The sequence below is a fragment of the Xyrauchen texanus genome, chromosome 1 (genome assembly GCF_025860055.1).
Source record: "Xyrauchen texanus isolate HMW12.3.18 chromosome 1, RBS_HiC_50CHRs, whole genome shotgun sequence".
In the NCBI taxonomy this organism is placed as follows: domain Eukaryota; kingdom Metazoa; phylum Chordata; class Actinopteri; order Cypriniformes; family Catostomidae; genus Xyrauchen; species Xyrauchen texanus.
The window spans coordinates 38,310,057-38,553,849 of NC_068276.1; the positions used below are offsets into that span (position 1 = coordinate 38,310,057).

Sequence of the window (243,793 nt, forward strand, 5' to 3'; positions counted from 1 at the left end):
TGGCACTCAAACTCACTCGGCTTCCATCACTGCTGTTAGAAAATTTGGGCCTCTTTGAAACTTGTAATTATTTTTTTATTGATGTTGATAATGATATTATTGGAAAAGTCCCAACGGAGGGATTTAGTGTAGGACAAAAAATATCCTCATGCATATACTTTGTGTCACCTACTGTGAAAGACCTTTCCTTTTTTTTAAACCATCTTTATTTGCAGGTTTTTTTGTTTTTCAAATTTTTAAGATGCAGGTTTCTCCCATTCCCACCCATACTTTTTTACAAATGGCAACTTTTTCTCCACTGATATTGTCTTCTAAACATTGTGTTGGTGATATTGGTTCTGGCTTTACCAAAACAATAAATTTCTCTAATATGCCATGTTGTTGAAGTCCTTAATAAGGAGGATTGAAAAAGGTCAAAGTATTAAAGCTCTTTCTTAAGCACACACACACACACACACACACACACACAAGTATGCCACACACGATGGTACCTACAATTGAAAATAAGTTTTATAAGTAAAAGCTGGGTGACCAGCTAAACCAGCCAACCAGCTTAAACTGGTTTTAGCTGGTCTTTTCAGCAGTGCAGTATTTAGTGATTATTTAAATAGTTTTGCAATGTAAACACCATGAAGTATGTACAGTGATATGGTAGCCTAACATTCACGTTTTTATAGGCATGAAACGCAACACTTACTTTTTATACAATATGTAACGAGGGTCCCGGCTCCATCTCTCTACCAACCAAGGGGTCCTTGGCCTGAAAATGGTTGAAGACCCCTGCTTTAGAGTGTATAGGTATTGTGAGACAGAAATAGTTGATGACATGGTCAAGTGTGTATTTTAAAATGCTATGACACTTCACCATTTCTTGCCGTATGAACAAGTTATGTTTTCAAAAGTATAAATATTCCATGCAAAGGTTATAAAACAATTATCTAAAAATATATATATTTTTTGTGTTTAAGCTTTTTTGTTTTTTAACAGTTATATATAAAATCATGACTCATTTTTTACATATACACCAATTAAATAATGCCAATATATTTAAATTGTCCACGTTTTCCATTTTGATGCATCTCTGTGCTATATAACAATGATCTGCAGGGTCATTTTCACACTTAGGATTAAAATATATGAGCCTACTTTATAGTATGACAGGGTATCTTTTTTTCCCCAAACACAATTTAGGAAAGTTAAATTTATAACCCTGAAGTGAAACATTTTGATTAAACTGGAATGGTAATTATGCCAAATATAGTCAAATGAATCCTTTTTTGTATTTTATTTTTACTGTTTACATTTATGAACACTTTTTTTTTTTTTTAACTAGCCTATATGAAATGAAAACCCGTGAACTAGCCCAAAACTGTTGAACAACTTCAGCACATTTCCGTGGGGCGGCGCACTTGCATTGTAGTCACACTCGAGCTCTCGTCCTCCTCCAGTCTCCTAGAGGTCGCTATCAGGTGATTGAGAGCATTGGCGCGTGCCGCTGGAGTTGCGTCCGAGGCGCGCTCGCGATTCACAACAGTGAGGCGGAGCTGGGATTGGATCAGCAACCACAGAAGTCTGACTGAACAGAGTACCTCCACACACTCGCCTACAAGAGCAGGAAATTCCCTTGCAGAAAAAGTCGCGGAGGAGTGTTAAGCGCTTTTTAAAACCAACCTTCTATATGACCAAGAGGAGGATAGCGAGGCTTGTGACCAAGCAGCCCAGACTCGGTATCAAGACGGGTAGTAGAGGAGCACATAGCCGGTGAAGTGTCTCTGGAGCGGTGAGATCAGCCCAGTCACCCCACATACATACCGAACCGGCCTGCTGCTCTTAGCCTGTTGCTGCTGTGTGTGTATCATCTTATCGTATCATTCAGTCGTATATATCGCTGACACGTCTGTACGTAGTTTAGAGTTGTTTTATCTTTGTTTAGAGGCTGGCTGCTGCGTATTGTTTCGGTTGTTGTTGGACTGAAGCGCCCAGCCCCAACTGGCTAATCAGTTAGCTGCAGCATGTCGTCGTGTTAAAAGCCTCTTCTCGGGTACGATATAGTTCATATCTCATTTTCTGAACACCTGACAAAACATGCCTGACGAAGGGGCACGGCACGTCAACACATATAAAGTGGTTTCTCAAAACACACCGGCTAAAGTGAAATCTGTGCGACACAATCTCATTTAGTTCAGCGAGGAACTGTTTATGGTCTTCGCAGGATCAACTGGATTAAACACCGAACATGTTTGTATTATTGATGACACTGCTCCTCACTTAAGGGTCTTTATTTTTAAACTGTGAACGTATTGTGTAATTCAGCTCGTGTATGAAGACACACTGAATGGATAACTATTTTAACACTCTTACTCTGACTAGTATGGTTATCTGAATGTCCCCTGTCATCTGTGGAGTTACTGGACATTTGCAAGAGACTAATTCACACGGAGGAGGGTTTATTTGGCTATTTTCGGTGGAAAAAGTCGAGGGAATTTCACCTCTCAATCCTTAGGCTGCTTGAGTGAGTCCCCGATGCGGAGGGGCTGAGTGCGCCCGGGACATGCTGAAGTGTATCCCGCTGTGGCGGTGTAACCGTCACGTTGAGTCCGTGGATAAGCGGCACTGCTCGCTCACTGCGGTTCCCGATGAGATCTTCCGCTACAGCCGCAGTCTGGAGGAATTGCTCCTGGACGCCAACCAGTTGAGAGAGCTGCCTAAGGTAAGACACTGCCATGCCCCGTCACACACACCTCATGTTAGGCTTTGTGCATGTCTCATTCTGCATGTCAACAAGCATTCTTATCAATTAGGCATGGACCTGTACAACAAAACAGGCCAGTTACAGCGATGACATGCGACTGTCTAGATAAACTGTGGCTCTTGGATTGAGGTTTTGTACTAGGCTGGAGGGAAGTGAGTGATATAATCTCCTGTAACTTGCATTTATATTCATGGAGCATGATCGTTGCACTTTTTCAACTTTCATATTTGCTATTAAAGGATTCTTGATTGAAAATTAAAAACATGATTTTGCTTTGTCAGGGCTCAACTGAAATATTTTTTTTTATTATTGTTGTGCTGGCCAGTGGTTCAGATTCTTACATGCCCTACCAACATTTTCACTGGCCCTAGCACTCATAAATGAACAAATTCATGGCTAAAATAAAATCTAAACTCACTCTTGTGAGTTATTTATTTTTATTTTATGTTTTTAATTTTTTTTTATAAAAGAAACAACTCAGTGTTTTCCAACTAGGTAACTTTTACCTTGGGGAGAAGTTTAAATCAGCAGGATTTGCAACAACAACACAGAAAAGAAAATCCAAATATGTTGACGTTTGCAAGATGTAACATAAATTCACCTATATACATGTTTGACAATTGGCCCGAAACTATCCCACGCTGGCCAACGGGCCGTTCTTATTGTTGAGTCTTGCTTGTGGAGAACAAATAAAAGATGCCGGCTAAAATTGACACCGTCCGGTCTCCTGAGGGGACTGTCTAGCTCGCTCACACACATGTTTTGCTAACCCCTCTAAAAGCTGTTTGCTTTGTCCTTTTAATTTGGATTTCCTCTGTGGGAATTAGTATGTGTGTGTGTGCACTTGTGTGGTTCAGATCCTGCTGACTTGGCTGCGGGTCAATTTCAGTTGTGTCTACATAAAGAATGCAGGATGTTTCTAACTTGGGCATTTTCATCTACTCATAAGAGTCACGAGAAGCTTGATGTGTTTCCAGAGTGAACATTCCCTAAGTAAATAGACACCAAAACAAGCAAACATGCTTAATTCAACATTTATACTGCTGTTCGCTGTTAACAACTCTACCAGTCATTTTAGAGCTCTTAGTGTTATATGTAGCCTGTATAATGTAAGGACTGTTGGCTTGGCCTCATTGACATAAGACAAGAACTGTGTTAGGCAGTCTGCAGCTAGCACTGCTAACATGGTTCCACACAGGAGCCGATGACCGTGATGTGACATAGCTGATCCAAGTGGACAGGTCAAGCCCTGAGCTCATAGATCTGTGTATATGTGTTCATTCTGTGTGCAGACAGCTGGCATATGACTTTCCTTTAGCCCTTTGGCAGAGACAAAGCGAGTGAGAGAGTGAAAGAATATCAAAAAGCTCAAGATGGTCAACTCGTGTTTGATAAAAAGTATGCCAGATTGGTGCATCAAGTTTACTCTAAATCTGCATATTTCATGGACTAACTTTATAAATTAATTACAGTGATTTCAAGGCAAGCTAATGACAAAAAATTTCAGGTGCCCTGTACACATACATTAGTGTACATGTAAAAACTGAAATATTTGTTGGGCTTTAGGTGTCCTATTAAATGTAGTTTTTTGTAAGATTTTAATTAAATGCATTTAAATGTAAAAGTTTGAAAATCTCCACATTTAAAGTGTAACTGACTGTGTTGACATCAAATAAATATTTGCATACTGGATGGGGATTGGTCTTGTTTTGCTTATATTGAACCATTTGTCACTGCCTTTGCACTGCAGTTATTAGGGCTTTGTGTTGATTCTGGTCAGCTCTGATGCTTTAAAGTGTTTTCTTACTCAAATTCAAAGCCTAAAACCTAAACCTCTAACACTGTTCTTTTGCTGCCAGCGTTGTTTTTTCCTTTAGGAAATGAAAATGTATATCTTTTTTAACTCTGTTTTAAAGGGTTAGTTCGCCCAAACATTAAAATTCTCTCATCATTTACTCACCCTCATGTCATCAAAGATGTGACTTTTTTTTTTTCTTCTTCTACAGGACAAAAACAAAGGTTATTAGAAGTATATTTCAGCTCTGTAGGTCCATTCAATGCAAGTGAATGGTGGCCAGACCTTTGAAGCTCCAAAAAGGAGACAAAGGCTCCTTCAAATGACTCAAGTGGGTTAATCAATGTCATCTGAAGTGATCCTATCAGACTTGTATAATGTTGACTAAACGTTTCAGCCCTAATGCAAATGATAATATGCTTTTAAACTCACCTGCTTCATTTGCTTGAATTAATCCGGGTGTCTGTCTTTCAGGTGCTTTATTAAGTTTGATGTGTTTCCTCCTTTCATCAGAAAGTTGTGAAACCAGCGTTTACAAATAGGTTTTTGCTGATCTATGATGTTTCCCTTTTCATCAGCCTCAAATCCAAAGAATGTCCAAACCTGGCTTTTTCCACTTTTCTTTTCGACTAGATTCAGTTGAGACTCCACAGCAGCAGCTACTTTGCTTGTCGTCATCTTTTGCTTGTTTTAAGACTCGGTACTCCGGTACCTTCAGAAATTCTGGTATCGTAAATATTTTTTGTTTGAGTACTGACTTGGTACCGGGGTACCGTTATTTTTGACAACACTACTTGGAAGTGTAATCGAGCTTGAAATCATGATTGTGTCTAGAGACTGTAATGGAGATATGTATAGTGAAAAAGGAGTTATAGTTTGGTCTGTTCTCACCCAAAATCCACTGGATCAATTCAGAAAACATTGATAACAATTTTGGAGTCGAAAGGATTACATTTAATTTTGCCTTAATCTGCTTTTTGGAGCTTCAAAGATTTGGCCACCATTCACTTGAACTGAAATGACATAGAGCTGAAATATTCATATTTGTTTGTGTTCTACAGAAGAAAGTAATACACATCTGGGATGGCACGTGGGTGAGTAAATGGTGAGAGAATTTTCATTTTTGGGTGAACTATACCTTTAACAAGAGAGGAGGCATTTATTATGTTGCACAATTTAGCCCCCTTCAAAAACAGAACTGTGTCAAGTACTACAGAGGGTGTCAGAGGGTAATACATGTCATATTTTGATAGACTGTACACCATTGTACACTAAATGATTACCATTTTTATGTTCCATAGTATTTTCATGGTACTCCAGGATACCTCAAAGAATACCATAATACTTTGTGGTACTTTGTTTGGAGCTTTTATGAACAATTAAATTAATCGATCTCTTGTTTTAGCAAAATATACACACAATGTAGTTCTGAGTTACCCAGCAGTGCCCTGTGAATAGCACTCCATGTTTCACATTTACTGTAATGCATAGATGGATGGTCTCATTTGGCCTGAGCCTTGTCTATTGAGCGTGCCATATGGTGACACCGTGTGTTGTCGCTCTGCCATGTGCTGTGAGATGGGCTTTAAGCTGCTTAGTCCTCCTCCCCTAGACTCACTCTGGACACTCTGCTCACTGCTGCACTCGTTACTAATGGTGACGCTCTCTCAGTATAACATTGGATTTATAGCCAGGGCTCAACACTAAGTATTTTTTCTACTGGCCCGGTTGGGCCAGTGCTTCAGATTTTACTGGCCCTGCCAAAATCTACTCTGGCCCCAACACAAAAATTATTATAGCTGTTTTTACCATCATGACTTTAAAAATGTGTCCGAAGATAATTGTTTTACATATATTATGTTTTAAGACAATGTCCCCTCAAACTGAATCACATTTATAATTTGGACAAAATTATTTATGGCATATGTAATCCCTTATATGCGCTTTACAGATATAAATGGATCATATTAACCTCAGCTTTCCTGCCATTTACGCATGAGTTTTTAAGCGAAGAGTTTTGTGGAGTTGATCAGCGTTTTTGGTCACCTATTTAGTCATGCTGTCATGCAACTTTTGGCCATGTGAAGTGTATTCACACACATGATCAAAGATTTAATCACTGAGTTAAAGATGTGATTACTGGCTGAATGTAATAAACATATGAATCTCTGAGAAGAGATTCTACCAAATCGGTTGTGACGTGTAATATACAGGGAGAAATTAAGCCTAATCTGTGAATTAATAATGTGTATATAACATGAAATCAGACAACTTTAAAACCAACACAGCCTGATCCACAAAGCACAAAAAAACCTGTAAAGTCCAGAAATGAGACCTATGTAACGGGTGTTTCCCCTGGATGATATGAAGTAGACTGTTTTAAATATTCATCTTCACACTGCAGCTAAACAACTCTGATAATAATAATAATAGCCTAATAGCCATAGTGATTTTGCTTCTTTTCATATGAAATGCCATAATCATGTTGAATTAATGATTACATTTTGAAACATTACCTAATTAAATGTATACACTTTTTTTTTATTTTTTATATTGAGCAGCTTGTGATTTCCAGACACGTGTATAACTGGGGTTTAACAAAGTTCATTACGTCTCATTCGCGCTTCATCTCTAAAGGTGAATTAATGAGAGAAAATGTGTTTGTTTTTTACAGTGGGAATAAAACTAGCACTCTGTCCCTTCACGAGAGCACATGCATGTTAAACAGTATATGCTGCACGGAGAGAGATGATGATAGATTATGCAGGGAGTGACATGGATTTTCAGTCCTATACTGTTGATTTTTTGTTGAAACTGTTGATTATTTTATTTTTTATTTTTTTTTTGTGTTCCAATGTGTGGATTACTGCTTTTCACCAACACGTAAAAACAAAAAAAGTGGGGATTTCACGCACTGTGAACACTGAATGTGCAGGGATACTAAAAATGTTGCCCAAGATGTGCAATCCTGATACTACATTTTTTAAGTGGGTTTTTTTTTTCTTCTATTTTCGACACATTGGTAATAGCTGCTGCTAAAACACTTGGAAAAGAGCGAGGACAGTGCTAGGGAGAATGCACTCGGTGTCTGCAAGATCTTGTGCGTGCACGTGACTGTGCCTTGGCGCGTACATTATATTATGCTTCGCACATCTTTGCGAACTATTTCACGATCACTCATCGGTTAGAAGACTTCGTTCGCTCAGTGTAATTGTTGTGCTCTCTCACTTGCTCTTTTCTTGCAGTAATGTCATAAATGCAGCACTGTCCTGATCACGCAAGTGACAGTTCTAACAATTGGCCCGAAGCTGTCTCACACTGACCCCGGGCCATTGGGCAGTTCTTATTGTGGTGCCCTGATAGCACTGAATTCTTGTCTTTTTCTCTTAAAGTATGCAGTTCAGCATTGATGTGCACATTTCCATTCTAGCACGGTCATGGTACAGGATTTAGGATTGGCTCTGAACCATGACTCATGGTAATGGTTCTCATGCCATGACCATATGCCATTGGTTGTGGGTTGATGTGTTTCACTATGTTGGGCTACAGTGGACAGGTTTCCGGTATACTGGTTGCAGCCTTGCTGAAATTACATGTTAAGCAGACTGGCACGGTTTGTTAAGCATTGCAGTTCTCTGTGCTACATGAATAGCTTATGTTCATCTTAATACTAGGATATCTATAGTTCAGAAAAGCACAGTTAGAGCATGTCAAAATATTTGAAAGTTTCAGAAACACTTGAAAGTTAAATGCAGGGCACGAAGGAGGAAGAAGTGTGAGAAGCAAATAACTTTGCATCAAGTGCTCTCCTGGCTAACATTGAAATATAAGCAGCTTGATGGCTCACCAAATGCCTTTCAGCCTTTTTCTGGAAATGGTTTTCATGGGATATTGCTGCTGATACAACTATGTAGGCTGATAAAAGCAGCAGTAGTAGAGGTATTCCCCAACACATCCCTGTTGAGGAACTATGCAATCCCTATCAGCTCTGGTTCTGTATTTTGTCCTATTGTGTGTAGGGCTGCTAGTAACGCTTATTTTGATAATCAATTTATCTAATGATTATTAGAACGATTATTTGGCTATTAGTGTAATGATTAATCATTTGCCCTTAACCAGTTATTCAGCTTGTGCCCTGTCTTAAAAGGTTGGATTAAACATGCTTACTAACAATAAAGAGGACAAAATCATCGTATTAAAAATACCTCTAAATGACATTCACTGAATTAAAGGGGGAAAATCATTTTTATAAGTTAAATTCAGTAAAGAAATTCACTGCAAAAAAAAAATAAAAAAATCCTATTGTTATCAAGTGTTTTAGTCTTGTTTTCTATTTCGCTGCATTAAGAGTGCTCGAGAGACGAGTGTCTCCATGACAGAGTGTGCCTCAGCTGGGTGCAGTTTCAATCTCTCCCCCTTAGATCGGGTCATTCACGCAACTCATTGAAGAGGCGCTGACTGCACAGAGAAATGCAGAGAATCTGCTTCTGTATTATTTGAACTTTAATAAAGCTATATTAAATTAAAGATGTAACGCCGGTTTCCTATAAAGATGCCCGACATGCAAGTTTTTCTACTTATTCCACAACGAGAGTGCTTCTGTATTTACTTATTTTGTGTTTTTGCCTTATAATTCCCTCATACTTTGCAATCTATATCACCTGAAGCTGTTTGGAAAGTTTAGAGTGTGAGTTTTGTAATTCTTCCTCTCCTCAGTCAAACACGAACTGCAGTGATGCTCGTAATCATTAGAGTTAAATGTGATTTCATGTTATGTTAAATGAGATCAAATAGCTATTCGACAATGGAAATTTGTCCAAAACATTTTTGTTGTCGATATCGTCGTCTAATCATTTCTGCCCTAACTGTGTGACAGTTGAGTACCTGCTCGTCACTGTCAGTACCTTAATCCAGAGATGTTGCGCGTCAACTAGGGCTGGGATAAACGATTATTTTTTAAACGATTAATGTAGCGATTTATTTTTCGATGCATCGATTAATCTAACGATTACATTTTTTGCGTCGACGTCATCAGCCCTAGCGCCAACTGGATGGACCCAGAATACACTTCCACATTCACAAAGCACAGAAATGCCATTAGCTGTATGTCAGCACTGTTTAATCATTAACAAGTGTATCACACACACATACAAGGTAGTCAGAACACATCACCTCTGTCTGTGGTTTGGGAGGGTCTTAGGGAAGCTTTTGGAAATGTGAGGTCTTTACATTTTCCCTGAAGTTTTTTTTTTGTGTGTGGTTGAGGAGGGGTCACGTCCCTTAGCTCTGACACTTGCGGATGATCTTGTGACAGCTTGCAAAGTAGGCTCTTTCAGCAAATCTGATTTCTCCCACCCAGCTGCACATATTAAATGTCTGGGCTAATTATTACAGCTCTGTCAGCGTTGTCCTCCTTTAATGGCTTTGACTCGTATGACAATTGAGAAGAAAGAGAAGGAAATGTTTATTTGGCAGCCGCAGTCACGAGTTTTGAATGAGCAAAATAGTAGCTATATGTTTTTATTTGCTTTAGAGTAAGGTTTTGAACAGTTAGCTTTGCCTTTCTAGCCTTATCGTCATCTAGTACGGCTGTTTAATAACTGTTGTTGTCAGTCACAAGACCATGAGGTTCAGCATTGAACTCGTACAAATAATGAATGTTATCTATTGTATAGTAACAATGCTAAAACAATTTGTTATACTCGGAATGTGGTTTTTCCAGTTCAAATGTGTCCAAGTTTAAAGGAGTTGTTTTGATGAATGTACTTGATATAATGGCCTGTAAGCAAAGACAAGTCCCAATAAAATGGCCTGGGATGGGTGTGTGTGTGTGTGTATTTGTTGACTACAGAACAGGTTTAAGCTCTGTTGGACTCCTCCCTGCCCTGTTGCGTTTGTGCGGCATCAGCTATTCATAGACCCCTGTCTAGGCCTGTCACGAAAATTATGTTATTGACTTATAGGACGATATATGAACATGACCTTGATCATTTTTGCTGACCTCGATATTGCCCATTGTGATTTATATGCGTGTTTGTTTACATAACAATGAATGTCACCAACATTTTAGCCAGTTGCGCTGTTTCTGTCTGCTCTCTGTGTGGCTCAGGCAGCTCCTCCACACACACAGAGTGGACAGCAACAGGTGAAGACTGCATGTTACTCGAGGCTAATAGGTGTTTTTCCTGACAACTCCATAATTCCCACCAGAAAGTTTGGATGAATTAGTCCAAACAGACTTGGTTTCAAAGCTGCATTCCACAGCTCCAGTGTGGGAACATTTTGGCTTTAAGCCGAATGAGAGAAGAGAGCCCATTAACGTGAACGAGCCAGTATGTCGACTTTGTTTAAAAACAGTGGCAATACAACTAACCTAAAAGAACCATCCCATCCAGTTTTCCGAGCTGGGAACAAACAAAAAAAAAAACGCAGATGTAGAGGGGCTTTCCCGACTTAATGTTTTTTGACATTCCAATTCCAATGTCTGAATATTAATTAAAAGTTAACTGCTCTTTGAAAGGGCGTACTTGCATTATAATGCTTTTATATTATTATAATATCAGAGGCATAAAATGACAATAATATAATTTATCGCAATTATTTCTGGGACAATATATTGTCCAACAAAATTGGTTATTGTGACAGGCCTACCCCTGTCCAGCTGCTGTTTCATTTACCTTTGAACTCAATGTTTGTGCAGTTAAAGAGTGTGAAATAGTAAACTCCATTAGATACTGATACATCAGTCTGACTCTGCAAATCAGCTGACAGGTATAAATGGGGTGGGCAATATGACCAAAATCACGATAACACAAATTTTATATCACGATGACGATATATATATACACTCACCTAAAGGATTATTAGGAACACCTCTTCAGTTTCTCATTAATACAATTATCTAATCAACCAATCACATGGCAGTTGCTTCAATGCATTTAGGGGTGTGGTCCTGGTCAAGACAATCTCCTGAACACCAAACTGAATGTCAGAATGGGAAAGAAAGGTGATTTAAGCAATTTTGAGCGTGGCATGGTTGTTGGTGCCAGACGGGCCGGTCTGAGTATTTCACAATCTGCTCAGTTACTGGGATTTTCACGCACAACCATTTCTAGGGTTTACAAAGAATGGTGTGAAAAGGAAAAACATCCAGTATGCGGCAGTCCTGTGGGCTGAAAATGCCTTGTTGATGCTAGAGGTCAGAGGAGAATGGGCCGACTGATTCAAGCTGATAGAAGAGCAACTTTGCCTGAAATAACCACTCGTTACAACCGAGGTATGCAGCAAAGCATTTGTGAAGCCACAACACGCACAACCTTGAGGCGGATGGGCTACAACAGCAGAAGATCCCACCGGGTACCACTCATCTCCACTACAAATAGGAAAAAGAGGCTACAATTTGCAAGAGCTCACCAAAATTGGACAGTTGAAGACTGGAAAAATGTTGCCTGGTCTGATGAGTCTCGATTTCTGCTGAGACATTCAGATGGTAGAGTCAGAATTTGGTGTAAACAGAATGAGAACATGGATCCATCATGCCTTGTTACCACTGTGCAGGCTGGTGGTGGTGGTGTAATTGTGTGGGGGATGTTTTCTTGGCACACTTTAGGCCCCTTAGTGCCAATTAGGCATCGTTTAAATGTCACGGCCTACCTGAGCATTGTTTCTGACCATGTCCATCCCTTTATGGCCACCATGTACCCATCCTCTGATGGCTACTTCCAGCAGGATAATGCACCATGTCACAAAGCTCGAATCATTTCAAATTGGTTTCTTGAACATGACAATGAGTTCACTGTACTAAAATGGCCCCCTCAGTCACCAGATCTCAACCCAATAGAACATCTTTGGGATGTGGTGGAACAGGAGCTTCGTGCCCTGGATGTGCATCCCACAAATCTCCATCAACTGCAAGATGCTATCCTATCAATATGGGCCAACATTTCTAAAGAATGCTTTCAGCACCTTGTTGAATCAATGCCATGTAGAATTAAGGCAGTTCTGAAGGCGAAAGGGGGTCAAACACAGTATTAGTATGGTGTTCCTAATAATCCTTTAGGTGAGTGTATATCACAATATAGTTAAATAAATAAAAAAGACCAAAAAAATAAATACAATTACAATAAATGATTTATATATATAATCGTAGAAAACTTTCCCGGTCTTAGGTCAGTTAGGATCACCATTTAATTTATGTGAAATGTCAGTATAATAGTAGAAATAATTGTTTATTTCAGCTTTTATTTCTTTCATAACATTCCAGTGGGTCAGAAGTGTACATACACTTGGTTAGTATTACATACACTAGATAGCATTGCCTTTAAATTGTTTAACTTCGGTCAAACATTTTGTGGAGCCTTCCACAAGCTTCTCACAATAAGTTGCTGGAATTTTGTCCCATTCCTCCTGACAGAACTGGTATAACTGTCAGGTTTGTTGGCCTTCTTCCTCACACTTTTTCAGTTCTGCCCACACATTTTCTATCAGATTGAGGTCAGGGCTTTGTGATGGCAACTCCAATACCTTGATTTGGTTGTCCTTAAGCCATTTTGCCACAACTTTGGAAGTATGCTTGTGGTCATTGTCCATTTGGAAGACCCCTACCTGGCCGATGTCATGAGATGTTGCCTCAATATATCCACATAATTTTCCTTCCTCATAATTCCATCTATTTTGTGAAGTGCACCAGTCCGCTCTGCAGCAAAGCACCCAGACAACGTGATGTTGGCACCCCCGTGCTTCACGGTTAGGATGGTGTTCTTCGGCTTGCAAGCCTCACCCTTTTTCCTCCAAACATTATGATTGTCATTATGGCCAAAAAAGTTCAATTTCTGTTTCATCTGACCAGAGGACATTTCTCCAAACTGTAGTCTGGCTTTTTATGGCGGTTTTAAAGCAGTGGCTTCTTCCTTGATGAGCAGCCTTTCAGGTTATGTCAATATAGATACTTGTCTACCTGTTTCCTCCAGCATCTTCTCAAGGTCCTTTGCTGTTGTTCTGGGATTGATTTGCACTTTTTGCACCAAACTATGTCTCCTTCCTGAGTGGTATGATTACTATGTGGTCCCATGGTGTTTATAATTTACATTTACATTTACATTTATGCATTTGGAAATTGCTCCCAAGAATGAACCAGACTTGTGGAGGTCCACAATTGTTTTTCTCAGGACTTGGATGATTTCATTTGATTTCCCCATGATGTCAAGCAAAGGCACTGAGTTTGAAGGTAGGCCTTAAAATAAATCCACAGGAACACCTCCAATTCAGTACACCTCCTACCAGAAGCTTTGTCTAAAGGCTTGACATAATTTTCTGGAATTTTTAAAGGCACAGTTAACTTCTGACTTCAGGTGTGTGTGTGTGTGTGTGTGTGTGTGTGTGTATATAACCATTTTGTAATGCCTATTTTTTGAAAAATCCAGTCATTGCATTAAATAATTTGTTAATGAAAACTACTTCCTCTTATATAATTTTATCTTTATTTGGAACTTGACAAACAGAGTAAAACAATAAAAAGTGCTGATCAACCTTACCACAATGTTAAATTTCACATTTTGGTCTGATGTTGTTGTCTAGTATTATTATTTTAAAACACTTCATTAGGATCTTAATGGTTTGTCATCTCTGTAGACAAATGTGACAAGGCGAAGGGCGGGGCCGGGTCGTGATTATACACACCCGGCCCCTTATCAGGCTAATTAAGCCTCCGAGAGGGATAAAGGCCGATTGCGGACGGTGGTGCGATGAGAGATATCATTTAAGGACATGTCCGTCGTGTGTGTGTTTGTCTTTTAAGTTAATCATTAAAATATCGTTTATATCGCCAGGCCAGTTCTTGCCTCCTTTCCATTGAACTGCTTTACAAAAATATTTGAATATCTGAAAGCAAAGCCTGTTTTCTAATATCTAACATAATTCGAACTGAATATAATTATGGGTGACGATGTGTAGTTTAAAAAAATCTGCTTGACAGATGAATCATAATTGTTGGCACATGACACATTGCTGTTTTCCTCATCAGTGTTGATTAGAATGTCAGGCTCTCTCGCTGTTTGAGATGTTTTACTTCCTCCGTAGCGGTTTAAGATAAATAATACTCAAAACTCTGTAGAATTCATATGGGTCATGCAAGTTCTGAAGTTTGTGCTGCTATAGAGAGAAACCAGGCTAGCTCAAGTGTCTGTGGAGCCCAATCTGGAAGCCTGCTTTAATCACGCATGCACTTTCATGCTTCAGAGATATAGTGCAAGCGAAAATCACGTGAAACCCAGCTACGTGTTTCTGATGAGAAGCATATTCAGAATGCAAGATTATCATTTTTGAAATTGCTTTGGTGGCCTGAAATTTGGCTTGGGGGGGCCGCCGAAACATGGTCAGCACCTGAAACCCTGTTTCTTCAAGTCTCTGTCACATAAAGCCACTCTGTCTCACTCCTCCATTTCTCTGAAAGAATGTGTACACGTATGTGTAATATGAATAGAATGAGGTGCACATTTCTTGCACATGGTGGTGGATTTGCGTAACCGCGAAAGCAAAAGGTATACATTCTTGATTGTTTAAGTTTCTGCTGGTTTATCATGTCTCGGTAGACATGGGTATAAATATACCTAGGCTAGGAATATACATTCAACAAACACTTTATTAGGAACTCTATGGTACTAATAAAGTGCCCAACATAGTCGTCTGCTTTTGTAGCCCATCCATCTCTAGTTTTGACATGTCGTGCATTCTGAGATGCTATTCTGCTCACTACAGTTGTTGGGTTATCGGAGTTACCATAGCCTTTCTGTCAGCTCAAACCAGTCAGGCCATTCTCTGTTGACCTCTTTCGTCAACAAGGCATTTCCATCCACAGCACTGCCTCTCAATGTGTTTTTGGCACCATTCTGAGTGAACTACAGACTATTGCATGTGAAAATCCCAGGAGATCAGCAGTTACAGAATTTCTGAAACCAGTCCGCCTGGCACCAACATTCCATGGTTGAAATCACTAAGATCAAATTTTTTACCCATTCTGCTGGTTTAGGTCTCTACAGTGTGAGCGATTCACTCACATTTGCTAGCGAAAATTACTACATGCTAATATCGAAAATGATTTGGCTGCACCAGTGCGAGTGACAGCTGATCGAAAACCAAAAGTGGTGATTAACTTGTTGTTGCAGACTACCTGTCACAGCTCTGGTGAATTTGCATGTGAAGCCGGCATGCATAATCAGTGTTTCCATGGGAACATTGATTGTACCAGGGGAAACACTGATCATGCTAATTATTATCATGCTAGCAACACCGGTTCTACTCTAATTCACTCCCTACTTAATCTCTGTGTGTTTTCACTGTCTTTGTTATATTATTGTGTGATGTCAAGCAACTGACCTTGCTCTCTTTGACTAGTTGCTGTCTTGTGTATTTTTTTGGTTGACTGTCTCTGCCTCTCTACAAACACGCTCTTCCTATCTGACTCTGCGCGGCCACAGTGTGCACGGACTCGTACTTCTCCCCTTGCTACTGCAGCTGGTGCTGGGATTGTTATAATTCGCCAGCACAGTTTATGTTGACATTTCTTGTGACTAAATCCTTTGAAATCTTCCTCTGCTTTTGGGTCCCTTTGTCTCGCTCTGACACTACCATCAGGATAAAAACTTTTCATGAATCATGAATAAGTAGGTTTACAGATGTTCTTATTTAAGTGCTCGGTGAGTGTATAGTATACGAGTAGTTTTATAACCATTTTTCCTTAACATCATGAGAATATATGATTATCTGTTTATCTAGTTTTTAACATTATATCAAAGGCACTTTGCCTTGATTTCAAAATGATTGTACTGGACACTGCAGGCAGGCAACAAACAGCATCCTAAAATTCAAAACCATTGTTTACTAGGAATGTAAGCACCCCACCATTTGGTTTCCATTGACTGTGCCAATCTTCAACTTTGCTGCTCAAATTATTTTATGCCACTTGCATAATTTTCTTCAAAAATCTTTAGTATGACACATACATCATTGAATTGAACCATTGCATTGCATGGACCTACAGACCTAAGATATTCTTCTAAAACTTTTTGATTGTGTCCTACAGAAGAAAGAAATTCATGAGTAAATTATGTGAGATTTTTCATTGTTGGTTGAAATATCCCTGTTTCCAAATAAGCTGTTGGAAACAGGGCGTATGAGCCCTTAACCACATTTTTCACTGGCATCATTATATAGTGAATAGTGTTGTCACGGTACCAAAATTTAGTAGTCGGTACCAATACCAGTGAAATTTCATGGTACTCGATACCATTTTCGGTACCAAAGCAAAACACAAAAACAGGTTACTGAACAACACTCTTTTATTAACTAAGTTAACAAATTAACAGCAGAACTAAGAACAGAAATATACCATTGAGCAACACTTCAAGTTAAATATATTATTTTTGGATTATAACAAAACTGTACAATGTATGCTTAAATTATTTTTGAACACTTATATAAGATTTGCTTCAACTTTTACTTTAAGTTTTTACCAAGTACTAAAAAATCCTAAATAAACAAGCATACAATTGCACAACAGAATGAACTAATGCGCAGTGTTCTCATGTTAATAAAGCTGCATATTGCCAATTTTCTAAACGATAATAAATGCACAGTGACGTATATTATGATTAAATAAGTCGCGAGCCATTGCGTTCTAATCTAGCTGCATTAAGCGTCTGCGCTCGAGGGATGAGCGTCCCCGAGTCAGAGTCTCTCTCAGCCGGGTGCAGTTTCAATCTCTCCACCTTAGATCGGGACATTCGCGCAACTCATAGAAGAAATGCCAGTTTCTGAGTTTATAGTTATTAACATGAGCTGCTTCTGTATTATTCGAACTTTAATAAAGCTATAATGCATTACATTTTACTGCATTTAAGATGTAACGCATGTTTCCTTTTAAAGAGCTTCGGCTCCACTTACTCCACAACTAGAGTGCTTCTGAATTTATTATATATATATATATTTTTTTATAATTCCCTAATACTTTGGTGTCTTCATAAGACGAAGCTGTGAAAGTTTGGAGTGCATCTGGACTGTGATCTGTGTAATTCTTCTCCTCCGTCAGACGCGAACTGCAGTGATGCTCTCACGCTTCATCATTAAAGTTTAATGTGATTTCATGTTATGTTAAATGAGATCAAACGACAATTAGACAACAAAATATGTTCTCGACATTTTTTTATTTTCGAAGTTGTCGATAATATCGACTAAAGGTTTCAGCCCTAAATCAAATGATAATATGCTTTTAAACTCACCTGCTTCATTTGCTTGAATTAATCCGGGTGTCTGTCTTTCAGGTGCTTTATTAAGTTTGATGTGTTTCCTCCTTTCGTCAGAAAGTTGTGAAACCAGCGTTTACAAATAGGTTTTTGCTGATCTATGATGTTTCCCTTTTCATCAGCCTCAAATCCAAAGAATGTCCAAACCTGGCTTTTTCCACTTTTCTTTTCGACAAGATTCAGTTGAGACTCCACAGCAGCAGCTACTTTGCTTGTCGTCATCTTTTGCTTGTTGTAAGCGTTCGAAAATTCCCGACTCTGATTGGGAACCGGGTAGACCTGGTACCTGGAGTACCGGTATTTTTGACAACGCTAATAGTGAATAGCTAATTTAGAAAATTTTTGGTAAAAAAAAATGCTGCACAACAGATCTTCACAGTATTAATTAAATAAAATCTGCCAGTGGCACAAGGCTAATATGGCTGAATCACAACATGCTGATAATACACTTGCATTTGTGTGATTATTGCTTGCAGATGATAAAAATAATACAACCATTTAATTTTATATTATTTTTATTATGAGTATTGTTGCTACTTTTTGAAGCATGCATGCAGCGCATGTGACTGTATATTATTTAATAAAATTAAACATTCTTCTGTTTAAAGGTCACATTTGGCCAAATCCAGAGGGTTTTTTTATTTTATTTTCATATTGTCATTGATTTTATCTCAAAACTCTCACATCTCATAACATTTTGCTAATGGCAAAATGTAATATGGTACCGAAATTAGCAATAATATGATACCGTACCATTAAATTTTTTTTTGGTATCACGATACTACTTTAGTACCGGTAAACTGCGCCACCCTACTCCCTAGATCATGTTAAGAAGTGATGCTCTGGTTAACAGGAACCACTTAAATTGGTTTAAATTAAGTAAACCACAACTAAGCCAAGTAAGTAAGTCTGTGAACTAGTTAGAACAGTGATTATTTAAATTTTTTGGGACACCACTCTTTCGGTCAGAGCATATTTTAGTCTGAACACCTTGTTTTTCAGCCACTCTACTGCGAGCCAGCTCATGAAATGTTAGCAAGTGAGGGCTTACCCCTATACGGCCCACAGAACTGGGCCAGCAGTCCCCATTAATCACAGCTGCCATTGTGTGTACAGTACTGCAGTAAACCTACACTCATCCCTCTCCTCCCTTGTGCCTTTGCCAGTGGTGTTGTGGCCCAGACTGCAGAGGATTTTGAGACCACAATGTGCTGAGCCTGTGTTTCACACATCATCCTCTCTTTCTTTATTGAGGTTTAGGACTGTGTAGTTTTAATATTGATTAATTTTGATAATTTCTCTGTTTGCCATTAGTTCACTTAAATTAAGACTCTGTCATCTTTTTCTCACCCATATGTTTTTAAAACCCATTTACTGTAATTTACTTTCTTCGGTGGAACATGGAGGCATTTTGAAGAATGTTGACACTGCACTTTTTTTCCAATAAAAGTGATTGGCGATTGACACTAAAATTATGCTTAATATGGAGTGTGTAAATAATGACAACATTCTTGGTTTTGGATGAACTATCTCTAACTTAAATTATTAAACATTTAACACAACATTTAAAGAAAGAAAATGCCATATATAGCATTGCATGGATTGGCAACAGGTGCACTGATGCACATCTACATGCGTGTTTGTATGTGAAAATGCTCACGCTAATGAGTACCTGAACGGTCGAATACATTCTGCCAAAATGCCCTTCTTGGTGAGGTATTCATCTAAACACAGAGGATGATGTCTAAAGTGAACGTAAACGATGGAGAAAAAAGCAGATTTGTATTAAAATGTTGTAATTTTAAGTTTAAATGTAAGTTAAAACACCTGCTGCTGTCTAGTGTCACATTAATAATCAAACAACTATAACAAGATAATGAGAAAATACTCACTGCTCTCGAATGGGTAACTTACGTAGCTTTAGAAAGTATTCATGTATTATAATCATACAGTAAAGACCAGTAGTAGTTTTATGTTGTAATTCATTCTGAATGTTTACTTGAATATTTGATATCCTACTGCTGTTTAAAACTTTTGAAGCTGTTAAAAAAGCACAGAATTTTCTTAATTTGTCTTATTATATACTGTTTCTATTTATTGCAGTTTTTTTATTGTTATTTTATTACTGAGTGTTTACTAGTCTTGAATAATTAATTTTTCCATAATTAACAAATTAGTTAAGTGTTATTATTTGTTGTGGTTTTGTAGCTGGTATTGAGACTCATCAAATTTCACTACAGCCTCCTGAAATTTTGGTATTTTATAATGTATAGCCTTTATTGTACATATTAGATCTTGCTGCAGTAACATGATGGAAAAGTAGATCTTATTCCATAGAACTATGAGCATCTCTGCTGTAAATGATGGCAATGGAGGCTTTCCTTTATTGACTTCCATACGTGACATAAAATAATTATCATTGGCAATAGCCTCCTCTCTTACCCAGTGCAGTTTACATTAATGTCGCAGAGAATTGAGTTGATTGCATAGGCAGGCCAGCTGACAGTCTTGCCTGGGCCCGGGACAAGATAATCTTAGATGGGCCCCCCCATGCCCAGATCTCTCCTTTTCCCTTGCTCTTCCTCTCCTGTTCCCCTCCTCTGCTCTTCCTCTCCTGTTCCCCTCCTCCGCTCTTCCTCTCCTGTTCCTCTCCTCCGCTCTTCCTCTCCTGTTCCCCTCCTCTGCTCTTCCTCTCCTGTTCCCCTCCTCTGCTCTTCCTCTCCTGTTCCCCTCCTCTGCTCTTCCTCTCCTGTTCCCCTCCTCTGCTCTTCCTCTGCTCTTCCCCTCCTCTGCTCTTCCTCTCCTGTTCCCCTCCTCTGCTCTTCCTCTCCTGTTCCTCTCCTCTGCTCTTCCTCTCCTGTTCCCCTCCTCTGCTCTTCCTCTCCTGTTCCTCTCCTCTTCCTCTCCTGTTCCCCTCCTCTGCTCTTCCTCTCCTGTTCCCTTCCTCTCCTCTTCCTCTCTTGTTCTTCTCCCCTCCTCTGCTCTTCCTCTCCTGTTCCCCTCCTCTGCTCTTCCTCTCCTGTTCCCCTCCTCTGCTCTTCCTCTCCTGTTCCCCTCCTCTGCTCTTCCTCTCTTGTTCTTCTCCCCTCCTCTGCTCTTCCTCTCCTGTTCTCCTCCTCTGCTCTTCCTCTCCTGTTCCCCTCCTCTGCTCTTCCTCTCTTGTTCTTCTCCCCTCCTCTGCTCTTCCTCTCCTGTTCCCCTCCTCTGCTCTTCCTCTCCTGTTCCCCTCCTCTGCTCTTCCTCTCCTGTTCCTCTCCTCTTCCTCTCCTGTTCCCCTCCTCTGCTCTTCCTCTCCTGTTCCCCTCCTCTGCTCTTCCTCTCCTGTTCCCCTCCTCTGCTCTTCCTCTCCTGTTCCCCTCCTCCGCTATTCCTCTCCTGTTCCTCTCCTCTGCTCTTCCTCTCTTGTTCCTCTCCCCTCCTCTGCTCTTCCTCACCGGGCCCCTCCCGCATCACTGTGACTCTCCCTCTCTCTCTCTTCTCTCTCACTGGTAGCCTGACTCTGTCCCTCTGCTCCGGGGCAGCGGGCCCCTCCCGCATCACTCTCTCTGTCACCTGACTGCAGCTGGATCTCTCTCCTCTCTGTCTCATCCTCTCTGACGGAGCTACCAAACTCAACTGTTTCTGTCAAAGATAACGTGTTGTGTCAGGCTCTTATACTAGAGATGCACCAATTACAATTTTCTAGGCCAATTCTGATTTTAGCCGATTCCGTTGTTCTAACCACTTTACAGCAGACTTCCATTTTTTTTTATTTTTATAAAACACCATATACCTTTACCCAAACTGAATAATAAAAACACGTTTAAATGGGTACATTTTCTATAAATGTTTTCATTTTTTTTCTGACATAGCCTACTGCAGTTCTTGTTAAAACATACTAGACATGCAAAATCTGTGCATTTTGGGCACTTTTTGTGTGAAATCATATTTATTTTTTGTCCATCAAAAGTGTGCTTTCACTTTTAATTAAGCATGAGCAGCGCAGCAAAAATAGACTCGGATCTGGCCCATTATCTGTTCACCGATGCCAACAGTGACGCATTTCAGCCGGCTTTTTATTTCTCATCTCCATAAATATATCTAGTAGTAAAGCTAATGCAAGGGCTAGAAATCAATGAATTCTTTGCTAATACTTCCTCGTCATCATGGAGAGCGCAGTTCGCACCGCTTTCTCCTTTCCACAAGCGCGTGCTCTCCCGTGGCGTCTGTCGTTGCTATGCAACAATGAACTTGCGCGCCTGTAAAACGAGCGCGCCGCGTCGCTATTATGAGCTAATATCCAAAATATTTCCATATGTGTCTCTTTCCTCCTTTCTTATCAACAAGTGGATTTACAGCCACCACATCAGCAGCACCGCCGGTCCCAATGTCTCAGCACTTTTATGAAGAGGACGCAACTGCACGCGCTTCGGGCATGCACGCGCATCAAGTACCGGGTTTGAGAAAACCTGGTACCGTGGCGTGACGTTTAAAACAAAATTAGTACCGACTTGGTACCGAAGTACCGGGTCTTTGACAACACTATAATAAACGTTGGCTGCGCTGTTTCTTACCTTGCTCTACGTTGACTTTACTAACGTTAGTTCCAGCTTCTCCGTCACCACCTTTTTTAAAATATTTGTTTAGGACATCTCGAAGGCCTCTATTTTCTTCTTCCCTTCTTCTCTTTTCTTTTCTTTTCTGAGCACCAGACTTGTGCTGACCGGACATTTTGATCGTAACGTTAGCCTACTGAACTTCAAATCAAATGACAACATCAAATTTTGATCAGTGGCCAAACCATTTTTGTTTTGGGGGTGGGCGGGGGTTCTTGACCACTATTTCAAGGACAATTAGGAAGAAAACAAATAAAAAGCTTTTATGTAACTCAAATATTAGATATTTTTTCCACAAATATGCCTATTTTATTTATTTTTTAACAATTATTCCATAATTTAATGAGGGCCCAGTTCTGGGCCCCCCCCCTACCCTGGGCCCGGGACAACAGACCCGTTTGTCCCCCCCTGTCGGCGGGCCTGTGCATAGGTACACTATTAGGTTGGGCATTGGTCCTAATTTTACACAACAAACATAAACTTTGACATGATACTTGAGCATTTGCTCTCAAAGTGAACCAGATTGATGCGTTTAACTTTTAAAATGGAAAACATTATCAAGGTCAACCCACCACATTTCTGAATAATAATAATAAAGCGTAAAAAAGTAAAAGAGAAGGTACTAAAAACAGCATACAGTTTCTCTTAATTATTAGCAAACATCACATTTAGTGCAGAATTCTGAGTTATTTTAGTGCAGCACGGTTTTATTTTCAGATTGCCCAGTTATTTCCCTTTTAATAAGCATGTATCAGCAAAGTTTAAACTATTGTTTTAGTAGGCGGCACTCTGCTTCTGTGATATTGGTATGGAGAATCGGGAAATTTCACTGGTATCGGTATCGACTACTGAAATCTTTGTACCGAGACAACACTACATCAAAGGAGACTAGATTGAGACATGTAGTGTACAGTAGGCTTAAGAAGCCTCTACTTAACTGGCCTGAAATGTGTTTCCCTGCTTCCTATTGTCTTAGCTGGGCTGCAGCTGGCTCACACATCCTGTTCCCGCCCCTCTCAGGAGTTTGGAGAAGGATTAACGCTGGGAACCACTCACCTTCACTAGGACTAGACTTCTCTCTCAATAACAATATTCATTTTTGAATGTAGAAAACAATGTAAGTAAACATTGGTGGCACCAGTCATCATCCACTCCAGCATAGTGTTTACCACAGGTTCCACAGACAAGCTCCACTTCCCACTGTTCACCTCCAGGGTCTTAATCAGGAAACAAACTGTGTAATTATTTACTGCTTTAGATGTAATGTTTTAGTGCTCTGCTTGTCTTTTCCAGGCTTATAAACATATACTTAAACATTCTAAATTTTTATTTGATGGTTGACTTTGACTGTCATTGTGAAGTAGTTATTGCTAAACATCTTTATAGATCCTGTGTTGGGCTGTTACTATATTTATACATATGCAGAGAGAATCAGAAAATATAGAAAGTAAATTTATATGAAAGACAATATTGCCAAATTACCTTTTTGTATGCATTTTTTTCAGATCTCATTTTATATGATTCTATTCTGTAGAATGACATTCAAAATAATATTGATCATTATCAAAATGTTTTAATTATTTTGAATTATAATTTGATAGATTGTTTTGAATTATAAATGGGGTAACTTGGAAATTACCATTATCATCAGTTTGGTTTGTCAGTGTTAACTTGAACTACAAGAGAAGACCGTCTTTTATGATTAATGATTAAACCAAGGGCACGATTTTCAGTCACACTCTGCACACAGTTAAACACTCGCAGTCATTTTTTTTTTTTTGGTCGTGTTGGTCACTACACAACAATTTGTCCCCGACTTAAGCAGCTTTTTTACACCAGGTATTGGAGATGAGTTTTGGCTGATCGGATCACAAGCAGACCTAATCATCTCATTTGATCACTTCAAATGTCTTCCGCTTGTCAGCACGGTTTGTATACCCGATGACTTGTCAGACAGATTTCAAGCAGATTTGAAATCCTTTTTAGGGCATGTAACAGAAGTGCACACATTACATGACCATCGGTCGTAGGATCTTTGACTTCTCGTCGTGGACCAGTCGCCAGCTAGTCACTGACTCAAAACATCAAAAGTAAGGCTGGGTATCGTTCAAAACTTTTCGATTTCGATACCAGTTCCTAAAAAATACTTTAGAAAAAAACTGCAGGATAACGACGAACACCCGTATTACCGCTGGTTGGACAGGTGGTACTATGGGATAATTTTTGGTAAAAATGGTGATCATTTGGTTATCAATGGTTAGGGTGATGCTTACACAATAAAGCAAGACACCTTGATTTCAATCTTTGAACATTATTTTTTTATTTATTTTAACACAAAGTTAAAATGAAACTGGAAAAAAATAAGTGCATTTAAAATGTGGTGTTCAACTTTTTGAAAGATGGCTTTACAAGTGTTGTGAACATCTCTCTGGCAAAGAAGCTTCATCCGTGCACTCATAAAAAAAAAAAAATCGGAAGGCAGAAACGAAGTGTGAGATCCTTAGTTGCACGTATTCCACGAGACTGCACTCCTCCGTGTCAGCGCGTCATACATGCCCATATACTGCATTTCGGTCATCTGTATTGAATAATATAATAAAGAGTGTTTCTTCAAACGAGTGTCTTTGTGTCTACGGGCAAATTATGAATCTGAGATTCTCTTGCTGAGATTCCTCTCTGGGGCCATAGATATTGGAAAAGCTGTCACTTTTGATGCCTCTTTGAGGCTTAGCAATGTCTTTACAGCATCTTGTACTCTGTGAACTCTAATTTTTAGCTTTGTCTTAGAGAGTAGAGACTCCTATTGCAGTGAGCCATTAATAAGGCTGGGGCTTGGTCATATTTAAAGGCAGTATGCCTTTTCTTTTCTTTTTTATGGCATTCTTTCCTTGCCCAAGGTGATAGAACATCTTTTTGTGGACATAAGTGATTTGATGCTCACCATTTGCAAGTGGTCTTTTCTACTTACAACTTGTTCTTGTATGTGACTCATGTAACAAACAGAAGCTGTATAGCAAAATCCCCACGGACTCACGTTTCCATGGCCACAGGATTCAAGGCAAGCCCACGTGGAGAGCACACTGCTGTTGCTATGTTGACATGCAGCATCTCTGACTCCTATGTTTTATCTTTTCTGGAAGTTGTAGATCAGTTATGATTTTGACAGTAAACATCAACTCAAAATATGAACCGGACTCAAAGCCAGGATTACCCAGTTTTTCACTGACCAGAGCATTTACAATCTCAATTTAACACAACACGTTTTCCCAAACATAAACATTGTGTAGTAGTGAGAGCTTTCTATCTCTTCATACCCATGGAAAGTTGTACATTTTGTGTTTTTATATTTCAGAACTTGTATTTCTGGTAACCTGACATGTTTTCCGCAATGTGAGAATGCCTTAATGAAAAGGAAAGTTTCAATGGCCTCTTAGTTGAGCCAGGCAGGACATTGATCAGTTATACACTTTCATATTTGTTTTAATCTCATTGATGGTCAAACACTTTTACTGGATCAACTGGTAGTGTTGGAGAAAAGCTTTGATTGTAGTTGTACTGAGGTCCTCTCAGATTTCATGTTTATTTTTATTTAATTTTAAAATTGAGTAGTATGTGCATATAGGGAATAAAAGACCTCCACTGCAACTTTTTAAGGAAGACCAAACATATTGATTGGCTACTTGTCATTTAGCAGATGCTTATTTCTACAGCTGTAACATATTGTGGGTGCAATACAGCTGTAACAACATGGGCCTTAAGTGCCTTTGTTAAGGGTCCAATTGGGATGACAGATCACTTAAGCTCACAAGTAATCCCTCATGGGATCAAACCTGCAACATTTTGGCACTTTTTCACTGCATGTTACTGTTCGTTATACTTTTCTGAGCTTGCTTTTCCACTGCAGTTTAGTGCCACCTCAAGCAGAATATAGAGTTATAGAATGGGCAAAGATATAGAATATAGCATCCATTTGGTCGAACCACTTCCACTTTCTTCTGTTTGAACCACTTTGGCTGTTGTGGTCCTTGATGGTTCTGTAGTCACTTAAGTGTTTTTTTACCTTTACCCTACACTGTTGGTAGGTCCGGTGGTAGCAGTGTGTGGCCAAAAGCTGAGACACTTCCTGAAGGTGGCGTTTCTTTCAGTGTTAACGATAGGAACGTCTGCACCTCGTTTATTGACCATGGTATGGTTTTGCGCACAGCCATTTCTTTTTACAATTTGAAAGTTGCGTGATCAAATGATACTGCTGTCGCTGTTGCTAACATTAAAACTAATGGGTTGATGTCCCATGTCGCAAATCCAGTGACGCTGGTAGTGATGATTCTCTCTGACCAATCAGTGATATGCAGAGTTTTGACGTCACATTTAGTATCGGCTCGGCTCGCTTGGAACCTCGACCAATGTGGTACTAAAAATAAGTACAGTGGAAAACCCCCCAAAAGCTAGCAGAGTCGAGTCTAGTTGTACCATGGTGTAGAAAAGCTCCATTTGTGTTATCAGCCCATTTTCTTAACTACTAAACAGTGGCAATTTTCCATGCATTCTTTGCATGGATATTGAGTACATCCTGAAACTGAGAAGTCTATTTGGAAGTACAGTATTTTCTAGGTCTAACTGAGCTTTGAAAATAAAACTCTTATTTCTTGCCAGTTAGGAATGCCTTCAGTTTCTGCTTAGTAACTGCACTTATTGGTAGGAATATCAGTAATCTCTTTGATATCATGCTGTTCCAAGGTGCTTACAACAACTCAAGTAAACAATGGCAAGAATGATTGAATGCACATGCTGCATTAGTAAATGTTTTTTGCCTAAAACAATAAATAGCCAGCATTTGAATGTGTGAATTGCTAATTTGGGTATCATTATGCACATCCAGGTTGCTTCATTGGTGGGATAACAGCTAAATTGTGGAAACCACTGTTAAATTGTTTTTCAAATTGTAGCTTGTATTGTTTAAGTAGTAGTAAATAGCTCAGTGAATTTCACAGGAGTCTTTGGTCATGCATATTTCATGAATCCAAGCTAAACCTCATGGACAAACATACTGCACAGACCTCGTCATAACATTTTCTTTAAACTCACCTTAAAGACCTATTTACACGGAGAGTGGATATTCACATTCGCTCTCGTGGCAGTCGATTTTATACTGCACTTCACCCTTACAGTGTGACTGACTTCAAGAGTTTTATTAGGTATTTTATTAGATAGGATACACCTACGCTTCCTTTCAAAAACCTATTAGATAGGATTTTATGCAAAAAGTGAATTCATGTACTGATGCCTTCACAGGTAGCATTTTTCAAGTTACGGAGACAGTCATTATTTTTATACAACAGGAAACTGAGGCACATTGTAGTGTTACTAAGCACAGCTACATTTTACTACTTAGTCCTCCTCGTTTATTTCTCTTGCTCGATTCAAAAGGTTATTTATCACTACATAACTAATATTATGTACGTTTATTTTACACAAGAAAAGGACTATGCTTGTTCATGCATGCATTTGCCTGTCTGTATTGGTATCTGCAGCCCGTTTTGTGGGACTCTTTCATTGCCTCGACAACCACCGTGCCCAAAACTGACCAAAATTCTCTTTGTTTACCACAGGGTGTGTGTGAGAGTGAGTGAGGGCTCAGGCAGTGCTGATTTTTTGATGTGTGTGTTTGTCTTGTTGATTCCTCTGTTTTGAGAGTGCCGTGGCGGGCAGGAAGTAGGAATAATGGAGAGAGCTGAGGAATGTAGTGTTTGTGTTTTGCAGAGCCTCTCTTGCCATCACACCATTGCAGAGAGCAGAGGAACCTTCACCAGCTAAAATGCATCTCTCTTACTCCCTGTCTGACACACATGTGGGATCTGTTATCTGGACATGGATCTCCAGTGGTGTGGATTGATAATGATTAATGTACAGCTCTTTAGAGCAGATTGAGATGTTTAGCAATCAGTTGATTTTGCACTTGCTCTTAAATCTTGATCTCTTAATGCCTATATCTGCACTTGTACTCTTATTTTAGATCTTGTGTTTGCCCTCGCCCACATTGAGTAATCCATGCTCCACACTCCATAATGTGTGGTCTTACTGTTGCACTTCAAACAGTATTTCCATACTTCATGCTTTAGTTCCACAGGCATCTAGTTCAGTATCTGTCTTAAGCATGAGTGGGTGGAGGAGAAATCCCACTCCCACCCCTATGTTAACTTATAACTGTTCAACAGTGAACATACAGATTGGCACACAGGGAACCTTGGTGGAAAATGAAACATGTTTCTCCAAAACTTGTTTGTAGAGAGCAACGATCAAATGATGGAATTCGACATGAGCAAACTAGTTATTGAAAGTTTATTTAAAATTACATCAAGTAGTGGTGAAATCATGATTATTTATTAGGTTATGTGCAGATAATGTCAGATATTCTTTACTGTTTTGGGGTGGTGGGGGGAGCCATTCTTGATTGCAAGTTCAAGCGCTCCAATAATTATTTCACATGATTGATTTGATAACTTGATCCATACATCTCAGGTTTCCTCCTGGTATTAAGATGCATTTTTGGTGATCCAATCACATGTGGTCCACGCTAAATACATGTCTAAATGGGGTCTAAAACGTTTTGTGATCTTATTACAAATACCACACACAAATATGTTCAAAAATGTATGTGCATGCATCACATTTGAGATTTAAATGGTAATCCGTCCTGTGTTCATCCCGGCAGCAGTGAAGCGCCAACCCTCACCTGTTTATCAAGCGCTGTGCTAAAACAAGAGTTTAAACTTAGCCGGTTACGAGCGGCTTTAAAAGGGAAAAAACATTCAATCGGAAACATTTAAAAAAGCGAAAACACACAAGCATGATAACTTTTATGAATCTTCTTCAGTCTTTATGATATCAACATGCAAAGACACTGGTTATAAGTGTGAACATCTGCAGCTCAGGTTAATACAACAATCCACTGAAGTAACGGACATTTCTGCTTCGTTTGTGTGCACTTTTTTTGTCTTTTCTGACTTTGTTGTGCTTTAATGCCATGTAGTAAAGGCCCAAACATACTCTACGAAAGTACGTGAACGCAGACGCACCTTGCTACTCAAGCTCGATTTCATGCATTGTTGCGTTGTGAAATGTGTCAACGCTCAATTCATAACCCAACGCAAGTGCGTGATGCGTTCTCAGCATTGCCGTGAGTGCAACTTCAAGGCTGTGTCTGAAAACTGTAAAATGTTGCCTCCGGAGAATGTGTACAGAGTTAGGATGAAAATAAGGTGCTTTTCAAACTGTTCGGAGACCAGTTTCCATAAGAGTTCCATTCATTCAACACCGCTGATAGTTAAGCCATTAACCGATTAGGCAGAAAGGTACCAAGTCAGCTGTTTACATTTTCGGATGCAGCCCAAGGGAAAATCACTTCACGTGTGCTACAAGTTAATTATTTTACAGTAAAATGAGTGCAGTTTGAGTAACACTTAAATGTTTTTCTAACAGGAATAACTAAAACTTGTGCATTCTTAAACTTTCAGTAAAAGAAACATTTGTAACAAAACAATTCACAAGGTAGGAACCTAATAATGAAAATTAGGGGTCACGATTGTGAAGTTTGGCTGACAATTAACTGTCAAACAAATAATTGTGATTATGACTATGATTACTGTTTTAGGACTATGATGATTGATTGTATGTTTTAAGCGTTTCACGAATATGACGATTATTTAACATACAAATTCACTATGTGTGCTTCACGCACACAACAAAGTAATTTATACAAATTTAGCTTGGGTCATATAATAAAATAAGGGTATATGATTTTCAGACAGTCAAATAAAATTATAAAATAATTAAAATAATATTTTAAATATCAAAATATGTCTAAATAACTAAAATATATCTCTCTTATTTGTCCGATTTACTTTTGATCCATTGGACTCAATGTTTTGCTTTCTTTTGCTTCCAGCTAACCTGTATAGCTATTATATTATATTATATTATATTATATTATATTATATTATATTATATTATGCAATAGTAAAATATTTCGGCCTTAAATTCTTCACTTTCACACATTATATTAAGGCTCTCTGTTTAACTCACAAGCCCTTATTTCTCACGAAGGAAGACTTTGAGATTCTTGATCATCTCCACAGAAATAGAGCAGGGCATCTCCTCTGTCTCACTGCATGTTATAACACTGCGTGAATAAGCCCACAATGACCACGGATATTTGACATTACATGGCCATAAAGTGAAACTGGAGCGCTTTGCGTTCACAAAACGAACCTGTTTATACCTTGTTTATATTTTCGTGGGAGTTTTGCGCACGGCTCTGTAGTCTGCATGCACATCAGAGCGCAGTGGTTCATCTTCACACACTGTCAAGAGAGCTGCTCTTGTGACGTCAGTGGTTCCCTGAGATGTTTGGAGTTCAAGGGAATGAGACACAAGTGCTTTTTCCTCCGCGCTCACTGGCGAGTGAAATGTTAAAATGTACTTGCCAGTGGCTAATAACAGACGTTTTTGGTCGCATAGTGCGAAATGTACTCGCATATGCGAGTGATTTACTCGCAATGTAGAGGGCTGCATGGCCGTTAAAGTAAACAGAAAATATAAAACGGCCAAATAACAAAATTAGATGACGCATGGTGTAAAGTTACATTAGCAGCGAAGCAGAAATTACTTTTAAAATGGGGGCGATGAGGAAGCATTTAGAAAATATATTTTAAGTGACTACAACTAACAGAAACGCGTGTTGTAATACTATATCATGTTTGGGTGGGGAAAAAACGTAAACAGGACTTACGATGCTGATGTCTTGACAAGCGATCCGGGATGCTTTCACTTCAAGTGTTCCTTAAGCCATTTCCAATTTGCATATGTTACACAGCACCACATCGTTGGGTCTCCTGCTAAAATACTCCCATGCTTTAGATCACCATGGGCACTTTTTTTATAGCTTCAGTTTGTTCTTCAGGAATCCATGCTTTAACCAGGACTCACTGATACATGTTATGCAAATCTCCGTATTTCTGTAGTCGATGAATAGTCGCAGCCCTAGTTGTAATATAGGCTATTTCTGTCACCATTTCTTCAATATCAGTTAGCTCTAGCTCATATTTTGAAACATGCTTTTATTATGACATGTATTTTTTCCCTGAATCTTCACTTTCCAGATAAATAGTTTGCAACACTTTTAAGTTACACTGGCCTTTGAGTCTGTCAAATGAAATGTTGGACACAGTTTTGGAGTGTTTGTATTTTGTGTTTTAGATTACTGGTGTTCATGTATGTAGTAAATTTTAAATGTTATTACTGTGAAGCACTTGGTCAACTCTGTTGTTTTAAATGCTGTATAAATAAAGTTGAGTTGAGATTAAAGCGCAAATGCTGAGATTTAATTATATATATATCGTTTACGTGTGCTGCGTGGTTCACAGTAGATTAGTGCTCTGCTCTGTCAACAGATACAAACCGTTGTGAATGATTCTCAATATGTATGATCGGATTAATGCATTTATTCAAAGTATGCAGCTCTTCCACACGAAGATTGCAGCCTTTAGCGGTTTAATAAATCACACTAGGACATGTCACGATTTTAATTTGATTTATTGTCCATTTCAGTGTAAGGAGTAACAAAGCACATGCTCAAATGAACATTTTATAGCAGTTGCGTGTCAGTCATACTGCGCGCTGATACCAGATAGATGCTTCATGACAAATAAGGGCTTGTGGGTTTAATCAAAGAGCATTAAAATAATGTGTGAAAGTAAAGAAATTAGGAAAGACATTTTTTACTATTGCATAATATAATTCTAATATATATATATATATACAATTATATTTAATTTTCTATTAAAAGATTATTAAACAAATTAGTTCAGAAAACAAGTGTAAATGTAAAATTTACCAAAACTAAAGAAAAAAGAAAATAAATTAAACATATTTTAAGGAATATTTTGATATTTAAAACATAATTTTTCATGTCATTCATAAGTTTTTAAAGTCTTAAAAGAAAATCATACTTTATTCCTATTTTATTATTTGATTTATATATTTGAAGTTTAATATGTAAAAATGACTGTATGAAGCACACCTTATTTTTTTTTACAATGTGTATGACAATTAATTGTGAAAGCCCTTAACGAGACAATTAGTCGCCACAGCCAACAACTAATCATCATAATTGCAATTATTTGTTTGACAATTAATCGTCAGCCAAATTTCATAATCATGACAGTTCAAACCAAGCTGCAAAAACTACTTGTTTACAACTTCCTCCACATTGTGATATCACACATTTGCCACCACATCAAGCACCTCAATGCTTATTTTACTTTATCACCTCCATAGCCCCGGCCAGTAGCAGTGAGATGGCAACTGTGGGTGTTTACTGTCAAGTCTTAAAGAAACCGAACCAAAACAGAGCATTTCTGACAGAGGGTCAGAATGAGTAATGAAAATTATCATGATCATTTTACTTCTAGGGCAGGAAGAAGTATATTAACATTGAAAAAAATTATAAACTGCATGAGGTGCATTTCAGGTTCAAGGTTCTTGTAAATGCGTGATGAATGTTGTGACTCGACTGTTATTTATTATGTTATAACATGCATTTGAACTTATGTTTATTTGAAGCTCATTGCACAAGAAGATGGCGGCTTCATAAGATTTTTTCTTGAACTCCTGACACTTTTTATTCAATTGTTAACATTCAACTTTTTCTTAAGAGATATTGAAAAATTTGTAATGCTTAATGGAAAGCATTTAACTGCATGTCTCTAATGTATGGTTTATCATAAAATGTTTTAATTATATTTGTGTCAATCCAAACAATCCAAGACAATTCACAGTTTTAACTTTTGCTTACTGTGGTAGTGGCTGTCCTTTTCTTTGAAGTCTGTTATCATGCCATGAGTGAGAACATCACACCCACAATGTCTGCTATTAAAAAGGTTTGTATATGTGAATTAGGCACGTAGACATTTCCTTGTTCAGACTTTTTTCGTTTGCAGTATGTCTGTATCACAAAACCTTGATTAAAGATTGACCCCGGAACATAAGTCTGGTTTCAGCTTCTGGCCTTCTGAACTTGAAGGCTGGGAATGTTGCATGCACTGCAGAGACTTGACTACATAATTGTTAGAATGGCCTGCAAACACTGGCATTCACGTTCACAATGTGGCTTTGTGCTTATCTGTTTTCTGGCCGCTGTTCCAGGACAAACTGTGGTGCTCACAGTTGGCTGCTTTTTTTTTTTTTTTGTCCTTCTCTCGCAAGTAGAAATTGGAATGGATTGATCACTTGACAGAATGCCTTTCGTGTGTTGTTTAACAGATGGTAAGACATGTGCAGGTCCAAACATTATATTGAGCTAGATTGGCAGTCCATATGGGACAATTCCCCTTTTTAAAATAAATGGGCACTCCATGAGTGTAATTGTGTTTGTGAAAGACAGGATCTTGTCAGGAAGTTGTCAGTGTGGTGTCAGTGTTGATGTATAGGGCTGGGGCTGGGAAATACTAACTATCGTTACACATCGTAATATGTGTCATGATTCAAAACATTGCATTGCATCAACTATATCATAATAAAAGGTTGACAATATCTGTGACAGACTGTCAATTACCACAGAAAATAATAATAAACATTTTTTTTTTTTGACAGTCATGCACGTAGCCAATAATGTATATTGACTGCGGCAAACATACAAAGCTACAAATGCTGTTGATAAAACTTAATTTGTATCTAACCTACAAAAATACTTCAAAGGAATAGTTTACCCCAAAATAAAAATTGGTGGCCAGGCCTTTTATCCTCCGAAAAGGATATGAAATCAGCATAAAAGTTATCCATAAGACTCCAGTGGTTTAATCCATGTATTCTGAAGTGATCCAGTGGGTTACTTGAGAACAGACCAAAATGCAACTCATTTTTCACCGTACATCATGTCACTGCAGTCTCTCGACAAGATCATGATTTCAAGCTCGATTACACATCCTAGTGCCTGATGCATGTGCAAAGCGCTAGATGGCAACATTTCTGGGTAAACTAACTTTTTAAGACACTGAAATTTTTTCCTGGATTAATGAAAATCAGTTTTTACCCTCCAGAGCTATTCACATATTTCAGAAAATCCCTTTAAACTCTTGAAAACTGATTAATTTGAAATTAAAACTGAGCTCACACAGTTAAAGCTAATTTGACTGAATTTATGACATCTGTTTGTGCAGTACTAGCTGTAGTGATGTATAAACAGAAAGCAGCAAATCAGACAAAGCATATGACATCTTTGACATTTCAATTCATTTGATCTTCTTGCATTTTATCTGGATATTTTTTCCCCCAGCAACACATGTATACTCTGGAAGAGCAATTCATTTATTCATTCTTTTATTCATTCATCGTCCTCAACCTTTCATGGCAGAATATAAATTTTAGATTTTAGCATTCACCTTAAAGGTGAAGTGCCATTTATTTCCAAACAGGTATCACAAACACTCTTGACCACTCCTCCTTTCCCATCCCATCTTCCATTGTTTGGAAAACAGGAAGGTCTGCCCCTGTGTGTATTACATGAGCACAGTATTGAACCCAGTATTGTTCACCCAAAAATTTTAATTCTCTCATTTACTCACCCTCATGTGTATGACTTTCTTTCATCACCAGAAGATATTTGAAGATAAAAAGAAAAAATATCTTTGCTCAGTAGGTCCTTAAAATGCAAGTGGAGGATGATTTCACTTTTGAATCTCCAAAAATCACAGACAGTCAGCATAAAATATCATCCATACAATTCCAGCGATCAGCAGCGGTAAGCACGTGTGACATAATTGCATTGGTATTGAAACATGCGAGAACTGAGGCAAGTGCATCACAGCTGGAAGAGCAACGCTGTTTACAACTGAGGAGAACACTGTAAAGTAGCTTGACTGGTTTTGGATTAGATATGCATTTATCGGTTTCTTTACTCACAATTCTGCATTTGTGTAGTTATTCTGGATGTCTCAACCGAGTGGAGAACGTGAGATTACTTGTGTATCATGGCAACATGAATACGTCACACAAGAGACCGCTTGGACTCCACCCTCAAGTGAAGCCTAACGGAAGCTATTGATTATTGTTAAGAAAAACTTTTAAATATTGGTATTTTTTCACACCGAAAGTGATCGTATCACTTTAGAAGACATTAATTTAACCGCTGGAATCATATGGATGACATTTATGCTGACTTTCCATGATATTTGGAGCTTCAAAAGAGAGATCGTCATTCACTTGCTTTAAGGACCTACTGAGCAAAAATAGTTTTTGGTTTTTCCTCAAATGTGTTCTGGTGAAGAAAGAAAGTTCCCAGGTGTGTATGACTTCATGAGGTTAAATAATAAACTAATTTTATTTTTTGAGTGAACTATCCCTTTAAACTGAGATGTGTTCTAACATTCAAAATAACACATTTCACATTTACAAATCTTGGCAGCCTTAATCCATGCAGTGCTTTTAGTTTTATAGAGAAATCCTACTAATGCATACCGGGCTGAACTAGGCAGATACCCCCTAATTATACATATTAAAAAATGATCCTTCAAATTTGGGAAACACCTAAATTTAAGTTCCTTTAACACACTGCAACATGAAGCCCTTAAATCCCAAGCCTAAAATCAGTCCCCTTTATCAGCTGGCTCTGAAATTTACAAACCCACTAACAACAAACAAACACCAGTTTCAGACCAGCACTGCTGAACTAAACCATATCAGAATAAACCAAATCATAAAAGAAAGCAAAAATTCATATTTGGACTATTGGGAAAATGAAAGTAAAAACCAAAGCAAACTGTAATGTTATCGGATCCTAAACAGAACATATAATCTGGCAGAATATCTGCACACTGTAAGAGATCCAAAACAGAGACAGATCCTCTCCAAATACAGATTCAGTGATCACAGTCTGAACATAGAAAAAGGGAGACAAAGACAAACATGGCTACCAAAGGAAGAACGAGTCTGTGCTCACTGTGACACTGGTGAGGTCAAGACAGAGACACACTTTCTCCTTCACTGTGAGGTGAGAGAGAAATACTTTGACAAACTCTCAAACCTCATGCCACAGTTTTCCAGTTCAGCTGAAACAGATGAAATGCAGGTGTTACTGGGGTAGGACAATCATGCATCAGTTGCAGCAAAATTCATTTTTGAAGTGCACACCCTCAGAAACAAATCACTGCCTTAATTTACTTAGTTAACGGTATTTTTTTTCTTATGTTCATAATGTCTTGTTAAAAGCATATTTATTTTAGTGTATATTGTCATTATAATTTTATTTTATTGTTATTTGTTACTGTTTTATTATAGTTTTTTGTCTTGTCATTATCTGTTTTGTGTATTAATGCTTTTGCAATATTGTAAACACAATCATGCTAATAAAGTACTTTAAATTGAAATTGAGTTCTGTCTGCACATTAACCTGCTCTCTGCATCTCATTTGACTTCATTTTGGAATGCAAATCATAGTCATTATAGTTGAGGCCTGTGTGAATATGACCAGATCTCTGCTCTTGACACAACCTCCTCTCCTGATTGCACTAGATTGGCAATGACATATGGTCATGTGCAGTATATGGCAGTGAAAGGAGGCTGTCTACATTAGAATACTCTTCATAAAAGATAGGAAGATTGTGTGATTTTTTTGTGCTTGCATACCTCATCCACTTGTCTTTTGTATCAGCAACACATTCCTTGCATCCAAAATCGTGTGCTGTCATAGTATGTACTGTATTTGATGAAGGACGCACTCGACCGGTAAAATATTACGTTCTTTTTATGACGTAATAACCGCAATCGTGAAAATATTCTACTCTGGTTTTGTTAAACAAGCACCATTTAAGAACAAGGAACTGTTGTTTGACTGTTATTTTCCATGGCAACATGGAATGTAAACAAAGGTTAGCCTGTGGGTGTGCAGGCTTACATTTTGGTCTTAAATTAGACTGTTTAGGTTTTTATGCAACTGACTGAAAAAGTTAAGACCAAAATTTTAGGCTACTAACTAGCAAGACTAGTCTAAAAAAGTTGTGTGCAACTGGCCCCTGGTATTTGGCCCATGGATTGCTGTGAACTGTATGCCAGTGATTGAAATATATATATATATATATATATATATATACACACACACACACACACAAACATGACAACTTTGTGGATCTTCTTCAGTGTATCTAATATCAACATGCAAGGACACTTATGAGAAGCACAAACATCTGCAGCTCAGGTTAATACAGGCAATCCACTAAAATATTTGACAAATCCGCTCGAAATATTGCTGTTGTTCTTGGATTTAATTTCAGCTGCATCAGAGAGAAATAGCATGCTGTTCTTTCTTCATCTTTTCTGACTTTGCAGTTTAGTTTCATGCAGTAACACACTGAGATAGTGAATGATGTATGTCGTCATGAAACAGAGTCCCTCCTCTCCAAATCCGATCACAAGTGGTCAGAGAAGATTCATTTAAACGATCAGATGTAAACAGTGTTGTGTCTCACCTGACAGATGCATCTTAATACCATGTGTAAACGGGGTCAAAGTTGACCCGCACTTCAGAATCTCGCCAGAAATAGAAGGTCATAGAGTATTTCTCGCTTTTGGACGTGGACTACTACTCCATTGGCAAACTGATTTTGACATTCTGTATAGGAGGGAAGTATGGACATTCGGATGCAGTGACTGGCTGAAACACGCCCCTTTTGCATGCAGTAAACAAAGATAAAAATGCATAAATTGCCTTCTTATAAGGTACCTTTTTACAGAGTGGTCAGAATTGATCGTAGTCGTAAACCTCTTGATTCATAGATGCTGCATTGTATGGTGTGCTGGAATGGCACGCCCCCCACATGGATCATCATTGCCCCACCTCTTCAGAGGGCTGTTCTTCAACCAGGCTCACAACTGGAGTGAGCAGAAGAGAAAGAGGAGGGGCGCAGGGACTTTTACCAATGTGGTGGTGCATAATGTGGTTCACCTGAACTGAATGAAGAGCCTCATCACCACTGTCTTTAAAACCTGAGTGTGCCTATCCTCAGGAGACCGGTCTCTACCTGCTAGCATCTTCGTAGCTCCAGAAACTAAGCGGGGAGGGTCCAGCGCAAATTAGATGCAAGGCTGGGAATTGGAGCATGCATTGTGGTCGACAGGCAGAATGCCAGGCCGCTATTGCCCTTGAGCATCAAGGCCCAGGGAACCTGGGCTGCTCAAGAAGAGCCGCCGCCCCACATGCCTCTGGATCTACAAGGGCAACGCATGCCCCATGCACTGTAACGACACCAGATTCCCCTTTGTTTTGGACACGTTACCCTTTGTACACTTTATGCCCCTTTTTTATTTCAATGAATGCCTCTCTCCGAGGCTTGACACCACACCCACAGTGTCTGTCTCTTCTGCTCACTCACCACAAGGGGAAAAGTCAATCAAACTTGAACTTGTTAATGCCATGTGGTCTTGGATTGCATGTTGTTGCAATTTTCCCTTTTTTTTTGTTGCATATGGCGGTGTGTTACGTTGTACACCATTGTTTTTGTTGCATGTGATGATGATGAGGTTTTTATGTCTCATTCTTTTGTGATTGACTTCTGGATTTTCTGAAAATGTAGCTCTCTATGACTCATTCAGAGTCTGGTTTACTTCATTCTGATCTCTCTTTATCTCCCTCTTTGTCAGCACATAGTGCGCAGTCCTTCACCTCCCTAAATAAATGATTGCTTTCCCGTGATCATTCAGTGGTTGAATGTTTCTTTGGTTATGGCTTTTGCTCTCTCTCTCTCTCTCTCTCTCTCTCTCTCTCTCTCTATTGCAGATTATGTGTGCACACACACCTGTACTTTCTGACCTACACTTCTACATGATGAGTTTGAAAATAAAGGAGTACTTGAGAAAATAAACTGTTTACAGCCATGTTTACATATCAGTTCAGCATGCTCCATGTTTTACCATAGGGACATGTGACTCCTCAGCTCTGCTGTTCTGTTAAAATGCCAAGCATGGCATGGTTAACATGGACACCCTTTATATACTGAGCTAAAAGAGTTAATGCAGTTTGTGCTCCTTCTTTGTTTCTCGTATTGTTCTGTCGTCTTGTTCAGTTTTATTTGTTGTCTTGCATGCCCAGTGATTTGACTTCAGGAGGAGACAAAAAAATTATTTCTTGATGTTTATTGATAACATTTTTCTTTAATAAAAATGTGGAACTCTTCTGAGGATTGGTTTTAACCCTCTGAGTTGGTGTAAAATTGAATGAAGCATAAATTTAAACTTTCATTATATATATGTGTTCAGTATGTTAGTATATTTTAGTCAAAAACAAATTGTGTGATTAGTGAAACTAACTGTTTTGAAGAAATAGCTACAGGACAGAAATGCTGTACTCAGCTGATTCAGACACTTCTGCAGTCCTGTCGTGGGCCTCCTGTGGAACAATAGCACCAACAACAGGACTGTAGTCTGTTAGCCAAACCTGTTTTAGTTGGCTCAGTACAAATTTATCCAAACAATTTTCCTCTCTGATGATAAACAAGCCTTTTGTTAAATATTTGATTCTTAAGGTGTAAATATTTGCTCTGACAATTGCTTTATACAATTACAGTGTTCCCCCTAGGATTTGTTTCAGCAGTGCACATCCACGAGCCTGTAAACCAGAAACATATTTACACGTATCGGTGGAGGAGTAGTTATAAACAACCTTAGAATCATTATAGATGGGTTATTCATGCTCGACTTGTCATGCATGTGTTTAGGGGCTTTTGACTGTTTAAGTGTATTCACAGCGCTTCACTTTTTCCACATTTTGTTGTTACAGCCTTATTCTAAAATTGATTAAATTCATTGTTTTCCTCAAAATTCTACAAACAATACCCCATAATGACAATGTGAAAAAAGTTTGTTTGAAATCTTTGCAAATGTATTAAAAATAAAAATGAAAAAAAAAAAAAATCACACGTACATAAGTATTCACAGCCTTTGCTCAATACTTTGTTGAAGCACCTTTGGCACCAATTACAGCCTCAAGTCTTTTTGAGTATGATGCTACAATCTTGGCACACCTATTTTTGGGCAGTTTCTCCCATTCTTCTTTGCAGGACCTCTCAAGCTCCATCAGGTTGGATGGGGAGTGTCGGTGCACAGCCATTTTCAGATCTCTCCAGAGATGTTCAATTGGGTTCAAGTCTGGGCTCTGGCTGGGCCACTCAAGAACATTCACAGAGTTGTCCCGTAGCCACTCCTTTGTTATCTTGGCTGTGTGCTTAGGGTTGTTGTCCTGTTGGAAGATGAACCTTCACCCCAGTCTGAGGTCCAGAGTGCTCTGAAGCAGATTTTCATCAAGGATGTCTCTGTACATTGCTGCATCTTTCCCTCGATCCTAACAAGTCTCCCAGTTCCTACCGCTGAAAAACATCCCCACAGCATGATGCTGCCACCACCATGCTTCACTGTAGGGATGGTATTGGCCAAGTGATAAGGTTTCCTCCAGACATGACGCTTGCCATTGAGGCCAAAGAGTTCAATCTTTGTTTCATCAGACCAGATCATTTTTTTTCCTCATGGTCTGAGAGTCCTTCAGGTGCCTTTTTGGCAAACTCCAGGCGGGCTGTCGTGTGCCATTTACTGAGGAGTGGCTGGCCACTCTACCATACAGGTCTGATTGGTGGAGTGCTGCAGAGATGGTTGTTCTTCTGGAAGGTTCTCCTCTCTCCACAGAGAAACGCTGGAGCTCTGTCAGATTGACCATCGGGTTCTTGGTCACCTCCCTGACTAAGGCCCTTCTCCCCCGATCGCTCAGTTTGGCTGGGCGGCCAGCTCTAGGAAGAGTTCTGGTGATTCCAAACTTCTTCCATTTACGGATGATGGAGGCCACTGTGCTCATTGGGACCTTCAATGCTGCAGAAATGTTTCTGTACCCTTCCCCAGATCTGTGCCTCGATACAATCCTGTCTCAGAGGTCCACAGACAATTCCTTGGACTTAATGGCTTGGTTTGTGCTCTGACATGCACTGTTAAATGTGGGACATTATGTAGACAGGTGTGTGTCTTTCCAAATCATGTTTTTTACCATAGGTGGACTCCAATCAAGTTGTAGAAACATCAAAGGATGATCAGTGGAAACTGGATGTACCTGAGCTCAATTTTGAGTGTCATGGCAAAGGCTGAATACTTATGTCCATGTGATTTATTTTATAATTTTTTTTTTTTTCTTTTTCTTTTTTTTTTTTTTTTATACATTTGCAAAGATTTCAAACAAACTTCTTTCATGTTGTCATTATGGGGTATTGTTTGTAGAATTTTGAGGAAAATAATGAATTTAATAAATTTTGGAATAAGGCTGTAACATAACAAAATGTGGAAAAAGTGAAGCACTGTGAATAATTTCCGGATGCACTGTAGATGGAATTATTTTCAATGTATAAAGCCGAATTATTCTTTTCTTCAGTAACTTGTTTCCCAAATGTAATCATGTGCTGAATTACATTAATGTTGTTGTTTTTGGCAGATACCTTTTATAACAAATATTTTAACTGGTAGTTATAGGGCATTTCATAAAAGTAAAAGTTCTGTCATCATTACCCTTAAGCATAAAAGGAGATACTAGGCAGAATGTTAGTCACAGTCAGCATGCACTGTCACTACATTTTTTTTCTCTCCATACACTGAAAGTGAATGTTGCCTGAAACTAATATTTTCCATAACATATTTTGAGTTCCCCGGTAGACAAAAAAATTATAAACATTTGCAAGTGATGACAGTTACTATCACTTTAAGAGTCTATATTCACCAGTTATATTAAAAATGGCCAATTAATGTTGACAAAATGCATTGGAAATATAAGGCTAACAGATGAATTCCTGAGAGAGAACCTTGCTTATATAATATGTATATTGATAAGATGGCTAATAATAATATTAATAATAATAATAAGATATATTTTTATATTATGTAAATGATGAATATAATAGCATTTCCATTACTATATTATTATTATTATTATTATTATGTATATTTTCTACATAAAATAAAATTTACTGATTCACATGGCAGAGAAAATCTATATACATCCAATGGAGCTATTAAGAGATCGAGATGAGAGATTATAGTCACCCAAAAGTAGGTTCTCTTCACCCAGAGTAGTTCTGGTAGCTTTACACAAAGCATTTTTGCTTTTTCTGCTTTTGTAGTCAAATGTTCTGTATTGTGAGGGATCTCCAAGATATACATGCATCAACTAGATCACTGTGACATCCCATGCTTCCAACGTTGACAGCTGTGCTTTCTTGATTATAAACAGGAGCAATCGTTTTATCTGCACTGCACATGCTTACACTAAACAGTCACTGAGTACTTGTGTGTATTTGTGTATGTTTGTATACAGTATTTTTGTGTATTTCAAATTCAAGGCTTTAATTTTGGCCTTCAGGACAGCCACTGGAACAGCACCCTCTTCAATTCACTCCTCCAGGTCTATGTCGCAACTCGCTTCTGCGGTCAATGAACGAGCAGTGCCTGGTGGTCCTGAATGTTTGTTTTTAGCGGCAAGAAAACTGATTCGCTGTCAACAACAATGGAATGGGATCCGTGAATGTCATTTGGAAACGTTACTAGGCAACCAGTAGTGGGAACGCCCACTAGCGACCTAACCGCAAGCCACTGGCGACCTGCAGCACAAAGTCGCTGGCAGTGTGTACGCAGCTTTAGTCCACACATTACAGCCAGAATTATCTGCATTTGTTTTTTTTCAAGGAGATGTTGGGATTTACATTTAAAACCCTGTCCACCTCATCCAAAAACAAAACAAAAAACCATCTGAACTTGGAATGTGTGAACATATTTCTGTGTCTTTATATAGCTTGTGGTATAATATGACCCCATATAGCTTTGTTCTCTTATGTCTATTTTTATTTGTATATTAATTATTCTGGCACTTTTTTTTTTAATCCCATTAGCACTGAATTTTATTTATATTTTTGTTTTTCTGTTCTGAAAACTGTCTGTTATTGCAATAAAATTAAATAGAAGTGTGTCTTCTCATTGGCCTATATCCACTTCAGACACTCAGAGAACTTAACCATAAAATGAGGCTTACAAGCTGGACAGTGCAGATTCACAATTTTCTTTTTTTCTTTTTCTTTTTTCTTTTAAACCATCATGTCAATCGCACAGGATTAAAATAAAATGGGAGTTATTTTTTACCTGGTGCTTTGTAAAAGACGCTTTTATCTTTACCAACTCGGGCACATGAAGTCCATAAAAAGAGTGAATAAAGGTAATGTGTCTTTTAAAGTAAATGAGGAAAACTTGAGTGTTCCATTCTGTTATGCTGTTTGTTGAAAGGACAAATGTGATGTAAATTCTTTCAAGTAACACTACATTTTTGCATAATGCCAAACTAGTTTTTCATGACTATTGACGTGTCAACAAGGATTATGCACTAAACTTAAACTGAAAAATATTATTTCTAAATTTTATCGATAATTTGCATTTCCATCAGCTTTATTTTGATGCGCCAAAATGTTTTTCGCAAAAAAAATCCTTCGATGGAAACGTAGTTCTTCATCTGCAGTACAGTCACTAATGAACGGATTCATCCATCATCAGCCAATCTCTTATGAATAATACACCATTCTCTCTCTCTCTCTCTCTCTCTCTCTCTCTCTCTTTCCAATTTCTGCTTCCTTCTCCATCCTTCTTCCTGACCTCATTTCTCATCTCTTCCCTTTTGTAGCCCATATTTTTTGCCATGTCTTTTATCTTCCATTTGCCTTTATTATTTTGACCAATTTGCCTATGGACAATAGAACAGTCCTCCACTCGGTTGGTTCCTTCAGTGGGAGGAGCTAAGTGGGCTTAGTTTTGATTTATAGCACTCTGTGCAACTTCAGAGGTTTTGTCCCTCTGCTAAGAGAAAAGAAGAGGGGAAAAAGAGGGTTCAATCATAAGAATGATCCTCCGTGTAATCCACACAAGTCAGTGGAGAAGGGGTGGGGGGACTTTCTCCTTTATTTTAACTTAGGTTTCTGAATTACTTAAGTTCCTGTAACACAAGTTTCTTGGGGAGCTAGACATTTTAAGTTTGGATTTATTATGCTGGTTTCTCCACCTAACATAAAACTGATCAGACAGGGACAATAGAGACAATATTCCATTTTCTGACTGAGAAGGCAGCACTTAAACCACTTGAGTGTATGTTTGTGTCAGGACCCCCAACTTACTGATGTGCAAGAAGCTTTCTTGCTGAGAAGTGAAATTGGTTGAAACTTTACAGCCGTTTTAATGTTGCATGAGCCATTAAGAATGAGCGATGGCGATTGATAAGGATGCACGTGTGATTGGATTCATTTAAGGTCAGGGGCTCATGCTTTTAGTGGACCTAGTGTGTCCTTTTTTTTTTTTTTCAATGCACCAATCATTAACTCTGCAGACATTGAGAGAATTGATGTGATCATCTAAGTGCTGTAAAGTAAAGAGATGAAATGAGAGACATAGGAAACAGAAATGGCCATTTAGTGTGTTTGGTATCTGTTTGTTAGTGTAAACGTGTGTTCATATTTATCTCCCTCTTGCTTTTAAAACATTACCGTCTTGTGACTTCACTCTTAGAAAAAAAGGTTCTTTAGGGTTCTATATAGAACCCTAGGGTTCTTTACTCTGCTCCAAAGAACCTTTTTTGCACAAAATTCACATGATTGCTTAATGTGAGTATCTATGTGTACAGAATGCATTTACTTTATTAAAATATTTATTTATAAATAGTTTTAAACACTACACTATATTACTTTTGCATTGGCATTTCATACTGCAGGAAAAATACATTTACATTTTACTTCTTCAGCTTTGAGTTTGATTAAAAAAGGACTTATACATAACAGATGATCAGAGTGTCCTTTCTCTTTAAGATGACTTTTTATCTCAGTATCATTATACAGTATATGGTCTTGTATATTCTTGACTCATAATTCAGCAACAGATGCATACATTTGTGTTTATCATAAACAGCAAACAACTTCAGCGTGTTGCACTGTAAACTTGCAGATGTGCAACTGATAAAAACGCACAATCAAACTATTTCAAATGTAAATGGTCATGGAAAGTAAAAAAAAATATATATAAAATGAAAGCTTAAGGGCGACGTTACCTTGGTAAGTAAGAATAAACATTAATATGTTGATTACTTTGAAGTTACTTTTATTTATTTCGACCTAACTGCTTGTCATTTATGACTTGCACGTTTGTTTCAGCGAGCACAAAGAAGGAACGTCGACAAAACTGTTTCGCCCAGGTCTGCACTATTCTCAGCCAGGAGGTAAGGAGGAATCTTCAAACTTAAATCACTAAAATCTCTACTTTGACTAGTTATCCTGATTAAAGGTTATGTTTTAATTTACTTTTCTTTGCGCCTAGAAAACATAGGAAAAACCAAAACCAGTTTCCAGGAGCACATCACAGCCAAACATTGAATAAATCCGACTGCACTGAAATAAATCAAGAGACTATCAAATGTCCAGTGTCAAAGAGAGGGAATGATGGAAATGTTTCAACTTATTATTTGTTGTTTTATTGTAATTTACTAAAATATGATAATTATGGATTTTTTTTTTTATTGAAGGTGCCATATTAATTTAACTTTGGTTTTAGCAAAGACCTTCATCTGACTTAAAGAGCAATTATGAATTCTGGCCAGCAACATCTTCACAGAAATGAAATGAAAGTCATACAGGACATTTGACCAAAACAATGGCATAATTGTCTTAATGATCATAAATGTCATAAAAGCTATGTCTTTTGCCAATATTTCTCATTATTTTGCATTGTATCAAGGTTTTTATGATACTAAAAATGGTTAATTTCTGTTTGCAGTGTCTCTGGAGTGCAGCATTACTGGTTTGACCATCTTCATACAGATAAAATACAACACTCCACTTCATGTAAGTTTTAAGATTTAATTTTGAGATTTTTTTATTTATTTATTTTTATGCTATGCATACTGACAGCATGTCTAATACATTTCTCTTACTTTCAGGGATCAGCACATCCCATCCTCAACCTGATCTTTCATATGGTGTCAAGACCCCTCCGTGCAGAGAGTTAGAATCAAACTGAAGTCAAGTGATGTTTTATTTAGTTTGCTGTATGCAAAAGACCTCACTCAGTTCATTTAATTATAACATGCTGTATAAAGACCCATTTTTAAAATTATCCTGATTTTCATAGTTAATAATTTATTTTATTTATAAATATTTATTTATGTTTAGTTAGTTAAATGTACTTAGTTTTGTACTTGTATATTAATGTTACTTATGGTTATAATTTTAACTAATAGTTAAAGTTATTTAATGTTAATGATATTTACATACATATTGCTACTATTTAGACTTTTACCTTATTACAAACCTGTGGAATTATAAAGTTAGTTATAACTATCTGCATTATGAATTGAGATTTCTATTTTATTTGTATTTTTTTGCTTATGTTATTGTAAATACAAACTATTAAAATGCTTTCTGATTAATACATAAATGTGTTTTATGTGGTTATTTCACTTTAGTGATATATATATATATATATATATATATATATATATATATATATATATTTTAACTATTTAATTCACATACCCTTAATTGTTAATCTGGTAACAAAACAATTTAAAAACTAACACCCCAAATGTTACGATATGTTTGGAACCCCTAAAACCTTTTAGGGGTTCTAAATATGAAGTGAGCGAAAGAACCCTTTGGGATTCTATATGGAACCATTTTCTTCTAAGTGTGTCTGTAATTAAAAGATGAATAATAAAGTCAGTGGGCAAGTGTTTTGGGTGTTAGCTGTAATCATTTGATTGGAGAAAGCTATGGTATAAACATAGTCACTTGACTAAGACACAGCAGCCTCTTTGTTGATCTTGATGCTTTAGCCAACATACTTTCCTTCTCTCCCATTCCCGCTCTCTAAATGTTTCCTCTTTAGTACTCTTCACCAATATCTTTTTCACCATCTACATGCCTGGGTGCCCTACTCTGAGAGTGTCTTTTAAGAAGGTTGTTTGATTTGGGCTCCTGCTTTAATCACATCATACAGCATAGTACAGGCAGTGACTTGAACATTGTTTGACTTGTGCGTAATCACTGTAGTGACCTTGAAAAGTTGTTTAGAGTGGGGAAAGATATTCTACATTTACTGGCAATGTTTACACATCTGTTTTACTGCAAGTTGATGTTTGGCACTGAGGAAGTTCTGAAGTTTTGTGCATGTATATCCTTAATTTTTCAATCAAGCCGTTATTTCCTTGTAAAAACACTCATAACCGGTCAAGTTTAAAAATGTTTTAGTGCAGCAGTTGATTGACAGGTGAGTGGGTGGCGCTTCGCTGTTGTCCAGGTTGCGTCAGGACAGATTGGCATTTACACTTTAAACGCATTGAGGTCAAATGCGTTTTTATCTACCTGTGATAAAATGGTTATGCAGATAACGACAGCCGTCGTGCGACTTCATTGGTGCTTTAAATAGGGATTAGATGATGTATTGATACATCACAAAAAAAAAATTACAAACCTTATCTCAGCAAAACTCTTTTAAATTTTCGAATTTGGAGTCTGCCCATGTGTTCATAAATGAAATGACCCGTCAAACATCATAAACATCTTTCTGTTCTTAACAGTCAGATAAAAAAGTTAAAAGAAATATTAATTTGAATTACAAATAGCATGGATGAGCAAAAAAAAAATAAAAAAAAATGGACTTCTCTCATTAATAAATGAACTGGAACACCTGTGTGAGATGCACGTTGAACTCTTAAAGTAGCAGAACCATTTTAGCGAGTGTTATTCAATGGAATGTAAAGGTGTTACTTATTAATTGTACTCATTATTTCAAAAAGTGACCGCTCATATAATAATATTTTTATGCAATTTCATGATATAAAAATAATTTATAGAATGTAGAATTGTAATATTTTTAAAAAGTTAAAATGGGATTATTATAATGATGACAAACAAATTATATATATATATATATATATATATACATATATATATATATATATATATATATATATATATCACATATATATATATATATATATACATATATATATATATATATATATATATATATATATATATATATATATATATATATATATATATATATATACACATATATACACACACTCACACACTTTCACATACTTTTTAGGACAGGTTCATTTCTGTACCTGATCAGCCTGAATGTAGCCCATTATTTTATGAAGGCTTAATTGTTTGTTATTGGATATTTAAATTGTTTATTAAAGAACTTTATTTTGATAATTATTATTTAACATTAAAAAAATAAAATAAAATTGTCTGTCATACTTTGGAGTGTTATTAAATCGAATCGAGAATATATCAAATTGTGAACCTCATATCGTATAACGAACCGAAGCATGAGATAAACATATCGTCCCATCTCTACTATAAAGTTGGGGTGCACAGAAATGTAAGCTGGCGAAAATTTTCGGCTTAAGATGCTATAGGCCTATTCAGTTTCAGCCGAAATAGGAAAAAAAGCTGAAAAATCTTGCCCGAAAATTTGATAATTTTTCTTTAAAATCCGGTCACTGGAACACTGACATCATGTAGAAAATGCATTGTTTATGTGAAAAGATTGTGGTTTAATTATATTTTATATAGGCCTAAACATGTAACGGTTCATGATTGATGATAAATATAGCTATTGAAGGTAACTTATAGCGATACATGCGCATCTCTTTATACAGTATGTGTGTGGCCCCTCCAACAAGTGTAACAGCACAAAATATTTCCCCCTATAGGTTTATGAATGAATAGTGTTAAAAATTAAAATGCGATTGCACATTTAGTTAGTTTTTCTTAGTTGTTCAATAAAGTCCACATTGCCTGAAAACATTAAGTGATTGTTCTTGTGGTTATTAGCGCATTTTAAGAGAATTGTCCTGTGAGGCTATTTATCATGAGTCACAATTGAACTCTGCGATCAAATAACCCCACCTACTGTTCAAGCCCAGTCGCACTCTACCTCAGCGCTGTCAATCACACAGAACAGCCCGACCCGCTCACATCACTTGCGGTCCCGTTCATACGCGCAAATTCTTTGTTTTTAACTTGAAACTGAATCAGAGAGTGACACGGTCAAAGAGAACCCCGTTTATTTTCCAATCTGTATTATAGGATACAGATGTGCTTGAATTAGAAATGTTTTGTCTATAGAGATGTACAATATTTAAAAATATTATTTATAATAATAATATTTTATAATAGTATTTTAAGGTGGCAGTGTGTGTTTTCCAAATGTAATCATTTGGAGCCTTTAGTACAAATTATGAATAATTATTAATTTTTATTCCATGAAGTCTTATTTTAAAATCCGTTTCGTTTTTTGGCCCTGTGTGTTCATCATTTTCGGTTTCAGTTTCCAAGAATTCAGGCCAAGAATTTTAATTTCGGTGCATCACTAATTTAAAGGCTAAAGTATCCTTCAGTTTTCGGTTTGCCACTACATCTCACACACAGTGCTTTATTTTTATATTGACTTATTTAATCACACTCTCATACTGTATGTATGCCTGTAACTCACAGGATTTCAAAAAAAATTTTTGGAACTATAATGCCAACATTGAATTTCAGTCAGACTAAAACAGTAATTTGTCTTTTTAAATGCTGTAGTCCGCCTCAAATCGCAACAGTTCGGTTTTTGCAAAGCCAGACTAGCAGACCTCGAAAATGTAATTGTAACTCTGCTTAGCCCATCATATAGACACGTTAATGTGCATGCTCCACATGACACTTATAATAACACTTGCTCTGCTGAAGTACTTCCTTCAAATATTCAGTTAAGCATTGTGTCAAAAATATTTGGACTGATAGCTATAGGACTGTTGCTCTACTACCCAAACCCCGTTGTAGCTTGATTTTTAAACTGCGCAAAAGTACTGAGTGTGTTTTATATCACAAAACTCATAGGGACTGTGACTAAAATTCTCTTTTGCTATTGTGTAGAAGTTTCTGTAAAATTACAAGTTTCAAGCAAATGACATGCAACATTAATCACCTGTTGTGCATTCACAGAGGGACATGATATGACTGACCACTGATAAGCAGTGATAATGTGTTCACACACAGGGGAACATAGATGACTGGACAGTAAAAAGAGTGTCTTTTTGAGTGTGTGTGCATGCTGTAGATTGGTAACTATATGGTCTTGGGCTTGCTTGGTATTTGGCCACAGTAATGAATGGGCTGCATTGTGTGTGTTTATAATCAGCCCTTCTCTAGAGAGCTTCTTCCCCCTAATAGACCTCATGCCTCCCAATCGGTACAGTCTGATTAGCAGTCGACAGTCATGTACCCACCGAGGATGCTTGCTCTCTCGCTTGGCATTTTGATAATTGAAGGAAGTTAGTGTTGTTATGTGTTTTCTTGGCCTCTTGTGAGGGCATCTCCTTAACAATCTCAGCGTAACCCCACGTGAGCCTGTTTAAGTTGAATTTATTGCCTGTGGTAGGGGCTTAGTTCAAGCATGTAGGCAGCACACAACTTGCTTTCAATTATTTCAGTCCTGTATGCGGCAGCTGTACCAGCAAATGTATTACTTGATGTGGATTTTTGTCTGGCCTCCAAATAGCTCACATTTCCCATTGCTTGGTAATTTAATATGTGTCACCTGCCACCGTGATGTTGGCAGCAGTGTCTCCATCTGCCCTCTGTGATATCATAATAAACCACAGAGATGACAAATAGAGAGAGATCTTTCCTCTCAGATAAAAGAATATCTGTTTACATTACTTAGGCAAACAGTATGACCTTCCTAGTTCCTTTTTTAACTTCCAGTGTGAAGTTGATTTTTAAGGCAACGATTTGATTAATTGATTTATAAAACAGCAGAAAATAGTTCCGAAAACACACTTCTCAGCTTGTTTTGGATATGTAGCTTACATTAAAAAAATGGTATGCACATGCCCTGCACAAAATTAGTATTTTAATGCAAATCCCACCTATCGAAATGAATCAGCTTGCTTTTGTCTTTTTTCGCAAAGAGTTGCTCTTACCACTTGCGTTTTCATTGAGATGTGTATGTTTTGGCCTTGTGAACCAGCTGATCATAATTCCTGTGAAAAGACCTAAGCAACCCCACACACACAACGCATTATATGTCTGGCTCTTGGCAGTGCATAGTACCCCTCTGTTGGTGCTGATCTGCTGCCAGCGTACTGAGAGTGAGACAGAGAGGAAAGGGCATGACGGGCCACAGCAGCAGGAATGTACTGCATGTGACCAGCTAACAAGCAAGCTCTTGATAAAGAAATATGGCAAGCAGACACACACAAGTTTCCATAATTTAATTGCTTGTTTCAGGGTTACTCGTTTAGAGAAGTGTGTGTGGATGACTTAAAGTCAGATTGTTGTCATTAGTTTCTTTATCCGGCTTGTTGAGGGTACCAACTTTCAAGTAGTTTTAATAATTTGAATCTCATTGGCCTTAAAGAGCCATTCAGAATTGTAGATCGTAGATGAACGGTGGAGGGGATTAATCAAAAGATCGCTGTAAATCCATCTCAGTTCAGATGTGTTCTTATTTACTGTGAAGTGTTTAGTAGTGCTAAAACAAAATGCATATGTTTGCTTCCCCATAGAAGAGGCAACACACCATACTAAGAACCAAAGGGAAGTAAACTTTAGAAAATAATAATTTGTGTAAATTCAGTTATTATTTTATCTTGTGGAATAGATCTAAATATCTGTTATGTCATATAGCTTTATCAGGATGGTACTAAATACAATTTTGCTGATTCTCTTAATCAGAACATTATTTTATGTAATATTTACTCATAAAATGTGATTTGAAAAAAAAAACATGCATTAAGCATTGACAAGGCTTTTAGTAGATTTTGTTATTGACGCAAGGGAAAGCTAACACATTTGATCACTGACCTGACAGACAGTTTTGGCTAATCTGATAATCTCAAATTGGCCAGATATCAACCAATAAATTAGCCTGACTGATATATCAGTTTGTCACTAGTTTCTCTGTACATCTATGTTGTATGTGCAATACTTGGTTTTTCTTTCTTTTGCAGCCTTTCTTCAAACTGCACAATCTGCGAAAGCTGGGCCTAAGTGACAACGAGATTCAGAGATTATCGCTTGACGTGGCAAACTTCACTCAGCTGGTAGAGCTGGACATCTCCAGAAATGGTACACAAACCCTCACTCTTAAATGTGACCTACTCCTGAAACACTTGTGCACTGTCTTACACTGCTTTCATACACACCCTGGGTGACTTTTTTAAGTTTCCTTACACAGAGCACTGGAATGTTTTATTTGTTGAGCCATGTCTATTTAAAATTTGTACGCATACATCATTGTCAATGTCCAATTGTCTTCGGTTGTGCCTCAGACAGCCTAAGGCACAATCACAGGTTTTCTCAGGATTGAACGTGTGAATTTTGAATACGTTGGCCTGTATTTACATTTACATTTATTCATTTGGCAGATGCTTTTATCCAAAATGACTTACAAAAGAGGAATACATTATAAGCTAATCATCTTAAGGAGACAGTGGTACGAAAAGTGCAGTATTACAAAGTTTCACTAGCATCAGAATAGTAGTATTCAAGAGGGATTAAAGTGCAAAAAGAATTTGTTTTATTTATTTTTAGTGACTGGTTTCATGCTCAATGAAAAGATGTGTTTTTAACCATTTTTGGATGACAGAAAGTGAGTCAGCTTCACGGATGGAGTTGGGAAGGTCATTCCACCAATGTGGTATGATGAAGCCGAAAGGCTGGGAAAGTGTTTTTGTGCCTCTTTGTGTTGGTAAAATAAGGTGCCGTTCCTTAGCCGACCGCAGGCTTCTGGTGGGAACGTAGTGCTGCAGAAATTATTTTAGGTATGCTGGAGCAGACCCAGTGACTGTTTTGTATGCTAGCATCAGAGCCTTGAATTTGATACGTGCATCATCCGGCAGCCAGTGGAGAGAGACAAGGAGTGGTGGAACATGCGCTCTTTTTGTTTCATTAAAGACCAGACGTGCTGCTGCATTCTGGATCATTTGCAGAGGTCTAATTGCGCATGCAGGGAGGCCTGCAATGAAAATGTTACAGTAGTCCAGTCTAGTTATGACTGAACAAGGAGTTGTGTGGCGTGTTCAGAGAGGAAGGGTCTTATCTTCTTGATATTGTAGTGTAAATCTACATGATTGTGCTGTCTTTGTGAAGTGGTCTGTGAAATTTAGTTGGTTATCGATGGTTACCCCTACTGTAGATTTCTGACAGTTTTGGAAGGCATTACTGCTGTTGAACCCAGCTGAGGAAAGACTTTTTTTTTACATTCTATAAATTCAATAAATCTATTTTTAAAAACTATCAGCTAATTAGTTAGTTATCTGCCTTTTCCACCATGTTAGTTAATGGTGTCAGCAAAATCCACAATCGGTCCACCTCCACTACCATAGACGACTTCTATTGTTTTTATATGAAGTTTATCATAACTAGGACAGACTAAACCTAACCCTAAAAGAAAATGATTTGCATTTTTATGACTGCAAAAACATTATTGTATATATGTATATTGTATATTTATATGTAAAGTAAACCCACACACGCATACAACTCGTTACGCTTAGTCAGATTACTCTCTCCCCCTGTTCTTTCCTGGACATCTGGTAGCCGTTATTAAGAAACCTGTCATTGTCATGACACTTCATTTCAATATATAATGCTGACTTTGCCCCTCTCTCTCTCTCTCTCTCTCTCTCTCTCTCTCTCTCTCTCTCTCTCTCTCTCTCTCTCTCTCTCTCTCTCTCTCATATGCACAGATATTTCTGAAATCCCAGAGAACATTAAATTCTGTCAGGCCTTGGAGATTGCAGACTTCAGCGGAAACCCTCTGTCCAGGTTAGTGAGTTGGAGAAACATCAAATTCCAAAATCATACCAAATGTCACTTTCTTGATAAAGAAGGGGCAGAAATAGAGGAAAAATAGAAGAAAATCTAGTTTACAAATGAGCAATAAGAAACAAGTTATGTATCAAGATGTGTTTTGTTCAAATGCTGTCATTTTGTTTAGTAGCACGTAGAATGTAGTGGGCTCTTTTTTAGGTTTAGTCCTTGTGCACAGCAGTTCGAGAATGTAAACTATTAATCACACAGGCGCTTCCCACTCTTTATTTACATTATTTAAGGAAGATGAGCGCTGTTGCTAGTGGTAACAGCTTTTCTCTCTCTTATGTCTCAGGTTGCCTGATGGCTTCACACAGCTCAGAGGTCTGGCTCACCTGTCACTCAATGATGTGTCACTGCAATCTCTACCCAATGACATAGGGAAGTAAGTAAATACATAAATGCAAAGAAACCTTTAAGATTCTGCTTCTTGTTACATACGTGCATTCCGTTAGTAGATGACTTCAAGTCAGTGGAAATCAGTGGGTTTAGGACGCAGCTTTAACATGCATATACAGGCCATAGTATTCACGATCTAATGCTGGATGATTTATTTAACTATGAAACATATTACAAAACAGTCAAGGTAAAAGTAACAGAACTTGGGGATATAAAGAATGTGTACCGACCCAAAGTTAATACCCGCATGTACTATTTTAGAATTAATTAAAATGGCTCTTTATATTATAGATTGTATATTTATTAGGGCTGTCAATCGATTAAACATTTTAATCGAATTAATTACATGGTGTCCCGATTAATTAATCGTGATTAATCGCATATAGAAATATTTGATTAGAAAGCCCCTCATATAACAATAATTCAATATTATAATGATTATACATATCAATATATAACAATTATACAGTGAGGAAAATAAGTATTTCAACACCCTGCTATTTTGCAAGTTCTCCCACTTAGAAATCATGGAGGGGTCTGAAATTGTCATCGTAGGTGCATGTCCACTGTGAGAGACATAATCTAAAAAAAAAAATCCAGAAATCACAATGTATGATTTTTTAACTATTTATTTGTATGAGACAGCAGCGAATAAGTATTTGAACACCTGAGAAAATCAATGTTAATATTTGGTACAGTAGCCTTTGTTTGCAATTACAGAGGTCAAATGTTTCCTGTAGTTTTTCACCAGGTTTGCACACACTGCAGGAGGGATTTTGGCCCACTCCTCCACACAGATCTTCTCTAGATCAGTCAGGTTTCTGGGCTGTCACTGAGAAACACGGAGTTTGAGCTCCCTCCAAAGATTCTCTATTGGGTTTAGGTCTGGAGACTGGCTAGGCCACGCCAGAACCTTGATATGCTTCTTACAGAGCCACTCCTTGGTTATCCTGGCTGTGTGCTTCGGGTCATTGTCATGTTGGAAGACCCAGCCTCGACCCATCTTCAATGCTCTAACTGAGGGAAGGAGGTTGTTCCCCAAAATCTCGCAATACATGGCCCTGGTCATCCTCTCCTTAATACAGTGCAGTCAGCCCTGTCCCATGTGCAGAAAAACACCCCCAAAGCATGATGCTACCACCCCCATGCTTCACAGTAGGGATGGTGTTCTTGGGATGGTACTCATCATTCTTCTTCCTCCAAACACGGTTAGTGGAATTATGACCAAAAAGTTATATTTTGGTCTCATCTGACCACATGACTTTCTCCCATGACTCCTCTGGATCATCCAAATGGTCATTGGCAAACTTAAGACGGGCCTTGACATGTGCTGGTTTAAGCTGGGGAACCTTCCATGCCATGCATGATTTCAAACCATGACGTCTTAGTGTATTACCAACAGTAACCTTGGAAACGGTGGTCCCAGCTCTTTTCAGGTCATTGACCAGCTCCTCCTGTGTAGTTCTGGGCTGATTTCTCACGTTTCTTAGGATCATTGAGACCCCACGAGGTGAGATCTTGCATGGAGCCCCAGTCCGAGGGAGATTGACAGTCATGTTTAGCTTCTTCCATTTTCTAATGACTGCTCCAACAGTGGACCTTTTTTCACCAAGCTGCTTGGCAATTTCCCGTAGCCCTTTCCAGCCTTGTGGAGGTGTACAATTTTGTCTCTAGTGTCTTTGGACAGCTCTTTGGTCTTGGCCATGTTAGTAGTTGGATTCTTACTGATTGTATGGGGTGGACAGGTGTCTTTATGCAGCTAACGACCTCAAACAGGTGCATCTAATTTAGGATAATAAATGGAGTGGAGGTGGACATTTTAAAGGCAGACTAACAGGTCTTTGAGGGTCAGAATTCTAGCTGATAGACAGGTGTTCAAATACTTATTTGCAGCTGTATCATACAAATAAATAGTTAAAAAATCATACATTGTGATTTCTGGATTTTTTTTTTTTTAGATTATGTCTCTCACAGTGGACATGCACCTACGATGACAATTTCAGACCCCTCCATGATTTCTAAGTGGGAGAACTTGCAAAATAGCAGGGTGTTCAAATACTTATTTTCCTCACTGTATATATATATATACAGTTCACAGCAATCCATTTCACAAGTCAAATTATCAGTCAGTTCTAGATTTATTACGAGGGCTTGTTTAAGGACCCAGTCAATTTACACCTGCGTCAGACATTTTTTTTATTTTTTTTTATTAATGCTTACAAAACTTTTACATCTAGAGCCAAGAGGTATATTAAAACAAACAACAACAAAAAGGAAAATAAATAAATATACAGTTTAATAAAAATATCAAATTGTTTACATATTTCAATACACTTTACAGCTTTCTTGTTACTCAAATTGGAAATTGTTCTTTGGTATTCCTGAACCTCTGAATTAAAAATGTAAACTAATGGTTTATAACCACCATATTTACATTTATGAATACTAAACTTTGCCAACAAAAGCAGAACATTAATCAAATTATATTCCTTATGAAGAGACATGTCATTGCTAAAAAAAACCTGAATAAAAAATTTTCAAAACAAAGTTGAAAGCTGGGAATAATATGATATCTAACAATCTTGCAGAAATCAGACCAAAAACAAGTCAAGTAGGGACAACTCCAAAATAAATGAAAAAAACATTTCCTCCTGCAGACCACAAAATGTACAGAATATATCGACATCACAATTAAATCTCTCTACAAGAAAATAATTAGTGAGGTAGTACTTATTTATAAGTTTGAAGGAAATTTCTTTGATTTTATTTGTGAGTAAATATTTATGGGTAACTTCCAAATTTTGCACCATCTCAATCCAGCGTCAGACATGCTTGTGTACCGTCTCGGGTGCATTGGATCATAAACATAAAATGTTTAGGTCACTGTGTCAAGTTAAATATAGTTTAATACTCAATCTTTAAACACATCTTGAGATCTCTTAGTTCGCATTTGTGCTCCTTCATGTGTTTTGAATGCAAGAACGTAACGCATGTTTGTGTTGTTCGGCCTACTGAAGTGTTTTCTTCACTGTATAAACTGCACGTTGCTCATACAGCTGAAACTTTACTTACTGCCCTCTGGAGTAAACAGGTGGTACTACAAGCTTGCATTTCTCAGGACTCTTCCTTATTATGGTCTGGGGGAAGTGCAATTATTTGCGTTCATTTTTTAATGCGTTATTTTTTGTAAAATGTATCGCACTGGATTAACTCATTAAATCAACAGCCCTAATATTTATATTTGAATTTTGATGAATAGTTTTTACTCACTTTTGTAATTGTCATAAAAGCAGGCATCTCATTCACACACAGACACACAAAGACTCTCAATCTCACACAGTCACATACACACACAAGTTTTTGGCCATTGCTGGTGTCGTGCAGATGGAGGAGCCCCTCACTCTTCCAAACCGAGTGACACACTCACCATCTTTCTGTCTCTTCTCTCAGCTTGTCAAACTTGGTGACTCTAGAGCTGAGGGAGAATCTACTGAAATCTTTACCCACGTGAGTATTTTACAATCATACGCTTTCAAAATTGCAGTTATTAGATTTGTTTTCTGAGACAAGCACTCTTGATTTGAATTCACACCCAAAATCCAGATTAATGGATGCAAATTGCCGTCAAATGTGAAATGTGTGTCATCCTTTAGCTCACTTTCCTTCCTGGTTAGACTGGAACAGCTGGATCTGGGCAGCAATGTACTGGAAGTTTTGGTAAGAACCAGCCTGCTAGGCACACATTCAGATCCACATGTTGTAAGGTATTGTGCAAAAAAAATAAAAAATTGTAGTCATTAACTGAGATTAATTTATGTATTTTAGAGCAGTGGTTCTCAACTGGTGGGTCACAGCCCTAGGTCTGTTCTGAAAATGTCACGGACTGCAGTGAAAATGAATGCTAAATGCAAATAATAAAATAAAGACAGAAAAGTGTTCGCTTCTGCTGTTGTTTTTACAACAATTTTCCAATTTAGCTTACAGTTGAAGTCAGAAGTTTACATACACTTAGGTTGAAGTCATTAAAAAAAAATTATATTAATATTTAAAGAATTAATATTAGCAAACTATAGTTTTGGCAAGTCGTTTAGGACATATTCTTTGTGCATGACACAAGTAATTTTTCCAACAATTGTATACAGACAGTTTGTATCACTTTTAATTGACTATATCACAATTAAAGTGGGTCAGAATTTAAAATACAGAAGTTAACTGTACCTTTAAGCAGCTTGGAAAATTCCAGAAAATTATTTCAAGCCTTTAGACAATTAGCTTCTGATAGGAGGTGTACTGAATTGGAGGTGTGCCAGTGGATGTATTTTAAAGTCTGCCTTCAAACTCTCAGAGCCACTTTGCTTAACATCATGGGAAAATGAAAATTAATCAGCCATGAAAGGTACCACTTTAATCTGTACAAACAATATTATGCAAGAATAAAAACAATGGGACCACACAGCCATCATACTGCTCAGGAAGAAGACACATTCTGTCTCCTAGGGTTGAAGGTAGTTTGGTGCGAAAAGTGCAAATCAATCACAGAACAACATCAAAGGGCCTTGTGAAGATGCTGGAGGAAACGGGTAGACAAGTATCTATATCCACAGTAAAACGAGTCCTATATTGACATAACCTGAAATGCTGCTCAGCAAGTAAGAAGCCACTGCTCCTAAAACATCATTAAATAGCCAGACAACAGTTTGCAAGTGCACATGTGGACAAAGATCTTACTTGTTGGAAAAATGTCCTCTGGTCTGATGTAACAAAAATTGTACTGTTTGGCCATAATGACCATTGCTATGTTTGGAGAAAAAAGGGTGAGGCATGCCGAAGAACATCATCCCAACTGTGAAGCATGGGGGTGCCAGCATCATGTTGTGGGGGTGCTTTGCTGCAGGAAGGACTGGTGCACTTCACAAAATAAATGGCATCATGAGGAAGGAAAATTATGTGGATATATTGTAGCAACATCTCAAGACATCAGCCAAGAATTTAAAGCTCTGTCGCAAATGGGTCTTCCAAATAGACAATGACCTGAAGCATACCGCCGAAGTTGTGGCCAAATGCCTTAAGGAAAACAAAGTCAAGGTATTGGAGTGGCCATCACAAAGCCCTGACCTCAATCAAATTTTTTGTGTGAGCAAGGTGGCCTACAAACCTGACTCAGTTACACCAGTTCTGTCTGAAGGAATGGGCCAAAATTCCAGCAACTTATTGTGAGAAGCGTGTGGAAGGCTCCCCGGACCCAACTTCGGACCCACTGGGAATGTGATGAAGGAAATATAAGATGAAATAAATCATTCTCTCTACTATTATTCTGACATTTCAAAGTCTTATAATAAAGTAGTGATCCTAACTGACCTAAGACATGGAATGTTTTCTATGATTAAATCTCAGGAATTGTGAAAAACTGAGTTTAAAATGTATGTATTAAACTGTATGTATTGAGCATGTAAGTAGTGGGTAAACATATTGTGCATGTGTGTGTTTATTTTCTTTTGCCCAAGTTGTTCTACACATCTCTGATTATCTTTTCCTTTACTGATCCAACACCTGAGCATCTGCCGATGAGTCTAGCTTTTAAAACAATCCGTTTTGTTGTTTGTTTGTTTGTTTGTTTTTTTTTTGGTTTTTGTTTATTATTATTGTGTGCCTCATTTCATCTCTCTTTTTATGTCCTGTCTTTGATTTGCTTTTTATTCCTTCCACTCAGCCTGACACACTTGGGGCACTGCCCAATCTTCGTGAGCTGTGGTTGGACAGAAACCAGCTCTCCTCACTACCTCCAGTAAGTACAGACCACTTCTGACTGGCTGATGTTTGAATGGGTTATCTGGCTTGGGTGTAAATCAAGTTCAGATGAGGGTTCCAAATCAAATGTATTGCAAATTCTGTCATTTAAGAAGTTGTTTAAGGGTGAAGAGTGTATTTGTTATGTTAAAATAATGTGTTTTATCCCAGCTTAATATTCAGAGACTTAATAAGCCATTCATAGGTTTATTCCCCCTAAAAGTGTTAACACTGTGATTCTGTCATGTTCAAAACATTGTTTGGGACTAGGTTTGGGCTTCTGGAAGAAGGGAGAGTGGTTGGAAAAGCTGTTGGAAAGCTGGCATCATTTGTGCAATTTTGTTTGGTTCTGCTTGTAGCACAAAAATCACACACTTCACTTCTTCTGTGTAGTTTAATGTGTTTGACATGTGCCTATTCTACTGATTACTAGAGTGGAAACTGGAGTGGTTTAATTCATTCTCGGCTGACTGAAAGTCGACCTCTGTCTTTAACAGGAGCTGGGGAACCTGCGGCAGCTGGTTTGCTTAGACGTGTCAGAGAATCGTCTATCAGAGCTTCCCACCGAGATCAGCGGCCTTATCGCTCTCACTGACCTCCTGCTCTCCGAGAACCTTCTGGAAATCTTGCCAGACAGCATTAGTAAGACATAAGATATAATAAGCACAAGCCTGTGAATTACTTTTCAAATGGATTGTTATGACCGGCATACAATAGACACATTGTCCTGGCTTTGTCTTCTGACTGATTTATCTCACTGAAAACGACATGCCACCGTAGTCTAAATTAAATTAGCAACTGTATGGCAACACTATTTATCATAGTAACATAATGTTTGCTGCCTTATTTGCTCACAGGGTGCTGTCATTACACATGCAGTTAACTTATACATAGTGCTTAGAAATATTACAAATTGTACTCTTCCTTACGAGTCTTGTGAAAACATTTAAAGCTCAACTTTCAAACTTTAATTCAAGCAGGAGCAATAGAATGTTAAAATTGTATGAAATTTAGTACAAATTGATACACTTTCAAGAACTTGAAATGTGTCAAATTGATAATAAAAAAATAAAATTAAAAAAAAACATTATGACTGTAGACATTTTTTTAAATAATTTTTCTGTTGACTCCTTGCCAATGAGAATTAAGTGCCAGAGAGATTTTGATTATTTTTTAACCACACTGCTGCCTCCTAGTGTCAGCAGATGTATGTCATATTATTGCTGCTCTGTCTTTACAATCTCAAATATCATACCATCACTTATGTGTGCTGCCTGAATAATTATTACTAAAATGAAATGTCTTTCTAGAGTTTCAAGCCACATCCTCAGTGTTCATCTGCTTTTCATGCTGCTGTTGCTGAAGTCTTTGAGGATTTCATGGGTGCTTAGACTTATGCACAAATACTGAATCTGCTTGTCTCTCTTAACAGGTTCGCTTAAGAAATTGTCCATTCTGAAAGTGAACCAGAACCGTCTTGTGCATCTCACCGACTCCATTGGCGATTGCGAGAACCTGACAGAGCTAATGTTGACTGAGAACCTTCTCCAGGTACATAAGCCCACATCATACACTAAAACAATTATGTCTGCTCTTTTGCTGTTATAATGTGATCTCCGTGATGCCTGAGAGTTATTCATAATTTTTGGCTTTTAAATTGCATCTTCATTAATTCTGTGAAGCTGGTTTTAAAGCACATATTATACATTTCTGCGTTATTTCCATATTATTGTACTCTATGTGCCATTGTGTAAATTATTTCTCAACAGATTAACAATTAATTTACTTCCTCTTTATCATCCATTTACATTTAATGTTATCTATTGGTTGAGCAGGCACTTTTATCTAATAAGGAATGCAAATTAGGAAAAACAAAGTAGCCAACAATATTATCAATGTTGCAATATCACGGGTCACACATTTCAAGAGTATATTACCAGAATACTATAAATCCAGTGCAGACGTGTAAGTGCAGAACATTGTAAAATCTTCTGTTTGCTATTTTCAGTCTCTTCCCCACTCTCTTGGTAAGCTGAAGAAGTTGACCAACTTGAATGTGGACCGAAACCACTTAAACAGCGTGCCTGCAGAAGTTGGAGGATGTCTTGGCCTGAACGTGCTCTCCCTCAGAGATAACAGGTTGGGTAAACTTCCCGCTGAGCTTGCCAACGCCATAGAGTTACATGTGCTGGATGTGGCTGGCAACAGGTAAGAAATGCTTTCTGAAGGGGAAGCAACTTGTAGGTCTCTATATTACAGGTGTTTGATGCAAGGTCAGAGTGACCTTTAAAATAGAGCTGAAGACTCTTTCATTCATCAAAACTTCCATAGCACTATTTCGTCTTAACTGAATTTGTCTCCCCATCTCTCGTTCTCTGTCCTAGGTTACAGAACTTGCCATTTACATTGGCCAATCTGAACCTGAAGGCCATGTGGCTGGCAGAGAACCAGTCTCAGCCCATGTTGAAGTTCCAGACTGAGGATGATAAGAGGACTGGGGAAAAAGTTCTCACATGCTACCTGCTGCCCCAGCAGCCCTCATCTAGCCTCGGTACGACACTGCTGGTCTCATGCATTCTCTTTAGTCAGTCACTCTCATTGTGAATCCATCACACACGTCATATTGCAGGGTTTTTTTTTTATGCACAGTAGTGCATATTAGCTATGTTTCTACCAAATTGCAAATTAAATTTATGCAAAAAATAAACATATTGCAAAAACTTGCGAAAATAGCCGTGTTTCATCTCCATGTGTTCAGAAGTACAAATCACCACTTCCTGAGAAATTGTAGCCACTGTTACTCTTTTATTACTAAAATAATCACGATTTAGAGCATACAAACAAAACTCTGTTATGAACTATGTCTCATGTCTGGAAGTGACGCACGGTTCTGGGGGCACTTTGTGTGTGCGTTCCTCCATCTTTATGACTTTGCCATGCGGATCTATAACATATTTATTCAATAGTGTCAATAAACCTGCTCTTCGGCACAGTTTAAGTTTTTATTTGATTTATTTGCTCTACAGACTCTTTGCAGGCTTTACATTTTCTAGACACCCTTATTTCATGATGCAAAATTTCAGATGTGATAATTAGTCCACTGGTTAGTCTGGTTATGAACGAGTTATTTAGTCTCATGACTGTTTTGATGCACATCTTGTATTCTTAATAAATTCAATAGGAGTTTATTCTGTAAATGTGTTTCCATCATAGTTTATGCTCATTTCTTTTAGAATAAAAAATGTATCCACCTCAAGCGAGCGTACACGTTTTGTTTATGCACATTTTGGAGATTTTATTTGCATCTTAGTGTTTCCAGCCAGCAGTTTTTATGAGATATCCTAAAATGTGCATAAAGATACGTGGATGGAAACCTAGCTATTGATACTAAGAATCATCACATCTGTCTTTGTCTCACACACTCTTTCCAGAAAATCTTCTGGACAGGAGCGCTGATGAGACCTGGCCCACGGACACTAATCTGAACAGAGTGTCAGTCATTCAGTTCCGGGGTGACTCAAAAAATGAAGAGGAAGATGAGGAGACTGCAGCAGAGAGGAGGGTGAGTGTGGAGATTTGTGCAACCATGCTGAGATCAAAGCCTCATTAAAGGGTGCAGTTCTTGAAAGGAAAAAAGACCTTAAGTAGTTTGTTTTATTATTATTTTTTATAAGAATAAATAATAATAATTGAAATATACATATTTTGACCTTGAAAAATTAGTGGGACGTGTACATGTATTAAAGATGTAAAAATACAGTATATGTTGTAACATTTTACTTGACGTTTGGCCACCTGAATTTTTTTAGAGTCATTAAATCAAAACTTTGTTAAAACAAGAATAATTGTTCTTCAAAACCTTATGAATCCAACATAAATACAAATATTACAATTCTGAGAACTTGGCACTTGCATTTCAAGCTATTTTATTTTTAGAAATGAATTATCTTAACACTATCTTTTGTTATATTTGTTTCTAATCATTAACCTGTATAATTATGTGCTTAATGCTGTTGCTGTATCTATGAATTAGCAGGGTCTTCAAAGGAGAGCAACACCACATCCCAGTGAGTTAAAGGTGATGAAGAACGTTATTGAAGCCAGAAGAAATGAGGCTTACACAGCTAAACCAGATGGAGTTCTGGAGTCCCCAGACTCTGAGGTAAACACACACTTAAGATGCTGCCTTTTTTACTCTTTGAAGTGGACACTGAATGTATTCCATTTAGGTGCTTATATATATAACTATCTACTGTATATATTCAAACTGATATACAAACTGCATATGTGTTTATTTTGATGATATGTGATTGTTTCACAGGAGAAGCGATTGAGTGGGCTTTCCAATCAAAGTCACGATTCTCAGGCATCCAGTAGCACCGCCTCTGCCACTTCTCATGATGAGAGGCGGGGTGTAAACAATACAGGGGTGGAGCCTAATAATGGACATGGTCAAGAGGAGGAGGAGCTTGATGAGATGGAGGTGGAATATACTGAGGTAAGCCATATGGTTGCATCCCATATTGTAGACAAATGCCAAACTAATTATGTACAAAACATTTTCTCTATTGTACATGTGCAAGCAGCATTGTAAATTATGTTTTGGTTTATGTGAAAGCATTGCAAGTTTGTTGAAAAAAGCCCTTGTAAATTAGCACATCTTGCAGATTTGACATGCTGATCTTACAAATGTAAATGATCCTGTTTTTACTGCATATTAAATAAAAAAATAATAACATTTTAATAGTGCAGTTAAATCCAATTTCACCTCTTTTTCTTGCATTTCTCTCAGCCTACTGTGCACTTTGCCGAAGAGCCTATCATCCGTGGTGGTGGTGATGATGAGGATGACAATGAAGAAGAGGATGAAGATTATGCCGACCGGAGTGATGAGGACTCTCGAACACCCCCTTTCCCTGCTGAGAAACAGCGGCTCATACGTAAAGACACACCACACTACAAAAAGCACTTCAAAATCACCAAGCTGCCCAAGCCTGAGGCTGTTGCCGCCCTGCTGCAAGGCTTCAGGCCTGACGGCCTTTCACCTCCTGCTCACACCCCTGAGGACGAGAGGGATGGTGAGGAGGAGGAGGAAGAGGAAGAAGAAGAAGAGGGAGGAATATCAGTGAATATTCCTTTCCAGCACAGACTAGAAACAGCTGAGCTAGAAGACAGCAGGCTGAGTCAGGTGAACTCGTCCCTGCAGCCGGTGAAGGTAAGAAGGGTTCAGAGAACCAGATCTAGAAAGGGGTATGGGGGAACGCCTACTTACCTGAATGAAAGTGCACAGACTTTAGCATATCACTGGCAAAATCAGTTTATACTAGCTGTTGCACTGACTACTCGATTAGTTGATTAGTTCTGCCACTAGTTGACAAATTCGGTCTGTGTCGACTTGAGTTGTGCTTGGCGACAACAGGAAGAACATTTCTTTGTCCACAAATATATTTGGAATTACGCAATTGTAAAAACAAAAAAGTGAAACTGTTGTGTTATAATATCGCAAGCTATCAAGGTGTGCAAAAATTTGTTGACAGCCTGATTGCAAAATCCATTTTATCTGCATCAGCTTTAGAGCCATCAGCTCATTGGAATGAACTTTTGGAAAATGCAAAGAAGTATGACAAGCATATTTTAGACTGTTTTGCCTCTATTGTCACTTTCAAACATACATACTTTTCCAGAAAATTACCTGCAAATTTCAGTTTAGAGGTCATGTGTGAGCACGACAGTTCATAAATTCTCAAAATTTAGCACTGGCTATTTCCCTGAATGAGAAGTTGTAACATTACCTGAAAAGATACATGCAAAATTACTAAAAGCCTACAGTTTCAGAACTAAAGACAATTATAGATATAAAGATGATTATAATGATCTAAATAATAATCCTAATAATAAAGCCATGTGTTTGTATTGCATTTTGGTAATACAGTTAATGCTGCCTAAAGAAAAGAAAAGAGAACTCAATTTAGGTTCAAGGTGTATGTGCCTTGTATTTTTTTATGATTTTATTACTTTCGTCTTTGTTTGTTTAATACAAAGATTTATATTACTGAACCTGCAGAGTTGCGTTCACAATGTATGTTAACTGCAAGACTGTGGAAATAAAGCAAGTTAATCTCACAGCACTTCCTGAAATGATTGGAGATCATTTGCAGCATTCTCATAGACTGCATTATTCTTGAAAAAGTTTTCATATGAATGAAAAAGAGAAAAAAAGAGTGATAACTCTTTGCATGCACTTCTTCCATGAGACAGGCTCGTGCTGCACGCCGACATGTGTGTGTTCCACATGACAGGCTTGTGTTGTACACCTGTGAACGTTCATGCTTGTTTACATCTTTCATGCATCTCCAAGAATGGGAGCATGAGTTTCTAAGTGAGTTAGTGATCGGATCGACTTGACAGCCGAAATGATCCTCAGTAGTTTAGTGTGTGATGCCAGGTTTTTGTCTAGCCATTTACATAGTCAGTGTGTGCTACCTAGTGTTTTTAGAAGTGGTGTAGTGTAATCCAGCCTAAAAGCATTTTTCATCCAAGCGGATGAAGACATTTGTCGACAGATAAAATTACTAAAGATATCTCAAAGGTTAATAGCATTATGGTGCTGATGACAAAAACCGTTGCATGTGTGAACAGCAGGTGTGGTACATTTACCAGTAAAAATTAATTCAACAATTTTACTGCAATTTACCAGGTTGCATGTGTGAAAGGGCTTAATGATTGATGCTTGTGTTGTGTTTTTAAAGATCTCTGCCTTTTTGTAACATAAGAGTTTGCTTACAACTGCATACCTAAAATCAGGTTTGAATGAGAGGACAGAACATCAAATCACACAGCTGCACCCTTTGTTATGCCCCACCCTTTGGCTGCACATTAGCTTGTCCTCCACAGCCTGACTCCACCCCATTGAGCAATGCTCTTGCCTCTCATTATCATTATTTGCTGTCTCTTCTGCCTGAGGGAATCAGTGCACACTGCCGCCTTTGTCAGCCTTTCCACAACTCTTGTGTGTCTGTTTGTCTTAAACTGATCAAATAAAATAATTCTTAATAAGCTTCACATCAATGAATTAATCTATAAATTAATCCATGATGCCTAACAAAGATGATAATGATTAGTATTATTAATATTAGAATGATTACAGAATTATAAAGATATCCTCTTATTGGTCTTTAAAATATGTATTTGGAATGGAAACATCCAACCCATAAAGCTCACGTTAGCCCTTTATATGAGGTTTTACTGGTACAAATCCAGTAAAAATGTAAAAACTTCTGAAAGATCATTGACTATTCACTATTATACAAATTTATATAAATTATATATGTAAAATGAACAGTTGACGACTAGCTCTTTTTAGATCTGGTCCATGACTGGATGGTTGAGTGGCTGAGGAATGCTTGTACAGGGCTTGTGTGTGCATGTTTGTATATTTGACTAAACATTCGGCTGTGTGACTGTTCCAGTGTGAATGTTGACAGTTACGTGGATAATTGCTTTCTAATTGTATTTTACTAATGCTTATGTCAGGGTTATTTTTGCCAACCTGTTACTTAGGTTGCTTGTCCCAGCTTTTACATTTTTCCGTCTTCACCATATTATACTTTTAAGTCACAGGCAAAACATTTTAGCATTTCTTTGTGAAGTGCATGTGTCTGTACAAAAGTGATTTGCTTATGTGTAACATTGTGTTCACCATATTTATTACACAATCCGTAAAACTGAAAAAATCCAACAGTCATTACACATGATGGTATATATAAAACTTTTTTTACACTTCAATACAGATATGGATAAAATTACTTTTCAGATATTTGCTGTGACTTGCCTAATACAGTCTGAAAACAGGGCGATACATATTGTAATTGAATGAAAACGTCCAAAACTTTTTAGAGATTAAGAGAAATTACAAAATTTATAAAGTTGTTGATTGTAGTTGCCATTACATTGCCTTCTTATTTCATTGGACAATTTATGGCCAGTTGAAGTGAATCCACTTTCTGGTGACAAACCTTTGAAACAAGAGTGTAGTTTTATTTCTCAATACATTCAGTAATCCATAATAACTATTTGTGTACTGTGAACTCTTACCACTGCTTAAGTGTATAGCTTAGTGTTATTTGTTATGCAGTGTTATGGGAGTGCCCTGTCTTATTGTGGGTGTTTGGTGCCACTCAGTTATTACCCTGCCTAGGTGTGTTTTGGTGATGAGTGTCAACTGTGGGTTTGTGTGCATTTCATTCAGTCAACCGTGTGAATTTTAATTGCCAGTCATATAGCTTCTGTTTTACTTTATTTTTTATTTAACTTTTTGGCCTGACTAATCTGCATGCCCTCTCGCTGGTTCCTGTTCTAACAGGGGGTATCATTTGATCAAGTCAATAATCTGCTGATTGAGCCTGCTCGAATTGAGGAGAAAGAGGTCTGTACCTACTCTTTCCATCCAAACTCCCACTCTCTTCCCCACTTTCTCCCGATCATTCACTCACTAATTATTCACCCGCAATTCAGGGAATCACTGCCAACCTTAAAATTCCTTAATTAATCCAAACCCAACGGCAAGAGAAACACTGACTAACACTTCTAAATCATTGCTGCAATGGATCTTTGTATTTGGAGAGGAACACATGGATCATAGGGTATCTGTTAACTGAAGATGTTGCTTTATTAAAGGAATATTCCAACTTCAATGCAACAAAAGTTGCATTAAATCTGTAACATGCCATCGATGACTAAAAAATAACTTTGACTCATCCCTCAATTTGTTTAAGCAAACAAAAACATTACAATAATGCATTTACAGTGAAACTCTATGGGGCAAGACATCTAAAACATTACAATACAAACTGTCTCAAAATTATAGCCACAAGATCACACAAAGCAAGTGTCGCTTTCTGCCCTTGTCTATGCAAAGGTAAATTCAATGGGTGTGATACCTTTTAAAGGGGTCATGACATAAGAAATAAAATGGTGCTTGATCTTTTCACATGTAAGATGTCATTGTACTATAAAAGTAAGTTGCAGAACTCAAAACTTCCTCCTCACTGTGAAAAGAGCATTTGTAGAAACCAAGCTGCCAAAACGACTCGTTCTCTACTTCCTCCACATTGTGATGTCACACTTATAGATGGTGTAGGTATAGATTTGCATCTGCTGTCCTTCCTGCATGTGCTAAGCACATGAAGCACTAATGGAGAGACCCCCTTGACATTAAGCATGGTCTCTCTGCTTGGAGGTGAGTGATATGACTACACTCGTATGAGCGACCTCCCCCCCCCATCGAACCGTCAATAGCCAGACACCTTAACCCCTTTGAAAGGAGGTTTGCTTGCACTCTCTCCAGTCTACCTTACAGTGAGAAGAGGCGCATTGCATGAGCCCCTGTGGAAACTGGACAAGCTCTTTTTGGTCCGGCTGTCACCTTCATGCAGCAGCGCTGTGACAACAAAAAGAAGGTATAGGCTTTTAAATTGTGCCTCCCCAAAAAATCTGCGCCCCACCAGGCACCCACTGTACGGCCTGCCCATGCCCCGACTACTGGGCATTTTCACCACAACACGGCCTGACCTAAACAGTGCAAAAAACAGCCTAGTAAGCAGCCCTACCCATGGGTTCCCTTCCTCTGTTCAGTTGCATTGCATCAGTTCAAGTGCTTTCCAATGCAAGTCATGTCTCCCAGTGCTCGGTTCAACGAGTGTTCATGCTGGAAAGAGACTCAGTGTGCACAAGCAGAGTCACCACACAGTTTTCACAACACCATTCCAACACTCCCAATAAAGGCTTCGGGCAATGTGTGTTTGAAAATTTAAAAGAATCGAGAAAATCAATTGAAGTGAGTGAACAATTCTCAGAAGCCCCACATGCCACCCCCCAAGCTGTCTGCTAGATGGCGCCATTGTATCATAAATGAGCGTAAATAACACTGAAATAAGTGCCATGAAATATCACACCTGTCTCTGCATGGTAAAAGGCATGGCATTGAAAAAGTTGCTCAGGCTTGTAGCCTTGTTTAGCCAATCAGAAGACTTTCTGCCTGTCAATCATTGTGCACGGATAGGGTGACCAGATGTCCATAACAAACAAAAAACAATAAATTGTCAATTACAAAATTAAATAAAGAAATCAATTAAATATGCATGATAAAATTATATTTTACTATGGCTGAAATTTTTAGTTTAGTTTTCATGACATTTTACAGTGGACTCACAGGATAAGCTATTTCTATAGTTGTGTATACTGCTTTTACACTGATGTTTCACGTTATTGATCTATGAATAAATGTATTTTGCTGTGCTGATTAATTATGGAGAAAATATTAAACTTGAGCATAATGGGATTATTAGAAGACATTTATTGGATTATTTGGCAAATTACCACAGATTCCAATGCTCTATTATTCTCTTGAATTAAAAAAGATGACCAATCCATTCAAGTTATGTCATTTAATTTATAGCCCACTTCTGGAAAATATATCCCAAAATGTGGGGCTACACTTTTCATAACCAACAGCAAATATTATCCTTTTTTTTTCTCTTTATATAGTTAAAGCTAACTATTGCGTATATGGATTGATGCATGTTTTTCTTAAGCATTTATTTGAGGATGTGAAGCATTTCTTTTCATTTTATGGTGTCTTTGACCAATGACTTTAGACAAAGAGATCTTCAGAAACAAAAATAGTTAAAGTGCTCACAGACAGCACAGTTTAACTGGTTTTCACCAGCATGTCAATTAGCAGTGGGCCACTTTTACCTGGGTTATTTTTTTGAGCATTTTATAGAAGATACTTATAGAGTTCTTTGATTACCTTGACCTGTGCTATTATAATTTCTCCCTCCCTGGATTTTGGCTTCAAGCACATGAGTAAACTTTTCTTATGGGGTGACAGACCGCAGCAGAGGTGGGGGGTGATAATTACAGTAAGGGGAAAGTTTAGCACAGTGGAAAAAACATCCCCACTTAGACTGAGGGAATGAACTATTCTCTCATTATTCATTGCAAGTTTTTCAATACAGAACAGCAATGATAATTTTTGTTAAATATTAGGCTATGACTTATTGTTGGGACAAAAGGCATCCTGACTGTCACTGCGTCGGGTCGCGGGACACAACTCTTAAAATCAGGATGTCTGGTCACCCTATGCACAGTCACAATGCAGCACATAAATGTTTATTTAAGTGCCATGATGATGTTATACTCCCCATCACCTCCCCCCATCTTCTTCATCTCTGGTTACAATGGTCTCCAAGTGTGCGCATGACTTTGGAGTACAGGATTTTTGAAAGTGTTGGTGTGGCTAATTCAGCAGCTAAATCTGGTGGAAATTCCAGAAAGGCTTATTGCTCACAGCACCTTTAAGGAATTATTAATAGGCTTCAGATAGATGCCTTTTTCAAACATCGATAATCAGAAATGTTTCCCAATGTTTTTCCAAGGAATCAACCTTTTTTCCAGATATAAATAGGACTACTTATTGCAAAGTAGTTTTTGTCTCTTCATACATATTTCTTGATACAACATTGATAATTGTGAGTGGCAGGATAACTTAAAGGGATAGTTCACCTAAAAATGAACAAATTATTCACTCATCATTTACGTACGTATGACTTTCTTTCCTCTGCAGAACACAAATGAAGATTTTTAGAAGAATATAGGTCCATACAATGCAAGTGAATGGTGTTCAGACATTGTAACTCCAAAAATCACACAAAGGCAGTATAAAAGTAATACATAAGACTTTAATCCATTTCCTCATATGCTATATGATAGGTGTTGGTGAGAAACAGATAAATATTGAAGTCCTTTTTTATTATAAATTATAATTGATCTGTTTCTAACCCACACCTAACATATTGCTGCAGAAGATATGGATTTAAACACTGAAGTCATGTGGATTATTTTTATGCTGCCTTTATGTGATTTTTAGACCTTCTGAGGTCACCGTTCACTTGTAATGTATAGACTAACAGAGATTAAATATTCTTTAAAACATCTTCATTTGTGTTGTGCTGAAAAGTCTGACACATCTGGTATGGCATGTGGGTGAGTAAATGATGAGAGAAGTTTTAACTTTGAGTAAACTATCCCTTTAAAGTAGGTCGCATCTGGAGGACAACATTGCACATTCTAAAATTCAAAACTATTTTTATGAAAGTATGCAACGACTCCGGAGGCTGCTCCAAATTCTGAAGTGCCACAAAGCACAACTCGTATAGATTTCTATTGAATTCGACCTAAATCATTACTAAAAGACATAGATAATTTTCTCTTGCCATCGATGGATGATATATTGTGTATATGTATCATTCATATTCAACCTATTCAAGTCTACATACAAAGAAATTACTTAATAAACGTTGCCATTTCTAATCGTTCAGTTTGCGCAGTTACTCCACTTTAATACACTAACCTGCAAACTCTTCAACATCACTTTGTTCTTTCTTGAAGAATTACAAAAAATGTTTTCTCTTTTGTGTGTATGGCGACTAGATTAACAAATGTGGACTGCCACCTGCAGCACATTGATGCATCCCATGTGATGCTTGTACCTTGTTCCACCCGCGACGCAGCACTTCTCGTCCGGTGTGCGACTGGCTTCAGTGTTACGGACAGCTATATCACCCCATTGTGTTGTGGTCTCCCAAAGTTATTACCCTAGACCAGGGGTTGGGAACCCTTTTTCACAAAGGAGCCAATTTTTTTAAGAATTTTGGTTGACACATTTTTTTGAAAGAGCCATGGCACAAACAAATAATTTACAAAATTTTTCAATAAAATACCATTTTCATATTGCCCTTAGACTCAAAAACAAACAAATATACAAAAATTAATAGGTAACGTGTCACATTATGTAATTGAGTGCACATGTTTGTGCGGGTCTCCATAAAATTACATATCGGGCTGGCCGATATGTTTAAAATATTTTAATGATAATCACCTTTACAATATTGTGATTTCTTATCATATGGTCAACCCCCCTGACAAGAGTCGGTGAATATTTTTGCTTTAAAAATGTAATTAATTTATTGAAACAAAATACATTTCCAAATTCAAATTGCACTTTAAACGAAAAGAAAAAGCAATTAAAATAACGAAGTAATTACAATTTTAGATAACCACCTCCCCAAATCCAAACATTCTCCGTCTCCAACTGCCCCATTTGCCATCACGCAAGCATTCGTCAACAACACCAGGTGAAAAATTACTAATAGCATACAAATTAAGAAATAAAGACAATTTTAAATGTAAAGATAATAATAAACCCTAATAATATCCCAAAAAATGCTGCCAAATTTGTGTTTTTATTGAATGTGTTTGTATTGCGTTTTGGTAATACAGTTAATGCTGCCTAAATAAAATAAAATATAATATAACTCAATATTAGGTTCAAGGTGAACGTGTCTTCTATATTTAATCACTTTCGTCTGTTTTTTTTTAATAACTGTGCTATACTGAAATTAATGAACTTTTGCACGATATTCTAATTTTTCGAGTTTCACCTGTATATAACTGAACCTGCAGATTTGCGTTCACTATACAGGTGAAACTCGAAAAATTAGAATATCGTGCAAAAGTTCATTAATTTCAGTAATTCAACTTAAAAGGTGAAACTAATATATTATATAGACTCATTACAAGCAAAGTAAGATATTTCAAGCCTTTATTTGATATAATTTTGATGATTATGGCTTACAGCTTATGAAAACCCCAAATTCAGAATCTCAGAAAATTAGAATATTACATGAAATCAATAAAAAAAAGGATTTTAAATACAGAAATGTCGGCCCTCTGAAAAGTATAATCATGCATATGTACTCAGTACTTGGTTTGGGCCCCTTTTGCATTAATTACTGCCTCAATGCAGCGTGGCATGGATGCTATCAGCCTGTGGCATTGCTGAGGTGTTATGGAAGACCAAGATGCTTCAATAGCGGCCTTCAGCTCTTCTGCATTGTTTGGTCTCATGTCTCTCATCTTTCTCTTGGCAATGCCCCATAGATTCTCTATGGGGTTCAGGTCAGGCGAGTTTGCTGGCCAATCAAGCACAGTAATACCATGGTCATTGAACCAGGTTTTGGTACTTTTGGCAGTGTGGGCAGGTGCCAAGTCCTGCTGGAAAATGAAGTCAGCATCTCCATAAAGCTTGTCTGCTGAAGGAAGCATGAAGTGCTCTAAAATGTCCCGGTAGACAGCTGCGTTGACTCTGGACTTAATAAAGCACAGTGGACCAACACCAGCCGATGACATGGCTCCCCAAACCAACACAGACTGTGGAAACTTCACACTGGACTTCAAGCATCTTGGATTGTGTGCCTCTCCATTCTTCCTCCAGACTCTGGGACCTTGGTTTCCAAATGAGATGCAAAATTTGCTCTCATCAGAAAAGAGGACTTTGGACCACTGAGCAACAGACCAGTTCTTTTTTTCTTTAGCCCAGGTAAGACGTTTGACATTTGAAGCCCATGTCCAGGACCCGTCTGTGTGTGGTGGCTCTTGATGCAGTAACTCCAGCCTCAGTCCACTCCTTGTGAAGCTCCCCACACATTTGAATGGCCTTTTCCTGACAATCCTCTCCAGGCTACGGTCATCCCTGCTGCTTGTGCACCTTTTTCTTCCACACTTTTCCCTTCCACTTAACTTTCTATTAATGTGCTTTGATACAGCACTTTGAGAACATCCAACTCCTTTTGCAATTACCTTTTGAGGCTTTCCCTCCTTGTGGAGGGTGTCAATGATGGTTTTCTGCACAACTGTCAGGTCAGCAGTCTTCCCCATGATTGTGAATTCAACTGAACCAGACTGAGAGACCATTTAAAGGCTCAGGAACCCTTTGCAGGTGTTTAGCTGATTAGTGTGTGACACTTTGAGCCTACAATACTGAACCTTTTCACAATATTCTAATTTTCTGAGATTCTGAATTTGGGGTTTTCATAAGCTGTAAGCCATAATCATAAAAATTATATCAAATAAAGGCTTGACATATCTTACTTTGCTTGTAATGAGTCTATATAATATATTAGTTTCACCTTTTAAATTGAATTACTGAAATTAATGAACTTTTGCACGATATTCTAATTTTTCGAGTTTCACCTGTATGTGTTAGAGTTAAGCACTCCGTGAAAATAAAGCAAACTTAAACTCACAGTACCTCACAAGATGATCAGAGATCATTTACTTATTTCTCATAGACCACATAATTCTTTCGAATTTTCAGTCGAATGAAACGGAGTGATGGAGAAAAAGGAGTGATATCTCTTTACATGTACTTGTTCCATGAGAGAGGTTCCCGCTGCACGCCTCTGAACAAACAGCAAATCAGACACGAGCACTGACGGCTTATCTTTTGTCTGTTCTTAAAAATACAACAAAATTGTTTCTTTAAGCGCGTCTTTTTGACTAACAGCATTTCTTGTCATGTGTCACTCTGAGACGTCTTATAGGTTGCCTGCATGTTGCGGGTAGATGAGCAAAATTACTCACGCATGAAATAACTGCATTTGAACAAGGAGCTCGAGAACTGGATTGAGTCACAGCGCATTTGGAATGTGCGCACATAAAAAATAACGAACATTCATAAAACCGCTCGTAGAAAATGCTCTTAACAGTTAAGATTAATAGTTATTGGGAAACTCTACGCATGTGCGTGTCTTGGAGAAGTGTCTTACTTTCATTGCCCTTGTAGCGGAGCTCAATGCGCACACGTCAAATCAGATGCACATCGGCGGCTTTTCTTTCATCTGTTCTTCAAAATATAATCACGTTTTGTCAGATGTACGTCTTTGTGTCTAATATCTTGTAATATATCACTCCGAGAAGTCTTACAGGTCGCCCTCCACAGTGGCTGGTAAGCTACATCAGCAAAATAGGCCTACTCTGCATGAAAAATCTGTATTTGGCGGGTTTTCATTTCAAACCTTGTTCAGCAGGTGTAGGCTGTATGACAGATTAGGGAGAAAGTAAATCAAAACTGTCATTGACTTCATGCTTTGCAATCGCACCCACACTTTCTGCCAGAAAATTATCTCTAGAAAGTTTTAAACGATCAGGTGTTGGTGAATTGTGAGACAACCGGCGAGCCACTTGATTTTTAACAAAGAGCCACAGGTTCCCGACATCTAGGCTAGACTATATTAAACTGAAGGCCAACTGACAGTGAATTGGAAAGCACACTAATAAGGCTTCTAATTTAACAAATTGATGGCTCAATAACTATCAAGAAAATATCGTGCTAATCACGTAGTCGATGTATTAATATTTTATGACATTACAAATTATTGTTGTCCTGTAGTTCTGACTTCAGCCTTTTTTTTTTTTTTTAAAGCTGTTTGCCCTATAGGCCATTGAAAGTATGTTACTATAAATACAGTTTTAGTTTGTTTTTACAAACTAAGGGAGGAGTCGAAATAATTTTCTGTGGTAATCGGCAACGTGGCAAATATTATAATTATTTATCTTTATAATTGCCCTTAAATGTTTTAAGAAAATGGAAACATGCTTTCCTCCAAACTAGGTTCCATTATTGTGAGACTTGTCACCTTGTGATTTTCTGGTTTCCTTTTTTTTTTTTTTCTTTTCTGCCCTGTTTTCCATTTTTCCTCTCCCTAGTCTGGCTTTCTGGCCCAGGAGCAAGGAGGACACATGAGTTATTTGAACGTTTTTTTTTTTTATTATTAAAAAACCTATTACAGGTGTCTAGGTCCGGTCTAATTGAAATGAACAAGACTCTAACACTGACGCTGCACTCAAGTAGATGTTTGAAGCAGTTAGAATTTACATAAATACATACTGTACTATGATTAAAAAATAGCACAAATGTTAATTCAAAATTAATGTGTGATATTTTATGAGCCCTTGAAATCAGTCAGCCTGGTGCTAGATATGAAAGGCCTACAGTGAGATTTGTTGGTTCGTTTCCAAAAAATTAAAAAGTGAACCATCCAAAATATTGTTTCAGTAAGGCACTTATTATCTGTCAAATTGTTATTTCATTTTTACAATGCAGTATAAAGAGATGTTGTTTTTATGATGTCATTTGAATGTCCTGTTTAATATGTTGAAATTTCAATAAAAACATCAGTAAGTTGGTACTGACAGATATTCTGCAGGCATTGTTGTTAAACTCATTCAGGCATTTTTTGCAACACTGAAATTGCTAATTATTTTGAAGGCATGTGTCACTAATTTGTATTAGTTTGTGGACTTCAATTAATAGATAGAGATTTCCACAAATATACTTTTGCTTTTACAATATATATATATATATATATATATATATATATATATATATATATATATATATATATATATATATATATATATAAAATTAACAAATAAATAATATAATGAAAATAATGCCTTAAGTTGAATATTTAAACTTGCCACACACATGGTTGTACATCTACAAAATCAAAATCAACAATGGAGTGCAGTTGAAATTCATCGCCTCAGTTCATCATTCTTTCTTCTTTCACTTCCATTTTGTATTATTTCCACATCTTCTTTCTCATCATATCCATTTTGCATGGCTTGCTATTTGTAGAATCAATCACATCTAGTCCAACACGACACCTTTATGTTTTTATCATCTCATGATCCTATTATCCAAAAAATGGGAAAATCACAACACATCGAATTGGCTTTACCTCTTCCCTGCTTAAGGTTGTTACATTACAATACTCAAAGAACATTGGACTTGAACTAGATGTGGAATGACTTGATAGGAACCTTTTGCCATTAATCTGCAAAACTTGAATCATTACAAGTTTTGAAATGGAGCATGTGTTCATATATAAACATGTATACTCTATATATACAGTATATCCCATATTACTCAAACAGATCCTTGGTGTCCTGTCCCAACAGTGGTGGCCTCCTCTTCTTCATTTTTCAGACTTCTGAGTTTTAGGATTGGTTGAGGGTCTAAGGGAAATCCCTGCTTGCATGCCCTCAACCAGTTTAGATTGTTGTGGTAGTGAATGGCTTTCCCTATGGTATTTACTCATCATTGTGTTAAAGCAGCTTGAATTTGTGCCTTTAAATCTCTGACTAATTCTTGAATCTACCAAGTTGTTATAGCTAGATTTTCTCAAATCTGCATTTGCAGTGGTCCAGACTCTTCAAACACTTTTCGTTTGATCTCATAATGGAATTGTCTATTTACAATTTCACAGAGAAGCCCATTTCTAATCATTGAGTGCCTTTATTGAGCACAATTTTATGAAGATTAATTCGCTTTTCTTAAGCTGTTTTGTAAGGCGTTAACATTACAGGTTGTCTGCTTATTAAGTTTACTATGTGCAATTTCTCACTGAATACATAAGTCTGTAGGTAATATTACAGCTGTGGCCAAAAGTATTGGTAGTGACACAAAGTTTGCTGCTTCAGTATTTGTATATAATTTTTTCACATGGTATACTGGAAAACAATGAAATTCCATGAGTTTTATAGGCTTTTATTGGCACAAACATTCAATAACATTCAGTGTTGACCCTTGTTCTTCATAACCTCAGCAATTTGCTCTGGCATGCTGGATATCAGCTTCTGGGCAAAATCCTGACTGATGGCGATCCATTCATGCCTTATTAGTGCTCGGAGTTGATCACAATTTGTGGGCTTCTGTTTGTCCACTCGCCTTTTGAGGATTGACCACAGATTCTCTATGGGATGAAGATCCGGAGTTTTGCCTGGTCAAGGATCCAAATTGTCAATGTAATGATCTCCGAGCCACTTCATTATCACACTTGCCTTGTGATAAGTGCTCCATCATGCTGGAAAATGCACGGATCATCACCAAATTGCTCCTGGATCATTGGGAGAAGTTGCTCTTGCAGGACGTTTTGATACCATGCTTTATTCATGGCAGTGTTTTTGGGCAGAATTGTGAAAGAGCCTACTTCCTTGGATGAAAAGCAACCCCACACATGGATGGTCTCAGGATGCTTCACTGTTGGTACAACACATTTACATTTACATTTATGTATTTGGCAGACACTTTTATCCAAAGCGACTTACAGTGCACTTATTACAGGGACAATCCCCCCAGAGCAACCTGGAGTTAAGTGCCTTGCTCAAGGACACAATGGTGGTGGCCGTGGGGTTAGAACCTGTGACCTTCTGATTAACAGCCCTGTGCTTTAGCCACTACACCACCACCACTCAGCTACACCACCACCACTCAGAACTCCACGACCACGACACAGGACTCATGGTAGTGTTCACCTTTTCTTCTCGGGACTATCGATTTTCCAGATGTCCCAAACAGTTGGAAGGGGGCTTCATCAGAGAAAATAACTTTGCACCAGTCTTCTGCTGTCCAATCCTTGTACTTCCTGCATAATTTCAGTCTGTCCTTGATGTTTTGCTTGGAGAGAAGTGGCTTCTTTGCTGCCCTTCTTGACACCAGGCCATTGTCCAAAAGTCTTTGCCTCACTATGCATGCAGATTCACTCACACCAACCTGCAGTCAATATTGAGCAAGCTCTGTACTGGTGGTGACATGATTCTTTAGCTGACTCAGGAGGAGACATTCCTGGCGCTTACTGAACACTCTGGGATGTTCTGATGCCTTCTTCACTGCAGTTGAACCTCTCTCCTTGAAGTTCTTGATGATCCGGTTAATGGTTATTTTAGGTGCAATATTCTTTGCAGCAATTTCCTTGCATGTGAGGCCATTTTGATGCAAAGCGATGATGGCTGCACATCTTTCTTTAGACGTAACCATTGCGAACAAGAACGCAATGATTGGAAGCAATTCTTCCCTCCTTTCATAGCAATTAGTCTGCTGTTATAATCCAATCAGAATGATAGAGTGATTTCCCCTGACTAGTACTCGTTCACACTTTCCCAGGTGCTGCTGATATGATTAGTGAAACGATTTTAGCTGGTCATTTTGTGCCAGGGCCAAAAAACAGTGAAATTTTGTTTTTTGTGATAAAGTAATTCTTTTTTGGCAAATTAAGCTTTTTGCAATTATTTAAAATGCATCTGATCACTCTGCACAATAGTCTAGAAACAATGTGAATCAACACCACAACAACTGAAGCAGAAAACTTTGCGAAACACTACATTTATGTCACTGCCAATACTTTTGGCCACGACTGTACATAATGTCTGTACATAGAAAGACTGAAATTGTACAATGTGTACAAGTACATGCCCTTTTTTCATAATCCTGTTATCTTGCCATTTTTAACTTAATCAGCCAAAAAGTTAATAAACGAGTTAGTCTGTCATAAATTCCAAGCTAATATAATAAAATGATCATGAAGCAACCATGCAAGTCCAACTTGCAAATATCAAGGGCTTATCTCAACATTTGAGCATCTGGACTTTTCCGGTAATATTTCAATTGAATCTAAAAAATTATAAATTGGTTCTCAAATGGTCCATGAATAATATGCTTTTATTAAGTGAATAAAATGTAGCAAGGAAAGGAGGCTGCTGGTTGGGACAACATACATGATCTGCCTATACATGTAGGCAATCTTATTTACACCTCCTCCCTAAACCATTTATAGCAAAACTAATTAAAAAAATGTTGAGACCTTCTTTTGAAGGACTTTGTTCTGCACCTCTCTGTGAATACCTGATGTCTTTGTTTCATCCGTAGCTGACCCTGACCATCCTGAGGCAGACTGGTGGGTTAGGCATTAGCATAGCAGGTGGAAAAGGATCGACACCCTTCAAGGGTGATGATGAGGTATGTTTTCAGGGCTTGCAAATAATTAGTGAACTTCACTTAATGCCTTTGATTTATTTATTTAGGGATTGATTTGTGAGTGTTAGTAGGTTGTTCTAATGTTGTGCACATCCTCTTTTTAGGGTATTTTCATCTCTAGAGTGTCAGAAGAAGGCCCAGCAGCCCGTGCTGGGGTCAAAGTGGGAGACAAACTTCTTGAGGTGAATATCTGTCTGGTTGTTTGACCATTTCTTCTGTATCTGTAACCAATTGTTCTGTGATTATTTTCATTTGGCTGCACATTTGTTTCTCCATACATTCATCCATTCCATTGTGAATTGTCCATTCTTCTACTTATCTCAACTTAGGTAAACACTGTAGACCTAGATGGAGCAGAGCATCACACTGCTGTTGAGGCCTTGCGTAACTCGGGGGCAGCTGTGGCTATGACTGTTCTGCGGGAACGCATGGTGGAACCAGAGAATGCCATCACCACAACACCTCTGCGACCGGAAGATGATTATTTCCCCCGGGAAAGACGGTCTAGTGGTTTGCCTTTCCTCCTAGAACCGGGCTCACCTGCTGTTAGCGCTGGACCTTGCCAGCGACTAGCCACTTGTCTGGTCCGCAACGATAAAGGTTTAGGGTTCAGCATCGCTGGAGGGAAAGGGTCAACACCGTACCAAGAAGGAGACAAGGTAAATAGCCCATTTTTTTTATAGATATTTTGTTTACAAGGCTTGATGTTGCAGATACACTTGTGACTTTCTAGTGAATATTTGATAGTGTTCATTGCTTGGTGTCAGGTTCTACAGGGTTTTTCCTTGGTGTTTGTTTAGATCTCAGGGAGACTTTGGACATGTTTTCCCCTCTGTCCATACTGCCATACAAAGTCAAAACTGAGACTGAGAAAGTTTTAGTGTGGATTTTGTAGTTACTTCTAAACCATCTGTTAAAGGACAAATCATTGTCTAAAGCCCCAAATATACTTCAGTTTTTACGTGTAAGATGCAAGTCAAACACTCTAGCCTTTCAAAGTATACTCCATTTGACCATACGCGCTTGCACAGCGGGTTGACGCATGAGTGTCACGACTGGTATGAGATACTGGACTATTTCTCTTCAGGAGTTAAGACCCATAAAGATGTATTTATAGCCTTTAGACTTGAGTTATGCAAATGAAGGACTCTCCTGACAACCTCACACACTCTCTTGACACAACTGTTGTTGTTTTCACAATCGTCTCCTGTTGTTAAATGCTGTTTAAATTCTTAAGTCTTGCACTTCTTTGTGAAAGCAACTGCCCAACAGTGAGTTTTACTTCCTGTGGGCCCTCCAATTAATGCAAATAATTCCAGGCATATGCGCAGACTATGCATGCAGTGCTCGAGCTATGTGCTGATGATGAAATTTACATCACTCGCCCTGTTTACATACACTAGCGTACATGTCAAAGCTGCAGTACTGCATATTTTGAGCGGCTGTAAACAATGAACCATCAGTTTTTGCGTCATTTTAATTTATTTTGTTAGTTGTTTTTCATAGTAAAGATGCTCTAGATGGACTTCTTTAGCTGTTACACCACGCCTCGCTGTTGAGTGCCACATTTCGAGACACTTGCATTCTGTTCCATTTGTTGTGCTACTTCTAGCTTTTTTAATATAAGCATGTGTTTTGAATTTTTAATGGCAGAATACTTTCATTTTTAAATATACTCAGCATAATAATCCTCTGCACTGCACTCTTATCACTGAGATTTTTCTAGATTTGATCTCCAAGGCAACAATGATTTAAGTTACAAGGCCTGACACCCGATAGGGCTGTAAATTAGGGGCAGGCAGGGGATGAAGTATTTTGGGATCTTCACCGCAGTCACATATCATACTGCCCTCTATTTGTGTGACACGCACACATGGCCGCATGCTCATACCACAGTCACGAAGGAGACACAGTCACAAATTAGCACATGCACACACTCTCTTTGCTGAGTAATTGTAAGTCTTGTTTTTGTCCTGCTTGACATGTGTTTGCTTTAGTAAGTACATTTTCTTGGTAAATACAGCATCTCACTGACATACCTGTATGCTATTTTGAGCCTTTGGCATGCAGTATTCCGTTCACATATCTAGAGAACATACTTTGATGAACAAAAGTGCTGAAAAAGACTGTGTAATGTCTGTTAAATCAGTGCATCTGTTAAACTAAGACATGCTTCTGAACGTGTGTACCCCATACCCACTAAAATAACTGCAAAGGTTTTTAAGAAAAAGTGGCTTTGAAAGCAGTAAATAATTTCCATTTAATATTACTATGTTAAACAGTGTGGAATAGGGACTGTGTGTGAAAATTTACTTTTTAAATATGTATTATTGGATTTACCTATGACCTAATGGGCCATTAAAACAAAGCTGATAATTTTAGGTTAAGGTCAGAAGGATATTTTTTTTCTGTTAGAGGGTCATGGCATTGCAGTATGTTGCACCTGCCTACACACCCTGGAATACAGAGACAACTTTAACAGCTAGACAAGAGCATTGAGCTCTATGTTCAGGCCAACTTCTACTCACCAACAAGCTGTACACACTAGTAAGTGTGTATGGTCAGTTTTTGACTCTCTTAATGAATGCTGAATGCAGTGAATTCCCTGCTGTGACTCTTTTAAAATAAAGGTCTAGTACTGTCCTGAATCTGCTCTCTTGCTTTACTTATAGGGAATCTTCATCTCTCGCATTGCTGAAGGAGGAGCTGCTCACAGAGACAACATCCTACACGTGGGTGACAGGGTCATATCAGTGAGTCCAGTCTCTCTCTCTCTCTCTCTCTCTCTCTCTCTCTCTCAATTCAATTCAATTCCATTTAAAGTGCTTTATTTTTTTATATAGGGAGATCAGTGTAATTAACACATCAACACATTCATGTGTTATTCTTTCTCTCTCCATACAACGAATGTAAATAGCAATTGGGATATTCAAACCTCAAAAGGTATAAAAAAAATAGATGATGGCTCAAGTTTCATTTTGGCTAAACTATCATTTAAAGTAAATATTAGATTAAAAATATTAATGGTTAACCAATATGGGTTTTTCAGTGTCTGATCCTAATAATGATATCAAGAGAGAAGGGTGGTTGATGGATGATATAATGCTGAAATAATATAAAACAATTTCATTTAAGTCAAGTCATTTTTATTTTTATATTACTTATACTATAACAGAAAAAAGCTGTGAAGTCTTAGTCATCACTGCGATTTGATAAAAATGTGCCTAAATATGTAAATAATATTTGTATTTAGACGGCCAGTGAGCAAGCCTAAGGCGACATTGGCAATGAACAAAAAACACTCTAAGACGTTGTTTAGTGGTGATAAAATAACCTTGGGAGAAACAATGCTCACTTTTGGGCCCAGTACCCTTCTGGCTAAACAGCATGAATATAATACCAATATTAGTTATTTATGTGTAGAGCCACTCATGGTTCAAAGTAGTAAACTAAGTAAATGTTATAGGCCAATGTTTAAACAAATTATTTTGTATGAAATGTACGATTAATGAGAACGTTTTTAAAGTCCATCTTGGATTGACTGTGGAAGTGCACATAGATGCAATGTCCTTTGTAATTTGGCTAATGAAGGCTTTAGTTGGCAATTAATTTATTGTCTATGTATTGCATTTTAAGAGAATGTAGTCCATGCTTTCACCAAGACGATGCAAGACACAGTATGGGGCATCACAGTCTGGCAAGTAATTTAGCAAATAAATAAACAAGTTCACCAAAATAAAAAGTGCACAAATATTTGTCTGTTAATTGGCCTGTCCGTTAAATCAGTCTATCACTTTAAGAAATCCTAATAAATTATTTTGGTCTTTGTATCACTAATATCCCATAGTATTTGTTACTATAATAATTGATCATTGTTATTATGACCAAGTCATTCAAAGTTCAGCAGAGTACACCAAGAAATGTTGTGCTGTTTTACTGTGTGCTGTATACTGTATGCCATAAACGCTCTGCTTCACTCTGAGCAAAACAAGATGTGTATGGATGAAATTCGTAATGTATAATTGTGTTCTCCTCTCCTGAAACCGTAGTTTGTGTTTCTACTCTGCATTGTGACAGTTCTAATATCAACTGTTTTGTCTTCTTTGAGCCCTCTCTGTTTCAAGATTTAGCTTTTTTCTCCCTTTGACCTTGCATGGGATTTCACTAACACACTACTTGCCTGCTTGGTGTTGGGAGGTTTTTGACTTGTTTTATGGGCCTGCTGTTATGGTTACTATAGCAGCTGCTGCTCTATCACCCAATGGTAAGCGGCGGTACTGAATGGTCAGTGCTGACCTCTGTTTGTCAACATGATGGAACTTCGTACAGTTAAACACTGGAACTAGTAATTAGGAAAAGTCTTCTTAGTTGTTCAAGCCACATTATACCTGCAGAGAGATGTCCTCATGTTCTGCTACTCTTCTGTGTTTTAAGGACATAATAAATCACTGTAAGCCCCAATTCCAGTGATAGCATATCATGCTTTACCACATAAAGACATGTTTATAATACTGATGTTTGCCAGGTGTAACAAACAATATTAAAGGTGCTGTAAGTGATTTTTTTTTAATTAAATGACATGCAGAAAACTTAGACAAATGCTAATGCTCCCCTCCATTTTCTCCAACACATCAGTCTCTGGTATGTTTGACTCCAGTTTTGAAAGTTCATAGAAAGATCCTCTGATCATAATGCATTAGGTATATTTGGAGATTTATGTTGGTTTAGTCAGATATTTCACAAGCTATTATAGTGTTATGTTAGCTGTGGGGTGTTATAAAGCTGCTCTTTCCTATCTGTTCTAATACACTTTTAAGTGAACTAAAGCACCCTCAACTCTTCCTCATCCTCCTAACTGGAAAATCTTCTCTTTTTTGTTATATTTCCCCAAATTCAAATTTGCCACTGAGGATAATTTTGGCTTCATGCATGATTTTCACCCAAAACCCAGGTTTTTTAATCAAATATGCAGGTGAAGCCACATTAATTTATCCCTATCAGGCCTCTAAATGCATTAGAGGGCTCAGTATTGGTGATGGCTTCAGATGTTCAAAATCGCTCCTTAATCTTGATTTTAGAGTAAAACATTTTAACCAACACCTGCGCACTTAAAGGCTCCCTAATCATCACCAGGATGAATGAAACGCCACTGACATAAAGCACTTGTGTCATTACATGCTCTGAAAGAGAGGTTCTTTCTGGCCATTCTGGGCACACGGCTCTCCTTGACCAACCTTCTACTCTGGTATTTGGCTGTCGCTCCAGATCAATGGTGTAGACATGACAGAGGCCAGACATGACCAGGCAGTAGTGCTTCTTACTGGCACCTCACCCACCATCACCCTGCTGGTCGAGCGGGACCAAGCCAGTGCAGGGGGAGGCTCCCCTCGAACACGGCCTCATTCCCCCCCTCCTCCAGAGCCCTCTGAGTCCCCTGATCAAGAAGATGGAGGAGACGAGCTCCTTGGAAACAATCTCAGTAGCCCCATGGAAGATGAATACCCCATTGAGGTGAGAGCAGGGCCAAAGGTATTTATCTATCGCTTATTATGGTTACACACAACAACATTGTGCGGCTTCGTATTTATCTCTGTATAGTATTCAGCAACTCTTATACTGCTTTTAAATTTGATAATTGCCTTTTTCAGAAATGTATTGTACTAAATAGCTTTATTTGCCATTTGAATGCCTCGCTCAACAGCGAAAATGGTGCACGGTATGAATATTGCATAGTGCTTGAGTGTTAGGATTGTGTTTTGGCCTTTGATTGATTGGTTATGTTCAAAGTTTAAATGTTTAAATTACATTCAAGTTTTTATGTGTGTTCCTTTGATGAAAAGTTGTGTAGTTGTAGGACTTGTAGAAGACGTTAACATCAGAAGTAGCTGAACCTCCAGTTCATGCTTGTACCTTTTCCATTATGTTCTAGATACTGTAGCTTGATAACCCGACTTACCAAATGTAATGAAGTTAAAATATGTTGTGTCATCGGTGATCAGAGAATCATATCTTTAATTTTAGAGCTATTACAATCCATGCATAATAATTTCATCAATAATTCCATGCAAATAATTTTTTATCCAATTTTAACAATTGTTTCCCTTTTATGGCCTGGATAGGAAGTCATGTTGATCAAAGCAGGTGGTCCCCTGGGTTTGAGCATTGTAGGTGGTAGTGACCATGCCAGCCACCCATTTGGAATTAATGAGCCTGGTGTGTTCATCTCAAAAGTACGTTTACAGAACTATCTGATATTTTTGCAGCCATACATTATATCTAGTGAAATGTGTCAAATGTATTAGATTTTTGACACTTTCATATTTGTGTGCAGGTCATCCCTAATGGTTTGGCCTCTCAGAGTGGGCTGCGTGTGGGCGATCGCATCTTGGAGGTTAATTCCAATGACCTGCGACATGCCACACACCAAGAAGCTGTTCGAGTCCTGCTCTCCAACAAGCAGGAGATCCGCATGCTTGTGCGCAGAGATCCTTCGCCCCCTGGCATGCAGGTATACATTTATTTTTAGGGATGAAAGGAATAAGAAATGTGTTTGTTTCCTAGGACATCAGACTGGTGACCTGTTGCCATCAATAATGTTTCCATGGATACATTAGTCACATCCATGGAAATCTCCTGGCTAATGCAGATCTAGCTGCTCTTTAGCTGAAAATAGATGGCTTACAATTATAAAGAAACTTTACATTTATAACCCTTATTAGGTTTTAAAAAAAATGTTGATATCACAGATTTATTTTTATTTTTATTTCTACATTTTAAAAATCCTACGTGAGACCTGAGCTATCTAACATACCCTCTAATTAAAAACATGCTCTGTTTCACTGTGTAGGAAATTGTCATTCACAAGCAGCCTGGAGAAAAGCTTGGCATCAGCATCAGGGGCGGAGCTAAAGGCCATGCAGGCAACCCCCTTGACCCCACAGATGAAGGCATCTTCATTTCCAAGGTAACCATACAATCATTTTTTTTTTTTTTTTCAGATATTTATCTTAATCTTATATATTTCCAGGATTCTGATAACCTTTTTAAACATTTGGATCTGGTAACCTCACTGATCATTTCTTCAAAACATCACTGTGAGGTTGTAAGCAGCTTTGCTTTAACTTCTAATGCTTCTTTTTTCATCTTATTGTAAGTCATGAAATGTATTTACGCTGCTTATTCTTATTGGAAAGTCCTTGATCTGTTTCACAAATTTTGTATCACCTGAAGGTGAGCTCCAGTGGTGCAGCTGCTCGAGATGGCCGTCTGCGGATAGGCATGCGTATTCTGGAGGTGGGCAACAACAGTCTGCTGGGAATGACACACACTGAAGCAGTGAGGGTCTTGCGTGCTGCTGGTGATTCCCTAGTGATAATTGTGTGTGATGGCTTTGACCCAAGAAACATGGAGGTAAGCACCTATTTATAAGGCAGGAGAGAAGATCTGCTCAGACATAATTATTTATTCATTTGGCTAACTGTAATGTATATGTAAATAGTGTATTCATTAAATTCCAGAGATTGATTGTTTGATTCGTTGATTGATTGTGTTTTCAGGCATCTCCTGGTATTATTGCAAACCCGTTTGCTGCAGGTATTGTTCGTAAGAACAGTATGGAAAGCATCTCGTCAGTGGACAGAGATCTGAGTCCTGAAGAGATTGACATCATGCAGAATGTGAGCTTTGCTTCCTGCATAAAACAGAGCAGAAACTATAAAGTTGGATGGATTGAAAATAACATTTGTCTGTCTGTTCTTTGTAGGACGTGGAGATAGCGAGGGAGACGTCACAGTGGGAATGGGAGGAGATGGAAAAAGTGGTGAGTGATTTTCCTTTTGTTTTTCAAAAAGGATTATTGTATAATATAATAATTAATGTGAAAATGACGACTATTTCCAAATTCCTAAAGAAACCTCCCCTATAACTTGCTAATATATGCGGATCTGTCTTCACTTCATCTTTTGCCCCTCCTTTCCCCAAACCCTTCTGAATGGTCTTGGGTGATGCTCAATCCATACACTACATTTTCTTTCTATTCAATTTCATTCACCATTTCCTTGAAATATGTTCATGTGTCATCATGCTCCCCTCATTTCGTGGTTCATCAACATCTCCACATCACCTAACCCATTGACCCCATTGTTGCATCGGATACCATTGGGGGGGGGGGGGTTTGCTTGTGTCCATCTTTGTGTGGGAAAAAAATTGCTTGTGTGTGTGATTGGTGAACATGACCCCCACCCCTCGCCAACCTATCTGACCCTCCCTATCTTGATAAAGGAGCGCATGCGCTTGGAGCGCGAGGAGGCAACTCGCTTGCTGGAGGAGGAAACTGAGGTGAGGCCTTATGCCCTCCCTGTTTTTATGCTCAACAAAAGGGCTTGGGGAGCAGAACATCAAACCAATTGTCACACAATCCAAATTGTATCTGAACCTGTGAGCAAACTCTGAGGGCACACAATTTTTCTTAAGAGTTTCTGGGGATCCAAGGTTAATGAAAAGTGAAAATAAAGTCAGAAAAATGTTGAATATGAATCCTAAAAATGTTTGAAAGTAAAGTGTCTGCAATTACCTCTACGTGTGGAGGAATTAAATGTATACAAAGATCTTTCAATGTTCTCTTTCAATGTAACCCTCTATCTACAGAACTTGAGCACTGGACCACTGAAACTGGACTACAAGACACTCGCAGCACTACCGCAGACTAGTCTACAGAAAGTTAATCGAGTAAGTTTCTATGTGTAAAATCCTCCCCGTTACAAGATGTAATATTTCAAGTGTCTCCTGCAGTGTGTCATGCTCTTCTCTTTCGAAAACTGTTTAAAACAATTTCTCTAGTTCTTTTCATTCTTGCTATTTTGATGATCTCGTATTAATATAATTATTTGATAATAAAAATCTGTTTGTCAAAGTGCTTGACCATTTATGTCAACTGCAAAAAAAGCTAAAAGGTGATAAACAGTGGTGAAATGGTGACCATTAACAGCGCCTACAATATATAATTTCCCTGTAAACATTCATATAGATCCTAGCCTATACAAAAATATTAATGGACTTGTTTATCTACTCAACTGCCCATTTCCATTTATTCACTTGGGAGATGCTTTTATCCAAAGCAAAAGAATGTGTAGTTAATGTATACATTTTATGTAATTGAACAGAGCATTGCTAGGAACATGTATGAAAAACAATTAGAAAACCCAAATAGATTAAATTTACAGTATGTTTCTATCTGATAGTTTCTTATAACGTGACTGCTTTGTGTGACTGAGTTTGAATATATCCGTACCTTGTTTTAAATGAAGTTCAAAGTATTATGGCTGTTTTAAGTTAAAATAGACCTTTATTACTGCTGCAAGATCATTTTAGACCCATTTATTACCAGATAATCACAAAAAATAAATGATCTGACCCACCTCTGATACCTCCTGTTTCATGTGAGCAGGTCCTGAGATTTGTTCATGCCTTTCTCGGTTTTCTGATCTTTTTAATTGGACCCTCATCTGGAAAACAACAGAGTTCATTTATATATATATATATATATATATATATATATATATATATATATATATATATATATAAAAATTGTAACTTCATTGTTAAAGCCAAAATCAACACACAATATTGTCTTGACTTATTATCTGATTATCCTAATATGGTCAATTCTGTCATTGACATTTAGTTACTTAAAGGCCTATCAGTGCAGAAGACTTTGCATGCCGTAATCAACTCCTGGATATACATTTCTCATAACTTGTAGATGTGTCTGCTGACTTGCCATTAAATGATCAGGTTGATTTGTATTACAGTTCCATTATTCTTCTGAAACATTATCAGGTCAAGTCTTATATTTTTCAGAAGTTCTCATTTACTAGTGGTGCCAAAGGTGAAGCAGGCCAGCTGAAACGTTCAGAAACGCCAGGCTCGGATCTCATTCCAGCCATACCACTGACAAAATACTGACAGGTTGTAGTTGCCGGTGCTTGTGGGGGGGGGCAGAAGCTCATGTTATTTTAAAATAAATTCTGTAATCTGATTGGATAACATTTTGGTGGGTAGGTGTGACCTTTGAGGATGAGGGTGTCATGGTAGATCTCAGTGTCTTGAAAGTTAAAAGTTGTCTAGTGTTGAGCCTCTTAGAATCTGCCGCTACTGTCAACTTACTGTAAGTGTACCTCCTTTACGACCCTTTTCTCCTTTCTTTCATTTCTTTAGCATCCGTTTCTACCTTACTTCCTTTACTAATTTTACTTGTGCTGAGTATTTTATCTGTGAGTAAAACTGGTGCTCTTTATACAAGGATAATTGCAGGAATAAAAGTTGAAAAAGAATTGCAGTAGAAAAGAATAAAATGTTACTGTTAGATATCAAGTTTATAGAGAGTTGGTGTTAAGTCAGTAGTTCACCCAAAAATGAAAATTCTGTCATTTATCCACCCTCATTTTGTTTCAAAACCATATGGCTTTTTTTTTTTTGTGGACCACAAAAGCAGTTGTTTGTCAGAATATTAGCCTAAGTCACCATTGACTTTCATTGCATATTTTTTTCAGTGAAAGATGACCAAGGCTAACATTCAGCCTAACACCTTCTTTTGCGTTCCACAAAAGAAAAATTGCCATATGGGTTTGAAACAACATGAGTGTGGGTAAATGACAGAATTTTCATTTTAGGTGAACTAATACTGTATAGATAGTATACTTTATATTTTATGGTAGTGTGCACACATCCCTCATATAGTGGTTTGATGCCTTAAATTGTGTTTAGCAAAGGTTATGTGATGTCTACTATTCTATTTAAAAGTGCAAATTTTGATGCTGTTTTTCACAGAACAATGTGCTTTGTGCATTTTTTTTTTTTATCCATGGTATATAATGGGTCTTGAGATACTCCTTGTCCCTTTGTAAGCAGGTTTAGTATGCATGTCTTTTTTGGGACTGTTTAACCTACATAGCACTAGCAGCTGTTTCTCAGTGAGGAATGGAGAGGGGGTTAACTGCTCTTAGATAGGGACACTAGTGCAAGTCTTTTCTCCCTCACATGATTTGCAATATATGAAGAGCAGTTTAGTTCCATTAGTCACTGCTATTTATGGAGACTGGTTTGTAGAGCAGCCTTCTTTTATTAGCACAAGAGCTTTTTCGGTACAAGAGTCTTTATCAGTACAAGACCATTAGTTGGAATAGACTGTCACATCTAAAATATCAGGATGAGCAACCAACCTCCTAAAGGGCCCTTCAGTTAAGCTTTTGGTATTGTACTGTATATTGTCAACAGTTATAGTGTTTTGAGAATCTGGAGTACAAATTGTATGCTCTTTAAAGTTTCATACCTGGTATGATATAGGTGCAGCTATGTAAATTGTTTGCATATTGTGATATGAACACAATGAATTGTTTATGTTACATTGCACAAATGTGATCTTGTTCTGGGTGGCCTGTGTATATCACACCATTATTTGTTCTAGTTAGATTTCAGACTCAAATGAGCTCTTAAAGTCAGTATTTGCATTGAGGTAATTCATGATGTTGAGTGAGAATGTGAAGTGTGTATGTAACTTCAGACAGAACATTAGTGACTCATGTTCTCTAGGACTGAGTTACTGTATACTGTGAATTTTTTTAGGATGGTGGGATCTTTACTCAACTGAATCTGAGTGACCAGTGCATGCTTGTGACTCACATGGCTGTGATTTTTCTCAACTCTGTCAGACTCGACTAAGGCTGCACAATTAATAAACATTTTCTAAAACAAAATCAGTTATGGCTGCTGCTGCAATTTGCTTATCAGTTAATTAGTCAATTTAGATCTGCTCCCTTTGGTTGAGCATTATAACCAGTCACAGACAGGTCTGTTAACTTCATAAGCCTTTAAGTAATGGTGCAACAAAGTTAGAATGCCCCAATTGCAAAATAACAACAATGAAGTAATCAAGGGACACACTTCCCAGCTTTGTTTTTGGAAGTGTAGCCTACATAAAGAATATGGCTTTCATTTGCTGCACACAAAATATGTATATTATTTTAAATTCCATTAATCAAAATTAATAATTGATTACAATATCAACGGAAATAAACAATTATGTTTTTTGCCTTAATAGTGCAGCCATAGATCCATTTGTTTCACTCCTCACTGCATCTCTTTTTTTAAGGATCCCTTTTATTTGCTTTGCTTTGTTCTTATCTATTCTTATCTCATTTTCCTATCCCTTTTGTGTATCATTAGCTGCTCTTTTACTTGTCTCTGTTTCCTTCTCATATTATTTGTTCTTGTGTCTCTCTCAATCGCATTCTTTTTCATTCCTCAGTTTTCTCCTTCCTTTGATACATTCACCTCAATGGAGGCTGCCATGCCAGCTGGCCTTGTAGACCCCCTGGGTTTTGAGAAGGTTCATGCTTCTATGTACCATGTAGAACCCGTTGTTCCTACTTCATCCCCAACCAACCCAGCCACAAGTTCAGCAGCAACTAAACAGCACCAAGCCATCACATGTGACCCCATTCCAAATCTTGGAGTGCCACAAGAATCTAAAGAGGAAGAAGAATGTCTTGTGGACTCTCAGCCTATCAGCTTTAATGAAAACCCTTTCCTTCTGGCTAATCGCAAGAGCAGAGGCCTCCCTCCTGAGGAGCGTATTTTATCAGGGCCACCTGTGGGTTATGGCAGGCAAGGGCAGCTGCAACCCTGGTTGTACAGCAAGGCAAGCGGCCGTGGGAAGTGTGTTTTCTGGGCAAGCATGGTTTGTCATGACTAGCTATTTAGTGTTAGCCTCAATTTCAAATGGCATCCAAATATCTGTGGGAATACCTGCATTGGGTTGAACAATATCTTTAAAAAATTCCCTTTGTGAAAACTGCTTTTGTTTTTCTGGAAGTTTCTGAAACATGCATATTTATGTTTATTCCCTATATTTAGAAAATAGGTGGAGCTGGCTGTTAAGATGGCACATTTAAAAAATTGGAACCCTTTCTAATTAATCCACCCTTATGGTTATACTTAAAAGCCCCGACATACTTCATACGAAATTGAAGAATGAACGGGTGTGAAGTCATTTAGAACAAAATATGTCAAAAACAAGTTTTTGAGTTTTTTCAGCGGTGCATAACAAACTTTAAGGAAAATTTCATACTGGCTGCTGAACAACACCTTACTGCCAATAATCCATGTCATCAGGGGCATAATCTACTGCATATATTCTACTCATAGAATGAGGCATAAAGTCATTGAAAACACATTTTAATGTCATATAGTCTAGATTGTACATGTAATCTTGTGCATCCTCATATTTAAATGCTCCTCTGAATGCCTTCCGCAGTGGCATAGCTGGGGTCTGAACGTTTACAAAGTCCTCAGCTGTTTTGAACATCCTTTTTGCTTTCAGCGAAGAACGAAGAAGAACTTCTCTATGAATATGCCGGAGCCTTAAGGCGTTTGAAGATTCCTAGGGAGCCTGGGAATGCTTTGAATGTGAACTTAACAGGTGTAGGTTTAAAGGCTGAAGAGTTTGTCACTCACCTTCAAACATACAAACTGACCATTTACAGGATTTAAAACAATTTTAAGTTAACAATGTTTGTCTGTTTCTGTAGCAGAACAATAATATAGACATTTCTGTTTGGATGAAAGTGTTTTTATGGCATCAGTACCTGATTTTGGAATATATGTGGCATGTAATACATCACGAGCACCGTCGTCAGAGCAAGCAATATTACAGCTGCAACATGCAAGCCTTTTAAAACCTGCTTAAGGCAGTTGCTTGTGGTTTGACATTTGGGTATTTCTCTGAACTACTTTAATGAAACTCTACATTATCAGTTAATAGTTACCGGTATACACTGCTCTGCTAGAACTGTAAATTGGTAAATGTTGCTTATTGGAAAAGCCAGACCTCATCTTGCTTTGCTGAAATAATTTATAGACCATACTTGTTCTCATTACATGTTGTGATGATGGTTCTTTTCCCAAACTCCAGGCTTCTCCATCTGAGCCTCTCCGGTTTGACAGTCCAGTGCGAGATGCAGCATACTCTCCATACAATTCACAGGTTAGGCCAATTTCAAATAGTTCCCCCTTTCACCATCAGCCATTCTTTTGTCATTTTCAAACTGCTGTCATACATTTAAAAATAGAAAGGATGTATGCAGATTTGCATGTTCAAAATGCCTCTAAGCTCAGGCCTAGACATACTTCATGAAATTAGCGTTTTGGTTGAACCCATTTCTCTGATTTCCTCACATTATGTCCTCGTCATGACATTACTTCTCTTCTCAGCAGTCTCACAAATCTTCTTCTGTGGTGCTTGGAAGGGAGGTTCGATATGTAAGTGGGCTGTCCAGCTCTGTTTGGCCTGCTGTAGCTTTTTTGGCCTTGCACTAGCTGTAAAGAGAGAAATGGCATCTTCTGCATCTTTTAGGGATTTCACAGCAAATAACATTTGAGCCTGTAAGTGTTGAGGCTTTGGGAATTATGTAGTGGCTCAGGGCTTTATTGGCTGAAATATATTACACGTAAAGCTGAAGTGTGTAATTTATGCACCAAGTGCCATCAAAACATATCTGCCATATGTCCACCAAAGAGATAGCCCCGCCCACAACTCACACCATTGGTTGAGCAATATTGTTGGGACGGGTCTAAGCGGGTCAGTTGAAACAAACATAGGAATTTTTTAATTGACAGAAAGAATGCTCACAGTTTTCAAGAAAATTAACCTCTGAATGCATGGCTTTTAGTTGTCTCTGCATATGAAGATGGGAAAGGAGAAAGTATTTTAACACACAGAAAAAAATATATACATCAGCTTTAACAGCTTGAAATATTTAAGAATCTGACCTTTGAAGTGGCCTGTTGTGTCAGAGATATCAGCTGATTTTTAATGGAGTCAGATCAAGAGGAATTCAATTAACCTTGTTCTTTTGAGATTAAAAAAAAAAAGCTTGATGTACTGTACTATGAAAACATGCAGTACATTTTAGACATCAAAAACTTCCTCATCACTCCCAAATGAGAATTAATAAAAATTTGGCTGCAGAATTGACTTTTCCTGAACTTGCAAAACTCTCTGACGTCTATGCTTACACATCAGCGAAGTCTGTTGTGTGATTTGAAACATGCTGGATGGATACTATTATTCCTAAACACCAGATAAAACTGATTAACAGATAAAAGATAAAAATGTGTGAAACCTTTGCTGTTCCTGGCTGTGCGTCACATCTTCTGCTCTTCATGTCCTTCTGAAGGACCCCAGCCTTAGAAACGAGTAGCTAAAGTTTATTTTTAATGTCCCTAATCTGACATTAACCATTTATGCAGCACCATTTTTTTTATGAATCTTTGCAAAGAGGCTGTTGTTATAGGACAGTGTGGTTAAAAAAAAACTGCAAGCGTTCAGCTTAAGTGTCTTACCAGTTAATAGCATTTCACATGCAAAGGGGGCATCTTTTAATCTTATGGTTAGAGAGAGGGTAAACATGGTAGTGAAAATTACTTAATGACTGTTTTTGTCACAGAACACTATTAACATTTTAAGTGGACCCCTGTGGGGAAAATATATATTAAAAATTTATGCCAACCTCTTATTATCATTAAGGTGTGGAATGCTTGAACTGTGTCTGAAGGTTTCATTATAAATAGCTATGTAAAACTACACAACACGCACATTACAAAGTATTGTTGTCTTTAGTATTATAAAACCACGATGATAATTGGATGCTAAATAAACCAGTGCCATTGTCTTTAAGTTTTCATGGCTCCTTTGTCATATGCGTATTGTTCATGACATGAGCCTAAGTGGGCAGTTGCTTGACTTCAGACAGCAGATCCCTTATGTAAACATGGTCTTCTAATTTACAATTTTTCATTATCATACTCATATATTTTTTTCTTTTTGATTCCAGTCAAACATCCATTTCCCCTCAAATGCAAACACCAAGGATAATTCATCAGTGAGTGTCAAAAAGTGTATACAACTTTAATTACACTAGAGCAAGTTTATGATAATGGTTATGTTGATGTGAAATACATTACTATATTTGTTGAATATGTAAATTGTTGGCACTAAATTTGTTCAGTTACAGCTATTCTCAATTGCTTTGGTATAGTTTATTAGCTGCTGTAGAATAGCTGTAATATTTTCATAATCCATTTTTCCCCAGCTGGATTGTTGCTTGATCAATTTGTTGATTGATTTTCACATTTCTCTCTGTCTCTTTCTAGACTAAACCTGGTGCCATCCAGCCTCACTCTCGGGTGCATCCCACTGCATCTCCAGTCAGTCAGGATGGCCACAGCAGTCCCAACCCTTTCCAGCACAGTCTCTCTCCCATCAATTCCCAGACCACTGTAAGATCCTTCACCACTGTCTGAACCCTAATGAGGCTCCACTGTTCATCCTCAATTACCAATTCCTAAAGACCAACATAAACCTATGCCACTGTTGTTGTTTTTTATTTTATATGCATTTTAAGGTGTGATTTGTGATATGACTGTTAAACCTTGAACTGTCACACCATAATACAGGTCGAATTAATGGGTCAGATCTTTTTCAAACTTCTAACTGCAATTAACATAGTGCTTGTTTTCTATCAAGACACCTCTTTTGGAATTTGTATTTTTTTTCCAAATCACACATTACATTGTTTGCACAGCTAAATTTACACTGACATTATCTCAGGTTCTCAGTAGAAAGCAATATAGCATCCAAAATCAATTACCCCCATCACCAATAACCACAGACCTCCCTCATACTATCATTCATTCTCTCTTTTCTCCCTCCATCTGTCCATCCATGAGGCGAGTGGACTGTATGCGGTTTAGCCATGCATTGTCCTCCTGTGCTCTGCCTTTGCTGCTCTCTCTCTCATTGGCTGTTCCATCCTTTTTGTCCTCTGTCTGTTTATCTACCCTTCCACCCCTCGGCCCCCCGCCCAAACCCTCGTACAGCCTCGTGCCCCATCCCCTGACACAACTGAGGGATTCCCCGTCAATATCAAGCAGGTATATAAGACCTTCGCAGCTGTGCCACACTCCTTGGCCGTACTGGAACCCCCGCAGGTAGGACAAATGCTCCTCAAGGTTGTGAGCATGTTGTGGTCCCCCTGTCATCCAGTGCCTGGTCACCCATTGTTACTGTTGGGAAGTCATCCTGTTGGACGTTGTTCCTTTGGGAGCTTGCTTCCTATTTGCTGTCATTGTGCATGAGTCACTCATACGGTTGTGTTGAGTCCAGGGATTCATTTCACTGGGACACTAATGTGCATCATTCATCTGTCACTTGGTTGGTTGTTGTTTCTTGATTTGTTGTTTGACTCCTTGTAGCAGAAAGTGTGTCCAAACACAGTATGTGGCTCTTGTCCAACTGAAGTCTTGTGTATAGTGTTGTATGAAGTTATTCTTTGCCTGCTTACATCGGTCTTTACAGATTGTCTTTCTCATTTTCTTCTCTTCTCATTTGTTAGGATCTGTACGCTCAGAGGAACAACGTTAACGTAAAGCAACCATCACCAGAGGTATGTCACCTCGAGTGCTGAACAAATGTAATGTTGCATTTGGGAATTAAATATTCACAGTTCATTTTTTATTGTGGTTGTTTCCATTACCACTATTGTTTGAGCCTGACCCTTGAAAGGGTTAGTTAACCCAAAACAAAAATCTGTCATTTACTCACACTGTGTTGTTCTGAAACCATATACATTGGACTTTCTTTCCTATTTGGAACACAGATGGAGCTGAGGCAGAATGTTAGCCTCAGTCACCATTCACTTTCACTGTATGGAAAAAAGATGCAATGAAAGAAAATACTGACTGAGACTAACTTTACCTTTTGTGTTTTATGGAAAGAAGACAGTCATGTGGCTTTAGAACAACATGAGGGTAATGTGAGTGTGAGGACACAATTGAACTTGGGTGAATCTAAACTTTTAACCCTTGTTTGGTAAGAGGTTTAGACAACAACTGATATCAATAGCACATTATTGTTGGGTTTTTCAGCCTGAGCTGAATAATGAGGTGTTTATGGATGAGGGTGTTGTTGAGGGCGATGGTCCTCTCCCCCCTCGTCCCTCCCTCGAGTACCGCAATGAGTACAGGAGCCTGGCAGCCGTGCCACGCCTGTCTCGCCCCTCAGTGGAATCAAAGGTAACCAGTTCATCTCCAGCGGCACCACTTTGACAACATTAGCTATCCACCAGCCTGACAGTTTGGAATCCCTTTTACTTGAGTGGTGGTGGTGCAGGTGTATATGTCGCTTTGAATCATAACAAAAGAAATTGATTCATGTGGGTCAGAAATTTCTTCCGTTTCAATTACAAACAGTATCAGCTGGTGATAGAGGAATTATGCATTTCAATTCAGGAGGAATGTGATCAATGCTTGCTTCTGTTCTTTATGAATCAAGGCATTTAAAATGCCATCTCTGTCATTGAGAAATGCTTTACACAAGAGCAACAATACCATTTTTTTTTTTTTTTTGCAGTGGCAGCACTCTACGCAATCTCAATTACTGCATCGACTTGGTGGTGGCTTAAAGATGTGATACTTTTGTGCAAAATTTGCACATTCCAGTAATCTATGTTGTCTGAATTTCAGAACATTTTGGGAGCTGCTCTTGCATGTTGGATGCATGTGAAATTTGGTTGCATGGAAAGGTATCTTTAAAACTGAAACTTAAATGTGTCTCTCTCTTTCTCTCTATCTCTCTGTCTTTCTCTCCCAGACACCCTCCTCTTTTAGCAGAGACAGCCCAGAACAGCGCTCTTTCAGAGACAGACAGAAATATTTTGAGATTGATGTTAAGCAGCAGACACCAGACAATAAACCCAAACCTCGTGTCTCGCTCGTGGGAGAAGATGACTTGAAGAAAATGAAAGAGGAGGAAGGTTTGTGTTTGTCTACATGTACTGCAATAGACCCTTTTCACAGATTTTGTATTTTTTTAATTGTGTAGTTATTTGGTGTAAATGTATAATGTTATTTTTTGTTATTTTACACTGGCATTAATTAAAAACCATAATTTCCATATTTTTGCAGATGCCCCTTTTTCAATATTTTTCACAACAATTTGGCCAACTCAGTCATTGCTCCTTTCCCTAGCTTATTAATATTTGTATTCTTCTTGTGTTGGGGTAAATGGGAACGCAAAACTATTTGCCGATATAAGTTTACCATGCTGTAGTTTACTTGTTCCAAACCTGAAAATGTGAAAGAGTTGCTTCTAACTGTGCAGCTTTAAACTGTAATTTACATGTAAATTATGTTACTTGTTAGTTGAATTTTATTGGTGAATCATGCTCAATTTTGTGTGTGTGTGTGTGTGTGTGTGTGTGTGTGTGTGTGTGTGTGTGTGTGTGTGTGTGTGTGTGTGTGTGTGTTCATGCCAACCTTTCTCAGCAAAACGAATTGAACAGAGTGCACAAGAGTATATGCTGGATGAAGATGAAGAGGATGAGGAGGAAGATCTGGCAAAGCAGATGGCAGATATGAAGGCTCAAGGAAAGGTTATCCTAGATGGTGTGGAGTATAAAGTTGAGAGTTTAGGAAGCCATGGTTCCCCATCTCCGAGGCTGTGTGCCACACCCCCAAGCTATAGTGCGACACCTCCCAGCCACTGTGGCAGCTCAGGGTGAGCTACTCATTTGCTAGCCCCTTTCAAATTTGTAAACCTTTCTCTTGGATGCGAGGCATCATTTATAGTATCAGAGTTCATAGTTTTATCACTGGTGAAATCTCAAATTTTATGTGTAGTATAGATTGTTATGTGCAGATTTTAGTAGTTGGCTTTAGCTAACACTGTATTTCTCTTGTCCAGTCCTTCCTCTGTCGATGGCAAGGGAGACTCCCTTGATGGCTTTAGACTGGAGCAGAGACCAAATGGCATGACAGGGTAATGAACACGAATGCTGAACATTTGTTTGATCTTGTGTATGATTTGAAATGTATGACTAAGTGTTTGTCATAACAGTCTGATCCCAGTTCATCCTGGTGAGTCTGCTGCCCCCGTTCGGACAGCAAAAGCAGAGCGCAGGCATCAAGAACAATTGCGTATGCGGAGCCCAGAGCTATCCGTCGCTGTGGACAAGGAGCTGTCACCTGCAGAAAAACGAGCCCTGGAGGCAGAGAAAAGGGCCATGTGGAGAGCAGCCAGGTATGGCATCGAGAGATCATGGTGGTGTTCACTGCAGAAGTGTTGTGTAGTTGTCTCTTCGGTCTCATCCTTTTCTCTGTAATGCTGATGTCTAAATATCTGTCTGGTTGTGGTGCATCTCTTACTCCAGGCTTTTAGTTAACTATTATTCAGCCCCTGTTTCTCTCATGCCTTTTCCCCTGAGGAACAGGGCTTTCAAAGTCAAATTCTTTGGGTATTCCTTGAAGTAGATATAACTATACATTTGGACACTTAAAATGTATGTGATTGCATTTGATAATAACGAAGTGCCTTGCGCAAAAAGAAATGATGCTAGACTTTTCTCAGAACTTCACTTATCTTCAGATTAAAAATTTTATTGGTTGCTCCTCAAGCATGAAACATAACAAAACAAAAAATTAATGAACAGAGTCAACCATTATCTCTCTTAAACCCCATTTATTCCCTTCTCCCCAACGCCACCCGACCCCCAACAAACATCCCTGTGGCCAAGCCTGAGTACACGCAGCTAAAAAATGTATTTTATATATATATATATATATATATATATATATATATATATATAAGAAAAATAATAATAATAAACACACACATTTAAAACTATAAGTCCCTCTTTTTTGTCCCTCCCCAAGAGCCCTCCAAAATGCCAAATAGCTGCCCCACTTTTTTTCAAACAACTCCCGGTTGCCTCACCTTCTGTGCATCACTCCTGAAATGAGGGCACTCCAACCGACTTCCATCCCCTAAGGATGATCTGTCTACCAATCATAACACTGGCTAGGACCCAATTCATATGTACTTATCCCCTTCGTGAATGACCGCCCCATAGGCTAAAATACAGTCTGAGGCAAAATGAAATTTGAGTGCCCAATACGTCACACATAAAACACTGAACCCTCTACCAAATTCTTGGATCTTAACACATCTCCAAAAAACATGGGTTGTATCCCCATCTTCTGATTGGCATCGCCAGCAGGTGGGTGTGTCTTTTAGACCTATCCTATAAAATATAGAGGGGGTCCAATAGAATCGATGTCAAATCTTAAATTGCAGAAGGCACACCCTTGCATCTCTAGATGTAGACTTGACGTTTTTTAGAATCCTAGCCCACACTCCCTCTTCCAATACCAAGTTTAAATCTTTCTCCCATAATCTCTTGAGAGAAGTTGAAGCGCCATCCCTCAGACGCTGAATTAGCTGGGAGTAATACACTGATGCCTCATGGCCTTTTCCAAAAGCAGTAATCGCCACTTCCAGAGTATCTACTGCTTTAAGGGGGTGTATGCTTCTCCCAAAAATAGTACAAAGCAGGTGGCTCAGCTGTCAATACCTGAAGAATTGAGACCTGGGAATCCCAAAATGTTGAACCATATTTTCAAAGGTCTCAACACTCCACTCTCAAATAGGTCACCGAGCGCATTAACCTCCCTCACAATCCACTCTGTCCAGCAGAAAGGGGACTTATTAATACATCATTTTGGGTTCAGCCATATACTCGAGGCAACATTTAAATAAATGTCTGAATTAAACACACTGGACACTTTTGTCCATACAGAGTGCAAATACGAAATAACAGGGTGTAACTTAACTTCTCCGGTTTATTTGATAGAAAGGCTTTGCAATGGCGAAATAGGGGCAAGAACTTCCTGTTCAATACAAAACCAGGGAGGGGCTCTCTCAGGTGTAAGCGACCAATGAGCCAACTGTCTGAGACCGAATGTATAATAATAAAACAAAATGTCAATCAGCCTATGTAACTTAATTAAATGTAATCTGGGACGTTTACCATTCTAATTGAAGGACTTCACTATGCTATCAAATTGCTTGAAATAATATAGGGGGACATCTACAGGGAGAGATTGTAGCAGGTAGTTGTATTTTGTAATACAATAAAATTAACCTTCCTAATCATAGATAAATGTGATGAAGCCCACCTGCCAACATTGCTCAAAATGTTTTATTAAAGGGTCAAAATTAACTTCAGGACCAGCTGGGAATAAAATACCCAAATACTTAATGCCATGTTTGGGCCACTGGAAGGAACCCAGTTGAAGAGCCGTTACCGGGCAGAACGCTGTCAAAGCCAAAGCTTCTGATTTAGACCAATTAACTCTGTATCCTGAGAAATTAGAAAAGGAATGAATAATTCTGTGGAGGCAAGGCATAGATCTAGTAGGGTCGGAGATGAATAATAAAATATCATCTGTGTAAAGCAAAAGCGCTACACCTCCCGCCACCACCGCTGGAAAATAATTCCTCCTTTCTTATCGTGGCTGCTAATTGTTCCAGGGCAAGACAGAACAGTAATGGGGAAAGAGGGCAACCCTGCCAGGTATCCCTATCCAGAGTAAAATAATCTGAAATTACTATATTTGTTTCTACCACTTTACCAGGTATCTATAAAGTAACTTAATCCATCCAATAAAAATATTCCCGAACCCGTACATTTCCAAAATCTTAAAAAGTTAATCCCATTCTACCATATCAAACGTCTTTTTGGCATCAGGTGAGATGGCTGTGACCGGAGTCTGATCGTTCGTCACTGACCACATGACATTAATGAAATGCCTAATGTTATAAGAAGAGTTACAACCAGAATAAACCCCACCTGATCTATATGTATTAGAGATGTCATAACTTTACTTAATCAGTTAGCCAACATTTTTGACAATATTTTAAACTTTTAGCTGGATCAGGGAAATTGGACGTTAACTCTTACACTCACTTGGATCTTTGTCCTTTTTAAGAATCAGACTGATCTGGGCTTGCGTCATGGTTGGCGGAAGCTTTTCATTCTTTAAGGATTCCATATAAACTTCTAGCAAAATTGGAGCCAGTTCTGTAGCATACAATTTTAAAAACTCAACGGCAAAGCCATCTGGCCCCGGAGCTTTGCCTGCAGGCAAGGCCTTAATTACCTCGCCAAGCTCCTCCAAGGTTATCTCAGAATCAAGAGTTGTTGTTTTGCTAAGTCGTCAGTTTAGGAAGTTCTAATGGTTCCACAAAGTTTCTAATATCCTCATATGTAGATGAAGATTTGGAACTATAGTGCTCAAGATTGAATTCTTTAAAAGCATTATTAATATCAGTGGCTGAGGTAAATATTTCACCAACAGCAAAGTTTGCAGTCAGAAGAAATGGTAGAAAAAGACTCTCTCTCTTTTATATATCTATCCAGAAGTATTCCTGCTATGTCCCCCAACTCAAAATATGACTGTCTTGCCCTGAATAGCCAAAACTCCATCTTCTGTGACAAAACAGTATTATATCTGTATTTCAAACAGGTCAATTCTCTGTTGGCATTAGACGACATTCAGTGTTTCAGCTCTGTCTCTGCACTTTTAATATTCCCTTCCAATTCCACGAGTTCTTGTGCTTTGGATTTTTTGGTGAATGTGGCATACTGTATGATCCAGCCCCTAAGAACTGCCTTAAGTGCCTCCTAAGCCATGCACACAGAGGACACTGAGGACCGGTTGACCTCCATATAAACATTGATTTCATCCTTTAACATTTGTTGGAATTCAGGATTTTGCAAAAGGGATACATTAAAGCGCCAACTATATGATTTCCTTTTCTCCATATGTCGCAACACCTCTAAACTCACCAGGGTGTGATCTTAGACTAAATTGTTTCCAACAGGTGAAATGAGGGACTTAGATATAAAAAAAAATTATTCTAGATTCAATCTTATCGACTGATTGATAGTCCCTACCAGATGGTTTCAAAAGTCTCCAAATATCTGTAAGACCAAGATTTTTACACATCATGTGATGCATCAATGTTTCTCTAGGGACTTGCACACTTTTGCTTCACTATGGTCAAGGACTGAGTCCATCAAAAGATTAAAGTCTCCTCCCAATATTATGTCATGGGGGGTGCCAGCGGCTTGCAACATCCCTTCAAGATCTATAAAAAAAAAGCCCTGATTATCAACTTTAAGTGTATAAATATTAGCCAAAATAAAACTTTGCCCCTGAATCAGTTAAAACAATAATGACTCGTCCTAATTTATCTTATCTGTTTGAGACATTTTAATTGCAGATGCATATGTATCAGTGTAATGTCTCCCCTGCTCTTACTTTAGCCAACACTCAAGAAAACATGTCTACCCCATTTCTTCCCAAATTGTTCAGCTTCAATGACTTTATGAAAAAGTTTCTTTCTTTTCTATCACCTTTCTCTCTTGTCGAATTTGCAAAGTCTGGGAACAAGAAAATGCTGTGTTTTTTTCCAAAAAAGCCTTCCTTTACTCCTTGACTCACGTAACACAAGATCTTTATCGAATTATCTCATAAAATTGACCATAATTGATCAGGGCCTGTCTCCCTTCGCGGATCATGGAAAAGAACCCAGTGATCTTGCTCGATTTCCAGCTTATGGCCTGCTATGTTGAGCAGATTTGGAAGGAGCCAATCCAGGAATTTCACCATATCTTAACCCTCTTCTACCTCAGGAATTCTGATGATTTGGACATTATTCTGCTGGCTACTGTTTTCCATGTCCTCCAACTTCTCTCAGACACGCTCCAAATCCAACTTGGTCACTAGCGGATAAGCTGAAAATTTCCTCTCTGATGACCCTCTGCCGTTTCTCGACATCCCCCACTCCCCCCATAACCACATCAGTGAACTTCTCTTCCATGGCAGTGACTGAACGACATATCACAGCAAGATCCTCTAAGTCAGCAACGACCCTCGTCAGCATTGCCATCATGTTCAGCATCTCACGCCACATTTCCCACACCTCTTCAACTAAATCGACTCCCAGGCTCGCGGTCTGCTCAGGGGCATTAGCTTGAGCGCGTAAGTGTCTTTTAATGTCTCTAGAACCCGAAGATTTTGAATTCTTTGACATATTGTCCTCCTAGAACAGTTATGGAACAAAGTGTATCAAATCTCACCGGTTTATATCATTAAAAGTGTTAAAAATAGGGAAAAAATATATACGTTTATATCAAAGTGCACAGAGCTCACTGCTCACATGTCCGATCCTCACATGTCATGTGACTCCGAACTTCACTTTTCTTAACCATTTTTGCAAAGACTTTTAAATGTTGATCTCAAGGTGACTTTTAGTGGATGAATGAACATTCCTGTTTCACTCAAATTCTAACAGGTGTCCTAGCAAAGCAACCATGGGTGTAGGTCATCACATGAAATACAGTCATTTTCCACTACAATTTGACAACCATCTGATTTTTAACAATATATACTGTTTTAAATAAACCTTTTATATATATATATTTTTGTTTGAAAAATATGCTTTGGCTATCTTTAAAATAAATGTCACCTGGTTTGATCATATGTTATCTAATGCAATGACAGCTTAAGTGTACAAATGGTTTTTGGGGTATCTCTAGTAGTTTATAGTTATCTAATATGTAAGTGTGTGTGTGTGTGTGTGTGTGTGTGTGTGTGTGTAGACCTGAACTATATATAGACTTACATTTGGGTAGGGATTTTTTAAAACAGACGTGTATTTGTCCTTGATGGCCCTGAGTTCCAGTGTAAAACTGCCCTTCTTAATCTATTCTGTCCATCTCAGAGTTTGTCCTTTCAGCTCTACCCCTTTCTCTGTTTTCCTGTATTTCTCTTCCCTACTTTGTTATTTGCTGCTCCCAAGGCCTTACGGTCTAGAGGAGGACGTAAGGCAGTATGAGCAGGACCTGGCTAAGCGGCTCTACCAATCCCGTGTGAGGGCATCACTAGGCACAGCTGCAGCCCCTCCCACTTCCTGTTTCTCCTCTTCTTGTCAGCCAAGGTCTGCCCTTACCAGCCAGAAAGCATCATGGGGGCTTAGCTCTGATGCTTAATGCTGCTTGTGGGCTTCATAGTGTTTGAAAGCATTGTGTGCACTCTTGTTTTGGGGCTAAACAGCTTGATGGGTTAAGATTAAATATTTAATAGTGTCATTATCTTTGGGATTTTAATGGATGAATGTGCACTGCAATTTCTAAACCCACTGCTGCTTCTGCACGTTTCCTAGTTTTGGCTTTGCAGTTTGGAAGTGCACCCCCTCTTTTCCTCCATTCACTCACTCTTGGTCTTATTCAGTACAAATTTTGTATTGTTCTAATAACAATTGCTTTTTTGTCTTAAGTTGCCTGCAGTTGTTTTTTGTTTTTTTTAGGTGCACTGATACAATTTTTCTGTAGCCTATAGAGCAGGGGTGGGCAACTATTTTGGTAAAGGGGCCACATCAAGCTTTAAGTAGTGCATAGGAGGCCACATTGTATTCCTTTTGAGATACAATGTTCCACATTGATTTGGTTTTTGTATCTTTTAAGCCCAGAAATAGCTGTGTAATACATTTTCTGAAGTGTATCTGTGACGAATGGGACTATTCTGCAATTTCCTAAAGTATTGTATTACTCTGCAAAGGTAGATACTTTTCTATCAGGCATTAAGAACTTAATAATAGAAATTATTTATTTTACCATATCTACTTCCCTGTTAATTTATTATTCAATTTAACACTCTCTACATCAAGGGTCTGTTTTAACAAAAAAATTATAGAACTTTTAACGTTTGTTGCAAAGCGGGCGATTTTGCTTATTTTATTCTCAAAACAATTCCCGTTTACACGCTAAAAGAATCATGATTCCATTCAGCACACAACTGAATAAAACAGGCCTCAAGACTATGATAAATTATTACTGCAAGAGTTACATTAACAATCATGTGTGAGGGGACATCAACATTTCTAAATTCCACAAATAAAAAATACTTATATATATCATATATATATTCATCTCTTGCTTGCTTTTGCTCACGTGTCAGTGATTTCCCCTCCGTGTGTCAATGATGCAGATATCTATTTTTATATTTAATTTCATCACTGAGAAGGTTTACCTGCAAACTTAGTAGCACCAAACATCTCAAGCAGCCTCAGGAATGGGCACAAAGTGCCCAAAGTACACTTGTGCATGGTTGCCATATTAAACAAAATAAGTATAACATTAGGTGGAATATTTCCAATTTGCGCAAGTATAAATCAGCAAATTGGGGTTGTGGCGTCTCTTATCTGGCAATCCTGAGCATGTTAAACGCACGTGGAGGTGTGTTCGGTTCCAATGTAAGATAACTGAAATATCCAATGAAAAAAAACACTTTTAGGATAAATGAGCCGTGGAGGCCGTAAATTAAACCATGTGGAGGCCCGGAGGTTGCTGAGGTCTGCTATAGAGAGACCTACCAAAGTTCTGATACTGGATACTTTCATATAAACTGCTTTCATACACAAAACAGAATAAAAAATTATTTTAAAGGAATAGTTCACCCAGAAATGAATGTCATAATTTACTAACCTTCATGTTCCATACTCGTTTGACTTTCTCTGTTATGCAGAACACGTAAGGAGGGACAATAATGAATATCCTGGCCCGTCTTTTCAATACAATGGCAGCTGATAGTGACTCACTTTAAAACTTAAAGGGATAGTTCACCCAAGAATGAAAATTCTCATAATTTATTCACCTCATGCCATCCCCGATGAGTATGACTTTCTTTCTTCTGCTGAACACAAATAAAGATTTTTAAAAGAATACCGTAGCTCTCTAGGACCGTAAAAGGATGTTGATCAGCACAAAGCTCCAAAAAGCACAGATAGTCCTGGTAAAAGCAATCCATATGACTCCAGTGTTTAAATTAATGTCTTCTAAAGCAATATGATCGCTTTGGGTGAGAAACAGTTGAAAATTTAAGTCTCTCGCGTGACGTAAGTGCATTAGCATGTTCACGCGAGAACAGATGCATGCACGATACAACCTGAAGTGCAGATCGGTTTGTTTACAACAGAATGGTGTACACACCGGGATGGGAGGAAGGTGCTTCGGGTTGTTCCTGGCAGTGTACTCTGCCTTACAGGCTCCAGATGGTAAGGATTCTGCATCTGCTGCCTGCAATGATCAAAGCTTCCTTGGTTTTACTTTCATTTAACATGGCAACGCGCTTATGCCACACATGAACACGCATTGGAGAGCAACGCAAGTTATTTATATTGAAAAATGACTTAAATATTTATCTGTTTCTCACCCAAATTGATCGCATTGCTTTAGAAGACATTAATTTAACCACTGGATTCTTATGGATGGCTTTTATGCTGCCTTTATGTCCTTTTTGGACCTTCTGAGATCTGATCACCATTCACTTGCATTTAATAGATTTACATTTGTTTGTGCTCAGCAGAAGAAAGTCAAACACATCTGAGATGGCATGAGGGTGAGTAAATGATGAGATGATTTTCAGTTTTGGGTGTATTGTCCCTTTAAAAATGGACAACTAGCAACTGCCACTGTATTGAAAAGACGAACTGGGATATCCATTAATTTCTCTCCTTTTGTGTTCCACACAGCACAAAGTCAAATGAGTTTGGAACATCATGAAGATATGTAAATTGTGAAAAAAATTATAATAATGTGTTGAACTATTCCTTAAACCAAAAAAAAACATCAGCAAAGAACAATAACACTTTATTTAAATCATTTAACTTTAGGCAGAGCTGTTGTGAGTATGAAAGAAAATTCACTGATCAGTAAACATTTGATCTTCAACATGTAAAATGACGAACCACAGTTCACTTCTTTTATGTGATGTTTAGAGGCAGGTAAAGCAAAAATGGATTATACCAGAACTGATGTCACCCAGTCAGATTGAACTTTGGAACTTGGCATTTATTTTGTATGCAATATGCATCAGACAGACTGTGAACGGTATATTGGCGTGCTATTTGGGGCTGAGATAAACTCTGACCTTATAAAGTTTGGCAGTGCTTGTATTCACAGCTTTAGGCTGCATATTTGGACTTGTTGATGCATGCACTGTTCACATAATGTAATGGGCAGAGGCTTCCAAGCCAAAGTTGCCATCTCAGGTCTGTTTTAATGTAGAGCGTAGTCTTCGTTTGTTCTTGTTGGAGCTTAATTTATGGTGCACCACGTAGAAGCTTGGTACTGTCAACAGACAAGTCATATCGGTGCATCTGTTGTTTTCAAGATGCCTTGTCATAACCTTTGCTTATTTTTTAAGACTGCCTCCATCAAATTAACTTGTTTTCCTGTATTAATCACAGTAGGCACAGCACACTAAATACAGTTGAAGTCAGTAGTTTACATACACTTAGCTTGAACTCCCCAGATTTCATATTAGCAAACTATAGTTTTGGCAATTCATTTAGGACATCTACTTTGTGCATGACACAAGTACATTTTCTAACAATTGTTTACAGACAGCTTGTTTCGCTTTTAATTGACTATAACGCAATTCCAGTGGGTCAGAAGTTTGCATACACTAAGTTAACTGTGCCTTTAAGCAGCTTGGGAAATTCCAAAAAAATTATGTTAAGCCTAATTTAGCTTCTGATTGGCTAATTGGAGTTAATTGGAGGTTTACCTGTGGTATGTATTTTAACTTCAAACTCAGTGCCTCTTGAAATGGTAAACTCCCCCGACTGTGCCTTAAAAACAAAGTCATTCACTTTTCTGCATGTTTGAAAGACAGCACGATACACAAGTGAGAAAGCTCCTGGATAGTGATGAAGAGTTAGTCAGAAGAAGAGCGGGATTCCGATGAACGTTTGCATTTTGAAGAGAGAATTTCGGACGAGTAAGTCATTTAGTTTTAATTAGTTGACATGCTGTTTTATATAAACATCACCATCTTATAAGGATTGCTGGAGGATCATGTGACACTGAAGAATGAAGTAATGATGCTGAAAATTCACAAAACAATTCACAAAATGCATTTTACAATATATTCACATTTAAATTGTAAAAATAGTTCAAAATATCAATGTTTTTACTGTATTTTGGATCAAATAAATGCAGTCTTGGTGAGCAGAAGAGACTTCTTTTAAACGGTAGTGTAGGTCTAAAATTAAGGAAAGTCTTTATGTGGTCTGTCCGCACTGAGGCCGTTGTGAAGAAGGCTCACCAGCGCTTCTTCCTGAGACGGCTGAGGAAGTTTGGAATGAACCAACACATCCTCACACGGTTCTACACCAGCACTGTAGAGAGCATCCTGACTGGCTGCATCACCGCCTGGTACGGCAATAGCACCGCCCACAACTGCAAAGCCCTGCAAAGGGTGGTGCGAACTGCCAGAAACATCATCAGTTGATGTTTCTGGCAGTTGAGCTTCCCTCCCTCCAGGACATATATACCAGGCAGTGTGTGAAAAAAGCTCGGAGGATCATCAGAGACTCCAGCCACCCGAGTCATGGTCTGTTCTCACTGCTACCATCAGGCAGGCGGTATCGCAGCATCAGGACCCGCACCAGCCGACTACATGATAGCTTCGTCCCCCAAGCAGTCAGACTGTTGAACACTTGATCTATCAGGATCTATAATTAGCACTGCACTTTATTAATCTATAATCACACACTGGACTGTCAACATATTCTCCTCAATACAACTACTTTATATATATTATATTTCATATACTCTTACTTATTGTATATTGTATATTCTATATTGTGTGTATTGTCTACTATACATTGTATATAATTATTGTGTTGTGTAAGTATGTGTACATTTGATATGTAAATTGTGTTGTGTAAGTATGTTGTTTACTGTAATTGGTATATGTCTCATCACTGTCATGACTGCTATGTTGCTCGGAACTGCACACAAGACTTTCACCTACTGTTGCACTTGTGTACATGTTAGTGTGACAATAAAGTGATTTGATTTGATTTGATGTAAAGAAAATGTATAGTCAGATTACTTCTTTTAACTTAAAACATGATTTTGATCATTAAGTCTCCTCACATTCATTCTCTCTGTCACATTCCTCATTGATAGGCCCAGAGGAGGGTCTTTTGTCTCCTCAGGTGTGAATTACAATCAATATTCATTATAGTTTACGCCGCCTCGCATATAACCTTTCTAATACTAAAAGTGTCTTACAAATGTTCAATTACTATATTGTTTTGCGAATGAGTGATCAGGATGGTATACATAATTTTGTAGCAAAAACTCTAGGCTACAAGATCCAGTTCTCAAAAGGCTTGTGGACAAATATTTATTATGTGTTATATGGCCTTATTTCAGTGACTTAAAATTTTAGTTTTTTCAAAAACCATGCATAAATGTTATTTTCTCAAAAATACAAACATGTACACACATGTTGCTCACATATTATTTTAGCCCAGTTTGTGTTGAATACAGTGTTCTCAGACTTTAGTCATGAATGTGTTTTTAAGCAACTAAAAAAAGCACAAATGTCAAGACATGTCAAAACTTCTCCAGTGGCCAAAACACCCTCAGACCCCAGAGGGTTAAAGCTTTTTCGCAAATGGGTCTTCCAAATGGACAATGACCCTAACATCCCTCCAAAGTTTAGACAAAATAGCTTAAGAAGAACAAAGTCAAGATATTGGTGTGGCAATCACAAAGCCCTGACTTCAGTCCGATAGAAACCTGAGTCAGGTTTGTAGGCAAGGAGGCCTACAAACCTGACTCAGTTACACCAGTTCTGTCTGGAGGAATGAGCCATAATTCCAGCAATGCATTGTGAAAAGCTTGTGGAAGGCTTCCAAAATGTTTGACCCAAGTTAAGGCAATGCTATCAAATACTAACAAAGTGTATGTAAACTTCTGCCCCACTGGGAATGTGATGAAAGATATAAAAGCTGAAATAAATAATTATCTTAAAATAAAGTAGTGATCCTAACTAAGCTAAGACAGGGAATATTTTCTACGATTAAATGTCAGGAATTGTGAAAAAGTGAGTTTAAATGTACTTGGCTAAGGTGTATGTAAACTTCTGATTTCAACTGTTCCTCGGCTTATATCTCTTTCATGTTTTCCACCCACCTATCTTTTTGTATTCCTTCATTCTCTCACTCTATCTAATTCTCTTTTTCCAGGATGAAGTCTCTAGAGCAAGATGCTCTGAAGGCTCAAATGGTCATTGCCAAGTCTAAAGAGGGGAAGAAGCGTGGAGCCCTGGATCAGTTGTCGGAATCACCGTCTCCTGCCCCCACACCCTCTCCTACACCCATGGAAGGTGAGGAGCCCATTTACCTACATTTATAAACCTTTCGCAGAACTTCTAAAAAGGCAGAATGGTGTTTTCATACTTGGTCTTCTTTTACTGGTTCATTTAAAGACCTTAATAAGGGGTTCTGGGTAGCTCAGCGATTATTGACGCTGACTACCACCTCTGGAGTCACGAGTTCGAATCCAGGGTGTGCTGAGTGACTCCAGCCAGGTCTCCTAAGCAACCAAATTGGCCCGGTTGCTAGTAAGGGTAGAGTCACATGGGGTAACCTCCTCGTGGTCGCGATTAAGTGGTTCTCCCTCTCAATGGGGAGCATGGTAAGTTGTGCATGGATCACGGAGTGTAGCATGAGCCTCTACATGCAGAGTCTCCATGGTGTCATGCACAATGAGCTACATGATAAGATGCGCGGATTGGCGGTCTCAGGAGCGGAGGCAACTGAAACTTGTCCTCCGCCACCCGTATTGAGTATCTGCGCCACCACGCGGATCTTTTAAGTATAGGGAATTGGATATTCCAAATTGGAAGAAAAGGGGATACAAATAAATGAATTTAAAAAAAAAAAGACCTTAATATGACCTTTGGTTGTTACATTTATCAGTTGTTGTTTCCCAAACAGATATCAGTCCATGGGCAGTAACTTCACCAGGAAGACTGGTATGAGACATTTGTTATTTTTGTTTAGTACGGAGTAGACAGCAAACTTTGTTTCACCTGTAATGTTGTTTTGGGTGGCTAATGTTTGCTCTAGTATTTAAGTTCCCATAGAAAGATCTCATACTATCCAGTTTTGCTTTTGATGATAAAAGTCATTCTTTGACATTCATGTCCATAGCAAGTAGAGCATCATCCATGAACCTTCCTTTTTCTGTTTTCTTTGTTTGCTTTTCTTCCTCCTCCGTTGTACCTTTATCTATCCTCCTATATTTTCTGCTTCATTGCGTTTCTCACATTCTGTCCTACCCTAAATTCATCCTGCCATCTGTCTTTTGTAATACTTCTTTCCTCTCTTTCTCTCTACATCTTTCCACTGCTTATGCCTGTTTGCAATTCTTTTAGTCCCTGTCAGAAAAGAAGTTTGACTACCGAAAATTCGCTGCCATTCCTTCTTCCAAACCCGTTTACGACATTCAGGTATTGCCTGCATGCAAAGCGTCAAGGAGTCCTTCCTGGTCAAACCCTTTTGACCCACTCCTGACCTCCTGGCTTTCCCTGCTCCCTTGCTGCTCCTCTCCCTGGCCCTAAACACTATTAACAGGGCCCTGTAATCACCAATGTGAGCAGCATGATAATTCATTTTACTGCAGCTTTAAGCCATCATTCTGGATCTTGGTTATCAGTAATTTGGGTTTAGTGTTCGGTTCCAAGGCCTATTTCCACAGCCTAATGCACTCACCCTGTTCTTAATCTACTTACATTGTCTATAACATGTGCTTTTCTTCTGGGTATTGGGATGTAGCAAAGAGGTGGGGCTTACAAATTGGTCTTTGGGGCTTTGCGTTGATCCTAACCTGAGATGACAAACTAATTTACTAAAACACTCAAAAGGAAAACAAACTATATTTGCCCTCTCCACTCGAAACCCTGCATCCACTCTCATATGGCCTCACACTCAAACAGCAGCTAATTTCATGCATTCAGCAAAACGTATCTGATTCCTGTGGCATCCAGTGTTGGTCAGTTGTTAAAACCTAATGATAGGGATGTTTTTTTCCCCCTGTTGCACAGTGCTAAATGCTTTATAGGGCAAAATATCACAACATTCTGTCATTCTCTTGGTGCCATAGAATTATCTGATATGTATCTGATCCATGTGATGCCAATGGGAGAGGCGGTACTGCTGGGGATGCAGGGGGGCATGGGAACAAAGGAACATTGTCTTTCTGGGTTTTATTGTTTTGTGGTCGTCTTTCTGTTTTTTGTGATAAGGGAATTTGGGCATGAAGTAATATTTCTGATTGTTAATGTTCCAAAATATTCTCTCCTCTGGTACATACCAAAAGACCACCAAATCCTGAAGACTGACAAAATCAGTGTTATGGCCAAGCTGGTAATTAAATTGGCTGGTGAAATCAAGTATAAACCCTCAACATTACAAATGAACAACCTAACTTATGTGATGATTCAGCCAAATCATTTATAGTGTTGACAACAAATTGTTTTTTTAGAACCGCTGAATGTTAAACATTTCAATTAACTTTCAGTGAACATCAAACATTTCTGTTTCTGTTGATTTTTTTAAAAGATGATATTAATGTTCTTTTTTTTATTATGTTTATTTCTATTTAAAACAGTTGGTGATGCACATGTATGTTGAGATCTAAACCAGTTGTAGTTGCTTGATAATTTGCTGAAGTAGTATCATGTGTCTTTTTAGATATGTGCAAAAAGAAATGTCTCTCTATAACCACGTATCTTTGCACAAGCTTATATTTAAGGACATACGTTAGTGTCTTCAATTTGATATCACTTAAAAAAAACCTAAACAAATGTTTTGTTATATCATATTATAGGCAGATCATTAAAAACAGATTCTTAATTTACAGCAATCTGGATTCAAGCAATGCCACAGTCAGAAAGCTTGGTGGATCTAATATACCATTTGGTGGCCTTTTGAGACTGCCATAATTTGGCTGTGTTGTTGTGAGTGTTTATGTTGTCTTATTTGAGATAATGTGTGAAGCAGCAGTGTCACCATGACTGGGAATGCGTAATACAGCTCTCAGTGTAACTTGAAATTTTTTAAGCAATACATGTCTTGGGTGGGGGTGAAGGTTTCTATTGCATGCATGTGTTTTGATTGTTTAAAGGGACAGTTCTGTGAATCTTTAAGCTGACTTTATGAAAAGGAGTGCTTGATAGATTTTTTAAAGCTTCCTCTAATTCAAAGAATTCCATGGACTGAAAAAAGTTGGAAAGATAATAAGCCAATAATTGGTCTCTTAGACATCCCTGGTCTTCCCTGTGTTAAAGGATGATCCGTGTTCAATAAAAGTTAAACTCAATGGACAGCATCATTAGCATAATGTTAATTACCACAAAAAATATTTTTGACTTGTCCTTCTTTTATTTAAAAAAAAATAAATAAAAGTTGTGGTTACGGCACTTACTGTACAATGGAAATGAATATGGACCGTGCATAAATATAAAATTACACAATATTTAAAAACTATTGCCACAAGACAAAAATGCAATATTTTAAGATTTTAGGGGGTTTAAATCGCTTACTAACTGAATCTGTGGGAGGTTATTTCCAATATTACAACTTTGTTGTCAGGATGACATGATGCTAGTAAACCCTGTAATATGGTAACACCATAACACTGTTAAATCCCTGATTTGATCACTGTGTAATCCTGTTAATGTGTAATGGTTACTTTTTGTGGCTATACTTTTGAAACAGTGTGTATTGTAACATTTATGGACTGGCCCCATTCACTCATTGTAAGTGCCTTACTTTAAAGTGTTAGTTCACCAAAAAAAGAAAATTAATTCATTGTTTACTCAACCCTGAGTTGTTATAACCCCATATGACTTTCTTTATTTTACCCAAAACAAAGGGAGAAATTGTGAAAATAATTTGTGCTCAGTGATGTCATACAATGGCAGTTAATGGTGACCACCTCTTCAAGCTTCAAAAGCACACAAAAGTATAATTCAAAACTATAATATATTATTCCATGAGACTCAAAATTGTTATAAAAGCATAAGTTAATGTTTGGTGAGAAACAAACAAAAATCTATTGTATTATTTAGTGAAACTGTTACCCAGCCGTTGTGCACCTCTTCGCGTTCGTGAGACTTCACAAGAGCAGGATCTAATGCAAGATGGGGCGTTCAATTTCATTTGTTTATCTAAAAATAGGTCCACCACGGCGATATTAACAGAAAACAACACAGCTGCACACAAAACAGAGAACATACAGTTGAAGTCAAAAGTTTACATGCACTTAAGTTGAATTCATTAATACTTTTATATCAATATAATCAATATTATAATAAAAAAAAAAAATTAACCACTCCACAGATTTATTATTACCAAACTATAGTTTTGGCAAGTTGTTTAGGACATCTACTTTGTGCGTGACAAGATACATTTTTCCAACAAATGTTTACAGACAGATTGTTTCACTTTTATTTGACTATAACACAGTTCCAGTGGGTCAGAAGTTTACATACACTAAGTTAACTGTACCTTTAAGCAGCTTGGAAAATCCCAGAAAATTATGTCAAGCTTTTAGCCAATTAGCTTCTGATTGAAGGTGTACTAAATTGGAGGTGTACTTGTGGATGTATTTTAAGGCCTACCTTCAAACTCAGTGCCTCTTTGCTTTACATCCTGGGGAAAATCAAAAGAAATTAGCCAAGACCTGAGAAAAAATATAGTAGACCTCCACAAGTCTGGTTCATCCTAGGGAGCAATTCCAAATGCCTGGAGGTACCATATTAATCTCTACCAAAAAATAGTACCAAGTATCGGTCAAGAAGGAGACGCATTCTGTCTCCTAGAGATGAACGAAAAGTGCAAATCAATCACAGAACAACAGCAAAGGACCTTGTGAAGATACTGGAGTAAACAGGTAGACAAGTATCTATATCCACAGTAAACCTTGAAATAACCTGAATGGCTGCTCAGCAAGGAAGAAGCTACTGCTCCAAAACTGCCATAAAAAGCCAGACTACAGTTTACAAGGGCACATGGGGACAAAGATCTTACTTTTTGGAGAAATTTCCTCTGGTCTGATGAAACAAAAAATGTAACTGTTTGGCCATAATGACCATCATTATATTTGAAGGAAAAAGGGTGAGGCTTGCAAGCCAAAGGATGGGGGTGGCAGCGTCATGTTGTGGGAGTGCTTTGCTGCAGGAGGGACTGGTGCACTTCACAAAATAGATGGATTCATGAGGAAGGAATATTATGTGGCTGTAGCTGCCTTCAGTCTCTGTCAGTCTCTCTCATTATGATTGAGTACTCTGTTTTAAACAAAATGAGGCTGGGCATAGAAATGAATCTATTCTCCGGCTACAAATTCATCAGACATATTTAGTAAGTTTTGTTCTCTGGTTTGTGTGCAGCTGTCTGTTTTTAGATAAACAAAATGTGTTTTCGCTTGAACTCTCCGTCTCGACGACAGATACTGCTCTTGTGTGTCTCATGAACATGCAGAGGAGAGTAACGGTCAGTCAATAGATTCACTAAAGAATACATTGATTTTGGTTTGTTTCTCACCAAACCTTAACGAAAGTTTTCATAACCATATGTGTCATGGAATAATTTATTAGACTTCTGAATTATACTTTTGTGTGCTTTTGAACCTTGAAGAGGTGGTCACCATAAACTGCCATTGTATGACATCACTGATCACAAAATCTTTTCACAATTTCTTCCACTATGCCTTTAACTGTGATTTTTCCTTTTAATTTTTGCCAACATTATTTCACAAATGCTGTCAATTGGGCTGAACGTGTATTGAATCTTGAACCTTTAATGTTCACATTTCCTTTAACCGCTGGCTCTTTAAGAACACAAGGGTTTTGCTATGTTCATGGGCTTGAAGCAGGAGTTATTACCAAAATCACTAGTCAGAGTCTGTGCTTGATCACAGGACTGTGTTGGTTGTTGTATAATAAAGCTATTGTAATCTGGATGGCCCATCAGTAAGTCTGTCGGCAGTGATTGTGTATGTCTCTGTGGACTGTTTTTAAACCATTGAAGAGTTGTTGAAGGTCAGTCAGTCTCTCCTAGAACTGCTCTTTGGCTCAGATGGGAAGTGTCTGTTGTCTGTTACTATGCTGTGCAAAAGACTATTTCATTGATTTAATTAAAATTTAAAGTATATGGATAGTGTTTTTGCAATTCAGCCAAACCATTATTCTCAGGGAGATGCCTGTTATCTTCCTCTTGTATATTCAGGTGTAAGGAAGCCATTTGAGCTGTATTAATTTTAGAGAACTCCATTTCCTGCTCTCATACTCTGTGTCTCTCCTGCAGTCCCCTGGGGCAGCAGAGGACATGCACTTCATGGATGATGCATCCAGTAACCCAGGTAAGCTCTTAAGAATGGAGTCTGTGTGTTGGTGCTGGTCTCCACATACAGTAAAGTGCAAAAGTTTTTAAAGTTGTGAAATAAGCTGTATAGTGATGTTTTCAAAATTAATAATTGAATATTTTTATTTGATCAATTACCTTGCAAAGTGTTGTAAACATTTGTTGCCGGACTCCTTGTGCTACTTCTATTCTATTTGTAAAGGTAATGTTGATATCTAAAATGTATACAGTACTTTGTACTGACACCTACAGTGAAAACATCTCATGTGCCTAAGACTTTTGCACAATACTGTATTTCGGAGAACAGGGTGAGAACATGTACTTGGCTTACAGTTATTGTCCTCTCAACACAGGAGACTTCCTTGGATAAGTGGTCTTCAAAAATTGGTAGGAGTTCTCTGTTTTTATGTGTGTGTGTGTATGCGTGTGCGCATGGTTTCTTGAAAAGAAGCCTTCTGTAGTTCACTTGTTTATGGGCAAAAACATATGATCTACAATTTCTTCTAAAGTACTTGAGGTTAAGATGTGTTTCTCTGTGCTTTCATTCTTTAACCTGGTTTTGGAAAATCAAGCTTTGAAAATATAAATATATATATTTACCCTCCTCTGCATTGGCTGGGAAAGATATTAACATCCAAATCATTTTTTATTTTTTTGTTTGTTTCAGATTGCATGCTCTATTACATTTTGAAAAATTGGTGAACCTATCTTTTGTACATCTAACAGGAGATCTGGGAACACAACTCTGCATTTTTTTTATATATTGTGTGATATCAAAATATAGAGAGCATCTCTTCCAAAAATCTTTTTACCTATGTGCTTCCAACCTCGATCGCAGTGTCCTCAAGGCACCCAAATGTGATCAGTGCTCTGCAGGATTTCCTCTGCATGGTGTGCAGCTCTGCCTTTTAGCTTATGCATCTGATGCCTCTCCCTGAATCACTGCTTTGCGAGAATGTTTATGGGCTTGATAATGAGAAATTAAATCTGTAAATGATTTAAAACAGATTTTAAACTAATCAGTTTTGTTGACAAAAAATTATTAAGGAGAATCAAAGCAAGGTATGTGGTGAAAAAAGCACAAAATATTACTCTTGCAATATACTGTATTACAAGTATAAACTTAAATAATAGACAATATGGCAACTTTTAAACATAGCTTTAAACTCAGAGATGTGGATACAGATGGAAAATAAATTACCAGACAACCTTTGTGTTTGTTCAAAAACGGTAGGTAATTCTGCATGGCATTTTTCACAGGTAGTGGGAGAATAACACAGACATTTTAGATTTGGATGCCAATAAAATCACTGACTAGCCCCTGTAAATGCTGGAATTACCTCACATTCCTATTTGAGGCAATAACTGCCTGAATAGGGCTTAAAGGGTTAGTTGACCCAAAAATGACAATTCTCTCATTTACTCGCCCTCATGTCATCCCAGATGTGTATGACTTTCTTTCTTCTGCTAGACACAAACAAATAATATCTGAGCTCTGTAGGTTGCAGACGATGATTTGATAAATTTTTGTGTGAACTGTTCCTTTAATACTTAAATTCCTTTTTGTCACACTTGCCATCTGGAAGAGTGGATGGAGGTGCATGTGATGGCAGCTCCTCGTACACAGCAAATATGAAATATTTTGTTTTTTATCTCTCTTGTTCTTTCCTTTTTCAGTATCTGTTGTAGATACAGAAGTTCCTGTGACCACCACCTCTGCTCTGGAGGAGATGGCTCTCTACAGTAACAAACGCAAACTACGACAGGGCCGCCGCAGCCTGGAGGGCCCTGTGCCCACATAACCGCACACTCACAAACTTATGTATCTGAACTGTGAAGATAAAACTCGTGTAGTGATAATCTAAAGTGAAGAGATGTCGCAAATGGCTTAGAATGCTCTGAAATACACATCTGTACACAGGTATTCAACCACACTTATTTTAATGCCACCACAACATATGTATGAAGATGAGCCGATAGGCCAACAGCCTCTTGTCTCCTCAACACTAATCATGCCTTTGCAGTTGGCATTGAAATGGATTGCTCAGATTTTATTATAAAAGGTCCAGAGAATGGCAAAATCATTATCTGTCCACTATACCTGTTTTCTCCCATCTTTATCTCTGTCAGAATTTTAGCAGCAGAATTAAAAGATGACTTAAATTTATTTTAAACACTCTTGAAATCATAACCATTCTGGACTGAAAACAATATATTTTAAAATGTACTTGCTGTGTGTATTTGTTTTGGGAGATCTGTTAATCAGTTTGAAAACAACATACTGCTACCTTCACTGCCCCATATAAGCCAGACTTTAACTTTTATTTTTTAATTCAGAAAAAAAAACATTTTTATTCCTTTTAAATGTAATTTATTAATGAAATATATATTGTTTTTAATCTGTGGGAATCCATTACAGAAGGCAACATATATTAAGGCTTTTGACATTTGGATGAGCTGATTACTTGTGATTTGGAATTGACTAAGTTTCTTGCACCCAACATTGAAGTCTAAATCAGAGGCCTTGTAATTAAGCTTTATTATCATTTTGTATGAAATGTTCTTCTTTTAAGATGATGCAAATGAATGTAATGTTTTTGAAAGGTTGCATCTGACCTAATTCAAAGATCTGTTATAAACCTGTCATCATGCCAGATCATGAAGCTTGACCTACTATATTTGAGCAGCTGCATTCTAATCCTTTTAATAGACCTCTAGTCATCCTATACTGGACTAGGAGAGTAAAATGAAGTGGATAATGGTTTCATAAGACATCTTTTTTTCCTTGGTAATCCACTTTACCCTCCTTTCTAGAGAATGCTACAATGTAATCTTAATTTGTTTTCCACTCTTTGGACCATGTTGTACATCTCTGTGTTTAATCGTTCACTTTGATAAATGGAGTGACCACAGTGGAGAATTTTACACTTTGACAGCCATATCATACCACAAACTGTCTTTCAGCAGTCTTTGCCTCACCTCACTATGAACGTATGGTACCATTCTTCTAACACTGGGAGTGGGAGGGAAAATATCATCCTTTGAGACCTTCTGGTCTCTATTATAAACATGCATCTCTCCTTGGGACTTTACTCTGACAGGTGTGTGAAGGTAGTAGATATATATTTTTCACTTTTAGTTTTTCTAATCTATATTTTAATTAGTTTAATGCCACTAAAAGCATTTTGTGAATAATGTACAAAAGTTGAAAAAGCTAAAATTATAGTTGAATCTGAGCCTTTTTGCCCCAAGACCAAACTAAAGTCTAGAGGGTGTAGATGATTCTGTTACGGTCTTTACTGAGTGATCCATGTGTGTATATTTGCTTATTGCAATTTTGCAAGTTTTCTTTTAATCGTGTGTGGATAAAGGCGAAAGACTTTGGTTATCCCTTAAAATAACAGGTTTTATTTTGCTGTTCTCAAACCAGTTGTTCACTTTAACTGCCATCAACACTGGCCCGATGAACTTGTCATTCATATAAAATGTTTGTTTGTTTGTTTTTTAATTTTACTAATCTTTGCTTTTGTGATTTGCTCATTGACTGAAATTCAGTTCTGGTTAACACTTTGGGAATGGCTGATTTTTTTTTTATTTTTTTTTTTTTTTATTATTATTATTTTATAAATCATAGTTTGAGAAGTTGGTTTTCTGTAACCAATGGTATAATGGGATTCACTACATTTTTACATTTTAAAAGAGCAGAAGAGTTTGATCTGTCTTTGTTTTCTTGATTTGTTGTTGGGGCGGTTTCTTTTTTAATTTGCTAATGGGGAGGATGGGATAGAAGGTCTTGGGATAGAGCTCATTCAGGACTGTAACTAGTGAATTTGTACAACCAAAGAAGTCTATTTTGTGGTTCAGGAATAATAAAGTTTACTTTTCATTTAACAATCTGATGTACTGAGGTTCTTGCGTCTAAGTAGGGTGGGCTGCTGTTTTCTTAAAATTAAAAAATACTGTAAAGTGCAGGTGTGCTGTACAGCTCATTGATATTAGAGAAACAATTCTAACAATAACAGGAATATATGTGGAACATGTTTAGCTAATTGTATTTTCAGAAACTGAAACAATTATCCAAGATTGTCTTTAGTACATCCTTGTCTTTGTGTTGGAGCTGGACAGTGTTAATGACACAATAGCAGAAGTTTGATCAATATCTCCATGCAACATTCTACAGTATGTGTAAAAGTGCAAGCATGTAGCAGTGTATAAATTTGGCTTTTTCTGTCCTTTTCTACTTTTATATATAGACCATATTCTTCATTAAGTGTTGAATACTCTGGAGACTGCAAGCGGAACAAAGTGGCCTTCATCAGAAATGTTATTTTACTCTTGTTGCCCCTATAGGGCCTGGACTCTGAGACACCTGTCTGCTTCCTCTCTGTAAAGGAAAAACATTTTCAATGTATTATTTCACCCATTTAGGAATTCAGTTCAGCTTTACTTGTGTTAAATAATGCAAAATAGCATCAGGTATGTGTAAATATGTCTTACCCTCTGCAGAGTCTTGTTATGGGCATTGTAAAACTGCACTGGAACTGTCTGCTTGCAGCTTGTGACGGACACGCTCATAATGCTCATGTTCATCTTCAGAACAGTCACACTGGTAAGTGGCTCTTACAACTTCTATATCATTTCTGCTCAGTGCTTTGTATCCTTAGAAGATAAACCGTATAGCCTACAATGTGTATTAAATAAATGCGTAAATATTGTGTTAAATACATTTTGATCTGACCTTTTTACAACAAAAATCTATGATTCTGTCGATGCCTATGAATTAAATGAATGGGTATATATACTTTAAATGTGATTACTGGGCACCCTTATAAATGTATATAGATCTGTATAGACCGCTCGGATAGACATTTAGCCAAAATTATCTTTTCCATAAAATGTTTGTGCATACGGAAGCAATAATGATGCAGCATAATAAGGATATAATAACCCTTTTATTAGAAAAACACAGTTGTCTTTATTATGGGCACATGTCTTTTTTATTTTATTTTGTACATTAAAACACTGTTTCAGAAGTATAGCAAGAAGACATACACAATATGTGTGTTAACATGATTTTAGTTAGTTAAAAATCACTTACTAGTTCCAGACAATTTTATAACGTTGTTACCATGACGATGTGATGTCAACAAACACTAAAATGACTAAAAATTACAATTTAAATCAATTTACACATAACACAAGAGTTTTAACAGAATTAATAAAAGTGATTTTATAAAATTATATATAGATAGATAGATACCTCTAATACCTTATAAATCTGTACGTAATTTCTTCAAAGTAGAATGATTGAAGATATGAGAAACAACGTTTCGGCTATATTGCATTGGATATAAAGTAAGAGTAAAGAGACCACGGAACACTTTGTTCTGTAAAGTCTTACTGGAGAACTGGTGACCAGTAATCATCAATGAAGGAAGATGAGGGGGTTAAACATATGAGGTAGAGCATTTTTTGCCATCAAAAAAGAAATCAGATGGGATACTTTGGACAACCTTATAGTGTTTATGGTTGCACTGAAAATTACATTTTGTACCAAGGTTTTCAAAAGATAAAACATTTCCATAATTGTCTAGTAAATGGGTGACAGACCAAATGTTGTTTTCCATCCAATCCTTGAAATATAAGGACTTATTTCTAAAACAAATGTATCTGCAATTCCAGATGGGTACATCATGGGGTGTAAAATTATGTTTGTACAGTAGTTTCCAATACAGCAGTACTTGTGAATGCAGACAGTTTTATAAGTAGTTTTGGAACATCAGTGTCACAGCGTAAAAGGAAATCAATACCTCCAATCCTTCTAAACAATTCCCCGGAAGCACAATACCAAAAGCTTTTACTGTGTACTAGAAATTATCTTAATATTTAGTCTTTAAGGTTCCATTTATACAGTCAATGGCATGTAGCCCACCATCTTTCACTAGGCCTATATAGTCGCTTTTTTCAAATAATGAGGTTTTCTATTCCAAATGTAATCATAGTTTAATTTATTGATGGTTTTAGTAGCTTTGTTAGAGATAGACAGAGAATAGGCTGGGTAAATACATCTTGAAAGGCTTTCCATTTTGTATGGATGTGGCCAAAAAGAGAAAGATCTCTATTTAACTATCTGTCTAATCTTGATTAGGTTTCACTTAATTTAGTATCTTTTGTTATATGTATAGGCCTACCCAAGTATTTGACAGTAGTTTTAGGGCTCAAGATGGCAGTCATGTGTAGTTAATAACTCACACTTTTTCAAGTTCAATTGTAAACCAGATGCTTTTGAGAATGAGGCAATAATTTCAATGGCCTTTGGGACCTGCTCAACATTTTTTTAGAAACAAGATTGTGTCATCAGCCAGCTGACTTATAATTATTTGGCTATCAAAGATATTTAAGTGTTCAATATCAGAATTTTTACGAGGATTGACAGCATTTCAGCTGTGATTATGAAGAGTGAGGGTGAAATGGATAGCCTCTGTAGATAGTGAAGCGAGGGGTAGTGCCACCTGAGAGAGATATTGAGCTGTTAGAGACATTAAAAAACATTTTATAATGTTCCTAAATTTCTCCCCAAAACCACAGAGTTCCAAAGCCTTGAAAATAAAAGAGTGTTCGACCATATCATAGGCCTTATAAAAATCTAAAAAGAGAATAATGCAGAATAATAACATCATCATTTATATGCTCATTATATTCAAGTAAATCAAGGACAAAGTGGACATTATTGTGTATTGATCTACCTCTCATAAATCCTGATTGAGTGTCACTTATTATTTGAGAGAGACCATCTTTTAGTCGATTTGAAAATATATGCGTTAACAGTTTGTAGTCATTGTTTAAAAGTGTTATCGGTCTCCAGTTGTCCAAGAGTTCGGGCTCTTTGTCTGGTTTTGGTACAAGAACAATAACACCTTGCCCCAACGTCTGTGGAAGTGACAGGTTGTTCTTCTTTAAGTGTTTCAAATAAAGGTTTTCTGATATGCTCCCAGAAATTTTTATAATAATTGGTTGTCAGGCCATCTGGGCCAGGGGGAACGGTCAGAGGTCAAACGCGACTACGCATCACTTTACGGAGAGCTTACGACCTACTAGTTCAATTCTTGCCATAAGAACAGGTGGTGCCACCAAATTAAGCACTGACTTAGTTACAAACTAACTAGTAGTTACTAAGCCCTTAGTGTGAACATTACGTCCTAACATACGTGAGAACTTACGCACAGCTGGTGCAGCCCTACCCTAAAGAAAAAAAGTGGTATACAATACAGGACTTTTCATAATTAAGCCCGAAATACACCTGGGACTCTTATTTTGAAATGTCTGCACTCCCAGTTGTGAACAAACTGACGGCTGAGAAAGTGAATCTTATTCAAACTGCTACCTGAACTCCTGAGATCACACCTTCACTTCTTTTCGGCTGATTCATGAAAAAGATCCGGTTCAAAAGAGTCATTTGTTCACAACTCTCTCGCTGAGATTGTTGTTGGGTGTGGAGCTCATCAGAAACAGAATGGGTGAAAAGTGACGCTAAGCTAAAATGCTAATGCACATGTTAACAGGCACGATCATATTTTTTTCTAGTAAGACCTTTGACATTAGGGCAAAAATCGTATACTTGATAATAATTGTTGTATTGTTTTCCTGTAAAAATATTTAAAAAAAATCTTTAAAACAAGATAAATTCGATTTTTCTTGTTTTAGAAACGACACTGCATACGATATTTTAGGTATTTTCATTTAGAGAACGATGCGATGACATTGTGAAAGTATTACTTTAATTTCCTTTAGTCGTATTTCGTCTTAAATTAGCTTCATAAAACAATTCTTCAACTCATTCATCTGCAGCACTAGAGACAGCTCTGCTTCCTCCAACACTCACAAACTGCCATGATAAATGAAGAACCGCATTCAGTTAACACATTTGATTAAAAAAGGAGCTGGTTTTGTTTTCAAGTGTAGGCAAATCAAGAGAACATAGACAGGGCGATTGTCTCTAGTATATCATCTAATGCTCACTCTGGCTTTGTCGACGTTCTCTGAATTGTCACAGTTTAGAAGCAATGCAGTCAATGTCCCATTTAAGTCACATTGATGACATCTGTGAATAGCTTTGTTCTCCTTTAGGATGCGGTTAATCTCACTTCCCTGTTCTGACTTGAAATCCTCAAATGCCTCAGCCTTGGGTGGAGGAGACCTGAGAAGAGACAGGATTTAAAGATATTATCTGGTTGACATTGGTTGTCTTTTTATACACAAAGTATTAGCTAGTAATATGTTCATGCATTGGTTTTACAGTATAAACAACTGTGGTACATAGTCCTGTCAGTAGAGGTCCCCCCAAGCTCACATGAGTCACTTAAAGGAATAGTTAGCACAAAAATTTAAATTCTCATCATTTACTCACCCTCATGCCATCCCAGATGTGCTTGACTGCTGGTCCATTCAATGCAAGGAAATGTTGTCCAGACCTTTGCATCTCCCCAAAAATCACATAAAGGCAGCATAAATCCACAAGACTTCACTGACTAAATGCATGTCTTCAGAAATGATATGATAGATGTGGCTGTGAAACAGATCAATATTTTCAGTCACATACTTTTTAACTGCCTCCAGTTCTGGTCACTATTCACCTGCATTGTATGGATCCACAGAGCTGAGATATTTTCATTTAGCTGTCAAACACTTCTGGGATGGTATGATGAGTAAACTGCTGAGCATGATACGGAACGGTGAGTAATGTATCTTTATGCCTGTATGTTGAAGATTTAACTAGTATTGTAGCCTATATATAATCCAAATTACATTTTCATAAGGGAAGTACTGTATTACTAGCCCATTAAGATTAAAAATGTATCAATGTTGTCGTAAACTATTCATGTAATACTTATATAATAATTTGTCAATAAATATTCTTTTTAGCTAGTTTAGGAACTTTTCCTTTCTGCATATTCATCTCCAGTGGCATACACAAAACCTAAGCAAATAAACCTCTCGTTTTTTTTCTTTGCTTTCCATTTAGCAACATGGGACTTGAGAACCAGGGAAAAGGTGGTCCTAAAAACTGGAATATGTGATCATCCAAAGTGCACTTGCTTCAATGTTTACCTCTCATGCCGTTGCCAAAAGATAGATTTGTTACGTAAATTGCCCAGATCGGCACAGCTTTGTGATGTCTTCGGCCCTATGGTGGAAAAGAAGCTAATGATGAGAGAATTTAATTTTTTTAAATGTTTAATCAGTCCTAAGTTTTTCTTTTGAAGCATGTTGGTGGGTCATGTGTAGTCACATCTGATTCACTCAGGTTTAGGTGCTGTTCAGCTTGTAGAATAGTGGTTTCCAGTGGCCCCTGATTCAGCGCTCCTTTTCTGCTAAGAGATATCACTTGTATTAACAACCTACCACATTTGTACCATGATTTACAGCTGCTAATTTTACAGCCTGAATTTTCATTTCCCAATTTGACTAGTTTCTATGAACTCAATGATTTTAGTTTATTTAATATTTTTTTCCAATCAAGAAAAAAAAAAATTATTAAAGACTATTTCAGACTAGTACCACTCAGAATGCCAGAATTTGAATCTGTTATCACAAAAAGCAGTAGCTGTAGACCGCTTTCAATGATTTTGTTAGCTAAAACACAACAATCTTTATTGTCATGACTTTATAATCATGTGTTTGCATAGTTTTTGCTTACATAGTGGTTAATTATTTCCCTTATTTACAAGTTTTCTTATTTACATTCCAAGAAAAATGTCCTTGAACTCAGTGGGTAATTCAATCTATTCCAGTAAAACAGGATGGCATCATATCAATGCTTACCATAACATTACTTTGGCCATGTGACAGATTTCATAGTATCTGGCTGTTTATTAACTGATAGCAAAGAAGACTATCTAAGAAGACATACCACTGAGCTTAGTTATTTGCTTCATTTTGTTTGGTTGTGAAATTTTTCTGAAATTGCAGGCAACTTTAAACCTACAATTGTTAAGAAAAGTCAGATTCTCACCTGATGATTGTTTTGTCTTATCTTGCTTTACTTAGTTGAGTTGACAAAGCTCATAGATGCCTTCATGAAGAGTCAGCTAAACCAGTGGTTCTCAACCTTTTTGACTCCAAGGCCCACCTTTGTCAGAGAAAATATTAGAAAGCCCCCCATGAAGGCTAGTAGATATTTATATTATAAGATATTTCCTTAAAACTTGTGATACCAGAAATGTCTAGAACTGTACATTCTTCATAAAAAGCAAGCTGTTGAAGGGAGTTATTCCATTTTGAGCATTTTCAGTAAGTTGTATTATAATAATTATATAAACTTATAATAATCTGTCATATTTTAAATAATTTTAAGAGATCTTGAGGCCCCCTGGAAGTGTGCTGAGGCCCCCTATTGGGTCCCGACCCCCTGGTTGAGAACCACTGAGCTAAACCAAGCCCATATCCATACCTACAACACAGCCAGACCCCTGCACCTGAATCACAGCAGTTTATATGAGTTTCTGACCTTTAAGTTCCCATTTAAATATTGTTGTCTACCAAAATGCTGTACACTGTTTCACTGACTTCTGCACCTGAGGATGCTGTTGTATTCATGGCTTTCTCTACCAAACTATTTTTTGGTTGGAGCTTCTCTCTAAATTTCTGCACCTGCTCCCTATGTAGAATGCATAAGGGTTCAAATGCAAATTTAAGTTAAATTCTTTGTGAAGAGATAACTACTTACAGTACCACTTTTTTGAACTGGGAAAATACATCTTAGATTTGTGAATGGCTCACAATCTGAAACATTCAATCATACATTGAAAATTACATTATTCATATTTACGACAAGGAACCATTTTTGTGTAAGTTGGTAGAAACTACCAACAGTAGCTCAGTTCTTTATGGACCCTTCTTACATTTGAGTTAGGAACACCAAAGTAAACTACAGTGGGGTAAACCGCTGTAGCAGTGAATGGGAGACCACAGCATGTACTATGTTTGCATTTCCATTTGCTCCAACAGCAAATAAAAAAAATCCATTATTACATTTCCACGACTTCCCAAAAGGAAAAGTAAGAGAGCGATGGATTGCTGCAGTTAGAAGAGAGTAAAATGCCATATTTACTATCACGTCCTCAGCAGCTGTACTTGAAGAACCATCACAGCAGTGGTGACTAGTTTGTATTATTATTAATGCCAGGGTAATATTACACAAAGAAACATTTTATAAATGTACAATAATTCATTGCAAAATTGGAAATGTAAAAAAGTTTGCTAGAGTAACACAGCTATAAGGCGGAAATGCATTACAGACTGTGAAAAGGGTACATTTATTAAATAAATAAGCTATCTATTGCTTCACCATGTACCCTCTTTGTTTCTTTGAAGCAACATTAATTAAAAGCTAATTAGGACCGGGAGTGCGGAATCACTGTGTGTATAATGTGTGTAATAAACTGTGTGTATAATGTGTGTAATAAACTGTGTGTATAATGTGTGTAATAAACTGTGTGTATAATGTGTGTAATAAACTGTGTGTATAATGTGTGTAATAAACTGTGTGTATAATGTGTGTAATAAACTGTGTGTATAATGTGTGTAATAAACTGTGTGTATAATGTGTGTAATAAACTGTGTGTAGGATGTGTGACCAAAATAAAGGATTCTAAGGATTCTATTCCTTGTCAAGTCTGTACTCCAAAAAAATAGTTGTTCACCTAAAAATGGAAAATGTACATTTACTCACCCTTATGTTGTTCAAGACCCATATGTTGTTACTTTTTCTTGGAACATAAAAATAGACATTTTAAACAGCTCTGTTCCACTGAATAACAGCATATAGTGAGCAGGAGCTGTCAAGGTTAAAAAAAAAGGACAAACACTATAAAGCGTAATTAAAGGTTCAGTATAAAGACATCATAACAGTAGTCCATATGACAAGTGCACAGTATTCCAAGCTTTCTGGGGCCATAGAAAAGCTTAGTGTTGTATAGACTACTTTTATGGTTGTAACTATTTCACACGATGAGCAAGGAGGCGGCGGGAATCGGCTAAGCAGTCAACAAAACTTGTAATGACACAAATGAACAAAACACAGCGAGTTAAAGTTAGTTTTAAGTACTAAATTCGTTGGGTATTCGGTTTCTCTTACCCACGCTCTCTTCAGTCGACAATCTAAAAAAGATGTCTTGAGCTTATACTTTAAAGGGAGTGTAACTATACTATAAACTAAGGGCATAAAAAAATTGGACTCAGAACAGTCATCGCTTGGTGTGGCTGCAAAATTATGCCTGAAAATGCTCCGATGCACTTCGACTGCATAGCAGATGTAAGGGACCATCTGTAAACCAACCAATATACTAAAACATAGAAGGTGTCCAGTCATTCATTCAATTGACGTGCAAGTTATACATGGGAAAAACAACAACAGTAAAATACATTTTCACATTCAGAATGTTGTAGAAACTTCCCAGAGGATAGATGGACTTACTACAGGTGAGCTTATTACAATATGTTCAATTATACGAGTACAGTAATCAATTGTTTTTTTTTAAATCACTATAATTCACCAAAAATATATTTTGCTTTTTGTAGTTTGTTGTGTCTTCTTTTCCTCTATGAATGAATACTCTGCCTGTTATTTAGCTTTTTGCTAGATCATCATGTGTTAGATCATCTGCTTTCTGTCTGTTCCTGTTACTTGTTCAGGGATTTTTGTATGTTCATTGTGTGTTTCTGAAATAAAACTAATTTAATCTGGGCTACTTTGTTTTTCTTGCCCTGATTTAATGAATTTGACCTCTGATTGGACTTTCACTATAAATTCAGTTCTGTTCTCTCTGCTGTACCTATGAATGTCTGGACAGTGAGAGCCCAGAAAAGAAGCACATTGAAATTATTACTTCAAATGTCAGTGAAATTGATACACTTGATGCAAGTGTTCCTGGCTGAAACAACCATCGATTAAAAACGTTGTATCCCTTAAAATCACCCATGTCACTCAAAGCCAATTAATTAGCAACAACTTATTCAGTTATTTACTGAAATAAAATGAAAAACACAGCAAATTGACTTTCCGTCACATTCTTTAAAGAAGATCCCAAATTAATTTAAAATAGACTTACAGAAGGAATAAAACATAGAATAATTGCAATAAACTTGAAATGTATGAATGTGTTTGTCAAAATAAATGTTGTTAATGTAAATGTAGTGAATATACCCAAGTTTAGAAAACAGTTTATGACAGCATTAACATAACTTGGAGATCATTATAAAAGATATGTTTTTGAACCAATAAAAGCTAAAAATAAAAAAATGGTCCTACTTATTTGTGACTGGGAATTATCACAGTAATATTACTTCAAATAAGGTATTATCTCACTTGATGTAAAATGAAATATCCAGTTGGAGAAATCCTCAAACAAACTCAGTTTCCTTCTATCAAGTTTGCAGATGAAACTTCAACTGGATGTTGCATTGAAATTGGAGAAGACTCAGATTACAAAAAGCTGGTGGGTGACATTGTCTTGTATTGTAGAAACAAATGCAGCTGAATATCACAAACATAAAAAAGCTTGTGGTGGACTTTGAAGGAATACCCAAGTCTGACTATCATTGAGGCACATGGTGCAACAGACTTACTAAACGTATGTAAAGGAAATTATCAGAAAGGACAGCTTTACTAGACTTGATTTACATTTACTGATGTTGAAGCATCATCTCCACAACAGCGGTTTTATGAGCACCGTGCTCTAGGAAGTGAGATCTCGCTTGCCGTCAGCGATCAGACTTTATTATGCCATCTCTCTTGTTAAGCCTATATTAAAGGAAACAGATAGAGTATTAACAGAAATGTATAGAATTGTTAATAAAATAATTTATTACTGTTCTCATATTATTATAAACCGTGTTGGGGAGTAACGGAATACATGTAACAGGATCACGTATTTAAAATACAAAATATATGTAACCAACAATCATCTAATCAGTCAGTCGTGTGGCAGCAGTGCATAAAATCATTCAGATCCAGGTCAGGAGCTTCAGTTAATGTTCACATCAACCATCAGAATGGGGAAAAATGTGATCTCAGTGATTTGGTGGCATAATTGTTGGTGCCAGACCGGCTGGTTTGAGTATTTCTGTAACTGCTTTTCTCCTGGGATTTTCACACACAACAGTCTCAAGAATGTACACTGAATGGTGCCAAAACCAAAAAACATCCAGTGAGCAGCAGTTCTGTGGACTGAAACACCTTATTGATGAGAGAGGTCAACACAGACCTTTCTCTTACCCGTGCTCTCTTCAGTCAACAATCTTACAAAGATGTCTTTAGCACACTGGTTTGAACTGACAAAGTCTATTTAAACTCAAATAACTGTTCTGTAACATTGTGGTGAGAAGATTATCATCTCAGAATGCTATTCTGAGATGCAGGTTGACACTGTTTTTGCAGCACGAGGGGGACCTACACAATATTAGACAGGTGGTTTTAATGTTGTGGCTGATCATGTATATACACTGTATATGCTTATATACAATTTCTTGTCCCCCTCTAGTTTTATGAAACCAAAATGAGGGAATCACAAAATTACAAGGCACATCTACGCAAGACCAGAGAATGACCTCACACAACCCCCTTCTCTGATGCAGGATTGGAGAAGTACACAGTTGAACGACCATCAGTTTGTTAATGGCTCCTCCCTAGGGACTGTAAAGATATTTTTTATTTTAAAGAACTCTTCTAAACGTTTCTAAGCCTGGCATCACAAGTGCAAAATATCTGCTGCACTGATAATGTGTATATTAAGAATGAAAACGGGGCTGTTCATTGTTTTTGTGTGTGCAAGTTTGGTAACACTGGCAGAAAACAACACAACGGTAGGCACATATTAAATATTTCTCCACTGCTACACCTTTTAAATGGTTTGAAAGTAATAGGCTGCTGAAACATTGGGATTACAATTACACTCTCATGCAAATATAATTAATGTAACAATAATATCATTTTTGTTAGTTTTATTAAGTTACTACACAGATGAATAGCCTAATTTCTCTTGGCATTTCTGCTTATTTTCGTCATATGAGCAAGGCAAATGTGCAAAAATATAAAAAACATTTGTCTTTGTCAAACAGGTTAAAGGCTGAAGGTTTGTTTAATAAGTTAGCAACTTGAAAGAAATAACATTAATTTAGTGATTGATATATATATACATACACACGCACTAACGGTCAAATGTTTTGAAACACTTGACTGAAATTTTTCTCGTGATCTTAAAATTATTTTGATCTTAAGGCGAATGCTTAAATGATTGAAATTAGTTTTGTAGACATAAATATAATTGTGCCACCATATTAATTTATTTCATTATAAAACTAAAATTTTATTAAAAAAAATACAAGTTTTGAAATTGATGATTTGGACCAAATAATACAGAAAAGCAGCCAATAAGTGCCCAACATAGATGGGAACTCCAATACGGTTTAAAAAGCACCCCAGGGTGATACCTCAAGAAGTTGGTTGAGAAAATGTCAAATTCTGCAAATTCTAGGCAAAGGGTGACTTTGAAGATGCTAAAATATAACACAGATTTGATTTACTTTGGATTTTGTTTAGTCACAACATAATCCCCATAGTTCCATTTATGTTATTCCATAGTTTTGATGACTTTACTATTATTCTAAAATGTGAAAAAAAGAAAAAGATTATCCTAAATATAATTTTCTGATCTGCCTTACTATTAAGAGTTGAATTAGCTATAGGTCTTTATCCTGGTCAGATTTTATACTTGTTAAAGGGCAAAAATGCATTTCACAATGTATTAAATAATAATTTGTTGGTATAGTGTATTTAAACACTTGTGTCTAATAATACTACCTCTGTTTCACACAGGACGCAGTCAAGAACAACCAGCATACTATGAACCGACACACATTTTTAAATTACACACCCTCGGGGAAGAATGGTGAAGAGGTAGTGCCTTGTCTAAACTTCCAACAAGCAAAATGCTGTAGGCATTGAAATGGAAATTTCAATGCATGGAAATTAAAAACATAAATAAATAAAAAAAAAAATTATAATGAACACACACTGTAGTTGGTTTTTTACAAACAGCATGATTGTAGCTGCTGTTTCCAAAAGAATAAACCACATTTATTGCCTTCTTTTTCCACAGCGGGTTCCTGAATCAGGCCCCACTTTAAATGAAACCAGCCCATATTTTGGGCAGCCTGGAAATAGGAGTGATCATGAACAGGTGAGTGCCATTTTCACCTTGAACAAAGTTATATTAAAATAAATAATAAATAAATGTCTTAAAATGCAAATTCCTTTTAAATGAGTAACAACTTCACAATGAGTGGCTATAAATGTTTTATTGCATGTATATACTGGTTGGATTAACAACATTGCACCAACATTGTCATGTTTATTGTTGATAAAGTACATTTTACCTCACGTAATTCTTGTAGCCTATGTATGTTTGGTACATCATATGTTTAAATAAACACAATAATAAATCTCCTGATTTCCATCTACAATAGATGACCAACCATACATTTTTAAATAAAACCCAAGGAGATTTTTGGGAGAGGATAAATGGGAAGAACCATGCAGAGGTGGGTCTACTCTTCAGTGCATTTATTTTGTATTAATAAAAGAGATAAATGTGGAAAAATAGTAGGCTACCCAGAAATCTAAATCTCTGACTTGATTATGACAAGAGTCATCATATTTGTTGTTAGCAAATGTGTGACTACATTAGACAAGAACTTTAGACAAGAACATTTAGGCCTATTTAATATCATTTCATACTTGTAGGCTACAATAAACACAGCACTTTAAATATAATACACTTTAAATAAATAATTGTGTTGTAAATGATTTGGTGTAACTACAGCAGGTGTGGGCAATTGTTTTGGTACAGGGGCCACATCAGGCTTTAAACAGAATATGGTGGGCCACATTGTTTACATTTGTAAAACGATGTTCCACATTGATTTGGTTCTTGTATCTTTGAACACAGAAATAGTTGTGAACTACATTTTCTGAAGTATTTATGTGACTGATGGGACTATTCTGCAATTGCCAAATGTATTGTATTGCTAAACAAAGGTAGATACTTTTCTATCAGGCATTAAAAAAAAAAGAAGAAAAAAAGCTGAGAATAATTATAAATGATTTATTTTACCATCTCTACTTCCCTAGTAATTTATTATTCAATTTAACAGTCTAAATCAGGGGTCTGTTTTAATAAAAAAAGAATGCCATCATCAATGGTTTGGCTTTCCATTCAGCACACAACTTAATGAGAGGGACTTCAACATTTTTAAATTACACAATTAAAAGAAATACATATTCAACACTGAGCATGTTAAATGATTGTGGAGGTGCATTATGTCCCAATGCAAGATAACTGAAATATTCAATGGTAAAACGCTTTTAGGACAAACGAACCACGGGCCAGATTAAACCATGTGGAGTGCCAGATCTGGCCCGTGGGCCATAAGTTGCCCATGTCTGAACTAAAGTCTCATTCTAGAGAGCAATTTATTTGTCAAAAACCACCCCAGATGGCCTCAAAGCTCCACAAAGTCCAATGATGTTTTCAGGAAGTAAGAACTTTAACACCTGTGACCTGGACAGAAAATCATAATACTCTCTCCTGAGTGTATGACCATTGATTGTTATTCTTTAAGTAAAGAATTTACAGAATTTCTCTATTGAAGTTACAGTATGTTGATACAGACTATGCCTCGTTAAACAAAACATATACGATGGGAGCAACCCAAGAACAGCCTTATACACCAAGATGTTTAATGAACATTTAAAGCATTGCAATGTGCTGAGTGCATGTATATAATTAATCAATATCACATGAGCAAGAGTGCGATATGGCCCTACATCAGTTATATCAATTATACCATTTGCAAGGACGTACATTCCAGTATTTTACTCCTGATTGGCTAAAAGACCATAAAGTCACAACATATAGACAGCTATGCGGCCTATCACATTAATCAGCGCACTTGTCATCCGAGCCCGAGATTTACATCTGAAGTGACCTCGCAGATGATCGCGGGCGTCTTCGAGTCGGCCTGGTGTGCCTTCCTGGGTTCAAAACCTGGGTAGAAAGTCAAACGCACACACAAAACACTGACGAACAACAGTTCTTCTCTGGGCACAGGAGAGCCAGAGCACACATTATCAGGTCATTTAAGCCAAAATAAGAGAGATAAAATATTCACTCCTCGGGCAGAGGAGAGGGGTAGAAATAACATACATTTCTTCCCTAAAGAAATAATAAGAGAAAATCACACTTCTACTATTCAGGTAGTATTGCATAGGACTTTAAACCATATACTTAATCATAGAAAAGTAACGATCAAACACAGAACATATGTTTAACATTCTCCCTGCCCCCTCTCATCACAGCTAAGTTTATCCCCAAAAGACCTTCAGCCTACGTGCAGGACAGAGAGAAAGTCTCTGGAATGTTCCTTAAAAGAGACTAGTTAGCATTCAACACACATATGATTCAAAGTATATTTCAGTTATGCAAAAGAAAATAGAATTGATTATGTGATCATGCATATAGTTAATTCATCACTTTATTAAAGAAGTTAAGCAACAGAATATAGATAGATATTGATATAAAAGGATATATATATGTATTGATATATCTGAAGAGACAAGGGATTTCGACCCTCACCCTTCAAGACCAAACCAGTTTTCCATTTTTCCTTCACCAGCATTAATGAAGTGCTTCAAAGCCCTGAAGACAAATTACGTAAATGGTAAGTGAATGTTTCATGCTATTTTAACTTTTAGATGTAAAATGTATTAATTGGAAGGTTATTTTGAAAGGTTGTTTTAAAATTGTTTCACTTTTTTCTTCAGATAAAGGACATGGACTGGAAAACAGTCAACCCTGATGAATTGGGCTATTTGAAGATGACACACTTAATTGTTTATTGAACAAATTGCAGTTTATATTGTAATGTAATCACATGAATACCAAAACTGCAACAGGACATATGTAAAATACATTTATTTTATTTGATCAATATTCTGGAGCTCTTTTAACAAATTTAATTTTTTAAGAAATAGTGGGTAAGTTGATCATTAGCAATTCAGCTATATACATATTCATATATATGTATGCATTCAAGTCCACTCTAAAGAAATAGTTGTACCAAGTAAAGTATTCATCAGAGTACAAATACAGAGTACATGTGTATTTATCTAACAAACACATCTGATTTATAATCTCTTAGTGATAGGTTTTTACCTTAAGGCCTGATGTTACAGTTGAAACTATAACAAAACCACAAGTCATCTTAAAAATTCACATTACAACATCATTTACTATAGGCCTGCTCTACATTCCAATATTTATAATAATTGGTAATTAATTAATGTATTGTCCAAACTTAGATTGCATACATGAAATTCAAAAAGGATTTGCATCAGAATTGTCAGTACATGCATGGTTAAGATGGGATAACCAGACCGATCCAGCAGATATATTTGAGGGATTATTTGAACATGACCCTAATCTAATTTGACCTGGGACAGAGGAGACTAGTGATTGCCTGCCCAGTACATACATTTAAGCATAAATTAGAACATTAAAGAAGATGTGCTGTTTTGTTCACGGTAAAAGCTATTCAATTTGAGGTTAATAAAAGCAATTAATCTGAAATCCAGTTTGTTACAGCTATTTTGTTTTATCATATATTTGCCTGTGGCTACACATTAAGAAAATAATTCTTGAAACACCTTATTTACATTTGAAGAGCTAATTCTCTTCAAGATAAATAATTAATAGACATTAGATACATTAATAAATATGCTTGATAATGCATAGTAGCATGCATTACCTAATATAAAAATAGCTTTCTCGTTTTTTATATTTATTTTATTTCAGTGGTGTTGAAATTTCAGTATATATTATAATTGTGGATTACTGGGATTGTGACAAATAAGCTATGTGACCCTTTGTCTGGGCATGTTGGTTGAATCCTGCAAGAATTGTAGCAAACACTGGACCACGACCTGCCCCTCAGGGCCTGTCCTGACATTCAGGCACACACAGAGAAAGAGAAAGGAAAGAGAAGAAAGCAAGCATGTGCTAAGATAAAAAGGGGGGTCTTGGAGGAGGTAATGACGCATTCCCAGGCCCCAGCATCGCCGCATCTCTCAGCAGCATGTAATGAGCTTAACCACATGGCCTTAGGGGTCAATCGCTGGATCGCACTCGACTTTGACATCACAACACTATGCACCTCTCTGTTTTTTTCAGTTTTATTTTGAAAACCTTTTGAACCTTTTGTAACCTTGACCTTTTGGACATTTACATTTTTATTTTTACTTGAGAAAGTGAAAATTGATATTAAACGGGTCGGACAAGACTGTCAGCTCAAATATGGACCATCATTTACTCCAGCTAAAAAGTGGGGTGTATAAGGGTTGGCGAGTTTGAGGGTGGGGTGTAACTTTTGGATTCACCCTTGTTAACTTTGAATATACAAACCAATGCCACTTTGCAACAACAAGGTTGTTGATGATGGAACATCAGCACATCCACTGCAAGAGGGAAAAACAATGGTGGATTCCCTCGTCAAGGTGAGTTGATATTAAATTATCCAAAAACTGATCATACCAAAATCTGACATATTTTCTTTTTAATTTAAACTAACTTCCACAATTTCAAGAGACTTTTGTGATTTTACAATTGTTTATGATAATGGATTCAGGCTCAGAGCTTCAATTATTCATTTTTGTCAAAGAAAATAAAAAGAAGAGAAAATTAAATCAGATGAATATATTCTGTGATCTGGAAAATATTATTTAAGACAAGGAGGAGGAGGACCTTGATAATACATATGGTGTCAGCCATTTAAGGTTTATTTTTCAGTCATTTATTTAGCTTTTGACAACAAACTTATTGAGGTCCAAATTGAAGATGTAGAAGCATAGAGTGTGTCCTCATTTCTCCTTATGCAGGCAGAACATGAAAGCATCTTTTAATGGTGTGTTCTTCAAGCCTTAGGGTGAAAAAGCACTATCTCTTGAGTAGGGATGTAAGGATGAGCCACAGTCCACTGCTTAATTATCTCCAGCATAAGCATGTAGATGCATTTGTCAATACCCTGACTAACCCACTGTAATGAACTGTATTCTTTCTATTCTGTTGTCAACAATGCCTGTAGCAGCATTTAGCCCAGCTACATAATTTTGTACCTTAATTAACTTAAAACAAGTCTACTTAGTTCAGATGCAAATAACAAACCTTAATAGATGATCAGCAAATTAATTGATCATCTGGTTTGAAGCCCAAATTAATTTAGCAGAAGACCCACAAGCCATAGATAGCATACACTACATCAAGATCCCAAAAGTTTCCAAAGCTTATCCTGAAATAGCCATCTTATGACAAGCAGATTATCAGTAATATTTGTCATTCATAATCCTCCATTTAACTATAAGTATGTTTGATAACCTGAACAATTACCTAACATTCTAAAATCAATGACAGCCTATTTATTTACCATATGCGTTAATCATCAGGTCTGAAGATTGCAGTTTTTTTTTTAAATATAGTCAATCTGATCTGACTCAGGTGGTGGCATGTTATCGGCACTTGGCCTCCTGTGTTGGCGGATGCACTGACAGCTCCAGCCTGCGGTGCGACCTGCGGCAAACACGAGAGCGGGCCCAAGTACTAGCACTGTCCTGTCGGAACCACCTGACAGCTCGGCTAAGGGATAAAACATTACCAGATGATGAAAAGAAGGAAACAGAGCTGCTGTGGGTGGCATTCTCTTCTTGCCTGGAGCTCTTACATGCAGACATGTGCAAGGTGTTCAGCATGGTCAAGCACTTTTCCCTGGCCAGCAACAGTACCATGGTACAAACAGGCATACAGGGTAAGCATGCAGAACTGCATGTATTTGTAAAGACACTGCAAACCAGTGTTGGGTAAGTTATTCTAAAGAAGTAATTAATTACTCTCTACTAGAGTGTAATTAGATAAATGTACTAATTACTCTGTCTGAAAAGTAATTGCATGACTTATTACTAATTAGATTCTAAAACCCTCATCAACCTCCAGATGAAAAATACAAGAATAGACATATATTTGTTCTTTTAATTCTTTCAAATAAGTCATATAAAATCAAATAAATTATTAGTGAACTGGCCAAAGAATTTAAGGGGGCTGCATTAAATTAGAAAATAATGGTATATTTTAACATTAGACGTTAAGTTTCGATTTTAAATTCACTTTTACATTTAAACTGAATTTATATAGTCTATAAAGTATTTAACACAATTACATCAGAAGTAACTAATTAAATTACTGAAAAATTAAGAGTAATCCCTTACTTTAATTACAGTAATTAATTACTTAGTACTGTATTACACCCAACACTGCTGCCAACCAATGCTTTTCATGTTATTATTGACGAGTACTACCTTACACAAGTTATGAGCTTCTACTTTTTAGCTATAACATCCTTTCCCTATGTACCATCCAGTCATAATAATAATAATAATTAATAATAATTACTTACATTTATATAGCGCTTTTCTAGGCACTCAAAGTGTTTTACATAGTATAGGGGGAATCTCCTCAACCACCACCAGTGTTAAGCTGGATGATGCAATGGCAGCCACAGTGCGCCAGTACACTCACCACACAACAGCTATTGGTGGAGAGGAGAGTAGAGTGATGTAGCCAATTAATGGATACATTTACATACATCTGCTAAAGCTCATTTAAGTCATACATATAAATAAAACTATCCAACAGTAGTAGTGCTTTAAAAGTGGGATGTAAAGTTCCTATCATCAAGGCATGAGGTTTGTCCAAAAAAGCTAAATAACCATGACACGCTTATTACATTAAAACGGTTTCATTATCACATGGCTGTGTACAAAAGTTTCAAATAATCCCTATGTTTTTCGGTGTGGGCCTTTGGTGGAATAATGGAAATAATATCACTCATCAAAGAAGTCACTCTTTCAACCCTGTTCAACATAACTAATGTGCTTTTCATTCTTGAAATTGTGCATCCTGGTTTCCTTTTACTTCTTTTCCTCACTTCCTAGCTCTAACGAAATGAGGAAAGGATGCAGGGAAAGGAAACAAGGACATTTCAATGGAGAAGTAATGCAAAAGCAACTAATGACGGATAAAAATAACGGAAACTTTACAACTTTAAAATCCTCTTTGTAATGTTGAGAAAAATAGGGGGACAACTTGCTCACATGTGACTTTTATTGACATAGTTTTGGTCCATTTTTAAATGTTGCCTTGTGAGAGCCGAACCAAACCAAGAAAAAAATGCAACATTAAAATAATTGAGTCCTGTTTCAGAACAAAGCAAATGGTCTACAGGTCTGAAAACGCCCTAATACTGAAACTTAGTGGTGTGGAGGCATCATGCAAAAGCAACAGATTTCTGTTCCAGATGCCTGCGCTATTCACAACCAACCATGATTACTTTATTCCAAAAGTCCTCGATAATTGGGGGGTTACCAAGATAAAATAAGTAGTGTTTGGCTGGTCATGTGGTCTCAACATAAGGCCAGAGACTTCTGTTCTATTAAAATAAAGGGGAGAAATTAGAACGCCCAACAGCCAACGGATGTAGAAAAGGATCTCCCACCTTACAGGTAAAAGAGCCAATCACCTTTTAGATAATGACATCGCCTGTCAATCAACTCGAGAATGCACATGCCCATTAGCTAGACAAGCTGGGAAATAGCGTTTTTTAGCATAATCTTAGCTAAAGAAGCACGATTTGTGATACCAGTATTGTCAGATTTTACTGCTGATTGTAATCGTGATTGTAATCTTGACCAGCCATTTTGAAGATTTCGGTCTTTCCCCATTCAATTAGACAGACACTTTACTTGTATGCCACTTATTAACATAGAAAAGAAATCTGCCCATCCTGCCCAAGAGGGTTCCAAAGATTGTCGCTGAATGGACTTACATGCCTTGAAAGAGACCTGATGATAATGAGGCAAACCAACTCCATGTAAAATGAAACATAATTTATTAGGCTATTGATATGACTGGATTGTTGATCTCATGTGAGTGCACAAATTTTAAAGGGGACGTGATTTTATTTTAAATAATTGTATTATCTTCCCTGAGGAATTTACTGATAATGTCAGTAAATTATTTAGCACCAAAACTAGTCAAAATAGTTTGGTAATAAATTATAATTTTCTACCCTTTTTCTGGCCCTCTGACTAAAACGCTCGGTTTTGGCCTCAGCGTCTCCTTTAAAATTAAATGTAAACACCCACTGTATTCAGCCATATTTGAAACTCAGTCAGAAAAGAATAAACAAGCTTCCACAACATTATAAAACTAAATTTCAGTGTTTCCTGATATCGCACATCCAACACATTGCATCTGAATATATTAAAGTGTTCACTTAAGCAACATAAACTATCAAACGGTCATGACATATGAAATATTCATGAATGAAACAGTTTACTCACAGTTTTGCAGTCAAGTCGAAGTGTCTTTAACTGCCCCATTCTTCAATAACCTTTCCTTTGCAAAGCTCGAATCGTATTATGACTAGTTCACAAGTAATAGTACACTGCACAGATTGCCAAAAAAGCACCAAACGGTCAAAGACATCCAGCTAGTGCTTGTATACATGCATCAACAATAAAAAATTGCACAAATGAGAGCAAGAACAGCAAGCAGAGCAGCTGAATGAAACTGAATGGCATCTCCATTTCTGAATTGTAACTTGCCATCAACATGACAATGGTCAAAGGCATCTGTGTAATGCATTTTATATGCATAAACAACTTCAAAATAGTCTAGATGGTTCCCCTTTGGTGTTCAGGAATAGTTGGTCACACTGGCCTGTCTATCTCCCTCTCTGTTTACGATACCAACTGAGCGCCATGCAGGGTACAATGACACATGTTGTGGGCAGTGTAAAAACAACTGAGGAATTTCTTGTGATGTCACGAATACACAGTTTTGAAAACGAGACGTTTCAGAAAGGTAGGAACTATAAATGCTCTTTTTAGATTGGGAGGAAGTTTTGAGTTCTGAAATTTACAATAGGTTTTTATAGTACAGTTACCTCTTATAAGTTTTAATATTAAGGTCTTAATATTAATACCCCTTTAAACACATTCAACATGCATGTTTAATTTTTGGGGGTTAAAGTTTAGAATGAGTAAAAAATTACAATGTGTGCTTTTACATGACCGTATATTTCTCTGCCAGTTTCATTGTCACCTCTTAAGCACGGTCAAATTATACATGATCTCTGTGATCAGTCTACAAATACAAATTGAAATGCTTCTGCTGTTAAACAGGGGGGACAACAGAGATGGTGGCACGGGCCTTGAGCCTGCCTGACCTGCAGGAGGCTAGTGATGGCACCCAGACTTCCAGCATGGAGGGTCAGGAGCAGAGTCAGCTGGAGCAGGAGATTGCGCAGGTTGACCGCACTCTGGAAGACATGGAGCTGAAGGTCAATGTTCTGCGCTGGACAGTGGAAGCACAAGGACTTCAGTATGCTGACCCCGTCAGCACTGATAGCGCATCACTGGCGCTGCTCTCCATCGATGAAGAGGCAGCTGAACGCTTTTGCGATCGTAGCCAAATTTTCATGGCAATGATTCTGTGCGGTGTGGCAATCTTTGCTGTGGCGCTATCGGTGTGTGTGGTGTTCCTGGCATGAAGTGTAATCAAGTGCACCATTTGTGAGGTGTAGGCTGACAGGTTAACTGGCAATGCTGCTTTACCTGAGGTCCCTTCAGTTGTGACCGGCCAAACATTAAAGTGATAGTTCACCCAAAAATTTTTATTATGTCATCATTTACTCCCCATTATGTCATTCCTAACTTGTATGTATTTCTGTCCTCTTTGGAACACAAAAGAAGATATTTTGAAAAATGCCTGTTTTTAGTTTTTCCCATACAGTGAATGTCAGTGTGGTCTAATGTTGTCTTGGACCCCATTGACTTTCATTGTATGGACAAAACCAGTTGAAACATTCTTTAAAAAAAAACTGTGAAAGAAAGTAATATAGGGTTGGAGTGGCATGTGGGTGAGTTAATGATGACAGAATGTTCATTTTTGGGTGAACATTTCCTTTAAAAGTCTGCACGTAGATTGTTATTAATTGAAAAGGGCTGTGTGTCTGTGTATTTATTTTCAAAAGTTTAACCATTCCTTACTATTGATCTCAGTGGCGCCTGCAGTTTTACATCAGGTCTTTTTACAAATCTAAACTGTTGCCATTTAATTTTGAGTGTATCCATTTTTCACAAAAGAAATGTGAAGTATGTGCAAGCAGTTAATCCAGTGTTATCTGTGCTTCAAGAAGTAGAGGTTTGCCATGTAAACATTAGGGTTGATAGTAAATACTATATTCAGAGGGTCATGTGGTTCAACATGCCATAATTTGAACTGTAGATCTCTAATTTCTTTCCTGTTTATAGCTAATACCCTGTAAACACTGACACGACATTTGATCCTAACTGTTACTTTTCGCTGTTCATTTTCCTAGCTGTAAAGTGCTCTCAAAACCGTTCCATTAATAGAGAAGCATAGGGCTTTAAAATGTTCCATGTATGTCTTTTATTTATTGTATTATTTAGTTGAATTATACCTAATCCTTCTAAAAGGTAATCAAACCTTGAGAACTTGAATAAGATGATATATTTTATATGTTAAATACACTTAGTTTAAAATGTTCTTTTTCCATTAACATTTATGTTGTGACCATGACAGTCCTTTTATAACATTTGGTGCATTACCATTTCCCTGCTATATACAGAATGTCACAGCCAGAATGGGTTATATTATATATCATTTACTTTTTTCAATTATACTATATTATATTAATCAAATTTATTTTCTTTAATCATTAAGGAAATTAAGTCAATCAAATGTGTAGAAAAGACTAATTATGAAATGTTAGGATCGATACTTTGTCACTAACTGTTAAGAAGTAATTTTAATGAATAGAATATAGGATATGTTAGTCTTAAAGGTAAAAAAAAAAGACAAATGTAATAACCTCAAAATGAAGGTCAATAAAAATTTCACAAGAACTCTGGAGACGAATGTGGCAAGACCATCAAGCAATTACAGGACATTAAACTACTGTACACTTATAACATCTCTAAAGGTCCGACGGGTCTAATAATTAGACGATTGCTCATTTGTGTTGCAAGCTCACTATACAGTATGATCATTGTCAAAGACACCACAGCACAGAAAAGATAAGCCTTGCCTGGCAAAATAACATTGTAACTGATCTTTGAAATCATATGGGCATGCCAGTCGGTCAGGATTACAGCCAGTTGGTCAGCAAGATCCCAAAACATACTTCAGAGGAATTAAAAAGCTTTCTGACAAAAGAAAAAGTAAAGGCCAACTCAGTCTAATGACATTATCTTCACAGTATTTGAACATTTATGGGATTGTACAGGTGATTTTCTTCTAAAATATTCCCAGTCAGATACCGGGTGTTTATAAAGCTGATGTTAATTCAAAGTGTGACCATTTTACAGAATCCAAGATTTGAGGAAAATGTTCAGTGTTGTGCTTTGGTTTTCCTTTTGTTTTCCTTCATACATTGTGACTCTTAAGTAACTCACAAACATTACATTTTGAAAAATAAAAAAGGAGATGTTTTAAATAACCAGTATATCCATCTTATTTGTTTTTTTGCAATTTATTAATTTGTTTATTTGTCGGTCAGACAACATGAGATTCAATCTGATATTCAGATGAGGTTAGTTTTCCTCTATTCACTCTACTACAACCAAGAGGCAGAAGCAAGAGATGAAGTGAAAAGAAAATTATGAAAAGGAATAAGCAAAGATTTGTTGAAAAAAATGTTGTGTTTATATTTTTTTGTTTTGTCTTTGTCTGAGCAAGTGACATTTAACAATTTTTTTTTTCAAAGGAGACACCTTCATATCAGCAAACATCTGAAGTCAAGAGCTCTACCTGCAAAGTAGAAATGGATGAGGTTTATATGTTATCCTTTATTCAACATTATGGTTAAACAGCAAAGCATGATAAGAAGACCAATTATCAATACAAAAATAGCAATATAAATATAAATGTAGACTAAATCAATAGAAATGTAAAGCAAAATTAAGTAATAATGAAGATGTTAATTAATTTACAGACTATACAGTGTATATGATGATATGATGTCAATTTCTCAGTAAATTAGAATGAATATGAATTTATTTAATTTTACAATTTAAAAGAAATACATTTCAATAGAAGTTAATATACTTTTGAAATGATGATAAAATGAAATAATATATCAATGTGAAGCATGTTGTAGAAACTATTTGAAATGTTTTGTGACTCCAATTCAGTATTAGGGTTAGGATAAAAACTATTTCACAGTCTCTGAAAAACAGATACCCAACCAGAGTTTACTGACTCCTGCATTCCAAAGAATGACACTGCAAAGGTGGCACAGAAGCTGCATCTGAAGTGGCATTTAGTTGTATTTACAAAGACTGTTTAATGCTGCTCAGAGCATGCATAAATGCATTAGCGCAGCAATAACAATTGCAAAAATAATGTTATGACATACAAAATTGTGAAAACAGAAGTGTGAAATTAATGACAATATTAAGTTATACTTTATGAAAATTATTTTTTATTTTATATAAAATTATTTAATGTATGCTCGCTCTATCATGACAACAACAAAGTTCAAGGATGCTCTAATGCAGCATTTCATTTACACAGAACCAAAGCAGCATCAGAACTGCCTACTGGGGCTGAGATGGTCAGAGTAGGGCATAGTTTAGTCTGGCTTTTGCATCATTACACAGAAATGTGTAATGATGCAAAATTTGCTATAAGCAAAATTGTATTTTGAGCTCACAAAAATGTTCTGTGTGTGCAAGATGATAATTTGAGCATGCAAGTTTATATTTTGAGTGCAAAAAAAGTTATTTTAGACATGCAAGATGATATTTTGAGCGCACAAAAAGTTATTTTGTATCTTCTTGCAAAGATTAAATCATTCTTTGCGCGTGCAATATCTCACTCGGTCTCTCTCCTCGTATGCCCTCTGCGTGCGCTCGGTACTTTTTGCCTCCTACACACTGCTTGACTTTCAAAGACATCGGATTGTGATACCGTTCATTTTACACAACTGTTTGTCATGGAAGTCGTAGTGTTTTCAAATTACACGATGAATCGGCGACAGGCGTGAACACGTTACAAAACATTTCACTATTGACGAATCTCCGACGACTCTGGACCAAGTAGGCTACACGTGAGAAGTGATACGAGATACGAAAACAAATGGGTGATCATGTTAAGCGTTTCAGAATATGATGTGTATGTTTTTAATCGCCTTTACATAATGTGTAAAGGCATCATATATTTTATTGGTTGCAATGTGAAAAATACCTCCTACAGAAAAATCAATCTCTGCAGATCCTTCAAATTCAGAGGTCCACGCTAGTGGACTCTCCTCTTCAGTTCACCCCTTATATTTTATATGGAGTTCAGGTCAGGGGACTGGGATGGCCCAATCAACCTTAATTTTGTGGTCAGTAAACCCTTTTTGTGTTGATTTTGATGTTGGTTTTGGATATATTCTTAGCATGTAATGTAATGTTTAAGGTATTACATTTTACATTACATTCGTATGATACTTAACAGAGTTGTTTGTTTTTAATAGACTGTGCCCCACCTGAGTTTGTAGATAACATTGAGTTATGTTGATATCATTATTTGTGTTGTTATGACTGCCAACAACTGCACAAGTTGAGCATGAAATTACTTTTTACTCCAATTAACATTTAAATGGTTGTTGTTCTCCTCTGGATCGCTTGTTTTGGCAGTTTTTACTTCTTGAGACATAAACAGAAAACAGTATACTCTACATCTTGTCTTGGGAGCACCCTTTGATTTTACATCTGTAAGTAATTACCAGTTCAAGTAATTTACCTTTAAAAAAGGGTTCCTCTGGGTTCTATATAGAACCCTGGGGTTCCGTACTTGGCCAATAGAAACTTTTACCAAAAAAATGGTTCTATGTAGAACCCTTGAGAGCAAAGAACCTTTTTTATTAATAGATATGTCAGAGGTGCGCACTTTGACGCTCTGGATCGTCAGTCGACTTAGAAGGGCTAAATATTTCATTTGTGCATAACTTTATCATCTTAATGAAGCTTGAATATTTTGTCATACTTTACTGTATTAAAAAAAAAATTCTACGGATGGTTCGATACATTTTTGCGTGTTGTAAATGAGCCTTGCGGTGACGTTTTGAAGACATCTTGTGAAGGTGTTAAAGTGTTTGTTCCACGTTCCTCTGTTATATGCATTGTTTGTGAGTTAATGTTACCTTATAGTTGAGGGTTTTTTTTTACATTGAGATTATTGTGTGGTGCTTTCATCTCTTGTAGAGACATTTCGAATGAATGAAGACGACAAGGAAAAGGCCCGCAACAATCTCCTGGAACAGTCAGAAGCTTCCAGAGAGCCCTTTCTATTTCATTTTGTGTTCAGGGATGACATGGAGTTATTTTTGCAAGAATGTAAGGACAAAATGGGCCTGAGAGTGAATTCCTCATTTGATACATTTTAAGTTTAATTTATACAGGATTGTCATGATAAAATGGGCCTAGGGGTGAATTGGTCATTTGTTTATATATTTTTATTGTTTCTTTTAAAATTATGCTGAATTTTCTCTCTTTTTTAGTTTTTTGACATGTTTTATTTTACATAAAGAAAAATGCATGCTGCACATGTTCTTGTGAAATAAAGTATATTTTATATAAAATGCGCATAAGTTTCAAGCATTATTTTTCACCATCATGATCAGGAAGTAACTCTCATAATACAATGAAACGGATAACTATATACAATTATATTACACAAGATCAATGTTTTAAAATGCTTATTGTACTGTACCTTAATGTATCATTATATCATACGTATAAAGTATGATGTTTCGTATGTAATAAAAGCAAACTACGCTCCAAAACGTTAGGTGGCGCTACTCGGTTTAGAACGTAAGCTCCGCCCCTCACTTTAGGTTCTGGCGCTGGGGTTCTGAAACTGGTGGTGCTGCGGGTCTGCAGCTGGATAAAGTTTAAACCACTGATCTATATATATAACTGGATAGCTCATGACGTCACAACAGTGAAGCTACTGCGCCGCCATCTTGGTATTCCCTAACGTTCTGTATTCCTATGGGTCTCAATGGGAAATCGTCTGTTTTGGTGAGTAATTTGTACCCATCCAGTCACATTAAAACACATTTCTTATGTCTGCATACACTGTATCACAATGCAATCTTCCTAAATATGTAATTCATTATTTATTTTGACTTCGCTTATTCTAAATGTGAGCGTGTTATGTTACTCTTTATTGCAGCAGCATTACACTCAGCGGCGCACGTGTTACCTCAATAGAAACAAGTTTAAGAAACTGAGGTAATATCAGTAGAATTTTTTTTGCAGGCTTTAAAGTTTTTATTCTGAATACATAATTATGTTTTGTAGCTTTTGTTTACGTTGAACGTGCATTGTGGTTATTTTCTTAGGATAAATGAATATTAGCTATGCAGCTAACGTTAACTTAGGAAAATAACCACAATGAATAACAGTATAACTCACCAAGTTAACTTTTTTGGTCAAGTTGAATATCTAATTGCAGATCAACACCGGTTACATATGATGAATATAATGTGGGCTTGCATTAATTCTCTGTGTGTGATTTGTACTTTTTGCAGTGCACGCCTGAAACCGGACCAGCTCACGGGCATCATTTATAAAGTGATCAATTGGAATAGACGAGGAGCAGGGCTGGACTGGTAATCTAGCCTACCGGACATTTTTCCGGTGGACCGACGCACTTTGGGGTCGATCAGGGTGGACTGGCCATCGGGAGAACCGAGCGGGCCGCTGTGTCGGCCGCGATAATCTAAAACGAGCCGCCGCCGAACACTCTCCCCCCAACAACTTTTGGGCCAGTTATGTCAAATCCCGGGCCGATTTCTCTTTTCAGTCCAGCTCTGACAAGGAGCACATGGATATTGTTGAAGTTAAACAAGGTGAGTTTGCCGTTTGGATTTCAATAAACATCCCACTGAATGTTAGATAAAACTGAATTTGGTTTGCAACAGGAGGAAAAGCTGTATGAGGAGACATTGTTAAAACAGCTCTTCAGTGAAGCCAGGCTGACAGAGTAAAATATATTATACTATCTGTTTTTATTTGCAATGAAGATACTTTTGCAACATGTAATATAAGTCTCATAAAATTACTGTTTCAGATAGTTATAACATTTAATATTAATAGAAAAGTTGACCCAAATATGTAAATTCTGTCATCATATACTCAACCTCATGTCCTTCCAAATCCATGTGACTTTCTTTTGCAGAACCCCCAAAAATGTATTTTGTATTCCATATAAGGAAAGTAAATGGTGAGCAAAATAGCTTGTTTTGGTCACCAACGGCTTTCATTATATGGCCAAATTTTTTTTTAAAATGTCATCTTTTGTGTTCCACAGAAAAAGTCATACAGGTTTGGAAGGACGAGGTTGAGTAAATAGCTGTGCGTAAGGTCCTTAAGTTGGGGTATAAAGTTCAAGGCTTCGTAACTACTAGTTAGTTTGCAACTAAGTCGGTGCCTAATTTGGTTGCTCCACCTGTTCTTAAGGCAAGTCTTAACTAGTATTCGTAAACTCTCCGTAAAGTGATGCGTAGTCGCATACTATGACGTTTACCTGCATTGATCCAATAAGCAGCGTTCATATTTGTACACAGAAGTATTAAAAAGCCGTGAACTTCAATTTGATTTTGTTACGGTTGATGTACAAACCTTGTTTGCTTACGTAACCATCACTGCGGACGTCACAAGAGCAGCTCTCTTGAGAAACATATTTTGATAATTAAGATATTATTTTAATTAACATTTTATACTTTTATATTTGACTGTCATTCATATGATTTTGAAGCCTGAAAAGGAAATCATACCCTTATTTTATTATATGACTCAAGCTTGTAAAAATTTGTATAAATTAATTAGTGAGTTTGTATGGTAATAAATCATCATATTTATGAAACACCTAAAACAGGCAATTAATTGTCATAATCACAATTATTTGATTGATGCCTGTTATGCAAAACATGAGCTTATTGATGTCATAAAATATCAGTCTGCTTTTTTATTCCATCAGTTACTCCTGCTCGGAGTCTTCCGTAAATATTTAGTTTATACTTAGGGTTACATCGTACTGAAGTTTAATGGTGCAACGCTCAATTATTTAGTAGTGCGTAAATTGTGACTTTGTGCTCATTTACGCCACAACTAAGCTAAGTTTAAACTTTTGTATAGCTGGTGCAACCGGCTCCTGATCTTTATATCAAACTTTTCTTTTTTCTTCTATTTTGCAGTACAAGCTTGCCCAGAGTTTTCTTAAGCCATTTGGATTGTGATGCAGCACATGTTTCCTTGGCAATGATGTGGAGCATGATGTTTGTGCAGCTTTCTGCAATGCACTTTGAGTATGAAGATGTGATGGTTGTATGGTTCTAGGTTGAACATGTTTGCCTCAAGTTCCTTGAATGCAGAACCACCATGGAGATCCAGAACCTTTGTGGGGACAGAGATGGGCCTTGTGAGTGTGTGCTGTTGAAGAAATCTCTCAGCTGTCTTGCAGACTTTCAGGACGCTGTCTGACGGTCTTATAAATCCACCTCAGGACTTCATGTCGATCAGTGTGTTCATCTTGGGAAGAGCTCTCGACACTGAGTGCTGATAAACAGGTAGTGCACAGAATCATCTTCATAGTGGTTTTAACTGCAAAGCCTGCTATGTGCCCTACCACAGCCTCTTTGAACATGGACAAGCTGGGACGACATACAGTGATGTTTTTCTCTGTGTCTTCTGTTTCAGGCTGAACGTCACTGCCTGAAATGCCAGCATATCAGAAGATGCTGCCTCCAGTGTCACTGTGCTATCTGGTGGAGAACTGTTGCCACTAGCTCTGATGGCATGTCTAGCTACCATTCTTTTGAAAGCTGAATAATGTGATGTTGTTAAATCCATTAGCAGATTTGTTCCCACATATCTGCAAATTTTTATTGTATTGTTCAGTTTAAGTCAATTTTTGTGTGTACTTGGAAGCTTTTGTTATTGAACAAATAAATATGTATGATTTCCTTGTGTGCGTATGTCAATAAACTTATTTCTAATTATGATTTAAAAGATCAGGGGATTGTTGAAATAATTAAATTCTCACAAGCTGGTATGTACATATTCCAGAAATGAATGCAAATGGTTAATTCCATTAAGTAAAGGTAAATTAATTTATGTGTGTGTGTGTGTGTGTGTAGTGTGTGTGTGTGTGTGTATATATATATATACACACACACACACACACATACTGTATATGAACTTGTGTGTGATGGTTTTATATTTGATTCTTCTGGATTTATTCTGAAGAGGTACTGTCTAGTTACAATATCAACACAAAGCTAGTCGTTTTTATTAACAACTTTAAAACTTGTTGATGTGCATGCCAAATTAGTTCACATTTACTATATAATATAGTCAAAAATGGTTAATAATATAATTTGCCAACATTATGAACAATGAGCATCAACAGATTTATTCTTTGAAGGCAGAGAAACATTGCATCCTGTAACAATCTGCAGATGGATAACTTTGCTTTAAAAAGGGGTATTAATACACTTTGGTGTTGTATTTTTACTGTTGATTATTAAAGATTATGATCGTTATGCCCACTCTACATGGGGATAAGATAACGACTAATGTGTGCTTAATATGTACATAGTCATAAATTACAACCTGTGGGCACTTCAGCCGCATCCTTAAGTGAGTGTTGTTTCGCGGTTAAACGCTGCACATGCCGCGATGCCCTCTGTCGGTAGGGAATAGTAAGATGGCCGCCAGAGCACTTCGGTAGCTTCACCTAACGCTATGAGCAATCCAGTTATTTATATAGATCAGTGGTTTAAACGCTTTTGAAGGCTACGTGATTACGTCACTGGTTACGTGCAATGTTACAGGAAGTTTGATAGCATGGTCGGATCTGTCAAATAGGAAAAAGATTTTAAGTTTTGAAGTTACTATTGCAGTGGAGGAAAACACGTAAATAGTGTCATACGGGACAATTTTAATGTAATTCTTCTGTATTATATCAGGAATTTAAAAACGTTTTGCTCAATGTAAAGGGGCGAATACAGAGGAGAAAAGCAAGTTCAGGGTCCCGTACTGCTGCCGCAATCACTCAACATTTTAATGTTCTGCACGGATTATTAGACGATTTTAGCGGTTATCGTCTGGTTTCGGTAGAATGAGGTCTCTAAACAGCAAGGGGAGATTACACCTTTTATCTGCCTTTGGAAGTACACTGAACAGAATCAGAATTACTCAATATTTAAGTTGTGAAAAGGAGTCCGTTTTGCTTTTGAGAAGTTCACGAACGTTGGTCAGAGGTCTGTATATTTTTGCTTATATCAAAAAATGACACACTCATGTCTAAGTCTGCAGTCACAAGCTGGTTTCTCGAAAGATGAAAGCTTATAAATTGTGTATGTCTTTGTAAGCATTCTACCCTCTAATTGTCCCTCAATGTCTTTGTTTCAGAGTTGAGCACCTCAGTTCAAACTCTGCAGTATGACCTAAAAAAATCAGACATCATTAAATCTGGCAACAGGAAGTTATTCTTTGACACTCATGCAATGGTTCAGCTGCTGGAGGGAAGCGGTCAGATGTTTCTATTTTTTTTTTCTTCTGTTAATTCAAAATAAGTCTTTGGGATTGAGAATCATCTAAATGCTTTGTGTCCATCTTTAAGATTTCACAACCCAGCAGGCAGAGGTCATTGTCAAGATGATGGTGAATATTACAAATTCCAACATGGACGTCATGTATGGTGACATGGCGACAAAGACACAGCAAGTGAGAGTTTCATCATCATTCAAACACATCCATAATCTGCATCATTGATTGGTGTTATGACCCATGACCCTCACTTACTGATTTAGCTCATGTGAGGTTAACGAGAATTCTAATAAGGTGGACCTTTTTTTTTTCTTTTTTTTTTGCATTACATTACAAAACAGCGAACATTACAAATTGACAACTACCAAGATGAACACAAAAATAGTAAATAAAATCAAAACAAAGTAAAAGAGCAAGGACAAGGAGCAAGATTTAGGACAGGATGGGGAAATGTATGAAGGCGCTAGACGAGACTGACATTTTCTTTTTCCTCCTTGATTGTTGTAACGGGTAAAGATGGGCAAGGAGGCGGGAACTGGCTGAGCAGTCAACGAAACTTTGAATGATATAAATCAACTTAAACACACACAGAACAACAGACAGACACACACACACATATAGCAGCCTTCTCCTCATCACACTCCTTCACCGCCCAACCCAGGCTGGTGAAACCTCTGGCATGACATACTTCCCTCACTTCCTGGAGGGGAGGTGATGCGCTACCGGCCGTCCTTCGGCCGGCAGGTCTTCCCCGCTTCTCCGGAGCCCTGGCAGAGACGAGGGGAGGGAGAGATGAAAAACTTGCTCGCCGATCCCTGAACACGCCATCGCCTGGTCCTGAGCCACTCCTCCGCCCTCTAGTAGACGACAGTCACTCCTCCCCTGGCGGACGGCAGCGAGTCCTCCCTTGGCGGACAGCAGCGGCGAGTAGTCCACGGCTGCGCATTCCTCCTCCTTCCCGGGTTTCGGCACCAATGTAACGTGTAAGGATGGGCAAGGAGGAGGCAGGAACCGTCTGAGCAGTCAACAAAACCTTTAATGACATAAATCAACTCTCTCTCTCTCGAACTAGCGTCCCCGGCTCGTCTTTATCCCCCTCCCGCCCTCCTCCTCGCCACAATCGTGTTTTTAGGAAGCCACTGATCATAAAAATTATTTTTAAACACATCTGCTTTCAGGTGACTATGGGCCTTATTCACAGCAGCGTCATCTTTGATTTTTAATGGGAATGACAACAAGGTTGTGAGGGATAGACTTACAGTCTCTTTAATGGGCTGTTTTCACAGTTGAAGAATGGGAAGACAAGAGGTGCGGATCCAAATGCGGTTTTTATTAATGAACACAATGGTGAGGGTAAACAGACATGAGCAAATACAACAACCACGGTGCGTAAAACGAAACTAAAACAGGGAGACATCAAAGGAACACGGAATGGATAAACCTGGCAAGACGGGGAGCAGAGCGAACATCAAGACAGCAGCATACACTCGGGAACAAACATGAAACGGTAACGATCGACAACAGAGAGAGGAAACGACGGGGTTTAAGTAGACAGACACAGTGATAACAAAACAAGCGACAGGTGCAGACAATAACGCTGTGACAGCGGTGATGAGGAGTGAGGAAGAAGGGAAGTGTAGTTTTTAACAGAGACAGTGAAACACAGGCGGACAACAAGGAAGAAATGACAGGGAGCGTGTTAGGTGAAACAGAAAACACGGGACGGATAACAAGGAAGGGCGACATGGAACGTGACTGGCGAGGGTGAAACAGAAAACACGGGACGGACCACATGGAGACGTGACAAGAGAAACAGAGAACACAGTGAGGACAACGGGAATCGTGGACAGAATCCCCCTCAAAAGGGCCGGATTCCAGACGGACTTAATAAACAGAAGGGAAAAAACAGCAGGGATAAACAAATGTTCAAGGCGAGAGGGGCTAGACAAGGGGAAAAACAGACGGACCAAAGGGGGCACAAGGGACACAGAGACAGTCCAAGGAAGTTCAAGGGACATGGGGACAGACCACGGGGGCAAATAGGCAGTCCACAGGGGCACAAAGGGCAGACGGGCAGACCAGGGAGGCCGAGAGGGCAGGTAAGCAGTCTCTGGGGGTGTGTGCAGGGAACCAGGTCGGGTGGCCTGGGGAACGTCCCCCGGGTAGGGACAGGTTTAGAGGGCCTGGGAGCTGGCCACTGGGCAAGGGCCGGTTCAGGGGACCCGGGAGGTGGCCACAGGACCGGGACAGTTCGAGGAGGCCTGGGAGGCGGCCACAAGACAGGGACAGGTCCGGGAGGCCTGGGAGGCGACCTCAGGACAGGGACAGGTCTAGGAGGTCTGGGGGATGGCCGCAGAACAGGGGTCGGTTCGGGGGACCCGGGAGGTGGCCACAGGACCGGGACAGTTCGAGGAGGCCTGGGAGGCGGCCACAAGACAGGGACAGGTCTAGGGGCCCTGGGAGGTGGCCATCGGACAGGGACAGGTCCAGGAGGCCTGGGAGGCGGCCTCAGGACAGGGACAGGTCTAGGAGGTCTGGGAGATGGCCGCAGAACAGGGGCCAGTTCAGGGGACCTGGGGTGTGGCTCCAGGACAGGGACAGGTTTAGGTGATCTAGGAGGTGGCCATAGGGCTAGGGCTGGTTCAAGAGGCCTGGGAGGAAGAGTGGCCACTAGGGGAGCTGGCGGAGCCAAGGAGGACTTCTGAGATGGAGCGGTGAAAGACTTGGGTGGTGGCGCCGAAGGAGGCGCAGGCAAGGCCGCAGGAGACCCTGGGGGCGGAGCTGCAAGGGGCTCTGGAGATGAAGCTGAGGGAGGCTCTGGGGCCTCAGGAGGCGGAGCTGAGGGAGGCTCTGGGGCCTCAGGAGGCGGAGCTGAGGGAAGCTCTGGGGTCTCAAGAGGCAGAGCAGTGAGAGGCTCAGGAGGCAGAGCCGTGGGAGGCTCAGGAGGCAGAGCCGTGGGAGGCTCAGGAGGCAGGGCCGTGGGAGGCCCAGGAGGCAGGGCCGTGGGAGGCTCAGGAGGCAGAGCTGTGGGAGGCCCAGGAGGCAGAGCCGAGGAAGGCGGCGCCGTAGGAGGCTCTAGAGGCGAAGCTCTGGAAGGCTCTGGAGGCAGAGCCGAGGGAGGTGGTGCCGTAGGAGGCTTTGAAGGCGGAGGCCTGGAAGGCTCAGGAGGCGGAGCCGATGGAGGTGGCGCCGTAGGAGGCCCTAGAGGCGGAGGCCTGGAAGGCTCTGGAGGTGAAGCCGTGGGAGGCTCAGGAGGTGGAGCCGAGGAAGGCTCAGGAGGCGGAGCCGAGGGAGGTGGCGCCGTAGGGGCCTTTAGGGGCGGAGCCGTAGGGGGCTCAGAAGGCTCTGGGAGTAGAGCCGTAGGGGGCCCGGGAGGCGGAGCTCTAGAAGGCTCTGGAGTCTCTGGTTGCAGAGCCGTAGGGGGCTCTGGGGGCGGAGCCGTAGGAGGCTCAGGAGGCGGAGCCGTAGGGGGCTCAGAAGGCTCTGGGAGTAGAGCCGTAGGGGGCCCGGGAGGCGGAGCTCTAGAAGGCTCTGGAGTCTCTGGTTGCAGAGCCGTAGGGGGCTCTGGGGGCGGAGCCGAAGGAGGCTCGAGAGGCGGAGCCGTAGGAGGCTCAGGAGGCGGAGCTCTAGAAGGCTCGAGAGACTCGAGAGGTGGAGCCCTGGAAGGCTCGAGTGACTTGAGGGGCGGAGCCCTGGAAGGCCCGAGTGACTTGAGGGGCGGAGCCCTGGATGGCCAGAGAGGCTCGAGAGGCAGAGCCCTGGAAGGCTCGGGAAGCTCAAGAGGCGGAGCTCTGGAAAGCTCGAGAGGCGGAGCTCTGGAAAGCTCGAGAGGCGGAGCTCTGGAAAGCTCGAGGGGAGGAGCTCTGGAAAGCTCGAGAGGAGGAGCTCTGGAAGGCTCGGGAAGCAGAACCCTAGAAGGTTCGAGGGGCGCTGGCTGCTGGACGGTCCTAGCCACTGGCGTTGGCCCTGGGACGGTCATGGCCGCTGGTGCTGGCTCTTGGACGGTCATGGCTGCTGGCGCTGGCTCTTGGACGGTCATGGCTGCTGGCGCTGGCTCTTGGACGGTCGAGGCTACAGGCGCTGGCTCACAGTGACGTGCGTAGGCGTTGGCTCGCTCACCGTGATATGCGTAGGTGCCGGCTCGCTGACCGTGGCTGACGTGGGCACAGGCTCGCTGACCGTGGCTGACGTTGGCCGGAAGGCGGAAGCCCGTCTTCTGTTCCTCCTCCGGGCAGACGAAGTGGGTCGTGCAGGCTCACTGACCAAGGCAGGTGTGGGCTCTGGCTCGTAGATCGTGGCTGAGAGAGGTGGTTTCTCTGATGCAAACGTCTCCACGATGAGCTCCACGTACTCCTGCCAGGTGTAATCTCCGATTTCCGGCAGATCGCAACATCTGTGTTTCGGTACGCCAATCCTGTATACGGTCTTCAGGAGGTTGTCATCCCAACCGGTGTAGCCGGCCATGCAGGAGAAAAAGTGGGAGAACTCACGGATGTTTAGCTCCATGTGCGTCAGTCCCACGAAGAAAGCCGCTGGATCCATTGTGGTTGATCGTTCTGTCACAGTTGAAGAATGGGAAGACAAGAGGTGCGGATCCAAATGCGTTTTTTATTAATGAACACAATGGTGAGGGTAAACAGACATGAGCAAATAAAACAACCACGGTGGGTAAAACGAAACTAAAACAGGGAGACATCAAAGGAACACGGAACGGATAAACCTGGCAAGACGGGGAGCAGAGCGAACATCAAGACAGCAGCATACACTTGGGAACAAACATGAAACTGTAACGATCGACAACGGAGAGAGGAAACGACAGGGTTTAAGTAGACAGACACAGTGATAACAAAACAAGCGACAGGTGCGGACAATAACGCTGTGACAGCGGTGATTAGGAGTGAGGAAGAAGGGAAGTGTAGTTTTTAACAGAGACAGTGAAACACAGGCGGACAACAAGGAAGAAATGACAGGAGCGTGTTAGGTGAAACAGAAAACACGGGACGGATAACAAGGAAGGGCGACATGGAACGTGACTGGCGAGGGTGAAACAGAAAACACGGGACGGACCACATGGAGACGTGACAAGAGAAACAGAGAACACAGTGAGGACAACGGGGAATCATGACAGCTGTACTGCAGTTTAAAGTGTTTTGACCATTCTGCTAATGAAATATTTAAAAAATTTCAGTAGACAAAAAAGCTGAGTTATTGAAAATTCGTTGTGATCAAGGAGCTATATATAGCTTTATATAGCAAATGCCATATCAAAGATATGGTATATGTCTATACCTCACAGCCTCGTTTTCATTCACATCAAAAATAAAAAAAATGGCACTAATGTGATTAAGGTCTATTGTATGAATTTAGCAAGCTGTGGCATTCAATATGCAGTTTTCGTCCCCACCAAAACTGTTGTTGTTCCGATTGTCAGCAGCTGTATTTTTTTTTATTTATTTACTTATTTGCTATAAACAAACGTTGCAATTTGTTATGCTGGAACTGGGGATACAACTGGGATAAACAATGTATCTAATACCAGAGCCCATGTTGAACAGTTAATTTACTTTACTTGACTACTTTTACAGGAGATCATGTTACAGAAGGTTATGTCGCACCTCACTGCTGTTAAAAAGGACATGATCATTCTAGAGAAGAGTGAATTCTCAGCGTTACTGGCAGAGAATGAGGTAAGACCTCTGTTCTTTGTATTGTGTAATCTCTTATCATCTTCCACTCTACTGGCTTAAAAGTATTTTTACAAGAAGAAATAAATCTTTGTGAATTAATTTAAATAATATCATTTACTAGCTGTGAAATAATAAGCATCTTATTCATTTGTATTCAAGGTCATCATTTTGCTATTCCAGTTGCCTTCAAACTTTCACTTCTTTAGAACAGTTTTGTGTATTTTGATTATTTGATTAGTAAGTATTATTAATTTAATAATTATTTGTTTATTTGACAGAAAATCAAGGTTGAGCTATTGCAGCTAAAGATGCAACTCACTGTAAGTTTATGGGACAGAATAACTCTTGATACATAGTTTTACTTTTGTCCTTTTACTCTATCTATCTGGTTTCACTTTTCAGGCATAATGCATGTCACAGTGGCACACACAACCGCCACAGTCTTCCCTGGGTACTCCAGTCATAGTAGTTTTTTGTTTTCTGCTATAGGATGTGATGAACAAAAAGCGTGCAGACACCATTTTGGATTTGAATATAGAAAAAAGTCATGTGAAGGAGATGGCAAGTACAGCTTAAACCTGTCCCTGGAAGCAAAAGATTTGTTGCTTCTTTTATCTGGTGAGTTGTATTTGAATTTGAAAGTGATGGCAGCAAATGCTTTAACTCTGATGTATTGTTATTGGTCCAGACTGCAGAATTTAACAGGACGCTTCTTGGGACCAGGCATGAATTGATGGAAATGGTAAGAAATAAAAAGAAATACTTGTGTTTAGGACAAGAATGTCTTAATTTTCAGTATTTATCATTGTAACTGTAACTTCTGTCTTAGCATTCTGAGCAGGATCGGCATGTGACACAGACCAACATGAAAATCGACACAGAAGTGGCTGGCCTGAAGACTTTGCTGGAGGCACATAAACTGGATTCCATCAAATATCTTTTAGGTAAAAATGTCAAGATTTGGAGCAAACCATGCAATTTGCTTTTGTTGCCGCTTTACTGGCACTTTTGATTAGATCATGGCAATTATTACATCTGTTGGACTGTGCAAACTGGATATTTGCAGTCCTCAGGTTCAGCTTTTTAAAAAAAGGCATGAATGATGTAGAAACTTATTCTTAAGCTTGATCGTTTTATGAAGTACAAAACACGTGTCCAGTGCTCTGGACGAAGATATTTATCAGTGTGTTATTAAAGGTGCACTTAGCGATCCCTCACTAAAAGTCTTAGCTTTTTTGCTTTTAAGAAATGAATTGTAATTTTGAAACATACTGTATGTATAAAGTCATGAGCACTCACATGAGGTGAAGACTTCAGTCATATCTGTAACCTTATAAAAGCTGTTTTATGCTACATGGAGAGGGTGCCCCTCACATGACCAGCTAAATACTGGATGCTTAATATCGGTGACAACCCTGTTATTGGACACTTTCGCTCATGGATTAAATCAATCATGGCTTACTGTGAATCAAGGTTGTAGCCTGGAAAATAATTTTGGGTGTGCTTCAGTAAAAATGGATGGGCCAAATTTTTGCCCACATTTTTTTTATACCAAATTGTCCTCATTTATAAATTGATTGTGTTTGAATAATGCTGCATCCACACCCTTAGGTGTGGGTGTCAGTGTAAGTCCAAGATGACATGCACAAAAGATTACTGAGTGCACCTTTAAATCTCCTACGTTTAAAGGACCTACACACGCATAGCCACAAAATGCTCCCTATTCCACATAACATACAGTGGCACTGCAGATGTACTGAGGTCAATGATTTGAATGCAAGTTGTATACAACTATTTCAATTGATTATTTTTGATTCATGATTCATATTTGTACTTCTGCTAGGTTCAATATTCACATGCCTCACAGTTGTACTTGGATTCTATCGGATATGGAAGTGAATGCCAAGAGACATTGTTCTTCTTGAAAATGAAAAATATAAATAAATAATAAACTCTCATCAGCCTCAACCCACTGGAAGAATTCACAGACATCCTGTGGGAGTGCATATCCATTTAATGCTTTATTAAGATTTTTTTATTTTATTTGGACACTAAATGATGCTTACACACCGATATCAAGCATGCAACATATTGAATTAGGGTCTTGAAGTTTGTTACAATCAAAGTCGACAACCTAACGAACCATATGACGTAAATACATACTGTATATACCAAATAAGGTGTAAAGTAAACATGTTCACAGCATTCTGCATACACGATTCAAGAATCTAAATTCACTTATGCAATACACAATTTTAGCAACTTTTACAAAAGCTTTTTTTTGTGTGTGTGTTTTTTTAACAAACTGATATGAAACCAAATTTGCATGTCATTCTTTGTTCTTCAATTTTGCATTTTCCTGTGGAATAAAACAATGCAGTTTAAATAAAATGCACATTATTTTATGAAGTGCATTTCAAGGTATTTAAGGATCACATTACATGTACTGTGTTTAGGAGCAGTAAACCAAGTACTGTTACCAGAATAAATCTATATAGCCTGTAACACTTGATTTTCCATGGCTCTCGACCAGAATGATTTCAATAGGCCTATAACTTGTGCAGTTTTCCATTTAAGCATTTTGTATGTTTTCCTTTTTATCACTGAGAACATGAACAAGATATATTACATATATTTTTTATGAAAACGTTATTCTGAATCAATAAAAGGCACTGAATATTCTTTGTGGAAATTGTAATAACCCTTGACAGGTATCCAGTACACTAGAGGGCAGTATCAAGTTAGTTTGTGCATTAAACTAGGAAGCGATATGTAAAGTCTGTTCTTCAAGTAGGAATTGACAGGCGTGAAATAAGCACGAGTTCCGGTAAGTTACATATTGTTTTGGTTTGTTCAAATATATATGTAATTTTGTGGTCACATTCCGTAATCATTGAACTAGTTTCGGGCAGTATGTGTTTTGGCCGATCATCCGTGTTATATGACAACTGCAAGCTGGTCTTTGTTCAAGCAGGATTCATTGCGCAACTTAATAGTAATTTATTAGAATGGTCTATTGGCAGTTATCTAAAAAAAAAAAACCCAATACATTTTATCCGCGATTATGTTCCTTAAACCCATATGTGCGTTTAAAGGGATATTTCACACAAAAGTGAAAATTATTTCATAAGTTACTCGCCCTCATTCCATCCCAGATGTGTATGACTTTCATTCTTCTGCTGAACACAAATGAAGATTTTTAGAACATCTAATTTCTGTATGCACAATGTAAGTGAATGGTGGTCAGAAATTTGAATCTCCAAAAATCACATAAAGGCAGCATAAAAGTAATCCATACATTTCCAGTGGTTAAATCCATATCTTCAAAAGAGAAATAATAGGTGTGGGTGGGAAACAGATCAATATTAAAGTCCTTTTTTAATATTAATCTCCAGCTTCACTCCCACATTCTTTATTCATATCGCCACCAACTGGTCGGGGCTGGTAAAAGGTGGAGATTTATAGAAAAAAAGGACATACATTTTTATTTGTTCCACACCTATCCTATTACTTCAGAAGACATGGATTTAACCACAGAAGTCTTACAGATTACTTTTATTCTGACTTTGTTTTGTTTACTGGAGATTCAGAGGATGGAGATTCAGAGGATGGACCTACAGAGCGAGATTTTTGGGTGAACTATCCCTTTAATGACAGTCCAGATTTCTCTTTATGGTATGATAAGTGAAATATTAAATGCTGTACATTTGAGACTAAATGTATGCTATGTTTGGTCTTTCTAATTGCTTTGCTATGTTTGGTCATTTAAACTGCACATTACATTGTGAAATGATAGTACTTAATTCTAACAGTATTTCATCTCATTCATTTAGACCCAGAGCACATCACAATCTCCTGAGAGAACATGACTGATGCTTTCTGTAGCAACAGTGAGGCAGCTCTCCAACGCTCTGTGAACGTGTCCACCATTGCAACAGGAAGCCATTGTGGAAATTTGGTGGAGCTGTATCAGATAACTGAGACTTGTCATTTTGTCACTAGTAACAAATTCAAGAAGGCAAGGCATCATGTTCATCTGTCAAGTTGTACTTAAAAATAAAGACATTATGGCATCAATATCTCCTGTTTCAAATTCAGGTAGCCTTGCAGTTTCCAGATGAACTCCTGCCTGTTGCTGTTTCCGTCTCTGTGGAAATAGAGAAAGAAACCAAAGCAAAGACATTCATTTTAGGAGATACGTCATATGGCAGGTAAGAAACCTGTTGAAAATAAATTAAATAAATTGATAAACCAGCCAGAATACTTACTTCCAGACCATTGTCTCTCCTTTTCAGCTGTTGTGTGGATGAAGTAGCAGCAGAACATGTTGGAGCAGACTGTATAATACACTATGGGCCATCTTGTCTTAGCCCATGTAGTCGACTGCCCCTACTGTATGTGTTTGGGAAGAGACCAATTGAAATCCAGCAGTGTGCTACAGCCTTTAAAGAGCTCTACCCTGACAGCCAAAGTCATGTCATCATCGTGTACGATGTCACCTATTCACATGCTATAGGTAATGCTATTGTCTTATCTATGCCATTTCCAAGCATTTAATAATAGTCCGTTAATGTGTGCCTGCAGTTAATTTATCTCTTTATAGGTGATCTCAGGAAGCTCTTGCAAGATATCTACCCCAATATTGTGGTCTCTGTTCTAAAAGCAAATGGTGCTGAACTGGTTCAGGACAGTCATAACTTGGATTTACAGGATGATAGAGTCATTATTAAATTTGGTAGACAGTTTTGTGTAAACGAGGGACAGAGCATTGATGATTACAGTATGTTCTACATTGGCAAGGAGGGCCTGACTCTTACAAACTTCATGATGACCTGGAACCATTGCGTCTTCAGCTCATTCAATCCAGAAACATCCACAGGCCAAATTGAATCTATTAATATCAACAAAGTACTAAGGAAACGCTATTATGCCATTGAGCGGGCCAAGGATGCCGGTGTGGTGGGCATTTTGGTGGGCACACTGGGTGTTTCTAACTACCTGACCATCATTGAGCAGCTGAAAGACATAATTCACAAAGCAGGCAAGAAGAGCTATATGTTCGCCATGGGAAAGATCAATGTTCCCAAGCTGGCAAACTTCTTGGAAATCGATGTTTACGTGCTAGTTGCCTGCCCAGAGAACTCGCTGCTCGATTCAAGTGAATTTTACAGACCTGTGGTGACTCCCTTTGAGATGGAGTTGGCTTGCAATAAGCACAGGGCGTGGACTGGAGAATATGTCACGGATTTCAGAGATTTACTGCCTGGTATGTCATTCATTGCATTAATAGTTAATGATGCTTGCTAAGGCAAGAATTGCAATATGCTGTTGTTCATACTTAGCATGGGCAAGAACTAATCACACTTTCTTTAAAAAATGTAAATTGTTTTAATATTGTTTTGCTCAATATTAGTACTATAATTATGGGGATTAAGATATCAATGATATGTGTGGTTTAACTACTAATGCTACTTGTACATTGAATAGCTTATAAATATAGGATCAATAGAAGATTAATTGACTAAAATAAATAAATGCCTGAATATATGGTCTAGTTCTGTGATCTCCTAATCTGAAAAATTGATATTATAGGTGGGAGCAGCCATGTGGACATCCCAGAACAAAACCAGTCAACCAATGAGGAGACCACAGATGTATCACTTATCACAGGAGCTCTGCGAACTTCTTGTTTCACCAATTCGTCAGAGATAAAAAATGACACATCAGATTCTTCCTCACTTGTACTCCGGAATCAAAGTCTCACTGTAGCCAATGCTAACAATGCAGGTACAGAGTCTGGAGGCATATTGAACTGTAGATGAAGAATCCTTGCAGAAGGGTCAAACTTGGAAATGTGTACATCCTTTGATTAACGCAAAGGCAGAATATAATCATGATTTTTTTTGTTTTGCAGCATCATTTTTGGCTGGCCGTAGTTGGCAGGGACTGGAGCCCAAACTGGGGCAGACGCCTATAGTGAAAGCTGTGGAGGGACGGAGAGGCATTGCAATAGCTTATGAGGAGGAGGGTGTGGGCAATGGAGACTCTTCAACAACACCTCTCTATAAATCATGACCCTCATTTCCTATTGGACTGTAAAAGGATGACGTCAGTCATGCACTGACAATTCACATCAATAAATTGAAGATTATATTTCCCATAATACTTGTTTTTTGGACATGTTTTAATTGCCTTGATAAGGCTTGCTGTTCTAATTATTATCAAGTTACTGTAAAAAAAAAATTACGTTCTTCCATGGTATGTTATATACCAATCTAGTCGCAAAACTGTAGAAAGCAAATTGAATTATCAGAGGAAAATGTAACTTCTTCCTCTAAATGAATTAACTGTTTAACATTCAAGTGTTGAGTGACTTACAAAGTACAGAAGCAAACTCTGGCTTGAATTTAGTCCTGAAAATAATACTTGTGGGTTTATCCCAAACGATCAGCAAGGAGAAGCAAAAAATAATGTGTAGAAGTCTAGATATTAGTTGAAACTTTTGATTTAGGCCTTATTCATTCACATTGCCGGTCCCCGTTAAGTGCTTTAACAAAGGATGATGGAAATATGCCGCTCTTTCCATTGCATTGACCCTCAAGCCACTCTTCATTGACTGAAAAATAAAATGATATAAAAGTCACAAAATTCTTTAGTGTTGAATTCATATTCACAGAAATACTGCATTTTATGGCCATATAAGTGAATTAATAAGTAATACAATGTCAGTTCCTACCTTTTGAAAGGACTGTAATGACATTTCCCTGTTTGAAATCCAAATCTTCTGCGGTGGAGGCTTCATAAGAGTAAAGGGCCACCACTTTCTCAGGAGACACACTTTTACCCTTAAATTTATTTAGACAATATTATTGGGGGTGACGGCAAATACCTAGGTTTAGTTTACTGACAAAGCTGGATGGCTTTAGTTGTTTATATGGTCTTTAATATTATTGAAAAGGTGTAGCAATCAGTCCTTCATTCACACTACGTTATACTGTCATGCTGTGTGAGTGTAGCTTAGCCAGGACATTGTACTACCTCAGAAATTGAGCACCACAGAGTAAGACGGCCATCATTCACACTATTCCAAACAGCCTCCATTTCAGAGTCTTCAATAGTCACTTTCTCAATTGAGTCTTCCTTGGCATAACTGAAAAGTACAACTCCGCTTACTAGTGTATAGTTCACCAGTTTTCCATTTTTCCTTTATCACATTCACTTGAGGAACATAATAAGAGACTAACTTACATCAACCAATAACTGAGCTAATTGAGAAATTTTTGCTCAATGATCATTTGGTAACTGAACATAATGGTGGTGCTCTATGCATTTAATTCAAACAGTTGTATGATTTTGTTTAATACTGTGTTGGGAATGTTCTACAACTGGTTTAGTTACCGTAAAGTTAGTGCTGATGCAGGCAGCTTAAGTTTAGAGCTTATCATCTGAAGAATGACCCCATATGATTGTCCAGGTGCAATACTGATTGCTATGGTGAACTGAAAGTGCACTTTCACAATACAGCCTGAGAAATTCCCAGTGTTATTAGCCTGCAAGGAATAAAGTACATTATGAGAAATAACAAATCGGCAAATCTAATTATAAATTGGGCACTTTAGTTACATAACCATTGTTTGATAGTTATGTAATTTTACAAACAAAAGATGGTAAATGATCAAGAAGTGTTAGGAGTATGTTGTGAATAATGAACCTCAGCTTTAACAGTCTTCAGGCCTTTTGTACCCTCTGGTTTACTAGGTGGTGCTCTTCTTGGTGGAGCTGGTATATCATCGTTTTCATTTAATTCTTCAATCTAGAAGAGGTTAAATTTGAAGTTTGTTAATGTCATTGGACAACAAAAAAGTTTTAATATAACTCAAGCAATTATGATGGGAAAATAATAGCTTTTTGACGACAGAATCATACAGGGTTCACAACAAAGAATAACATAATGAGTTATGTGTAACGAAGTGGTTTAAATAACAAACAAAATTGTATCTCTGTGTGCCTGTATTTTCTTTACTCCAATGGCCAGGTTTTAGGAATTTTGATCAAAAGGCAATTACCTGCATTGGTTTTGATGTCATTGTAATATCCAAGGGTTCTAGGAAATTATAAGGAACAAGACCTCGCTGAAAATACCCAAAAAAAAACATAAAAAAAAAAAACACAGAAAACAGGACATTATTATCTCTCTTATGAACATGGTGAATTAAATATGATATTGGAATAATCTTTCTGTTATGAGTGTAGTAGGAGATTTTGCCCTACACTAGGTGAAGTACAGAAATGTAAGTGAAATGCACACGTAAAGACACATTTTTTTAAAACTATTTCCTTCCACCCTGGTGCTCATAATGTTACAAAAAGTGCCACAATGTAAAAAAAAAATATTTTTATATAAAAAATACATTAATAAAATTTAAATCTGCCAAAAACTACCTTTTCATTGAAAACAACAGATGCCCAGTTGTCAGCTCCTTTCTGAAGAACAAAGACGATGTTTCCAGGAAACACAGCCAACTCTTCTTTAGTCTCAGGAACAAATTCATAAAGAACAGTGTGTGGCTCACCTTCAAGTGCCCTGTTCATTATTACATTTTCATTTATTTTCTTAGCAGACACTTAAAAATGAATTAAAATGTATAATAAAGTGCATATCACAAATGGCAAATCCAACAAAGTTACACTGATGTTACACTAAGGTTGGCCTCAAAATCTGATGAGAACACCATATAATAGTGCTGTAGTACAAATGAATAGCCAGTTAAGGTGAGCTATAAGATGCATTAAATATATATATATATATATATATATATATATATATATATATATATATATATATATATATATTTGGACCTTATTTTAACTTTGACCTTTACTAATGGCCACCACAGATTTATCTAGACTTACCTCAGGACTTCTGGCACTTTTGGTGTAGATGGAATATTATCAACCTAAACAATACGCATGTATTTATTTTAGGAAAGATGCCCTGTTGTCTTTGAAGCCTGTTTTGTATTTTTTTCTTCATAATGTTAACAAATTACATTACATACTTGAGGTTGCAGTGGGGCAAAACCAGAGAACTGATCAGCAGGTACAACAGAGGACACAACCTGTGAGGAAAAAACAAAAATTGTCTAATTTACTGGCCAAATAGTCATTGCACATTGATTTATTGATTAATGGTGATGCCAGGTACCTTAGCTTTTCCAAGATAGTCCTTTTTCTCCAGCTCTGCCACATAGTGCTTATTGGGTTTAAATAGCAGCCCTGCTCGAATCTCTACCAGAGAAAAGAGCTTCTGCTTCTGTAAAGAGGAAATGTAATACTAATGACATGTAGCAGCATTTTTAAAACACTGTTTAAAAAACCATGGCATAAAATTCACGTTTTGCACAAAATGTGTCATTTACATTTGTCATTCAAGTGCTTAAAAATAATGACACATCCTCACTAATAGAAGGATGACTTTCCACTGAGTAAAAGTCATTGATCTTGTGAGTTTTGTCATTACTGGAACTTACACAACTTCCCACAAAAAGTAACCAGAACCAGTGATTATGCAATCAAATGTAACTGGTGAAACCGGCAGTGCTCTGTACAATATTGTTTCAAAGGAAATGGCAGAGGAAATTTGCACTACGTGTAAATAGTGTTATATGTCATTTTCACCCCTAATTAAATACTAACATACAGTACAGGGGCATCACTACAACGTGTTTATTGTGTTTACTTAAAGTCCCACAGACACCCTACACCAACCCCTGAGCTTAACCTTCCCTTACAATAATTAGCCATGGTTTTACTACAAATTAATCATAGTATCACCATGGTATTTTGCAGTAAAATCATAGTAACCTCAAAATTAAAAATGGTTACTATATGAACACCATATTACTGTAGTATCACCATGGTTAACTGCATTAAAACTATTGCTTCCGCAAAAAACAACAACAAAAAAAACAAGGTTATTAATATTTTAAAACTATGGTTAACACCTTTCTCGGAACTCCCCGACCTTCACAGTGCAATCACTGCAAGGAGATCAACCTTTATATTACTTTTTATTTATTATTATAAGTAGTATTTAAGGAAATATTAAGAGTGGAGACCGGAAACAGGATGGGAAAAAAACTGGGACAAATGGGTGGATTGAACCCATTGTATTTACACACCACACCATTGAAGTGACACTTGAAGGCGCAGTATTTCATTTTAGTGTTTCTACCAGACTATCTGAGTGCAAACAGCCATGCTGTGTGGCAGGAGCTATTTACACCTAGTGCAAATAGTGACAAAAATACTGTACATATAAGAGACATGGAACATGTTTAGCTTCCCAGAGGATTTTGTTTCCTCAGACCCTAAAAATGAATTTAGAGAAAAACTCAATGTTTCTAAAGGGGCACATCTGCAACTAACACTGTCTACAGACCAGTATGGCATCCAGGGCGAGGTCAATATGGCTGAACTTGGCTTCTGCTCTAAAGTTCAGTGCAGTAAGAAGGTTCTCTTGAGCTTTCTCCCATTTTCCCAATTGGGCCTGTACCAATCCCATGTTATGTAGCACCTAAATGTAGGGTGGGACATAATGGCTGAATCAGAAAATGGAGTGGCAGCAGTATCAGCAGTTAGTTGATTAGACTCTTGGGTTCATCTTTAGCAAAATCTTGTGTCATGCACATTACAGCTATTAATGACAACAATTATGAATTTCCTAAATAAAAAAAAATAAAAAAAAAAGAACTCAATACAGGTGCAAAACAATACATATGCACAAGCACTGCATGAAACTGCTCTTACCTCACAGGCGTATAGTTTATATCTCAGCCCCAGAGGTTTGTAGTCTATTATCTGATTTCCTCGTAACTGCTTAAAAGCCTGCTGAAAATCTAGAAGAGACTCTTCAAACCTGAAGATGCAATTATGTACATGTTAATTAGACATTAGGACTTTTTATCATTCTAAAGATTGTCATTCAACTGAGCATGATGCAGTGTTTTATCAAATATAACTACAACAAACTTTTGTGTTTTCTGGAGACAGGAATTCATTTCAAAACCAGACCAACCTCTTAAATGATCAGAATTTAATAAAATATTTATGAATTGGCCTTACTTTTCCTTTTTGTTGAACACAACTCCCCTCTGAAAGAAGGCCACAGCCAGGTGTTCATCTCTGCCGATACTTCCATCAAAAGCCTTCAGACGTGTAACAGCAATAAATGTCCTCATTAAGAATGAAACCACTTTTACTTCCTTTTTGCAGTGACGTACTTTTTAAATAGCAAAAAAACATTCTCATAATCATACTTCACAGGATCCTACAAGTTCCTTAAAATGTTTCACTCAGCAGTCTCATTTAACAAAGAACCTGCCAGGTAATAGTGCTTTTGTATCATTTCGTAAAAGAGAAAATGTCTTTCATACAATCACCTTTTCAGCCTCATCCAACTCATTGTTGTGCAGATAAAGACAGCCAATGTTGAAGGCAATTTTTGAGTTTTTCTCTTCGATGTTGAGGAATAGCCTGAGAGCAGAGTCTGTGTCTCTTTGCTCCACACATGCCACAGCCTCATCCCACTGACGAAGAGTGCTTACAAATGACATGCTCCCTTGAATGACAATCACAATGAAGAAAAGAAAGCTGTTCTACACGGTTATGAACAGATGAGGGGGAATCTGAAACTTTACTTGGAGAATAAGGCCAGCCCTTTGCTCTGTGAAAGAGGAAGTACTAAGCTTACAGGTCACCTGGTTCATTATTTGTTGTTTCCTCACTTGGCAGTTGAGTCAGTTCACTTTTTTAGTTGGGTCATCAGAAGTTTAAACTTAATTTGCTTAATTGTCTGAATATTCCACAAGATTAGGCACTTATTAAACCTCCAACAGATCATTTTGTCCCACCTCAGGCATCAAAGCTCTTTCATCATTTTCTTTTTGTATTTGGACACATTTTGTTGTAAATCCATAACAGACATAATGGAAGTGGTTTGAAAATTATTCTGCACAATACTAGTTATAAAATGTGTCCCTCTTACCAATTTAATGACTGAAAATGCAACATTTATGAGTTTTCTAATTTTTATGTGATGAAGAAAAAAAAACCATAATGCATAATGGATTATAATGGAGTAATAGATGTGGATATAATTTAATGACAGTTACGAGCAAACAAGGTTTGAACATCAACTGTAACAAAATCAAATTGAAATTGACAGATTTTTAATACTTAAGTGTACAAATTTGAAGGCTGTTAATTGTATCAATGCAGGTACACGTCATATTAATTATATGCGACTACTCATTACATGACAGAGAGCTTACGACCTACTAATTAATTCCTGACTTAAGAACCGATTTAAGCACCGATTTAATTACAAACTAACTAGCAGTTACGAAGCCCTTAGTGTGAACTTTACGTCCCAATTTAAGTGAGACCTTACGCACAGCTGGTGCAACCCTACCCAGGTGTATTACACACTCCTATCAATCACGAGAGCTTGTTCTCATCAGCCTGCAAAAGAGAATTACAGTACACACTGTTCTGAGTCTAAAGCAGACCAGCACTATGAAGACAAGTTCACGAGTTTTTATTTGAGGAGAAGTCTCAAGCTGTGTCCGAAACCACCCCTATCCACTAAATAGTGCACTATTTCGGGTGTCAGCCATTTTGTAGTGGTGTCCCAATTCATTACCTACATCTCATTCCCTACATTTGTTCACTCTTTCTTACCCACAATGCAATCTGATTTCGAGGGTACACACGATGTACACTCTCCCGACCCCTATTTCCCATAATCCAACGCGGTGACGCGGCAGAGTGCAAAATAAAATTGCAAATGGCGGACGTAAACACCGGAGGCGGCAACTTTTACAAATGTAAGTAACTATTTTATTAATAGAAATAAATCTGTAGCAAGATATAACTAAGTAAATTTATACATATTGATGGATTAATTTATAATTGGCCAGTAACTCCGCTTAAATGCAATTTTTGACTCGAAACTACCAAGTGTAATTTTTACTGTCGAGATTTCACATAGCAAATGATAATTTGTTGGATTCTTCACATATATTATTTATAACATGTAACTACTGTATTCGCATATGCCTTAGAAAATAATGTATCGAAGATTTCTATTGTTTTAGGCATGGATGAATACGTAAAGCGTCTCATAATGAGCAGGATGGCCAATGGGCACCTCTTCTCTGGGCACAGGAACGCAGCCCTGTTTGGATGGGAGTGAGTTTGTAGATTTCTTTTCCTCAGAAATTAGTAGAGTTCAGTTTCATTTTATATGAGTAAATAGTAATATTTAAGTTATTACGTTACATGTACTACAGAACTGTTCTGAAAGAGATGGGGTTGCTTGGTGTGGTAACCCCTGCCACAAAGTGGGAAAAATTTAACCTACAAGGTAAATTCATCTTAATAATATATGCAGTTCTGCTTGTAAATTTACATAATTTGCTTCATCTGCAAGATGTTTTTTAATGATGCATAAAAGTAGCTTTTTTTAGTAATGCATTAATTTATCTATTTGATATTACAGATATGTACATACATTTCACAAATTCAGATAATATCTAAATTTACATTTTAGAACGTTTACAAGCCCTTGGTTATTTATATCATATGTCCTCCTTCACTCCGCCACTCAGGACAATTGAAGAGCTCATACTCGACTATTAATTATCCAGAATGCTATATGGTGTCAGGAAGTGTAATCAAACTTGAAATCTTGGAGCATGAAATCTAGGGCTAGAAGACTGTGTCAAGGTTTATATTGAAAAAGGAGTATAACGATTTTTTTTTGTCTGTTCTAATCAAAAAACTATTAGTCTTACTCATAACGTTTTTGGTGCTTTTATGCCTTGCATTGTATGGAGATAAACCGATCATGTCTCTAAAATATTTGTATGAATTTCTTCCACAGAGCACAAGTTTGAGACCACTTAAGGGTGAGTAAATGAAGAGTAAATTATAATTATTGGATGAGCTATTCCTTTAAAACCATACTGAATGACTTTATGCTGTCAGAGCCTTTTTATATGAAAATGTTATGTATAAGTAATCTCTGTAAGATTTATCATTCTCTTCTAAATCATTTGTAGGAGCTAAGGAAGCCACCCACCCACCTCATGGACTGCACCAGATTTGCCAGTTCTTGCTCCAAGGCACTTGCAAGTTCCTGGACATTTCTGGGGGGAATGGCCCTAACCCTCACCCTCCGTTCCAACAGGACCCAGACGTGCACAATAGGATTGAGATCCAGGCTCTTCGCTGGCCATGGCAGAACACTGACATTCCTGTCTTGCAGGAAATAATGCACAGATCGAGCTGTATGGCTGGTGGCATTGTCATGCTGGAGGGACATGTCAGGATGAGCCTGCAGGAAGGGTACCACATGAGGGAGGAGGATGTCTTCCCTGTAATGCACAGCATTGAGATTGACTGCAATGATAGCAAGCTCAGTCCGATGATGCTGTGACACACCGCCCCAGACCATGACGGACCCTCCACCTCCAAATCGATCCAGAGTACAGGCCTCGGTGTAACACTCATTCCATCGACGATGGACAGTGGAATTTATCTCTGCACATCTGCAGTCCTCTTGCCTTCATGTAGCATGCCTAAGACATGTTCATGCAGATGAACAGGGACACTGGGCATCTTTCTTTTGGTGTTTTTCAGAGTCAGTAGAAAGATCTCTTTAGTGTCCTAAGTTTTTATAACTGTGACCTTGCCATTTGTAAGCTGTTAGTGTCTTAATGACCATTCCACAGGTGCATTTTCATTATTTGTTTATGGTTCATTGAACAAGCATGGAAACAATAAAGATCTGTAAAGTTATTTGTATTTTTTCAAAATTCTTTAAAAATACAGTGTCCTGAAAAGGGGATGTTTCTATTTTTGCGGAGTTAAAATAAATATATATATATATATATTATATATATTATACACACACACTCACACTATAGTGTGTTAAATGTGTAATCCATTCTTCTGGACATTAATTTTTTATTTATTTATATAAACATAAGATACACAAATTATCTACTGACATCAGTGTATTAACTTCAACTTTGAACACTATATTTTATTAGCTTATCTTATGTAGACAAAATACAGTCAACTTTAAACTAAGTTTTTAAATATGTGATTTAAGAAAATAAGTTTTTAAGAGTTCAATGGATCTATTCTTCATTTATTTAGTGTACAGCTAAATTTATTTAGTCTTAATAATTATTACCAATGGGTGGCGTCGACGAGCCAACAACGCATGCCTCAAAGTTGTGTAAAATAAAATTTTCTTCACTAGAAAATGTAATTCACCAGAAACAAAGAGTTGCATCAAGTTTGCCTCTGGACTCGGATGGAGGACACCGATAAGAAGAACCCAGCGAAAAGGTGTGCTTGTGCACTTAGGTTGGTTTTTGTTGGTAGTTTACTTTTCTACAATTTGTTTTAATAAGATATATAGGAGCGTGCAATAGCGTTTTCATTATTTTTATCTTTAACAGATAGTTATTATCTTTTTTATGAAAAATAAAATCTAAACATGACAAATTGAAGTAATTTATCATTAATGTAATACGCATATCAAATGAACAAGTGAAAAGATTAACTGTATTATGATCATTGAATTTTTTTGTATTTTTATTAATGCAAAAATAAAATATTTAATTGCCCATTATAAAATTATATATATAAACTATAACTATATAAAGATTACAGAGATTATCAAATTCTTTTTTTTTTTTGAGATTATCAAATTCAATAAGCCACACAGGTGAAATGTTCATGACAAATGTCTGCGACAGCTCCCGAGTGTTCTCTGACGCATAGAATTTACGTCAGCGTCTGAAATCGCTCACTCGTTTCGTTCACTCAATGCTGAAATATAGTGCACTCACAGCCATTCACTATATAGGAAATAGTGAATGAGTGAACGAGTGGGCGATTTCAGACACAGCTTCAGGTGCAGCCAATATGGCGTTGTTGCCCGAGCAACCGCTGGAGCTGCAGAGTAGAGGAAACAGCCACTCCAAATCCGACATCTGTGCGGATTGGGAGACATGGCATTTCCTGTCAGTGTAAATAGACAGTTAGCTGACATGGCTACACAACAACCCGCTGTTGCCTTTAAGTAAACAAAAGGACATCTAACACAGCTTTCTCCATGAAAGAGCCGTTCTTCACTGCAGATGCATGTGGCGGCGGATTAACGTGCCGATGTTAGCAAGCTAACATGGACCTTGGATTAATGCTGTACAACAGTTTGAAAGATGTAACATGGAGCACGACGACACTGCCCCTGGATAGACTTGTTAGTGCCTACAGACTCCCACAGATCGTACAGTTGGATAGCGGTAAGTCTTGTCGCATGCCGTGTCTTTTAAAGCGTTGTGTGTTGTAGCAATCAGGTGGTGTTGTGTTGCTGTTTTTGCAGATGCGCTCCTGCGGAATTCCAACAATTAGCCGCTTAGCGCGCTAGGCTAACGCTACTTTTCACCCAAAGTACATTTAAACCGGCGGCTTTACTGACATTATTTATATCGTAGGGGTTAAAATGGCTGTATTGTGTACTGTTCCGGCTCAGTTAAGGATCACGTAGGTAAACAAAAGGCGATCAAGAGAGGCACAGATGTGAGCAAGCTAACGTAAACTAGCCAGAGGCCAGACAAGCTGAGTTTAATAACAGACTGCAGGCAGTCCGTCCTGCTCGCATTCAAAACACTGGCCTTGCCTCATAACATTATTTTTCATGAAATTATTTATCGTTTACTGCAAGGCAAGAAGCTCAGCAACACAACGACGAGGTGCTCTTTACATTTCAGAAAGAAGAAATTCGAGCATTATGCATGAACAATTTCTAAAAGTATTTTAACATTATTTTATTATAAAAACGATAGAAATACAAGCAGAAAGTTGAGTTCTAATGAGTGTGATCTCTTTCTGCAGTGTGTAAATATGGAGGAGTGCAGGGGCGTAGCAATCATTTCAAAAGTGCGGGGGAAAGAACTATTAGCGCAATGCGTACATAAATATATAAGATATATATTTCAGGCTCTCAATCGATTATTTGTTTTTATTGAATTAATTGCATGATTGACCAGTGAATTTTAACTTTTGCATTTAGACATTTGCTGTATAAAAGACACATCGTAACCACATTTGCCTTTTGAAAAAGTGTGGGGGATTAACTTTGGATTTATAGAAAGTGAGGGGGACATGTCATTGAATAATAATCACTAGGACATAACGTGATGTCCTAGTGAGATTATTTACCCCGCATCCCCCACACATTCTATGCCCACGAAGGAGGGTAATGTCAGGGGAACTTGATCATTATGAGAACTGTGGCACTATCATTATAACTGTCTCAGTAACTGATTTTGAAACCTTGTAGGTGCTCACTGTGTACAGCAGACAGCTATAGGCTAAGTAACCCATGACCCCTTTATCTCACCCCTCATAAAATACTTTAATCTGTATTATGTGAGTTTGCTACATTCCGATATTATATAGTCAGTGAGAAATTAAATTGTTTTTTTGCTGACTCATGTTGCCAACTTTTATCTAAGTGCATGTTATTTTCACCTGCTGCTGTTTAAATCTGTGTGTACTTAGGTTATGATTAAGAATGCAACAAATACCAAAGTATAGTTCATTATTTTGAGCATACAATATATTTTTACCTCTTTGCAAAGCTATTTTGTGCTATTCTATGATTTCCATATTTCTTGACAAAAGTATACACTAGGGGATGTGCAAAACCTGCCAATTTTTATAATCGACTAGTAGGTCAGATAGGTATAGATAGGTATATACATGTGTTGTATTCACGTGATCCGATCAGACACATTTCCATTGGGTAAATGGTCGCTGAACGCTGCTCTTCATCATGGTCAACAGCTTGTGAATATTCAACAAATAAATAGGCTAAATAAATATAACATGTTATTGCACAAAACTACCAAAGTAAGAGAGGTAAGAAAGGACTCCTATATAGAGCAGCACAAGTTGTGCGCATCTTGAATGCAAAATGACATGTTTCAATATTCCCGCAGTGCTTCAGGGCTATCCTTGCTGTGCATTCAAATGCGCACATTGGCAAGATATTACTGTGGGTACACATCTAATTCAGACATCAAGCAGTTTAAACCTTTTATTCTGTGTTTATTTAAGCAGTGTCAGACAGAATCAGCATACTTTAATCTCTCTAAAGCACCTTACAAATATGGGAACATTACTCACAGGAAAGGATTTAACATCCAACAGTGAGCGAATTTAAATGTATTGTTGATGCAATGCTTTGATCGCTGAAACATCAGCTGTGCATACATGGATTGGAAGCTTAACGCATTAAAAGACACTTCTTTCAGAAGGTTCTAATGTGCTGACTTTATTATTCACTTTTAAGCTCAGCAAGTTATCACCAATAACCTCAGCAAAAACACTCTAAGAAGTTGCATCAATTTGAGAATTACATCTCCCATTAAAACCACCACAACTAAAAATATTAATGTGTGTAATCGACCCCACTAATCGACTATTCAGATATTGGACGACTAATCGATTTGTCAAAGACTGTGGCACATCCCAGCTATACACTAAGGTCACTGTTTTATACTGATGTGACATGTGAATGGTTTGTCTTTCACCACAGGGGAATCTGTGGAAGGGCTGAGAGAAAATGACTACCTCTTGATCCATTCATGTCGGCAGTGGACCACAATCACCGCCCATAGCCTAGAGGAGGGACATTATGTCATTGGACCGAAAATCGAGATCCCTGTCCATTATGAGGGTGAGGCCACTCAATTGTTGTGGTGCAGGCTATGTAGGAACACCTTTTTGTATTTTGAATATGAAGGAAGAGGGAACACACATTATTTTAATGCTACCCAGTTAACAAAATGAGCAAAAAAAAAGGAAAGAAGGAAAAGCTTTTAGTGGTGCAGCATTTACCATAGATTTAACTTGGCAGTTCATTTTGCTAATTGGGCTCTTCATATTGACATCCCCCTACCAATTGAGAGGGTTGATTGACCACTTAAGTTTAAAGGGAATGAAGTCCTTTGTCAATACCTTTGAATTAATCCACTTTAGATTCTATTCATAGTGGTCAAATGAAATATCTATGTAAAATATACACTGTAAAAAATGTTATGTGATACTACTTAAAGAAATGATGGTAACAATATTACACGTAATATTTTTAAGAACTTTTCAATCCTTGTTTTTTAAAATGAAATTTCCTTAAATAAAGTTTGTGAAATCCCCCAAATTAGTTAATATTTACTGCTTATTTTTTTAAATGAAATCTCCTTTAAAACATCATGTGACGTCACCCAAATGAGTTAGTAATTAAGCCTTGTTTTTTTAAAATAAATAACATTAATTAAATATAACATGATTTTTATTCTTCTAATGATATTAAGCTAATTTAGTGAGATACATTTTTTTTTAAGCTAAAACAATTATAAAAGTGACATTTTACCCCTTTAAAACACTTTAAATGATTTTTACATAATGCTTTTTTTAACGATTTATCCATTTATTTTTTAAATATTATTCTCACACAAAGCATTTATACATGTATAGCCAGATCAATAACTTGTACAATAACACATGGTTAAGTGCTGTATTTATTCTATGAAACAGTAAGCAGTGTACTAAACAAACTATTTGAGAAAAAAATAAAGGAAAGGAAATACATAGTTTAATTAAAGTACACAAATAAAAGCTCCATTTAATGAAAAACTAAATTAAGGTAAAGTTTACAAAAGTCAAATTACTGTCAAATATGTGCTGTAGTCAAAGTCTTATGACAAGCTTGTTCTAAAATGGATAGTTTACCCAAAAATGAAACATTTCTCATCAATGACACCCTCATGCAATTCCAGATGAATATGACTGACTTTCTTCAGGAGAATATTTTTTTTTTTAAAGACTATCTTAGCTCTGTAGGTCCTTACAATGCAAGTTATAGGTGACCAAAACTTTGATTGTAAAAGCATAAAGACTAAAATGAATCCATACAACTCTAGTTCTAGTTTAATTCATGTCTTAAGTAATCCAATCAGTTTGGGGTGGGAAAATACCAAAATATACCTCCGTATTTTATACGAATCATGACATCAGCAGTCTTCTTGGCGATCATGAGCAAGGAGTTTTATTTTAGTCTGTTCTTACCCAAAACTGCTTGGATACCTTCAGAAGTATTTTTAATGAATGTATTATTTTAAAAAGGTATTAAAATACTGGAGTGTAATATTTTAATGTTTTAATAGATTAAACCACTGGAGTCTTATGAATTACTTTAATGTTTTTGTGCTTTTTGAGCCTTGCATGATTTACTTGCATTGTCTGGAGCTACAGGGGTGAGATTTGTGATTTGTATGTGTGATTTGTATTCCTTCTTCTGCAGAAGAAGGACAGTCTTACACATCTGGGAAGGCACACATGTGAGTAAATTATGAGAGAATTTTCATTTTTTGGGGAACTGTCCCTTTAGGTTAAATACATGCAAATAGAACTTTAAAAAAATAACACATCCACGATATAAAGCTGCCAGACAATAAAGACAAGGTAAAATCCTCAAACTTTTAAATGTTTTCCAAAAACAAAAATGTCATACATTACACTTGGCTAACTGTACTGGACTATACCCAGACTTGCTGATAAGATTATAGGATTCTCAAAGATCATGCCTCTAAAAAGATTTGTGTTTGTGGGGAAAAAAATCAATTCTGGAATAAAACTTGGAAATAAAAAACTTGTCTTGCAAAACCAATGACAGTTATGCTTGATATAAGCTTGTATTATTGTTGAACTAAGAACATATTCTTCTATTCAATGCATTCTGGATCAAAACCTGGTCCAGAAAAACAATGAAAAGGCTTTGCTTGCAAAACTGTATAAATGGCCCATGCTGTAATCTATAGTGTTTCAAAAGAGCTCACTTTGAAGATGCCTTCCATTGGCAAACCTTACACAGCCACACCATGACTTCAATCTACATTATCTATCTTACAGCATGTTCCAACCAAAAACAGTCTTCCGATGAAAGTAGAAAATATGAATGCTCCCAAAAATTTAACTTCAAGTACTTCCATTACACTAACAAAAATGTATTATGCCTTGTAATATCTGTTCAATGTACACTTATTTCAACATTTTAATTTCAGCCTTTATGAAATGCAAGGCTTTCTTTTGTTAGTTTTAAAGGTAAGAGAATATTTATAGGCAGTAGTATCAAAAATAAAACAAGTAGACCTTGTTGCTATTTCTATACAAGTCATGATCTAAGTGTAGTAATCATGTTACCATTTACACATTTTCATTTTGGGTCACTAAAGTTAACAAGTTAGATGGAAATGTTCATCCAAATATTGTGATGTTAAAGACCAGCTAGCCATGTTTCATGTTCTATTATACCCAATGTGCATAATTAACACGAAAATACCTTGACAAGCATTTTGCTTGACAAATCATTAACTGTAGCGCAAGTTGCTCATGTCACTTAGGGTGACCAGATGACCATGACAAAAAGGCGGGACAACCCCCCTTAAATTATTAGTAGTTCAGATTATTTTTCTTTACAGTTTACAGTGATTACAGTCAATTCCCTCACACAGAGTGATGTATGCGTGTCTGCTGCATTTACTTTTCCATCATACGTAATTAGAAAATGTATTTAGCTGTGCTGATTTAATTAAGTAGAAAAAAATCTAACTTTATATTATTAAAAAGAAATTGAGATCTGGTAATTGAAATGATATTCACAGTATTATTACTCTTAAATTAAAAATATGGACAATCCATTCACATGTATAATTTTATTTGTACTTCTGGAAAATATCCTTGAAATACAAGGCTGTGCTTTTCCTAACCAAAATAAAACCCGATCATTTATTCCTTTTTAAATAAATAAATGCTTGACCACATAAAATGCCTGAGAAAAACATGCATCAATCTATACACAACAGTCAGCTGCTGTAGAAGACCAAAACTGCCTAAATTAATAATAAATAAATACAAATGTTTGAAAATAAATGTAAAACTAAATATGTATTTTTGTATTTTTTATTCACACATTAATTTCCAAATGTATGTATTTCCTCATTATTTATGCGTTTAATAAATTTTTTATATATTTATGCATATATATATTTCCAAATTTATCTCCACATTTATATATTTCCAATTTTCTTTCTGTATGCTAGTGAGGGGCATGTTTTCTCCCTCAGACATAGCAACTGAGCAGAGTGCTACAGAGTGAAGCTTGGAGGCCACAGTGACATCTTGTGTTTGACAAAAAGAAATGGGAGTCTACAGAATTTAAAAATAGCCACAGATGGTAAGGATGTAAATTGTAAAATAATCAAATATATAGAGGAAATATATACATGTGGAAATACATAACATAATACGTAAGGAAATAAATGTATAAATACTCATTTGTCACATTTGAAAATAGATTTATATGTAAAACATTTTTTACATTTATTTGGAATTGTATTTATTTATGTTTAATTTAGGCGGTTTTGCTCCTCCATAAAGCTTCATCAGAGGTTGTGAAGAGTGTCTTTTTAATTTTCTAGTTTTCAATTTCTAGTCTTTAACAACCACTTTAAAACTGGGTTCAAGCACCATGGGGACCCCCAGCTTTGCATATTGTGTAAGTCCTGCTTATCTGTGCGTTGTGTGTCCCCAAGAGCATGTTTGAAAACTACTGGTTTAAGGTTTACAGACTAATTTTACCGGTTCCCCTCCCCCTCAGGGCATTTTATAGAAGATTAGACTCTAAATCATTATCGGCGCGGGAACGCACAGTCCATAAAAAGTTTGGGGGAAACTCTTTGCTGACAGACAGCAGCAGAAGTGGGAGGGAACATTGGGGGGGAAAGATCAGTGCTATTGATTATGAGACCGCTGGAATTCATGTTTCTCTCATTAGTTGTTGCAAGTTGCTCATGATAAAAAAAGCACAGCAAATTAAGTTTTGTACCTCACCGAGACGCGGGACTATCCTGCGTCTCTATCAACAATCTTGCGTCACTTGAGATAGATTTTTTTTTTTTCAAAGTACAAAAACTGAGATAAAGCAAACAGTGACCATTTGTTTAGTCTGGTCACGTTTGGTTTCAAACCATTTCTGAAGCACATCTTCCATTTTCTTTTTTTACGGATTACAATTAACATGGCATGACCATCCCCCATTTATGCGCCGTCACCGCGCGAACGGTGAAGAAAGGGGGTAGCGTTATAAAACAATCATCGCTCTTTTTCATCAGACCATCTTTCAAATTTTCTCCACAAACATCGCACATTTATATCTCTCTCTTATTTTACACACCTGATTCAACTAGCTCATCAGGACAGGCTTCGACATAAACTGGGAATATAAAATAAGGGAGCCATCCAAAATGTGTAATGTGGTGCTACATATCTGGATTGAACACATCTGGTCAACATTTAACGAGACAATTAAGAAATAAAAGGAAAGTACTAATTATTAAGGCTTACCTTTTAGCGTGCACTTGTGTCGATCAGTCTGCCAAAATGTCGTCAAATCAGCAGTTGTTCACTTTCAAATGAACTGGTGTCCATAAATTAAACCACAAAATTGCAAAAATGTTCCTGATATATTTAGGTTGTATTGTTTCTTAATTTTATTAGTTGAATTGGTGTCCATAAATTAAACCTCAAATTTGCAAAAATGTTCCTGATATATTTAGGTTGTATTGTTTCTTAATTTTATTAGTTGATTTAGTGTCCATAAATTAAACCTCAAGATTTTCCCAAAATAATGTAGTTGTCTTCTCTCTTTATGAGTGAAATGCACCCAGTATTTTTTATAAAATGCAAAGTCATAATTTAAAATATGAAATATCCTTAATAATTACAAATTTCATGTTAATTTCTTTAGTCAATTTACTTGACACATTAATCACTTTTTACAGTGCATACACCGATCAGCCACAACCTTAAAACCACCTGCCTAATATTGTGTAGGTCCCCCTTGTGCTGCCAAAGCAGTGCCAACTCGCATTTCAGAATAGCATTCTGAGCTGATAATCTTCTCACCACAATTGTACAGAACAGTTATTTGAGTTACAGTAGACTTTCTCAGTTCAAGCCAGTCTGGCCATTCTTTGTTGACCTCTCTCATCAAAGCGTTTCAGTCAACAGAACTGTCGCTCACTGGATGTTTTTTGTTTTTGGCACCATTCGGAGTAAATTCTAGAGACTGTTGTGCGTGAAAATCCCAGGAGAAAAGCAGTTACAGAAATACTCAAACCAGTCCATCTGGTACCAACAAAAATAATGTCATGGTCCAAATAATTGAAATCACATTTTATTCCCCATTCTGATGGTTGATGTGAACATTAACTGAAGCTCCTGACCCGTATCCGCATGATTTTATGCACTGCACTGCTGCCACACGATTGGCTGATTAGATAATCACATGGATGATTGTCAGTGCCAGGCAGGCTGGTTTGAGTATTTCTCAGAGAAGCACAATTAGAGAAGGTGAGAGACAGTGTTAAATGAATGGATTGAGATTTTTTGAAGAGTTGAAATTGCATGAAACAATAAACTTGAAGGCGCAAAGTTCCATATGGCACTGTTCTATTGTTTGTCGCAGGTCAGTTTAAGCTGCTGGAGCAGGACAGGGACATTAAGGAGCCTGTTCATTATTTCAGCAGTGTGGAGGAGGTGGCCAAAGCATTCCCTGAGCGAGTGTATGTCATGGAGGAAATAACCTTCAATGTCAAGGTCTGGTTTTCTGCACACAGCAGAAACACTATTATGTCTTAGAGCTAGCATAATGTCATATGAATTTAGTAGAAGGATTCTCAGGCATTGTATTTTTCTGTAAATAGCTACCCTTTCTAGTCTAGTGCAAAAGTGGTGTTACACTGGATCTAAAACAAACCTTCAATTGCTCTTACAGTGTTTTTAATATATACTGTACAGTTGTAGTCAGAAGTTTACATACAACTTAGCCAAATACATTTAAACTCAGTTTTTCACAATGCCTGACATTTCATCGTAGAAAACATTCCCTGTCTTAGATAAGTTAGGATCACTACTTTCACATATTAAGAATGTGAAGTGTCAGAATAATAGTAGAGAGAATGATTTATTTCAGCTTTTATTTCTTTCATCACATTCCCAGTGGGTCAGTAGTTTATATACACTTTGTTAGTAATTGGTAGCATTGCCTTTAAATTGTTTAACTTGGGTCAAATGTTTTGCGTAGCCTTCCACAAGCTTCTCACAATAAGTTGCTGGAATTTTGTCCCATTCCTCCAGACAGAACTGGTGTAACTGTGTCAGGTTTGTAGGCTTCTTGCTCGCACACACTTTTTCAGTTCTGCCCGCAATCGGATTGAGGTCAGAGCTTTGTGATAGCCACACCAATGCCTTGACTTTGTTTTCCTACATTGGAGGTATGCTTGGGGTCATTGTCCATTTGGAAGAACCATTTGTGACCGAGCTTTAACTTCCTGGCTGATGTCTTGAGATGTTGCTTCACCAAATAGATGGTATCATAAGAAAGGAAAATTATGTAGATATATTGAAGTGCACTGGTCCCTCCTGCAGCAAATCACTCCCACAACATGATGCTGCCACCCCTGTGCTTTGGCTTGCAATCCTCACCCTTTTTCCTCCAAACATATCGATGGTCATTATGGCCAAACAGTTAAAAAAAAATTAATCAGACCAGAGGTAATTTCTCCAAAAGTAAGATCTTTATCCCGATGAGCACTTGCAAACTGTTGTCTGGCTATTTTATGGCAGTTTTGTTGCAGTGGATTCTTCCTGGCTGAGCAGCCATTCAGGTTATGTCGATATAGGACTTGTTTTACTGTGGAAATAGATACTTGTCTACCAGTTTCCTCCAGCATCTTCACAAGGCCCTTTGCTGTTGTTCTGTGATTGATTTGCACTTTTCACACTAAACTGTGTTAATCTCTAGGAGACAGAATGCAGCTCTTTCCTGAGCGGTATAATGGCTGCGTGGTCCCATGGTGTTTATACTTGCATACTATTGTTTGTACAGATGAACATGGTACCTTCCAGAGGATGAACCAGACTTGTGGAGGTCCACAATTTTTTTTCTGAAGTCTTTGTTGATTTTTATTTATTTTTTAATTATGTCAAGCAAAGAGGCATGGAGTTTGAATGTAGATCTTAAAGTACATCCACAGGTACACCACCTGTCAAGCCTTCAGACAATTGGCTTCTGATATCATTTTCTGGAAATGTCCAAGCTGCTTAAAGGTACAGTTAACTTAGTGTATGTAAACTTCTGACACACTGGAATTGTGATATAGTCAATTACAATGAAACAATCTGTCTGTTAACAAATGTTGGAAAAATTACTTGTGTCATGCACAAATTAGTTTACTAATATTAAATCTGTGGAGTGGTTAAAAAATGAGATATAATGACTTCAACCTAAGTGTATGTAAACTTCTAACTTCAACTGTATATACAGTCAGGTCCATAAATATTGGGACATTGACACAATTTTAATCTTTTTGACTCTATAGACCACCACAATGGATTTGAAATTAAACGAACAAGATGTGCTTTAACTGCAGACTTTCAGCTTTAATTTGAGGGTATTTACATCCAAATCAGGTGAACGGTGTAGGAATTACAACAGTTTGTAAATGTGCCTCCCACTTTTTAAGGGACCAAAAGTAATGGGACAGGTTAACAATCATAAATCAAACTTTCACTTTTTAATACTTGGTTGCAAATCCTTTGCAGTCAATTATAGCCTGAATCACCGATCAGCCACCTGTTAATACCACCTGCCTAATATTGTGTAGGTTCCCCTCGTGCCGCCAAAACAGCACCAACACACATCTCAGAATATCATTCTGATCAGCAGTTACAGAAAGACTCAAACCAGCTCGTCTGGTAACAACAATCATCCATGTGATTATCTAATCATCCAATTGCATGGCAGCAGTGCATAATATAATGTAGATACAGGTCAGGAGCTTTAGTTAATGTTCACCTCAACCATCAGAATGGGGAATAAAATGTGATCTCAGTGATTTGGACCGTGGCATGTGTGTTGGTGCCAGATGGGCTGGTTTGAGTATTTCTGTATCTGCGGGTTGGCACTGATTTGGTGGCACGAGGGGGACCTACACAATATTAGGCAGGTGGTTTTAAGTTTGTGTGTGTGTGTGTGTGTGTGCGTACACACACAGTTGAAGACAGAAGTTTACATACATTTGTTGAGTCCTTTAGGGCATCTACTTTAAGTAATTTTCCAAGAATTGTTTACAGACAGATTGTTTAACTTTTAATGGACTATATCACAATTCCAGTGGGTCAGAAGTTTATATTCAAAGTTAACTGTGCCTTTAAGCTGCTTGGAAATTTCCAGAAAATTATGTCAATTAGCTTCAGACAGCCTAATTGGAGTCAATTGGATGTGTACCTCTGCTTGACATCATGGGAAAATCAAAAGAAATCAGTCAAGACATAAAACGCCTTAAGGTACCACGTTCATTTGTACAAACAATAGTATGCAAGTAGAAACATCATGGGACCACACGGCCATCATACCGCTCAGGAAGGAGATGCATTCTGTCTCCTAGAGATGAACGTGGTTTAATGCGAAACGTGCAAATCAATCCCAGAAAAACAGCAAAGGAAACAGGTAGACAAGTACAGTAATATGAGGACTATATCCTCATAACCTGAAAGGCTGCTCACCAAGAAAGAAGCCACTGCTCCAAAACCACCATTAAAAAAGCCAGACTACATTTGTAAGTGCACATTAGAACAAAGATCTTACTTTTTGGAGAAATTTCCTCTTGTCTGATGAAACAAAAATGTGTTTATGTTTTTGCCATAATGACCATCATTATGTTTGAAGGAAAAAGTGTGAGGCTTGTAAGCCGAAGAACATCATCCCAACCGTGAAGCATGGGGGTTCCAACATCATGTTGTGGGGGTGCTTTGCTGCAGGAAAGAATGGTGCACTTCACAGAATAGATGAAATTATGAGGAAGGAAAATTCTGTGGATATGTTGAAGCAACATTTCAAGACATCAGCCATGAAGTTAAAGCTCTGTCACAAACAGGATTTCCAAATGGACCATGACCCTAAGCATACCTCCAAACTGGCTGAAGGACAACAAATTCAAGGTATTGGAATGGCCATTACAAAGCCCTGACCTCAATCCAATAGTAAATGTGTGGGCAGAACTGAATATGCGTGTGCAAGCAAGAAAGCCTACAAACCTGACTTATCTTAGTATATACATTTTATGTGAATATTCATGCTCTATTAATTTTCATGTGGCAAAAGCTGTTGCAACTACAAATCTTCTGTGCATCTGGCATTTTTTAGACAACATTTTTTAGGTGTCACAGAAGGCAAGCAGAGTGTACAATCCATTGTAATTAATACAATCTGTTCATATTCTTATCGCTGTTGTTTGCCTCACAGATGGCATCAGGAGAGTCCAATGAGGACACAGAAGTGTACAACATCACGCTCAGCACTGGGGATGAGTTGACACTAATGGGCCAGGCCGAGATCCTCTATGCCAAAACGTCACGAGAAAAATCACGCTTCAACACTATCTTCAAGCGAATCAGTAAACTAAATTCCATCAGTAAGCTTGGCCGCGGAAAGATGCCATGCCTTATCTGCATGAACCACCGCACTAACGAGAGTATCAGCTTGCCTTTCCAGTGCCGAGGTCGCTTCAGTACCTGCTCTCCACTGGAGCTGCAAATGCAGGAAGGGGAACACACCATTCGCACAATTGTGGAGAAGACCAGGTTACCTGTGAATGTCACGGTGCCTAGCAGCCCACCACGTAATTTGCATGACATCCATATAATCCGTGAAGGCCACCGATACAAGCTGGTCAACATCCAGACCAAGACAGTGGTTGTGTGTTGTGCGTTGCGTTCAAACAAAATACTGCCAGTGCACTTCCCTTTGCACGTGTCCACAGCACTGCCCCGTTTACTGGTGCCTGAAGGGCTGCTTCAGGGAGAAGTATGGCTAGAGACAGTGGTCCACCGCTGGTTTGCTTATTGCCAGGAGCAGTTTGATATTGATGACTACTCTAGGGCGGTCCGTGATGTTCGGGTGGACTGGACTGAGAATGGTAAGAGCCCGAAAAAAAGTAGCGTTGTTGGAACTGGAAGTGGGAACGTGGTCTGCAACAGCAGTGGATGTGGGAGCAATGGCTGCCCCTCAAATGTGCATTTGCCAAGTTCTCTAAGCTCAGCACGAGATGAACTTACACAGTCGTTCCACCGACTGTCTGTCTGTGTCTACGGCAACAATCTCCATGGCAACAGCGAGGTGAACCTTCAGGGTTGTGTAACCTTATGTGGAGATTGTGTGCCGTCAGAACCACCTGATGCAGATTATCTGTTCCCTGAGCTGCTAGAGAGTTCTTCAGGCTCACTGAAACCAGACGTGCCATATGAAGAGCTTTGGTTGGATCATGTGAAAAACCCTGGACTTGTGCTAGATCACATCAAGGGTGTCCGAGGAAACCCTACTGTCTCCGGCTGCACGACTGTACTGCCATTCCCAACAGCAGGTCCCACAAGCACCCTCCTCAGTGCAGATGTCAATCTACCTCCACCTCCGGTGCCTCCCAAGTCTGAAGCTGTGAGTTATTTTTTCCTTGTCTTTATCATAATAGTTTCTAGTCTACTAGGTTATTTGGTGTATAAATAAAGTAAAAATGTAAGTGTTTGTTTAAGTCTTTATTTTATTGATTCTCCTGAATTGATTTAAAGGCTCTTTATCTGCCTGTACATCAAAAAACAAATCTGAGCAAAGTTAATGCTGTGCTTACATAGTGACTTATTTAACATGTTGGTCAATCTTTGCTGGTCTGATTATATTCCAAGTAGAAACAAAGGCTATTTCTGGGCTTCTTATGCCTAGTTTACAAATATGCAGAGCTTTTTTCTGGCTTTCGAGATTAATTAACCACACTTGAAATATATATTATGTAAATATTGATTCATTAGTCATATTTTTAAAGCCTTTTTGTAATCTTTGCAGGTGAAGGAGGAGTGCCGGCTGCTGAATGCACCGCCAATTCCACCCCGGAGCTCCAAACAACAGGCAGGCTCTAGCAGTGTCACAGCACCATACCCTCCTGCAAAGACACGCCAGACAGATGCCCGCTCCCCAAGCCCAACACTATCCTATTACTCCTCTGGCCTGCACAACATGTGAGATATGCACTTTTTTGATTGAGAATGGACATCAGTTCAATTTGAATTGCAGCTTGTTTATTCCATTATGACTGAATAATCCTCTCTTTCCCTTCCATGCTCTCTCTCTCTCTCTCTCTCTCTCTCTCTCTCTCTCTCAATAGAGTTGGAGAGGGCGAGTCTCTTAGTGAGACAGATGATCAGAACCATGCTTGTTACCCTTGTAACTGGATCAAACCAGATGCCAGTGAAGGCTCCAAGCCTGTCTCTTGCCTTAGTCCTTCCATCGATGCCTCTTTTTCGCGCCTTTCATGGCCAAATGATTTCTGCGGGGCTGACTCGTATAAAGTTGAGGACTTTGCGTCAGTCCACTGTCGGAGTTACTCAAGCTATCCTCGGAAGAGGACCCCTGGTACTCCTAAGGTTTGTCCCTCAGGCCTCTTTGACTTCGAGAGGCAGGTGAATTTTGAAGGGAGCACTGCAAACTCAAAGGTACAACAGGTTTCTCAGCCTGCCCCGTTTTGCACCAAATCCACCAGCTACACCATGGAAATGTACAGAGCCAAACCCACAGCGAAATTCAACACTAAGCAAAGCCAGTCCTGTCCTATCTTGCCTCCAAGAACCCCCAAATTGAACGATACAAAGAAAGATACAGAACCCACTACAACCGTGGCCAGTGTTGATGTCATAGAACTTAAGTCCAAAAGCTGCTTGTCTGAAAGTACACATCACAGCACTACAGATCTGTTCTCAATCTCCTGTCCTGTAGCCGCAGGGTTATCATGGCAACCACCGAACAACCTATCAGGTCTCTCCATTGAGGAAGTTTCAAAGTCATTACGGTTCATTGGTCTGTCAGATGATGTTCTTTCTTTGTTTGTGCATGAAAAAATTGATGGAAATTTGCTCATGCAGCTAACAGAGGAGATTTTGTCAGAAGACTTTAAGCTAAGCAAACTTCAAGTGAAGAAACTCATGCAGTTTATTAATGGCTGGAGGCCCAAAATGTAAGGTTGAACAAGCAAGCCAGTTGAGAGCAAAACACATGCAATGCGTTGCAGTGGCAGCCATAAATATTGCCCTTCAGTATTGCATTAGGCAGTTTTGTATCTTAATGCTATGCACATTCTTGTAATGATTTTTATAGCCATTTTGTTTAATATATATACATGTATATAAATATTGATTGCTTTGTGTATTAATCTGTACCCAACTCTATGTAATCTCTATGTGACCTTACGGTACCTGCACAATGGACTTTTTTTGCTTGAACCCAAAGTCTTTTAAAATCGCAATATATTTTGACCCAATCTAACTGTGGCCTAAGTTTCCTTGGTTGTTAATCAATAAAGAGAATTGACTTCTTGAGGTAGTTTCTTTACTTAGACCAACAATTTAACACAACACGTTTTAACGTTTTATATTTCGATGTATTTTTTTTAAACTTTTTTTTTTTCCATTTCATTCCATTAATTGATCCCGTACCAAACATGAAAAAAATCCATGCACCAAATAATTCATGTGAGTGGTTCCGATAATACACTAGCTTGCTATTAACTGAAAATGATCCAAGAACCATCATGTTTTGACTTGACTATTCTATTCAGATAAGTTTTATATTTGGAGGCACCACTGTAACAAGTATGAATGCTTTATTTGAAGGTTCGATTCCTTCAACATTGATACACAAGTTCTGCTAAACTTTACTAGTGCATGACTGGAGTGTTACAGTTTGACAGTGCTTGATAAATCATTCATTTTTGTGGTTCCTAAAGCAGTTTCTTCTTCCAACTTAGAGAAAGGGTTTAAAAAATTTAGGAAGGGAAAAATAAAACATTTAAATCTACCTCTTTTTCATTTTATGTCACCAACAATGTGGCTCAAATTCACGGTTCTCAGCCTATCCATACCCTGCCCAATATATTGGAGTCAGTTATCTAATCTAGCAGGCAGTTACTCGCATTGCCCTTAACAAGTGCAAAAAGTATGTATGTTCCTATTTTGTCTAATAATGGTTTCAAAATTACAATTTCAATAATTACACAGTTAGAAAAATACAAAAAAAAGTATATGAAAAAGTTACTGAGCTACATTAAATTGTTTGTTTGCCAGAAATCAATAATAAAAGGATTTCAGAGTTATGTGGTTGGAGCTACCTTGTGATAATAGATGGATTAGCTCCCTCAAAGTTGACCTTCTGTATAGGAAAGCAGTTTATTTCTTTGGTGTTCACATACTGTCCATGTTCCTACTTTCTTCAACTGCTTCAGTTCAAAGTTCTGTGACGAGGAAGAACATTTATTTAGATGTGTGTTTTCCCAATATAGGAAATACTTTCTTAGTTGATTAACTTTTGATATTATGTGGTCATGACAAGGTCAGGAAGTGCTTCTATCACACTAGCCAACTTGTGTAATGTCTCTTCGCTTTACTTTTGAAACTGTGTATTTTAATTATAATGCCTTAATGTAACAACATTTTGTTTAACTGAGGGACAAGTCGCAAGTTAACCCAAAAAATGTCAATTATCTCTGTTACCCTCATGCCGTCCCTGATATGTATGGCTGTCTTTGTTCTGCTGAACACAAACAAAGATTTTTTTTAGTAGAATATCTCAGCTCTGTAGGTCCTTACAATACAAGTGAAAGGTGGTAGGACTTTGAAGCTCCAAAAAGCACATAAAGGCAGCATAAAAGTAATTGATACGACTCCAGTGTCTTCATAAGTGATATGATAGGTGTGGGTGATGGATGGTTCAATATTTATTGAGCCTTTTTTACTAAACTCAGCAAAACAAAGAAATATCCTCTCACTTTCAACTGCTTTTATTTTCAGCAAACTTAACATGTGTAAATATTTGTAAGAATATTCTAAGACATAAACTGAAAAAGTTTCACAGACATGTGACTAACAGAAATGGAATAATGTATACTTGAACAAAGTAACAATCAGTATCTGGTGTGGCCACCAGCTCCATTAGGTATTGCTGTGCATCTCCTCCTCATGGACTGTACCAGATTTGCCAGTTCTTGCTGTGAGATGTTTCCCCACTCTTCCACCAAAGCACTGGCAAGTTCACGGACATTTCTGGTGTAAAGTCAGGTACCTGTGGTACCTGCAGGAAGGGTACCACAAGAGGAAGGAGGATGTCTTCCCTGTAACGCACAGAGTTGTGCAATGACATCAAGCTCAGTCTGATGATGCTGTGACACACCGCCCCAGACCATGACGGACCATCCACCTCCAAATCGATCCCACTACAGAGTACAGGCCTCAGTGTAACGCTCATTCCTTCAACGATAAACGCGAATCCGACCATCACCCCTGATGAGACAAAACTGCGACTCGTCAGTGAAGAGCACTTTTTGCCAGTATTATTACTTTATAAACTATAATCACTGGCTTCCGGTAATGGCCGTCCGCGCGTTCACAAGAGAGTCGAGTTCTGGCGTATGAAGTAGGGGTAGCGTAACCTCCGGTGAGAAGAGACGAGCGCGGAAGCACGCGTTGTTTACAGCAAAGGAAAACAGCGAAAAGAAGTGTTGTTTTAGCTACTGTAGAGTTGTATTAGTTTTAAAATGGTGCATTTGTGCATCTATCCAGTCATTCCAATCGTCCATTCATGGCAGCAAACACCCTCACATTTCCTGCATGTTTTGCTCTATCCTCTGTGCTTCTGTGTTCATCACTTGTCATCGGACGCCTACGTTATACGCCAGAACTCGACTCTCTTGTGAACGAGTGGACGGCCATTACCGGAAGCCAGTGATTATAGTTATTAAAGTTATAAATATTGATATGTTTCTTACAAAAGCACATTGCTTCACTTCAGAAGGCCTTTATTAACCCCCTGTCAGCCGTATGGATGACTTTTTTGATAAATGGATGCTCTTTTTTTGGACTTCAAAATCTGAGAAACCATTCACTCACATTATAAAGCTTGGAAGAGTCAGAATAGTTTGAGTCATATACACCAAGGATGGCTTGAGGGTGAGTAAATTAAGGGATAATTTTCATTTTTGGGTGAACTTACCCTTTCAGTGCATCAAAGATTTCTTTTGATGTAACCGAGTCTGTTTAAAGCATATTCAATTAATTAGATTAAAAAATGCTAACCACTTCAGGACTCTGAATTCACACACACACACACACACACACACACACACACACACACACACACACACACACACCTTCTTCCATTGATTTGAAGTTCACCATTAGAGCTGTAAGGAAAGGGAAGCTGTAAAGGAAGTTTTGTCTCCTTCATAGTAGATTTCATCTGAAAAACATTAATTTAGCATTTGGCAATCCAGTACAGAAATATAATTTCAAATAATTTTCATTTGTGGATGTCATTACCTGTCCTTTCAGTTCTCCTATGTAGGCCTTGTAGATTTTGTCAGAATTGTTGACCATCTCACTGGAATGCACTTAACCCAAATCTCCAAGAAGTGAATAAATGTAACCTAGCACTGTTGAGGGCAAATATTATTTGATGTTTCAATAACAAAATATGTCTGATGACAAGATAAAAATATCAGCTTTGTTAATATAACTCATTAATAAGCAATTTCCTTGAAATCTTTTGAAAACATAATTTTTGGCTTTCAGAAAAAGTTCATTAAGTGTGTCCTCTTTTTTATGATATGTCCACATGCCTGTATCAGGTATCTTATTCTTCTCACATAACTCTCCACGAAATTGCTTGAACATATCCCCCACCCCACTTTTAAATTCTGGGCGATGCTGGAGTCTTTTGTGAGATACAGTATCTAGAAATGTTTTTGAGATGTGTTAGCATTGTCAATGAATATCAAAGGATGCCATTAGCACTGAGAAAGTCATCAGAGTGAATAAACACCATGTTAAAAGTGTAATAACCAAGTAAAGGACTCACTTTGATTAACAGATCTAAAGCAGGGCTAAGGCACTTTGCTGCTTTGTCCTTCATGCAGACAACAAGACATATGTCCTATCCATGCATAAAGAAAATATACTTATTTGCAAAAAATAAAATGTTAGTAGTTGTAAAAGTGTGTAATGTTGAATAGGTCAAATATAAAATTATTTGACAAAATGTACAGTCGAAGTCAGAAGTTTACACACACCTTATCCAAATACATTTAAACTCAGTTTTTCACAATTCCTTACATTTAATCATAAACATTTTTCCCTGTCTTAGGTCAGTTAGGATCACTATTTTATTTTAAGAATGTGAAGTGTCAGAATAATAGTAGAGAGAATAATTTATTTCAGCTTTTATTTCTTTCATCACATTCCCAGTGGGTCAGCAGTTTATATACACTTTGTTAGTAATTGGTAGCATTGCCTTTAAATTGTTTAACTTGGGTCAAATGTTCTGCGTGGCCTTCCACAAGCTTCTCACAATAAGTTGCTGGAATTTTGTCCCATTCCTCCAGACAGAACTGGTGTACCTGTGTCAGGTTTGTAGCCATCCTTGTCACACACGCTTTTTCAGTTCTGCCCACAAATTATCAGATTGAGGTCAGGGTTTGTGATGGTTTGTGATGGCCACTCCAATACCTTGACTTTTTTTTCCTTAAGCCATTTTGCCTCAACTTTGGAGGCATGCTTGGGGTCATGGTCCATTTGGAAGAACCTTTTGCGACAGAGCTTTAACTTCCTTGCTGATGTTTTGAGATGTTGCTACAATATATCCACATAACTTTCCTTCCTCATAATTCCATCTATTTTGTGAAGTGCACCAGTCCCTCCTGCAGCAAAGCACCCCCACAACATGATGTTGTCACCCACATTATTCATGGTTGGAATGGTGTTCTTTGGCTTGCAAGACTCACCCTTTTTCCTGCAAACATTATGATGGTCATTATGGCCAAACAGTTACATTTTTGTTTCATCAGACCAGAGGACATTTCTCCAAAAAGTAAGATCTTTTTCCCCGTGTGCACTTACACAATGTAGTCTGGCTTTTCATTATATTGTGGATATAGATACTTGTCTACCTGTTTTCTCCAGCATCTTCACAAGGTCCTTTGCTGTTGTTCTGGGATTGATTTGCACTTTTCACACCAAAATAAGTTAATCTCTAGGAGACAGAATGTGTCTTCTTCCTGACCGGTATGATGGCTGTATGGTCCCATGGTGTTTATACTTGCATACGATTGTTTATACAGATGAATATGGTACTGTTAGGCATTTGGAAATTGCTCCCAAGGATGAACCAGACTTGTGGAGGTCCACAATTTTTCTGAGGTCTTGGCTGATTTCTTTTGATTTTCTCCATGATGTCAAGCAATGAGGCACTGAGTTTGAACGCAGGCCATAAAATACGTCAACAGGTGCAGTACACCTCCTATCAGAAGCAAATTGGCTAAATGTCCAAAGACTTGACATCGTTTTCTGGAGGAATGCCCGCCGAAATTCAGAATCTAGCTTTATAACAACTTTATAGACAGAGGGAGCAAATCTTTCAGACATCATCCATAATATATTGTTACACATTACCTTTAAACACCTCTTACCGTTTAATTAGAGAGGGACTTTCGGAGAAAGCAAAGCAATCCCTCATCCTTTGCAAAAAGCACAGATGTCTGAAAAACTGAGAGTTTGTGCAGTTTTGTGTAAATCAAAAATGAGATTATGCATTTTTTATTTATTTTTATGTACAAGAAGCTTGTAAAGGAGAGTCCTGTCATTTTCAGCTAAAGAGTGAATTTGACTTTTGAGAGCATCTTGAGTAAATGTACTGTACATGCAATTTCCCATTTGATAACTTTGTTAACACTGCTATTCTGCTGCATGTGTCACTGTAACTTTGGTTATAAATAATGCCAACGGAGCTTAAAAATCATTGATTTAAACACTACTTGTAATGCTTCAAGATCTGTGAAGACGATGTGTGCCATGTCTTTTGGAAGCAAATGTCAAGGAAGGCTCCATACCCAGATGGCATCGCACCAGCGTGCCTTCGTTCCTGTTGTAACCAACTGACCCCCATCTTCACTCAGATCTTCAATAAATCACTGGAGCAGTGTGAAGTCCCATGCTGCTTCAAATGCTCAGTTATTATCCCTGTCCCTAAGAAACCCAAAATCATAGGACTTAATGACTACAGACCTGTCCCCTGACATCTGTGGTCATGAAGTCATTTGAGAGACTGGTGTTGGCCCAACTGAAGGACATCACTGGACCCTTTTTGGATCCCCTTCAAGTATATTACTTACATTGCTCTGTACATAATATACTGTATTTTTGTTCTTTATATAACAGATTGTAATAGATTTGCACTACGTGTGTGTATGTGGGTATGTATGAAGGTGAGTGTATGTACGAATATGTGTAATTATTTATTTTTTATTCATTTTTGTTTTAATTGCCTATGTCTTGCTGCTGTTTTTGGTATTGTTTGTATTTTTGTACACTGGAAGCTCCTGTCACCAAGACAAATTCCTTGTATGTGTAAGCATACTTGGCAATAAAGCTGATTCTGATTCACACCGTGAAAGGAACTTGGGAAAGTACCCGTAACAACCGCCAGATGTCGCTGTAACTTGCTGCTTCATAATGCATTGGACTATCTACTCATTTTGAGGATAATTTGCTGAAACGTTAAATGAATATTTCACACAAAAATGAAAATACTCTCATCATTTACTCACCCTCATGCCATCCCAGTGTATGACTTTCTTTCTTCTGCAGAACACAAAGTAACATCTCAGCTCTGTTGGCCCATACAATGCAAGTGAATGGCAAACAAAACTTTAAAGCTCTAAAATGCACATAAAGCCATCACTAAAGTAATCCATACAACTCAATATCTTCAGAAGCAATATAAAAGTTCTGGGTGAGAAACAGATTATTATTCACAGTTGAAGTCAGAAATTTACTTACACAAAATAGTTGTTTTAATGACTTAAACTTAAGTGTATGACACAAGTAATTTTCCAACAAATATATACAGACAGATTGTTTCACTTTTAATTGACTACATCACAATTCCAGTGAGTAAGAATTTTACATACACTAAGTTAACTGTGCCTTTATGCAGCTTGGATAATTCCAGAAAATTATGTCAAGCCTTTAGGAAATTAGCCAATTAGCTTCTGATAAGCTAATTGGCTAATTGGAGTCAATTGGAGGTGTACCTGTGGATGTTTTTAAGGCCTGCCTTCAAACTCAGTACCTCTTCGTTTGACATCATGGGAAAATCAAAAGAAATCAGACAAGACCTCAGAAAAATAATTGTGGACCTCCACAAGTCTGGTTCATCCTTGGGAAACACCTAAAGGTACCACGTTCATCTCTACAAACAATAGTATACAAGAATAAATACCATGGGGACCACACAGCCATCATACTGTTCAGGAAGAAGACGCATTCTGTTTCCTAGAGATGAACGTAGTTTGGTGCGAAAAGTGCAAATCAATCTCAGATCAACAGCAAAGGGCCTTGTGAAGATGCTGGAGTAAACAGGTAGACAAGTATCTATATCCACAGTAAAACAAGTCCAATATCGAATTAACCTGAAAGGCTGCTCAGCAAGGAAGAAGCTACTGCTCCAAAACCGCCATAAAAAGCCCAAATTCTCGAATGAATAACAATACAGTATTCTTTATCTAAAATATGGCATTTTAATTTAGAAAATAGTTTGTTAATACTCAAACACTGACCATCAGAATTCATTAACTGACCAACTAATAATATATCAGACTCAAACCACTGTCTAAAAAATAGAGATTTATTTTTGTGTGTGATATACTTATTGTTCCAGATGTAAAAAGAGTGAAGAGAAAAATTGCGCACAACGTTACACAGGTCTTATTTTCAGGATTCGCACATTAATTCACTTTCCAAAGCTTAAAAAACATGTGAAAATGTGAGCAGTATTCCGTATTCCTAGTTGAAAAACTAAAGTTTGTGCAATACAGAAGGGTGGTCAACGAACAATCTGACCCTTGTTTGAGGTCAGTAGGTCACATGACCAAGGAGCTATTGAAATTTGAAAGTAAAATTTGATACAAATGGACAAATAAGCATGTGCAATGTGTAGGCCCACTGAGTGTACATTATGAACCTTGTTTGAGGTGTGTGGGTCACATGGCCAAGACGCTATTGAATTTGTGATAAAGTGTTTGCATTATGTTTCTCTTCCATTGTGTCAGCTAGAACCAATTTTGAAAGTTTTAGGAGTAATGGGTATAGAGCTATTGAAATGTGAAAAAATTTGAATTGTGACTTTGTTGACGATCCCTAACTGCTATTAAGGAAATAAGGATATAAGGAAAACTACAGGCAAATATCTGTCGAATATCCAACCTGAAACCGTCTTTACCACGGTATAATTTTAAAAATTATCTTTAAAAGCATTATATCCTGCTCTAGGTTTGATAAAATATATTGAACATCAGTAAAGTGTTTATTATGCAGTATATGGTCAATTAATTTAATGTCACAAGAATATGTTTTGAATCCATGTGAATGTTTATTTGACTTTGTCACATTTGTATGTGTGTATCTGAATAGATTAATAAAATGTTGAACCAAATACTTGAGTATTTACTATTAACTGACCAGTAACACCTCAGTTACCATTAAAATGTATAATGTGTTCTCATTAATTAATAGTGAGTTCCCATGATTTTCACTTTAGAAAACTGTTCCAGATCATTAGTAATTATGGATGTGGTAACACTTGACTCTGAGGTTAACGTCATGGTTACTGTTGTAACCTCCGTTCCCCAATGGAAGTGTCGATTGTAGTGACACAAGGGGTCTCTTCTGAGAGCCTCGCGTACCTCTGAACTTGAGAAAAGGCCAATGTCAAATTGGCAGACAGAATTTGCATGTCCCGCCCCCGGACATACGGGTATAAATGGGAGCAGGCGAGCGTCTGTCAGACAGATTTTTTCTTCGGAGCTGAGTGGTTGTGCAACCGCAAAGCTGAATTCACCACTGTTCCACTCACCTCTACTGGCAATAAGCACTGCTGTTGGATCTACAGCGCATTCCAGCGGCTTTAAACCTCTCTGTATGCTGTGCAGTCCATGCCATTGGGGGCTTCGACAGCTCTTTCATTGCCTGAAAGGGGAGCGGGCGAGCGTCTGTCAGACAGGTTTTCACTAAGGAGCAGAGAATAAGGTTACGGTGCATTACAGTGGTAGGGATAGTGACGTGTCAAGGGGAACACAACGTCTTGTTCCTTCCATCGGGGAATGGAGGTTACAACAGTAACCATGACATTCCCCTTCTGTCACTCACTCAACATTGTGTCGATTGTAGTGACAAAAGGGGTCCCACTTCAAAACGCCATGCACTAACCCATGTTACGTGACTGCTGAGCCAGATGCAAGCAAGCTGTTGCATGCTAGATGCAGCTGGGTCGGCTGCAAGTAACCCTCCCCAACACCCACAATAAAAGGTGTCGTATACCGCTCTTAGGTTCCCAGTACCCGCACGGAAACAGGCGACATGACTTGCATGGGAGCCAGCCAGTCAGCCGCGGCATTTTCTCTCTCTATGTTTCTCGTCATAGAGTTAAAAAGTGGATATATGCATCAACGCTATAGATGCATTGGGGAAGGTGTTCTTTTCTGTTCCAATTCTTTCAGGGAGAAAAACCCCTGTGGAGACCACAGCCTGCCCAGACTGTGGGGAGGTAACTTGTGGCTAATACACACAGGCATTGTCAAGCCACCCGTGGACATGGTTCGGTGGTAGATCCTGCCTGACAAGGGAGGAGTTGGTACAGACACATGACCAGGGGACAGCGAGGACTGCCCAAGGGAGACACGGGTCCTGCCAGCAGGGGGACCGTACCACAGAAAATACATCACAGGGAGTTGTGCCTGAAGCGGGAACTATGCCTGTGGAACCCAAGCCCAACATGGACCGCTCGATTCGTGGTGGGTCTGGCGGCGAATTCCTCCGCTGAAATCGCCAGCCAGAGGGCTAGGGAGGAAGAGCATCCAGGAAGCGAGAGCTTAGTGGCTAACCTGGGAAAGAAGGCGCACTGGATCATCTTGGTGAAGGGCGTAAGGTGCAAGCGGAACACCCGGGATGGTGTTCCCTTTCCGCTGTCTGCCAAAGCAGACAAAGAGCTGCTCAGAGCATCTAGAGCCCTGCGTGCGGTCCCCAACCCTCTTGATGGAAGCGAGCACGATCAGGAGGGCCGTCTTCAAGGAGAGGGCTTTGAGCACGACTGAATCAAGCGGCTTGAAGGGGGTCTCTGAAGGCCTGAGAGGACCACTGAGAGATCCCAGGAGGGGAACAGGCTTGGCCAGGAAGGGTTCAACCTCCGGGCGCCTCTTAAGGAAACTGAAAATCAAGTCGTGCTTACCAAGGGACTTGCCGTCCAATGCGTCGTGGTGGGCTGCAATAGCAGCAATATACACCTTCAAGGTGGAGAGGAACAGCCTCCCTTCCAACCTCTCCTGCAGGAATGAAAGCACTGACCGAACTGCGCATCTCTGCGGGTCTTCAGATCTGGAAGAGCACCAATTTGCGAACAGACACCACTTGAGGGCGTAAAGCTGCCTGGGGTAGCTTTGGCTTGGATGATTGTGTCTACGACTGCAGGTGGTAGACCGCTTAAGTCTTCTGTGTTCCATCCAGGGGCCAGACATGGAGGTTCCAGAGGTCTGGGTGGGGTGCCAGAGGGTGCCCTGTCCCTGAAAAAGGAGGTCCTTCCTCAGGGGAATTTGCCAGGGAGGTGCTGTCATGAGGAGCATGAGATCCAAGAACCAGGTCCGAGTGGGATAGTAAGGAGCCACTATGGTGACCTGTTCCTCGTCCTCCCTGACCTTGCACAGCACCAGTGCAAGAAGGCTCACTGGGGGAAATGCGTACTTGTGCATCCCCCGGGGCCAGCTGTGTGCCAGCGCATCTGTGCCGAGAGGGGCCTCCATTAGGGAGTACCAGAGCAGGCAGTGGGAGTTGTCTTGGGAGGCAAAGAGATCTTTCTGTGCCCTGCCGAAGCGGTCCCAGATCAGCTGGACCACCTGGGGGTGGAGCCTCGACTCTCCGCTGAGCGAGACTTGTCGCAACAGCGCATCCGCCGTCGTGTTGCAGTCACCCGGGATGTAAGTGGCAAGCAGCGACTCATTCGTTGAGAAAGAATACCTTGTCAATGTTGCGCATCTCAACCAAATTCAGCCACAACTGGCGTTCCAGCACCACGAGGGTGGCCATCGCCCGCCCGAGTGCTTGTGGTGTGACCTTTGTAGCTCTGAGAGCGAGGTTGGAGGCAGGGTGCAGTTCCTGCAGCACATCGGGATCGGGACTACCCAGGTGCAGATCTTTATGTTCCTTGGCTTGGTGAACTTGCAGGAGAGCCATGGCATGTAGGACGGAGGCGTTCTGTCCAGTGGCGCTGTTGGATTTCGCAGTCAGTGACAACGTTGTCCTACAGGCCTACTGCATGCAAGGTACTGGACGTTCACCGCCTGCTGTGTATTGCTCTTTTATGAGTGGAAACTCAAACTCTTAGAGACAATAAACTCTTTTAGGAGGAGAAACACTCTTTCAGGCAATGAAAGAGCTGTCGAAGCGCCCAGGGGCGTGGACTGCACAGCATGCAGAGAGGAGAAAGTCGCTGGAATGCGCCGTAGATCCAACAGCAGTTCTTATTGCCAGTAGAGGTGAGTGGAACAGTGGTGAACTCAGCTTTGCTGTTGCACAACTGCTCGGCTCCAAAGAAAAAATCTGTCTGACAGACGCTCGCCCGCTCCCCTTTATACCCGTATGTCCGGGGGCGGGACATGCAAATTCTGTCTGCCAATTTGACATTGGCCTTTTCTCAAGTTCAGAGATATGCGAGGCTCTCAGAAGAGACCCCTTGTGTCACTGCAATCGACACAACATCGAGTGAGCGACAGAAGGGGAACCAAGATTTTCACTTTTGTATTATAAGTAATTACTGAGAAGAACTCATTATCAATGCACAGTTGCAAATAAGTCTAGATAATGAAAGAGAAAATTAAGTGTGCATGTGCTGATAATAAATATATGAAACAACATTTTCTTAACTTTTTTTATTAACTCTTTCCCCGCCAAACACGGAATTTTCCGTGTTTTATGAAAAAACGCTTCCCCGCCAAACACAGAATTTTCCGGGTTTCCGTGTTTTAGGTGTTATACGGTAAGGAAGACCCCTCCGCATGTTTAGAAAGAGTACGCAACTCTTTGATCAAAGAAACAGACTGCGATCGTCTCAAACATGAAGAAGTGGAGTATTGAGAAGCTCAAAATATCAGACATAAACATGCCTTTTTATCAGCTTTTTGTCTGAAATGTTGTTTTTGACAAAACCGACCTCTGTTCAAGTCGCAATAAAAAAGAACAAATGAAGATAAAATAAAATCGTTTTTTTTTTGCCTAAAAGCAGAGGCTCAGATCTTTATTGTGATATATAGCATCTTCATATATTCATGGAAGAAAATATTCTGCGGGCCATTAAAATTTAGCGAAAATCGTCAAAAACCCTGGCGGTGGCTGGCAACTTTTTTTTAAAAACGCTGGCGGGGAAAGAGTTAAATGTTATGAGGTATGCGATGCTCTCAGAAGAGACCCTTTGTGTCACTGCAATCGACACAACGTCAAGTGAGTGACAGAAGGGGAACCAAGATTTTCACTTTTGTATTATAAGTAATTACTGAGAAGAACTCATTATGTACTATGTAACATGCACACGAGTTAGTCATGAATGATTACAAAAGATACCCCAAATAATACAGAGTTTGGACACATACAGGTGTTAATGTTGTAATAAGTAATTAATTAGTAGTTATTATTATTTACTCATAGTTAGTTTGTAGTTTTCAGTGAGGCAAATCAAATTAAGTAAATACTGATCAACTAACAGTGAACTACCACAGTCATCAGATCACTGATTAGTTAATTGTGTTTCTGTATTAGTTAATAGTGACTGAAGTGTTAATGTAGTACCACTCATTTGTCCTGCATTAATTCCTGCGTAGTTACCTATTAAGTATGAAACAGTATTCTAAAGCATTACTGAAAACAGATTTAATGATCTTTATTTTATTATTAAGCAGGATTCGTATTTTTATTTCACATAGGCCACACTGACTGATTTCTGTTCATTTGCATGCTGATCACTTAAAGCATCACTTAAAGAAGTATTTAGCAAATTGCTCATTGTTGCACATCGTACTCCAAATTAGATGCATTTATTTAATAATTTATTTTACTTATTTTACCCCAAATTACACTTTCGTTCGGCTTAGTGTAGAATTAAGCAACTTACAATATTGCTATATGTACAGGTTGTCATCTTACCCATTGACTTTCCACCTGACCCAAGATGCCTTATACACAGAGGTGAAAAAAGATAAGTTTGACTTCTGTAAAATTTAGGGTTGCTTTCAGCTTCATTATAGCAAGATGACTAAAGAGCTTAAAATCTAGAGGTATCTGCTTCTACAAAGAGTGAGGAAGTTACATAGCAAATATCTCAAAATTTAAGAAAACAATGCACAGTCAATTGAAAGTTACACATGTAGTAACTTTCAAATATTTACTAGTTTTTTTAATGAATTTCAACAATTTAAAGAAAGATCTCAATGTAATTTCACGGAGTGTATATTGTACACATCTAGAATGTGTCTAAATTCCTTTTAAAATAAAAAATAATTATATTGTCAAATTTTTTCATCTTTGCAGGGTCTTTTCTTACCCATGAATCAATCCCCTGACCCAGTGCTCCATGTACAAAGAGAAGAATTAAGAAGAATTTGTCTCCTTTTTCATTGTGAAAAGATGAAAATAAAAAAGAGATCTTCTATGAAGTAAGGAAGTTGCATTGCAAAATGTATCTTGTAGCAGTTGGAGATTGAATCTAAAATGGTTGTGGAAGATTAGGTTGACACAAAACTTCATTGTTTTTTATTCTTTCTTTCTTTTACAAAAATCAATGCACAGTTGCAAATAAGTCTAGATAATGAAAGAGAAAATTAAGTGTGCATGTGGTGATAATAAATATATGTAACATAACATTTTCTTAACTTTTTTAAGGCTTTGTATATTTACTGTGTTGACAAAATAGAAAATGTATTCTAAATGATAGAATTTGACTCTTGACTGTCTATAATTTCTATTTTTTTATGTCTGAATGAAAAACTTTGGCAAGGAAATAATTTTTTATATTCAGATCAAATTTATATTTTCCTGTTAAGTAAAAAGAGAGTTATTATTTCATGATAAATAATTAAATGTAAACCAGATGACTCACTCTAAACTGGGGGCATGCTGATCCACTGGAGCACTTTATTTTGAAGAAATGTATATCTAGACCTTTATAAACCGATGTCATTGTCAAACAGCTCACTGGATCAAATCCCAAACCAGCAAGAAATTTTATGAGTTTCTATCAGTCTGTCAGTAAAACAAAATGTTATTTACACATCTTAGGTATTTTTTATAGCTGTTTATAAATGCATGAAATGAATAGTTTGAACGTTGTCAGATCCAAATTCCTTCGTGGAGGATGTAATGAGCTTCAAGCCAAAAAGTTAAAGTTATGTTAATGTAAATCAATGTTAAAAGTTCAAAGGGGTCAAATTGACCCGTAAGTGCAATCAAGGGTTAAATATCTTTCTGGTTGTTTGAAGAGCTGCTGTACAGTATGTCATGGAACAAGCTTTTGGAAGGAAGACAATTGTGACTCTAAATTTTTATTTTCACCTGTAAAAGAGTGTAAAACATTGCCTGCTTTTTTACTATCTGTGGCATCAGATCATATTTATATATTTAAGTAATTTGTATAGTTGAGTAATTAATCTAATAATCAAATAATCAAATATCTTGAATTTTAATATTGACACAGGCAGTGTGAAATTCTTTATTCAGTTGTTCTGGTTCATCGGTTCATCTTGTTTTATCTTCTCTTTCAAAAACTTCAAAGGAAAACAAAAAAAATGTACACGTTAAATTTAACAAGAATATTTGTTTTTAGAAGTTTTTTTTTTTTTGCTAACATAAATAAGCCCATTACATTTACCCGACTTTCCGTTACTGTGGTGAACGGCTCCTCCACAACTGCTGCGTCATCACCAGATGACAAAATTACCATCTCTGGTGGCTAGTAATGAGAACAGAGAAATCAAATTGCAGACCTGCACAGAAACTGTATGGAGCTTCTGACAGAATTACTTATAACTGAAAAGAAAGACATTCAAAATAATATATATATATATATATATTTACAGCGCCTCCGGAAAATATTCACAGCGCTTCTCCTTTTCCATATTTTGTTATGTTACAGCCTTATTCCAAAATGGATTAAATTCATTATTTTCCTTAAAATTCTAAAAACAATACCCCATAATGACAACATGAAAGAAGTTTGTTTGAAATCTTTGCAAATGTATTAAAAATAAAAAAATGAAAAAATAATCACATGTACATAAGTATTCACAGCCTTTGCCATGACACTCAAAATTGTGCTCAGGTGCATCCTGTTTCCACTGATCATCCTTGATATTTTTCTACAACTTGATTGGAGTCCACCTGTGGTAAATTCAGTTGATTGGACATGATTTGGAAAGGCACACACCTGTCTATATAAGGTCCCACAGTTAACAGTGCATGTTCTTGGTCACCTCCCTGACTAAGGCCCTTCTCCTCCGATCGCTCAGTTTGGCCGGGTGGCCAGCTCTAGGAAGAGTCCTGGTGGTTCTTCCCTTTACAGATCATGGAGGCCACTGTGCTCATTGGGACCTTCAATGCTGCAGAAATGTTTCTGTACCCTTCCCCAGATCTGTGCCTCGATACAATCCTGTCTCGGAGGTCTACAGACAATTCCATGGCTTGGTTTGTGCTCTGACATGCACTGTTAACTGTGGGACCTTATATAGACAGGTGTGTGCCTTTCCAAAGCGTTTCTCTGTGGAGTGAGGAGAACCTTCCAGAAGAACAACCATCTCTGCAGCACTCCACCAATCAGACCTGTATGGTGGATTGGCCAGACGGAAGCCACTCCTCAGTAAAAGGCACATGACAGCCCGCCTGGAGTATGCCAAAAGGCACTTGAAGGACTCTCAGACCATGAGAAATAAAATTCTCTGGTCTGATGAAACAAATATTGAACTCTTTGGCCTGAATGACAACTGTCATGTCTGGAGGAAACCAGGCACCGCTTATCCAATACCATCCCTACAGTGAAGCATGGTGGTGGAAGCATCATGCTGTAGGGATGTTTTTCAGCGGCAGGAACTGGGAGACTAGTCAGGATCGAGGGAAAGATGAATGCAGCAATGTACAGAGACGTCATTGATGAAAATCTGCTCCAGAGCGCTCTGGACCTCAGTCTGAGGCGAAGGTTCATCTTCCAACAGGACAATGACCCTAAGCACACAGCCAAGATAATAAAGGTGTGGCTACGGGACAACTCCGTGAATGTCTTTGAGTGGCCCAGCCAGAGCCCAGACTTGAACCCATTTGAACATCTAAGGAGAGATCTGAAAATGGCTGTGCACTGACGCTCCCCATCCAATCTGATGGAGCTTGAGAGGTCCTGCAAAGAAGAATGGGAGAAACTGCCCAAAAAATAGGTGTGCCAAGCGTATAGTATCATACACAAAAAGACTTGAGACTGTAATTGGCGCCAAATGTGCTTCAACAAAGTATTGACCAAAGGATGTGAATACGTATGCACATGTGATTTGTTTAGTTTTTTATTTTGAATAAATTTGCAAAGTTTCAAACAAACTTCTTCCATGTTGTCATTATGGGGTATTGTTTTCAGAATTTTGAGGAAAATAATGAATTTAATCAATCTTGGAATAAGGCTGTAACGTAACAAAATGTGGAAAAAGTGAAGGTTGTGAATACTTTCCCGATAAACTGTATATATATATATATATATATATATATATATATATATATATAATGTAATTCAGTATGAACATTTCTAGAAAAATAAAAAATGATTGTGATTTATAAATTATATTCATCCTATGCTATATTGAAAGCACTATAACTCCACATTATATGATGATTTACCTTGTGAATTTCAATGTTTTTAATGTAGTGTTTTTTATCAGATAATTGCAACAAACTCCCAAAACAGTTGGGACAGTTGAGTGCAGGGCCGGACTGGGACACAATTTCAGGCCGGGAAATCCTACACCCATCCAGGCCATCCTATGCACCCAAATAAAATTTAGAAACAAAAATGTTTCCCCATAAATTACATTTATTTCACAGTATGACCATAACATAAAAACATAAACAACCAACCTAGAAGTAAAGCAGTCCTAATATCAAATGGGTCTGCACATAACGTACAAACAAGCATTTACTCTAGAAGTCCAAAGCTGTTTCTACATCTCTACTTCTCACTCATAAGTGTATATAAAAAAAGGAAATTTGTATTACCTTATTAAATGTATGCATCATCTTTCATGTCAAATTCTTACATTTGATCAATCAGTTCAGTTATAATAATAACTTATTTCTTCAAATAACACGTATTAAGCATTTAGGCACTAAAGACACAAGTTTAAGTTTAAAAAGTGGAATTTTCCCCATTCATCCATTATTCAGGTCTTCAGCTGCACAATTGTACGGGGTCTTCATTGCCTAATTGTGAGCTTCATAATGCACTACACATTCTCATTTGGAGAGAGGTCGGGACTGCTGCCAGGCCAATCTAGTACCCGCACTCTCTGCTTACACAGCAATGCACTTGTAATCTAGGCAGTATGTGGTTTGATGTTGTCCTGCTGAAAATGTCGGGACGTCCCTGGAAAAGACAGTGCTGGACGGCAGTATATGTTACTCCAAAGTTTTTACATATCTGTCTGCATTAATGGTGCCCATGCCATAGGCACTAACACACTCCTGGCCCATACAGACACTGGCTTTTGAACCTGCTGCTAATAACAGCTTGGATGGTCCTTTTCCTCTTTGGCCTGGAGAACATGACGGCTGTGTTTTCAAAAACTTTTTGAAATGTGAACTCTTTGGACCAAAAAGAATGGTTTCACTATTCTAATTCCCTTCTAAGATGAGACCGAGCCCAGAGAAGTTGGCAGCACTTCTGGACAGTGTTGATGTATGGCTTCTGCTTTGCATAGTAAAGTATTAATTTGCATCTGTGGATGCAGCGGCAAATGGCGTTGACTAACAAAGGTTTATTAAAGTAATCCCAAGCCCATATTCATGATACCCATTACAGATGAATGATGGTTTTTTTTGAGACAGTGATGTCCGAGGGATCAGAGATCACACACATTCAGAAGTGGTATTCATCTTGCCCTTTACGCACCGAGATTTGACCAGATTCCTTGAATCTTTTAACTACTGTATTTTGTGGACTGTAGAGGGTGAAATGCCCTGGGGGAACATTGTGTCTTGAATGATCAAGGCTGTTTTTGGAGGCTCATTATATACTATGACAAGATTACCTCACTAGTTTAACATATCCTGTTTCACATTACCTTGTTATTTTAACTCATCAAATTGTTATTAGACTTAAATTGCCCCTGTTCCAACTTATATTTTTTTGGAGCATATTGCAATCATCTGATTTGAAATTACTGTACATTAAAAAAAAAAACGAATGAAATTCACAAGGTAAAAGATCATATAATATGTAGTTGTAGGGTTTTCAATTCAGCAAAGGTGAATATAATTTACAAATCACTCCTTTTTGTTTTTATTAGAATCTAATCTAGATAAACTGTCATAGCAGCAAATGTGGATGTAACCGTGATAAATAAAAGGACGTAGCATTATCAAAAGGCTGAAGTGAGCATGCAGAGCAGTTACTATAACTCATCATACTCATCAGAAGTGAGCACAAGAGGACAGATTGGAATTTCATTATTCAAATATGCATTTAAATGGGCTATTATTATCAAAAATCTGATAAGAATATTCACATGACATAACTTAGGAGAAAATGTAAATGTTATAATATTTCAGATATAAGGAGACAATGAACTAAAGTTTATGACCCCTAAAGGCTGATCAAATATTTTATCATATATATATATATATATATATATATATATATATATATATACACATCATTTTTTATATATTATACATGTTTATGGAAACTACATATGCTCACCATATGATCATCAGCAAGTATTGTTCCCCCAAAATCCTAGAAAGACAAATACCATTTAATTTAATGATAAATCTTTGCCAGTAAAGCAATTTGTGATCAGTCATAGCAAAAAGCTTTGAACAACTGTCATATACACTGTACAGAGCCTTTTGATTTCTGACTATATACAGTACATGCACATCTATTCCATTTTGAATTGTCTTCACAAATAAACAAAATAAACAAATAAAAAATAAATAAATAAAAAATTGTATTTATCAATTTTAATACATTTAATAAATGTTATACATTTTAATATATATATATTATATCAACTGTCTGTAAAAAATTTCTTAGATCCTATTTTAGCCTAACCAAATATACTTTATTTGGATAAGAAGTGAAGTTAAACAAATTATACTGTGCATACAGTATTGCTAAACAGACTGTCATCTTACCCACTGGCGCTTTCCCAATACTCCTTGCACATACAGGCACATGAAAATCAAGAGGATTTTGGTTGCTTTCAGCTTCATTGTGAAATGATATAAATATGTAAAGTAAATAAAACACACAGGTATGTATGGCTTATAACCAGAGAGAACAGTAGAGGTATCTGCTTCTGTTTTAATGGAGGAAGTTGCATAGCAATATTTTTCTTGTAGCCTTGTTGTGCAAGGGTAAGTTTTTTTTTTATGTCTAATGATCGTGGTAGTAAAGTGTGCAAGTAAATATGTTGAAGCAACTTTTCTTAACAAAGGCATAATTTTCTCAAGAAAGGAGTTGAATCAATCTAAATTGCCTTTTTTAATCAAATCACGGCACAACTCCGTTAGCCTTGCTCTTGTAGCTTAACAAGATAGCAGAAAGCAATGTTGCAATAAATATTTTCTTAAAACAATGTTGTGTGCAAACAGCCTATGTATTGTGAATCAAAATTATTGAACATATATATATGTTTCTAGGTAATAAACAAAGTGAGAATATTACTCCAGTAAATTATTCTATTTAAACAAACTTCATCCTAAGATGAGCCAATTCTTCTGAAGAAGCGACTTTTAAATTCATAGATTCAGTGTGTGCGAGAGGAAGTAAATAGAGGATAATGCTTCTCTCCCAGTGTCTACATTAAACACTTCACCTCTTTTTCACATTATAACAAACTAATGAATGTATTTAGAAATTAGAGGGTGAAAGACTATTGGAGAACTATATTTACAAAGGAGATACAGATGTGAAATCAAAGGACTGGAGCCTACTGATAGACAGACAGGAGACAAAGATTTGCAGATGCAAATTTGTTCTTAAAGAACAACTAGAAAGACACAGGAGGGTTATATTTGAACTGTATTCCACTACAGATTACAGACTACATGCTGTAAAATGTAATTTGTAAAGTATTCTGTTAGATTCCTCATGGTCAGTAATGTATTCTAAATACTTTGGATTACTTCTTCAGCACTGGTAGATTTTTTTCACTTGTTTTGACTTTAAAAACTCTGCCAGTACAGTAAGACAAAAGTTGCCAGCCACCGCCAGGGTTTTTGACGATTTTCGCTAAATTTTAATGGCCCGCAGAATATTTTCTTCCATGAATATATGAAGATGCTATATATCAAAATAAAGATCTGAGCCTCTGCTTTTAGGCAAAAACAAATTAAAAAAACGATTTTATTTTATCTTCATTTGTTCTTTTTTTATTGACACTTGAACAGAGGTAGGTTTTGTCAAAAACAACATTTCGGACAAAAAGCTGAGAAAAAGGCATTTTTATCAAACAAGTGCTTTAGTATTAGTATGGTGTTCCACTTCACGTTTGAGATGATCGCAGTCTGTTTCTTTGATCAAAGAGTTGCGTACTCTTTCAAAACATGCGCGCGGGTCTTCCTTACTGTATACCACCTAAAACACGGATACCCAATTTTTTTCACTTGTTTTGACTTTAAAAACTCTGCCAGTACAGCAAGACAAAATACACGTTAAAAATACATTCTCTGAAAAAACGAAATATCTTATGCAGTGTTGTTTATAAAACAAGATCAATCACATTGATCTTATTTTAAGGATTTCTTGATATTTTTACAGGAGAACTATAGTAGTTCTTGAAAGAACTGCAAAATCTCTTGGTCAAAGGGGCTATAGAACATGTTCCCTGGTTCCCAAGAACGATGGGGGATTGCGTCCGATTTTAGACCTTCAAGGCTTGAATCGCTCAGTCAATGAACTGGCATTACAGCACAGGAATATCATCTTAGCTCATCTGGTTTCTCTGGGTTTGAGACTCAAAGACAAGAAAAGCGTTCTCTCTCCTACTCAGAGAACTACGTATCTGGGGATCATATGGAATTCGATCATGATACGGGTACAATTGTCTCCCGCTCGAATCGAGACCATTCAGAACACCCTGAGCAAAGTCAGGCTAGGCAAAAGGTTGCACTGTTCTTCAGTATCAACGAATACTAGGTCTCATGGCATTCTTCGTCCTCTGTGATTCCTTTGGGCCTTCTGCACATGAGATGGATAAGGTTTACGCGCGTGGGCTATGTACACTCTCTATGTGCTTCAGACCCTGGTTCCTCACCTTGGGTCCCACTCTAGGTACGTATTGCCGTCGCAGATTGTTAAGTGATCGTCCAGCTCAAAGGGAATGGGAGGGTCATCAGCTCGATTGGCACATCAACTCTCGAGTTGATGGCTGTATTTCTGGCCCTGAAATACTTCCTCCAGCATTTGAGAGGCTGCCATGTCCTGGTGCTGGTGGACACCTCAGCGTCAGTCTCTTACATAAACCATCAAGGAGGTCTACGGTCACCCCAGCTAAACAGACTGGCATGGCAGATTCTCCTTTGGGCCCAGGGTGAACTCCTGTCAATCAGAGCAGTTTATATCCCTGGATGCCTGGTTCTAACGGGAGGCCTCAGTCGCATTGCCTCACAAACAAAAGTGAGCAGGCAAAGGATTTTTCCCCAGTGGTACCCCGCGGCCACATAAACCCTGAGGCGGCATGGGTATTCTCGATCCCACAGGCTATAAATTCCAGTCAATTTCATTGACGTGTTGCACACATATTCACAGCTGGTCACTCCTAAAAGATATTCCCAAAGCGCTAAATCAAGCATCTTGTTTCACACACACACACAAGTGAATCCTGCATGACATCACATTTTGTAAGAACGGATAACGGTTACTAAATGTTCTTCATTGTGAAACATGAACAAATGTGTGCATTTGCACACAACATAGGCTGTTTTAAGAAACTTTAAGAAAATATTTATTGCAACATTGCTTTCTGTTATCTTGTTAAGCTGCAAGAGCAAGGCTAACAGAGTTGTGCCGTAGGTAGGCTTTATCATATTTAATTCACATTTGGCTATAGAAACTGCTCATTGTTTCTCAAAAGTCATGGCATTTTTTGAACATTTGGTGAAATGTAGGTAGAAAAACTGGATTTCGCTGTTAAATAGACAAAAATTATAGATAAATATTATAAAGACCATGCTTCATCTCATAAAAGGTCCTATATTGATATCCACTCCACTAATTCCAAGAATTCTAGTCATTACAATTACCTCATAGCCTCCAGTAAACTTCCCAGCACATGTCCTAGGAAAAAACTCCTTTAGCCAATGGCAATTTAACCAGTTAAGTTGACTCTTTATGTATGTGAGTACCTTTCCCTTGATATATACAGTATATATATTATATATATATATATATAATATGAGCAAACAGGTTTGTGGTCTCAGTGTTAAGCCATTTAACAGGTCTGTGGAAAGTGGATCTATGTTGGTCTTTATGTCTACCATATCGGCAACTCCAGAATTCTCTACCCCAGTGAAACGGTTATACTATATATAAGAATTGAATTAGCAATTAACACTTTTCCCCCCAGACTGTTTCAGTGTATTGGTTTTTAGGTAAACTCATGCTCCAGTGGAATGGCCATTAAAAGCAAATTGTGCTTGTTAATTATTTTTGTGCAGGTGTCTGACATGGTTAGTGCCATATTTGTGTCAAAAAGTTGGGACATTCAAAATCTAAGATGTAAGGCCATTTACATTTCTAATTCAATCTGCAATTTATTTTATGCATCACTGATTCCGCTTTCGCAGAGAACAGCAAAGCCGAGTAGTCAGTGTGTTCTGTGTTGTTGTTCGGCAGTGGAAACTAAATAGGATCATTCCAACGTTTGAGACAATTTTGCATATAATGGTAATTTTTGCCATGTAGTTTGTGCCTGAATGACACAAACTTGCTTTAAGTATGTAATGGAGTGACGCTCTTCAAGCAGCACCCTTTGTTTTCCCAGGTGAACTCCTGTACACATGGATGCATCATTCACAGAGCATGGTGTCACTGAGTTGCTAATTTTGAACTATCAGATTAATGCATTGTACAATTTTGACATGGGCTGTTCTGCATCAATATTTGTGTACTTCAAAGAACTTAATTGAACCTATTTATTCCAATAAATCTTGATTGCCTTTATTATATTAAATAAAATAGACATGCTGATGCCATGAAATTTGCATCTGAGAAGTGGATTAAGAATTTCTTATGCGATATTAGACTAAATAAATGTTTTTCTGTTTTCCCTTGGGATGACAGAGGACAAAATCAGTGCAATCCAGATCATCAACCGTGATACTGGGCTTCATTGTCCAATTGAAAATTCCTTCAATAATGCACATCTGGGAAATGAGGGAGGGTAATCAATCCATGACGGAAACCTTAAAAGACAGTCTGTCCAGTTCATAGATTTTTAAATGTCATGAGTCTGTTTGTCAATTTTTGATTTCAAGTGCTCCTTGTAAGCCAAAATGTCTCCGTTCCATTTGGTGATGGTCTGCTCCTCACACACCCAAATTTCATGAGCCACCTTAAATGAGAAGCAAAACCCATTCATTCCACATTTTAGATCACATATATTTGTCAAATATAAAAATAAACTGCACTTTAGATACAAATAATAAGTTCTAACCCATTTATTGGGCATGTGCATACCTGCTGAATAAGTCTGAAGTCGTGGCTAACTAGCATCATTCCACCCTCAAACTCATTGATGGCCTCAGCCAGAGCATCAATTGTCTCAATGTCCAAGTGATTCGTTGGCTCATCCAGAAACAGCATGTGAGGATTCTGCCATGCGAGCAAGGCAAAACACACCCGACACGTCTGACCATCAGACAAGTTCCTGATGGGACTGACCTGTAAAACAGGGACAACAGTTAAGATTTTTGAAACACAGAAAAAATGAGAGAAAGAATAATAAATTTTATACAGTTTCATTTTTCAGGCTGCATTGTCTGGCTTTCAAAATAAGCCTGCACATTAAACACACCCACACAAATACCTGCTGCTTGCCTGTCAGGCCATAACGTCCAATGATCTTCCTCATCTCCTCTTTTTCTTTGATCTCAGGGAAGCACTTCATCATGTACTCCAGAGGAGACAGGTCAAGCTCTAGCTGCTCAGTCAGATGCTGCAGATAAAACATAATGCAAGAACATTTACAAGTAATGGCAATAACCACATATTAACCATGTATGATTTTTATGAAAATACATTATATTGACTATAACTTTTATTCAGATCTCAGCAATGTAATATTTTACAGATATAAACATTATGAAAATGGCAAGAAAAACACAAACAGCCACATTCTATAGTGAGAATAATAGTGCAAGTATTATTTAATATATTAATAATGAAAATAATGCTATATGTAGCGGGGGTATTTAGTCCCGCCTTGTAGGGGAAATTAGTTAGTGCTGCCCTGGAAGACTGAGTAACGAAAGGATCTTAGTCCCCGCTGCCAGTGCTTTTGGTCTCTTTACACACTCAGGTATGTCTGTTGTTTCCTACAGACCGGAAAGGGTAGGCTTCGGGTAGTGTAATGTCATACAGTGGTTTCCTGAAGCGTAAACGTATATGTGAGACACAGTCTAATATACTCCTCCCTCCCAGAGTCTAATAAAGTAGGTGAGACGCCCCTACTCCCTGACAGCTCTCAACAAAAGATACACTGTAGATAAGTACAAAATTATAACAATATTTATTTTCCTTTAAATATTCTATTTTCTTAAATCAAGAATTATTCTAGTTTGAATAATCAATTAAATAAAAAAAAACAAATAAAAATTAAATTACAGTCTTTGTGTTTTCTTTTAAACCCAATAGAACACAATCTTCACCTTCAATGTGAAAGTTATAAACTTTTCACTAACAAAATAACAAATCCTAAATGTTACCTCAAAAATGAAAAAAAAAAACACTTGTATGGATTCTCAATGTAACACAACCTAGGATAAATCCTCACTGTTCAAATGATCACGTAGAAACACATCACATTTGAAACAAAACATACACAATGAAATTTTACTTCAAAATGAGCACTTGGATGAAATGTTCTGTTAAATGTTCACTCACAGTTCACTTTACCTTCTGTAGTTCACTTGAACTCTCACAGTTCACCTTTTATCAGTTCAATAATCAAAAATGAATAAATTGGAAAAAATACCAGTCTGCAGAACGATGAGTAGTGATGAGTTGTCTTGATGTAGCGTGCGTTGAAATAAACTTGAAACAGCATTGGGGAAGAGGCTAACTTTAAAGTTCACTCAACTTTAAAGAAATGTCCAAAAATGAAATATATATTAAAATGAAATCAAACTGGAACTTCACCACCAAGGAGATGAATCAAACTGGAGATGTCGTTTGGATGGCAGGGAAAAATAATAATAAAAAATATATATTCTGAAAACTTGAATCTCCTCAAAATGATGTATCTGCCGCAACTGCGTCACGCAGCAGTTTCAATCTCACGTGCGGTGACATGTGGAAAACTACGATACATGAGATCATTCTCAGCAGTTATTTCTTATCGTTGCTTCTCAATCAAAAACGTATGCAGTACAAAACACCGCAAAAACTCTCCAAATGTTACTAATAAAGCAAACTTGTACTTAATATGCACTCACAGTTCTCATGGCATTCACAGTATATCACTGTCACTTAGCTCCAGCAGCTAATGCAATCCACGGGAAAATTATCCCAAAACTTTAAACAACTGCGAAACGCGGGTCACGATTCACAAAAACACTTAGTGCTGTCGTCATTTGTCGGAATTAAGCCACGATAATCTGCCGTTGAAGTAACCTTATCGAACAAGCTTTTCAAAACACGACACGACACTAACTTATGCCTACAACACTCACACACACCGCGCTCTCCTTCGTCTCTCTTTGGCTCTCCTCGGAATGCGCAAAAACAGACCACTCGTCAAAATAAAAGTACCCCAAAAATAATTACTTTTCAGAATAATATTTATACACACATATATATATATATATATACCCGTTACATTTCCCCCTGCTAAACCCTGCCACTCCACAGACATCTCCAGCAGGTTAATCTCTGAAACACAAAACAAAAACAACATGTTAGAAAACGTCACATTATACACATATGCACGTATAATACCATATCTCAATACCTCAAAGTTATAGAACCTTTTACACTCTTATTTCACAACATAGTCATTTCTGTACTTCACAGGCAAGGTACCCTTATTTTGTCTCTGAGAACGTCTAATCTCAGGAACACTCTCTCTTTCAGTTTCAGAAACATCAGCATCATCGGAGTCATTTTGTATACTCAATTCTGATTCTGCTACTACATCCTGATCCTCATTGTTACCATCCTGTCCCACTTCCTCTAACTCCCCTTGACTCACCCTTGTGTGTGTATGGTAAGTGGAGTGTAGTGACGTTTCTGGAAAGCAAACCATGTCTGACATGTCTGCATCTGATTCGGTCTTATCACTCACCCTACATCTAGGTGTACGCTGTAATGCAGGTGACAAAAATGTACAATGTCGCAACTGATCTCTGTGTACTACCTTCGTGGACCCTCCTTTTTCAGGTTTGATAGTGAAGACAGGTATGTCCGAGTGGTTTTGCTTTACACAATGTACGGTACATGTTCCCACTTATCTTGAATTTTATTTCTACCCCTGTGTTTGTGATTGCGCATTAGCACTCGATCTCCAGGCCTCACAAGAGCTCCAAACGACTTGCGATCGTATGCCCGCTTTCTTCTTTTGGAAGCCTCTTGAGACACTGTGTTTGCAACCTCCACAGCTGTTTTCAGTCTTGCATGATGACCTTTCACCCATTCGTTTAGGTTGTCAACATCATCCTCTTCTAATTCCTTTTCCCCAAGAACATCCATTGGTAAACGTGCATCCCTCCCGAACATTAGATAAAATGGAGAATAACCAGTGGATGAATGGACGTGACTGTTGTAAGCCATTACCAGCTCTGGAAGGTGAGTCTTCCAATCTCTTTTTTTTTCTGGTGGCAAGGTTCTTAACAAGTCATGCATGGTACGGTTGAATCTCTCACATTGAGAGTTTCCCTGCAGATGGTATGGGCTTGTGCGGCGTTTCCCTATACTATAGATCTTACAAAGCTCCTTGATCACGTTTGCTTCAAAACACCTGCCTTCGTCTGAATGCAATCGAGCTGGACAACCATAATAAACAAACCAATGCTTAAGCAGAGCTTTCGCCGTTGTGCTTGCTGTCTGGTTCTTGGTAGGAACAGCCATTGTGAATCTGGTAAACATGTCAGTGAGAACAAGCACATTCTCATACCCTCCAGAGGACTGCTCAAGCTGTGTATAGTCCATGGCTAGAACCTCCAATGGGGCTGAGACATTACTACATGTCATAGGTGCTCCAATTCTGGGAAACACATCTTTGGCCAGAGCACATCTTTTACACTGCCTTATCCAGCTTGAAATATCCTTGGACATGGTAGGCCAATAGTAACTTCGTCTCATTAGTGTCAATGTACTTCTTTCTCCGAAATGTCCTCCGTGTTCATGTTGGCCCTCATACACTTCACGCTGCAGAAGTTCAGGGACAGCCATTTGCCATACCTCCTCTCCATCCCTAGGATCAAAGATTTGTCTGAACAGTACTCCTTGATGCAATTTAAGACGATCAAATTCCTTAGTAAGCTTCTTCACCTTTGGATCCATACAACTTTGATCCTTTTTTCCTGGTCTTTTGTTTTCAGATACAGCTTCATAAATGGGACTGATTACAGGGTCCTTCCTCTGTTGCTTCGCAATCTCGCTCCAGTTATAACCACTGATTCCTCCTCTTATTGATGCTTGCACCGCAGCTTCACCTTCAGATTTTTCTGGGTCACCACTCTTGTTCGGCCACAAACACGCTCTCACTTCATCGGTTCCAAGCCGGATAAAATCCTTCCCATCATCGTTCCTCTCTGGTTCCTCTTTAAAGGGGATTCTTGACAAGGCATCGGCATTCGTGTTGTACCGGCCAGATTTGTAACATACCTCAAAGTTGTACTCAGCTATTTGCGCTACCCAGCGTTGCTCGACTGCTCCAAGATTAGCTGAGTTGAGGTAACGTAGCGGGTTATGGTCAGTAATCACTGTGAATTTTGAGTACATAAGGTACTCCTTGAATTTCTCTGTGACTGCCCACTTTAATGCAAGCAACTCCAGCTTAAATGCACTGTAGTTTTTGTCATTTTTCTCGGATCCTCTCAAACCTCTACTTGCATATGCTATGACACGTTCAATTCCTTCTTGCTTCTGGCTAAGCACGGCCCCTAATCCATGATAGCTTCCATCCGTGGTAAGTATAAACGGCACACTGAAGTCAGGGTATGCAAGTATTGGAGGTGACATTAAACACTTCTTCAACTCATCTAATGCGGTCTGGCATTCTTGACTCCAGGCGAAAGTTACTGAGGTCCTGCTTTTCTTTCCTCCACCTACCAACGCATGTAGTGGCTTGGCAATCTGAGCAAACCTGGGTACAAATCTCCTGTAGTAGCTCATAAAACCAAGTACTTGTCTCACGTCTTTTGCACTCTTGGGAACTGGCCATGTGTCTAATGCTTTAACTTTCTCGTTATCCACTTGTATTCCTTCAGAGGAAATCCGATGCCCTAAAAACTTTACTTCAGGCCTTAGGAGAAAACATTTGCTTGGCTTTAACTTCAGACCATGCTGTTTCATCCGGCTGAAAACAAGTTCCAACCTCTCACAGTGACTCTCGAAATATTTGGAGAATATAATAATATCATCCAGATAAACCAGAAGAACATCAAAGAACAAGTCACCAAGCACCGCACCCATAAGGCACTGAAAAGTGGCAGGGGCACTGCACAATCCGAATGGCATCCTGGTCCACTCAAACAGCCCAAACGGAGTGGTAACAGCTGTCTTCTCCCGATCCATTCCACTCACTGCTACCTGAAAGTATCCAGCTGTTAGGTCTAGTGTAGAGAACAGCTTGGCATTACCCAAAGCATCCAAGGACTCTTCCACCCGTGGAAGCGGATATGCGTCCTTACATGTCACTTGATTCAGCTTTCGGTAATCACAGCAGAAACGTACACTACCATCTTTCTTCATAACTATAACTGCAGGTGATGCCCAGGGGCTACTGCTCTCCTTGAGGATTCCCTGGGATACCAGGTCCTGAACATGTCTCTTGACCTCTTGAAATATCTGTGGTGGTATTCTACGATGTCGCTGCTTTATCGGTGGCGCTTCACTGGTAGGAATATCATGCACCACAGCCGTGGTATAACCATAATCTTGGTCGTCCTTGGAGAAAACATCTCTGTGCTTTGATAACAACCCTATGAGTCTCTCACATTGTGCCTGTGTGAGTCCTTCGGAGTTCACTTCCACAGGTAGCGGTAGTTGTGCAAGTAAGTTGTTTTCAACTTGAACCTTGTCTTGCATCAACTCCTTGACATGAAGTACACCATCATCTTCCTCAAACTCGAGCACATCCTTTGTAATCACTTCCTTTGGATGGTAAACAGTAGCAACTCTAGTTCGGGGTACAAGTCTAACAGTTTTTTCACTAAAGTTCAGCATACGCACAGGGACTCTTCCACCTTCTGCTTTAACATGAGCTACCAGAAGTCCTTTTGGTAAACTTGCCTTAGCTGCAGGCTCTACATGTACATGGCTTTTTACTTTAAGTGACACTCCACAACGACCTTCCAGTACCTTCTCACAGCGTGGAGGAATAGTGACAGCCTGTCTTCCAGCCATCTTTACATAACCAATCCTTCCATCAGGTCCTGAATGTCCCATTTCCTTATCAACTCTAGCAAGCACTCTCTGAACCTGAGCTTCAGCTCTCTGACCATACTTGTCAGCTTTTTCCATCCCCTCCGCTGAGATGAACAGGGACTGAACTTCCTTGAGCACATTCATTCCGATGATCCCCGACACCCCTTTCATTTCTTCTACGCCAGGCCTTAACTCTGCGCTTCATCTCTCGTCGCAAGAAGTTATCTTTTAGACCTAACACCAAATGCTCTTTCAGTACATTTTCAGCATCCACGACTCTATCTGGTTCTCGGCGCTGAACACTATTAAGTCTCTCCTGAAGATCATATGCATAGGAGCGTATTGTTTCTCCTGCATTCTGTGCACGAACATAGAAATCTTTAAGCCTTGTACCAATAGGCACTTTATCTCCATAGGTGTCAAGGAGAACAGTGAAGATGTTATCAACAGATTCTTCCTTTCCATCCATCATGAACTTCACTGTGGCTTTGGCTTCATCCTTTAGGTGTTGTTTCACTAGTTCAACTCGGTCTTCATTGGGTACTCTCATGACTTGAAATGCGGATTTCATTGATGTCACCCACTCTTCAATACTCAACTCTCCAGGTTTTGACATGCAACCACTGAATTCAGGAAGTCTCCTGTCTCGAGGGATATAAATGGCAGCTGGGGTTGCTGGTGCAAAGCCTGTTTCTCAATTACCATTTTCGCTAGGGACAACGCTTCTATCTGCTCTGTTCTGGCTTGATCAAGTGCCCCTGCCTGCTCTGTGAATCTCCTTTGCATCTCTGCCATTTCTCTTCTTAATTCCTCCATCTCAGACATCTTGCTTGACAATCACCTGTGGGCCTGGAAATCGAGTGACTATTTAAACATGCCTAATACGATCCTGTTCGTGACGCCACTTTTGTAGCGGGGGTATTTAGTCCCGCCTTGTAGGGGAAATTAGTTAGTGCTGCCCTGGAAGACTGAGTAACGAAAGGATCTTAGTCCCCGCTCCCAGTGCTTTTGGTCTCTTTACACACACAGGTATGTATGTTGTTTCCTACCTTATTGTGAAGTGACACTGCAGACCGGAAAGGGTAGGCCTCGGGTAGTGTAATGTCATACAGTGGCTTCACGAAGTGTAAATGTATATGTGAGACACAGTCTAATATATTCCTCCCTCCCAGAGTCTAATAAAGTAGGTGAGACGCCCCTACTCCCTGACAGCTCTCAACAAAAGATACACTGTAGATAAGTACAAAATTATAACAATATTTATTTTCCTTTAAATATTCTATTTCTATTTTCTTAAATCAAGAATTATTCTAGTTTGAATAATCAATTAAATAAAAAAAAGTTATAAACTTTTCACTAACAAAATAACAAATCCTAAATGTTACCTCAAAAATGAAAAAAAAAAAAGAAAAAAAAACACTTGTATGGATTCTCAATGTAACACAACCTAGGATAAATCCTCACTGTTCAAATGATCACGTAGAAACACATCACATTTGAAACAAAACATACACAATGAAATCTCACTTCAAAATGAGCACTTGGATGAAATGTTCTGTTAAATGTTCACTCACAGTTCACTTTACATTCTGTAGTTCACTTGAACTCTGACAGTTCACCTTTTATCAGTTCAATAATCAAAAATGAATAAATTGGAAAAAATACCAGTCTGCAGAACGATGAGTAGTGATGAGTTGTCTTGACGTAGCGTGCTTTGAAATAAACTTGAAATAGCATTGGGGAAGAGGCTAACTTTAAAGTTCACTCAACTTCAAAGAAATGTCCAAAAATGAAATATTAAAATGAAATCAAACTGGAACTTCACCACCAAGGAGATGAATCAAACTGGAGATGTCGTTTGGATGGCAGGGAAAAATAATAATAAAAAATATATATAATGAAAACTTGAATCTCCTCAAAATGATGTATCTGCCGCAACTGCGTCACGCAGCAGTTTCAATCTCACGTGCGGCGACACATGTGGAAAACTCTGATACATGTGATCATTCTCAGCAGTTATTTCTTATCGTTGCTTCTCAATCAAAAACGTACGAAGTACAAAACACCGCAAAAACTCTTCAAATGACACTAATAAAGCAAACTTGTACTTTATATGCACTCACAGTTCTGATGGCATTCACAGTATATCACTGTCACTTAGCTCTAGCAGCTAATGCAATCCACGGGAAAATTATCCCAAAACTTTAAACAACTGCGAAACGCGGGTCACGATTCACAAAAACACTTAGTGCTGTCGTCATTTGTCGGAATTAAGCCACGATAATCTTCCGTTGAAGTAACCTTATCGAACAAGCTTTTCAAAACACGACACGACACTAACTTCTGCCTACAACACTCACACACAAATGCTCTCCTTCGTCGCTCTTCGGCTCTCCTCCGAATGCGCAAAAACAGACCACTCGTCAAAATAAAAGTACCCCAAAAATAATTACTTTTCAGAATAATATTTACACACATATATATATATATATATATATATATATATATATATATATATATATATATATATATATATATATATATATATATATATACACACACACACACATATATATATATATATATATATATATATATATATATATATATATATATATATATATATATATATATATATACACACATATATACCCATTACATATAGTAAATAATCATTTCTACCAAGTCTGTACCTGGTGATACCTGCCAGTCTTAACATGTGAGTGTTTTCTTCTCATTCCGTCTGTGGGGAGAAGCTATGAGGGAGAAAATCACAAGCCAAACAATTTAAATGTCTTTAAATATGATTTACTAAGAACGTCAATGTCAAAGTTGACTGTGAAATCAATCCATTACGTTTAATAATCAAAATACAAACTGACCTCTCCCATCAGTAGCTTGATGTCACGGTCTCGCTCACCTGCACCGTGTTTCGTGTCGTCTGCACCGTGTTTCCTGTCATCTGCCCCGTGTTTTCTGTTTCACCCGTCACTAGTCACATCCATGTCACGCTCCCTTGTTGTCCGCCCCGTGTTTTCTGTTTTACCGCTCACGCTTCCTGTCATGTCTTCCTTGTTGTCCGCCCGTGTTTCACTGTCTCTGTGAAAACTACACTTCCCTTCTTCCCGTCTTTTCCGGCCCTGTCACTGTGTTATTGTCCGCACCTGTCCGTCATTTTGTCATTACCGTGTCTCTTTATTTAAACCCTGCTGTTTTCCCTTCATTACAGAACGCACGACCCAACGCCTGCCACGGTCAACGAGCCAGCACCAACGCCTGCCACGGCCAGCGAGCCAGCGCCTGTAGCCTCGACCGTCCCAGAGCCAGCGCTGGTTCTGGGACGGTCGAGGCTACAGGCGCTGGCTCTGGGACGGTCGAGGCTACAGGCGCTGGCTCGCTGGCCGTGGCAGGCGTTGGCGCTGGCTCGTTGACCGTGGCAGGCGTTGGGTCGTTGTGGTAGCCATGACCGTCCAAGGGCCAGCGCCCCTCGAGCCTTCCAGGGCTCCGCATCTCAAGTCTCTCAAGCCTTCCAGGGCTCCTCCTCCCGAGCCTTCCAGGGCTCCGCCTCCTGAGCCCCTCGAGCCTTCCAGGGCTCTGCCTCTCAAGTCTCTCGAGCCTTCCAGGGCTCCGCCTCTCAAGCCTCTCGAGCCTTCCAGGGCTCCGCCTCTCAAGCCTCTCGAGCCTCCTAGGGCTCCTCCTCCCGAGCCTTCCAGGGCTCCGCCTCCCGAGCCCCTCAAGCCTTCCAGGGCTCCGCCTCTCAAGTCTCTCGAGCCTTCCAGGACTCCGCCTCTCAAGCCTCTCGAGCCTTCCAGGGCTCCGCCTCTCAAGCCTCTCGAGCCTTCCAGGGCTCCGCCTCTCAAGTCTCTCGAGCCTCCTAGGGCTCATCCTCCCGAGCCTTCCAGGGCTCCGCCTCTCAAGCCTCTCGAGCCTCCTAGGGCTCCTCCTCCCGAGCCTTCCAGGGCTCCGCCTCCCGAGCCCCTCAAGCCTTCCAGGGCTCCGCCTCTCAAGTCTCTCGAGCCTTCCAGGACTCCGCCTCTCAAGCCTCTCGAGCCTTCCAGGGCTCCGCCTCTCAAGCCTCTCGAGCCTTCCAGGGCTCCGCCTCTCAAGTCTCTCGAGCCTCCTAGGGCTCATCCTCCCGAGCCTTCCAGGGCTCCGCCTCTCAAGTCTCTCGAGCCTTCCAGGACTCCGCCTCTCAAGTCTCTCGAGCCTCCTAGGACTCCTCCTCTCGAGCCTTCCAGGGCTCCGCCTCTCAAGCCTCTCGAGCCTTCCAGGGCTCCTGCTCCCGAGCCTTCCAGGGCTCCGCCTCTCAAGTCTGTCGAGCCTCCTAGGGCTCCTCCTCTCGAGTCTTCCAGGGCTCTGCCACTGAAGTCTCTCGAGTCTCCAAGGGCTCCTCCCCTTGAGCCTCTCGAGCCTCCCAGGGCTCCGCCTCTCGGGCCTCTCGAGCCTCCCACGGCTCCGCACCTCGAGCCTCTCGAGCCTCCCATGGCTCCGCCTCTCGGGCCTCCCACGGCTCTGCCTCTCGGGCCTCCCACGGCTCCGCCTCTCGGGCCTCCCACGGCTCCGCCACCTGAGCAACCCTTGGCGCTGCCTCACAAGTCTTCTACGGCTCCGCCTTCGAAGTCCTCCTTGGCCCCGCCTACCACGGCTCCGCCTCCTGAGTCACCCTCGGCTCCGCCTCCTGAGCCTCCCTTGGCACCGCTTCCTGGGCCTTCTACGCAATCGCTTCCCTCGGCTCCGCCTCCTGAGCCCCCCCCACGGCCCTGCCTATGCCTCCTTTAGTGCCGCCTCCCAAGTCTTCTACGGCTCTGCCTCCCAAGTCCTCCTTGGCTCCGCCTCACACGGCTCCGCCAGCCTCTGTCCTGCGGCCACCTCCCAGGTCTCCTGTACCGGCCCCTGTCCAGAGGCCAGCTCCCAGGCCACCCAAACCAGCTCCTGCCCCATGGCCCGCTCCCAGACCTCCTAATCTGGTGCTCACCTCGTGGCCAGCTCCCGAGCCCCCCAGGCCTATCCCCACATTGTGGCCACCTTCCAGGCCTCCTGAACCTGCCCCTGCCCGGTTTATGCCCCCCAGGCCACCGGACCCGGTCCCCTTCACACACCCCCATAGACTGCTTGCCTGCCCTCTCGGCCTCCCTTGTCTGCCTGTCCACCCGCTCGACCTCCTTGGTCTGCCTGCCTCCCGTGGACTGCCTAATTGCCCCCAGGGTCTGTCTCAGCACCCCTTGCACCCCCGTGAACTGTCCTTGTGCCCCTTGTTCCCCCCCTGGTCTGTCTGTTTTCCCCCCAGTCTACCCCCTCTCGCCTGGGTTCTTCATTCCGTTTTATTGTTTCTTTTGTTTATTTTAAGACCGTCTGGAATCTGGTCCTTTTGAGGGGGGATTATGTCATGGTCTCGCTCACCTGCACCGTGTTTCGTGTCGTCTGCCCCGTGTTTTCTGTTTCACCCGTCACTAGTCACGTCCATGTCACGCTCCCTTTTTGTCCGCCCCGTGTTTTCTGTTTTACCGCTCACGCTTCCTGTCATGTCTTCCTTGTTGTCCGCCCGTGTTTCACTGTCTCTGTGAAAACTACACTTCCCTTCTTCCCGTCTTTTCCGGCCCTGTCACTGTGTTATTGTCCGCACCTGTCCGTCATTTTGTCATTACCGTGTCTCTTTATTTAAAACCCGCTGTTTTCCCTTCCCTTTGTTGTGCGTTGATGTTCCATGTTCGTTCTTACGTTGGTGTATGCTCTGTATGCTCTTTGTTCATGTTCCCTGCAGCTTCCAGCCGTTCGTGTTTCCCTGTTGTGTCGCCCGTTCGAGGACTACTCTCCCCTTCGTGGATGTTCACTGCCTGCACCCCTCCTGTGTTTAACCCAGTACTTAAGCCTATGTTTTCCCATCATGGACTTTCATTTGTTCCAGTGTTTGTTTATTTTTGTGTTCTTCCCCCAATAAACTGCGTTTGGATCCTAATCACCCGTCTGCCTTCTCCTGCTTCCTCAAATCATTACACTTGAGCAGTGTGGACTTTCCTGCCCCATTGGGACCCACAAGTGCGACTCGGGTGTCCAAGTCAATGCCAAACTCCAAGTTTTTGTAAATATAATGCTGTAAAAATTAAACAAGGCATTGCTTAACTTGAATAACTTTTCTAATTATGTAATTGTTACAGTTATTATATGGAAATATTATAATTATATTATTAATTATAAATAATTATTCAAATTCTTTACAGTAATTTGAACAATTTTACTCTGTGCAGTCTAGAAGTGCAGTCGAGAGCAAACAGTAAATAACTGCATTTTCACATTTACAAATGCATGTGGCAACATGTGAATGTAAAAAAAGCACAACCCAAAGCAAACCTTACTTAGTAAACAGTGGCGGCTGCTGGTCTTTCAAAGAGGGGAAGCTCATTTTCGGCCTACATTATAAACTTATTTAAAAGTAAATTCTGCCCTATGAATGAACGAACGAACGAACGAACGAACGAACGCTCTAAAACAAAATATATTATACTTGGTAAAACTGAAACAAGGAATGTGGTGTATAATTGTGTGAAATGTATTATGCAAACTGACTAGCAATTTCGCCAAACAAATATAAAGAAATAGGTTGCTGCAGTTTGACTACACTTGAGAAATCTGCGATGGGACTGAGCGCGAAATAGCTTCAGTGACTTCTTATAGTACAGATTCGCTGTCAATCAAAAGGAGATGCAGTCTTTCGACAGATCCTCCAATCATCACGCGGAAGCCCGGAGTCCGGGCCAGCCCACTCCTCATTCACCCCCAGAGACGCTGAGCGTCCGTGGGCGGGACATAATCGCAGCATTTATCCAATGACCGTCTATTTTCGGAGCACTGAAAAAAACTGTTCAGAGCAGCCCCATTGAAGTCAATGGACGCTCGGCTTCAACAGGGAAATGCACTGACGCTACGGGAATGTATGAGAAGTAAATCGAGCCAGCCGACCTGCTATATGTAATGTAGCTGATTCTGAACGAACTCGTCTTCGAGATGAACGTGTTCTAACGCATTTTTAGTCAATAAATTGTTTACACAATAGTAAATATTTGACCATTATTTTTTTGACATTATAGGGGAAGCTGAGCTTCCCTTGCAGTCTAAAAGAAATCCCCACTGTTAGTAAATGCTGGCAATTAAAAAACAGACCAGGGGGGTGCCTGGGTAACTCAGTGAGTAAAGATGCTGACTACCACCCCTGGGGTCACAAGTTTGAATCAGGGTGTGCTGAGTGACTCCAGTCATGTCTCCTAAGCAACCAAATTGGCCTGGTTGCTAGGGAGGGTAGAGTCACATGGGGTAACCTCTATAATGTGGTTCTCGGTCACAGTGGGGCACGTGGTGAGTTGTGCGTGGATGCCGTGGAGAATAGCGTGAAGCCTCCACATGTGCTATGTCTCCGCAGTAACGCGCTCAACAAGCCACGTGATAAGATGCGCGGGTTGACGGTCTCAGACGCGGAGGCAACTGAGAATCGTCCTCTGCCACCCGGATTGAGGCGAGTCACTATGAGGACGTAGAGCGCATTGGGCAATCCAAATTGGGGAGAAAAGGGGATGAAAAATAAATAAATAATAAAATAAAAATAGACACTGTTCTGAAAGGTTGCAGACTCACTGTGTCAATGGAGTATCGGAAGCTGACATTCTGCACCATGATTACAGGAGGGGGAATTTTCCCACAAGGAGGAAAATAAAACGACATGGTCTGAAGGACAAAAATGTGGTTAAAACTGTTATACTGAATGCTCTGATAAAGGTTTTAATCTTAAATAGCAAAATTAGGGCAACCTAAGGCTTAAGCTGTGCTCATAGACATGAGTTAAAATCACCACAGGTAGTGTAAGGGAGTGCTGTTACTGTTTTGCAAAAACTGATTTGCTGTCGAAAAGCTATCAACGTCCTGTTGAAGAAATTACAGACAACCAAAAAATATCTTAGCCTGATGCTACATTAATTAAGTTTTTAAATTATTTTTATTATTATTTACTTAAGTGACCTAAAATAAGATCTGAACAATCTTCATATATTCAAACTGATCAAAGTAGGTAACATTGGTCTACTGGTCAAAGTGAATCATCATTTCTAAACTGATGCTTTATGCTGATAACAGATCTTGAGCAATAGAAAGTTACACAAAGACGTTAAATACATTAAAACAATAGACATTCATATTAGCCAACTACCTCTAACTAAACAGAGTGTGTAAATTTGAGTTTGCGCAACAAACCTTGTCATTCACTACACGGGCTGTTAGGCCAGTGGCCACCATTTTTTGCAGCGTTTTTTCTTTGCTCTGAGCCTGGCGAGCTAGTTTGGCTGAACCATGACCAAAACGGGTGATATAATTCTATACATAGAGAAAGAGGGAATGTTTTCAAATTGTTTTTACAATGGCATTCTTACAGCAAATATAAGGCAAAGACATCAAAGCAATAAAAATGAGACAAGACAGAAGCAATGCAAGAACAAGAGAAAGGTAAAAACAACAGGATCATAGAATATCTTTGTTGAAACACTACAAACTACACAAAGGGATGATCATGAGACAGACTGCAGTTTAAACAGAACCACAAGGCTGTGCTGTTTCACCTTCATGTGAAATGTCTGGTCCTGTTCCCAGTTGTACCGCTTCATCTGGTTCTCCTCCAGCTCCTCCCTGGTCTTTACATACTGGTCATAGTTACCCTAAAAAAAAGCCATGCATTACTTTCAGTGCAAACATCAAAATGCATTACTTTCTCTTTGCTCACATACCTTTTTCATATATGTGATTAATGTGCTTTCCTTTTACTAATAAACCAGACTCAGGTGCAGCATGGGTTCATAATTAGCAACAGTAATAAAAGCATCACATTTCATCCATTTTAAAGGTTGACAAGTTTGTACAAAGCAGGGGAGTCTTAGGATCAGGTCTCATATTAAGAGCGATAGCACAGAAACAATGATTTTCAGGGGACAATAACGTTTAAGAAAGAGCTTTGTTAGAAAGGCAATTGAGTAACAGCACAATTAGAGTAATTGTCTGTAGACAGATACAGGTTTGGATCCCAGAGCATGCCCTTTCCCCCATTTAATAAACATCCTACCTCCAAAACATTTATGGAGCTCAATTCTTTGAGTTGGATTAGCATATTTTCAAATAAGATGCTACACTACACATAATAATCCACAAAACAAAAGCTCCAACCTGCAAACTGTAGGTAAAACAATTGTTAATATCCTGCTACAGCACTCACAGTGTAATACTTGAGCTTCCTCTGGTGGAGGTGAATGATGTTGGTGCACACACCATTGAGGAAGTCTTGAGAATGAGCACAAGATACGCTTGAAGCTGAAAAAGATTAAGCATCATTAAAAATGGTTTAACATAATATTACTTTTCAAAATATTCTCAATTAGAACAACCTCTTTTACATGAATCCTTTCTGCACAAGATAAACTGTATTTTTTTATTTTTTTTTTAAGATCTACAAAGTCTCCATTTCATTCCATTAATTGATCCCGTACCAAACATGAAAAAAATCCATGCACCAAATAATTCATGTGAGTGGTTCCGATAATACACTAGCTTGCTATTAACTGAAAATGATCCAAGAACCATCATGTTTTGACTTGACTATTCTATTCAGATAAGTTTTATATTTGGAGGCACCACTGTAACAAGTACGAATGCTTTATTTGAAGGTTCGATTCCTTCAACATTGATACACAAGTTCTGCTAAACTTTACTAGTGCATGTCTGGAGTGTTACAGTTTGACAGTGCTTGATAAATCATTCATTTTTGTGGTTCCTAAAGCAGTTTCTTCTTCCAACTTACAGAAAGGGTTTAAAAAATTTAGGAGGGGAAAAATAAAACATTTAAATCTACCTCTTTTTCATTTTATGTCACCAACAATGTGGCTCAAATTCACAGTTCTCAGCCTATCCATACCCTGCCCAATATATTGGAGTCAGTTATCTGATCTAGCAGGCAGTCACTCGCATTGCCCTTAACAAGTGCAAAAAGTATGTTTGTTCCTATTTTGTCTAATAATGGTTTCAAAATTACAATTTCAATAATTACACAGTTAGAAAAATACAAAAAAAAAAGTATATGAAAAAGTTACTGAGCTACATTAAATTGTTTGTTTGCCAGAAATCAATAATAAAAAGATTTCAGAGTTATGTGGTTGGAGCTACCTTGTGATAATAGATGGATTAGCTCCCTCAAAGTTACATTTACATTTACATTTATTCATTTGGCAGACGCTTTTATCCAAAGCGACTTACAAAAGAGGAAGAACATCAGCGAATCATCTTAGGGAGACAGTGGTACAAAAAGTGCCATATTACAAAGTTTCACTATCATCATAATAGTATACAAAACAGATTTAAGTGCAACAACAAATGTAAATATATATATATATATATATATATATATATATATATATATATATATATATATATATATATTTTTTTATTATTATTTTTTATTTTTTAGTGACCGGTTAAGTGCTTTTGGAAAAGATGTGTTTTTAGCCATTTTTTGAAGATAGAGAGTGAGTTAGCTTCCCGGATTGAGTTGGGAAGGTCATTCCACCACGGTGGTATGATGAAACTGAAAGTCCGGGAAAGTGTTTTGGTGCCTCTTTGTTTTGGTACGACAAGGCGACATTCCTTAGCCGACCGCAGGCTTCTGGTGGGAACGTAGCTCTGCATAAATGTTTTTAGGTATGCTGGAGCAGACCCAGTGACTGTTTTATATGCCAGCATCAGGGCCTTGAATTTAAAATGTGCATGAACCGGCAGCCAGTGGAGAGAGACAAAGAGTGGTGTAACATGTGCTCTCTTAGGTTCATTAAAGACCAGACGTGCTGCTGCATTCTGGATCATTTGCAGAGGTCTAATAGCACATGCAGGAAGGCCTGCAATGAGAGCGTTACAGTAGTCCAGTCTAGTTATGACAAGGGACTGAACGAGCAGTTGTGTGGCATGTACAGAGAGGAAGGGTCTTATCTTCCTGATATTGTAGAGTGTAAATCTACAAGATCTTGCAGTTTTTGAAATGTGGTCTGTGAAATTTAGCTCATCATCAATGGTTTCCCCTAGATTTCTGACCGTTTTGGATGGCGAAACTGTAGTTGGACCCAGCTGCACGGTGATGTTATGTTCAACAGCCGGGTTGGCTGGAAAGACAAGGAGTTCGGTCTTGGCAGGGTTGAGTTGAAGCTGGTGTTCCTTCATCCAGGCCGAGATGTCTGCCAGACAGGCAGCGATTCGAACGGTCACTGTGGTGTCGTTGGGCTGGAAAGACAAGTAGAGTTGCGTGTCATCAGCGTAGCAGTTGACTTTCTGTATAGGAAAGCAGTTTATTTCTTTGGTGTTCACATACTGTCCATGTTCCTCCTTTCTTCAACTGCTTCAGTTCAAAGTTCTGTGACGAGGAAGAACATTTATTTAGATGTGTGTTTTCCCAATCTAGGAAATACTTTCTTGGTTGATTAACTTTTGATATTATGTGGTCCAGAGGCATTTCCAGCATTGAAGGACATCCGGGGCTTAGCCCAGACAATGTTATTTTCACACTAGCAACCACTTCTCTGTAGTCCCAAGCTGGTGAGAGGGTATTCTTTGAGTTTTGCCTGTTTCTACAGATCCTAAATCTTCCACTCTAGTACTATCCTCAACATCCTCTCTCCTCCCTGAATCATCTGTGATGCAAAAGAACAGATACAGGACATAACTTATTGCAATCAGCTTCAAACAACTAATTCATCAAGTGCTACATATGTCAAATTGTAGACCAATACATTGAAGAAAATGTATTGGGAAGAGCAGATCAGTGGGATTGCCCTAAGATCTATCATGATTCTTGAATTTTCATGTACATTAACATAAAGTCATCACAAAAGAGTTATATTATAGTGAGTAAAGTGAGGTAAAAATTGTTTTTTAATATAAACAATTTATATTTTTTGACATAAACAGTCAAAATTATGTATACGATCCTAAGTTAAAGCAATACATGAATGACTCCAGTCTAAGTTCATTGACACACCATGGCATCGAACTGTATATAATTCTCAATGTTCATTTGTCAAAATCCTTTCATTAGGATCATTGAGATAAACAATGTTTCACATTTAACTTTCTCTAAGTAAAGTGACAGATTAATTGTTACCAGTTTCCATGCCTGATTCTGGCACAGCTGCTGCTGCTGCTGCTCCTCAGTCTGTTGCTCATCTTTGCTACACTCTACAAAACCATTTAATCAAATCAAAGTGTTTATTTCCTACAAACTATTATCACAAAACAAGTCACACATACATTTTATGCTAATGCTTATTGGTTATCCTTAGCGAAAACAACACCTGATAAACAAGAAAAGTATACTTGAAACGGGACACTAACCGCGGTCTCCTGCGTGAGAGGCGGATGCGCTAACACGGAGGCTAGAGGATTCAACATATATTTACAGTCGGTAGTGGACCTCTTGAGGTTTAGCCTACTGTGGGTGAAAGCCAGCTAGATGATGATCTTAAGACTTTAAGGACAAAAACAAATGTGAATTCTTACCCACTGACTTCTTTCGGAAAAATCCACAAAGCCTCATTTGCTTAATTTTTGCTGTCTTTCCTGCTAACTGCTGTTAACTCGCCACTAAGTAACGTTAGTTGATGTCAACGACTGTGCAAGCTCCTCCTCTACCTGCTGCATATTCAACAGAGAGGAAGAAACGGAGTCGCCCATAGGCTACCGACAGCAAAGGAACTTATTCTATAGGCTAGATTATGCCTATGTCTATTTTTACAGGCTGTATGCAGTATGTGCAAAGCCAAAGCACAATGAAATAAGGCAAAATACAAAATATAGATATTGAAAATACATTCGGGGCTACACTCAAAACATTCGGGGCTGAAGCCCCGGCAAAATCGGCTGCCGCCGCCTCTGATGTGGTCATGACAAGGTCAGGAAGTGCTTCTATCACACTAGCCAACTTGTGTAATGTCTCTTCGCTTTACTTTTGAAACTGTGTATTTTAATTGTAAGTGCATTAATGTAACAACATTTTGTTTAACTGAGGGACAAGTCGCAAGTTAACCCAAAACATTTCAATTATCTCGGATACCCTCATGCCGTCCCAGATATGTATGGCTTTCTTTGTTCTGCTGAACACAAACAAAGATTTTTTAGTAGAATATTTCAGCTCTGTTGGTCCATTCAATGAAAGTGAATGCTGTCCAGAACAAATTTTCCTCTCACCTTGTAAGTGGCAATATGCACAAAGAATGCAAATCGCCAAAAACAAAAGATGATGAAAGTGAAAGTGGAGATTCATAGTAAAAAAAAATTACTTAAATATGTATCTGTTTCTCAACCTATCATGCTGTTTCAGATTACATGGATTAAACCACTGGTGTCGAATGGATTGCTTTTATGCTGCCTTTAAAAGCTTTTAAGAGCTTAAAAGTTCTGGCCACCATTTACTTGGATTGAATGGTCCTAAAAAACAAAGTCTTTGTTTTCAGCAAAAGTAAGTCATACACATCTGGGATGGCATGAGGGTGAGTAAAAATAATGAGAGCATATTTTTTGGGGGGGTGAACTGTCCCTTAAACTTATAACATTCCTTGTTATATATGGAGCCAGAAATACGACAAAACAATTTGAATTTGAATTGTGTAAATCTGAATTATAGACTTTTGAATTATAAGTGTGATTTTGCCAAATTTTATATTACGTTGTATTTTAAAAAGGTTTGAATTTGAATTTTTTAAACTCCAATCCTGGACATTTCATATTTAACCAAATTGAATAGTTTTTTTTTTTTATGGCACAATTTTATAAATATATATTTTCAAACAGCACATTTTTTGGTTGTGAATTCTTACACTGTAATATTATGTTTTAAAAAATACAGCTTCAAGTTTTCAAGATGAAGAAGAAATTCAGAACACCAAATTCAATATTCTAAAATTCAAACCTACAGAAAGTGGGTCAGAGATCAAGCTTCCGTGTTCCACAGGGAAGATTAGAGAGTCTCGGAAAAGTCGAACGGAGCATTTTGGCCAATTACAGGTCGAGGTGCAATAATTCTCTGGCGTGAGCGTGATTCAAAGGTCGTCATTCTGACCATGAAGTGGTTCTTAAACTTTTATGATTTATATTTTTATGGTTAGCACATTCTTAGCACATGAGACATTTGTCTAAGCGGTCTCTGGTATTTGTTTTGGTATAAATTATATTTAGTATGTAAGTGATAAACTGGTCTGAGATCTGTTGTCCCTACATCTTACCTGTTTGTAAGGATGTGGTGGTACTGGCAATGCTCTCACAGGTGTTTGACATGACAATGACATGTACCTCGTAGCTCTCCCCACAGGCTAGATTTATGAGTTGGCACTCTGTAGTGCTGGAATTGCAAGACAGACGTGTACCATTGCGGCCTATGGCAATAGCCCGGTAGGTTGTGGCCCCAAGCACAGTAGGCCATGAGACCAAAGCAGATGCTCTAGAACAGCTGTAGTTCACCGAGATGGAATTCACTGGACTTAAAACTGACAGAAAAAAGAAGTTTGAGAAAACAGAATGTTTCTGTGTGTAAAAAAAAACACCTCTAAGTTTTTAAACAACATTCTTATCAACTTTTAATTTCCATCTGATTTCAATTGGGTTAGGGATAGGATTATGATTATTTGATAGGAATGTTATTCCTGGACTTTGATGTCCTACTTTGGCAAAGCATGTCATGCATCATTGTATCAATCATTATGTATTAAGAGTACCATCAAATCTGACATTGATATAAGTTCACTTATCTGTTAATAAATAAAAACAAAATACTGGTTTGCTTACTGTTTGTTGTATAGTTGACTTGGATGGGTTCTCCAGCTTCTAAGAGAGCATTAACTGAAGATACTGAGATTTGGTATGTGGAACAGGGTGTAATATTCTGCACATCCAATGTGATACCAAACACAGCATTTGAATATGTTGTACTGTTAAGGGAATTCACATTTCTGACTGTAACTTGGTAGACTAGAACCTTGTCCACAGGTTGCCAACTGATTTGTGCAGACTGTGGCCCCTTCTGTTGTACTCTGACCACCGCTGGAGGCTCTATTGGGTTGAGATCTGGTGACTGAGGGGGCCATTTTAGTACAGTGAACTCATTGTCATGTTCAAGAAACCAATTTGAAATGATTCGAGCTTTGTGACATGGTGCATTATCCTGCTGGAAGTAGCCATCAGAGGATGGGTACATGGTGGCCATAAAGGGATGGACATGGTCAGAAACAATGCTCAGGTAGGCCGTGGCATTTAAACAATGCCCAATTGGCACTAAGGGGCCTAAAGTGTGCCAAGAAAACATCCCCTACACCATTACACCACCACCAGCAGCCTGCACAGTGGTAACAAGGCATGATGGATCCATGTTCTCATTCTGTTTACGCCAAATTCTGACTCTACCATCTGAATGTCTCAACAGAAATCGAGACTCATCAGACCAGGCAACATTTTTCCAGTCTTCAACTGTCCAATTTTGGTGAGCTCTTGCAAATTGTAGCCTCTTTTTCCTATTTGTAGTGGAGATGAGTGGTACTTGGTGGGGTCTTCTGCTGTTGTAGCCCATCCGCCTCAATGTTGTGCATGTTGTGGCTTCACAAATGCTCTGCTGCATACCTCGGTTGTAACGAGTGGTTATTTCAGGCAAAGTTGCTCTTCTATTAGCTTGAATCAGTCGGCCCATTCTCCTCTGACCTCTAGCATCAACAAGGCATTTTCGCCCACAGGACTGCCACATACTGGATGTTTTTACCTTTTCACACCATTCTTTGTAAACCCTAGAAATGGTTGTGCGTGAAAATCCCAGTAACTGAGCAGATTGTGAAATACTCAGACCGGCCCGTCTGGCACCAACAACCATGCCACGCTCAAAATTGCTTAAATCACCTTTCTTTCCCATTCTGACATTCAGTTTGGAGTTCAGGCGATTGTCTTGACCAGGACCACACCCCTAAATGCATTGAAGCAACTGCCATGTGATTGGTTGATTAGATAATTGCATTAATGAGAAATTGAGCAACATCTCAGCACGTAGTGTTGCAGGGGCACTCTTCAAAATAATCTCCCGGGTGGGGATTCCGAAATAAATCCTCACCGATCAGGGCACGACGTTTATGTCACGTACACTTCGCGAGCTTTACGGACTGTTGGGCATTAAATCGATTCGCACTAGCGTTTACCATCCGCAGACGGATGGCCTAGTGGAACGATTTAATAAAACACTCAAAAATATGATTCGTAAGTTCGTGCATGAAGGCACTAGGAATTGGGATAGATGGCTCGACCCCCTGTTATTTGCAGTACGAGAGGTCCCACAAGCCTCTACGGGATTTTCCCCGTTTGAGCTGCTGTATGGGCGGCGCCCGCGCGGGGTGCTTGACGTCATCCGCGAAGCATGGGAGGTAGGACCTTCGACTAGTAAAAATGAAATTCAGTACATTCTTGATCTTCGAGCAAAACTCCACACACTGGGGAAATTAACACAGGAGAATCTGCTCCAAGCTCAAGAATGCCAACGCCGGCTGTATGACAGGGGTACTCGGCTAAGGGAATTTGCACCGGGAGATAGGGTACTTGTATTGCTCCCAACATCGAGCTCTAAATTACTCGCCAAGTGGCAAGGACCCTTTGAGGTCACACAACGAGTAGGTGAACTCGATTGTGAGGTTAAACGTACCGATAGAGGGGTCAAATTTACCACCTCAACCTCCTGAAATTGTGGAGGGAAGAAGCGGCCTCTGTGACGTTGGCCACGGTAGTTCCGGAGAGGGCGGAGCTCGGGCCGGAGGTAAACAAAAACCCCAATCTTAACATCCCAATTACTTGTGGTGATCACCTCTCACCGCGCCAACTCACGGAGGTTTCAGAATTGCAAAAAGAATTTGCAAATGTGTTTTCCCCTCTACCGGGCCGTACAGATCTCATATAGCACCACATCGAGACCGAGCCGGGGTGGTGGTTCGTAGCCGCCCCTATCGCTTACCGGAACACAAAAAAAAATTGTTCGGGACGAATTGGATGCAATGCTTGAATTGGGAGTAATAGAAGAGTCCCACAGTGATTGGTCCAGCACGGTTGTTCTTGTTCCCAAGAGCGATGGGTCTGTTCGATTCTGTGTGGATTACAGAAAAGTCAACGCAGTGTCTAAATTTGACGCATACCCAATGCCCCGTGTTGATGAACTGCTCGATTGGTTAGGTACTGCTCGTTTTTATTCGACCTTGGATTTAACGAAGGGTTATTGGCAGATCCCCTTGATACCAATGTCCCATGAGAAAACCGCCTTCACCACGCCGTTTGGATTACACTAATTTGTAATGCTTCCTTTCGGTTTGTTTGGAGCACCGGCCACGTTTCAGCGTCTCATGGATAGGATCCTCAGACCTCACACCGCTTACGCCGCTGCCTATTTAGATGATATCATCATTTATAGCAATGACTGGCAGCGGCACATGCAACATCTGAGGGCCGTCCTGAGATCGCTGCGGCGGGCGGGGCTCACAGCAAATCCTAAGAAGTGCGTGATTGGGCGTGTGGAGGTACGGTATCAGGGGTTCCACTTGGGTCATGGCCAGGTGCGTCCCCAAATTGACAAAACCGCGGCGATTGCGACTTGCCCTAGACCCAAGACCAAAAAGGGGGTGAGGCAGTTCCTGGGGCTGGCTGGCTATTATAGGAGGTTTGTGCCTAATTATTCGGACGTCACCAGCCCGCTGACTGACCTCACTAAAAAGGGGGCTCCAGATCCGGTCCAATGGTCGGAGCAGTGCCAACAGGCGTTTATACAGATTAAAGCGGCACTTTGTGGGGGGCCGCTTTTGCATGCACCTGACTTCTCTCTCCCTTTTGTATTGCAGACGGACGCTTCAGACAGAGGGCTGGGGGCCGTACTCTCGCAGGTGGTGGAGGGGGAGGAGTGCCCGGTGCTGTACATCAGCCGGAAGCTCTCCTTGAGGGAGACCAAGTACAGCACGGTAGAGAAGGAATGTCTGGCCATCAAGTGGGCAGTCCTCACGCTCCGATACTACCTGCTGGGGTGGGCCTTCACCCTCTGCTCGGATCACGCCCCACTCCAGTGGCTTCACTGCATGAAGGATACTAACGCCCGGATCACCCGTTGGTATCTGGCCCTCCAGCCTTTTAAGTTCAAGGTGGTCCACAGACCGGGGGTACAGATGGCTGCCGCTGACTTTCTCTCCAGAAATGGGGGGGGGAGTGGTAGGCAGGCCGGATGATGCCCCGGCCTGAGTCGGGTGGTGGGGGTATGTGGCAGCGGGGGCGTGGTCAAGCGCCCGTCAGGGAGAGAAAAGCGGTAAGGGCGCTTACACCTGAGCTAAATTATGTCTAACACCTGTGTCTAATTTCAGTAAGCATGGGGAGAGCAGCATATAAAGCAGCAGTGAAAGAGCCTCGGGGAGAGAGTGACAAGGGAACCCAGTATTCCCAAGAAAGACATTAATGTATAGTGTGTGAAAAGAATATTAAAGAACCTGTTACCTGAGGAAGTTTCCTGTGTTTTCCCTCTCTCAGAGCGAGAGCGTTCCACATAATGCTTTTGCATGAAAGAGTTCTTACCCAGATCATTCTCATTCTTTGTTATCATGCACTCTTACCTCAAATCTCTGATAATGTCATGGCAGTTTAGAGCAGCATTCCTGGTCTCTGTGTCTCAAGCAATAAATAAAGCTTCAGCAGATAACCCTGAATCCGTCCTACAGTGGAAGAATCAGTAGACATCAATTGGTCCTTTAAGTCATCAGAACTGACTAATGCATACAGTCTATTAAAGTAAGGTGACGTTGTGACAGAACGGCCAGAACACATGCTTCACACCCTGCACTCAAGATCTGTGAAGACGATGTGTGCCGTGTCTTTCGGAAGCAAAGGTCAAGGAAGGCTCCAGGCCCAGATGGCATCTCACCAGCGTGCCTTCCTTCCTGTGCTAACCAACTGACCCCCATCTTCACTCAGATCTTCAATAGATCACTGGAGCAGTGTGAAGTCCCATGCTGCTTCAAACGCTCAGTTATTATCCCTGTCCCTAAGAAACCCAAAATCACAGGACTTAATGACTACAGACCTGTCCCCTGACATCTGTGGTCATGAAGTCATTTGAGAGACTGGTGTTGGCCCACCTGAAGGACATCACTGGACCCTTTTTGGATCCCCTTCAATTTGCTTATCGAGCAAACAGGTCTGTGGATGATGCAGTCAACATGGGATAGCATCACGTCTTGCAACATCTGGACAGACCGGGGACATACGCAAGGATCCTTTTTGTGGACTTCAGCTTGGCTTTCAACACAATCATCCCAGCTATACTCCGGACTAAGTTAAACCAACTCCCTGTTCCCACCTCTACCTGTCAGTGGATTACCAGCTTTCTGACGGACAGGCAGCAGCTTGTGAGGCAGGGAAAATTCACTTCCACCACCTGTATAATAAGCCCTGGTGCCCCTCAGGGATGTGTGCTCTCCCCACTACTCTTCTCCCTCTACACAAATGACTGCACCACCAAGGACCCCTCTGTCAAGCTCCTGAAGTTTGCAGACGACACCACTGTCATCGGCCTCATCCGAGATGATGATGAGTCTGCATATAGAAAGGAGGTTGAACGGCTGGCTGTCTGGTGCATTCAAAACAACCTGGAGCTAAACACGCTCAAAACGGTGGAGATGACTGTGGACTTTAGGAGGAACACCCCAACATTGTCCCCCCTCACCATTCTGAACAGCACTGTGGCAGCAGTGGAGTCATTCAGGTTCCTGGGCACTACCATCTCACAGGACCTGAAGTGGGAGATACACATCGACTCCATTGTGAAAAAGGCCCAGCAGAGATTGTACTTCCTTCGCCAGCTGAGGAAGTTCAACCTGCCACAGGTGCTGCTGAAACAGTTCTACTCAGCAGTCATTGAGTCTGTCATCTGCACTTCAATAACTGTCTGGTTTGGTGCAGCTACGAAATCAGACATCAGAAGACTACAAAAGGACAGTTCGGTCTGCTGAGAGGATTATTGGTTGCCCCCTGCCCCCCCTTCAAGAACTATACACTTCGAGAGTGAAGCAAAAGGCTGTAAAAATCACTCTGGACCCCAATCACCCTGCCCACTACCTTTTTGAACTGTTGCCTTCTGACCGGCGCTTCAGAGCTCTGAACACCAGAACTGTCAGGCACAGGAACAGTTTTTTCCCTCAGGCTATCCACCTAATGTACAATTAAATTGCCCCATTGAGCAATAATTATGTGCAATACACAGTTTAAGTCTATTTATATTATCCAACATATCCACTTCTGCCATTACTTACATTGCTCTGTACATAATATACTGTATTTTTGTTCTTTATATAACAGATTGTAATAGATTTGCAATACGTGTGTGTATGTGGGTATGTATGAAGGTGAGTGTATGTACGAATATGTATAATTATTTATTTTTTATTCTTTTTTGTTTTAAATGCCTATGTCTTGCTGCTGTTTTTGGTATTGTTTGTATTGTTGTGCACTGGAAGCTCCTGTCACCAAGACAAATTCCTTGTATGTGTAAGCATACTTGGCAATAAAGCTGATTCTGATTCACACCGTGAAAGGAACTTGGGAAAGTACCCGTAACAACCGCCAGATGTCGCTGTAACTTGCTGCTTCATAATGCATTGGACTATCTACTCATTTTGAGGATAAGTTCATAAAACGTTAAATGAATATTTCACACAAAAATGAAAATACTCTCATCATTTACTCACCCTCATGCCATCCCAGTGTATGACTTTCTTTCTTCTGCAGAACACAAAGTAACATCTCAGCTCTGTTGGCCCATACAATGCAAGTGAATGGCAAACAAAACTTTAAAGCTCTAAAATGCACATAAAGCCATCACTAAAGTAATCCATACAACTCCAGTGGTTAAATCCATATCTTCAGAAGCAATATAAAAGTTCTGGGTGAGAATTAGATTATTATTCACAGTTGAAGTCAGAAATTTACTTACACAAAATAGTTGTTTTAATGACTTAAACTTAAGTGTATGACACAAGTAATTTTCCGTGTGTCAAAAAACAAATATTTACAGACAGATTGTTTCACTTTTAATTGACTACATCACAATTCCAGTGAGTAAGAATTTTACATACACTAAGTTAACTGTGCCTTTATGCAGCTTAGAAAATTCCAGAAAATTAGGTCAAGCCTTTAGGAAATTAGCCAATTAGCTTCTGATAAGCTAATTGGCTAATTGGAGTCAATTGGAGGTGTACCTGTGGATGTTTTTAAGGCCTGCCTTCAAACTCAGTGCCTCTTCATTTGACATCATG

General features: G+C 38.5%; 8 protein-coding genes and 2 long non-coding RNA genes across 15 annotated transcripts in view; 8 read left to right on the top strand and 2 right to left on the bottom strand.

Moving 5' to 3' along the window:
* Nucleotides 1-388, top strand: part of LOC127627660 (poly(U)-binding-splicing factor PUF60-B) — a 15,503-nt gene extending 15,115 nt beyond the window's left edge. For both annotated transcript variants that reach the window (XM_052104172.1, XM_052104255.1), the window contains one exon: nt 1-388. This exon is cut by the window's left edge and continues 333 nt beyond it. The gene's annotated coding sequence lies outside the window, so the exon portion shown is untranslated.
* Nucleotides 389-1,469: 1,081 nt separating this feature from the next.
* On the top strand, nt 1,470-123,364 carry LOC127626884 (protein scribble homolog). Its single transcript, XM_052103029.1, has 45 exons — nt 1,470-2,710; nt 52,547-52,664; nt 54,287-54,365; nt 54,706-54,795; nt 58,260-58,316; nt 58,463-58,526; nt 60,520-60,594; nt 61,094-61,238; nt 62,029-62,147; nt 62,605-62,804; nt 62,981-63,147; nt 64,028-64,158; nt 64,633-64,758; nt 64,918-65,094; nt 65,389-65,811; nt 81,208-81,297; nt 81,420-81,497; nt 81,645-81,974; nt 83,988-84,068; nt 86,581-86,826; nt 87,435-87,545; nt 87,647-87,823; nt 88,163-88,279; nt 88,546-88,725; nt 88,872-88,991; nt 89,078-89,134; nt 89,596-89,652; nt 89,962-90,042; nt 95,285-95,356; nt 95,584-95,631; nt 97,206-97,253; nt 97,525-97,650; nt 98,251-98,361; nt 98,766-98,816; nt 99,298-99,444; nt 100,022-100,184; nt 100,696-100,927; nt 101,114-101,188; nt 101,267-101,449; nt 107,075-107,212; nt 113,318-113,457; nt 114,071-114,108; nt 114,511-114,585; nt 119,444-119,498; nt 121,178-123,364. Exons 1-45 carry the CDS (start codon nt 2,552-2,554, stop codon nt 121,300-121,302), a joined length of 5,682 nt encoding a protein of 1,893 aa, XP_051958989.1. The 5' UTR covers nt 1,470-2,551; the 3' UTR covers nt 121,303-123,364.
* Nucleotides 123,365-131,965: 8,601 nt separating this feature from the next.
* Nucleotides 131,966-147,190, top strand: LOC127628675 (regulator of G-protein signaling 9-binding protein B-like). Of its 2 annotated transcripts, XM_052105502.1 has the most exons (8): nt 134,069-134,362; nt 135,375-135,455; nt 135,658-135,738; nt 136,025-136,099; nt 138,233-138,277; nt 138,381-140,108; nt 141,106-141,412; nt 144,846-147,190. In XM_052105502.1, exons 6-8 carry the CDS (start codon nt 140,019-140,021, stop codon nt 145,211-145,213), a joined length of 765 nt encoding a protein of 254 aa, XP_051961462.1. In that variant the 5' UTR covers nt 134,069-134,362; nt 135,375-135,455; nt 135,658-135,738; nt 136,025-136,099; nt 138,233-138,277; nt 138,381-140,018; the 3' UTR covers nt 145,214-147,190. The 2 variants fall into 2 exon arrangements, 1 of the variants encoding a protein (XP_051961462.1); XR_007968700.1 differs by lacking the exons at nt 141,106-141,412; nt 144,846-147,190 and adding an exon at nt 131,966-131,980 and having other exon boundaries at nt 134,041-134,362; nt 138,381-139,194.
* Nucleotides 147,191-151,122: 3,932 nt separating this feature from the next.
* Nucleotides 151,123-153,630, top strand: LOC127628886 (uncharacterized). 2 transcript variants are annotated; one of them, XR_007968708.1, is made up of 3 exons: nt 151,123-151,588; nt 152,936-153,307; nt 153,438-153,630. It is a non-coding gene; the product is annotated as an uncharacterized LOC127628886 (long non-coding RNA). The 2 variants fall into 2 exon arrangements; XR_007968715.1 differs by having other exon boundaries at nt 153,078-153,307.
* A 917-nt stretch (nt 153,631-154,547) lies between these two features.
* mcur1 (mitochondrial calcium uniporter regulator 1) lies at nt 154,548-162,964 on the top strand. Its single transcript, XM_052105328.1, has 9 exons — nt 154,548-155,002; nt 155,154-155,273; nt 155,365-155,468; nt 160,877-160,978; nt 161,257-161,298; nt 161,468-161,539; nt 161,667-161,720; nt 161,808-161,922; nt 162,822-162,964. Exons 1-9 carry the CDS (start codon nt 154,861-154,863, stop codon nt 162,875-162,877), a joined length of 807 nt encoding a protein of 268 aa, XP_051961288.1. The 5' UTR covers nt 154,548-154,860; the 3' UTR covers nt 162,878-162,964.
* A 758-nt stretch (nt 162,965-163,722) lies between these two features.
* LOC127627790 (2-(3-amino-3-carboxypropyl)histidine synthase subunit 2-like) lies at nt 163,723-167,062 on the top strand. 2 transcript variants are annotated; one of them, XM_052104378.1, is made up of 7 exons: nt 163,723-163,805; nt 164,812-164,996; nt 165,077-165,189; nt 165,274-165,494; nt 165,582-166,244; nt 166,571-166,765; nt 166,893-167,062. In XM_052104378.1, the coding sequence occupies exons 2-7, from the start codon at nt 164,844-164,846 to the stop codon at nt 167,051-167,053; spliced, it is 1,506 nt and encodes a 501-aa protein (XP_051960338.1). In that variant the 5' UTR covers nt 163,723-163,805; nt 164,812-164,843; the 3' UTR covers nt 167,054-167,062. The 2 variants fall into 2 exon arrangements, with proteins under 2 accessions (XP_051960338.1, XP_051960415.1); XM_052104455.1 differs by lacking the exon at nt 163,723-163,805 and adding an exon at nt 164,283-164,653.
* A 390-nt stretch (nt 167,063-167,452) lies between these two features.
* LOC127627920 (neutrophil cytosol factor 2-like) lies at nt 167,453-172,652 on the bottom strand. The gene is made up of 14 exons (XM_052104573.1): nt 172,420-172,652; nt 172,103-172,185; nt 171,788-171,896; nt 171,420-171,554; nt 170,184-170,291; nt 170,038-170,097; nt 169,892-169,935; nt 169,421-169,562; nt 169,045-169,110; nt 168,690-168,791; nt 168,377-168,528; nt 168,017-168,128; nt 167,715-167,823; nt 167,453-167,594 (listed from the first exon to the last, which is right to left on the bottom strand). Exons 1-14 carry the CDS (start codon nt 172,591-172,593, stop codon nt 167,497-167,499), a joined length of 1,494 nt encoding a protein of 497 aa, XP_051960533.1. The 5' UTR covers nt 172,594-172,652; the 3' UTR covers nt 167,453-167,496.
* A 1,160-nt stretch (nt 172,653-173,812) lies between these two features.
* On the top strand, nt 173,813-175,821 carry LOC127650596 (uncharacterized). The gene is made up of 5 exons (XR_007971469.1): nt 173,813-173,865; nt 174,136-174,229; nt 174,331-174,404; nt 174,924-174,948; nt 175,102-175,821. It is a non-coding gene; the product is annotated as an uncharacterized LOC127650596 (long non-coding RNA).
* A 1,190-nt stretch (nt 175,822-177,011) lies between these two features.
* LOC127646195 (GRB2-associated and regulator of MAPK protein 1-like) lies at nt 177,012-192,591 on the top strand. 2 transcript variants are annotated; one of them, XM_052129695.1, is made up of 6 exons: nt 177,012-177,360; nt 179,661-179,801; nt 185,649-185,779; nt 189,489-190,676; nt 191,079-191,251; nt 191,398-192,591. In XM_052129695.1, the coding sequence occupies exons 1-6, from the start codon at nt 177,240-177,242 to the stop codon at nt 192,245-192,247; spliced, it is 2,604 nt and encodes an 867-aa protein (XP_051985655.1). In that variant the 5' UTR covers nt 177,012-177,239; the 3' UTR covers nt 192,248-192,591. The 2 variants fall into 2 exon arrangements, with proteins under 2 accessions (XP_051985655.1, XP_051985662.1); XM_052129702.1 differs by lacking the exons at nt 177,012-177,360; nt 179,661-179,801; nt 185,649-185,779 and adding an exon at nt 188,420-189,184.
* Nucleotides 192,592-215,781: 23,190 nt separating this feature from the next.
* LOC127645398 (ATP-binding cassette sub-family F member 2-like) lies at nt 215,782-241,086 on the bottom strand. The gene is made up of 12 exons (XM_052129007.1): nt 240,981-241,086; nt 236,714-236,974; nt 231,673-231,767; nt 231,026-231,121; nt 230,664-230,783; nt 230,052-230,141; nt 228,420-228,516; nt 225,308-225,336; nt 225,119-225,181; nt 216,646-216,774; nt 216,297-216,500; nt 215,782-216,171 (listed from the first exon to the last, which is right to left on the bottom strand). Exons 1-12 carry the CDS (start codon nt 241,084-241,086, stop codon nt 216,055-216,057), a joined length of 1,407 nt encoding a protein of 468 aa, XP_051984967.1. The 3' UTR covers nt 215,782-216,054.
* Between the last annotated feature and the right edge of the window lie 2,707 nt (nt 241,087-243,793).

Coding starts and splice junctions, on each gene's coding strand:
- LOC127628675 (XM_052105502.1), top strand. CDS start 140,019: ATGCCACTTTGCAACAACAAGGTTGTTGATGATGGAACATCAGCACAT. Junction 140,109..141,105: donor TGGTGGATTCCCTCGTCAAG/GTGAGTTGATAT, acceptor GATCTGACTCAG/GTGGTGGCATGTTATCGGCA. Junction 141,413..144,845: donor GGTACAAACAGGCATACAGG/GTAAGCATGCAG, acceptor GCTGTTAAACAG/GGGGGACAACAGAGATGGTG.
- LOC127627790 (XM_052104378.1), top strand. CDS start 164,844: ATGACTGATGCTTTCTGTAGCAACAGTGAGGCAGCTCTCCAACGCTCT. Junction 164,997..165,076: donor CTAGTAACAAATTCAAGAAG/GCAAGGCATCAT, acceptor TTTCAAATTCAG/GTAGCCTTGCAGTTTCCAGA. Junction 165,495..165,581: donor CACCTATTCACATGCTATAG/GTAATGCTATTG, acceptor ATCTCTTTATAG/GTGATCTCAGGAAGCTCTTG.
- LOC127627920 (XM_052104573.1), bottom strand. CDS start 172,593: ATGTCATTTGTAAGCACTCTTCGTCAGTGGGATGAGGCTGTGGCATGT. Junction 171,555..171,787: donor ATAAACTATACGCCTGTGAG/GTAAGAGCAGTT, acceptor CCCTACATTTAG/GTGCTACATAACATGGGATT. Junction 167,595..167,714: donor CATTACAGTCCTTTCAAAAG/GTAGGAACTGAC, acceptor TTTATTTTTCAG/TCAATGAAGAGTGGCTTGAG.
- LOC127645398 (XM_052129007.1), bottom strand. CDS start 241,086: ATGATAACAAAGAATGAGAATGATCTGGGTAAGAACTCTTTCATGCAA. Junction 230,142..230,663: donor CCCGTGTAGTGAATGACAAG/GTTTGTTGCGCA, acceptor TTTGTCCTTCAG/ACCATGTCGTTTTATTTTCC. Junction 228,517..230,051: donor TCCGATACTCCATTGACACA/GTGAGTCTGCAA, acceptor TAATTTTTACAG/CATTATATTTACAAAAACTT.
- LOC127626884 (XM_052103029.1), top strand. CDS start 2,552: ATGCTGAAGTGTATCCCGCTGTGGCGGTGTAACCGTCACGTTGAGTCC. Junction 89,135..89,595: donor GGGAGGAGATGGAAAAAGTG/GTGAGTGATTTT, acceptor ATCTTGATAAAG/GAGCGCATGCGCTTGGAGCG. Junction 89,653..89,961: donor TGCTGGAGGAGGAAACTGAG/GTGAGGCCTTAT, acceptor CTCTATCTACAG/AACTTGAGCACTGGACCACT.
- mcur1 (XM_052105328.1), top strand. CDS start 154,861: ATGAGGTCTCTAAACAGCAAGGGGAGATTACACCTTTTATCTGCCTTT. Junction 155,003..155,153: donor TTCACGAACGTTGGTCAGAG/GTCTGTATATTT, acceptor TCTTTGTTTCAG/AGTTGAGCACCTCAGTTCAA. Junction 161,299..161,467: donor AGCTAAAGATGCAACTCACT/GTAAGTTTATGG, acceptor TTTCTGCTATAG/GATGTGATGAACAAAAAGCG.
- LOC127646195 (XM_052129695.1), top strand. CDS start 177,240: ATGGACCTTGGATTAATGCTGTACAACAGTTTGAAAGATGTAACATGG. Junction 179,802..185,648: donor GATCCCTGTCCATTATGAGG/GTGAGGCCACTC, acceptor TGTTTGTCGCAG/GTCAGTTTAAGCTGCTGGAG. Junction 185,780..189,488: donor AAATAACCTTCAATGTCAAG/GTCTGGTTTTCT, acceptor TTTGCCTCACAG/ATGGCATCAGGAGAGTCCAA.